Genomic DNA, 227,702 nt, shown 5'->3' on the forward strand with positions numbered 1-227,702 from the left:
TAGGGTGGCAATTTTAGGGTGGAAAAGATAATCACTTTAGGGTGGCAATTTTAGGGTGGGGAAGCTAAGACTATAAAACCAGTTTCCTTTGTCTACTTGGCACGCACATTCTCCTGGCTGTGAGGGTGCGCCTGGCTCTGCAGACTCGTGAATAAAGGCCTCACTTTAATGCTCGAGTCCTGTGTTCCAGTTTTTATTGTGAGCGTTTCTCACACTAGCAAATGAACAAGGAGAAAACTCAGGCATCAACAATCCTATAACAGGATGGTTAGAAAACTGGCTTGGCAATTGGAAAGGAATGATCACGTCAGCTCTTGTCTCCCCTCCCTCATTGTAGTAGCCAGCGTCCTTACTGCTTTAGGCTGCAGTATTATTCCCTGCATCAGAGGTTTAGTTAAGAGATTAATTGAGACTGCACTAACTAAACAGATGCCAGTAATTTACCAGCTAGATAACTTTGCAAATAAGTTGGGGATAGACTTATAACTAGATTACCCTTAGTTAATCACACCCTGAGTTAAGTATTTAATTGTGTTAGACTGTGAACCCGGATTAACTAGTAATAGAGAACTGGGGGAGGAGAAGGGAGGGAAGCTAATTGCATTAGTACAAAACCAGTTTTCTTTGTCTGCTTCACATGCACATGCACATGCTCCTGGCTGGTGGTGCACCCAACTCTGCAGACTTGTGAATAAATGCCTTGCTTTGCTGCTCAAGTCCTGTGTCCCAGTGTTTTATTGTGAGCGTTTCTCACACTTTGAAGCTTGCCCTGTTCTTTTACCTTGCTTGATGGCTTCATTGTATCAGCAGCAGAGGTTTTAACTTAAACTCAAAATGAATTCACCCTCCCTATTTTATGGCCACTTGAAATCATTGTGTCCAACACACCTTGACCTGAGGGAGATCTGAAGTTCCTTCAATTTTTATCCCTGTACAATATCTTTTTTTCTGTAATCAGCACTGTTTAACATTGACTGATGAGCTTTACTTGCATGCTATATGCCCTTAAGCTTACTGCACTCAATAAAAGACCTTGGAGGAATGCAATTAAGGCATTTGTCTCTTATACATTCACTGGCCTTCTCTCCTCTAGCACAAGCTGCCTGGGAAGTCTTCATTTCATCCGCGACATCAGGGCATCTCTTATAGGTTGGGGTTTTCAACAGCTGACCATCTGAATGAAGTGCCCATAAAGATTCAATCCCTGTCTCTGCTTATTGGATCTGGTAGATGACAGGCAGCATGAACACTGGCTTTTCTGGTTTCAAAATGAACTAGTGTATTTGATTCTGGGAGGAGGCTGGGGACTAACTGGGACAGAGCATGAATTAACTTTCTGGGGTAACAGTATGCTCTATATTATGTATTTTCAACAGGGGCAATATTGCCCCCAACTGGGAAAAAATAGGTTGTCAGATGTAGGTAGAAGAAATTCTACATTTCAAGGAGATGAAGTCAGGTCCTTGAGAAATACACTCCTGGATTGTAGAAGATAATATATCTATTACCTCAAAGGTAACAGTAAGGCTTTGTTAGGGATAAAGAAGCAAGCCAGTGATTCAAACCAGTAGGAGATAATTAATAAATGAATCATGGAAAAGGGGCAAGGAAATGACATTCTGCAGCTCCTCACACATATCTCTGGGATCAAAAGTAGGAAGATTGTTATCACCTAACAGAAATGGGAAGATTTAGCTAGATAACTTTACAAATAAGTTGGCAATAGATCTATAACTAGATTACCTTTAGTTAATTACACCCTGAGTTAAGTAGTTAATTGCATTAGATTGTGAATCTGGATTAACCAGTAGTGGAGAAACGGAGGGAGGAGAGGGGAGGGGTAAAACCAGTTTTATTTGTCTACTTCAGGCGCACATTCTTCTGGCAGGTGCTGCACGCGGCTCTGCAGACCCGTGAATAAATGCCTCGCTTGGCTGCTCAAGTCCTGTGTCTGGTGTTTTATTGTGAGCGTTTCTCACAGCTTTACAACTGCAAGCTTTTTTTTTTTTTAAGTAAATACTCTAGGTGAGGGAGGTATTGGGTGGAGCAAACAATGAATTCTTTTGGTAGCTTTGAGTTTTCATTGGCAGGCCAGGGCCCTCCTAGGGACACTACCTTAAATTGTTAGAAGCGGGTGGGCATCAGGTAAACTCACTTAGTGCAGGGGAATGGATGGAGTCCTTAGGGAGTTCTTTGCACTTTTCAATGCATAAGCTGAAGTGTTTAGGTGTGAAGCGTACTGATATATCCAATTCACTTTGAAATGAGTAAAAAATAAGACGGATTGCTGGATGCATATAGACATGTGACAAATTGGTAAAAAAAAAAAAAACCCAAATGTTACTTGTAAGAGTCTATGGAGTCCGTCACTACCTCCCACCGCAATTAGAATGCGATCTCAAGGAGACCAGGGAGTTTGTCGCCCAGGCATAAGGTAGGCGGTCAATAAACATTTGCAAAACAAATGGCCAATACTTGCAGAGCACTTGGAACAAGTGCTCAATGAACAGAAGCCTCCTTGACTATTTTTGCCAGCAACCCGGAAGGTCGCGGCGGTGGAGCTGAGAGTGCGCACTGGCCCCGGCGGAGACGCTCTGGCTGCCTGGCACCTCGGCTCTATGGCTGATCCTCCGGAGGCTGCGGCGCCGCTGTGGAGCCGCGTGGACCGCCAGAGCATGCGCGGAGCTACGCCGACTGAGATCGCTATGGCAGCGGCGTCGCCATCGGCTCGGTCTTCGCACTCGCGCCGGGGCCGGACCACCTTTGCAGCCGCGGTCACGGCAGCTTCTCAGGCATGAGCTGGGCCTCTCGCTGTGGCCCGCTGCTCTGCCTTCGGCCGTCACCGCCGCACGCCGACTGTTGCCCGGCGCCGGGAACATGCCCCTGGACGCCTACTGCTACCTACAAGTCGTGGGCAGGGGCAGCTACGGGGAGGTGACGCTCGTGAGGCACCGGCGGGACGGCAGGCAGGTCGGCGGAGTTTAGCGGCCCATTTGGGGGCGTGGGGCACGCAGGGGTTCGCCGAGGGCGCCATCCAAATGTTAGGCCCCGGGGTGGCTGAAGGGAACTCACCTGGGATGGCGTTTACTTTGAGCCAGTATCCCAGACCAAGACAGGCCGTACCTTCCTGTAATTTGCACCCTGAACGAACACCCTGTAGTTTTTCTTTGTAGTTTTAATTGGTGTGCTTCATCTGCACTCTTGCTCCCACACTCAACAATCGCATGAGATCATGCATTTCCAGGACCCAGCAGAGCGCCTGGCAAATGTTACTCCTTGAATGACAGGCCCCATACTTAGGACTCCGGGACTACTGGAGTCACTTAAAAGAACTCCTCACCTTCCCGCCAAGCCTTCGCTCATGATCCCTGTTCCGGCGAGTAGCACCTGCCAACCAGCCAGCTGCTCATGCTGGACACTTGGGAGTCATTCTTGACTCCCCTCTTCTCCCGTTCCCAGTCACCTGTCCACTGAGCCAGCAGGCTCTTTTCCACCTCCACTGGTACTACCCCAATCCAGGACATCATTATCTCTAGGTAAACTATTGTCAGGGCTTCCCACTGGCCCTCCCTGCCGCATGACTTGTTCTTCTCCAATCAATCACTTTCACTGCAGTCTTAGTGATTGCTCTAACACTTACATCTAATGTCACTCCTTTGCTTAAAACTCTTTACCCCAGCCTCAGGATAAGGAGCTAGTTTTTAATGTGGTTTATAGAGATAGGGCGATTAATGTACAAACCGGGACAAGTTTGAAACTTAAAGGAGGTGCCATTAATAATTACACCAACACAATGAGACTGCTGCAGACAAGCTTAGAGATATCTCCCTAAGTATAAGCCTTTCTCACCTGTTCTGCCTTGTCTCAGGAGTTGGTCACTCAGGTGGAGGGGGTGGTCATTGGTCTTTCTGAGTCAAGTATGGGGTTCTAGCTGTAATAATAGCCCCTCACATTTGAGCAGTAGTTTACATTTTACAAAGCACATTTATATGTGTGTTTGTTAAGTAATGAGTTGTATAGTCTTTAGAGTGAGGGCTGTGTATTAGGTGTGAGAGGATATTGATTTTTTTAAAAGTAGTAATACTTTTGCATGTTGAGGATCAGTGAGTTTTAACCTCATCTGACTATGGATCCCTTTGAGTACTTAGTGCAACACATAGATCCATTCTGTCTGCAGAAATTTTTTGTGACCCCTTCTACCCTGCTCTAAGTCTAACCTGTAAAAAGTAGTTAGTGGTAGCAAATGGGTTTTTTTTTTTTTTCCAATTTTGTGCTTTGTGAATAACAAAATGACTAAGTTATTGGACATGTTCCAGAAGATTAGTTTTGAGGACACTCAGGAGAACCCTAAATACTTCTGAACCTATAAAACTGTATGTTTATTTGTACATCATAAAAATATGTGTTTTCTTTGTAGTATGTCATCAAAAAACTGAACCTCCGAAATGCCTCCAGCCGAGAGCGGCGAGCCGCTGAACAGGAAGCCCAGCTCTTGTCTCAGCTGAAGCACCCCAATATTGTCACCTACAAGGAGTCATGGGAGGGAGGGGATGGTCTGCTGTACATTGTCATGGGCTTCTGCGAAGGAGGTGATCTGTACCGAAAGCTCAAGGAGCAGAAAGGGCAGCTTCTGCCCGAAAGTCAGGTGGTAGAGTGGTTTGTTCAGATCGCCATGGCTCTGCAGGTACTATCCAGACTCATAGCATCCTACTTGTTCCAAGGGCACAGGGGGATGGGAGATGGATTTTAGGGAAATTCTTTCACAAATGTGAACATGGAAAAAGTGTATTTTTTTGAAAATCCATTTATGAAGTGGACCCAGCCACCTGTGTTGTATCATTGGAATATTTCTGAACCAATGATATGAAGTAGACATGGATTTCATGTCTAATTGGAGGGGAAGCCAATTCTCTATCCTTTTAATATTTATACCGAAGTTCACTTTAAGGGCCCTGAGTCTCCATAGTAAAGAATGACCATGTTTGATATCAGATGATCAGCTGTGTCATACTGAAAGGTGGTTGAGCTAATTAGTATGCCTAAACTGTAGGGATTTGGGCTTTAAACCTGTGCCATAGTGAGTGGAAATGCAAAACATGTTTGTGATGTAATATACACATATTCAAGAGTGAGACTGTTTATTAAATACTTTGGAACTGGGCAGATCTTGTAGTTTAAATTCTAGGATACTCTCTAAGTAAAAGTGAACTTGTATATCTGAGAATCAGAGGAATGTGCATTGGAGCTTGTATAAGTTGTTTTATCTTCCTTCAGTAGGAGTTTGTAAGCATGTGTTTTAACTGGATCCATATAGCACTAAATGGTGTAATGATCAATGAACAATTGTGAAGGATGCTGGGCAAATTAATGCATGGAACTTAATTTTTTTTAACTTTGCTTTAAAGCAATGTCCACCTTTAATACCTGCTGTAGTACACAGGTGTGTGTTGGGAAGCTGCTGAGCACTTGGGGAACCACAGGTGCCCAGGGTGTGTCTGTGCTCAGTACTCCTCTGTGGAATTGTTACGGGCCCATTGGTGACCCTTAGAGGACTCAAGGGTGACAGGGAAGCGGAGGTGGGGGTCGGGTCCAGGTGCACTGAGTCAGGCCACAAGGTAGCATGTGGCTTTCATTGAGTTTGCAGACAAAGTAGTTCTCTTAGTGGACATTGTGGTGATGTCCTTCGGGACTTGGAGGTGGGAGCATGGGTCACAGAGTATAGTTACAGCGTCTGGGGAATGGGTCCCTACTTCAGGCCCAGTGGGATGGACTTTCACACCTTGGACTTGAACAGTGTGTTCACCGTTGTGGACTTGCCCAGCCCACTCTGCCCACTGCCTGCTCCACTGCCGTTGTTGCCATCACAGTTGCCATTGTTGCCTTTTTCCCTTCTTCTCTTTTTTAATGTTTGAAAAAAAAATTTTAATTTACTGATTGATTTTAGAGAGAGAGGAAGGGAGAGGGGGAGATAAAGAGAGAGAGAGAAAGAGAGAAACATCGATTTGTTGTTTCACTTATTTATGCATTCATGGGTTGATTCTTGTATGTGCCCAGAGCAGGGATTGAACCTTTAACCTTGATGTATCTGGTAAGATGCTCTTAACCAACTGAGCTACCCAGACAGGACAATATTTTTTAAAATTATTTATTTATTTGAGAGAGAGGAAGGGAAGGGGAGAAACATAAATGTGAGAGAGAAACATTGATCGGTTACCTCTCATATGTGCCCTGACCAGAAGGACTGAACCCGTAACTCAGGCATGTGCCCTGACCGGAAATCAAACAGGCAACCTTCCGCTCTGCAGGATGACACCCAACCAACTGAGCCATACTGGTCAGGGCAGGGCAATTTTTTTACTTTGGAAAGTTGTAAATTAGGCTTTATTTAGAGACAATAAAATAATAGTGTTTTGATATGTATGTAACTAAGACTATTTAACTCATCCAATTATTGATGGTATATAAGAAGTTAGGAATAAATAAAAATAAATAAGTATATTTATATTTAATGAAATTTTATTTCTCCTTTCAGTATTTACATGAAAAACACATCCTTCACCGAGATCTGAAAACTCAAAATGTCTTCCTAACAAGAACAAATATCATCAAAGTGGGTGACCTGGGAATTGCCCGAGTGTTAGAGAACCATTGTGATATGGCTAGCACCCTCATTGGCACACCTTACTATATGAGCCCTGAATTGTTCTCAAACAAACCCTACAACTATAAGGTAGGATTGAGCTGTGTACACCAGCTCACCTTGTCTCTAGAACAGTATTCATAATTTCAAAGCTCATCAGAATAGTTATGAATTGGTTTAAGGAAAATGTGTTTACTTTTTTAAGAGGAGAAATGTAAATAAGACTTTCTGACATATAACTATTCGCTATTTTTCTTTTCTAGTCTGATGTTTGGGCTCTGGGATGCTGTGTTTATGAAATGGCCACCCTGAAGCATGCTTTCAATGCAAAAGACATGAATTCTTTAGTTTATCGGATTATTGAAGGAAAGGTAAAGAATATCCTGAAACTGTTTGGAGCAAGGTTAATTTAATGCAGCTTTGTAAGTAGCTACTGGCAAAAATGAGTAATCATTGATATTGGGTGGACAATTAAAAATGCTGGGTTCCTTCTGTGGGGAAGCTTGAACTAGAAGAAAAAGAATTAATCATTTCTTAATATTAATTTGTAAAAGTGGCTTAATGGCTCCAATGGATTGGCTTTTTGAAAACCACTACCCATAGCCACAGGATATGTGTGTCCCCTGAGAGACTATTGATAGCTTCTCCTAAGCAGCTATGGTTAAATGAGCCCCATTTAAAATGAGTTTACTTGGGCTCTGACCGGTGTGGCTCAGTTGGTTGAGCGTTGTTCCACAAAGTGAAAGGTTGCTGGTTTGATTCCTGGTTAGGGCACATGGTCTAGGTTGCAGGTTTGGTCCCTGGTCGGGGCAAGAGGCAACCAATCAATGTTTCACTCCCTCTCTTTCTCCCTCCCTTCCCCTCTAAAAGTAAATGAAAATCGTTTTGCTTTTTTTTTAATGAGTTCACTCTGTTTGAACTTGTTGTTCCTTTGATAATCATGACAATCACTAATACCAGTAAGAATTGCAAAAAGCATTATGTATGATATAGGTGACACAGTGACAAACTTTATATGTTAGTTCCATAAGGTTAATTGCCCTCTGCAATGTCAGGCATCCACTCAACAAGTTTAATGCTATAAATCACCTACAGATTTTATTACACCAAGACTCATTTAACTTTTTAGTTTGAGAAATATTGGTATGGCTCAGTGGACTGAGTGCCAGCCTGCGAACCCAAGGGTTGCCAGTTTGATTCCCAGTTGGGGCACATGCCTGGTGTGTAGGCCAGGTTCCCTGTTAGAGGCAACCACACATTGGTGTTTATCTCCCTCTCTTTTCTTTTCCCTTCTGCTCTCTCTAAAAAATATAAATAGATAAAATCTTTTAAAAAAAAGTGAAATTCCCTTCTACCCATTTTAATCCCGTGTAGATAACCATTGCTAACAATTTGGGGCATGGCCTTCCTGGCTTTTTCGTGTCTTATACAGATATAACTTTAAGTGTATATATGCACATGTACACAAAGATACTTTTAAAAGGTAACTGAAATGGAATCAGGCTGTACACATTGTTAGACAACTCACTTTTTTGACGTAATATATGATGGACATCTTTCCAGGTTGGTATATCTTTTATTTTTTTAAGAGGCTACCTAGAATTTTATTAGAAGGCCGTACCACAGACTATTCTATAAGTCCCCTATGGGTAGACATTTAAGTTGTTTCTAGTTTTTCACTACTTCAAGAACAATACTGCAGTGAATATCCTGGTACATAACTCATCAGGAGCTCATGCCCTTCTTTTCTTTTTAAAAAAATTATTTAAAAATTTTTTCAATTACAGTTGGCATACATTATATATTAGTTTCAGGTGTACACCCCCGTGATTAGACATTACAGAACTTACTAAGTGATCATCCCAATAAATTTCATATCCATCTGACACCATACATAGTTATTAGAGTAGTATTGATTATATTCCCTACGCTGTATTTTACATACCCATGACTATTCTGTAACTACCAATTTGTAATTATTAATCCCTTTACCTTTTTCACCCTCACCCTAACCCCCCTCTCATCTGGCAATCATCAAAATGTTCTCTGTATCTATGAGTCTGTTTCTGTTCTGCTTGTTAGTTTGCTTTGTTTTTTTAGATTCAATTGTTATAGATGTATATTTATTGCCATTTTATTGCTCATATTTTTTATCTTTTTTCTTCTTCTTAAAGAGACCCTTTAACGTTTCATGTAGCATTGCTTTGGTGGTGATGAACTCTTTTAGGTTTTTTTTTTTCTTGTTTGGGAAATATGTGCTTATATTCTAAAGGATAGCTTTGCTGGGTAGAGTAATCTTGGTTTCATGTCTTTGTTTTTTGTCATTTGGAATATTTCTTGCCACTCCCTTCTGGCCTTTAAAGTTTCTGTTGAGAAATCAGCTGACCGTCTTATGAGAGTTCCCTTGGAGGTAACTAACTTTTTTTCTCTTGCTGCTTTTAAGATTCTCTCTTGGTCTTTATGCTTTGGCATTTTAATTATGATGTGTCTTGGTATGGGTCTATTTGGATTCACCTTGTTTGGGACTCTCTGTGCTTCTTGGACTTGTAAGGTTATTTCCTGTACCAGGTTAGGGAAGTTTTCTGTCATTTTTTCAAATAGATTTTCAATTTCTTGCTCTTTTTCTTCTCCTTCCAGCACCCCCATGATGTGAATGCTGGTACACTTGAAGTTGTCCCAGAGGCTCCTTATAGTGTACTCATTTCTGCGGGGGGGAGGGGGGGATGGTTTACTTTTAGCTGTTCTGATTGGGTACTTTTTGTTTTCTTATATTCCAAATTGCTGATTTGATTCTCAGCTTCATCTACTCTACTGTTGATTCCCTGTAAATTATTCTTCATTTCAGTTAGTGTATCCTTCATTTCTGACAGGTCCTTTTTTATGTTGTTGAAATTCTCATGAAGTTGATTCAGCATCCTTATAACCAGTGTTTTGAACTCTGCACCTAGCAGATTGCTTGTCTCCATTCTGTTTAGTTCTTTTTCTGGAGTTTTGTTCTTTTTTTTTCATTTGGTACCTGTTTCTTTTGTCCACATTTTGGCAGCCTCCTTGTGTTTCTTTCTATGTATTAGGTAGAGCTGCTGCATCTTCTAGGCTTAGTAGAGTGGCCTAATGTATTGGGTTGGCCAAAAAGTCCATTTAGTTTTTAGTTTTTTCCCTAAAATAAAAGACATATTTTTTCATTATCACCAATAACTTAATTGGCTTGGATATTTTGAGTATGTTGGCTATCTCCCATGTGGTATAACATTGGTTGCTCTTAGTTAATGTCTCAATTTGATCGCTATCAACTTCAACTGGTCTACACGACCATGGAGTGTCGTCCAGCGAGAAATCTCCAGCATGAAACGTCACAAACCACTTTTGACACGTTCAGTCAGTCACAGCACCTTCTCCATATGCTGTACAATATTTTTGTTTCAGTTACATTTTTATCTTTCTTGAAATAATAAAGCATAACATACCAAAAATGTTGCTTATTTTCTTCCATTTTCAATATTAAAATGACTACACAAAAATTCACCGATTTTGATAAGTTTTTTCTAATGCATGTTGATATGACAGCTGTAATGATACAGTCTTAACAAAATTGTTTCAAATGAAGAAGTTAAAGACAACTCAGTGCTAGTAGAGCCATCTTACAGGAAAAAATAAACTTTTTGGACAACCCAATAGTAGGTGTTTTGTAGGGTCCAGTGGCATATCATAGCCTCCTCAACCACTCAAGCTGGGCATTTGAGGTGCACTTCCTATGTGAGCTGTGTACACCCTCCTGTTGTAGTTGATTGCTGTTGGCAGGTCAATGGGAGGGATTTACCACCCCCCCCGGAAAATCAGCTTCAAGGACTGGCTGCAACCAAGGACCTCTGACCACTGTGGAGGATCAGCTGTGCAGGAACCCACCCACAGAGCAGGACTTACTTCAGTAGGGCTCTGATGCCCACTGAGTCCACCCTTGAGTGTATCACTTGTGGAGTTGGTTGGGTGGTGGTCTTCAGTGTGGTCCGAAGCTGCCTATTTGGTGCACTGGCTCTGGAGCCTCCTGGGAGGTGCATGCCAAGGGCAGCCGCCACCTCTGTAATGCCCAGGTCCACCTGACATGAGCTACAAAATGATATTCAGATGACTGCTAATACTTCTGGGTTTGGAGGTGCCCTGCTGAGGTCAAGCTGTGAACCAAGGTTGGCTGCTACTAGTGCCAGGCCTGGGACCAGTTAGCGAGAGGTACAAGGCTTGCTGAGATCAGATGCTGCTCGTTTGAGAGATTTTAGGAAAATTTGAAGCATAAGCCATGACAGGCAATTGGTATCGAAAAGCCACTGGAAACAGCTTGGATGGGCCCAAATAGTGGGCGGGGTGGGGCCCCAGGAAATCACCAGGGTGGGGAAAACAATGTGGACTAGGTTGAATGGTGTTTTAGCTATGGCGCCCACCTGCTGGCTCTGTGGCTCTGTGAGGTAAGGGCTCAGAAAATGAACAATGGGTTTTGGGAAGCACTTCTGTCTGGGAGAAAGCTGCTCCTCTAGCTCTTGCCTTGATGCCAGACAATTCAATTCCTTCCAGTATGTCTCTGGTGCCTTTCAAGCTGCTGCCGCAGCAGTGCCTGGGACTCCATTTCCCTCAGTCTCAACCCTCTCGTTTTTACAGCCAGAAGTTATGGGGACTTCTCTTCCTGCTTACAGGAACCCTTGGCTGGCGTGCCTGGTGTGCGGCTGGGACCCCTCTTTCCTCAGAGGAGGGGCACCCACACTGCAGCTGAGACATCCCTCCCAAGTTGAAACTGCCACAAATGGGTGTGGGACCAGGCTGTTCTGCATCTCTGCCCCTCCTACCAATCTCAGTGTGGCTTCCTCTTTAATACTCCCTCTTTAATACCCTAATTGTAGGACTTCCATTCAGCCAAATTTCAGGTGGTTCTAAATGATGATTGTTATGCAGTTTAGTTGTAGTTTTGATGTGGTTGTGGGAGGAGACAAATACTACCTTTATAATCTTGATCGGAACTCTAATGCCCTTATTTCTGAAAGAGGGAGTCCTTAAATGGGACTGCTGGTTTGAAGGATATACTTTTATAATCTTACAACTTGCTGTTATAACCAGGACATCACTATGCTTCCTGTAGACTAATATACTTGTTATTTCATGTTTATGAGGATAATGACAAAATAAATATTGGAAAACTCTACCTTCATTTACTTTGCTTCACAAGATCATTAGTCATAATTGTGGTGTTATTTCTCTTTGTAGCTGCCACCAATGCCAAAAGATTATAGCCCAGAGCTGGCAGAACTGATAAGAATAATGCTGAGCAAAAGGCCTGAAGAAAGACCCTCTGTGAGGAGCATCCTGAGGCAGCCTTACATAAAGCGCCAAATCTCCTTATTTTTGGAGGCTACAAAGGCGTAAGATACTTCCCTTGCAAATAGTCGGGTTATATAGATGGAATAAAAGAGGGTGGCTTCTATAATTTTTTTAAAGATTTCATTTATTTTTAGAGAGAGGAGAAGGGAGGGAGAAAGAGAGGGAGAGAAACATAAATGTGTGGTTGCCTCTTGTGCACCCGCAACTGGGGACCTGGCCTGCAACCCAGGCATATGCCCTGACTGGGAATCAAACCAGTGACCCTTTGGTTTGCAGGCCAGCATGCAATCCACTGAGCCACACCAGCCAGGGCTATAATTTTCATGTGCAAAATTTATGGTGAGTTTCTTTTAAACATGAAGTGAAATTGTTTGATTAGAACATATATTGACATTTGCTTAATTGCTAAAATCAGAAATTGAGACAACCATGTAGAGAATCAGAAGATTCCGAGTCATATTGAGTATGATTCTTTCAAAAAGATATGTGTTTTAGAAACCATATTAAAAAGAGATTACCTGTGAAACCTATTACATTATTTACTACGTAAAATAATATTCACATCTAAAACAGTGCTCAGATTTCTGAGACCCTCATAAGCTTCTCTCTTCACTTATAAATTCTCAAGAGTAAAAGAATTCCTTTCTTTGATTTTCAGTCCTACCTTCACTAAGCAGCTATCCAGAATCTGAGACCTAGGGTTAGACAAGGCCTTCATGATCTCTGCCTTGAGACCTATTAAGGTTGGGAGGCAGTGCTAACAAGGCCCCAGGGGAGAAAGGACCATCTCTCTGTTTACATTATCTTTCTTTTCCACCAAGCAGAACTTTGGCCTTCCATCCACAGTGTTGGTCTTCATGCTCCCCTTGAATTTTCCAGAGGTTTATCCCAGTTGTAGAAATGTTATACCAAAACAACTGGGGATTTTATTTCTATATACATTTATTCTGCAAGTCAGAACTGAATATACCAATCATTTTTACTTTCAGACTCAGCAAAGCAGTTGTGGTAGTATTACAAGCATGTGAAACTTGAAGAAAATTATCCTGGGCCCTGGCTGATAGGGCTCAGTTGGTTGGAGGATTGTTCTCTACGCCAAAAGATTGGGAGTTCAATTCCCAGTCAGGGCACTTTCCTAGGTTCAATCCCCCATTGGGGTGTGTATGGGGGACAACCAATTGATGTTTCTCACATCAATGTTTCTGTCTCTCTCCCTTCCTCTCTTTAAAATCAGTAAACATGAAAAAAACAAAAATTATCCTGGTACTTCTGTATGTGAGGCAATTTCTCAGAGAGTCTTCTTTTGGAATAATTTTGTGTTTCCAGAAGAGTTGCAGAGACGGTACAACGACTTTCTATATACCTGCCTAGTATGGGGACTTCCTGTATACCTGCCACCCAGTTTCTCCTACCATTACCATGGTGCACGTATTAGTACTAAGAACCCCAGCCACATCATCAGCACCTTACTGTTGACTAAGCTCCAGACTTTATTCAGCCTTCTGCAGTTTCCCCATTAATGTCCTTTTTCTGTTCCAGGATTCAATTCAGGTTCTCACATTACATTTAGTCCACATGTCTCCTTAGTCAGGTTGGGTCTGGGACAGTGTTAACATTTTTTATTTTCCATGACCTTGATTGTTTTTAAAGAGTACTGGTCAAATGTTTTGTAGAGTGCCCCTGGTTTTTAGCGGAGACTGTTCTCTATAATTGAGGCAGTTCTGTAAGAGAATGTTATACATACATGCATTTCCTCATATACCTTTCATCTTTGTTATGTTGATAATATATTTTTCTCTTCTTCCTCATAAAGAAAAACCTCCAAAAATAATATTAAAAATGGTGACTCTAAACCCAGGCCTTTTTCTTCAGTGGTTTCTGGAAAGACTGAATCAAATCATGAAGTAGTTCCCCATGAACCACATTCTTCTGAAGGCTCCAAAACATATATAATGGTATGTTTCTTTCTAAAGGGTACGTGTTTTAGACACTGCACTAAAATGATAGGTTCTCTAAACAAATTATTTCATGTGAAATGACTTGACTTTACTGGAGAGTCTGTTGTGTAATTAATTGTGTACTGCAGAGAAAGAATGCTGGTGAAGGGGATTTCATTTATCCCACTGGATCCAAAGTGGATTGTCAAACTGTTCATGAGGTCAGTGCTCTGATAACTTTATTCTAAGCATCTTTTTTATTGAGGTGAAATTTATATAACAAAGTTAACCATTTTAAAGTTAACGATTAATTGCATCAGTACCTTCACAGTGTTGTGTAGCCATCACCTCTGTCTAGTTCCAAAAAATTTCACATCACCTCAAAGGAAACCCCATACCCATGAAGGAGTCATCCTCATTCCCACCCAGCCCCTGAAAACTGTCACCATTGTGTTTTCTGTCTCTTATGGATTCACCTATACTAGATATTCCATATGAATGGAATCATACAATGTGTGGCATTTTGTGTCTTGGCTTCTTTCACTTAGGATAATGGTTTTGAGGTTCATCCACATAGCATGTATCAATACTTTCATTTATTTTTATGTGTGAATAATACATCATTGTATGTATATACCACAATTTGTTTATCCATTCATTCATTGGTGAATATGGGTGCTTTTTACCTTTTGGCTATTGCAATGAACATTTGTGTACAATTATTTGTTTAAGTACCTATTTTCAATTCTTTTGGGTATATACCGAGGACTGGAAATACTGGTCGTATAGTAATTCTATCTTTAACTTTTTAAGGAACCCCCACACTGTTTTCGTTATCGGCTTCATAGTTTTACATTCCTACTAGCAACCCACTAGAGTTATATTTTCTCCACAACCTTGCCAACTCTTGTTATTTCTGGTTGTCTGATTTAGCCATGCTAGTGTATATTAAGTGTTATCTCATTATAGTTTTGATTTGCAGTTCCCTAATGACTAATGACATAGAGCATCTTTTCACAAGCTTGTTGGCCTTTGTATGCTGCCTTTAGAGAAATGTCTACTAAGTCCTTTGTCCATTTTTAACTGTGTGGTTTTTGTTTTGTTTTGTTTTGTCATTAAGTTCTTAGAGTTCTTTATTCTGGGTACCAGACCCTTATGATTTACAAACATTAACTCCCATTCTGTAGGTTACCTTTTCATTTTCTTGATAATGTCCTTTTATGTGCGAAAGTTTTTTTATTTTTATGAATCCCAGTTTATCTCTTTCTTTTTCTTTTGTTGCTCGTGCTTTTGGTGTTATATCTAAACATTATTGCCGAATCCAAAGTCATGAAGATGTATGCCTTTGTTTCTTTCTAGGAGTTCTATAATTTTGGCTCTTATATTTAGGTTGTTGGTCTATTTTTAATTTTTTATTGTGTTAAAATATATGTAACATAAATTTGCCATATTGAATTATCTTAAGTGTACAATATAGTAGCCTTAATTATATTCACAGTTTTGTGCAACCATCACCACTATCCTCCAACACCCTTTCATCACTCCAAACAAAAACTCTGTATCCATTAAGCAATAACTCCATTATTCCTAATTCTAGGCCCTGTTAACCTCTTTGAATTTGCCTGTTCTAGGTATCTTATATGAGTAGAAGCATACAATATTTATTCTTTTGTGTCTGGTGTATTTTACTTAGCATTTTTTGAGATCTACTGTATACATATTGTAGCATGTATCAGAACTTCATTCCTATCTATGGCCTTATAATGTTCCACTGTATGTGTACCACATTTTATTTATCCATTCATCTGCTAATAGACATTTTGGTCATTGTGAATAATGCTGCTATAAACATTGGTGCACAAATAACTGTTTGAGTCCCTGTTTTCAGTTCTCTGGGATATATACCTAGGAGTGGGATTGCTGGGTCATATGGTAATTCTGTGTTTAACTTTGTGAGGAACGTATTATTCCATTTTGAATTAATTCCTTTATATGGTGTGAGGAGTGCTATAATAACTTGGAAGCATTTCACCCAGGGTGAAGATTATGAACACATAATCATTGGCCCCTTGAAGACACCTGCAAATCTGAAAGCCCACACCTACAGACCAGACATGAACAGTACCACAGAATCACTAGCTACAATCAGTAGAGTGAACATTGACATCTTACCTGCAGAAAGGGACTTGAGTGATGGGTTAGTTCAAGAGAATCAGCCAAGACACTTAGATGCCTCTAATGAGCTAGAAGGTAAATGCAATATTTCTCAAGTGAAGGAGAGGCTGCAAGATAACACTAAGTCCAGCACTCGGCCTGAAAACCTAATGCCTACGTGGTCCTCTGATGATGTCACTGGGGAAAGAAAAGAAAAGTCTCTGCAGCCCCTAAACAAAGACCAAAAACCAAAGGACCAGGTGAGTGATATGCATGAGGTATTCGTTTCAGAGAGAAGACTGGAAAGTGCGGTTAGAAAGGTGTGGGTTGTGTTGTTGCGTTCTAGTTGTTGTTTTAGGAAAATCAGCTATGTAGTGTACCAGTTTAAACATAGCAGAAACCAAAGGATGATACTTGAGGTACTTAGTGGAAGCATGCTATTTGTATGTTTTTTTTCCTATCTCAGTATCACTCTTCCTTAGTCCTCCTAGTAGATCGGTAGTTCCAACAATTAGATAGTATCACATTCCTTCTTGCTTTTGAAAAGTTGGATTGATCTGATTTCTTAAGGAATAAAAACATATATATTTTATGTGTTGGAACCAAAGGGGAAGGAGGAGGAGAAGATAAGAAAAGGAACAAAAGGATTTTGATATTGAGATTATTCTGAGTGAATTTAATGGTTATCTTCTACCTGAATTTGGAAACCTAAATTAGATGAAGCATAGTAATATCTGAGGATTAGAAAGAAAACCAGAATATTTGATTAACTACTTTTTATGTGTAAAATATATTTTTAAAAGGTTTAATGACTTAATAGGTATATTGACTATATTTTATAATCTATGCTATATATTTTTAAAGTTGATATTGATACATAATTTATGTAACATTATTTATATAAATATTAAAACTATTTTATACATTTATATTCAAATGTTTTTTTAATCCTCACCCAAGGATATATTTGTTGATTTTCTTGAGAGAGAGGAAGAGAGGAAGAGAGAGAGAGAGAGAGAGAGAGAAAGAGAAAGAGAAAGAGAAAGAGAAAGAAAACATTGATTGGTTGCCTCCCATATGCTTCCCCAATGGGGATGGAACCTGCAATCTAGGTTTGTGCTCTGATTGGGGATGGAACGCACAACCTTTTGATGCAGAGACAGTGCTCCACCAGCTGAGCCACCTGGCCAGGAATCAGGAATCAAATCTTTTTAATAATTAATTTTTTTTTTTTTTATGGAAAAGTGCAAGTGTAATGCTCTTCTCATTTGAAGTCATTAGATTGAAACCAAAATATAGTCTTAAGCTTTCTCTGGACACTGGAATCCTTAGTACCCTATAGATAAAGTTGTATGTGTCCTGCTTGTTCTGCTTGGCTGTCAAATTAAATTCAAGTTCACTTCTTTTATTTTTTTTCATTTAATTTTTAAAGTTTCATTTCAGTGGTTTTTGGTATATTCATAAAATTTTGCAGTCATCACTACTGTCTAATTCCAGAATGTTTTCCTCTCCTCAGAAAGAAACCCCATACTCGCCCTGACCAGTGTGGCTCAGTTGGTTGGGCGTCTTTCCACAAAGCGAAAGGTCATTGGTTCAGTTCCTGGTCAGGGCACATGCCTGGGTTGCAGGTTTGGTCCCTGGTTGGGGCACATGCAAGAGACAGCTGATCAGTGTTTCTTTCTTGCATTGGTGTTTCTCTCCTCTTTTTCCTTTCCTTCCCCTCTCTCTAAGAGTAAATAAATAAAATCTTTTTAAAAAATAAAAGAAACTTCATACCCAATATTAGTCACTCTCCATTTCTCCTTGCCTCCAGCCTCTAGCTCCTATTGTCTAATGGATGTGCCTATTCTAAGCGTATCATATACTGGTAAATAGAAGACTCATACAATATATGGCCTTTTGTGTCCAGCTTCTTTTACTTAGCATAATGTTTTTCAAGGCTTATGCATGTTGTAGTATATGCCAGTATTTCATTCCTTTTTATTGCCAAATAAATTCCACTGTATGTATATATCGTTAGTTATCTATTCCTCAGTCAGTGAACGTTTGGGTTATTTTCACTTTTTGGCTACTATGGATAATGCTGCTGTGAACATTCTTGTACAAGTTTTAGTGTGGACAGGTTTTCACTTCTTGTGGGCATATACCTAGATGTGGAATTGAGGGGTCATATGGTAACTAAATTTAACTTTTTGAAGAATTGCGTCTGTTTTCCAAAGCAATTACATTGTTTTACTTCCCACCAGTAACATATGAGACTTGCAATTTCCCCACATCTTCACCAACACTTGTTATTTTCCCTTCCTCCCTTCCTTCCTCCCTCCCTTCCTTCCTCCCTTCCTTCCTTCCTTCGTTCCTTCCTTCCTTCCTTCCTTTTCTCTTCTTTTCTTTTCTCTTTCCTTTTCTTTTCTCTTCTTTTCTTTTTTCTTTTGGATTTTAGCTACCCTACTGAGTGTGAAGTGGTATGTTATTGTGGTTTTGATTTGCATCTCCCTAATGACTAATGATGTTGAATATTGTTTCATGTTCTTATGGCTACTAGTGCACCTACTTTGGAGAAATATCTTCAGATCCTTTGCCCATTTTTTATTTGGTATATATATATATATATATATTTAGAGAGAAAGGGGAAGGGAGGGAGAAAGAGTGGGAGATAAATATTGATGAAAGAGAGAAATATCAATTGGCTGCCTTCCACATGTGCCTCAGCCAGGCCTATGCCCTGACCAGGAATTGAACTGGTGACCTTTCAATTTGTGGGATGATGCCCAGCCTATTGAACCATGCCTGTTGGGGCTGGTTTATCTTTTTATTGTTGAGTTATAAGAGTTTTATTCTAGATATCAGTCTTATAACATATCGTCGTCGGCAGCCGTCCGTCTCGAGAGACGATGGTGTAGCTTCTTAAGAGTCTATCTGCACCGCCAAGAATGGCTGTGCAGTCCGACTCGGGAGTGACACGGTATCTGTCTCCTCCCGTGTTGAATTGACATCTTGTGATGACGCTGGAGTATCCTCTCCAGTGAAGCTGGAGTGTCCTCTCCAGTGAAGCTGAAGCTACAGAGCCTGGGCAGGGTGATATGGAGGGTCTGCTGTTGCCCATGCAGCAGACCCCCCCTCTCTTCGCAGCTGAAGGGTCCAAGGGAAAGACGGAGTCAATACAGCTTGGCTTCAGGTGCGCCGCAGGAGTTGCCGGTGTTGACTACAACGTCAAACCGCCTTAGGGACTCCGGCTCCGGATTTTCTGTCGGGGTTTACTCCCTTAGCCTTTCCCTGAAGAGGTATGCCGCAAGGCAGCGGAGGTTTTTTGGAGTCAGAGTTTTCCTTCTCTGATGTGCCCTGACTGGAAGATCGAACCAGCGACACTTAGCTCGCAGGCCGACGCTCAATCCACTGAGCCAAACCAGCCAGGGTTATAACATATAAGATTTGAAAATATTGTCTGTTATTCTGTGAGTTGTCTTTTCACTTTCTTGATGGTGTTCTTCAAAGCACAAAAGTTTTTATTTTTATTTTTATTTATTTATTTTAAAGATTTTATTTATTTTTAGAGAGATAGGAAGGGAGGGAGAAAGAGAGAAATACTGATGTGGGAAAGATAAATCTGTTGGTTGCCTCTTGTATGCCCCCAACTGGAGACCTGGCCCACAACCCAGGCATGTGCCCTGACTGGGAATCGAGCCACTGACCTTTCAGGTCACAGGCTGGCACTCAATCCACTGAGCCACACCAGTCAGGGCAGTTGCCTATGCTTTTGGTATCATAAATATTTACTGTACTCTTATATTGTCTTTTAAGAGTTTATAGTTTTAGTTCTGACATTAGATCTGTGATTAATTTTGAGTTAATTTTTGTATATGATGTGAAGAAGGGATCTAGATTTATTCTTTTGAATATAAATATCTAAGTATCTTAGCGCCATTTGTTAAAAGATTATTCTTTCCCCATTGAAATATCTTAGAACTCTCGGTGAAAATCAGTAGACCATAAATGTAATGGTTTATTTTCAGACTCTCAATTCTTTTTCTCTGATTTGTATGTCTATCCTTAGGTCAGTAAAACACGGTCTTAAGTATCATAGCTTTGTAGAAAGTTTTGAAATTGGGAATTGTGAGTCTTCCAACATTATTCTTATTTTTCAATATTGTTTTGATTCTTTTTGGTCCTTTGCATTTCCATATGAATTTTAAGATCAGCTTGTCACTTTCAATACAGAGGCTGGGCCCTGGCTGGTGTGGCTCAGTGGATAGAGTGCCGGCCTGCAAACCAAAGGATCACCAGTTCAATTCCCAGTCAGGGCAAATGCCTGGGTTGCAGACCAGATCCTCAGTTGGAGGTACGCGAGAGGCAACCACACATTGATGTTTCTCTCCCTCTCTTTCTCCCTCCCTTCTGCTCTCTCTAAAAATAAATAAGTAAATAAATCTTTTAAAAAATTTAAGGCTGGGATTTGATTGAATCTGAGGTTCATTCACACATTATTGTTATTTTAATATACAGTGTAGGCAAAAGTAGGTTTACAGTTTGTACAGTATGAAAAATAATACAATAATAAATAGTAATATAAGAATAAACTCTGTGTTTCATGTACTCACAAGTGTAAACCTCCTTTGCCCCACCCTGTATGTCTTCAAACACATCGAACATGGGATATCTTTCAATTACTAGTAATTTATTTCTTTGTATTCTATTCCATTTGATACTTTTGAAAATGGAATTGTTTTCTTGATTTTATTTTCATAGGGTTGCTTATATATAGAAATATACTTGATTTTTGTATATTAATCTTGTGCATGCAGCCTTATTGAACCCATTTATTGGTTCTAATAATTTTTTATAGTGGACTTCTGAGGGTTTTCTCAATATAAGATCATGTCATCTGTGAATAGAGATGGTTTTACTTTTTCCTTTCCAATCTGGATTGCTTTCCTTTCTGTTTCTTGCCTAATTGCTCTAGATAGAACCTCTAGTATAGTGTTGAATAGGAGGGGTGAGAGTGAAAATCCTTCTTTTGTTCCCGACCAGATTCATTTCTTACACCAAGCTTTTCGGGCAGACTTTTTGTTTGATAGAATTCTATGTTCAGCATTTCCTCTTTTGGTATTATTTTTAGAAGTACAACTTTTTTTCAGGACCAGTTAGATTTCATGGAGGAATTCCCTAAATCATTTGTTCTGTCACTCTTGTACTGTACTTGTATAAGCTTTATTTTGAATAGTCTGTGCTTACTACCAGCATAGAAACATTTACTTCACTCTTCAGAATTATATAACTCATTTTTTATTATCTTGGTCTCCTTGTTCAGCTTATTTATTATGTAATAATATTGTAAAATTTAATCATTTACTATATTTTCCCTGTAATGTTAGGTGTACTCTTGGAAGAATAAATATAACAAGTTATTTAACCTATAGGAGCCAGGAGATCTGAATTATAGATAATGTCTTAATGATAATGACAGTGACTTTTGTGAGAAACACTCACAATAAAACACCAGGACACAGGACTTAAGCAGCAAAATGAGGTGTTTATTCACAAGTCTGCAGAGTTGGGTGCACAGCCAGCCAGGGGCATGCATGCACAAAGTAGACAAAGAAAACTGGTTTTATACTAATGCGATTAGCTTCCCCTCCCTTCTCCTCCCCCATTTCTCCATTACTGGTTAATCCGGGTTCACAGTCTTAATGCAATTAACTACTTAACTCAGGGTGTGATTAACTAAGGGTGATCTAGTTATAGGTCTATCCCCAACTTACTTGTAAAGTTATCTAGCTACATTTTCCTATTTCTCTGTGTTTGGTGATGACAGCCTTCCTCCTTTTGATTCCAGAGATATGTGTGAGGAGCTGCAGAATGTCATTTCCTCGCCCCTTTTCCATGATTTATCTGTTAATTATCTCCTCCTGATTTGAGAGTCACTGGCTTCTTTATCCCTAACACTTTTAGAAGCAATTTCACCTTGTATTAATGCTACGTTCTTTGTTTTTCTTTCTAAAATTTTCCACATAGTGGGCTCTTGATAAAAATTGTTGATTGCACCATATTCAATTACCAGTGCCCATCTACTTGAAAACCTAGATATTCTGATAGTTGAAACTTGTTAAAAATTTAAGAATTTATTTTATTTTAATGTTTGATATGAATTAGTTTCTGGGTAGAAACTAAGTCCTTGGTGAACTCTATAACTTAAAAGGTAATTTATTTTTATTATTACTATTGCTAGTAATAGCTCTGGTTTTTAGGTTAGACATAGTCCTAAGTACTTTAATGCACAATATTTACTGATCCTCCAATAGTCATACAAATGTGTGTGAAGCGTTTTACCCATTTATAGGTGAAGAAACTGAGATTCAGGAAGATTATGTTTCTCAGATATGACTCCATATCTGATTTCAAATTTAATGCTCTTTTTATGGTGCTTTTAAAAGCACTTTTCATGGTGTATCCAAATTACTGATGTTTACTTGGGAATTATGTGTATATTAAATTGGATTTCATTTATATCATTTCTTTGTTTCTGAATAGAAAACCTGTTAAAAGTTTTGAAAATATATATTTAAAAAAATAACTTGAGCCCTGGCCAGTGTGACTCAGTTTGTTGGGTGTCATCCTGCAAACCGAAAGGTTGCCAGTTTGATTCCTGGTCAAGGCGCAAGCCTGGGTTGAGGGTTTGGTCCCCAGTTAAGACACGTGAAAGAGGCAATCAACTGATCAGCGTTTCTCTCTCACGTCAATGTTTCTCTCCCTCTCTTTCTCCTTCCTTTCCCCTCTCTCTAGAATCACTTTTAAAAATTAAAAAAATAATAATTTTAGCATCAGTAGTTTCAGGTTAAAACAATGAGTAATTTAATTAAAATAATTATATTTTTAATTTGGGAAAAGAGAAAAAGAGCCAGGAAATACAAATAACTAATATTAGCATTTTGTCTTTCTTTGCCTTTCAACGCTGCAAATAAGCAAATAGGCAACTCCTTTTTATTTTCATTTATAATTTTAAAAGTAGATATGGAGAGTTTGACTATAAATTCAAAAGACTATTTTGTTATTCTGCTGTATTTTATTTTATTTTATTTTTAAAGGATCAAGTTTCTGGTAAATGTATTGCTGAAAAACAGGACAGAATCCACCCGAGTTTACAGCTACACAGCTCTGGGTCTGAGCCTTCCGTGTCCCGACAGCGACGGCAGAGAAAAAGAGAACAGACTGAGCACAGTGGGGAAAAGAGACAGGTTGGACAAGATCTCTTTGGAATAACTCATTGTGCTGCTATTTGGGAAATATACTTTAGGAAGCTCAATTCTGCTTAGAATGATTAGCAGTGGCCAAAAAGGCAAACAAGATATGCAAGGAACATTTAGAGAAGGGTTATAATGGCACGATATTGGTTCTCAAATGTCAGTAAGTTGGAAGCAAAGTAAGGATTTTGCCTCCCCCAAGTGAAGATAGGCAGATCATTTTGAGAGTTAAAGGAACAGGCTAACAAGAGTAAATCTCTGATCCTCCCATGTTGTACTGATGAACAGTTTCTCCCTTATCATCTGCATAAAATCATGTTGACACCTCATTTCTTTTTATTTCTTAAATGAGATATTACACCATTTCTTGAAGGAACTTTCATAGGCACCCTGTCGTATGCCTCACTTTGGGCAGAGTTTCTTTCCCCCAATAGGCAGTGTTCTGAAGTTTCTGAGAGCAAATTACTCTTGAATACATAGGAAACTTATTGATGGGAAACTTTGAAGGTGGGTTATAATTATCATGTGAAACTGATCATCTCCCCCTCTTTTTAAATTAAGTTCCAGGAAGCTCCGCCTCAACTTTTGCCTTCTTTTCCCACTGTTGGAAAAGTGGATGTCACTTTAACCCAAAAGGAGGCCGAAAACCAAAATACGGTGGTCACTGAGTCTGTGAGCAGTTCGAGGAGCAGTGAGATGTCATCGTCAAAGGTTTGTGGGGGATATATGTTGCAGTTTTAAAAATCTTATAAAGATTTTTTGGTTGTAAAATCCTATATATATATTGTGAAGTTTTCTGTTAAAACATCTTAGCCCTACCTTTTGACAAACACTGGATAGACTTATGAGTCTTAGCAGAAGTGCTGATTGAAATGGACAGATTCTAAAGTTCAAGGAATGGTTACTTGTGGTTAACGAAGGAGACCAAGTAGATTCTAAATGGAGGAAATGCAAAATTTCCCAATTGCCCTTCCAAAAATGAGTATAGTACTGCCCAGAAATGGGGCTGCTGTGATTGGCCCTAGCTAGAAGCTGTAACCCTGATGCAGACTGGTGTCAAATGGACACTCCCTTAAGACCTGTGCAACGTCTTTCCTATGGTATTGGATGATACATTATGCATTGTAGATATCGAAAGAATAGTGAGTAGAAATGGAAATAACTCTGACTTTCTTTGAAAGGATCGACCATTATCGGCAAGAGAAAGGAGGAGACTAAAGCAGGCACAGGAAGTGATGTTCCCCTCAGGTAAAGTTGTTCTCTTCTTCATCAACTGGAGGTTTTACTTATGGACATAAGCATTGGTTCTGATTGTGAGGTGTTAAGAATTTTCAAGCAATAGAAATACATTTGGGAAACCAATTTGGAAGAAATTTTGAAATTTCTTAGTCAAGCCTTAAAAGACAGGCTTTTAGATCTGGAACTTGTATTATCAATGGAAGAGGATTTTTTTAAGGTTTTATTTATTTATTTTTAGAGAGAGGGGAAGGGAGGGAGAAAGAGAAACATACTGTGCAAGACATACATCAATCAGTTGCCTTTCTTATGACCCTTGGGGGCCTGGCCTGCAATCCAGGTATGTGCCCTGAAGGGGAATCAAACTGGTGACCTTTCAGTTTGCAGTCCTGTGCATAATCCACTGAGCCATACCAGCCAGGGCTGGAAGCTGCTTTTGAAATGAGCAAGAGGGCTTTAAATTATAGTAACTCCTGGGAAATTTCAGACAGGAAATTACTTAATTTGTTTTCATGTTCAGAGACTTCTGGTAGAAGAAGTGCTGCTTCTCAGGGAGCAGAGGGGGGAAGCTGGGAGAATGGTGGTGTCGAGGGCCAAGTGCTGTGATCATTCCTATTACTATTATCTAAAGACAGTACTAGCACTTTCCATTCATTGAATGCTAACTATGTCTCATGCACTATGGTAAGCATTTCAAGGGCATTATCTCATTTTACAGTAACTGTCAGCGATAGGCAGCATTATACCCATTTTGCAGCTGTGGGAACTGAGGCTCAGAGTGGTTGAGTATCTTCCTCAAGGTCACAGAGCTAGTAGACCTAGAGCCTGCCTTTGAACTGAAGTGTCAGGATATCAGAGTGATGGTGATACGTTGTCTGAGTTACTTCCAGGGTGGCCCTTGCTAATGTATCTTCCATACCCAGTGCAAAGCCCTCTTCTGTTGAGGCCAGCCCACCACAAACAACTGCTGGGATGGTCACTTTTTTAGGCCCTTCAGTCAGGAGAGATTCTTCAAGTGCAACGGGGCCTGGAAAACCACAAGAGGAAAGCCAGTCCACCCCTGCTCGATGGCTGTCTGCTGACCGAAGCTTTGCTCAGGTACATCACTTAGTTCTAAGGGGAAAAGGTGGACGTGTCTACATCTGGCAAGCCTAATATAGTAAACTTTATAAATGCCAGCTCCATTTATTTCTGGGACAGTTCTGGCTTAAGTTACACCTTTTCACTCTTGGTAAAGAAAAGAACTGGTCAGTAATTTAAAGGATTATGTTTGTTTCATTAAGGGAATGAATTTTTTGGTCAATCTTGTTAACAATTGGTAGCGCAGTTAAATACCTTTTTTAGATAGTCTTTAAAACAAGACTTCAAAGGGCTTCCACTAGGCAACACATTGCATATTCTGCTGTGTTACCAATATACCCACCTACTTGGCCAAATTTCAGTCTCACTTGGCTGTGTCCTGTTTGTCATAAAGACCTTACCTTCTCAGTTAGGGATGATGTAGGGGTACCATTTGGTGGCTAAGTGGGTGATTGCAATGTTTCCAACTATGCTCAGTTTTCTATGTAATAATACCCTGGAAATAATTACCCATTTTTCTGTATTCTAATTTCTGATATTATTTCTAGGAGCATATTATTATTTTAGAAATATAGAAATTTCCTGTCCTTGAAAGGAAAGATGTGTTTCTTTAACAATATTCTTTGATTTAGTTGTTGCACTAATTGAAATGCTCCTCTTCATTTTCCAAAGTTGTAAGGTTTGTGTGTAATTATATCAAGTAATCCTTTAAAGTATTTTAACAAAGAGTCTCACATATGAACAAATTGAAGTTGTTTTATTTAGGTGGCATTCTATCTAGTTTAAAATACCAATATTCCTTATGGTACCAGCCCTCCCCTTAGGAGTTAAAACACCAGCATTGTTTGTCCACTCTTCTGTGAAAAAGAAAATTTCTTAATAGTTGAGACTTTCCAGGACCCTTGTAAAACTTCACTTTCATGTTCCTCAGGTTTCATTTATGTAAAGAAACTTCAACTTTTATATCCATTAGTTTCTCCTCTTAAATTTGACTTAAGTACACAATGTAGCTAGACATTGCATCTAAGACTTTTTCATGTAATGCATTCTGGTTGTGTTGTTATGTGGAATTTTGTTTTTCTGAATATTACTAGAAAAGGAAACTCATCCATTGTTTCTCTGAGGAGGAGTTAAGTTATTCGACAACTTCAACTAATAAACCAGATGGGAATTCCACAGAAGGGTAAGTCTTGTTTTTCTATCTCCCTTCATAAACAGTTTTTGTTTGAATTAATCCTAAATGTGTAGTAGTATTAAGACCTGCTGTATTGTCATCAACAACATTATAAATAGTTTTCAATATGTGGTAGTGCTAAAAATATCTCTTCTAATGAACACATCTGATTTTCATTCAGAATTTTTATGAACTTTTTTCTTAGATCTTTGGGTTTATAGCTTTCCTCAGAATTGGAAGAATTTTTGGCCATTGGTTCTTCAAATATTTTTTTGTACCCCCTCCTGCCTTCTTGAGGATTCTAATTACAAGTATATTAGTTATATAAAGTTGTCCCACAGCTCATCAGTGGTGTTAATTTTTTTAGACTTTGTTTCATTTTTCATAGATTCTATTGCTATATCTGAGTTTACTAATCTTTTCTTCTGTGGTTTCTAACCTGTTAATCCCATCCAATGTGTTTAACACATTATACTTTTCATTTCTAGAGTTCAATTTGGGTCTTTCTTTAAGTATATTTTATTATATTGTTACAGTAGTTCCAATATTTTCCCCTTTACTCCCCTCTGACCAGTACCCCCCTTCTCTCCAGCAGTACCACCTGCCTTAGTTCATGTCCGTGGGTCATGAAAATAAGTTCTTTGACTTCACCCTTTCCTATATTATTCTTAACTTCCCCCTATTTTGTACCAACCGATTATGCTTCTTAATCCCTGCACCATATCCCAATTTCTCCCCCTACCCCCTCCCAGCTGATAACCCTCCAATGATCCCCATACCTATGATACTGTTCCTATTCTGGTTTGCTTAGTTGGATTTTGTTTTTATTTTTTAGATTCAGCTGTTGATAGTTGTGAGTGTGTTGTCATTTTAGTGTTCATAGTTTTGATCTTCTTTTTCTCTAAGTAAGTCCCTTTGACATTTCATATAATAATGGCTTGGTGATGGTGAACTCCTTTAGCTTTACCTTGTCTGGGAAGCACTTCATCTGCCCTTCCATTCCAAATGATAGCCTTGCTGGATAGAGTAATCCTGGTTGCAAGTTGCCTATCATCATATTGAATACTGCTTGCCAGTCCCTTCCTGCCTGCAAAGTGTCCTCTGAGAAATCAGCTGATAGTCCTATAGGCAACCCCCGTAGGCAACCCTCTGACTCTCTCTTGCTGCCCCCAGAACTCTGTCTTTATCTTTCACCTTTGGCATCTCAATTGTAATGCGTACTGGTGTGGTCCCCTCTGGGTCCAGCTCGCCTGGGACCCTCTGTTCTTCCTGGACCTGTATGTCCATCTCCTTCGAAAATTTGGGAAGTTTTCCTTATTCTTTTCAATTCTTGCTTCCTTATTCTTTACTGGTTGACTGTTTTTTTCTTCCTTATGTTCCAAATCATTGATTTGAATCCTGGTTTCCTTCTCTTCACCATTGGTTTAGTGTGGATTTTCCTTCGTTTCACTTAGCATAGTGTTCACGTCTACCCTTCTGCGTTTGCCATACTCAAGCATATCTGTCAAGCCTGTGAGCATCTTTATCACCAGTGTTTTGAATTCTGCATCTGTTAGGTTGGCTATCTCCTTGTCGTTTAGTTCTCCCACTGGAACCTTGATCCATTCCCCTTTTTGGGCCATACTTCTCTGTCTCCTCATTCTGACAGGCTCCTGTGTTTGTTTGCCTCTGCGTCCCAGGTAGAGCTGTCACTCCTGTTATGTTGTAAGGGGCGGAGCCTTAGGGATTCGTCAGTACTGGGCAATCTGTTCCACCACGTTGTGGCGCTGTATGTGGGGTAGGGGTCTGAGAGAGAACAATGCCGCCTGCCCAGCACTCACCCTTTTCCAGGCACTTCTCCCATTTCCATATGGGACTGGCGCCTCTCTAGCTGTTGTCCTGGTCGTCGTTCCCAGAGTGGGTGGGTCTGCGGATGTTCTAGGACCGTGGGGGCCCTTTAAACAATCGGACTCTGCTGAGAGACCGGCAGTTTCTGCCTCTACCCCAACCCCCATTGGTCTGCACAGTCAGAAGCAATGAGGCTTGATTTACCCTGGTGCTGGCACTGTGAGCTGTGAGGTCTGGTGAGGATCTGGGAACACTCCCCAGGTGTCTCTCCTGACTTTTTAGAACGTGTGACTGCGTTTCTGCCAGCCTGCCGCTGCCACCACAACACCGCAACGTCTCTGCCCTGTCTCCGCCCCTCCTACCTGTCTGGATGAGTATGTCTTCTTTATATCTTTGTTTGCTGGACTTCAGTGCAGTTTTATTTTCTGGAACTTCTGGTTGTTTCTAGTTTTGAGGTAGTTGTATTCCTTCTTAGTTGTGGAGGGAGACGCAGCGCATCTGTGTACGCCTCCATCTTGGCCGGAAGTCCCAATTTGGGTCTTTTGTTAGCTTCCATTCCTCTCCTTAATATTTAATGCTTTTCTCTACATAGATATACTGGATATATTTATAATAACTTTATAATTATTATTCATAATAGCTTTAAGTTCTTTTTCTTTTACAGTAATGGAAGGATTGTTTTGTTTTGTTTTTTTAATTAATTAATTAATTAATTAATTTTTAGAGAGAGGGGAAAGGAGAAGGAGAGGGAGAGAAACATCACTGTGCGGTTGCCTCTCACTCGTGCCCCCAACTGGGGATCTGATGTGCCACCTAGTCATGTGCTCTGACTGGGAATCGAACCAGTGACACTTTGTTCGTATGCCGACACTTAATCCACTGAGCTACAGCAGCCAGAGCCTGCTTTAATGTCTTCATCTACTAATTCTATTACTTGTGTCAATTCTGGGTGTGATTCTATTACTTGCTTTTTTTTTTCTCTCTTCACAAAAGTGTGCTGTTTTCCTGCTTTGCATGTTTGGTATTTTTTACTGGATTCCAGACATTTTCAATTTTCTGTTATTAGGAGGTGGGCTTTTTTTTTTTTTTTTTTTTCTTTAATCCTCACCCAAGGACATTTTTTTTCATTGCTTTTAGAGAGAGAGAAAGGGAGAGAGGAAGGGAGAGAGAGAAACATCAATGTGCAGAACATCAATTGGTTGCCTCCTTTTTATGCCCGGACTAGGAATTGTAGGTGCCCACACTGGGGATTGGACCTGCAACCTAGCTATGTGCTCTTACTGGGAATTGAACTCACAACCCTTTGGTTATGGGGTGATGCTCCAACCAACTGAGCCACACCGGCGAGGGCAGTATTTTTATATTTTTAAAAATATTCTTGAGACTTCCCGCCAAGATGGAGGTGTAGACAGACACACTGCATCTCCCTCCACAATTAAGGAATACAACTACCTCAAAACTAGAGACAACAAGAAGTTCCAGAAAATCAAGCTGCATGGAAGTCCAACAAACAAAGATATGAAGAGGAAATACTCATCCAGACAGGTAGGAGGGGCGGAGCCGGGGTGGAGAGGACGCAGTGTGGTGGTGGCAGCAGCAGCAGTAGTGGCAGACCAGCGGAAAGCACAGTTACACGTTTTAAAAAGTCAGAAGGGACACCTGGTATTGTGTCCCAGCTCCTCACCAGACCTCGCAGTTCATGGTCCGAGCACCGGGGAAAATCAAGCCTCATTGCTTCTGACTGTGCTACCAGTAGGGGTTGGGGCAAAGGCAGAAACCGCCGTTCTCTCAGCAGAGTCCTAGAACATCCACAGACCCACCCACTCTGGGAATGATGGCCAGGACAACAGCTAGAGGGCCGCCAGTCCCATACGGAAGTGGGAGAAGTTCCTGGAAAAGGGGTGAGTGCTGGGCAAGTGGCATTGTTTCCTCTCAGAGCCCTACCCCACATACAGCGCCACAACATGGTGAAACAGGTTGCCCTGTACTGACGAATCCCTAAGGCTCCGCCCCTTACAACATAACAGGAGCAACACCTCTACCTAAGACACATAGGCAAACAAACACAGAAGCCTGTCAAGATGAGGAGACAACTTCCAGCCAAGATGGAGGCCTAGACTGATACGCTCTGTCTCCCTCCACAACTAAGAAGGAATACAACTACTGCAGAACCAGAAATAACCAGAAGTTCCAGAAAATAAAGCTACATGAAGTCCAACATATGAAGTTATAAAGAAGTGGTGCTCATCCAGACGGGTAGGAGGGGTGAAGCTGGGGCAGAGAGGTCAAGCTGTGCTGGCGATAGCGGTGGGAAGGTGGTAAGCACAGACACATGTATTTAAGGGGAGGCGAGAAGCACCTGGAAAGCACAGACTGTCAGCTCGCGATTCCAATGCTGGGGAAGGCAGACCCGCATTGCCTCAGACTGTGAGTGTCAGAGGGCATGGGGATGGAGGAGGAGGTTCCCAGTCTCAGTGGAGAGTGAACAGCAGGAATCGCAGGAATCCATCTTGGAATCCTGCCCCCACGCAAAACACCACAGTGTGGAGAGAAGGGTCGCCCAGTAGTGACAAGTGCACGGGGATTTACCCCCTATACGTAGGAGGTGTGACAGCCCCGCCCAGGAAGCAGAGGTAAACACAAAACTGTCAGGATAGCACAGATCATGGTAGAGATCCCGGTGACGCAGCTGACTGGGTAGCAAATATCTAATCTAATGGCTCAGCAGATAGGAAATCTGAGGCACAGTTCAGAGCTTTGGTTATACAAATGCTTACAGACATAACAGCAGATCTTAAACAAGACAGGGAAGGAATGAAGGCTAGTCCTGCTGAAATGAACAAAAACACATACGAAACTAGTGGTGAGGGCAAGAAAACCAGGGATCAAATCAATAAATTGGAACATAGGAAAGAACAGTCAACCAGTACAGAAAGAGGAAACAAAAAGTGAGGAAAATGAGGAGAGGCTCAGAAACCTATGGGACAGCTATAAGCGGGCCAACATCCGAATCATAGAATTGCCAGAAAGTGAGGAAGAAGAACTAGAAATTGAAAAGTTATGTGAAAAAATAATGAAGCAGAACTTCCCTAACTTGGGGAAGGAAATAGACTTACAGGTCCAGGAAGTACAGAGTGAGAGAGACTCTGGGTCCTTTGGAATGGATGAAGAAACTACGCAGACACTCACCATCTGAGGAAGGAAGGGAGGGGGTTTTTCTCTGAGAAAAATCACCCTGCTTCTTTATTAGCCAGGGTTTTTATCTACTTTCTATATGGGAAATGCATAAGGAAAAACATGCAGCCCCTCACCAAATGGTTGGGAGTAATAACAAATTCAGATTAATACAGTGTTGAGGCGCCCAGGTATTTTATACAAGTTCAAAACATTTACTCTTCCTCAGTCATTCTGTTTTTTCACGTCCTACTGACAAGAATTTGAAGCTGTTTAGAGAAAAACAGAGCAGGTTCCCTTTTCCTTAAAAGGCACTTTGTATTTTTTTTTCTATCTTTAAAATCTCCCAGAGGGTGGGATTCAGAGCAAGCCTGGAAGACAACCTGCCAGCTAAGGGCTCGGGGGTGGGGGTGGGGGTGGGGGCAGCTCCGCACAGCAGTCAAAGTCTTTTAAACCAGGTCTGTCTGTTTCCCATATCTCCCCATGCTTGTCTGTCCCCCACAGAGAGTTCCAAAAAAAACTGGACCCAGGGTGAACCACACCAAGACACATTATAATCAAAATGTCAAAAATTAAGGATAAAGAATCTTAAAAGCAGCAAGAGAGAAGAGAATTATGTACAAAGGGGTCCCAACAAGACTATCAGCTGATTTCTCAAAAGAAACTCTGCAGGCAAGAAGGGACTGGCAAGAAATATTAAAAGTAATAAAAAGCAAAAACCTACAACCACGATCACTCTATCCAGCAAAGCTGTCATTCAGAACAGAAGGGCAGAGGAAGTGCTTCCAGGACAAAGTAAAACTGAAGGAGTTCATCAGATCCAAACCAATGTTATATGAAATGTTAAAGGGACTTGTTTAGGAGAAGGAGGATCAAAACTATGAACATTAAAATGAAAACGATATCACAACAACCAACAACAGAAGCTAGGGAACCGAAACAAAGGCAAACTAAGTAGGCAACGAGAGTGAAAAGAGAACTATAGGTATGGGGAGCATTTTGTAGAGAGATCAGCAAGTTGAGGGAAGGGGGGAAAGGGAGGGAGATGATACAGACGTTAAGAAGCATAGTAGGAGGGAGTGGAGTAGATAGGAAGATGTTGAGAACTATATGCACAACCAATGGGCATGGACTAAGGGGGGTGCACAACTGGAGCGAAGGGGGTCACTGGGTGGAGGGGAACAAAGGGAAAAGAAATTGGGACAACTGTAACAGCATATTAAAAAATATTCTTGAGTTTTGTAATTAATATAATGTAATCAAGTCATTTAGAAATAGTTGGGCAGAATTTATACACAGGATCTGGGGCTTCCTCTTTCTGGCTCTCCCCTTTCCAAGATTCCGCTCTCATTTTCTAGTGGCAGTAGTTGTCTTGAACTGTGACCTTTGAATCTGCAGGCCAAAAAGACTGTGTTTTCTGTTGTACTTTAGTACCTATGGCCTTCCTTTAGGATAAAAGATGTTGACTTTCCTCCAGAATCTACTTGCAAATCTTGTACTCTCCAGTGCCTCACATTGTTAATTTTTGTGTTATGTTCAGCATTTATATTTGTTGCTTGTGGAAGGGTCTGTCTGTAGGAGCTTACTTGGCCATTTGGAAGCAGAACTTCCTAGAGGTCATTTGGCATCTAATTTTTTCATGAAGCCAATTAAATAACAAGGGAATTTTTTTTCCAGGAAAGGTCATTCAAGTGAAATGAGTGACTTGGTACAATTGATGACTCAGACCCTAAAATTGGACTCTAAAGAGAGCTGTGAGGATCTCCCAGTACCAGATCCAGTGTCAGAATTTAAACTTCATCGGAAGTATCGGGACACACTGATACTTCATGGAAAAGTTGCAGAACAGGCAGAGGAAGTCCATTTTAAAGAGCTACCTTTAGGTGATCAATTTATTCTTTTACAGTAGTCCCTCTCTATATCGCGGTTCACTTATCGCGGCCTCACTGTCTCGTGGGATTTTTAAAAATAGTAAATTTATTTATTGCGGATTTTTCGCTATATCGTGGGATTTTGCAGTACTGTATACATATGTTGGTAAAGTTACGTAGGTTTAAGAGTATAGAATATGTTTAAGAACATAAATCGTGTTTATAAAGGTGTGGAAAAGGTTAATAAGGGACTGGAAACAGTTTATAAGTGTGTGGGAAGGGTTTATAAAGCCTTAAAATATATATAAATACTAAAATAAATGTAAGGTTCCTACTTCGCGGATTTTTACCTGTTGTGGGGGGGTCTAGAATGTAATACCCACGTTAAGTGAGGGAATACTGTATAACAAACTGGAGAGCATTGGTTTATTGGAGAAATGTGTCAAACCAAGGAGCAGCTAATGCTTGCAATTTTTTTATCTTTTTATTATTTAATTTGAATAGTTCCATAAAAGGTATATCTTATTTTGTGTAACTGTTGTATTCCTGAAAAGTTGCATGAAAACTGATTTTTTAAAATGTAAATAAATACGTATCTGGAATTTTTCACATGAATTTTCTTCAATTTAGACAGTTGTGTTTTTTAGGTTAAGCTTTAGTAATAAGACATAAAGCATAAACTCATATACCTTGTTTTATTTTGTATCACTTTATTGCACTTTGTAGATATTGTGTTTTTTATAAACTGAAGGCTTGTGGCAACCCTGCATTGAGCAAGTCTATTTGTGCCATTGTTTTTTAAAACGTAATACTATTGCACACTTAATTGACCACAGTATAGTGTAAACATAACTTTTATATGCTCTGGGAAATCCCCAAATTCGTGACTCACCTTATTGCGGTGGTCTGGAAGCAAACCTGCAATATCTCTGAAGTATGCCTGTATACATTTTAGCCATTAAAAATTCATGAAGTCATTAAACTAAATGCTTATCAAAGTGAAAAAGATCTTAAAATGAAAAGATTCTTTTAAAAAATGCATTCTTCTTGCTGCAGTGGTAAAACTATTCATTTTTTCCTGTCTTTGTTATTACTTTTTAGCTATCATGCCAGGTTCTGAAAAGATCAGAAGAGTAGTTGAAGTCTTGAGAGCTGATGTAGTCCAGGGCCTGGGGATTCAGCTTTTAGAGCAGGTGTATGATCTTTTGGAGGAAGAGGATGAATTGGAGAGAGAGGTGAGTGTACTATTAGCTTTGTCACTGGCTTATGCTGTAGGATTTTTTAACAGCCTTTTGAAATATAATGAACAGACTCTACATTTTACCCATTTAAAATGTACCATTCAAAAAAAAACAAAAAATAATGTGTGGTACAAAAAATGAAAAAATTAGAAATAAAATGTACAATTCAATGCTTTTTAATATATTCAAAGTTGTATTACTGTCACCACAACCAATTTTAGAACATTTAATTACCCAAAAAGAAATCTGAACCCATTGGCAGTCGCTCCCTGTTATCCCCGGAGCCCTCTACCCTTAAGCAACCGCTAATATTTCTGTCTCTGTAGATTTGCCTATTCTGAATATTTCATTTAAATGGAATCATACAAAATATGTGGTCTTCTGTGAATAGCTTTCATTTAGCCTAACACATAATCCATGTATCACATACTTACTTCATTCCTTTATATAGCCAAAAATAGCCCATTGTATGGCTATATCATGTTTGTTTATCTCTTCATCAACTTAAGGGCATTTTGATTGTTTCCACTTTTTGGCTATTATGAATAATGCTGCTTTCAACATTCATGTATAAGTGTGTCCATTTGTGTGGACATATGTTTTCATTGTCTTTGGGTATGTACCTAGGAGCGGAAATTGCTGAATCATATGGAAAGTCTATATTTAACAATTTGAAGAAGGGTCAGACTGTTTTCCAAAGTGGCTTTACCATTTTACATTCCCACTTGTGATATGTGAGGATTCTAATCCCTGTCAACACTTGTTATTGTCATCATTTTGATTATAGTCATCGTAGTGGGTAAGAAATGGTTTCTTATTATGGTTTTGATTTGTTTTTCCCTAGTGGGTAATGAACATGGAGAATCTTTCAGGTACCTATTGGTCATTGTATATCTTTTTTAGAGACATGTCTATTTTTTTCTTCTAAATGTTTTAAAATTGTTAGTTATATTTTCATTGTTGAGTTGTGAGAATTCTTCATATGTTCTGGATATCAGTTTTTATTTTTATCCGAAACATGATTTGCAAATTTTTTGTGATTCTGTGGTTGGTTTTTCACTTTCTTTTTTTAAATTAGATTTTATTGTTTATGCTACTACAGTTGTCCCAATTTTTTCCCCTTTGCCTCCTTCCATCTAGTGCCCCCACCAACTCCCTAAGCCAATCTCCATACCGTTGTCCACGTCCATGAGTCATGCATATATATTCTTTGGTTACTCTATTCCCTATTTTGAACTTTACATCCCCATGACTGTTCTATGACTACCAATTTGTACTTTTAAAAAAAATATGCTTTATTGTTTCTGCTATTACAGTTGTCCCAATTTCTTTTCCCTTTGTTCCCCTCCACCCAGTGATCCCCTTCCTTCCAGTTGTCCCCCCCCCTTAGTCCATGCCCATTAGTTGTGCTTATAGTTCTTCTCAACAACTTCCTATCTACTCCACTCCCTCCTACTATGCTTCTTAACGCCTGTACCATCTCCCTTCCTTTCCCTCATCCCCCTCCCCACTGACCTTCCCCCATAATGTTCCCCATACCTATAATTCTTTTCCTACTCTCGTTGCCTACTTAGTCTGCCTTTGTTTCAATTCCCTAGCTTCTGTTGTTGGTTGTTGTGATAGTTTTCATTTTAATGTTCATAGGTTTTTTTTTTTAAGTATATTTTATTGATTATATTGTTACAATAGTTCCAATTTTTTCCCCTTTGCTCCCCTCCACCCAGCACCACCCCTCCCCCAGCAACCCCCCCCAAGTCCATGCCCATGGGTCGTACATACAAGCTCTCTCGCTTCACCCTTTCCTATATTCTTCTTTTTTTAAATAAATGATTAATTAATTATTTTAACAATAAAAAATAACAATCCCTCCCTCTCAGACTTAAGACCCTTTATAATCTTATAAAGGACAATGGGCGAAGGTCTCGAGCTCATCTAACTGCTTTGAGCTGGACGTGGTTATCGTCCTACCTACCCTTGGGTCCAGAAATCCCTAATAAGAGTAGGGGTGTGGAGGGGAGGGTGGCCTTCCCACATGGGGAAGAATCGTGCAGACTCCAGGTCAGCTGACTGTCCCCAGACAACGGCTGGCATCCTTGTTGTATTCTGGGGGCAACATATTTGGCAACAGGGTTAAAAGACATCGTTCAATCCATAACCACTAGATAACAGAAGGCAGGGATTAATTTTTCAATGTCCCACATTAGGGAAAAAAGGGCTTCTTTGGAGGAAGGTGTGCCAGGCACATCTCACCTGTCCAAAACCCTTTTGCCCATTATACTTAGTTTGGGCTAAAGGAACTATTTTAGGTTTCCCTCCTCTTAGACCTCTGGGCCCTTTCTGTCCAAGCCATTAGGGTAAAAAACAGAAACTGGTTTTGTAAAGTGAAGCCCACAGACCACCCCATACTTCGCCAACCCAGCCACTTAGTTCAGCCAAACCATTGAGTCTCAGGAGGCAGCAACGCAGACAGGATTAAGTGAGGCCTATACGTACAGACAATCACTCAGGTAACAAGATCATAGGCTTATGCCCTTTGAAAAAAGAAAACATGTTAATTTCTGTAACATAACCCACAAACAAGTCTCTAAATCTGTAAGACTGTCTTATTGGAAAGACATCCAGTTGCAAGGCATTTGATATTCTTCTTGCCTGTAAATTAAACATCTTTGATGATACCACAGACATAGTTTAACTTTAAAATAAAAACATATTTTAAACGAAAAGAAACTTTAAAGACGGTTAGCTGCACTACTTTATAGTCTGCCACTGATCATTGTGATTTTCTTTGAATAATGATTTTTCTCCCTAAGATTGCCCTCCTTGTCATTAAAGGGACTGCATTAAGTCCATTTTTAATTTATCCTGTTCATTTGCATAAACACAAGAAGAGCAGCAAATGATCACTTATGATCTTTAATTCTGCTTTGCTGGAACTTACGCAAGGAACATTTAGGGTGACCTTCAGTCTGCCCTTCAGGGCACAGAAGCTGAGCCACATACCTGCCATTCAGCCTTCCCTGTACACACCTGTTTTTTCCAAGTCCTTCTGGTTTTCCATTGTGCCTTAAGGTCCCTTCTAGCCATCTTTCAGGAGAACAACCTTCATTCCTTCCCTGGAAAGATTGCTGTGGACCGCACAACCAACCACAGTACCAGGCCTTTTACCTCATGGGCTTTTATTACCTTTGAAAGTCATTCCCAGTTCCTCAGGGCTTTTTGGTAACAACCAGAGCCCAAGCATGTCTCCTTTAGGCATGACATTCCAGTCAATGTCTTGGTCAAAAAAAAAAAACCTCTATTAACAACTTGTCTTATTAGTTTTATGCAAAGAAACTTATGTCATTACTTACTTCTTTAGAATGCCAAAATCTGGAGGGATCAGATAGGGAGAAAAATATACAGTGTGAAGGAAAATCCTTGTCCTTCTAATATTCACTGAATTTGCATTTCCATTCTTTATATTTTCATTTTTCCCCCACTAAAAATTTTTTTGTTTTTCCATTACAGTTGTCCCACTTTTTTCTCCCTCTTGCTTCCTTGCACCCTGTCTCTTCCTTCTCCCACATTCAGTCCCCACTCAGTTGTCCATGTCCATGGGTCATTTATACATGTTCTTTGACTAGACCCTTCCCCTTCTTACCCCCTTCTCTCCCTCCCGCCTCCCCCCTTGTTACTGATAGTCTACTCCTTGTTTACATACCTCTGGTTCAATTTTGCTCATTTGTTTGTGTTGTTCATTAGTTTCCCGTAATAGATGATAGCATAAGGTATTTTTCTTTTGTTGCCTGGCTTATTTTTCTAGGCATAATTCTCTCTAGTTCCATTCATGTTATTGCAAATGGTAGGAGTTCCTTCTTTCTTTATGCTACATAGTCCATTCAGCTACCCTATGTCTTTTGATTGGAGCATTGAATCCATTTACATTTAAAGTTATTACCGATAAGTACTTATTCATTCTCATTTTCCCCCTTTGCACTCGTGTTCCTCTCTGTTTCTTCATCTTCTTAAGCAGACCCTTTAGCATCTCTTGCAATGCTGGTTTGGTGGAGATGTATTCTTTTAGCCTTCTTTTGTCTTGGAAACTCCTTATTTCACCTTCCATTTTGAATGAGACCCTTGCTGGGTAGAGTATTCTTGGTTGTGGGCCTTTGTTTTTCATTGCTTAGAATATTTTTTGCCATTCCCTTCTGGCTTGTAGTGTTTCTGCTGAGAAATCTGATGATAGCCTTATTGGAGCTCCCTTGTATATTATTAGTTGTTTCTCTCTTGCTGCTTTTAGGATTCTCTCTTTGTCTTTGAAAGTTGTCATTTTAATTATGATGTGTCTTGAAGTGGGCCTGTTGGGGTTCATCTTCATTGGGACCCTCTGTGCTTCCTGGACTTGCGTGACTCTTTCTCTCCTCATGTTAGGGAAGTTTTCTGTCAGTTTTTCAAAGAGGTTTTCTATCCCTTGTTCTTCTTCTTCTCCTTCTGGAATTCCTATGATACGGATATTATTACGTTTCATGTTATCCTGCAGCTGTCTTAGAGCCTCTCCAGTCTTGTTCAGTCTTTTTTCATTTTGTTGCACTGTCTGGGAGTTTTTGTGTACGTTGTCCTCCAGCTCGCTGACCCGATCTTCTGCTTCCTCTAGCCTGCTTTTAATTCCTTCTACCGTGTTCTTCAATTCAGAGCTCGTATTTTTCATTTCTTCCTGGCTGTTATTGATAGCTTCCATGTCCTTTTTCATGCTGGTGTAATTCTCAGTAAGTTCCTTGTAGTTTTTCTGGAGCCCTTGTAGTTTCCGCTGAGCTCATTGAGCTTCTCCATAATCCATGTTTTGAATTCCATATCTGATAGTTGGCTCCCCTCTATTTCATTTAGCACTCTTTCTGGGGATTCTACCTTTCCTTTCGATGGGGGGTTGTTTCTCTCTTCCCATTTTTGTGACTCCTATTGTTTCTTGGTGCTTCTTAGAATGATCTGCACCTCCTGGATCTGCCCCTGGTGGTGTCAGATCATGTACCAGTCTGGGCCTAGGCAGCCTGTTGGAGACTTCCAGGGATCTACTGCCTTTGTCTGTCTCCTTTAATTGTTAGTCTATTCAGTCTGTGAGTAGCCGTCATGCTTAAGGACCATGGGTGTGGCAGCTTAATTCCTGTAGGCAGGGCTTTTGCTTCCCCTCAGGCTGACGCCACTTGGAGGGGAATGGTCTGCCTGCAGTACTGGGGATGAGTCAGCACTAGGACCCGGTCGGCTGCTCCCCCAGTTCTCCCCTCAAAGCCACCACACCAAATTCTCCCCAAGTGTCTCCAGTCCTCTCTGCCTTCCCTCTGCTTGAGCCCAGGGTAATTGGGGGTCAAAATATTTTCATAAGTGATCTACTTAAGAGCTCTTTTTCTCCAGCTGTTTCTCTCCAGCTACAAGAAACCCTGCGGCTTTTTGCTTTTCACAGCTGATACTATTTTACTTTCCACTCTGTTGCTGTAGGCTGGGAAGCCCAGCTGGGGGTTTAGACCCTGACCTTGTCAGGGGGATCCCCTGGCTGCTGAGCTGTTTCTCCGTCCCTTCAGCTGCCACCCATGGGAGCCCAGCCAGCCTTTTCCGCGTCTCCGCACTCCCTACTGGTCATGTTGTGATGTAGTGGCCTTTTCTGTCTCTTCGTGGTTATAAGACTTCTCTCCAGCTAGTGTTCAGTTGGTTATTCCAGATGATTTCTCCAAAATTAAGTTGTAAATCCAGACTGGTCCTGGGAGGAGGTTAGTGTAGCTTCCACTTACTCCTCCGCCATCTTTGATCTTAATGTTCATAGTTTTGATCCTCCTTCTCCTAAACAAGTCCCTTTAACATTTCATATAACAGTGGTTTGGATCTGATGAACTCCTTCAGTTTTACTTTGTCCTGGAAGCACTCTCTCTGCCCGTCTATTCTGAATGACAGCTTCACTGGATAGAGTAATCGTGGTTGTAGTTTTTTGCTTTTCATTACTTTGAATATTTCTTGCCAGTCCCTTCTTGCCTGCAGAATTTCTTTTGAGAAATCAGCTGATAGTCTTATTGGGACCCCTTTATATGTAATTCTCTTCTTCTCTTTTGCTGCTTTTAGGATTCTCTCTATCCTTAATTTTTGACATTTTGATTATAATGTGTTTTAGTGTGGTTCTCCCTGTGCCAGTTTATCTGGAACTCTCTGTGCTTCCTGGACCTGTAAGTCTATTTCCTTCCCCAAGTTAGGAAACTTGTGCTTCATTATTTTTTCACATAATTTTTAAATTTCTAGTTCTTCTTCTTCACCTTCTGGCAGCCCTATGATTCAGATGTTGGCCCGCTTATAGCTGTCCGATAGGTTTCTGAGCCTCTCCTCATTTTCCTCACTTCTCATCTCCTCTTTCTGCACTGGTTGACTGCTTGTTCCTTCCCTATGTTCCGATTTGTTGATTTGATCCCTGGTTTTCTCTCAATTTGTACCTTTTAAAAAATATTTTATTTATTTATTTTGAGAGAGAGGAGAAAGAAGGGAGAAAGAGAAGGAGAGAAACATTGATGTGCGAAAGAAACAGACTGGTTGCCTCTTGCACACACCCAACTGGGGACCTGGCCTGCAACCCAGGCACATGTGCTGGCTGGGAATTGAACCAGCGATCCTTCAGTTTACAGGCTGGCACTCAATCCACTGAGCAACACCAGCCAGGGCCCAATCTGTACTTCTTAATCTCTTCACCTTTTCATCTATCCCTCTAAGCTCCCTTCCATCTGGGAACCATCAAAATGTTCTCTGTATCTATGATTCTGTTTCTGTTCTGCTTGTTGGTTTATTTTGTCTTTTAGACTCAATTATTGATAGGTATGTATTTATTTCAATTTTATTGGTTCATATTTCTGAACTTCTTCTTAAAGTATACTCTTTAACGTTTCATATAATACTGGTTTAGTGGTGATGAACTCCTTTAGCTTTTTCTTGTCTGGGAAGCTCTTTATCTGTTTTTCGATTCTAAATGATAGATTTGCTTGGTAGAGTAATCTTGTTCGTAGGTCCTTGCTTTTCAATACTTCCTGCCAGTCTCCTCTAGCCTGCAAAGTTTCTTTTGAACAATCAGCTGACAGTCTTATGGGAGCTTCCCTGTAGCTAACTAACAGCTTTTTTCTTGTTGTTTTCAAGATTCTGTCTTTGTCCTTAAGTTTGGCATTTTAAATATGGGTCTTGGTGTGAGCCTCTTTGGGTTCATCTTGTTTGGGACTTTGCATTTCCTGGATTTATTAATGCCTATTTCCTTTATCAAGTTAGGGAAATTTTCCATCATTTTTCAAATACGTTTCTAATTTTTCTCTCTCTTCTCCTTCCAGCACCCCCACGATGTGAATATCTGTACACTTGAAGTTGTCCCAGTGGCTCCTTATACTATCCTCATTTTTTTTGGATTTTTTCTTCTTTTTCTTGTTCTGCTGGGTTGTTTTTTGCTTCCTTATTTCCAAGTCATTGATTTGATTCTCAGCTTCATCCACTCTACCATTGATTCCCTGTAAATTGTGCTTTATTTCACTTAGTGTATGCTTCATTTCTGACTGGATCTTTTTTATGCTGTTGAGGTCCTCACTAAGTTCCTTGAGCATCCTTATAACCAGTGATTTGAACTCTGCCATCCCCTTGTAGTAAACAGTCATTCCTGATTGTTCCTGTGCTTGCAAGGCCACTATTCTTTGCCTACTCTCTCAAAGCTAATTTCTGATTGTGGTGCTCAATCATAGTTCATGATATGCCAGTTACTCCCCACTAAACAATCTCATTATGTCACATCTGCTTTATGAAAACTTTCAGAGGAGTAGAAGTGCCTGAACAAATATTTTTTGATTGGTTGCTCTTTTTGGACATTGATGTTTTGGTTTTTTGGTCGTAATAATAATAACAATAACAACAATAAAACCTTAAATTCCTAGGAATATAGTTGCTTCCCTACCAATTTAATAATCAATATCTAAGTGATATATTAATTTTTTGTTTTGAAATAATTTTAGGCTAACAAAAAGAGTTGCAAATATAGTACAAAGAGTTCACTAATACTTCTCACCTATATTCTCCACTGTTACTATTCTATCACTTTTGCTTATCATTCTCTTTCTCCATATGTATAATTACCTTTTCTATCCATTTGTGAGAAAGCTGAGACATGATGTCCTTTTACCCAAAAATTCTTTGGTGTATTTCTTAAAAACAAGAATATTTCCTTACATAACCATAGAATTATGAAACTCAAATAATTAACATTAGTACAATACTATTATCTAAGGCTGTGGACCTTATTTATTTTTTGAATTTTTATTTATTTTTAGAGAGAGGGGAAGGGAGGGAGAAAGAGAGGGAGAGAAACATCTATGTGTGAGAGAAGCATCGATTGGTTGCCTCTTACACACCTCCAGCTGGGGACAGGGCTGTGACCCAGGCATGTGCCATGACTAGGAATTAAACTGGCGATCTTTTTGTTTGTTGGATGGCACTCAATCCACTCAGCCACACTAGTCAGGGCTGTAGACATTATTTAAATTTCATTAATTGTTATACTAATATCCTTTATAGCCAAAGAAAAAAATTTTGTTCTGAGGTTTTTCTTTTTTTGTTTGTGTTTTTTAAATTTATTTTTATTATAATTTACTTATTTATTTGTTTGTTTATATACTTATTTTTGAAGAGAGGGGAAAGGAGAAAGAGAGGGAGAGAAACATCACTGTGTGGTTGCCTCTCACTTGCGCCCCCAACTGGGGACCTGACGTGCAACCTAGTCATGTGCCCTGACTGGGAATCGAACCAGCGACACTTGGCTCGCAGGCCGACGCTCAATCCACTGAGCCACAGCAGCCAGGGCCTTGTTCTGAGTTTTAATCAGTTCAACTCAATCAGGATTAAATTAAAGTTACTAATGATTATATATTTTAACAGCTTTATCAAGATATAATTCATATACCATACAATTCACCCATTTAAAGTATATAATCAGTGGTTTTTAGTATACTCACAAATGTATGCATCTATCACCATAGTTAATTTTAAATATTTTCATTTCCTTAAAAAGAACCCTTAGCCCTGGCTGGTGTGGCTCAGTGGATTGAGCACCGAACTGTGAACCAAAAGGTTGCCAGTTCCATTCCCAGTCAGGGTACAAGCTTGGGTTGTGGGCCAGGTCCCCAGTTGGGGGCATGCGAGAGGCAACCGATCGATGTTTCTCTTGCACATGGATATTTCTCTACCACTCTCTCTCCCTCCCTTCCTCTCTAAAATATAAATAAAATCTTTAAAAAAAAAAAAGCTGTATACCTTTAATTATTGGCCCTCTATTCTCTCTTCCCTCTAGATCTAAAGAACCACTAATCTACTTTATGTCTCTATAGGTTTGCCTATTCTGGACATTTCATTTAATGGAATCATACAAAATATATGGTATTTTGTGACTGTCTATTTCACTTAGCATAATGTTTTCAAGCTTTATCTGTGTAGTAGCATGAATCAGTTCTTCATTCCATTTTATGACAGAACAATATTCCATTGTATGGAGTTTCCCTTTATCTGTGGTTTTAGTTACCCATGATCAACTGTGGTCCTAAAATATTATATGAAAAATTCCAGAAATAAACAATTCTTAAGTTTTAAATTGTACGCCATTCTGAGTATCATGATGAAATCTCAAGCTGTCCTGCTTTTTCCCACCAAAATGTGAATCATCTCTTTGTCTAGCATATACATATTTTACATACAGTACAATAAAGTATTTTGAGAGGGAGGTCACATTCATATAACTTTTATTACAGTATAATTGTTTCATTATGTTGTTAATCTCTTACTGTGCCTAATTTATAAATCAAAAATTTATAAATTTATAAAGTTTAATTTATAAATTTAAAATGTGTGTGTGTATATATGTATAGGAGAAAACATATTATACATTAGGTTTGGTACTGCCTATGTTTTCAGGCATCTACTGGGGGGTTTGGAACATATGCTTCACAGATAAGGAGGTACTCTGTATCACATTTTATCTATTTCTCAGCTGATGGACATTTGGTTTTATACTTTATACCTATTATAAATAATGCTGGTATAAGCTTTTGTGTGCATTCACTTCTCTTAAGTGCATAACTAGGAGTATAATGCTAGATAATATAACTCTACATTAAATGTTTGAGGATCTTACAGAATGGTTTCCAGAGTAGCTGCACCATTTTACATTCCTACCAGCAACATAAGAGGATTCCAATTTCACCACATCCTCGTCAACACTTGTTATTATCTGACTTTGATTATAGCCATCCTTAGTGGGTATTCATTATGGTTTTGATTTGCATTTTCCTGATCACTAATGATGTTGAGCATCTTTTCATGTACTACTTACCATTCGTATATTTTCCTGGATATATATGTACTCAAATTCTTTGTCCATTTTTAAATTGATTTATTTATCTTTTAATTATTGAATTTTAGGAGGTCTCTATATATTTTGGATACATATCTGTTATCAAATATATGATTTGCAAATATTTTCTCCCATTTTATGGGAATGGGAGAATTTCTTTTTACTTTCTTGATAGTGTCCTTGGAAGCACAAATAAATTTTTCTTGATGAAGTCTAATTTATTTTTCTTTTGCTTTGTGTGTTTTGGTGTCATTTAAGAATCCATTGCCTAATCCAAGGTCATGCAGTGTTAACTGTGTTTTTTTCTAAAAGGTTAATAGTTTTAGTCCTCACATTTAGATCTTTGATGTATTTTGATGTTATGAAGTAAAGGTACTTTATTTTTGTGTATGTGGCTGTCCTATTGTCTCACTGCTATTTGTTGAAGACTGTTCAATCACCTTGTCAAGAAATTTATAGACACATGGGTTTATTTTTGGACACCCAATTCTATTCCATTAATCTATAGATCTGTCCTTAAGCCAGTACCATACAGACTTGTTTACTGTTGCTCAGTAGTAAAATTTGAAATTGGGATAGGTTAGTCCTCCAATACTATTTTTAAGATTCTTTTGACTATTCTGGGTCCCTCGCAATTCTGTATGAGTTTTGGAATGTCCAGAGGCACCTTGGAATGACAGTGGGTTTGGGAAAGCTCTAGTGACATTCTCCCTTTCCTTGACCTCACCCAGTTGTTAAGTTTTTTTAGTTACCAGCTGATTCCTCTGCTGTTTTCAATAATACCATGGGGTATACATTGTGCTATAGATTGATCCAGTCAAATTCAGGCTGCTTTCAAGTGATAGTTCACGAGGTCAATGTTTGAAATATATTCTGAACCCAGGGAGGCTCCTCCCAGCGTCTTGTTTCTTTCCATGAAAGTAGCCTACAATTTCACCTATGTATCCAGTGAACCTGCCAGTCTCCTCCCAGTTGCCAATCACCACTACCTCCTGTTTTTTGTTTTTGAGAGCACTTTTAGGCTTGAATTTTTGCATAGTTCCAAATGAAGTCAGTTCATTTAGAAACGATTCCCCAGGCAAAATATCTGAGCAAAGCATTGGAGCTGGATGTGAGGGCAGTTAGCATGCTTGTTTCTGAGAGATACTCTCACTTTAAAAGCTCAGGGGGGTGAGGGGGCTGCATCCTCTGGTCTTCAATGTATGCTTCATCCAGCATGGAATCTTCACTTGGTGGATTAGGACTCTAGTATTTTCTGTGACCCTGCACCCAAGGTAGAGCCTCCTTCCTACAATTTCAAGCTGGATGTAAGAAGGAAGCTTCCACATCTTGGCTGCACTCTTTCAAAACTTACACTCAACAACAGATACTGGGGGTGGGGTGGGAGGGCAGGGTGAGGTAGATATTTTGATGTCCTGTCCCTACCACAAACATAGCCTTCTGACTAGAAGCTGGGGGAAAGAGAGCCCTGTTTTGTTGGCTTGACCAGTCTGATATAGCTTTTGTCTCACTGAGCTTGGAGTGGGTGCGGGGATGCAGCTGATCTCAGTTCAAATACCACAGACTCTCACTCTTATTTTTAGGTTTTCTTGGGAAAAAAGTCTTTATTTGCTGTATGCCCATAGGACCATTTCCATAGACTTTAAATGGTTGGTTTTAAAAATAATTTCCCCGGTTTACTGAGGGGTCTGCAGAGCACCTCATGTCGTCTTGCCACACGTGGAACCAATTAGCTGTTGTAGCTCCTTTACTGTGGAACATTGCTCAGTCTTTGGTTTTTTATGATCTTGACTTTGTTTTTTAACACTCACCCGAGGATATGTTTATTGACTTGAGAGAGAAAGAGAGAAAGAAACATCAACCAGTTGCCTCCTGACTAGGGACTGAACCCTCAACCTAGGTATGTGCCCTGATTGGGAATCAAACCCACAACGTTTTGGTGCACAGGGTGATGCTCCAACCAACCGAGCCACCCAGCCAGGGCAGACCTTGACATTTTTTAAGAGTATAGGCCATTTGCTTTATAAAATAACCCTCAGTTTTGATTTGTCTGACCTCATGAGTGGGTACAGATTATGCATTTTTGGCAGGAATACCACAGAAGTGATGTTTGTCCTTAGTACATTGTATGAGGAGGTCCATGACGTCTGTTAATTTCAGGCATTTCTTTTAATATAGTATCACATAGTAAATTTTCTTGATTTCTCATCGAGTTTTCTGTATGTTAATAGGTTATTTATATTATTTTGTAAATGTCCCTGCTGAATTATCTGTGAGATTATTTTATAAATTCTGATGTTCTAGTATTTTGTTTGATTCTAAGAGCTCTTTATATATTAATGATATTCCTTAGCATGTATGTTGAAAATATTTTCCCTAGTTTATTGTTTACTCTTTAATTTCTTATGACTATTTTTTGATATCTTAAAGTTCAAATTCTTATGTATATATACTATTAGTATTTACCCATATGATTTCCACTTTTGGTATCACACTTAGAAAAGCTGTCCTTCTAAGATTACAGAAATATTTTTTCTACTACGTACTGATTTTCTTTTTATGTTTCCCAAATAGGAACGTTTGCAGGAGCACATGGGTGAAAAGTATACAACTTACAGTGTGAAAGCTCGCCAATTGAAATTTTTTGAAGAAAATGTGAATTTTTGAGAATTTATTCTAATATGCTGCCAGCACTAAAGACCTATATTCAAAGGGTTTTGGCTTCAACAGAAACAACCTTATAATGATGGCTGTAGACTATTCACCATCCTTATATCTCTTTGCGTTTTCTTTATTACTGGGAAAAAATAATGGGACAGAACAAATATGAAAGAAGCTCACAAAAGAAACTTTGGCTATCTTATTCCCTTTGTAAGGAAAAATCCAAGAATTTGTTTGGTTACTGTTTATTAAGCCTTAAACCATCAACTTTTATCTAGAGCTTTATTTTTTTTAAGGTAATAATTAGCTTGAATACAGGACCATATAATATTGGATTGGAAGTTTTATATTATACTATAGTGATAAAAGCAATAGGAGAAATAAATGACATAATATGTCTAGTTAGACTACCTGTCATTTTTAATAACCTTAGATAATAGTTGATAAATTATTTTGTAAAAAGTCAATTCAAGATTCTGGGGGTAGATTTAAAGAATATGAAGTTATATCTAGTACTTGAGCAATTGAATTCCTCCTTTACATATATGGACATTGAACATTTTATTTCCATATAGTATATACCTCATCAAGGGTATACAAGAATTGAAACTAATAGATATTTTGACTTTGTAAGTTTTCTACATGTTGTTTTTTAAGATTTATTTTTCCATCAGTGAAAACATTTCTTAAACTCTCCTTTTCCGGTTAAGCAATTTATAAGTCAAGTCCATCTCCTTTTAGTTATGTTGGACATATTTGTCTCCTGAAATTTGGCTTCTTGTACATCAAGATACTGGTTGTCTTCCCTTGTTTTAAATGTATGCTTATAAATCATATATTTTATTGTTGTTTATAAGGGGTATTGTCCACCTAGGAAATAGTTTTTATAAAAAAGTCTTTATTAGTAAATTTTCATTTCTGTATTCAAGGGACTCTAAAACTGAATTCTGCTCGAGATATTTTGTTTTTATAATAAAAATGTAGTTTTGAAAATATAAACACAAAATACTTTAATGAAATGTTCCCTTTCCATTTTCCTGGAACTGGGAATATAGTGATGAATAAAACACTATTCCCAGCCCTTACCATGCTCATAGCCTAGTTTCTGAGACCTCTTATTTTTACTTTGAAGCGTTTCTTAGAATTCGACGATAAAACTATCAAATCCCAATGCCCAGCTGGGGATGAATCTTTGGCAAACTCTTCCTTTTCCTGAGCTATTCACCATTTCTCACATGTTTCAGAAGTCTACATCTTTCTGGGAAGTCATTGACTTAAGTTTCCTAACTTATTGGTATAAAGTTGTACATATATTTTCTTAGAATTAAAAGACTTTGCACACTTTATTCCTATTCTGTATATTTTTGTTTAAACATTCATTCAGTTTTCATCCTATATTTTGGTTACTTGGTGGTTCTTTTTTTCTTAATATTTTTTCATCTTAATTATTAAAACATTTTTAAGACTCAATTTTCTTCTTAATATACCTTTGGTCACATTTCAGACTTTGATATGACATTCTTTTTGACATCAGTTTCTAAATAATTCTGGTTTTTATTTTTTAAGTAAGTTTCTTAATTTCCATGTGTTTAGAAAACCAAAGAAATCCTATCTCCTTACCCCAGCTATATTGCAGTGTTGTTACTGGATATAAGCTGCACGACCTCTTTCTTAGAATTGTTTTTCCCTGTGGCTCAGTACATGATCCATTATTGGAATGGGCAATAATGTGAGCATTCAGTAAAGGTGAATTCTGTTATGCACAGGGTCACTATTAAATATTACACAAGTTTTACAAGGTCTGATCAATAGGATTTTGTAATGGAAATGTTCTATATCTACACTGTCTTATTGGTAACCCCAAGTCATATGTAACTGTTGAGCCCTTGAAATGAGACTAGTTTGAGGAGCTCAATATTTTAGTTTTAATTAAATGTAAATAGACTCATGACTAGTGGCACCATATTGGACAGTGTAGCTCTGTGTAACTCATTCAGTAAATATTTAACACCTATAATATGTCACATACTCTTGTAGGTACTGGGAAAACAGCACTGAGCAAAACTAGTCCCTATTCCCATGGAGCTTCATCTGAGGAGGACAATTAACAAATAAATACATACTGTGAGATACATTAAGTGTTATGAAAAATAAAGCAGGCTCAATGGGTATAGAATGATGGGGCATACCACTTTATTTTTATAGGATAACAGGAAATTCTTCATTATATGACATTTGGGTAGAGACCTGAATGAAAGGAGCAAACAAGTCATGTATATCTGAGGGAATGTTCCAAGTACAGGGACGAAGCACAAAAGTCTTCCTATCAATCACCTGTCCACTTGATCTATCAAAATCTGAATGGTAAAGTGTTGCTCTCCTACCAAAAGTGTAGCCTGGCTCTGCATCTAGGGACATGCACTGTTCTCAGCGCCAGGCCCAGCTTCTTCAAAATGTCTACTGTTCATGAAATTCTGTGCAAGCTCAACCTGGAGGGTGGTCACCCTACACCCCCAAATGTGTACAGATCAGTCAAAGCCAATACCAACTTTGACGCTGACCAGGATGCTTTGAACATCGAAATAGCCATCAAGACCAAAGGTGTGTACTATAGCAACAAGAAAAAGTACCTAGGAATAAACTTAACCAAGGAGGTAAAAGACTTGTACTCAGAAAACTACAGAACACTGAAAAAATCAAGGAAGACACAAATAAATGGAAGCATATACATGTTCATAGATTGGAAGAATTACATCATTAAAATGTCCATACTACCCAAAGCAATCTATAGATTCAACACAATCCCTATTAAAATATAAATGATGTTTCACAGATATAGAACAAATACTTCAAAAATTTATATGGAACCAAAAAAAGACCCTGAATAGCCTCAGCAATTTTGAGAAAGAACAAAGTAGGAGGGATCAAAATATCTGATATCAAACTATACTACCAGGCCATGGTAATCAAAACAGTCTGGCACTGGCATAAGAAGGGACACACAGATCAATGGAACAGAACAGAGCGCCCAGAAATAAACCCAGGTCTATATGGTCAATTAATATTTGACAAAGGGGTCACAGGCATACAACAGCCTCTTCAACAATGGTGTTGGGAGAACTGGAATGGCACATGCAAAAAAAAAAAAAAAAAAAACTAGACCAACTTACACCACACACCAGAATAAACTCAAAATGGATAAAAGAAAAACATAAGCCGTGACATGATAAAAGTCCTAGAGGAAAACATAGGCAGTAACATTTCAGATATCTCACACAGCAATATTTTTGCTGATATATCAGCTGCAGGAAATTAAGAGTCTACAAGGAAATGTACAAGACTGACCTGGAGGACATTATTTCTGACACATCTGGTGATTCCCTCAAGCTGATGACTGCCCTCATGAAGCATAAAGGAACAGAAGACAGCTCTGTCATTGATTATGAACTGATTGACCAAGATGCCCAGGATCTCTATGATGCTGGAGTGAAGAGGAAAGGAACTGATGTTCCCAAGTGGAACAGTGTCATGACCGAGTGGAGCGTGTGTCACCTCCAAAAAGTATTTGAAAGGTACAAGAGCTACATTCCTTATGACCTGTTGGAAAGCATCAAGAAGGAAGTTAAGGGAGTCCTGGAAAATGCTTTCCTGAACCTGGTCCACTGTACCCAGAACAAGCCCCTTATTTTGCAGATCGACTGCATGAAGTGCAAGGGAACACGCAATAAGATCTTGATTAGAATCACGATTTCCCACAGTGAAGTGGATGTTGAAAATCAGGACTGGCTGTGGCTAGTGTGGCTCAGTAGACTGAGCACCATCATATGAAACAAAGGGTTGCCGGTTCGATTCCCAGTCAGGACACATGCCTGGGTTGCAGGTCAGGTCCCCAGTTGGCGTGCGAGAGGCAACCACACACTGATGTTTCTCTCCCTCTCTTTTTCCCTCCCCTTCCCTCTCTAAAAATAAAACTGAAAAAAAACCTTAAAAGAAAAAAGAAAATCAGGTCTGAATTCAAGAAAAAGTACAGGAAGTCCCTGTACCATTACATGCGGCAAGATACCAAGGGTGACTACCAGAAAGCACTGCCTTTGTGGTGGGGTTTATGTTAGCATTGTGCCTGTCCAGACCTTATTTTAGTTGCCCAAGCATCGCCTAGCTTTCCCATCTAGTTTCCCCTTTTAGCCAAAGGAATGAACATTTCAGAGCTGGCAGTGAAATCTATGATGTGGAACACTTTGCCTCTTGTGTACTGTGTTGTAAACAGATGAATAAACTGAATTTTTACTTTAGAGAAGTGTAGCTTTGCCACCCTTTTATCAATTCTTTGCTTTATGCTTTTCATGTCTTAATGCATGACTTACAACAGCGACATCTTGACAGCTATGAAATGTCCCCTTTTGCCCCACTTAATGCTTCATCAGAAATGATGAAAATAAGATTTTTTTCATTATTATCCCTCCTTTCTGTTTGCATTTGCCTGTATCATTTTGGGTGTCATTTTGAGAAGATGATGTAACTTGATTTTTAACCCTACTTAGGAGCTTCTAACTTTTAAGTCAATTTATTATACTTAATGATATACAGTATTTGGTCTAAATATTTCTGCGTTTCTTATTTTTTTTTAAACTTTACTGACTTTTGCCCTGGCTGAGTGGCTCACTTGGTTGGAGTGTCAAACCGTACACCAAAAGGTTGCAGGTTCGATTCCTAGTAAGAGAACATACCTAGATTGCGGCTTCAATCCCCGGTCAGGGTGCATATGGGAAGCAACCAATCAATGTTTCTCTCGCTCTTAAAAAAAAAAAAAAAAATTCCTGACTTTTGCTCTATTAAGGTCTTTGGTTCCCTTTTTTAAAAACTCAGTTTGGAAGTCCTATATCCTGGTGCTGAAAAATAGAATATTATCTATAATAACCCTCCTATGCCTTACATAAAACCTTTAGAATATTTTCCCTTCAGTCCTCTAGAAAGTTTGAAAGGAATGTATAGCTTCATAGGTTTTCACTTTAGTCTACCTCAAGTATAATTAAATGTCTTCTGCTTAACAACAGACTTATTTTAGTGGTACTAAAATACTACTTTACCACAAATTTACTTCAGTAAATTTTTTCATTAGGTACTTGGTGTTGTTAACAAAGAAGTATTAGGAACCTGAAATTACTGAAAATATAAATGAGGCTTCCTGACACTTTCAGAACCACAAACTTCTAGCTTTGGCTTTTACTAGTAATGTTGCTTGCAGAACAATGAACAAAAACTTTTTAGACACTATGAGTTTTAATTGAAAATATTAAAACAGCTTAATAATGAATTATAAAACTTTAATAATTAAATTGTACTACCATTTGAGGCATATATTCATTATTTTTGTAGACCTGAAAGAAACTTTGCACACTTGTATTTTCTGTTCTCTATTTCAAACAAAGATTATGAAGAGGCCTAAAATATATATAATTCAAAGCCCAACTGAGAACTGAAATATAAAGAGAATAAAATCTTTACACAGCTGTACCATAGGTGGTTTTTAGCTCGTGTTTCGGGTGTGAAAATTTAGCTCAGCTCACACGATACAAAAGCAGGTGCAATAGTAAAGCTGAATCATGAAAACTGAATCAATTATTTTTAGCATGCCTCTTAATTTTTCGTTCCCCCGGTTTCTTGTCTTCCATACTTGAGTCTTGAACAGGTAACCACTTGAGGGGGTGCCGGCGATAAATGGGCCATGGAGGAAGTGTCAGCTGGGCCAGAACAGAGAAAATGCACCAATTACAGCCATTACATATTACATATAACGCCTGGTTCTCAAATGACTCCTATACTAAGGGTAAAAACAACAAACTGAAAACTTTGTGCCACTGCCCAGACAAGGTACTTTAAGTGACAGGAACAAGCTTCACTCTTTATACATATGGCTTTAAGAGTAAAACAGTGATGAGGATGGAGCAAAATCCTGCTGACTCTGAACTTGAGATTATTGCTTGGAGCAGTGGCCAAAATAAATGAGCTGTATATTCTTATGCAGTTTACCTCATCTGACACTTATCTGGCATTCTACTTTTCCAGTGATTTCAAGGGGAAACATTGATGGAAAAGGATGAGGGAAAAGCTTGTGCCAGTTTTCTCTAATAGGTCCAATCAAACAATCCAATGCAGACAACCCAAGCTGCCACAAACATTCAAACACCCAAAAATTTCTTACCAAACAGGAAAAAGCGAATCCGGCCATAACTATATAAACAGTCCATCCAAACTGTTCAGCCACGTACCCGTAGATAAATCCAACTATCTAGAAACAAAGTATATTAAATACAGTCAGGCTGGGGTGTGGCGGAGGGGGGAGAAAATAGGAAAACGTTATACAAAACCAGTACTTACTGCTGAAAAAAGAATAATTCCCTGAAACATCTGTTCAGCCAGCTTCTGGCCCTTGTAATCCTAGAGGTGAAGGAGAGCAAAGCAGGAATTGGTTCCACCACTGAACAGATACAATTCCTGCCCTGGCCTCACAGTTTAGGCACAGGGCAACCCCAGCATCAGGGGTTCCCCCAAGGACCTGGGCAAGAAACGAAATGCTGGGTTTCCCGGGGAAACTGTAGCATCCTAACAGAGCATTGGCAGGGGGATTGTCTCGGAGGAACCCAGGAGGCACATTTCGGGGAACAGTGTAAGGTAGCCCTCTGGGCCAGGAACCGCGACGCAGCTGGTGGGTCTCGCACAAAGGCTGCGAAACTGCCAGTTGGCGAGCGATGTGCAAGGATGTTGAGGCCGAGATGGGCCGCACCCTCACCATTTGCGTGGGCAGCGAGCTCAGATGCTCCAGCATGACTGGCTGAGAAGGTGGGCAGTAGAGTCCTGGCGACCGGGAGCGAGGCGAGGGCGACCGCGATTCAGGACTTCGTGACCGATCCCGGGCACTGCTTGGTGAACCTACCGATCTGGGCAGTGAGACGGCCGTAGCCCCGGAAGCGGATGTCTCAGGCAGACCCTGACGGCCACAGGCCCCGCCCCGCTCCATGGTTAGACGCCCAGCGCTTACTAAGCCCGCTGGGGCCCGCCGCGCTGCCCGTGAACGCTGAGGTGGTGACCGCGGCGGCCGAGCCGAGGCATTGCGCGCCGGTGAAGGGTTCGCCGTCTGTGCTGTTACGTGCTGGGAGCCGCGGCCCCGGCCCTGCAAACTGTCCTGGATTGCGCTTCAGCCACTTAAAGGCAGTGGGCGCGCGCCCCATCTCCATGGTGACGGGCTTTTCTTGGCGAGGACCCCGGCAGTGGGGCTGCCCCGTGGCGCCTGCTAGGTGGGACACACTCTCTGTGGATGCGGCAGGCGGGCTGGGGCTGGCCGAACTGCGCGGCTGCAGGGGAGCTAGCGTGTGGACGGACTGGGTCCGGAGTGCAGGGACTCAGGCGATCCGGCGGCGGACTGGGCCCTGGGACCTGCAGCTCGGGCGCTGAGCTGGCGGGGCGGGCTGGGGCTGGAGCGTGGGCGGGGCTCCTCTTCCTCAGGCCGCAGGTAAGGGCGGCTGCGGGGAGCGTCCTAAGGGTTATGGCTTGCCAGTACCGGGAGTCTCTCTGGGGCTGAAGGAGAACTCTGGGAGCGTCATATTCCCCGTAACTCTAAGCGTAAGGGGGCCTATTGACTCCTAGAATTTAGAAGGGACTACCCCAGGCCATGTACTTGAGAGAAAAGGAATCCCCTTGGAGAGGGGTCCCGGTCCTTCCCACCCCGAAGTCTCCAAGTTGGCCTAGTAGCATGTTCACTGACTTCCCTGGGCCCTCCCGGTAGAGACCAGCCAAGGGTTACCTGTGCCTCTCTCAAGGCCGATGTCTGTCAAAAGCATAGGCCCCTACCCCATTACTTTGAACGAGGTGGGGTGCCCATGTTTCGAAGAGAAACCTTTCTGGGGAACCCGGGCCTGTGTGTCCTAGCAGGTTATCTGGCCTCTATAACCTTGTACGTAAGGGTCAAAGGCGGTAGGATTCAAGTCACTCCCAGGGCAGGTTGGTTTGTGGCTGCTGCCCCCTCATTCATGCAGTCAGCAAATACGGCACCTTTTTTTTTTTTTTTTTTTTTTTAAGAAAGAGGGGAAGGGAGGGAGAAAGAGGGAGAGAAACATGGTTGGATGCCTTCCAAACACGCCCTGACACCCCTAACCATAACCCAGGCATGTGCCTTGACCCGGGATTGAACCAAGCATCCTTTGTTCTGGAACACGACACCCAACCAAGCTACATGGGTCCGGGCCACCGCATCTCTTTTGTGCCTGGAGGTGGGCCAAGCATATATATGGCTGTGACCAACACCAGGCCCTTGCCGTCTTACAAGAATGGGTCAAGGGAGACAGCCACATAACTCCCGAAATATATGACAGCCCTGGAGATGTCGGAATTCAAAGGAGGTGCCACTGAAGTTAGGCTTTGGGGGGGCTCCCTGGACTCCTGAAAGCCAAGTCAGACCCAGCCAGATGAAGAGACGGGAGAAAATGGGTGAATTTCTCTAGTGCTGGCCTGGCTTTCAGACTGGCAGACATTAAACCAACTTTGTTGTCCTATGTAGAAATAGACATGTCCGTTGTGTTATCTTTAAATGAACTTCACAGGGTGGCAGTTGTAGAGACTTTACGATGTTTGAGCTGTATAGATAAGATGGGAAAAGGAAATTGCCTGTCAGACTCCATTTGAGAGAGATCTCCATGGGAATCCATGCTCTTACTTGGAACTTGATTTCATGATTATCATAAAAGATCATGTTCCCTTTCTGAGCCGAGAATCAGTCTTCTTGCTCCTAGATTAACAAGATCCATTATTCCACAAATATCACATGCCTACTACAATTTGCCAGATGGGGTTTTAGAGAGGCTACATCAGTAAACACTTTCATTGGGGTTCCTTTTCTCTTAGAGCAGTGGTTCTCAACCTTCCTAATGCCGCGACCCTTTAATACAGTTCCTCATGTTGTGGTGACCCCCAACCATAACTAAAGCATAGTGGTTAATCACAAAAACAATATGTAATTATATATGTGTTTTCCAATGGTCTTAAGGCGACCCCTGTGAAAGGGTTGTTGGACCCCCAAAGGGGTCACAACCCACAGGTTGAGAATCTCTGTCTTAGAGCTTATATCAGGGAAGATAGAAATAAGTAAAATATCACAACCAGGGTGGGGGGCAGTAAACTTCCCTGATGGGTAAGAAGAGAACAGAAAAATGACTGTGTTCTTTGGTAATTTTGACAAGACCAGTTTGAATGGAGCAGTAGGATAGAAGTCTGGTTGGAGGAGGCTGAAGAGAGAACAAGAAAGTAAGTGGAGCTAGAGACTTTAAATCCCTTCATGGTTTTCCAATGGGGGGATGCAGAGAAATGGATCTGTGAGTCAACTGGGGATGGGGAGTAGTGCTTTTTGTTTTTTTGTTTTTTAATTATCTGGGAGATACTAGAGCATGATAATATGCTGATGGGTGTGATCCCACAGAGAGGAAAGTTTGCTGATGCTGCACCAAGGAACAATTATAGGATAGGTTACAGAGCATCAGTGGAATGGCCTTTCATGTATGTAAGAATGGGGGGAAGCAAAAAAGGTGAGCATGACTGCTGAATGTAAGTACTAATGCAGATAACTAGCAAGCTTAAAAAGCCATCTTTCTCCCTAAGGTTTCTTTACCCATATTTTTGAGTCCTGCCCTTGGTGAGTGTGCGTGTATTTTGTGAGTGAATTTGGAATATTTTAAAATTTCTAAACAAAAAATATTTTCATGGTGAACAGTTGAATATTGCTGATCAAATTATATACTGTTGTGTACTCTTAACAGAAATATAAGCCATTATTACACATTCCAGGGTCTACATGCAGTTTTTTTTTGAGAATGAATTCCTTCTAACTCAAATCAACAAATCCATTACCAGGAATAGCACCAAGAGAGGAACTATGGTCAGATATACTCCATAATAATCGGTATTTTTGCATATAGATAACTGGAAGAGTTTTAGAAGCAAGTGGTTTCTGCCATGCTTATCTACTTAAGTATATCAAATACCTGCTAGGTATTTTTCTTGTGTCTAGCTAACTGGAATAGCACAAATACATGTGCCCCTCCTTTGACATACTACCTGTAAGCAACTGTTACTGGACATTGTTGAACTAAAATACTGTTTCTTGTACCATTATCTTGAGATTTGAGTGAGATAGTTTTCTCCAGTCTTGGAAGTTGGCTCCAATCAGGCAGATGCTAAAACTTTGTTCTGCCAGCTTCTATAGGTTAGGCTCAGCCCACAATGTGATGGGAGATCATGGCTTATGGTATATTCGTGAGAGGAAGTTCATTGATATAATATACTTTATATATACTGTTCTAGAAGGAAAGACACAAAAGTATTTTGTATTATACATGGGGAGTCTGAATTATTTTCTCCCAAATTTGTAATCTGGCCTGTGATCCCAGTTTTTTAAACAGTCCTTCATCCTGGCTGGCGTGGCTCAGTGGATTGAGCGTTGGCCTGCAAACCTTAGGTTCACTCGTTCAATTCCAGTCAGGGCACATGCCTGGGTTGCGGGTCAGGTAACCCCCATGGGGGTGTGCAAGAGGCAACCTATTGATGTGTTTCTCACAATTCAGTGTTTCTCTCCCTTTTTCTCCCTCCCTTTCTCTAAAAAATTAAAGAAAGTCTTTAAAAATAAACAACAACAAAGACTTCCGGCCAAGATGGAGGCGTAGACAGACATGCTGTGTCTCCCTCCACAACTGAGAAGGAATACAGTTACCTCAAAACTAGAAACACCCAGAAGTTCCAGAATATCAAACTGCATGGAAGTCCAGCAAACAAAACTATAAAGAAGAAATACTCATCCAGACAGGTAGGAGGGGTGGAGCCGGGGCGGAGAGGATGTGGTGTGGTGGTGGCAGCAGCAGGCTGGCAGAAAGCATAATCACACGTTTTAAAAGGTCAGGAGGGACACCTGGGTAGCGTTCCTAGCTCCTCACCGGACCTCGAAGCTCATGGTCCCAGCACCGGGTAAAATCAAGCCTCATTGTTTCTGACTGTGCAGACCAGTGAGGGTTGGGGTAGAGGCAGAAACTGCCAGTCTCAAGAGAATTTGCTTGTTTAAAGGGCCCCCACGGTCCTAGAACGTCTGCAGACCCCCCCCACTCTGGGAATGATAGCTAGGGCAGCAACAAGAGGGCCACCAGTCTGGAGTAGAAGTGGGAGAGGTGCCTGGAAAAGGGGCGAGTGCTGGGCAGGCGGCATTGTTCCCTCTCAGACCCCTCCCCCACATACAGCGCCACAATGTGGTGAAACAGGTCACCCTGTACTGATGAATCCCTAAGGCTCCGCCCCTTAGAGCCTGTCTGAATGAGGAGACAGATAAGTACAGCCCAAAAGGGGGAATGGATCAAGGTTCCAGTGGGAGAACTAAGAGACAAGGAGATAGCCAACCTAACAGATGAGGATATAGACAACCTAACAGACGCAGAATTCAAGACACTGGTGATAAAGATGCCCAAAGGCTTGGCAGATATGCTTGAGTACGGCAAACACATAAGAAGAAGTGAAGGCTATGCTAAGTGAAACGAAGGAAAATCCACACAAAATCAATGGTAAAGGGAAGGAAACTGAGTTTCAAATCAATAATTTGGAACATAAAGAAGAAAAAAATAGTCAACCAATGCAGAATGAGGAAGCAAGAATTGAAAAAAATGAGGAAAACTTTCCAAATTTTGCAAAGGAGATTGACACACAGGTCTGGGAAACACGGAGGGTCCTGGGTGAGCTAGACCCAGAGGGGACCACACCAGGACGCATTATGATTGAGATGCCAAAGGTGAAAGATAAAGACAGAGTCCTGGGGGCAGCAAGAGAGAGGTGAAGAGATGCCTACAGGGAGGTGCCTGTAGTATTTACTATCAGCTGATTTCTCAGAGGACACTTTGCAGGCAGGAAGGGACTGGCAAGCAATATTCAATGTGGTAAAAAGCAACCTACAACCAAGATTACTCTATCCAGCAAAGCTATCATTTGGAATGGAAGGGCAGATGAAGAACTTCGCACACAAGGTGAACCTAAAGGAGTTCATCATCATCAAGCCATTACTATATGAAATGTCAAAGGGACTTAAGAAAAAGAAGATCAAAACTATGAGCACTAAAATGACAACAAACTCACAACTATTAACAGCTGAATCAAAAAAAAAAAAAAATCCAACTAAGCAAACTAAAATAGAAACAGAATTGTAGGTATGGGGATCATTGGAGGATAATCAGCTGGGATGGGGTAGGGGGAGAAATGGGGAAATGGTGCAGGGACTAAGAAGCATAAAAACTGGTTGGTACAAAATAGGGGGAAGTTAAGAATAATATAGGAAAGGGTGAAGCCAAAGAACTTAGATACATGACCCGTGGACATGAACTAAGAGGGGTGGGATTGCTGGAGGGAAGGGGGGTACTGGGCAGTGGGGAGCAAAGGGGAAAAACTTTGGAACTACTGTAACAACACAATCAATAAAATATACTTAAAAAAAACAACACAACAGTCCTTCAATATATTTCTCCTGTTTTGAAAGACCTTGGGAAATACACACACTTTACTTAAATGTGAAATTAATTTAAACTTACTTTCATTTTAGAAATATGCTATGTTCAAAAATGCTTTGTTAAATTAATAACCTTTTTTAAATGTTAGGTATCCTTATGAGAGAAGATGAGGCAGAAAAGGGTAAAAGTTTTAAATGTAGGATCACAGTATCCTAGTTGTTTAAAATCTATTTGTAAGGAGGCCTTACGCAGAGATTGTTAGAGAAGTCTAATTGTTTAATTTAGTACCACCTACAGTCTTGTTCCATAGTTACTTGTTTTGAAAAAGTGAAAGCATGAAATGAGTTGGGGAGCATAAACCACAGAGAAACTAATCTGTTCTTTTAGCAGATTATAATTTTTTGAAACTAGTGCTCTAAACTTTTTTGTTGTTGTTTTAGGTCTTTTTTGCACTCTAAACTTGATAGCAAAACTGGATTTTGTGAATTTTTAAATAGTTTCTCTGCTGTAGTTTTAAATAAATGTGGAAAATACCCCCCCCCCCCTTCTTTAATTCCAATTAAAGGTGAATGAGACAACTCAGAAAAGGGATGGTTTGTACTGGCGAGGCTGACCTCAGGTTACTCTTATCATAGACAACTAGTATCTGTCTAATTTAACAAGCAATTTTAAGTAGAAATTCATGCTATATTTTCCAAAGTAATTAGACCCTAGGTATTTCTCTTAGAATTTCTTTAGGTTTTCATCGGGATGTGCATAATGTACAAGGTTATCTTATTTTTTTTCAGGGTATTTGGAAGTGTTTTATTGTGATTACCATAAAAAATTCAGATCCTAAATTAGGTACTTGGAAACTGTTTATTCAAAATTAGTTTCTGCAGAAAGTATGTATTTGTTTCTACCTGAATAAAGTGTTTAGGCATTTTGACAGCCATTCTCATGTATCTATTGACTTTAAGGACTTGTTTTTGTTTTATAGGGTTAATAACCAATATTTATGTAATACAGAAGAGAAAGATGTCATCCCGTAAAGGTATACTCTTTCTACAAGTTGTGTTTTTATTCCTGGTCAAAAGGTACAAAAGATATAATGCAGGCTTTCCCCGCTGTGTTTCAGTAAACATCGTCATTCTGGTTCTGGCTGTTGTTTTCTTCTTACTGGTTTTGCACCATAACTTCCTCGGCCTGAGCAGTTTGCTAAGGAATGAAGTTTCAGGTATGGGGACCCTTGGCATCTGTTGACCTGCAATTCCCTGTGCCCCACATCCTGAGTTATATCACTAGGTTAAAGGAAAAGAAAGCTTTCTTCTTGTCCTTACAAAAGCTCCTAAAGGCTCTGGGATGAGGCATGGTGGTACACCTGTGCTTTTGCAGCCTTCCCACTCCTGTCTCTTCTCCTTTCTGAGCAGTTGTTTGCTAAGGGTTTGATCTTACAGAAGGTCCTTCACCAAATCAGAGGTCACAGAGGAGCCTCTGTGGGCTGCTGCTGTTTGCTCACTTTTCAGCAGAGCAGGGCTTCAGAAGGTGGGAACAATTGAGTGTCACTGGTATTTGATGCCTTTTCTGTTCACTAGAGAGTCAGTCTGGTCACTTTCCTTCACCTGTTACTTTCCTATAACCTGTGAAACTGTTATCAGCAGGACTCAAGTATATAGTAAAACAAAACCATAAAGCCTTGTCAACTGATTTTAAAATATCATTTTATTATATAATTCCATTGCTAGTTATTTAAAATTATTTGTACGGCTCTGCCTTGGTTTTGAGGGATGTTTGAGGGTCTAGGGTGTTTTATTAAAAATCATTTTTGGATTGCCACACACCATAGTAGACAAGAGCAAGAAAAAACGAATTCTTTCCCCGACTTTTACTGAGTGCTTTGATAGCATGTTTTACAGTATAATAGTGTATATATACATGCGTGTGTATTTATACATGTGCATATATATGGCGTAGGCAAAAGTAAGTTTACAGTTGTGAGTACATGAAACAAAGTTTACTGTCATATTATTTATTATTGTATTATTTTCCATATCAACTCCTGCTTTTGCCTGCCCTTGTATGTACATGAAGTAATACCTGCTCCTGGTGGGAACATTTATAAGAAAAGATAGCATTCAAGCTTCATGAGGGCATTTTGTTTACTATTTTATCTCCCATGCTTCTGGGTGGTGGCTGGTGTATACATAGGAAGTACTCAATAAAGTATACATTGAATAAAATGATAATTTCCTAGAGATAAGTATTATTAAAATTTTGACTTAGTACCTTCTGTTTTTTTCCTCTTTCTATATTTTTTCTATGCAGTTGAAATTATACTATATATAAACTGCATACATTTTTCCCCATGACTATATCCTACTGGTCACCATGACAGTAGAAACTCTTCATATGTAACTTTGATGCTACATAGTTTACTTCTTTCCACAGAAAAGTCTTTTGGTACAATGACTTTTTGACGGCAACCCCACAATAAGAAATGCATTACATACCGTACATACATTTACATGTGTATATGCTGATTGTCTATCTACTTTTCATATTGGTAGAGATTTATCTGTTTTATTCATGGCTATAACCCCAGTATCTAGATATTGCCTAGCACATAGTAGGCACTCAATGATTAATGAATGAGTAAATAAATGGATATATTATAAAAGACAAAAAGGAAGTTTTACAAAGCAATATGTGCAGTTGCTATGTGGGATGCACTCTGATATTTTCTAATTCAATGTTCTGTTCCAACTCAGGAACTCTTTTTCTACTCAAAATTCTGATCAGGACCCACTAAATTGACTTCATGCTTAGTTATCGGACATTATTCATGGTTTGAAAAACTCTTTTAGTTTGTTTCTAGGTTTTCACAATTGTAAGTAAAATTGTGGCTTTTGATTACCTCTTGGATTTTGTCTTTAAGAGGCAAGAGGAATTATTGGGTCAAAGGCCATGTACTTGTTTAAGGCTCTTGATGCAAATTGCCAAAAAGTGCTAGAAAGACTGTTATATTCCCATCAATAGTGTATCAGAATTTTGTCGATCTTTTTTCCCCCCCAAATGCTGCTTTTGCTTTTCCAAAAGCTTATAGGAAAACACAATTTCTGGGCTGCATACACCACACTGTAATGGGGAAGAATGAGGTAAATAAGCATCATAATCCTCACCTCTTTTCTAGTTTTGTGCTCTTGTCAGTACCTCATGAGATTGTATCACAATACCTTTCTTGTGTGTTTTCTTTGCAGATTCAGGAATTGTGGGGCTTCAGCCCATAGACTTTATCCCAAATGCTCCCCGTCATGCAGTAGATGGGAGACAAGAGGAGATTCCTGTAGTTATTGCTGCATCTGAAGATAGGCTCGGGGGTACCATTGCTGCCATAAACAGCATTCAGCACAACACTCGCTCCAGTGTCATTTTCTACATTGTTACGCTCAATGGCACAGCAGACCATCTCCGGTGAGCTCTGCTTACCTGATGATTCTCCTAGGGGATGCTTTAAAGTATGTATTTTCTCTGTGCAATTGAGATTATACCACATATAAACTGCAGGTGACATGTTTTTATTTATTTATTTAATTTTTTAGAGAGGGGAAAGGAGAAACATCACTGTGTAGTTGCCTCTCACTTGCGCCCCCGACTGGGGACCTGACGTGCAACCTATTCATGTGCCCTGACTGGGAATTGAACCCGTGACACTTGGCTCGCAGGCTGACGCTCAACATGTTTTTACATGTTATTGTATCATAAGCATGTCCCCACGATAGTAGAAATAAGGAACTTATGCTAAGATGTAAATTCAACTGTGTCACTAGGTACACTTTTAACTCTCAAACTGGTATTTTTCTTAGTAATGAGATTTTTTTCAATGAAAGAAGCAACATGTTGATTTATATCCTGTTATAAGTTCCTGTCTTATGAACGTGTTCTGAGAAGCTCTCATCTAGAGTGGGAAGGTGATATGGGAGCAATGGCAAGGTAGTGTGGAGAAGTGAGCACACACTGATACAAATTCTGGCCAAGAGTGACTGAGGAACATTACCTAACTCTTTGGAGCCCTCATCTGTAAATATGGGGTGAAAATATCCAATTTAGAGGATTGTTGTGTCAAATCAAGAAAATGTTTAAAAACGATGCCTAGAATATTGCTCAGTACATGGTTTTTACTATTATAGTGATTAATAGTAGAAACCCAATCTGAGGGACAGTCTTATCTATACTTTGAAATGCTTTGAATTAAGGTTTACAGTTTATTCCAAGAAACATCTTGTCTAAAGTTCTAAAATATTTCTGTCCTTGTGACTTTCTCCATGTTTTGCGAGTTACTATTTTTCTATATTTAAAAAACTTAGAAACCATCTAAAATAATGTAGAAAAAATAGGACTACACAGTAAGTGTCCACAAAATGAATTGAAATGAACCTAAGAAAAAAGTACAGTACTTAACTTTAAGAAACACTTTTCTTACAGGCAGTACATTAGACTCGGGTGGAAGATTTAGTTGTCACAGTGAATTGATGATGTCTATGGATGAACTACCAGCTTTGTTGATAATTAGCTTTCACTACCATCCTACTTTGCCTTTTCTTCACCCATGTATTTGGAGGGACAAGAGTTGAATGGTCCATGGGGTGATGGGAGTGAGTTTTTCTGTAACAGTTTAGTGTCAGAAGTGTGAGCCTGATGGGAGCAGTACCTGTTACCATAGAATCTTGTCTCAGGGAGGGACGTTGGTGGGAATACTCTTCAGATGTGGAAACCAGGCTCAGAGAAGGGGCTTGAAAACTCCTAATTTGGTCCCTAGGGTTTCTGTCTGGGAGGCACAAAGAAATAAGGCTGTGGTTTTAGGACATTAGTTAAAACTGAAATTTTGTTGCTTTTTCATTAGGTCTTGGCTCAGCAGCAGTACCCTGAAAAGTATCAGGTACAAAATAGTGGATTTTGACACTAAACTTTTGGAAGGGAAAGTAAAGGAGGATCCTGACCATGGGGAATCCATAAAACCAGTGAGTTCCATGCACTGTTGTATGTGGAAGTAATAGGAAATGATTGAATATCTGGATAATTGTGGGTACAATGCAAGTAGTTTCCTGGGACCAAGCCTGAGCAATTTTAAGTTACCTTTGGCTGTCTTCTGTATGGGTACTGAGAGCATTCTGGGAGTTTCTAGTAAATAAAAACACAGCCACTGGTGAATCCTATACAAATGCCTCTTTCCTTTTTCTTCCAGTTAACCTTTGCAAGGTTCTACTTGCCTATTCTGGTTCCTGGTGCAAAGAAAGCCATATATGTGGATGATGACATAATTGTACAAGGTACCAAAGAATGTCATTCATTAGTACTATTCTCTGGCCAGTGTGGGCTGTAGTGGTTGTATTATTTATGGTATCCTATAAAAGGTCATCCTAGGAATAACAGGAATAGGGGATCTTGAGGCAACTCAAAGTATAAATTTTATACCTTACATATTTCAGGGGACATTCTTGCCCTTTACAATACACCACTGAAGCCAGGACATGCAGCTGCATTTTCAGAAGACTGTGATTCAGCCTCTACTAAAGTTGTCATCCGTGGAGCAGGGAACCAGGTAAATTCCTTAAGAGCCCTGCAGACACTCTACTCCATATAGACCAAGTTAATGGGGAGAGGCAGCAAAATCAAGGAACTCTTTTTTTGGAAGATGTATTTATTTTTAGAGAGAGGGGAGGGAGAAAGAAGAGGGAGAGAAACATCAATGTGCCAGAGAAGCCACACCAGCCTGGTGGGCAACTTCTTTTTTTTTGGCTGCATTTTACATAAAACTCAAGCCTGTTTTTCTAGTTTCCCATTTTGCCTACCTTGGAACCCCAAATGTCACTTTTTTTTTTTCTTAATATGTAGAGCCCTTCGCTAATAACCTGAGAAGTCATACTTTTTAATAAGCAGCTCTTCTCTTTACTGGCTATCACATTACAGCCATGTGCCGTGTAACTTGCATAAATCTGTCGGTGGTGCCTTAAGATTATAATGAAAAATTCCTATTGCCTAGTGAGCCCGTAGTTGTCTTTTTATTTTTTAATTTTTTTTTTTTATTATTTGTTTTTAGAGAGAGGGGAAAGGAGAAAGAGAGGGAGAGAAACATCAATGTGTGGTTGCCTCTCACCTGTCCCCAACTTGGGACCTGGCGGGTAACGTAGGCTTGTGCCCTGACTGGGAATTGAACCAGCAACACTTGGTCGCAGGCTGACGCTCAGTCAACTTAGCCACACCAGCCAAGGCCTGTAGTTGTCTCAATGTTGAAGCACAGTGTCTTGTGTTCCCTGTTGATGCATATAAACAAACCTGTACACATTTAGGTATCAGTACATAGTACTTGATAATAGCTCTGTTACTGGTTTATGGATTTACTATGCTGTTTATCATTAATAAAGTATACTCTTTCTACTTTAAGAGTATGCCTTTATACCCACAGCAGCCTCATACATCTCATGTTTACTGCAGTCTCTTGACTGCATCATTTTCTCCTGCACTTGATTTAATCTTATGTTGTTTTGTACAGTAACATGCTCTATAGGCTATACACATACATGAGGTGTGTAAGTAGGCCACCTCACCTGTTTGTACTAAGTGCACACTGTAATATTTGCACAATGAAATCACCCAAAGATGTATTTCTCAGAGCATCTCCCTGTCATTAAGTGGTGCATGGCTGTATATATCTATTCTGTTAGAAGCAGCGAACGTACTACATATCCCATTTATGTTTTTAGTACAATTACATTGGATATCTTGACTATAAAAAGGAAAGAATTCGTAAGCTTTCCATGAAAGCCAGTACCTGCTCATTTAATCCTGGAGTTTTTGTTGCAAACTTGACAGAATGGAAAAGACAGAATATAACCAACCAGCTGGAAAAATGGATGAGACTCAATGTAGAGTAAGTATAAAACTGCCCTAGCTGCATTTCAACACGAATTAGTCACAATTCTTCACTAACAGCTTACATTTGTTATCTGTTCCAAGAGAGGGATTGTATAGCAGAACACTTGCTGGCAGCATCACAACACCCCCTCTGTTGATCGTATTTTATCAACAGCACTCCACCATTGATCCAATGTGGAATGTCCGCCACCTTGGTAAGCAGAAATAATTAACCAAAGGCATAAGCTAATAAAGGACTATCCTCAGGGATGGGAGTTTGATGTGGCTTTGTCTTGGGTCTGACTAGTATATAATTTGGCTCTTTTCTTTCAACATTAAGGCTCCAGTGCTGGAAAACGATATTCACCCCAGTTTGTAAGAGCTGCCAAATTACTCCATTGGAATGGACACTTTAAGCCATGGGGAAGAACTGCTTCATATACTGATGTATGGGAAAAATGGTACATTCCTGACCCAACAGGCAAGTTCAGCCTAATCCGAAGACACATGGAAATCTCAAATATAAAGTAAAATATAATTTATGCTAAAAGCATTTCTCAGGAAATCCTGGAAGATAGTACGTGTGGGAAGTAGTTATGGCAAGCCGTGGAAAAAAAGGACATTTCAATTGGGTAAAGAGGACAAATGGCACTGCCTAGCAGTCAGCTTCTGTGATAGACTACATGTGTCTTAAGTGTTTGCTCACTGTAGTGCTGAATACCAGAGGTGAATGGACCAGTAAGGCTGGTACAGCGAGTTCAGCACTGCTGCTTGGTTTGAAATTTGTAACCTGTGGCCTGATCTATAAATAAAGTGAAACTTACATTTCTCAATAGATATCCTCCTGATTTTTTTGTGTCCAGGTAAATACATTGCTACCTACTCTATATCGCTTAATTTTTAAAACTAATATATCATTATATATTTACATATTTCATGATAGACATATTTACAAAATTTATACAGCTTATGTCATACCAGAAACAAATGGTACATCACACACATAGAACAGTTTAGCACTGTTCAAAATGTTAAAAAAAAAAACCACACAAGCAAAAGAACAAAAAATCAAACCTAGGAGGACAAAGTTGTGTTACACGTAGTCTATATTGAAGTTGTAAGCATCATCTTCCTCTTCAGGCATTCTATCTAAGACATAAGCTTGTTTGGACTGTTCACCTATATAGGAGGAAAGAAAAGTGAGTTGTGTTTTTTGTTTTTTTTTTTAAAGTAAAAACAATTCCAAACCACGCTGATTTGTTAGAAGACCCTTCCACCCAACTCACCTGCTTGAGACTCCTCAGGCAGTGCCTCCCAGGACTCTTTTGCAGGGGACATGTCTGAGCTCTTTTCCTGTGGGAAACAGTACTATATTAGTAGCCGTTGTGTCTGCTCATTAATCCAAGTAATTATGTAACTGGAAAAAGCCTCTGAAGATACACATAATGGAATGAACAAAACTAAGATTAATGACTAGAGAACTTATATATCAAAATTCTATGGGGCTTTTTGTAGTTTATTACGAAATATTTAATTTCTACCTTTAGCCCCTCTCTCATCTGTTGTACATTATAATACTGGAAAACTTGATTTAGCTTAAACAACTTATGGACAATATACTTACATCAGCTTCTTCATCAACACTTTCACGGTCATTGTCAATGTTTTCATAGTCCTCCCCCTCTTCCTGCTTCCTCTCTTTCTGTTTAAGTAATTCTTTGGGTATGTCCTCCTCTTCTGTTATTCCATTTGTCAGACCCGAGGACTGGAAAAGGATGCTACTGGCTAAATGACGGCTCCTGATGGCTAGGAAAGGAACACAGCACATGTAAACAGATGAGACCTTTATTGACCTGTTAGCTGATGAAGACAGCAAACAAGCCTTGCTTACCTTGTATGCTGTGTGCATTGTTCTTCTCCAGTTCTTCGAGATTAAAGCCCCATTTCATGTCTGTCACAATGTTTTCATTAAAATGTGGAGAAAGAGTCCAAGATGTAGGGGGATGGCAATAGTAGCCTAAAGAGCCACTGGTATTAAAAATAAGATTTGTCAAAAATCAGTTCCTTTCTCTGTGGTCATAAAATGCCAAGAGAAAGAAGCCTTACCCTGTCCACTCAGACCACAGCAGTTTGGCAGCACCTTCTACATTTGGGGTTCCACCTTTTTGGTGCATTCCTCTTCTCTGAGCAAGCGAAGTAAAAAACTCTAAAGAGTTCTTAAAGTCTGGGACAGTGAATTTCAGTACTACCTTAAAAGAAAAAACAAAACAAAACCGCAATTACTCATCTGATATAGTGTGGTTATAAAACTGAAAATGTTCTAGTTAAAATGCTCACAATGAAAGAAAATGGAGCTGAAGGGAAGCGGTTCTTTTTACCTGTCGAGTGTCAGCTTGGGACAGGATGGCACTGGCAGCCTCCACTGGTTTTAGAATTTCAATACTTGCTGGACTTCTCAGAGCAAGTGCGGAGGGAGAATTAAGTGGAGACACAATGAAACTTGGACTATCTATGATTGTGATTTGTTTGCCCAGGGGGACAACCTGCATGCTCCTGGAACAAGATGGTAATTAGTGAGGGTACTAGTTTGCCTGGAGGACAAGAAACAGAACATGAAGCTCAGGGTTGGATTGAACAAACTCAGCACAGTCTGTCAGATCCAGTTTATCATCATTTGCTTCATGTTTTCCTAAAACCAGTGCTCCCTCCCCCTCTATAGAGAAACACGTTACAGCTTGCATATTGACCTGAACACATGCCGCTTCCTCTGCCATAATACAACCCCCTCTCCTAGCTGGCAGACCTCTTCATTTTAAGGTCAGGTTCAAGCACCATCTCCTCTGAGGGAGCTCTCCCCCTCTCTGAATCTATTTGCTTACTTGTCTTTTGAACCAGATTATGGGCAGCTACTCCATTCCAGTTCTTTTCCCAAGCCTAGCACTAGCTTAACCTCTTCCTTTCACTAACACCTCTGAAGAAAGAATGGGAAATTGTCTTAAGATATCCAAAACAAAACCGTATTTACTCATCTATAATGAATTATTACAATTATGGAACAACTTAAGTTTACCTTGTAAGCCCCATGGATACACCAACATTACATATCCGTTCTTGTTTTAAGCTATTGATGATGCTGCTCTTCCCCACATTTGGGAAACCTACAAATGGTAAATACAGACAAAATGGCAATTGTGTTGATAATTATAACATCTCCACTACAGTATTCCCTCACTTATCACGGTATTACGTTCTAGACAACCCCCTCCCCACCACGATAGGTAAAAATCTGCAAAGTAGGAAACTTACATTTATTTTAGTATTTATATATATTTTAAGGCTTTATAAACTCCACATACTTATAAACCGTTCCCAGTCCCATAACCTTTCCCACTCCCTTATTAACCTTTCCACACTTTTATAAACAGGACTTATGTTCTTAAACATATTCTATACTCTTAAATCTACGTAACTTTAACATACGTATACAGTACCACAAAATCCCGTGATACAGCGAAAAATCCGCGATAAGTGAACCGCAATATAGAGAAGGACTACTGTATTTTATTTTATGTTTGCCTGATGCTTAGAGCAAGATCAGACTTGGATCTGAGTGTCTTCACTTTAGCACTAAGTACAGTCTTAGCACCCTCATTTCTTGCATAAGTAATGAGAGGTCAGGAAAGGACAGTTAATTCAAATAAACCAAGAGCTTTAAGGAGCAAATCTCCTACAGTGCCCAGTTGGCAAAAAAAAAAAAAATAAAATAAAAAAATAAAGGAATCAGGCAGCAATTATGTAAAATTTGTGTTTCCGTTGTGTGTGTCTGGAAAAGGGGGCAAGAAGCTAGTCTTTAAAACAAGTCCTTTATTTAGCAACAACCCAGCCAGAGATTGAACCCTCAACCCTTTGGTGCAAAGTATGACACTCCAATCTACCGAGGCACACCAGACAGGGCAACCCCATACACTCTTAACAGAAAAACTCTTGGCACATAAGAGATTAAGACAAAAAATTGTGTGAAACTCACCAATTACTCCAACGTGAATGGCTTTGCCATAAGTCTCTTGAAAACCTCCAAGGAGTTTCCAAAGGCCTTCTTTCCCAACACAGACTTCACTTTTGAATAGAGGTTTTTTCCTTACCTTCTTCACATTAAAACGGCAAATTGTTAGCTTAACTACTTTTGACAACCCCACATATAAAATTCAAAAACTTGGCTCTAAAGCCCAGCTATTAAAATTATCCCACTCTACTGCCTTTCAGATTATCTCTGGATGACATCAGAGTTGGACCTTATACGTTCTCCTTTTTAAATCAAGATTTTGTAAACTCATGATATTTCAGCCATCCAAAATCTGAAACCTCACTTCCCATCAATGACAGTAAATGGTACCTTGATTATCTTCCCTTTGTCCTTCAGATTTGTTGAGGCTCTGAACACAACTGTTGGCAATTCCCTTTTCAAATAATTTAGCCAGTTCTCCAAATTCTCCTTTGGTACCAAATCTGATAGGGATTAGAAATAAGGCACACACGTTCCAATGTGCTTGAGCTGAACTGCAAATCTCATAAACTATGGACTTTTCACCCTGGTCTGCCTTTTCCCAGTGTTTTTTTCAAAAGGATTTAAATGGGTGATGGGGAGAAGGTAAGCTCTCTACCATACTGCCCTTACCTTAAGAGGTATACAGTGTATACCACGGTATTTTTTCAATTCTCCTCTGTACTGCTAAACCATTCAGAATCAAGTCAATCTCTAGATGAGCAGCAGCCATGTTTACTGACCACACAGTCATTAAAGATCCCATTATTACTCTCTGCTTCACAGGTCTCTATTCTGGATTTTCCTGTTCCTACTGCTCAAACCCAGACATATTTAACTATGCATTTCATCTAAATATTGTCACATATCAACACTGCAGGTGGAGAACATGACACACAGTCATCACTTCCTATACAAAATACATTGCACAGTAAACTGAGTATGGAATCTTATATACTTAAATAAACAAGGTGCTAAGTATGGAATGACAAACACCCCCAACCCTCTGCCCAGCAGTCTTTGGCAAGAAAAGAGCAAATGCACTGGTTATGTTGAGGTCAGAGTTGGATCTTTCAGTCTTCAGTGACAATCAGACTGTCCAGATATTTTCCTCATACCTCATCAGTGCACATGAAACACAAATAGCATCCATTTTGCTCACCTGATTTATTTAATACAAGTATCAGCTTTTTCTGTCCACCCTGGACAATGGCCTCTTCCACCTGGGGACACCTGCAACCAAGAGGATCTCTAGCATCCAACACTTCCAGCACAACATCTGAGGCTTCAATCACCTGTCAAGGTAGAAACTATCAGGGAACTATCTGGGAACACCTTCCATACAAGTATACTGGCATTATCCACTTTGTAACAGTGAGCTCAGAGTTGGATCTCATTTCTTCACTTTGGTATGAAGAATGTTCACATTCATCATTTCTCACAGCAAAGTAAAACAGGTGTGTTCAGCAGCCTCTGGCTGCTCATTAACAGATTTCGAAAGTGGAAAACCCCCACTGTCTGAATATAAAATCCTCCCATAGTGAATTAGGACCTGCCAAGAGCTTCTGAGCAGTACAGTCAAGTCCTATTCACATGGGAGAGTGAGCTTGGGAAAACAGGTGTTGGGGATGGGAGTGCTGGGGATTAACTACACCAAGACATCCCCTTGATTTACAAAGTACCTTAAAGCAGAGGTCCCAAACCCTCAGGCTGGTACAGGACCCTGGCCTATTAGGAATAGGCGGCACAGCAGGAGGTGAGTGAAGCTTTGCTCTCATTATTGCCTGAGCTCTGTTTCCTGTCTCCCGCCTCCCATCCATTGAAAAATCGTCTTCCACCAAACAGGTCCCTGGTGCCAAAAAGGCTGGGGATCACTGCTTTAGACTCATCTTAATGTAGTTTCCTCTCTCAACAACCCCTCTGTCAACATGTTATTTTAACACAAAGTATCACTTTTGTAAATTATGCTTATGGGTAACGGTTCCTGTGCAAAAACTTAAAACCATAACAGAAAGTCTCTCAATAGAATAAACCTACTTGCTTCAGCTCTTGTGAATGGCTTCTTTCAGCTCAAGTGAACTCTACTTCATGTTTTGATCTCAGAAAAAAGGAATGACTCTAGTCTTTTAAACCTCAGTACCATTTTTAGAATGGTACTAAAATCTCTTAAAAAAAATTTTTTTTTTAAATTTATTTTTAGAGAGGTGAAGAGAAGGGAGAAAGAGAGGGAGAGAAACATCAATGTGTGGTTGCCTCTTGCATGCTCCCAACTGAGGACCTGGCTGGCAATCAAACCAGCGACCCTTTGGTTTGCAGGCAGACGCTCAATTCACTAAGCCACACCAGCTAGGGCTAAAAATACCTTTTTAAGTTCCTGACAATACAACTTCTTTGAATTCTGTTTGCCCAGCTTGGCTGTGTTCTTAGCTTTGCACTGCCCAACCTCCTAAAGGAATAAAGACAAAGGAAAAAGGACACAAAATCAGAAATCCAGCAGTTGTAGCCAGTTTCTCTGCTTCCATGGCCAATTAGGGGTACTGCAATTGACATTAAATAGCATCTAAACTCAATCCTTTTCTTCCCAAGAGGCAGAGCAACTCCTGCTCTCTTTATGTGCTCTTCCTTTACATTAGAACTCATTCGGCATTCACAGACTCAATCATACCTCCTTCATAGTTTCCACATTAGATGGCTCAACACCAGGGTTAGTTTTAAGTTTTCTTTTCTTTTCCTGTTCCTTATGCCGTTCAAGTTTCTGCTGCTGTTTTAGTTCTTCAAGCTGTGTTCAAGCCGTAAGAGAAATGGGTGAGCTAAAATAACTTGGTATTATGTTAATTTTTTTTTTTTGGTATTATGTTAATTTACTTCAAAAAAACTCACATCATTTGTTGAAAATTTCAGCTAATATATCTTACCCGCTGTTTCCTTAGCTCAGCTTCCCGAAGAAGAGCCTCCTTAAAGGGAGCACTATTTGGAACTCCTGGATCTTTCCTAGGTTTCTTGCGACCCCGTTTCTTAGCCTCCTTTCTCAATTTTCGATGGTACTCTCGAACCTATGATGATAAAAAAAACTTTTTATCAGTTTACAAAAATAGTAAACAGAATTTTTATGAGAAACCAATCTGGCTGCAATTTAGTTATACCTGTAAAATGACCTATAAATTTTAGAACTTTAATTGTAATCATACAGAGGTGCCTATTTATGTATAAAACAGCAAGAAAATGTCAATGGGAGATTTTTTTTGCAAAGATTGTTAATATGTTGATCAAAGTCTATAGACTTTATTACAGAATTACTCAGTTTCCCACAGCTGCACTCTAGATGCCTAAGAGGTTGTGCTGCCCTGGCCAGGTAGCTCAGTTGGTTAGAGTGTCATCGGGATACACCAAGGTTGTGGGTTGAATCTGTGGTCAGGGCACATACAAGAATCAACCCATAAATGTATAAACAAGTGGAACAACAAACTGATGTTTCTCTCTCAAATCAATTTAAAAAACAAACAACAACAAAAAAACCCTTGTACTATGGTCAGTATATGCAACCTCCATTTCCTGAGATGAATCATAGTAATCCATACCTCCTGCTGGAGAAGTAGGGCAGAAATCAGTCTAGCATTATATTTGGTAGAGCTCTCCCAAGCACCAAGACTTACCTTTTTTTGGATTTTATACCGCTTATGGCAGGTCATGCGTTTACTTGCTTTCTTTAACTCTACAAAAAAAACACAACACAAAAAGAAGAGACACGAATTCAGTTTAGTTGTTGGTGACTTCGCTCGGGGGTCAGATCCCTTTTTGAAAATTAATACGCTCAAACGTAATTTAAGAACAATGTGGGCACATAACAAAAATACACATGCCACTCTCAAATCGCAGAGTTTGACTCAACAGATCGAGAGTAGTGTCCAACTCCCTCCTCCAACTCTTCCCATATCAGACTGGGATCAAACTCAGGAGTGTAGGAGTCTCGAGACGACAACCATTTCATGTCAACCATGAATCACTAGCGAAAGGAGGGTTTGAGAAGCGACTCTCAGACCTCACGGGCCGGACTGAACGTGGCCGCGTAAGGAATATAAGCGGCCCTAAACCTAGCTCAGACGCAGTTTCCTCACGAAATTCTGGCCTGATTCTCAGTTTAGGGGGCCCAGCCCTCCTTCTGTACCATGGGCCCACGGTTAACATTAGGCCTTCCAACTCTTGGTTCCACGCAGGCCCCCAATTCCGGCAGAGACCAAGCCTCAGAAGAACACCCTGACAGGTTCATCGGCCATCAGAGACAGAGGGCCCTCCACGCCCACCCCGAGACAACACTCACTTGGCCGCTTCATTCTGGAGGTGGGACAAGCGGTGGCAGCAAGAGCAGTAAATACAATCTGCCTCCGATGGCACCACGTGTGACTTGAGGCCACCAGCGAGCGTCATGCACTCACGCTGACCGTAAAGCGCGCCGCCGCCAGCCCGCGTGCGCGGGCACGTAGTGTCGCGCGGAGCCGGGATCGCTTGGCGGCCCGAGGCCTGGTTTTGCGGCGGCACCGGGAGGGGTGAGGGCTGTGAGGGCGGTGAGGGCGGCGGGTGCTGGAGCGACGGCAGCGGTCGCGGCCGGAGGAGCAATAGCAGCAGCCGTGGCGGCCACAGGGCGGGGCGTGGCGGTCGGGGACCGCGGCCGGGGCTGCAGGCGGCGGAGCGGCTGGGTAAGGCCGGGCCTGGGACGGGCGGGGCCGTTCCTCTTCGGCCGGCTCCCGGGCCTTTGTGTGGGCCCGGGCGGGCGGGAGCAGCGGCGGAGGCCCCGCCCCGACTGTGGAGAAGCGCGGGTCAGTCCGGGCGCGCGGGGCGGGGCAAGGCGTCGGGCGTCGGATGGGCCCGGCAGCGTTGCCGCACCTGTCGAACGGGACAAAGGCGCGCCGCGGCCCAGAAACTCCCCGCGCCCCTCTTTCCCGCCCGAGACGGCTGGTCGATTGCTCGTCGCGTGCAGCTGCAAAGCTGTCAGCGTTTCCTTAATTCCCCTCCTCTCCCATACCAGTGACAGGTCGGGAAAGCAGGTCAGGGCCTTGTTTTTTGTTGTTGTTTCTTGACGGTTCAGACACAAACTCTAATAGTGATTTTTTTTTTTTACGTTTTCTGGCTGTGTTCAGAGCGAGTATTTTTATCAATGGGATTTGTATTTATAGTGGACTCCAGATATTTAAGATTTTTATCTGCAACATTAAAAAGACTCGAACGAAGTCTTTAAACTGTCCATTTCTGGTTTTTAATATTTTTCCATCTTAAAAAATTATTGAAAGAGAAGCATAGTTTTGTCATTACAGGATAGATATTGGTTACTTAAAGGGGAAGAAAGTTTGGCAAAAATGTAAAAGAAATCCTGAAAAAGACGTAACAAATGCACAGTATAGTGAATATAGAAATTATAACTGTAGAAACATGTTGGAGTAAAACATTTTTGTTAACTTATTTTAAAGTAGGTCTCAAAAATTATTATTTTTTATTTAGAAGTGCGCTCTTCCCTAATATCAGTTAGAAGCAAACTGAACTCAATACAAATATGAAAGTAGTATAATATTTGCTTTATTACTTTTTTTTTTTTGCTTTATTACTTGTTAATAGATTGCCCATATTCTAAGATTCAGAGGAAGATTAAAACGTATCTTTTGAAGGAGTATTTCAAATTAAAACAGTAACAGGCAGGTGTGTATAAATTGAAGGGTCTTGACCACTTTCTTTGGCCTTCAGAGTGTCCAGAATATCTCAAATATTAATATTCTACCCATATCCCCAGGATTAGTAAATTTTGGTGTATCTATATGTTAGGCAATTATCAAGCCATCAAACATATGAAAAAATGTTGACTTGGAAGAATCTTCCCTAAATTAAAATGCAGGCTGCAAAATAATACATACGGTTTGCTAAAGTTTTTTTTTTCTTTAAGGCAACCAAGGGATAGAATAAATTCTGAAAGCTATGAAAGCCAATGTTAAAGGTGGTTTTTCTCTGGGAAGTAGGATTATAAGTGATTTTTTTTTCCTTTGAATCATGTTTTCCACAAATTTTGTTTTAAGCATGTATTACAGTATTAAGTATCACTAGAAATACTGGAGAGTACTTAAAATTTATCAGCTGTCAAAATATACCAGTTGGCTGTACTGAGTAAATATTTTTCAAGTTATGAGTTACAAAGTTATTCTTTACTGTAGTTAATCATTGGTTATCAGACTTAGACATGTGACTAATCGATTCCATTTTAAAACATAATTCAGCTTTGTAATCTACTTTCCTCTTCATGGAAAAAGAATTGCTGAAGGGATGCTCATAGGCTTTTAAAATTACACAAACTTTTTAAAGTGGCCCACTTACATGCTTTTTTAATACATCTGTTAAAAGCATAAATTGCCCAAACTACCAAATATTATCCTCTAAGTGAAGGCTACAAAATGAATAAAATTCTGTTTCTCTGCCCAGGGAGCATGCAATTCTAAACTTGAAACCTAACATTTTTGTTGTGCTTTAAAGTTTCAAAGTGATTTCACATAAATTTCATTGTCACAACAATTGAAGGGAGATATGTACACTTTACTGCCCTCATTTTATAAATGAATCTAAGAGGTTGTGCCTGAAGCAATATCAAACAGATAATAAGAGGTGGAGAAACTGGGACTCTTGTCTACTGAGCTCATGTTCTGTTACTCCTCCCACCAACCTGGCTACATTGTCTTTCTTGCCAAACTTCTAAAATACATTTAAAAATGTGTCCTTTGGATAAGAAAATATTTAAAAGTTATTATGTTGCATCTTTTTCTTATCAAAGTCAGTTAATGATCAAGGAATTTTGGGTATTGTATAATTTAAGCTACACATACCCCCCCCCCAATACTTTTATGTTTTTTGTCATTTCATTTTCACTGGATTATTTTTATTTTTAAAAATGTTTTATTTATTTCTTTTTAGAGAGGAGGAAAGGGAGGGAGAAAGAGAGGGAGAGAAACAATGTGTGGTTGACTCTCACATGCCCCCAACTGGGGACCTGGCCCATAACCCAGGCATGTGCCCTGACTGGGAATTGAACCGGCGAAACCATTTGGTTTGCAGACCGGCACTCAATCCACTGGCCGCACCAGCCAGGGCTCAGTGGATTATTTAATAATGTGATTTAGACCTCTTGCCAAAATGGCTGAGGCCTTTTTTTTTTTTTAAACCTTTCTAAACTTGTATAGGGTGTCTTCCCAATACTAATAGGACTTTTGGGAAGAAATGTTGGGGGGAAGAGGAGTTTTCCATACTTTGCTCACATGAGCCATTCTTGGTTTGTTCTAGCTTGCCAACACTTGGCGTCACATGTGAGCCCTTCACATATGTTCACTCTCCATTCCAGCTCTGTGATTGAACTCTGCTCTCATTGACTAGGGGGCATTTGGGCAGGCATGCTTCATTCCTGGAATTGACAGTCATTCCATGTGAGTAAAGAGGAACCTCAGTGAGACATTTTTAAACATGTGAAAAGCATTTGATTTAAAAATGGAAGAAATGTCAGGTACCTTTAATGCCTGAGCCTTTGTAGCAGTTAGTTTCATTGGCACAAGAAAACATACGCCTATTTTCTCCAGTTCTCTTATCTTTCCTTAGCAGTTCTACTTGAATGTCTTCTATCTGTTAGTCTCCATATTTACTTTTTCTGACCCTTTTTTATTTCCCCTTTCTCTTTCTTGTTCTCTTTCAGTTTTGAATATATTAACACTGAATCAGCACTTTTAAAGCCCTACCTTCTCCCACTGGCTTCACTTGGCCTTCAGACATAATGAGGAGACTGGCTTTTCGAGGCGCTGGTTGTGCTCTGGTAAAGCTGGTAAATTACTGATCATCTACACCCTTTCCCTTTTCTGTCCTTCCTTGCCTTTTCCATTCCACCTTCCTTAAATTTTATTATCCTTTTCATAAAGACTCCCTCCTTATGTTTATCAGATTCACCTGTGTCCTTGTCATAGCTTGTTGGTCCTTAGTTCCTTCGTCTTAATGATTGAGGTCAGTTTATCAGCCTTTTATAAAACAAACAAACAGTCAACAAATCTTTGCTATCCTTGGCCTAAGCCCCTCAAGCTTTTAGCCAGTTGTAGCCAATTGCAAACTGATGCACTGTGTAACAACCAATGCCTAAAGGAAGGGACATTGTCATGGTAGGCTCTGTTTTCAAGTACCATATAGACTGTTGAAAGGAGATAGGAGACTCGTCTTGTTTTTTAGTTGCTTACCCGAATTGCTTATTTATTGGTTGGTTTTGTTCCTGCTTTCATTCCCTGGAGATCCCCAGTTTACCTCTCCATACTATGGGCAACCCATTCTTTCAACTGCAGTGTCTTAGTTTTCTGAAATTAATTGTTGATGAGTGAAACTAGGATCAGTTTTTTCTTTTAACTTTAGAGAAAGACCTTTAAAATTCACAGCAAACTATTTGATACTGTTGTAAAATTATATAAGCATTATAGGACCTTCCTAGTATACACCTTCCCCTCTAGATGTAGCAGATCATTCCAGTGATTACATTTTTGTGTGTAATAGTCAAATGTATATATTTGTAAAGTTGTGTTAAGATTAGTTACTTAGCATCCTGAAACAGCACATTTATGAAAGATGAAGCATGACCTGAACACTCACCTCTGAGGTCCTCTTCCAGATCATCTACTGAAATTTAAAGCTATGATTTCATAATTTAGGGATGGAATAACCTCATATAACTGAAAAGGAGGTTAGTCTGGATTAACAGAAAAGTTTCAAAGCATAGTTTTGCTACTTTGGTACAGGTATGGCAAGTCACATTGTTTTCCAGGTATGTATTGTGGGTCCCTCTTTTGTGAATGGAGAAAAGTCATTCTCAGTGTGTTAATTTTAGGGTGCACTTAAAATGCTGGAAGGTTATTTGTCCTCTCTCCCCCTAACTTTTTCACTATTCATTTACCTCAGGCATAGCTTCCTATTCTTTTTCACCTCATGGCCCACCTGGAAAATGGTCTTAAGTATAAGACACACTGGGGAAAACAGATAAGGCTGCTGACTGCAGAGGTGACTGCCTTAGGGCCTCTATCCCCAAGGCTTACCTGGCTTCCTCAGGGGCTGAGGGATCGAAGCTTCCAAGCACACTGTTAAACCACTACATGTGGGTTTTCAAACTCTAGTCCAGGGTAATTTTGAGACCAGAACTGTTTGAATCATTTAAAATTAGTGATATACAAAGGAAAACACTTTTGCTGAATTTCTCCTATCCAAGCTGAAAGTGTAGCATTTTGTTCAATGAAGGGACTAAAGCAACAAGGTCTAGGACTCATTGAAAAACGTTCCAGCTAGTCAGGCTTCTTTGACATAGTTAAAATATCTTCCTGAGTGAACCAGAAGCTTGATATTAGGTGGCCAGCTGAAGCTTGGTGACAGAGTCTAAAGTTAAACATAAGAACATGGATAATTATTTCTTATAGAAGAAGTTGGATTCCATGGGTTCCAAAAGAAGAAGAGCGACCTCCCCTTCCAGTAGTGTCAGCGGGGACTTTGATGATGGGCACCACTCTGTGTCTACACCAGGCCCAAGCAGGAAAAGGAGGAGACTTTCCAATCTTCCAACTGTAGATCCTGTGAGTAACGTGGATCACACAGTTTCTGCCCGCTTTTCCTATGTTTCTTTTGACGATATGCAGTTAAGATGCAAGGCTTCTCCAGTTCTTTTTCCTCTGGCTTGATATTCTTAACCTTGAAAAGTATATACTTATTTATCCAGAAATCTTACAGTGATAGCATAGTTTAATATTATGAAATAACAAAGAGTATCAGTATGTGCCATTATATAGTTATACATGGCTCAATCACCAGAAGAGAACTGGTGATTGAGCCATGTGTAAGACAAGCCAATTTTTTACACGGAGCTTAGATTCCAGTATGGGGGAAGCAGAATATAAGCAGGGGAACAAATAAATAATAACTGTCCTCAGCTAGTGATAAGTGCTAAAAAGAAAAGTTTGGATGATTTGGGCTGTTTTGGCCCAAACTTTCACATGTAATGAGAAGGCACTGGCCCTGTTGAGTGCTGGGAAAGAATGTTAGGCAGAGGGGCTGGGTCATGAGTGAATTTGGTGTGTTATAATTATACAGAGATGGTCAAGAGGGAAGAGACTAGCAAAGTATACCCAGCCAGGGTATGTAGTTATCCTACATACTCTGGGTGGTGTTAGAGTTTAGATTTTATTTTCTGAGTAGTAAGAGGTACCTGTATTAGATGATTTTAAGCAAGAGAGTGATATGAACTGTTAAAAAAAAGAAAAAGAAAAATCACTAGTTGCATTAATCTGATGAAAGATACCAAAACATTTATTAGTTAAATCTTATTTTTATTCATTTATTTATTTTTTTTAATCCTTGAAGATATGTTTATTGCTTTTAGAGAGAGAGGAAGGGGGTATAGAGAGAGGAGGGGTGAGAGAGAAACATTGATGTGAAAGAGAAACATCAATTGGTTGCCTCCTGTGTGCACCCTTATCAGGGATTGAACGTGCAACCTAGGTATGTGCCCTGACCAGGAATTGAACTTGCAACCTTTCGGTACAGGACAGTGCTTCAACCGACTGCTCCATCTGGGCCAGAGCAGTTAAATTATTTTAAATGAAGGGAAATACTATCAGCATATTTCAGACTTGGGTTTCCGTATGGTAATTCGGGGATTTGTCCTTTTACTTCTTTGCTTGCTTTTTATTAATATGTTTTTATTAAAGATGATCCATATGCCTACACTGGCTTTCTGCTCACTTTTCTTGTGATTTTTCTCTTTTCCTATATGTAGATTGCTGTGTGCCATGAACTCTACAACACCATCCGGGACTATAAGGATGAACAGGGCAGGCTTCTCTGTGAGCTCTTCATTAGGGCACCGAAGCGAAGGTGAGTTGGAAGGTGAGTGGGAGGAATTTAGTTCTGGGTCAATGTTTAAAGTATTTGGTAACTGATTTTCTTTTGAAAGGAATGACTTACACGGTAAGATTTCTTTTAGTTGTCAAGATATAGTGAAGCATATTTAAAATTTTTCTTTAATTTATAAAAAATATGCAACATAAAATTTAGTCTTAATCATTTTAAGAATACAGTTCAATAAGTGTACAGTATTTCCTCACTTATTGCGAGCATTACATTCCAGACCCCCGCGAAGTAGGAACCTTACATTTATTCTACATTCTTAAACCTACGTAACTTTAACAACATATGTATACAGTACTGCAAAATCCCAAAATATAGCGAAAAATCCGTGATAAATAATTAAATATAATATAAAATCTTGTGATACAATGAGGCCACAATAAATGAACTGCAATGTAATGAGGGACTACTGTATATGATTGCCTCTCACGCCCCCAACTGGGGGCCTGGTCTGCCAGCCAGGCATGTGCCCTGACTGGGGAATCGAACTGGCGACCCTTTGGTTTGCAGGCTGCTACTCAATCCACTGAGCCACACCAGCCAGGGCCAGAGAGCGTTTCGCCAGATGGAAGGGGCTATGGGGGAATGGTTGAAGAGGTGAGAGGACTAAGAAGTACAAATAGGTAGTTACAGAGTAGCCATGGGGTATAAAGTACAGTATAGGGAATGCAGTAGCCAAAGAACTTAAATGCATGTTCCTTGGATATGAACAATGGCGTTGGGATTACCTGAGGGAGTGGTGGGGTACAGGGTAAAGGAGGGTAAGGGGGAAAAATGGGACAACTGTAGTACCATAATCAATAAAATATAATTTAAAAATAATAACCTTTAAGGCACCAGCATTGAAGTTGTAGCTATCATAATTAAGAAGGATTAATTTTTCAGAATATGGAGATAGGCCACAATGATTATTTTCACATGCTTTCTCTCTTTTCCCCCTTACCTTTGGGCTTGTCTCCTGTGATACAGTGAAGTAAAATTGCTGGCCCCAATATACACCTTTATACACCTCTCTGTGGAGGTTATGTTCCTCCTGACTAGAGCTTTCTTCTTCTCGCCATCAGAACATTACTATTCTCTTCAAATTCTAGCAGTTGAAGTTACTTGTTCAAAAAACATATATGGCCATGGCTGGGTGGCTCAGTTGGTTGGATCATTGTCCTATACACCAAAAGATTGCAGGTTTGATGCCCAGTCAGAACGCATACCTACTCTTCCTCTCTCTCTAAGAATCACTTAAAAACATTATATGTGTGTGTGTGTATAAAAGAAGACATATATGCATGTAATAAAATAATGACCCCCAAATATGTCCATGTTTTAATCCCTGGAACCTATGAATATGTTGGATTACATTGCAAAGAGAATTTAAGTTTGTTAATTAGTTTACTTCAAATTGGAGAGATTATTCTGGATTATCAAGGTAGACCCAATATAATCACTAGAGTTCTTAAACAGGGGAGAGGGAAGCAGAGGAGTCAAAGAGAGATTTGAAGATTCTATACTCCTGGCTTTGAAGATGGAGGAAAGGGCTGTAAGCCAAAGAATGTAGGTGGCCACTAGAATCTGGAAAAGGCAAGAAAATGGATTCTGTCATAGACCCTCCAGAAGAAATGCCAACACCTTGCTTTTTAGCCCAGTGACTCCCATTTTAGACTTCTGTAAGATTAGTTTGTGTTGTTTTAACCCTTTGAGTGCCAGCGTTGCTCACAGCAACTTTTTTTGTTGGCTATAAATGTAAATAACAGTGGAATAATTCATATTTTATGTTTTGTTCTCTTTTTTTGTACCTCAAGTTATATATTGATATAATTTTTTCTCGTGTTGATCCAAATTTCAAATTATGTGTGACATTCAAAGAGTTAAGCCATTAAGTTTGTGGCAATTTTTTTTACGTCAGCTATAGAAACTAATGTAATGAGATAATTAAAGATTTAGCTACATTTGTGATTTTTGATGCCACAGTGAGCAGCCAACAAGCTGCAGGTTGAGCTGAAGGCAGACTCACTTCAAAGAGCAGAACCACCAAGGATATAATGTCACCATTCTGAATTAGAAGAAAGAGGCCTATAACTTAGTGATGGTCAAAAAATAGGGACTTTTTAAAAATGAGGTAAATTTCCAGTTTCATTTGGTTTGTTATTAAGTCTTTTAAAAGTTGTCATTTATTAAGCATATGATACTAAAAGTCTATATTTATTGTTAACACATGCTAGACATGGTGCCAAGCACTTTTCAGATCTTAATCTTGTTTTAACTTGCATTATCACAGTTTATATGTGAGAACTTGCTAAAGTTTTCAGAACTTCTAAAAGATAACCAGAATTTAGACTCAAGTTTTTCTGATTCTGAAGCCTGTGTTCTTAATCAATGTGTTATATAGAGGAGAAACATCATACTAGAGTACACAAACCCCTCATGGAAAGACTGCCCTTCTGCTGTCTGCTTTCTACCAGCAGGCTAGTGCTGAGGGGCAGAGGATCCAGACCTTAGGTGCTGGAGTACTGTCTGCCAGCCTCCGTGACATGGTGCCTATGAGCACTGCTACCTTCTCCCAGTGCTGTACTTGTGTAATCTCTGCCCGTCTGTGGAATACATGTGTTTTCTCAAGAGTTTATGGGAAGTAGTATTGCTCTGAGCTACACAATTGTGAATCTTGGTTTGAGACTTTGTTTGCATTAGTATATTTGGCTGCTTATACTAGGACATACAAATAATGGCTGAAAGGAGAAAAACTGCTTTCTTTCATGTAAAAGTTCAGTTTTGTGAAGTCATCAGGGTCCAGGTACTGTCTGCTTCTTTATTCTGCTGTCCTTGGGGTGTCAGCTTTGTCTACATGGTCTGAGATGGCTCCATAACTACCTTTCAGCCCACCGGGGGAAAAAAGGCATGGTAAGGGCATGTCCTGAACACTGCACACTTTAGTTATTGCATTGGCCAGAACGTAGCTGCAGCAAGGCTAGAGGATATGATCTTTTGTACCTATGCAGCAGCTAAGAATGCTGTCAGCCTGGGAAGAGGGGAAGATGGTGTTGTCACAGGCTCTGTGTAACAAGCCTGGTGTTTCTCACTTTTCTGGTTTAAAATTTTTAGTTATGCTTTGGCTATTCTGCAGCCATATGACAGGGTGCCCTCGTGTATTTTGTTGAAAGAGAAAAGCAGTTATTAAAGAATATGTACTGCACAATCCTGTTTGTGTTGTCACGTGCATTGAAGTCTAGAAGAATACTGCCAGTGCTTTCAACTCTGGGTAAATAAGGACAAATTTTTACTTTTAAAAAAAATTTATTTTTAAGATTTTTAATTAATTAGTTTATTTTTAGAGAGAGGGGAAGGGAGAGAGAAAGAGAGGGAGAGAAACATCAATGTATGGTTGCCTCTCACACTCCCCCAACTGGGAACCTGGCCCGCAACCCAGGTATGTGCCCTGGCTGGGAATCAAACCTGTGACCCTTTGGTTCGCAGGCCAGTGCTCAATCCACTGAGCCACACCAGCCAGGGCCAAATTTTTACTTTTTAATGCTTTTCTGTATGTTGATTTAAAGGGGAAAATTAATAGAGCTATTTTATTTTGACAGTGGGGGGACTGTATTATGTAGAGTGGAATGTTGGATCTTCATCTTCTTTTTGTTTCTGTAGAAATTCCAAAAATGTTTGTGAGAAGCCCTCTAGCAGAGTGTCCAGGAAATAGTGCCCTTTCTAGATACAGTAGTAGGTTCTCCCCTTATCCACGGGTGATACCTTCCAAAATGCCCAGTGGATGCTGGAAACCATGAATAGTTTCAAACCCTACATGTACAGTATGTTTTTTTGCTGTACATACATACCTTTCTCCTTAATCAGCATTTTCAGTTCTGCCAGATAATGTGGCAACAGCTTCTTCATCTGAAGATACAGCCTCTCTGATAATGTGTATATCTTTCAGTCCAAACCTGTTACTGAATCTGTGTAACTACCCTTACTTGCAGTAAATGGCTTGGTGTTGCTTGTTTCAGAGGTCCCCTTGAAGTCTTTGTATAGGCTCAGTGTTTTCTGGTGCAACACATTGCCATCAGTTGGATCATGTTTTCTGTTCATGTCTTCCATTCACAAACTTAATGCCTTTTCCATCTTAATTAAGCACATGCCATGTATTGTTGCCATAACTTTTGCAGTTTAAACTGAAAAACTAGCATGAATTTCTTTTTCCTTCACAATGTCACAGATAGAAGATTCATCTTTTGAAAAAATATTTATTTATTTTATTTTAGAGAGAGGGGAAGGGAGGGAGAAGGAGAGGAAGAGAAACATCAGTTGGCTCCTTCCATAAGAACCCCAACTGGGAACTGAACCTGTAACCCAGACATATGCCCTGACCAGGAATCGAACTGGCAACCTTTCTGTTTGTGGGATGATGTCCAATCAGCTGAGCCATCATACAATTTTATTTCTTACTGAGTTGAGAATATTCATCTTTTCACTTAAAATAAGGACCTTACAGCTTCTCTTTGACATATGAGAATTGCCAGCATCACTACTCTTCTGCTTTGGGGCCATTAATGAGTAAAATAAAGGTTGTACAAAAGCACTGCAGTACTGCTTCAGTCTGTCTGATGATAACTATGTTGGGTACTAAGTGGTTAATGGAAAGTTAGCAATACGGTGTGGATCCTCTGGACAATGGTGTGATTTATGTCCTGGGCAAGATGGAGCAGGGTGGCATGAACAGCATGCAAGTTAAAGCTTATTTCTGGAATTTTCAATTTACTATTTACCATGGGTAACTGAAAGCATGGAAAGCAAAATTTTAAATAAGAAAGGACTACTGTACATGCCCTCATTGGGTTCTCAGTTGTCTACAGATAATCAGTGAAGCCTAAGAGCCTGCAGAGGTAAATGGTATTTAAAAACCAAGCCTTAGCAGGGAGCAGTGGACTGTGGCCTATCAGGCCCGGGTGGAGAGAGCCGTCTTGGATATCATATTAACAGAGTCTTAATATTCACTCTGAGAAGGTCCTTTGGCCCCTTTGTTGGGTACTCACAGAGACTTTATGTTCTTACACATGCTCTGAATAACAGATTGGATACTCTGTTTATTCCCTCTTACTTAATTTTATAGTTTACTCAAATCGTAAGTAGTTGATCAGAGTTTTAAAAAACTCAGTTTATTTTTCCTCCTCCTTCAGTAGACATGAGCATGGTCTTGGTTTTTAAATACTATTTACCATTAAAATAAACCATAGTTCTCTGAGGAAATTTCTGACTTCAAGAGCAAGGAAAGTACACAATGAGCTCGTAAGATCTTATGGTGCTAGAAAATAAACAAGTGATCCAAGGTTGATGGAAACATGTGAAAAGGACATAGAAAATAGAAGCCATCTTGAAAGGACTCTAATTGTCTAAACCATGAGCAGTTTGAGTATCAAAATAATTATAGTAATGGTTTTTAACCCGCTGACTAAAACAGGAATTCATGTTATTATAAGTAAATAATGAAAAATGGGCTTTTACATAGTCTGGAGGTATCTATTCATAAAATTCAAGCAAGAAAAAGAGTAACTTGGTCAGTTGAGAAGCTGGCACACATCACAATATTCATGTGATCAAAAGCAACCTCATCTCAGTAATGGCACAAGTTGAAAGCATATGCCACCTGCTAGGATCCAGTGAGACACATACGCCATCATTTTTGTCATAATCCTGCCAAAGAAGCATAACATTAACTTACCAGGAAAACAAGACAGACCCAGATTGAGGGACACTGCAGAATAACTGGCCTGTAATCTTCAAAAATAGCAATCATGAAAGTCAAGGAAAGACGGAGAAATTGTTTTAGAATGTAGTAAAGAAATATAACTAAATGCAACATGTGACTCTAGAGTTGATCGTTTTGCTATAAAGGACAATTTTGGAACAGTTGGAAAAATATGAGTGGGGTCTGAGGATTAGATGGTGGTACAATATCAAAGTTAATTTCCTGATATTGATAGTTGAACTGTGACCCTTGTTTGTAGGAAATATACATTAAACTACTGAGAGGTGATAGGATATATCAGCAGCTACTCTCAAATAGTTTTTCTTTTTAAAGCATTCTTTGTACTAGTCTGCAACTTTTATGTCAGAATAAAAGGTTTTTAAAAATTAAATACACTTGGACTTCCGGCCAAGATGGAGGCTTAGACGGACATGCTCGGTCTCCCTCTACAACTAGAGAGGAATACAACTACTTCAAAACAAAAGATAACTAGAAATTCCAGAAAATAAAACTACATGGAAGCCCAACGTATGAAGTTATAAACCAGCGGTGCTCTTTGGTCAGGTGGGTGGTGCTGTTTGCGGTCGCACCAGGGACAGTGGCAGGGAGAACAATCCCAGCGGCAGAGAGGACAATCCCGGCTGCAGTCAAAACCTGGCGGCTCGCGACCCCAACGCTGGGAGAAGCAGCCACCACATCGCCTCGAACAGTGAGGCTCAGGGGGCGGGGGGACGGATCCCGGTCTCCTAGCGGAATAACTGTATGAATCCATCTTGGACCCCCGCCCCCACACAAAGCACCACAGGGCTGTGAAATAGGTTGCGGATCGCCACTGGTAGCTGGGCAGTGACGACAAAGCGCCGGCAAGAAAGGTTGCGGATCGGCGCTGGTTGCTGGGTTGTGACGAGTACACAGGCACTGCCCCCTACAGCCGGCCCAAGAAAACAAAACACATCTGTGAAAATGAGGCAGACAACTATAGAAATCCCGGTGGCGTAGCTCACCAGGCAACAGAGGAAGAATCTGACAGATGAACAAATAAGAAACCTGTCAGAGGCTCAGTTCAGGGCCATTGTTATCAGGTGGCTTACAGAATTAACAAAAGATCTGGAAAAAGATGAGAAAGAATCGAAAAACACCCATACTGAAAGGAACAAAACCACATACGAGACAGATAGTGAGGAAACAAAATCCAGAGTTCAAATCAACAAACCAGAACACAAAGAAGGAACAAACAGTCAACCAGTGCAGAGAGAAAAAACGGGAAGCAAGGAAAATGATGAGAGGATCAGAAACCTCTGGGATAGCTATAAAAGGCCCAACATAAGAATCATTGGTTTGCCAGGTGGCGAAGAAGATGAACTAGAAATTGAAAAATTAAGTGAAAATATAATAAAGCAGAACTTCCCAAACTTGGGGAAGGAAATAGACTTACAGGTCCAGGAAGTACAGAGAATTCCAAAACAACTGGACCCAGGAGAACCACTCCAAGACACATTATAATCAAAATGTCAAAAGTTAAAGATAAAGAGAGAATCTTAAAAGCAGCAAGAGAGAAGAAAAGAATCATGTACAAAGGGGTCCCAATTAGACTATCAGCTGACTTCTCAAGGGAGACCCTGCAGGCAAGAAGGGACTGGCAAGAAATATTCAAAGTAATAAAAAGCAAAAACCTACAACCACGAATACTCTATCCAACGAAATTGTCATTCAGAATATAGGGCAGAGAAAGTGTTTCCAGGACAAAATAAAACTGAAAGAGTTCATTAGATCCAAACCACTGTTATATGAGATGTTAAAGGGACTGGTTTAGAAAAAGGAGGATCAAAACTATGAACACTAAAATGAAAACTGCATCATAAGAAACAACAACAGAAGCTAGGGAATTGAAACAAAGGCAAACTAAACAGGCAACGAGAGTGGAAAAAGAACTGTAGGTATGGGGAGCATATTGGGGGGAGGTCAGCAGGGAGGGGGAAGGGGGAGAGGGAGGGAGATGACATAGGAATTAAGGAGCATGGTAGGAGGGAATGGAATAGACAGGTTGAGAAGAACTATATGCACAAATAATGGACATGGTCTAAAAGCGGGGGACAACTGGAGGGAGGGGGGCCACTGGGTGGAGGGGAGAAGAGGGAAGGGAAATTGGGACAAATGTAACATTATAATCAATAAAACACATTAAAAATATAATAATAAATAAAAATTAAATACACTTGCATGGCTATAACATGTCAGCCAAGGTCCCAAGAGAGATTAAAGCTTTCATGACCATGACATTCTTTGTAAGTAATCTTATCTCTTACACATCTAGAATGGAGTTAACTACCTACCCCTAAGGGAGAATTGAGAAAAATAGAACTTTTTTGGAAAAAAGCCAGAAAGGATAAAAATAAACATTCACGAACCCCAAACTTAACTTAAATTATCATTGTAACTACCGTTGAAGTGTTCTGTGTGTCCCTCGCTGTTTCTCCCTTCCAGTATGTGATCACTGTCCTGAATTTTGTGTTTATCATTCCCAAGGTGTTTTAATTTTTTGTTTGGTCATGTTTGGATATGTCTGATATCCTTTTATCTTTGGTAAGCTGCTTGTGCCAAGGGTCTCAGCTTTTTCCTTTGTAGCTTTAGTAATTGATATTAGAGCAATATAGTATATACTAGGCACTTAATAGTACTTGGCAGAAAAAGTTCTGTGCTCACTAAAGAAAGGCAATCCGTTTTGTAAGTTGGTAAAGAGCTTTGAATTATTTGTTTTCAGCCACTATTGAACATCATTAAGTACAAATAATTTTCATTTGTAGAAGATACCATTGACATGGTTTTAGTGTTGGTTTCCTAAATAGTAAATATTTAGCATATCAAAGACTATCACATATGTTAATTTAGGTTTTTATATCACTAATATATATTTTGAAAAGATTGTGCATATGTATCTTGCTTTTGTTATTTCCTTTTAGTTCTGGTAATGGCACTAAGTCTAGTGTGTTTTTCAGTACTTGAAATATTGACATTACCACAGATAGTTTGAAATATAAATTTTTATAGACTTTGCATTAATACCTTTAAAAAAAATTAAATTATAACAGGAACCAACCAGACTATTATGAAGTGGTTTCTCAGCCCATTGACTTGATGAAAATCCAACAAAAACTAAAAATGGAAGAGTATGACGATGTTAATCTGCTGACTGCTGACTTCCAGCTGCTTTTTAACAATGCAAAGGCCTATTATAAGGTAAGAAAGCATCAAATTTGGAAGGTATCCAATTTGATAATTGTCTGGCTTTTTAATATTTATTAATCTTGTAGGTGACTAGTGGTTTCTCATTTGGTGGTTTGAACTTGCATTTCTTTTATTAGTAAAGAGACTAAACATTCATGTGATTATGAACTATTCTAATTCTGTGTCTGCTCAAATCTTTTTCTTTCTTGGGTGGTTTTTCATTTTCATATTTATTTCTAGAAATTTCTACGCTAGAAAATAATTTTTGTTGTCATTATATGTGTTGCAAGTATCTTCTTCTGTGTGTCTTTTTATGGTTCTTTTGGTGAGAACTTTTTTATTTTAACATATTCAAATGCATCAGACTCTTAACTGTGCTTTATCCCTCTTTGTGTCTTGTTTCAGAAATTCTACTTGCCCAAAGATTATAAAGATATCCTTCTCTTATATTTTCTTCTGAAAGTTTAATAGTTTTGTCATTTACATCTAAGTCTTTAAAACATTAGGATTGATTTTTGTGTCTTCTGTGAAATAGAGTATTATTTTTCCCACATGTATATGCAGCACCTTGAAATGGCCATCTCCTCCATATTTGTCTACAGTGTCAGTGCTGTCACCTTTTCCATGTGCTCGTGGTTCTCTATCTGACCTTTTTCTTTGTTCTTTTTGTTCTGGACAGTTTATTGCTGGGCTCTTCTATTCCTACCTTAATTACTATGGCTTTATAATTCTTTTTCTGTTAAGAAATGCATGTTAGCTATTCTTGGCCCTTTCCTTATACATTTTTGGCCTTTTACATTTTAATATTGGTGTTAACAAGCACAAAAAAATTGTTGGAATTCTTACTGGAATTCCACTGATTCTCTCTAGATCATATTTTGGAGAATTGACATGATTCTAATATAATTTTAATCTATGAATTTTGTGACTTAATTTATTTGTCTTTATTTTAGCAAAGCTTTAAATGTTTCTTCATAAAGATTCTGCAAAAATGTTGTTAGATTTATTCTTAAGACTGTGTTTTTCTTTATTTGAGATATAACTCATATACTTTTAAAGTGTAGAATTCAGGGGGTTTTAGTATATTCACGAGGTTGTGCAGCTGTTACTATTATCTAACTCCAAAATATTTTTATTATCCCCAAAAGAAAACTGTACCTATTAACAACTCTCTTGTCTCTCCTCCAAGAGGCCTCTTGCAACTACCAATTTATTTTCTATATGTATTTGCCTGTTCAGGACATTGCATATAAATGGAATCATACACTATATGGCCTTTGGTGACTAGCTGTTTTCACTAAGCATAATATCTTTAAGGTTCAACCATGTCATAACATATACACAGTGGGACAAAAATTAAGTTCACAGGTGTGAATACACAAAACACAGTTTATTTTTATATTAGTATTTATTAATTATTGAGTTATTTTCCATATGAACAAATTGTAAACCTCCTTTTGTCCCATGCTGTGTTAGTACTTCATTACTTTTTGTGACTGAATAGTATTTCTTTATATGGATATACCACTTTTTGTTTTATCTATTTCCAAATTACAAGTCTACTTTTAGCTATAACAAATAGTGCTGCTTTAAATTTTGTGAATATAAAAAGAATGCTATTCATGGGTACACCTAGTTGTTAATTATGTTGCTAAACTTTGTTATATCCTAACTGATTTGTCTGTATGAACTACTTACCAAATAAGGTGTTTTAAAATCTCATTGTAATGATGGATCTGTCTGTTGATTTTTTTTTGCTCTATATATTTTGAAACTATGCAAACAGGAACATACAAGTTTAAAATTACATTGCCCAGTAAGTGGGATTTTTTAAAAAGATTTTATTTATTTATTTTTTTTAGAGACGGGCAACAGGGAGGGAGAAAGAGACGGAGAGAAGTATCAATGCATGAAAGAAACATTGATTGACTGCCTCTTACATGCCTCCAGCCAGGGATCTGGCCTGAAACCCAGGCATGTATCCTGACTGGGAATTGAACTGAAATGGCAACATTTCAGTTTGTGGGACAACTCCTAAACCACTGACCCACACCAGTCAAGGCGTAAATGGGATATTTTTGCATTATGTAGTAGCCCTCTTTGTTGCTATTAATATCTTTTGTTTGAGGTATGTTTTATCTGATACTAACATATGAGCTTTATTTTTATGTTTACCTGGTTTTTTTCCATTCTTTAAACCTATTCATATCCTTTTAATGCTGACATGTCTCTTATAAACAGCATATATGTAAATTTCTATTTATCTGGTTGATGATATTTACTTTTTAACTGGACCATTCATTATCTCTTTATAGGGTTAGTGATGACCATTATTTTGAATGTATTCTTACCATATAACTTTCAACTTTCTATTTATCTCACTTTGTAATTTATTTATTTTTCTATCTGCCTTCTTTTGGTTTCACTTTGTTTTGAATTCTCTCTTATTCCCTCTATAATTTGGAAGTAGTGAGATCTGTGGGTAAACTTTTAGGTCTTATCCAAGGAGTTGTAATAATTCATTATTAACTTATCAAAGTAAAAAGTTAATCAGCATCTTAAATGTTCTAAACAGTACAAAGTCTTAGAATAATTCAACTCTAGTCTTTCTATTTATGTTACTCACGTTTTGTATTTTAATTCTTTTGTGGCAAAATTTTAATCCCATAAAGTAATATTGTTTTATATAGTCAATATTTAGTATTTTTACTCACAAACTTACTACCTTCCTTATTCTTCATTATTTTATTGCTATTGAGAAGTCATCTGTCAGTATAATTGTAGTTCCTTTAAAGTTTATCTGTCTTGCTCGATTCCCTGTTGGGGCACAGGCCTGGGTTGCAGGTTCAGTCCCTGGATGAGGTGAGTGTGGGAGATCAATATTTCTCTCCCTCTCTTTCTCCCTCCCTTCCTCTCTCTAAAAATAAATAAATATGCTCTGGCTGGTGTGGCTCAGTGGACTGAGTGCCAGCCTCTGAACCAGGGGACATGCCCGGGTTGCAGGCCAGGTCCCCAGCTGAGGGCGCGCAAGAGGCAACCAGTTGATGTTTCTGTTTTTCTCTCTCTCTTTCTCATTCCCTCCTCTCTTTAAAGATAGATAAATAAAATCTTTAAAATAAATAAATAAAGTCTTTAAAAGTTTAATCTGTCTTTCCTTTATGGCTATCTTTAGTAACTTCTTTTTTCTTTTGTATTGTGTAGCTTTACTGTGGTAGGTCTGGATATGAAGATCTTTTTATTTATATAAATTGGGATTGGTGTTTTTCATCGGCTCTGGAAAGTTTTCAACCATTATGTCTTCATATTGCCTTTGCCCCGTTCTCTCTTTCTTTTTCTTGTAGAACTCAGATAAAAATTATGTTAGAACTCTCTTAGGTCTCCATTTCCCTTAACCTTTCATAGTCCCTTTTTTGTGTTGTGTTGCTTTTTAGTTCTTCCAGTTTTCTTTGAAATCTGCTTTTAAACCAATCTATTGAATGTATATACATTTTAACATTTCTGTTTTTCATATTTTGGTAGTAAGGTTTTTTTGGGTGTGGGTGGTGTTTCCTGCAATTCGCTTATATCTTTCCTCTCATTGTTTCTTTAAACATATTCAACTTTTTTTTTATTATTTTGTGGCAGATAATTCCAATATCTGAAGTATTTGAAAGTCTGTTTTGCTGTCATTTCTGCTAGCTTTCTGTTATGCTTCTTTTATTCTTGGTGTTTCATGAATGTTTACCAGAAGCTTGATATTTCTTGGAATTTGATCTCTACAGATTCTTTGAGGCTCAGATTAAGGTTGGATTTATCCAGAGAAGAGATTTGTTGCTTATTCCAGGTGCTTGGTCTATCTTTGTTAGGGCTAGCTTAGGCTAAAGATGGGTTGAGCTGGGTGGAGGTTGGAATGCGTAGTCTTTCTTATTCCTTGTCAGCGTAGAAAAATGAATTGTTTTGAACTTCCACTTATACTGCAGTTGTCGGTTTTGGAGTCCAAGTTCTGGGGGAACTTGGCCTTTATCTCCTGTCCTTCCATCCTTGAAGAGCCTTGTAAAAGCTCAACTTTATCTTGCCCTACAAATGCCATCAAGGTTAACGTTGGTTTCAGTGTTCTGCTTGCTCATCTGCCTTCCCACTTTTACTCTGTTCTGGCTTTTATGAGCATTGCTTACTGTTCAGTGCCAGCACATAGATGTATTTTTAAATTTTTATTTTTGAAGTTGCATCTAGCATTGGTTTTACTTGAAATTTTCAGTTAGAGTCCATTTCCACTATTCTACAGGAAAAGAAATAATCAAATAAGGTATTAAATATTATTTTAAAAATATATTTTACTAATTATGATATTGCAGCTGTCCCAATTATTCCCCCTTTGCCCCCCTACACCCTGTACTGCCTGTTCCCTCTGGCATCCCCCCTACTTAATTCATGTCCATGGGTCATGCATGTAAGTTCTTTGGCTACTCCATTTCCTATATTGTTGTTGTTGTTGTTTTTTAAGATTTTATTTATTTTCAGAGAGCGAGAAAAAGAGGGAGAAAAAGGGAGAGAAACATTGATGTGCGAGAGGTAGATCAACGGGTTGCCTCTGACACCCCTGCAACTGGGGCCATGGCCCACAACCCGCATATGTGCCCTGACTGGGAATTGAACCAGCAACCCTTTGGTTCACAAGGCAGTGCTCAATCCAGTGAGCCACATCAGGCAGGGCCCTATACAGTTCTTAACATACCCCTGCCTATTCTGTACCTACGAATTAATCCCTGCACCTGTTCCCCCATTCTCCCCATTCCCCTCCCAAGTGATAACCCTCCAAATGATGTCCATATCTATGATACTATTTCTGTTCTGGTTGTTTGCTTAGTTTTTAATTTTTTAATTTTTGTTTTTCAAACGTATTTTATTGATTATGCTATTACAATTGTCTGAGTTTTTTCCCCTTTGTTCCCCCTCTACCCATAGCTCCCTTCATTCCAGCAATCCCCCTACCTTAGTTCATGTCCATGGGTCATGCATATACGTTTTTTGGCTTCTCCATTTCCTTTACTATTCTTAATATCCTCCTGTCTATTTTGTACCTTCCCAACATGCTTTTAAATCTCTATACCTTTTCCCTCATTCTCCCCCTTTCCCCTCCCCGCTTATAACTCCGTATTATCTCCATATCGATGATTCTGTTTCTGTTCTAGTTCTTTGCTTGGTTTATTTTTGTTTTTTTGATTCATTTGTTGTTAGTTGTGAGTTGGTTGTCATTTTACTGTTCATAGTTTCAATGATATTCTTTTTCTTAAGTGTGTCTCCTTAACATTTCATATAATAATGGCTTGGTCGTGATGAACTCTGTTAGCTTTTCCTTGTCTGGGAATCACTTCATCTGCCCTTCCATTCTAAATGATAGCTTTGCTGGATAGAGTAACCTTGGTTGTAGGTCCTTGCTTTTCATCACATTGAGTACTTCTTGCCAGTCCCTTCTTGCCTGCAAAGTTTCTTTTGAGAAATCAGCTGATAGTCTTATAGGCACCCCTTTGCAGGTAACTCTCTGCTTTTCTCTTGCTGCTTTAAAATGCTCTCTTTATCTTTCACCTTTGGCATTTTAATTATGATGTGTCTTGGTGTGGTCCTTTTTGGGTCTAGCTTGTTTGGCACTCTGTGCTTCCTGCACTTGTATGTCTATTTCTTCACGAAATTTGAGAAGCTTTTCTTCATTATTTTTTCACATAATTTTTCAGTTTCTTGCTCTTCTCCTTCTGGCATCCCTATGATTCAGATGCTGTTATGTTTAAAGTTGTCCCAGAGGTCCTAAGCCTCTCCTCATTTTCAATTCTTGTTTCTTCATTCTGTACTGGTTGACTGTTTATTATTTTTTTCCTTATGTTCCAAATCGTTGATTTGAACCCTGGCTTCCTTCCCTTCACTATTGGTTTCGTGTGGATTTTCCTTCATTTCACTTAGTGTAGCCTTCACATCTTTCCTTCTGTGTTTGCCGTTTTCAATAATTTCTGTGAGCATTGTTATCACCAGTATTTTAAACTATGCACCTGTTAGATTGGCTATCTCCTCCTCACTTAGTTTTCCCTCTGGAGCCTTCATCTGCTCCCTCTTTTGGGCCATACTTCTCTATCTCCTCAACTTGACAGCTTCCTGTGTTTGCCTCTGTGTCTTAGGTGGAGCCGTCACACCTGTTATGTTGTAAGGGGCAGAGCCTTAGGTATTTGCCAGTGTTAGGCAACTGGTTTCACCGCCTTGTGGCGCTGTATATGGGCGAGGGCTCAGAGAGGGAACAGTCTGCTTGCTTGGCACTTGCTCCTTTTCCAGTCACTTCATCTGCTTGCCCTATGTGACTGTCCCCCCTCTAGCTGTTGTCCTGGTGATGGTTCATAGAGTGGGTGGCTTTTCAGACATTCTAGGACCATGGGGGACCTCTAAATGGACTCTTCTGAAGACCTGGCAGTTTCTTCTGCTGCTTCAACCCCTACTGGTTTTCACAACCAGAAGCAATGAGGCTTTAATTTCCTAGTGCTGGAACTGTTAGCTGGGAGATCTGGCCTGGGGCTGGGATCCTTTCCAGGTGGCCATAGCTACTGCCTTGCTGCTGCCTGCCATACTGTGTCCTCTCCACCCTGGCTCCCCTTTCCTCGTGAGTATTACTTTTTTATATCTTTGTTTGTTGGACTTCCATACAGTTTGATTTTCTGGTAGTTCTGATTGTTTTTTGTTTTGAGGTATATGTAATCCTTATGGTTGTGCAAGGAGGCAACGCGTGTCTGCCTGTTCCTCCCTCTTGGCTAGAAGTCTTCCTTAGTTTGTTTTTTAGATTCAATTTTTAATAGTTGTGAATTTATTGCCATTTTAATGTTCATAGTTTTGTTCTTTTTCTTAAATAAGTCCCTTTGACATTTCATATAATAATGGCTTGGTGATTATGAACTCCTTTAGCTTTACCTTGCCTGAGAAGCACTTCATCTGCCCTTCCATTCTAAATGATAGCTTTGCTGGATAGAGTAATCTTGGTTGTAGTTCCTTGTTTTTCATCACCTTGAATACTTCTTGCCAGCCTCTTCTTGCCTGCAAAGTTTCTTTTGAGAAATCAGCTGATAATCTTATAGGCACCCCTTTGTAGGTAACTCTCTGCTTTTCTCTTGCTGATCTTAAGATTCTCTCTATCTTTCACCTTTGGCATTTTAATTATGATGTGTCTTGGTGTGGTCCTTTTTGGGTCTAGCTTATTTGGGACTCTTTAGCTTATTTGAGAATCAAACCCAGCAACCTTTTGGTTCAGAGGCAAATGCCAGCCAGGGCTAATAACTAGTGTTTTGAACTCTGCATCTGATAAATTATTTACCTCCTTTTATTCTTTTTCTGAAGTCTTGTTCTGTTCTTTCATTTGGACCATATTTTTTGTCTCCTCATTTTGGCAACCTCCCTGTTTCTTTCTATGTATTAGGTAAGGTGCTTTGACTCCCTGTCTTAGTAGCATGGCCTGTTGTAGAAAAGCACACAGGTAAGTTGGATGGGGCAGAGCCTTAGGTAATCGCCAGGGTGGGGCAACCCATGTGAACCAGTTTGATGGAGTCTCTGATATGGTGTCTCTGCTCTGTGGCTCTGTGTGTGGGGTGGAGGGGCTCAGAAAGGGGACAGTGCCACTGCCTGGCCTCTGGAGTTTTGTCCAGGAGGAAGCTGTCACCTGGCACTCACCCTGATGCCAGACACTTCAGTTTCTTCCCATATGTCACTGGTGCCCTTCCTGTTACTGTCCTGGTGCTGGAGCCCAGAGGGAGTGAATCTGCATACTTCCTAAGTCTGTTGCAGGTTCTTTAAGAGGAAACACCTGAGAATCTGGCAGTTTCTTCCATGCCCCAATCCGCAGTGGTCTTTACCGCCAGAAGTTATGGGGTCTTTTCTTCTGGCACTGAAACCCTGAGCTGGGTGTTCTGGTGTGGAGCTGTGATCCCTCACTCCTGTGGTATCCCTCCTGATTTTTATTGACCACATGTGGATGTGGAACCACCGGTTCCATTTCTCCACCCCTCCTACTCCTATGGTTTTATGTGACTTCTTTAATTCTTTGGTTATTGAACTTACATATTGCTTGATTTTCTGACAATTCTGGGTGATAGTTGTTTTGTAGTTTAGTTGTAGTTTTTGCCGTTGATGTGGGAGGAGGTGATCCATATTTACCTACACCTCCATCTTGACCAGAAGTCCTTGAATACTTTAAAAAATAGAAGTGATATCAGAATAATCATTAGCTTTTATCCTTTTGATTTGTGTCCTGTAAATTGGGTCTTATCCTTTATTTTAAGTATAGTGGTATACAATATTATATTAATCATATTAGTTTTAGCTGTACAGTATAGTGATATCTCTAAAACTTACAATATGAGCACCCCACTAATTCTGTTAATCATTTATCACTGCACAAGTGTTCCCCTTTACCTTTTTCACCCATCCCCCTACCCTTCCCCTCTGGTAACCATCCCTTTGGTCTGTTGTGTGTTTCTTGTTTATTTGTTTTGTTTTTTAGATTTTACATATAAATGAAACCATACAGTATTTGTCTTTGACTTATTTTCACTTAGCATAGCACCCTCTAGGTCCATGTTGCAAATGTCAGAATTTTCGTCTATTTTTATTGCTGTGTAATATTCCATTTTGTATATATACACATACATCTGTAGGTTGCTTCCATATCTTGACTATTCTAAATAATACTGAAATGAACATAGGGATGCGTATATTTTTTTGAATTAGTGTTTTGGGGGTTTTTTTGATATATACTTGTAAGTGGAATTGCTGGGCCATGTCCATGTTTTAGATCAATTTTTAGTTTATTTATTTATTTTTTAAACTTTTTTGTGGCATCTCCATACTAATATCCATAGTGGCTGCACCAAGTCTTATTCTTTAAATTATCTTCCTTAGTAATAATTAATCTTAATTTAGCAAATCATTTATCTCCTGCATAAGTCTTTCTGTAATAACATTGGGCAGAGACAAATTAATATGATTTCAGAATGCCTTTAAAACATACACTTAGTTCTGTTCTTTTTTTTTATCCTCACCTGAGGACTTTTTATTTTTCTTTTTAAAACATTATTTTATTTTATTTCATTTTTATTGTTTTTCTACAGGACTTTTTTTTCATTGCTTTTTTTAGAGAGGAAGGGAGGGAGAGAAACATTGATCTGAGATAGAGACACCAATTGGCTGCTTCCTGTATGTACCTGGATCAGGGATCATATGTGCCAGAACTGGGGAGCAAACATGCAACCCAGGCGTGTGCACTGACCAGGAATCAAACCCTCAACCCTTCAGTTATAGGACAATGCTCCAACCAACTGAGCCACACTGGTTAGAACTACATTTAGTTCTTGAGAGGAGAAATTGAGGCCCATGTATCTTTTAATCATAAGGAGTTTAAATTTTATAATGGAGTTTTTGAAGTTGTCTTAGAATACCAGTCCCTGCTGGAACAGGACTCGATTTATAATAAAATAATAAAGTGATATTTTTTTCTCTTCTCTTTGCTATTGTACAGCCAGATTCTCCTGAATATAAAGCTGCTTGCAAACTCTGGGATTTGTATCTTCGAACAAGAAATGAGTTTGTTCAGAAAGGAGAAGCAGATGAAGAAGATGATGATGAAGATGGGCAAGACAATCAAGGCACAGTGACTGAAGGAGTAAGTGTGCAGCTGGAATGAGTGATAGAGGGCTGTTGGGATATGGACAAGGCCCCTGAGATTTCTTCTGAGCTGCTGTGGGCTTTCTATGTGGTCGTGTTGGTAACTGGGAGGGAAAGGGGGCATAGTATAGCCAGAGAGCTCCTCTGCGATTATAGGGGATCCTAAGAAATCCTGGATGGTGTGTCCCATTGTCCCACTTGTGGTTGTTTTTATGAATTGCTCTTATGTTGATGCAAATATCTTGCTCAGATTTTTAAACAGAGTCTTTATATCATCAAGGACAGGTTCAATGTTCCTAGATTTAGATATCCTGTAAGAGTAAGCTATGTTGTGATTAAAAGTTGGAGAGTCAGTAGATTCACCTTAGTTCGGAATATTTTTGTAGGTTAGACTGAGTGCTATTCTTAGAATGTGCTGAGTGTATTCCTGCCTCTGGAATTTTCCATTTGCTCTTCTGCTTAGAATGTTCTTCCTTTCACTTTTACTATCACTGGCTCTTTTACATTCTAATAGCACTTAATATCAGTTGGGAGAGGACTTTCTTGACCACCCTTTCTAAATTGTTTGCTCCACACACCTCCTTTCCATCATCACATCACTCTGTTCTGTAGTCTTCATTCTTTACCACTAAATAACTTGGTGAAATAACTTGTTTATTAGATTACATGTTTACTTTCTCTCTTTCTCCATGTAGAATTATACTCCACAAAAGATATCACTTTGTTCACCTATTCCTGACATCTAGACTGTGCCTCACTTGTAGGTACTGATAAATTCTTGCTAAATGAACACACATGTTTGAAAAGAGGAAAAAGGGTAATAAAAGGAATTACATCTCTCTTCTGCAGCTAAGTAGTAAGACACCCAAAGCAGAACACTTACCTTTCTTTTATGAAACCTCAATACAGAAAGAAATGGTGGGTGAATTTCTCAAAACATAACTTCTTGGAGTCTCAAAATCTAGTTCCCAGGGAACTTGTCAATTTCTTCCTAGAAATTAAATGATTGTAATCAGGTTGAAGGAAATTAACTAGGTATTTCCTGACATTTTACTTTCTGATAGTAATGTAGGAGCAGTAACTTAACCCATGCTTTCTTGGGCAGAACACTCATTACCAGCAGGGGGCTCAGCCTTATAGGCCTCCAGAGTTCTAGTCAAGAATGAAAATGCCTACATTTAGGAATTGCCTATGTTTCTTTCAGTAGGAAATTAGAAGGATCTTGCATGTACATATTTATATCTCACAAGTTTCTTCCTAGCCCTAAGGTTCTCAGGAAGAAATAAAGAATTTTCAAGCTTCTCATTTTTAAATAAGAATGATATGCCCTGGCTTGTGTGGCTCAGTGGATTGATTGCTGGCCTGCGAACCGAAGCATCACTGATTCGATTCCCAGCCAGGGCACATGCCTGGGTTGAGGGCCAGGTCCTGAGGTGGGGGCATGCAAGAGGCAGCCAGTCAATGTTTCCCCCACACATGAATGTTTCTTTTCTTCTCTTTCTCCATCCCTTCTCCTCTCTCTAAAAATAAATAAATAAAATCTTTAAATAAAAAAAAGAATGATATCCTTAGAGTTTTCCCAATTGTGGGAATAGGTTGTATGCATTCATTTATATACCCAGCTACCTTTGTCACGTGCAACACAAAGTAACTGGTACGACTGGGAGGAGAGGAATCTTGACTAGAGAATATAACTCTCCTCTTTTTTAAAAAAAAATATTTTATTTATTTTTAGGGATAGGAAAAGGAAGAAAGAGATGGAGAGAAACACACGTTTTGCGTGCCCCCAACTGGGGACCTAGCCTGCAACCTAGACATATGCCTTGACTAGGAATTGAACTGGCGACCCTTTGGTTCACAGGCCAGCAGCACTCAATCCACTGAACCACACACCAGCCAGGGCTTTACTCTTTTTTGAAGCTAACTCTGTGGTACCATATTTTTAGCCAGGAAGTAAATGACTGAAACGGATATTTTAGTCTCTCTTACTCGGTGTTATGTTGGTTCTCTAAGCTTATATGGTTAGGGACTCTCAGCTTATCACATGTCTTCTCTGTTAAATATTTATTATGTCTGTTTTTGCCAAGCACTGTGGTAGGCCCAGGAGACTGGTTAAAAGCCCTCTCTGTGGAGTTAATGTTGAATCTTAATATTAAGGCTATACTAAATAAAAAGACCTCCTGTTGGTTTAGGACAAAAAATAGTCGTGCTTTTATGATTTAAACCAGAAATAACCATTAATCTTTATTTTATATACACAAAACATGGTTTGGACTTAAAGTACCTTTTAATATAAACCTTGACTGTGATAGCTCATTGCTCACTATAGAAACTGATCAGGTTCTCTTTGGGGCACATACTCTCCCATATTGAAACAATGACTAAGGTAGGAATAAGCCAGCCATTTGGAGAGCAGAAGAGATGTGCATCAGTTGACTTAATCTCCATTCAATTTCGATGTAACTTGAATTCTGTTGTTAGATCTGGAAGAACACCTTATGGTAAAAAGTATGTTGTTCCCACTTCACATATATAGTTATTCTACCAGAATACCAACACGTTAATAGATATGAATAACAGATGTAGAAATGACTGGGTATCATAAGGTACGTTTTTCTGTCTCAGTTGCTCAGACCCTAAAAAGGTATGCATTTCTAATCATTTATACATATGGTACTTGAACTTCTCTGTTATAGTGTTTATTATCGATTGGAATTTAGTAAAAGGACCTGATACAAAGGATTTAGTTACTGAAATATATAAGGACCCTCATTAGTTTCACATATGCCATTCTGAGAGTACAATCACCACATTTAGCATCAGAGCATTTCTGTGGTATTCTTAAAATTTATACTTAAAATAGATACTGTTTAGAAGTTGCTCTTTTGAGTTGGGTTTCAAATTTTAGAAACTATTTGATATCAGCATTTATTTTTGGATTTCTCTCACAAAGTATTTATTACTCTTCTCTCTTCTTGGTCCTAATCCCCTCCTCCCAGTCTTCTCCAAGTTACTTGAAGGAGATCCTGGAGCAGCTTCTTGAAGCCATAGTTGTAGCTACAAATCCATCAGGACATCTCATTAGCGAACTTTTTCAGAAACTGCCTTCTAAAGTGGTAAGTGATAAAATTAAAGACAGATGAATTAAAGTGTTTTTTTTTTTTTTAACTATTTCAGAAATTTTATTCTTAGTAAATACAGTACAGTTAATGGAAGGCATTGAAGGTAACCAAGAGATCCTCCATGTGGTCTCAGCAGCACACACAGGATATGTTTTCATTTTACTTGGCCAGAGGTTGTGGGTTTTAAGAAGTTTTTGAGTTGTTGTGTTTTGATTGGTAATTCTTTTTGCTTGTTTTTTTAATTGTCACAAAATATACATAAGATTACCATTTAACCATTTTAAGTGTACAGTTCAGTGATACTAGGTACCTTCATATTGTTGTGCAAGCATTGCCACCTACCATCTTCAGAACTTTTCACCCTCCTAAACCATACCTCCGTACCCATAAAATATAACTCAACTTCCGGCCAAGATGGAGGCGTAGACAGACATGCTGTGTCTCCCTCCACAACTAAGAAGGAATACAACTATCTCAAAACTAGGAACAACCAGAAGTTCCAGAAAATCAAGCTGCATGGAAGTCCAACAAACAAAGATATAAAGAAGAAATACTCATTCAGACAAGTAGGAGAGGTGGAGAGGACGCGGTTTGGGGCTGGCAGCAGCAGGCTGGCAGTAAGCGCAATTACACATTTTAAAAAGTCAGGAAGGACACCTGGGGAGCATTCCCAGCTCCTGACCAGACCCCGCAAATCACCGTCCCAGTGCCAGGGAAAATCAAGCCTCACTGCTTCTGACTGTGGAAACCAGTGGGGGTTGAGGCGGAGGAAGAATCTGCCAGTCTCTCAGCAGAGTCCGCTTGTTTAAAGGCTCCTATGGTCCTGGAGCGTCTGCGGACCCACTCACTCTGGGAACAACAGGCAGGGTGACAGCTGGAGAGGCACCAGTCCATACAAAGGTGGGAGAAGTGCTTGGAAAAGAGGCAAGTGCTGAGCAGGCGGCATTGTCTCCTCTCTAACCCCTCCCCAACATACAGTGCCACCACGTGGTGAAATGGGTCACCCTGTATTGATGAATACCTAAGGCTCTGCCCCCTATAACGTAAGAGGTGCAACAGCCCTTGCCTAAATCACAGATGCAAACACAGAAAGATGAGGAGACAGAGAAATACAACCCAGAAAAGGGGGCAGATCAAGGTCTCAGTGCACAACTAAGCAATGAGCATATAGCACGCCTAACGGATGAGGAGATAGATAACTTCACAGAAGCACAGTTTAAGGCACTGGTGATTAGGATGCTCACAACTGTTAACAACAAAGATTAAACAGGACGGGGAAAGAACGAAGTCTACCCTGGCCGAAATGAATGAAAATCTATATGAAACGAGTGGTGAAGGAAAGTAATCCAGGGTTCAGATCAAAAAATTGAAACATAATGAAGAAACAAACAGTCAACCAGTACCGAAGGAGGAAATGAGAATTTTAAAAAAATGAGGAAAGGTTTAGAAACCTCTAGGACAGCTATAAACATGCCAACATCCAAATCATAGGGTTGCCAGAAGGTGAAGAGGGAGAGCAAGAAATTTTAAAATTATGTGAAAAAATAATGAAGGAAAACTTCCTTAATTTGGGGAAGGAAATGGACATATGGGTCCAGGAAGCACAGAGAGTTCCAAACAGACTGGACCCAGGGAGGACTACACCGAGACACATCAAAATCAAAATGCCAAAGGTTAAGGAAAAAGAGGGAATCTTAAAAGCAGCAAGGGAGAAGAGGAGAATTACTTAAAAAGGAGTACCTATAAGACTGTCTGCTGATTTCCCAAAAGAAACTTTGCAGGCAAGAAGGAACTGGCATGAAATATTCAAAGTGATGAAAAGCAAAGACCTACAACCAAGATTATCTAGGAAAGATATCATTCAGAATGGAAGGGCAGATAAAGTGCTTCCCAAAGTAAAGCTGAAGGAGTTCATCATCACCAAGCCATTATTATATGAAATGTTAAAGGGACTTATTTAAGAAAAAGGATATCAAAACTATGAATATTAAAATGAAAACAGTATCAACTATCAACAACAGAAGCTAGGGAATGGAACAAAGGTAAATTAAGCAGACAACTAGAGTGGGAACAGAATCATAGGCATGGGGAGCATGTGGGGGGAGGGCAGCTGGGAGGGGTAAGTGGAAGAGGGAGGGAAATGGTGCAGGAATTAAGAAGCAAGGTAGGAGGGTGGGGAATAGATGGGGATGTTGAGAAGAGCTTTACGCACAACCCATGGACATGGACTAAGGGTGGGGGACTGCTGGAGATGGGGGTGTTGCTGGGTGAAAGGGAGCAAAAGGAAAAGAAATCAGGACAACTGTAACAGCATAATCAATAAAACATACAAAAAAGTGTTCACACAAATGGGAAAAATATATATATAACTTTCTATTCCCCATCTCCCCAACCCCAGCAGCCAGTATTCTATATTCTCTATGAATTTGACTTAAGTACCTGGAATAAGAGGAATCGCACAATATTTATCCTTTTGTGTCTGGCTTCTTTCATTTAGTGTAATGTTTCCAGGGTTCCTACATGTTGTGGCATGCGTGAGAATTTCTTTTTAAGGCTGAAGAATACTCCATTGCATGTGCATTGTATATACAGTTCATTTATACCACATTTGTTTATCCATTCATCTGTCGATGGAATTTTGGGTTGTTTCTAAGATGGGTAATTCTAAATGATAAACACCTAAACTAAACTTTTTATTTATAAAAGACAGGAAACATGATACTTGCTCAGGAGACAGAATGAGAGGAAGATAAATGAAGTCCTTCTCTCTTAGTTCTCCTTGATCGCCTAGTTATGGAGAAGAGAGAAACCTAATAGGTACATTTCTAATCTAAAGAGGAAGAAGTTTTCTAGACAGATAAGACTCTTTAAAAGTGTTAGGGCCCCTTGTGACTTCACACCCAAGAGAGGTCATTAACATACTAATATTAGCTGTGGAATTACAAAAATTCCCACTTTTAAAGTACTCCATTATAGCACTTACATTCATTGTGGTTATTTATTTTTGTATCTACTTCCTTCCCCAGGCCCTGAATTTCTCAAGGACAAGGACAATGCCATATTTTCTTTTGTGTTCCTACTATATAGTTGGAACCTGGCATGCCATAGATGTGCAAGAAGTGCTTGTTGACTTGACAGGTGGCATGCAGTTTTCCCCACTAGTCATCAACAAGACTAGTTGTAAAAGCATGTCTTGACTACTTATAGGACAGTTGTAGCATTAGATATAAAGCATATATAACCTCTACTGTCCTAAGTGTGGTTGTGATTACAAAACTATAATGATTATATTGAACATAAGTTTAAAATTTCAAGGAAAGAGGAAAGCTGTAAGACTATTCTTCCAAAAAAATAAATAAATAAACACGGAATTACCATATGAGCCAGAAATTCCACTTTGAAGTGAAAGCAGAGTTTCAAAGAGGTATTTGTACTTCTATGTTCATAGCTGTATTATTCACTATAGCTAAAACATGGATGAAGCCCAAGTACCCCTCAGCAGATGAATAGATAAGTAAAATGTGGTATATACACACAATGGAGTATTATTTGGCCTTCAAAAGTTTTTTTGGTATTTTCTTTGGATTTTCTTTATTTATTTAGAGAGAGGTGAAGGGAGAGAGAAAGGGAGAGAAACACTGATATGTGAGAGATAACATTACTTGGTTGCCTCTCGCAGGTCCCCAGCTGGGGATCTGGCCCACAACCCAGGCATGTGCCCTGACCAGGAATCAAACCAGTGATCTTTTGGTTTGCAGGCCAGCACTCAGTCCACTGAGCCACACCTGCCAGGGCCAGGTGTCTTAAAAGTCTTAAATGAAATTCTGATATGGGCTAAAATAAGAAAGAACCCTAAATGCATTATGATAACTGAAATAAGCAATACTCAAAAAGATAAATATTATACAATTCCTCTTAGAGGAGGTATTTAGGGTAGTTAAATTCATAGAGACAGAGTAGAGCTGCAATTTTCAGAGGCTGGCAGGAGGGGGAAAGTGGAGAGTTATTTAATGGGTATGGATGTTCAGTTTGGGAAGATGAAAAGTTCTGAAGATGGATGATGGTGATGGTTTCATCATAATGTGAATGTACTCAACGCCACTGAACTGTACACTTAAAATGATTAAATAGTAAATCTTATGTATACTGTATTTTACTGTAATAAAAAATAATTGTGAGAAATGGGTACAATCCCTTTTTTAAAGATTTTATTCATTTTTAGAGAGAAGGGAAGGAAGGGAGAAAGAGAGGGAGAGAAACATCAATGTGTGAGAGATGCACTGATCGGTTGCCTCTCACACTCCCCCAACTGGGGACCTGGCCTGCAACCCATGTATGTGCCCTGACTGGGAATCGAACCAGCGACTTTTGGGTTCTCAGGCTGCCCTCAGTCCACTGAGCCACACCAGCCAGGATACGAGTACAATCTTTACTCAAAGTCTGTTCTCATTCTGCAGGAGATAATCAAAATTAGTCAAGCCAACCAGGGTGATTTGGATCAATAAAAGTAGTATGGAGGGCTGGCCAAGAAGTCTGTTTAGTTTTTTCCATAAAATAAAAAATATTTTTCATTTTCACCAGTACCTATTGATCTGGATATTTTGAGTATATTGTCTGTCTCCTGCGTGCAATGACTTTGATTGTTCTCAGTTAATGCCTTGATTTGATCACTGTCAACTTTAAATGGTCTAACTGTCCAGAGAGAAATCTCTAGCACGAAACTTCACAAACCACTTTTGACATGTTCCATTAGTCACAGCACCTTCTCCATGCACTGCACAAAATTTTTGTTGTTGTTTCAGTTGCATTTTTACCTTTCTTGAAATAATAAAGCATAATATGCCGAAAATGTTACTTATTTTTTTCCATCCTCAGTATTAAAATGGCTGCACAAAAATTCACCAATTTTGGTAAGTTTTTTTAATATGCACGCTGATATGACAGCTATCACGATACAGCCTTAACAAAATTGTTTCAAATGAAGTTAAAGATAACTAAGTACTGCTAGAGCCGTCTTCCAGAAAAAAAAACGAAACAAATTTTGGTCAACCCCATAATAACAAGTTTTCCCATTCTGGAAAAGCTTTCTGGGACATCATGCAGCAGCAGTTGGTTAGGACAAGCAGGTTCCCTCTGATCCCTCAGGGTGTAACAATTTGAAAGACAACAGAAGGAGAGGGCAATTTTTACCTTTCCTTTATATATCTTTCCCAAGCAGGAGTGGCTAAGTGAGAGAGGTAGGTTGGAAATATGTGGGCCAGCATCTTGGATTACATTGTATCTAGCTTGGGTGGCTATGCCATCATATGTCTTCTGCACTGTTTCTCAGTAGAATTTGAAGAGAGTGGACAGGAAAGGTGTTTGATCCAAGCAAAGAAAGGAGTAGTAAGGTTAAGAAAATAGAGGGGTTGTAGACTGAGGGATTAGATAAGGTGAAGAAGCACTGAGATCACCCCTTCAGCCTAGTGAATTGAGTGGAAGTTGTGCCCTTCTGCTTTTTGTCATCGTTGTTTGGGCTCCATCATTTGACAGAAAGAGCCTGGAGAGCACAATCTGACTTCCTCTGATACCTGTCCCAACTGAGGAGACCAACTTTTTTGGCTAACTTCAATTATTTCCTCTAAGGAAAATAACGTATAAGTAAGACTCAGAATAGTGCCTACACTCTGGGCTTTGTGAAAACCTTCAAGGACATTCCTCTAACATATTTAACATTATTTATTTCTTAAAATATATTTTATTTATTATGTTGTTAACAGTAGTCACAATTTTTTCCCCTTTGCTCCCCTCCACGCAGTACCCTCTTTACCTCCATCAGTCCCACCCCACTTAGTTCATGTCCATGGGTCGTGCATATAAGTTCTTTGGCTTCATTTCCTATATTATTCTTAATTTCCCCATCTATTTTGTACCAACCAATTATGCTTCTTAATCTCTACACCATTTCCCCACTTCTTCCCCTTCCCCGTCCAATCTGATAACCCTCTAAATGATCCCCATACCTATGATTCTGTTTCTGTTCTGGTTTGCTTAATTGGATTTTGTTTTTACTTTTTAGATTCAATTGTCGATAGTTGTGTGTTTGTTGTCATTTTGGTTTTCATAGTTTTGATCTTTTTCTTAAGTCCCTTTGACATTTCGTGTAATAATGGCTTGGTGATGATGAACTCCTTTAGCTTCACCTTGTCTGGGAAGCACTTCATCTGCACTTCCATTCCAAATGATAGCTTTGCCAGATAGAGTAATCTTGGTTGTAGGTCCTTGCTTTTCGCCACATTGAATACTTCTTGCCAGTCCCTTCTTGCCTGCAAAGTTCCTTTTCAGAAATCAGCTAATAGTCTTATAGGCACCTCTTTGTAGGTAACTCTGCTTTTCTCTTGCTCCTTTTAAGATTCTCTCTTTATCTTTCACCTTTGGCATTTTAGTTATGGTGTGTCTGGTGTAGTCCTCTTTGGGTCTAGCTTGTTTGTGACTCTCTGTGGTTCCTGGACTTGTATGTCTATTTCCTTCACCAAATTTGAGATGTTTTCCTTCATTATTTCTTTCACATAATTTTTCAGTTTCTTACTCCTCTTCTCCTCTGTCACCTCTTTGATTCAAATGTTGACATTTTTAAAGTTGTCCCGGATATTCCTAAACCTCTCCCCATTTTTTTCAATTCTTGTTTTCTCATTCTGTACTGGTTGACTGGATTCATTGATTTGAATCCCAGTTTTCTTCCCTTCACCATTGGTTTTGTGTGGATTTTCCTTCGTTTCATTTAGCATAGCCTTCACTGTTTTTTTTCCTAAATAAAATAAATCGCAACTTCATTAAACTGATGTGTTTCAAAAACAATAGGTTTAAGTCCAAATTTGCAAATCAAACCCATTTAAATCATTAGGGTAAAGGACTTAGGAAAAAAACCAGCAAGGAAGCCTATGAAAATCAAGACACTCCTACTTACTTGGTCTTTGAGTTTAGCACTTCTTAAGGTGGTCACACAAGTAAATTTCATGGAAAGAAGATATTCCCAAGTTCCTTGACAACCCACCTGTCTCAAACCTGTACTAACACAAGGTCATGTAGGCTGTCAATTAGAGATTCTGGTACTAGCTCCACCTCACAACTTACCCTGACTCCACTAGGAGGCGCTTCTTCCCTGGCCTAGGACCCTTCCCCACACTTGGGACTGTGAAGACAAGAGCACCCAGTTAGGCCAAGGTGTGTTTCTCTTCCCTTACGCGTTTGCCATACTTAAGCATATCCGTCAAACCTGTGAGCATGTTTATCACCAGTGTTTTGGACTCTACGTCTGTTAGGCTGGTTATCTCCTCATTACTTAGTTCTCCCACTGGAACCTTGATCCATTCCCTCTTTTGGACCATACTTCTCTATCCCCTCATCTTGACAGGTTCCTGTGTTTGCCTCTGTGTCTTAGGTAGAGCTGTCGCACCTGTTACGTTCTAGCTGTAAAAACAAGTGAGGGTTGGGTGGCAGAATAAACAGATGTTTTCTCAGGAGAGTGTGTTTAAAGGACCTGTACAGACTTATATATGCAGACTTACCTACTCTGGGAACCATCACCAGGACTACAGCTAGAGGGGTGCTAGTTGCTTATGGGAAGTGGGTGAAGTGACTGGACATGGTGAGTGCCAGGCAAACCTCCAGGTGCCAGGCAGCAGCATTGTTCCCTTTCTGACCCCTCCTTCCCACACAGAGCCACAAAGAAGTGAAGCTGGTTACCCCACCCTGGTGTATACCTGAGACTCCGCCTCTTACAATGTAACTGGTGCACCAAGACATGGAGTCAAAGCAGCTCTACCTAATACACAGAAACAAACACATGGAGGCTGCCAAATTGAGGAGACAAAAATATATGGCTCAGATGAAAGAGGAGAACAAAATCCCAGAAAAAGAACTGAACAAAATGGAGAGAGCCAGCCTATCAGCTGCAGAGTTCAAAACACTCATGATCAAGATGCTCCGAGAACTCCTTGAGTATGGCAAAAACATAAGGGAAGAAATGAAAGCTACATTAAGTGAAATGAAGTGACTGAAAACTAACAGCGAAGGGAACGAAGCTGGGATTCAAATCAACAATTTGAAACATATGCAAGAAATAAATATTCAACCAGAATAGAAAGAAGAAACAAGAATTCAAAATACGAAGAGAGTAGAAGACGACTCTGGGACATCTCCAGAAGTGCCAATATCCGAATCATAGGGGTGCCAGAAGGAGAAGAGGAAGAGCAAGAAATTGAAAACTTACTTGAAAAAATAATGAAGGAAAACTTCCCTAATTTAGTGAAGGAAATAGACATAAAAGTCCAGGAAGCACAGAGAGTCCCAAACAAACTAGACCCAAAGAGGATCACACCAAGACATATCATAATTAAAATGCCAAAGGTTAAAGATAAAGCGAGAATCTTAAGCAGCAAGAGAAAAAGAGTTTCCTACAAAGGAACTCCCATAAGATTATCAGTTGATTACTCAAAAGAAACTTTGCGGGCAAGAAGGGGCTGGCAAGAAGTATTTGAAGTGATGAAAAGCAAGGACCTACAACCAAGATTACTCTATCCAGCAAAGCTGTCATTTAGAATGGAAGTGCAGATGTAGTGCTTCCCAGACAAGGTAAAGCTAAAGGAATTCGTTATCACCAAGCCATTATTACATGGAATGTTAAAGGGACATATTTAAGAAAAAGAAGATCAAAACTATGAACATTAAAATGACCACAAAATCACAACTATTATCAACTGAATCTAAAAAACAAATGCAAAACTAAGCAAACAACCAGAACAGAAACAGAATCATAGGTATGGGGATCATTTGGAGGGTTATCAGCTGGGAGGCAAAAGGGGGAGAATGGGGCAAAAGGTGTAGGGATCAAGAAGCATAACTAGCAGGTACAAAATGGGGAGATATTAAGAATAGCATAGAAATTGGAGAAGCCAAAGAATTTAATATGCACTACCCATGGACACAAACTGGGGGATGGAATTGCTAGAGGGAAGGGGAGTACTGGGTAGAGGGGAGCAAAGGGGAAAAAATTGGGACAATTATAATAGCATAATCAATAAAATAAATATTGTGATAAGCTAATATTTTATAAGAAATTAGAACTTTGCTTCATTTCTTAAACAGTTTGTTTATTTTTAGATAGAGGGGAAAGGAGGTAGAGGTGAAGGGAGGTAGAAAGAGAGAAACATCAATGTGTGGTTGCCTCTTGCACTCCCCCAACTGGGGACCTTGCCCACAACCCAGGCATGTGCCCTGACTTGGAATCAAACTGGCAACCCTTTGGTTCACAGGCTGACACCACTGAGCTACACCAGCCAGGGCAACAGTTTCATTTAAAATGTGTAAGTGTTGTGTTAAACATAAAACTAACAAATCATGCAACATAACTTCTTATAGATTCCTAAGAATTTTATATGAAATAAGATATAATTGTATTGGTTAGATTGCAAAAATTAAGATTACTTATAATAAGCCCTTCAAAAAATATTCCTCTACTTCATTTCTAGGCATAGCTATCTTAGGACCTTTAATTTGTGTTTCTTAGAATTTAGAGCTTTTTAAAACATCAAGTTGTGGTGTATTAGTTGTGTAATGATAATTCTCTAATCAATACTAAAAATAAACTCCTACAACATGCTGTTGGGTAGATCATGAAACTTGTTAAACTCAAGTTCTTTTCGTTTTAAATATAACAAAGAATATGTTTTACAGCTGTGTCTTTAGTTTCGAATCTCCGAAAGCTGCTCAGTTGATTAAGCTTGTCAATGTTAGTGTGCTTCCTTGTTTTCTCATTAGCTTGCTTTTTGTTTTTCAGCAATATCCAGACTACTATGCAATAATTAAGGAACCTATAGATCTCAAGACCATTGCCCAGAGGATACAGGTACGCAGATGCTCATATGTGATTATATGTAGTTAGGGCCTATGGCCTTTGTTTAGGGCATTTAGAAAGCAGAGGAACAGATGTCTCTATAAGGGGTTATTATATTAACATAATGTAAACAAATAAGAGTGGAGTTACTGATTATGCCTTTGGAGGTGGCAGCATAGCATCACTTTTGCATGTTCTTCTGTAGGGAAAAAAGTAAACTTTTCATTGGCATATTATATTTTGCTCTTAGGACACTAATTTTAAAACGTTGATTGTGGACATTTTTAATTGTAAAAATACATTGGCAATAAAAGCTTTGTTGTTTATTTTTATCTGCTTCCAAATAGTTTTAGGTTATCTCAGAATAAAATTTATCCACAACAGATTGTTAGAGCATAAGGTCAGAGACTTCCTTCTCTCAGTGCCCCATCCCTGTATCTCCAGCAGTAAAAGGACCTGGAATTGCTAGGTGCCTGCTCTATTTTATGTGCTTTATATATATTAGTTTCAGAGAAGGAAAACTCTGACTCCAAAAACCTCCGCTGCCTTGCGGCATACCTCTTCAGGGGAAAGGCTAAGGGAGTAAGCCCCGACAGAAAATCCGGAGCCGGAGTCCCTAAGGCGGTTTGACGTTGTAGTCAACACCGGCAACTCCTGCGGCGCACCTGAAGCCAAGCTGTATTGACTCCGTCTTTCCCTTGGACCCTTCAGCTGCGAAGAGAGGGGGGGTCTGCTGCATGGGCAACAGCAGACCCTCCATATCACCCTGCCCAGGCTCTGTAGCTTCAGCTTCACTGGAGAGGACACTCCAGCGTCATCGCAAGATGTCGATTCAACACGGGAGGAGACAGATACCGTGTCACTCCCGAGTCGGACTGCACAGCCATTCTCGACGGTGCAGATAGACTCTTAAGAAGCTACACCATCGTCTCTCGAGACGGACGGCTGCCGACGACGACGATGTAAAGCGTCTCCCAGAGAACCTATGGGATGTGGCCTTGGTCAGTGTGAGTGGCATATCCTCTCAGGGAAACGAGTGTTTAGGGATCTTAGCAGATAAAGCAAAAAGGAAAATATTATGTTATATAGTCTCATTGAGAAATTAGCCTGAAAGCAAAGTGGTTTGCCAGAGGAGAGAAACTTTCTTGGCTTTAAATTCTAAGAGAGTAGGAAAGGCTGACAGGGTAGTAATTACTGGACCCATAGAAACATTTACACTAAATGTTACAATACAGATTCCGTAATGTATCACCTGCTTTTTTCAGGCAACTCAGTAGGTGCTACTGGGAGTGACTTAGTCTCCCAGAACCTAAATCCCTGGAGTTCCTGACATCTATCTAGGGGGAAAATGTTTCATAATACTGAAAATCAAATTGGATCTTTATATGCCCCTACCTCAACCCGTCTTCTCTCTGTGACCTTTCACCTTGTCTTGTCCTTTTTCCCTTTTGAAAGACCCACAGAAGCATCTCCTGTTACCATCACCCTAATCAAGATCCTTGTCCTCTTATGTCTGAATAATTATATTAGTCTTTTCTCCCTCTCTGATGAGGCTCTCTAGTCCTTTCTGCATGTTGCTTCCTGACCCCAGCTTTCTTCCTGTTATTCACTACCCAGAGATTTGTCACTAGTTTTGGGGGTTTTTTGGTCATTAGTTGTCTTTTTTTTTTTTTTTCATTAGTTTTCTAATGCCTTCTGACACAATCCATTACTCCTTATACCAGTTCAACAATAACCAACCAGCTCTGACTAATTTAAGCAGAAAGGGAATCCATGAAAAGAGTATTGGATAGCTGGATAGCTCATGGAATCATCGAGAAGGAAGGTGGAAGAACTATGGGAAATAGAACTCAGGCCATTGTGGCACAGTGAGGTCATCCACAGTCTCTTTGTGATGCCATTGCTGTTACCACTGTCATTTGCCACTGTGGGCCCTGGACACGGCTGCTCCACTTCTAGACTCCACTCTCCTCTTGGAGTTAGGAATGCATTCTTTCCAGTCCCTTGCTGTTGTCTTTAGTCCCTCAAGACTCAAGCATGAATTATTTCCATTTGCCCCGGCTGCCAGGCTGCTGACAAAGCTACCATCTGCTTGCTTCTCCCTCTTTTGTGGCAGGTAGATTCCTACCTTCCACCTGTGCTGGGATTTCCTCCAAATAAAAAGGTGCTCAGATGTTGGGTCCTACATGGCAAATAACCAGCTCCTCTGCTTTTCCTGGCTCTCTGGACTCTGCCTCATTTTACCTACCTACCTCTGCAGACTGTGCTCATGGTTCTACTCTTCCTTTCCAACCCTCCAACCCTCCATTTCCTGTATTTGGCTTCCTTAGTCTCTCTAGAATATGTCTATTCATTTCTGTCTCCTCATGTGTACCTTTTGTTTGTTTTTTAAAGATTTTATTTATTTATTATTAGAGAGAGGGGAAGGGAGGGAGAAAGAAAGGGAGAGAAACATCAATGTGAGAGAGACATAAATTGGTTGCCTCTCAATTGGTTGCTTCTTGCACATGCCCCAACCAGGGACCAAACCCGCAACTCAGGATAGGCCCTGACCTGGAATCAAACCTGTGAACTTCCACTTTGTGGAACAACATTCAACCATCTGAGCCATACCTGCCAGGGCTGTCATGTCTACCTTTTGACTAGAGTGTCTCCCTCATTCCTTTCCTTTGTAAATTGAGGCAATTATGAGTCTCCTGAGTTATTTTGGATTGAATAAGCTTTATATGTGGGTACTCACAGAATATTAACCACTATGCTAGAATGACCTTTTATTTTATTGGAAGTGGTACATAAAACTAGAGGAGTTTTACTTCACACTATTAAGTCCACCTAAGTCAACCTTAGTGAATTAGTATTAATGAAGCACTTAGAACAGTGTTTGACACCAAAGTAGACACTATGTGTTTGCTAAGTAAAACAACTTTTACCTTACTTGATTTTGAGAATAATTTAGCTCTGGTTTTGTTACTTACCTCAAAAACTTGTTTGTAAATAGACAATATTAATAGATTATATAAGAGAAAATGACTTTACTTGTTGTTCACATGTCCTCTCCAATAAAGTCTTGAAACATGATGACAATTTAAAAATATGTGGAGTTATGTTTTTTTAAAGATCATACTGATTAACTTTCAATAAGAGGAAATTGTGTATTTTGTTGTTTACTATAGAATGGAAGCTACAAGAGTATTCATGCAATGGCCAAAGATATAGATCTCCTAGCAAAAAATGCCAAAACTTATAATGAGCCTGGTTCTCAAGTATTCAAGGTTAGTTTCTTTCTTATTGTTTTCATTGACGAGTAGATAGCTTAATTTTTATATAACTTCATTGAGGTAAAATTCATATATCATACATTTCAGCCAAAGAATGCAATTTAATGGCTTTTAGTATATTCACAGAGTTGTGCAGCCATTACCACAATGAGTTAGCAGTCAGTCTTCATTTCTGCTCAAACTCCCCAGCCCTAGGCAACCACCAGTCTACTTTCTGTCTGAAAATTTTCCTCTTCTGGACATTTTCTATAAATGGAATGATAATACATGGTCCTTTGTGACTCTCTTCTTTTACTTAACATAACGTTTTCAAGATATACATGTTGTAGCATGTGTGAGTACTTACTTCATTCTTTTCATTGTTGAATATTCTATTATATGACATGTTTTATTACCCATTCATCAGTTGCTAGAAGCTTGAGTTATTTCTACTTTTTGGCTATTATAAATAATGCTGCTGTGAACATTCATGTATAATTTTTTTATGGGGATATATTTTCATTTTTCACAGTTACATACCTAGGAATGGAATTGCTGTGCTAAATGATAACTATATAGTAACTTGGAGGAACCACTGTTTTACAAAGTAGCTGCACCATTTTACATTTCCATTAGCAATGTGGAAGTATAATTTCTCCACATACTCACCAACACTTGTTTTCCATTTTTGGTTTTTTATTACAGCCATCCTACTGGGTGTGAAGTAGTGTCTTATTGTGGTTTTGATTAGCATTTCCCTAATGATTGGTGATGTGAACATCTTTTCATGTGCCATTCATATATCTTTGAAAAAATGTCTGTTTGCATCCTTAGCCCCTTTTTTAATTGGGTTACTTATGTTTTTATTGTTGAGTTTTTAGAATTTTTTAGATAGTCTGGACTAGTTACATGATTTATAAATATTTTCTCCTATTTTATGGATTGTCTTTTTCACTTTTATGATAGTGTCCTTTCATGCACAAACATTTTTAATTTTGGTTAAGTCCAGTTTGTCTTTTTTTGCTTTGGTTATTTGTATTTTTAGTGTCCTGTAAAGAAACCATTACCAGTATTATAATAACTATATATGGTGCCTGGAAATATCAGGGAGAATTCTTCATGTATATGATTGTCTAACCACTATGCTGTACATCTGAAACTAATACAAAGTAATATTGAGGAAAAAATTAATTTGGTCTGGATAAAAAAAGAAAAAAAGAAACAATTACTTCCTCCAAGACAACAAAGATGAACTTCTAAAAACGTTACAGCTTTAGCTTTTACGTTTAGGTCTTTAATCCAATTTTAGTTGATTTTTGAAACATGAGGTAGGTGTTCACATTTATTATTTTATATGGGATATTCATTTGTCCTTGCATATTATGTTGAAAAGACTATTTATTCTTTCCCCCATTGAATTGTCTTTGCACCCTTGTTGAAAATCAATTGACTATACATGTGTGGGTTTATTTCTGGATTCAGTTCTATTCCATACATGTATGTGTATATCTTTTTGCCAGACAAGGTTTGTTTTTGATCCACTTTTTAGTTAAATATTGATTTAGTCTCTGCATTCAAACCTCATAAATATTTTAAAAAAAACAGTCTGTGTAGTATAATATAAAATGTAAAATGACTGTTTTGTTGCTTTGCAGTTCCCTCATAGAAAGGTTTTTTTTCTTTTCTGTTTGTTTAAGATTTTATTTATTTTTAGAAAGGGGAAGAGGGAGAGAAACATCAGTTGGTTGCCTCTCACACACCCCCAACTGGGGACCTGGCCCGCAACTCAGGCATGTGCCCTGACAGGGAATTGAACTGGTGACCTCTTGGTTCACAGGCCAGCACTCAGTCCACTGAGCCACACCAGCCAGAGCCCTCATAGAAGTTTAATAGTCCTGTAATGAACACTTGTTTGTAGAAATTTCTTGAATTATTAATACAAGGCCTGTCCGGAAAGTACCAGCCATGTAATATGAAAAATAGAGAGATTTATTGAAGAAGAGAGAAGAAACGTACATAGGACAATGACATCTCAGTCCCCTTCAAAGTAGGCATCTTTGGACTTCACACAGTTCTTCCAATTACCATCAGCTGCCCCATCATATTTACCTGAATCTCATTAACAGTCTGAAATCTCTTCCCTTTAAAAGGTGATTTTAGTTTTGGGAAAAGCCAGAAGTTGCAGGACGCCAAATCTAGGCTGTATAAGGGCTGAGTTACCTGGGTGATTTGATGTTTCGCCAAAAACTCTGCACGAGACGTGATGCATGAGTGGGCACCTTGTCCTGATGAAGCTGCGCATCAACAGTTGCCTGTAGCTTCAGCCTTCTGAACCATCTGAGTAGTTTCTGGAGGAATATTGAAGTTCAGTGCAAAATTTGATGCAGATTTGTTGCCTACTTGCTCAGTCATTTTGAATGCGACGACCACACAGTGCACATGTTCACTCAATGGTATCTACGTCCCCACTGACTAGGGCAGTGATGTCTTCATTCTTCACATATGCACATTCCAGTTCACTCTCCTTGACTGCCAGGTTACATCAATGTTGCGCAAACCACTTTTGTTATATTAATAATGGCTGGACTTTTTCCAGACAGACCTCGCATACTCTCCATTTGATGCAGTACACCTATCAAGACTTCTTTTCCACTACAGAAAACACTTTGTGAACTCATCAATTTTAATGCCTTTTACTGTTTTGGTCTTTTTTATTGTTTCACCTCTTCCACATCAGCAAAATGTTTCCCTTTGAGGATTTTTTTCATCTGGGGAAACAAAAGAAAATTGCTTTGGGTGAAATAGGGGAATAGGGCACAGGGGTCATGCCATTGTTGGTCAAAAATGACTGAACACTCAGCGTGGTGTGTGCAGGTGTGCTTGTAAATTACCCATCAGGAGATAGGCAAACATGTTGAAAGAGTCTTCAAGAAATATTTCACTGAAGCCAAACACAGCCTCTCAGAATGATGCCAGCTGCAACACTGATACAGATGGGTTCCTAGAACACTCACCTAGTGGAGGAAGCCTTTACTACCATGGGCCTACCCTTCAGAAGATAATTTTGGTTTTTGGTTGGGGGGTGGGGGGGGTGTCCCCCATCATATATCATTGGAAATATAACACAGGATGTCCAAAAAATCTCTGGGAGTAAAGTATTTAGATTTTCAGAATGCTGATTCAAATACGGTTGCTTCTCATAGTTAATTTTAAAAAATTAACACTGAATGAAAACAAGAATGAACTATGAAGTCCTTGTATTCTTAGTCCTTAACAGGACATTTTAGTAGTGTAGTACCAATTCTATATGCAGTTAAGGACTGTACTTTTTGGTGTGATTATTTTCCCTAAATTATAGAGAGAAGGGACACTTTAGATCTGATATATCAGTTGACTGTTAATTTAAATGAGTACATCCATTATGAGTTTAAGTGCATAGTCTTTAATCTTAGAAGTATATCTTTGTTTCAAATTTTGGGCCAGTGTACACAGGTAGAGTTCATTGTGTTTTCACCACTGTTTTTCCTTGTTCATCATTAGATTTTTGTCTCTAATATTTGAATAATTGTGAAAGAACTAGGAGGCTTTTTAACTTATATTTTATTATGAAGATGTTTTGGAAGCCTGTGGAAAGGTTTAAGGATGCAGCATTGTGGCTACTGAACAAAATGCTACTCCAAATGGAAGGAGTGCCATTGAAAGTGTCCAGTGTATGATTGAGAGCATTTTAAACTGTCCTTTTTTTCCTATATTTTTGTAAGCCGAGTAATTTTGTCTTGACAGGATGCAAATTCTATTAAAAAGATATTTTATATGAAAAAGGCAGAAATTGAACATGAAATGGCTAGGTCAAGCCTTCGAATAAGGTAGGTTTAAAAATGTCTAAAATCTTTGTCTTTTTATTATTTGTCTAATTTTCTAGCTAGTGAAATCATTACAATGGAAAACAAGAAATATTTTGCATTTCAAGATTGAACCTTCATTGCAGCTGAAGGGCTTTATTTAAAAAGAAACAATTTTTAAGGCTTAGCATCACTATATTCTCATATTGCTTTATATATATTTGTGTGTATATATATATAATGTTATACATAATATTGTATACTATTTATAATAGAGGTAACTAAGATATTTGTATACAATATATAGTAGTATATGTTCATATTTACAGTAAGAGTATTTAGCTGGGTGTCAGAAGATCTAAAAACTTATCCTGGCTTTTCCTTGTGCTATGACTATGACTTTGAACAAATCATATTCCTGGGATTCTGTTTCCTTCTAGCTGGTATGGAAAAGTTGAAACTTTCTTCTGACCATGACATTTGCTTTGTTACCTGATTCTCTGATCACTTCAGTGACCATAAGCAGTCTAGTACCAGCTGTGGTCCATTCCCAGGTTTTGGAGCAAAGCCTACTACACAGTAGAGTTACAGAAGTATCTGAGCATTTATATTTAGAAAAAAAGAAGGAAATGGTTGTTTCCTTTTTGTTTACTCAGCATTCTGATTTTCACTGTCAATTTTCTGAGGTTTTTTTAATCATATCTCTGGATAGGACTTCTTCAAATTTGACTGCAGCCAGGCTCACAGGTTCTACGCACAGTAAAAGCAGCCTTGGTGAAGAGAGAAATCCCACTAGCAAGTATTACCGGTGAGAGAAAATGAGTGTGTAGTCTGAGAGCTGACCAGTGTTTATGAGCATAGGCATAATATTGTTTGCTTGATGACTATCTTGAAGGAATTTTGGGGTATAGTTGGGTTATTATGAGGATTTGTTATCAAATACAGTAGTCCCTCTCTATATTGCAGTTCACTTATCGTTGCCTCACTATATCGCGGGATTTTTTAAAATATTATATTTAATTATCGCGGATTTTTCACTATATCATGGGATTTTGCGGTACTATATATGTAGTTAAAGTTATGTAGGTTTAAGAGTGTAGAATATGTTTAAGAACATAAGTAGTGTTTATAAAAGTGTGGAAAAAGTTAATAAGGGAGCGGAAAAGGTTAATAAGGGACTGGGAACAGTTTATAAGTGTGTGGGAAGGGTTTATAAAGCCTTAAAATATACATAAATACTAAAATAAATGTAAGGTTCCTACTTCGTGGATTTTCACCTATCGCAGGGGTGGGTGGTCTAGAACATAATACCTGCGATAAGTGAGGGAATAGTGTGCCATATTTAACCCTTTCAGTGCCAATGTTGCTGTGAGCGATGCTGGCAGATTTTCCCAAAAGTGCCAGCGTCACTCCCAGCAACTCTTTTTTCGATGGCTATAAATGTAAATAATAATGGAATAATTCATATTTTATGTTTTGGTCTCTTTTTTTGCACCTCAGGTTATATATTGTTATAATTTTTTCTCATGTTGACCAAATTTTGAATTACTCATGGCACTCAAAGTGTTAAAGGGTTGAGGTACTGCCCTGGCCAGTATCTCAGTTGGTTAGAGCATCCTCCGATATGACATAGTTATGTTTTCAATACCTGGTCAGGGCCCATGCAAGAATCAACCAATTAGTGCATACATAAGTGGAACACCAAGTCATTGTGTCTCTTTCTCTCCTCCCCTCTTTCTCTTCCCTTCCCTCCTTCCTCCATCCATCCCTCCTCCCCTCCTTCCTCTCTCCCCCTTCCTCTCTGAAATCAGTAAACAAAAAAAAAGTTGAGGTTCTCCAGTAGGCCTGAACTCACTTCTTAGAAAATGCTTAAGTTGTTTGTTGAATATGTTTAGGATTACCATTAAAACATGGTAGAGGTCTTCCGGCCAAGATAGAGGCCTAGATAGACACGCTGCGTCTCCCTCAACAATAAGAAGGAACACAACTGTCTCAAAACTAGAAACAACCAGAAGTTCCAGAAAATCCAGCTGGATGGAAATCCAACAAAGATATAAAGAAGAAATACTCATCCAGAAAAGTAGGAGGGGCGGTGGTGTGGCAGTGGTGGCAGCAGCAGCAGGCCGGCAGAAAGCGCTGTCACATGTTTTAAAAAGAAGGGAGGGACACCTGGGGAGTGCTCCCAGCACCAGATCAGGCTGTGCAGCTCACGGTTCCAGCACCGGGGAAAATAAAGCCTCATTGCTTCTGACTGTGCAAACCAGTGAGGGGTTGGGGCGGAGGAAGAAACTGCTGGTCTCTCAGCAGAGTCCACTTGTTTAAAGGGCCCCTATGGTCCTAGAAAGACTGTCGACCCACTCACTCCAGGAACCAAAACCAGGGCAATAGCTAAAGGGGCATCAGTCCCATGTGGGAAGTGTGAAAAATGTCTGGAAAAGTGGCAAGTGCTGAGCAAGCAACATTGCTCCCTCTCAGACCCCTCCCCCGCATACAGCGCCACATACAGCGCCACAACGTGGTGAAACAGGTTGCACCATACTGACGAATACCTGAGGCTCTGCCCCTTACAATGTAACAGGTGCGACAGCTCTACCTAAGACACAGAGGCAAACAAACACAGGAGCCTGTCAAGATGAGGAGACAGAGAATTATGGTCCAGAGAGGGAACAGATCAAGGTTCCAGTGGGAGAACTAAGCGACGAGGAGATAACCAGCCTAACAGAGGAGGAGATAGCCAGTCTAACAGACATAAGAGTACAAAACACTGGTAATAAAGATGCTCACAGGCTTGACAGATATACTTAAGTAGGGCAAATGCATGAGCGAAGAACTGAAGGCTCTGCTAAGTGAAATGAAACAAAACCCACACAAAACCATTGCTGAAGGGAAGGAAACTGGGGTTCTAGTCAGTGATTTGGAACCTAAAAAGAAGAAAAAAACAGTCAACCAGTACAGAATGAGGAAACAAGAATTGAGAAAAATGAGACGCTTAGGAACGTCTGGGACAACTTTAAATATACCAACATCTGAATCATAGGGGTGACAGAAGAAGAGGAAGAGCAAGAAATAGAAAAATTATGTGAAAAATAATGAAGGAAAACTTCCCAGGTTTGGTGAAGGAAATAGACATACAAATTCAGGAAGCACAGAAAATTCCAAACAAGCTAGACCCAAAGAGGACCACACCAAGACACATCATAATTAAAATGCTAAAGGTGAAAGATAAAGAGAGAATCTTAAAAGCAATGAGAGAAAAGTAGAGTTACCTACGAAGGGGTGCTTATAAGACTATCAGCTGATTTTTCAAAAGAAATATTGCAGGCAAGAAGGGACTGGCAAGAGGCATTCAATGTGATGTAAAGCAAGGACCTGGAACCAAGATTACTTTATCCAGCAAAGCTATAGTTTAGAATGGAAGGACAGATAAAGTGCTTCCCAGACAAGGTGAAGCTAAAGGAGTTCATCATTACCAAGCCATTATTTTATGGAATGTTAAAGGTACTTAGTTAAGAAAGAGAGGATCAAAACTATGAATGTTAAAATGACAACAAACCCACAACTATCAACAACTGAATCTAAAAAATAAAAACAAAATTAAACTAAGCAAACCAGAATAGGACAGAATCAGAGGTATGGGGATTATTTGGAGGGTTATCAGCTGGGAGTGGGGAGGGGAAGAAATGGGGAAATGGTGCAGGGATTAAGAAGCATAATTGGTTGGTACAAAAAAGACGGGGATGTTAAGAATTATATAGGAAAGGGTGAATCCAAAGAGCTTTAATGCGTAACCCATGGACATGAACTGTGGGGGTGTGGGATTGCTGGAGGGCAGGGTTGTACTGAGCGGAGGGGAGCAAAGGGAAAAGAAATTGGGACTACTGTAACAACATAATTAAATATACTTTTAAAAAATGTAAAATCTAAATGGTTTTTTGCTCATAATAGAATTTGTGTTCATTGTAAAATATGAACATCTAAAAACATTAACCAGTAATTATGGATGAATTTTAATTTTTCATAAAATAAGGGAGTAATGTTGCATTTATGTTAAAAACTAATTGTAAGTAGCCTACTTTAGGCTTTCTAACACCACTCCGTCTTTTCTAAGAGAAAATAATGGGATAAAATTGATTATGGGGAATATAAAATTGCAGAGATAAATTGAGGAGTCAGTTGAATATAAATTCTTTTTTTTTGAATGCTTTATTATCTGTTCCTATTTCTATAAACTAACCAAATTATTATAATATCTTTCCATGTCTTCTAATTCTTTGTTTTTCTTTATAGTAATAAAAGAGCAGTCCAAGGGGGTCGTTTATCAGCAATTACCATGGCACTTCAGTATGGCTCAGAAAGTGAAGAGGATGCTGCTTTAGCTGGTAGGCATTAGGTTCACTACTTCCAAGACTTCTCAGTGGGTCCCCTTCTGATTAATGAAATTGCAATGATTTTGGTCTGGCTGGCAATTTGTCAGTTTTTAGAGTACATGCTATTTTGTTGCATTTGATTTTACTCTTTGGTTGGCATACTTATCAAAAGCTTATTGCTTTATTTTGTGGTAAAGTTTGTATCTGAGTAAATAAATACTTCTTTCAAAATTATTGGTTTGATAGCCTTAGATCCTTGTTTCAAACCTGTGATAATGAGACTAGTGACAACATCAGGGAATCCCAGAAGACATTCACATCATCTTCACTTTTCAGGTTATTGACTTACAGTTTCAGTAGGCTATAATTTCTTCTCGGCTACAGTTTATTATTTAAAATAGATGTAGATTATAATCAGGGCAGCATGGTAAATTGTCATTTAAACAATTCCAACAAAGGGCATTGAGCACTAAACATCCATGTAAAAGTACACAATTTCTTACATAGCCACAAAAAAAACAGCTATAGAGGTGTATTTGATTTCATTGTCTTTCTCTTCACTATGATAGAATTTTTTAATTTTACTGTAGATATATTTTCATATGTAGATAAAATTTGTTTAATGAAGTTATTCTGGCACATCTTTTCAGTTTATGATCAAGTGTGACAGATTTTTTCCAGCTGTAATCTATTTCATACTTTATCTTCTATAAAAATTTCATAATTACTGTAGACTACTTAACAGAATACAAATTTAATTTTTATGCCTATCTATAAATTAAATATTTTTAATTTAAGTTAGGCCTGGTATTATAAAAAATTGAAAAATATCTTTCCATTAGCTTTGTTTTTTGTTGATTAATAAAAATGACACACATGTTATGTTTAGGTTTCCTTCTAACATTTGGTTACTTCATTAACCTTATAGTAACAGAAGTTGAAGGAAAGCCACACCATTTATAAAATTCCTAAAAAGTATTCATTGCCTTTTTTCTAATAAATAATACTGTTGTCACAAAAGGATTATTATTTAATCACTTCAGCTATTAAGAAAAACAAAGTAGGCCCTGGTTGGGTAGCTCAGTTGGTTAGAGCATTGTCCCAATAAGCCAAGGTTTCAGGTTCAGTCTCCAGTTAGGGCACATACAAAAATCAACCAGTGAATGCATAAATAAGTGGAACAACAAAAGGATTCTCTCTCTCTCTCTCTCTCTCTCTCTCTCTCTCTCTCCCGCCCCCTCTCTCTCTCCCCTCCTCCCACCTCCCTCCTTCCTTTCACTCTAAAGTCAAAGAATTAAAAAAAGAAAAGAAAAACAAAGTAGATGCCAATCACTTGCCTAATCCAAGGCCACGAAGATTTGCACCTACGTTTCCTTTTAAGAATTTTATAGTTTTAGCTTTCATATTTTAGTTCTGAGAACCATGAAAGTTTGTTAAAAGAGCATTTCACAATATTGTTCTTTTTCTTATAAATACCTTTTTTGTCTTTTTAGCTGCACGTTATGAAGAAGGAGAGTCAGAAGCAGAGAGCATTACTTCATTTATGGATGTTTCAAATCCTTTATATCAGCTTTATGACACAGTTAGGAGCTGCCGGAATAACCAAGGGCAACTAATAGCTGAACCTTTTTTCCATTTGCCTTCAAAGAAAAAATACCCTGATTATTATCAGCAAATTAAAATGCCCATATCACTGCAACAGATCAGGTAAGATGTCTTCTATATTACTTGCTATAAATCCATTTTCTTGTGGTTAAGCCTGCGCATATATCTTCTTGCCTAAAATGGAAAAGGATATCAAAGGTAAAAATGTGTGTCACATTTCTAGAGTATGCTTAAATATCACTCCTGTTGTGGGATACAATTTTTTTTAATATGACATTTAGTCTTTTAAAAAAATATTGTATTTGTTTGTTTTGGAAATGGGGGAAAGGAGGGAGAGAAACCGGGTACTGAACCTGCAACCCAGGCATGTGCCCTGACATGAATCGAACTTGTGCCCTTTGGCTTTGCAGGTCAACACCCAATCATCTGAGTCACACCAGTCAGAGTGTAAGATACAAATCTGACTAAATACAAATGATATTCTTTGTACTGCAATAGAGTCAAGAGGCAAATTGATGAAAGGTGTTATAGCTAGACATTTTTGTGTCAGATTGTGGATTATAAAAAGCCATACAGCTCATAGTTTAACTGTTCATTTTCTTATAACTGAACAAAGTCCAAAAACTTTTCTATACCTTTTATTGATATTTTAATTACAACAGTTTATCTATCTTTAAAGTTTGTATCTATAGTTGAACTCCCCTCTTCCCAGAATAAGTTTAGACTGCTCTTAGAGAATTCATTTGCTGAAACAATAACTGAAAGGTGGTTCATCTTGGTTTTCCTTTTCTGTTTAGACATTGTTAAAGTGATTATTGGTAATTCAGCCAGACAATATTTAAACCACCAGAGTATCATTAAAAATAGTAAGAAATAAGTAATATAAAATATGATGTATGGAACTCCCACATGTGGGTTAGGTTTTGCAGTATACCCATATGGAGGCATGAAGAAGGTAACAATATTTTAACTTGGCATGGTTAGATTAAGCTGGTATTTACATGGTGCTTTCATGGCAGATAGCTACCTTCCAAACACCAGGAATTAAAACTCGTGTATTTGCTGGATTCTAGGGAATAAGGTTGTTTTAAACAATGTATGTTTTATAGTTTTGTTTTCGTAACTTCTGTTTTTATCATTTGATCAGTATGATTTATGGTGTTTTTATTTATCCCAAACTTTTGAGGTTTTGTACAAGCAGGATATTAGGAAATCAGGTAATTTGGCCCTATTAAAATAATATGGAAATTGAGGCTATAATTAATAAGAAAATAGCCTAGAAATTTGTCTTTTATACTCTTTGCCTTAGAAGAAAATGGTGACAGTCTTGTAGATGTTGAAAAGTTCTCTTAATTGGACAGTTTTTGTCATTAGTATCTTTTTCCCTGCAGTCTTTTTTAAAAATTCAAATAGTCTAATTTGATTCAGAAGAAGACAAATCCTCGGCCTGCTCACTCACCTGCCTACAACTTTCTTTCAAGTAAGAATTCCCTAATATAGAGCTTACTTTGTCAAGTCAATAGTTCTGCACCTCTCCCCCATTTTGAACTTTACTCTGACAGTTGTCTGTCTGACACAAGGTGTGGAAGTATGAGGAATAGAGAAGTGGCTAAGGCTTAACTGGTAACACATTAGGGTTCTGAAGGGTCAACTTTTAGAAAGTCTAATCTACCTTTTTTCCAAGGACATATATTAGGCTAGTGGTGCCTTATAGGAGCCAGGCTACCTTCCGTTGTGCTCTACAATGGCCGGTAGGAAATTTAGAGCTGTGCTGTTCAATATGGTAGCCACTAGTTACATGCGACTGTTGAGCACTTGTAATGTGGGTAGTAGAACTAAGGAACTAGAATTTAAGTTTTTATTTAATTTTGATCTAAATAGCCACATGTGGCTAGTGGCTGCTGTGTTGTATAACACAGTCCCAGGAAGATTTGTTGGCAGAAAGAAGATAGTTGAATGTCATCAAAAGCAACAAAAATGGGTCTGCATTTTTGGAGTTGTGGTCAAGAAGGAGGCGTAAATACACAAACTGCGTCGCCTCACAGCTAAGAAGGAACTTACAACCACTTCAAAACTAAAACAAAAAACAGAAAATCAAAACTACAGGGAAGTTCAGCAAAGAAATAAGAAACAATCAGCCAGAAAGGTAGGAGGGGTGGAGCCAGGATAGAGAGAAAGAGGAACGGAGCAGCAGCTGCAAGGGCGGTGCTTGGTGGCAGCATGGCTGGCTCCATGGCTAAAGGTGGTACGGCTGGCAAGCGCACACTGACAGGTGCAGCTAACAGTACAGCAACTGTAGCCATGGCTAAAAACACAGTCATACAGTTTAAACCTGAGAGGCATTCCCAGCCCCAAACCAGACGGATCCCAGCCCCAGACCAGACCGTGTAGCTTGCAGTTCCAGCGCTGATTGCAAATCAAGCCATTGCAGGTTGCGGTGGAGGAAGAAGCTACCAGTCTCGAAAAGGAGGCAGCTTGCTTAGTATGGGAGGGGGAGAACTGCTTGGAAAAGTGGATACAACTGGCACTGTTCCCTCTCAGACCCCTCCCCCACATACAGTGTTAAAATGTGAAACAGGTAGCAAGCACTAAAGAATACTGAAGGCTCTACCCCCTGTAACATAACAGGTATGACAGACCTACTGAAATCACAAAGGCAAACACAGAAAGTTGTCAAGCTGAGCCAGGGAAGTACGGCCCAAACGGGGGGCAAATCAAGGTTCTAGTGATAGAACTAAGCAACGAGGAGATAGCAAACCTAACAAATGAAGAGATGGCAAACCTAACAGATGCAGTGTTTAAGGCACTGGTGATCAAGATGATCACAAACTTGACAGAAGAGGTTAAACAGGACAGTGAAAAAATGAAGGCTATCCTAAGTGAAATGAAGGAAAATCCACACAAATCTTGTGGTGAAAGAAAGGAAACCAGGGTTCAAATCAACAAATTGGAACATAAAGAAGAAATAAACAGTCAACCAGTACAGAATGAGGAGACGACAATTGAAAAAAATGAGGAGAGGCTTAGACACCTCTGGGATAGCTTTAAACATGCCAACATCCAAATCATACGGGTGCCAGAAGGTGAATAGGGAGAGCAAGAAATTGAAAAATTATGCGAAAAAATAATGAAGGAAAACTTCCCTAATTTGGGAAAGGAAATGGACATGCACGTCCAGAAAGCACAGAGAGTCCTAAACAAACTAGACCCAGGGAGGACCACACCAAGACACATCATAATGAAAATGACAAAGGTTAAGGAAAAAGAGAGAATCTTAAAAGCAGTAAGGGAAAAGCAGCAAGTTACCTACAAAGGGGTATCTATAAGACTGTCGGCTGATTTCTCAAAAGAAACTTTGCAGGCAAGAAGGGACTGGCATGAAATATTCAAAGTGATGAAAAGTAAGGACCTACAACCAAGATTACTCTATCCAGGAAAGTTATCATTCAGAATGGAAGGGCAGAGAAATTGCTTCCCAGACAATGGAAAGCTGAAGAAGTTGATTATCACCAAGCCTTTAATATATGAAATGTTAGAGGGACTTATTTAAGAAAAAGATCAAAACTATGAACATTAAAATGACAACAGTATCACAATTATCAACAACAGAAGCTAGGGAATGGAAACAAAGGCAAACTAACCAGACAACCAGAGTGTGAACAGAATCATAGGTATGGGGGAACATGTGGAGGGGTGTCAGCTAGGAGAGGGACAGGGGGTAAGGAGGGAAATGGTGCAGGAATTAAGCACAGGAGGGTGCAGAATAGACGGGGATGTTGAGGAGAACTTGTATATATGACCTATGGACATAGACTAAAGGGGGGGTACTTCTGGAACGGGGGGATTGCCGAGTGTAGGCGAGTAAAGGGAAAAGAAATTGTGGCAACTGTAACAGCATAATCAGTATAAGAGAAAAAAAAAGCAACAAAATTGGAAGAGTGAGCATAAGCTGGACAGTGTGGCTCCATCTTTTATTTCCCATTCTGCTCTTCCCTTAACCCACTGTCCTGTCTGTTCTTTGTGGGTATGAGAATATCCAGCATATTACCCTTGGAGTTGACAGAAATAAGTCTGAGGCTATAATTTAAACTCTGGGTGCAAGCTACGTAAGTTGGTATGGAGAGCTGAGTTGGTACTTAACTTGTTTTTTGTTTCTACCCAGAGATGTTCTCTAACTTTCATATCTCTTCAAGCACTGTATGGAATCTGCATATGATTTTGGTAAATTTTAAGTAAAACTTTACATGCAGAATGAATGATGTCATTCTAAAGGAAAAGTTTGGAATTTCTACAATCTGTGAAGTTGTTTACACATATTGTGGTTCTTAATACTGTCATTGTGACTTTGATTAATAGTGTGCAAGTGCTTTAATCAAGGATTTTAAAGTCTATCCTGTCTAAACTTATATAGAATTAGGGCAAACCATGACTCTTCACTTGGTACAAAGTGTATAGGGACTTTATGAGAATTCGTATGAGCAATACCATAGTGTCTGAGAGAAATGTCAGAATTTTTAAGACTTTTAAGTAAAATAATTTAAAACTTCAATTTTAATTAATAACATATTTGTACTGGAAGATTTTTTTTCTCTTATTTACCATCTTAAGACCACTCTTCATTATCCATATATGATATAACACCCCTGGGGTGTAAATAGTTTATTCTGAATGCCCTTTTGTGGCGTTGCCAGTACTTTCTCTTTTCTTTAAGTCTCATGAACTGGAATGGTCTCTGATTTTCAAAAATGGATAGATGAGTGGATCAAAAAACTGTGGTACATTTACACAATGGAATACTATGTAGCAGAAAGAAAGAAGGAACTCCTGCCATTTGCAACAACATGGATGGAACTAGAGAGAATTATGCTTAGTGAAATAAGCCAGGCAAAGAAAGAAAAATACCATATGATATCACCTAATACAGGAAACTAAAGAACAACACAAACAAAGGAACTAAATAGAACAAAGAGCAGAATAGCAGTCAATAGGGGGGAGGGGAGAGGGAGAGAAGGGGGATAAATAAGGGAAGGGTTTAGTCAAAGAACCTGTATAAATGACTCATGGACATGGACAATGGGGAGGGATATGATTGTGGGAGAGGGGGTGGGTTGGGTGGGGGAGAGAAATTGGGGGAAAAGGGACAACTGTAATTGAAAAACCAAAAATAAAAAAAAAAATTTTTAAATTCACACAAAAATGAGTAGATTGCCATGATCTTCATTAAGGTAGTTTTAACTTTCCTGACTTTTGTCTTTTCCTAGGGTTTGCATGTTAGTCACTAACAAGATTTTTCCCATTGGTTTTTGCTAGTATATTTGCTTTGTAATTGACCACCATACTAGGTCCTCTTACTACTTCTTACAGTGTTTTGTTTGTTCTTCTGGATTTTTAAACTGTCATATTGCCTAAATGTAACGGTACTTTTGTCTTCTCACTTTATATCTTGAAAATATCACTTCCAGACCTCTAATCATTATCACGAATGAATATACAACCTAGTGCTTATCAGGATTTTCGCACTGAACTTTGAGGAACGATTTCATAATTTTCATACTAGAAAATTCTAGCCATATGTTTGTCTTTCACAGAACAAAGCTCAAGAACCAGGAGTATGAAACTTTGGATCATTTGGAGTGTGATCTGAATTTAATGTTTGAAAATGCCAAACGCTATAATGTTCCCAATTCAGCCATATACAAGCGAGTTCTAAAATTGCAGCAAGTCATGCAGGTATGATATCTTGTTTTTGCTAAGATGTTACATTTATAACAAATAATTTTACACATTTTGAAAATATTCTCTCTTCTTTTGATTTTTTTAAAGTATATTTTATTGATTATGTTGTTAAGTTGTCCCAATTTCTTTTCCCTTTGCTCCCTGCCCAATACCCCGCTTCCCTCCAGCAATCCCACCCCCATTAGTTCATGTACGTGAGTCATGAATATAAGTTTTTTGGCTTCACCTTTACTTATATTATTCTTAACTTCCTCCTGTCTATTTTGTACCAACCAATTATGCTGCTTAATCCCTGCACCATTTCCCCATTTCTTCCCCTTCCTCCTCCCCGCTGATAACCCTCCAAATGATCCCCATACCTATGATTCTGTTCCTATTCTGGTTTGCTTAGTTGGATTTTGTTTTTGTTTTTTAGATTCAGTTGGTGATTGTTATAAGTTTGTTGTCATTTTAATGTTCATAGTTTTGATCTTCTTTTTCTTAAATGAGTCCCTTTAACTATCATATAATAATAACTTGGTGATGATGAACTCCTTTAGCTTTACCTTGTCTGGAAAGTACTCTATCTGCCCTTCCATTCTCAATGATAGCTTTGCTGGATAGAGTAATCTTGGCTGTAGGTCCTTGCTTTTCATCACTTTGAATGCCTCTTGCCAGTCCCTATTGCCTGCAAAGTTTCTTTTGAGAAATCAGCTGATAGTCTTATTGGCACCCTCTCTATGCTTTTCTCTCACTGCTTTTAAGATTCTCTCTTTAACCTTTGGCATTTTAATGATAATGTGTTTTGGTGTGGTCCTCCCTGGGTCTAGCTTGTTTGGGACTCTGTGCTTCCTGGACTTGTATGTCTATTTCAATGGCCAAATTAGGGAAGTTTTCCTTTATTATTTTTTCACATAATTTTTCAATTTCTTGCTCTTCCTCTTCTCCTTATGGTACTCCTATGATTTGGATGTTGGCACATTTAAAGGTGTCCCAGAGGTTCCTAAGCCTCTCCAGTTTTTTGAATTCTTGTTTCTTTATTCTGTACTGGTTGACTGTTCTTTTTCTTCCTTATGTTCCAAATCATTGTTTTAAACCCTAGTTTCCTTTCCTTCACCATTGGTTTTGTGTGGATTTTCCTTTGTTTCATTTAGCATAGCCTTCACTTCTTCCCTTATGAGTTTGCTGTACTTAAGCATATCTGTCAAGCCTGTGACCATCCTATCACCAGTGTTTTGAACTCTCTCTGTTATGTTGGCTATCTACTTGTCTATTAGGTTAGTTATCTCCTTGTCACATAGTTCTCCCACTGCAACCTTGATCCATTCCCTCTTTTGGGCCATACTTCTCTGTCTTCTCATCTTGACAGGCTCCTGTGTTTGTTTGCCTCTGAATCTTAGGTAAAGCTGTTGTACCTGTTACCTTGTAAGTGGTGGGGCCTTAGGTATTCGTCAATACAGGGCGACCTGTTTCACCACGTTGTGGTGCTGTATGTGGGGGAGGGGTCCGAGAGGGAACAATTCTGCTTGCTCACAACTCGCCTCTTTTCCAGTCATTTCTCCGTCTTACCTTATGAGACTGGCATTTCTCTAGCTATTACCCTTCCATCGTTTCCAGAGTGGGTGAGTCTACAGATGTTCTGGAATCTTGCAGGCCTTTAAGCAAGCAGGCTCTGCTGAGAGACCGGCAGTTTCTTACTCTGCCCCAACCCCTACTGGTTTGCACAGTCAGGAGCAACGAGGCTTTATTTTCCCTGGTGCTGGAACCATGAACTGCGCGGTATGGTCTGGTGCTGGAAGCGTTCCTGAGGTGTCCCTCCCGACTTTTTAAAACATGTGACTGCGCTTTCCACCAGCCTGCCACTGCTGTCGTTGCTGCCTCTGCCACCACCACACTGATTTCTTCTACCCCAGCTCTGCCCCGCTCATCTGTTTGGATGATTATTTCTACTTTATATCTTTGTTTGTTAAACTTCCATGCAGCTCGATTTTCTGGAACTTCTGGTTTTCTCAATTTGGGGATAGTTATATTCCTTCTTAGTTGTGGAGGGGAATGCAGCATGTGTATCTAGGCCTCCATCTTGGCCGAAAGTCCCATTGATAAACCAAGAATGTTCTTTTAAGATGTATGATTTCTCCCAGCAAGATCACATCATTTATTTCATTCACAAGTACTGCTAAATATTTTTTAGTCATTGGGACCACATAAAATAGAAATAAAAGTTTAGACTGGCTTAGCTTTGTGAGTTGAAGAAGCAAGAATTTGTCTGTGGAGGGTGATTTTACGGTCTTCAGGAAATTTTCCTTCAATAATAGGGGATAATCTATGATTCAGGTTTTATTTTTTGTGCTAGGCTTTGTCTCTTTTGAGGTATCATTGGTCCTTGGGGAAAGGGCATCTTAAGGGTAATTAATGATTGTACAGTGTCCCTGAGTCTATCAGATCCTTTCCAGGAGCACACCTTGGAGGGTATCTGAGGCCACAGGTCATCTATGGGTTTTGAGATAAAAAGGCATAAGATAGGAAATAAAAATTGTGTCCTCTTGTCATTATGATCAGTGTTGTGGATTTTGAATATTCCATTTCAGTACTTTATATGTATTCCTTAAGTCTGCTGTGGTGTGACTTTCAGCTGTGTTTGCCAGGGGTCTTTAAAAATGCATGTGTTGAAAAGTAGATCTTTCACCTCTCACATTAAACTTTCTTCTCAGCCACACTGTTGCTTAAGAAGTCAAGGGTACCAAAGACCATCTTTGAGTTGGCTTTACTTAAATTAAATATGGCCACCAGACCAGGATGCCCCTACAACTTAAATTGCCTCAATGCTTTTAACAAGTCGGTGTCTTTTGTAGTATTTCATTCAGTTTGGACTGTGTTGATTCCTCAACTCCCTGTATCCATTTATTTTTAACTAACTTTTTTGTCATGTGGACTTTTATTTAATTGGATCATTGGAAATGTTTAATGACTTTAATTTTATCGTCCTATGTGTGGTTGTATCTCTCTGGGTGAATCTGATATGTCTAGCTCTTTAATATTCATATGTTCTAGGAGTACTCAGCAAAGTGAGCTTGACTCCTGGGATCTGCTCTGTTTTAGGCAAAGAAGAAGGAACTTGCCAGGAGAGATGATATTGAGGATGGAGACAGCATGATTTCTTCAGCCACCTCTGATACTGGTAGTGCCAAAAGAAAAAGGTATATACTCTTCTCATAACTGGAGACATCTTTGCAATTTCTATTTATTTTGTTTTGTTAAAAAAAAATGTTTTTTAACTTACCAAGTATGAATTCTTTTATAAGTTTCAAATATTTGATAGCATGTCTTTTAGAACTTATTTGTAAACTATATTAGTGCTTTTTTGTGCAAGTACTATATTGTTTTTGAAAGACCAGTTAAAAGTGGCAGCTACTTACCTAGGTTGGCAAAACATGTTGTTCTTTTTTTGTCCAGGTAATTTTGTTTTAATATGGTGTTTTAATAGTGCCACTTTAATTTTTGTGATTTTTCATGGTGAATTACCAAAAATTTAGTACTATCACTACAGTGAAGTCAGTACTCTTACCTATTTGTTTTTCCTTGTTAATCTGATCTTTATTTGCCATTTTAAGGATGTCAGATTCTAAAATACCAAGTGATAACTTCTTATAGTTCATAAAATGTTAAGCTAGATAGTTGGTTTTCTTTTCTTTCTAACCTTTCTCTCAACTACCCTAACCCTTTTTTTCTCTCACTGGTTTTATGGAAGGGGACTTTCCTATGAGATTCTGAAGCTGGAATTCTATAAAGAATCATGCAAGACTATCTCTTTTGTCTGTGTTTATCACATGGAGTTTCTCTAGCTTGGTCTTTGTGGAACACTGTATTCTTCCTCAGCCTTAACTCTGTCACCATCTTTTTAATAACAGTCAATCCAGGGAGGATATCTTACTTTAGACAAGGAATAAGCTAATCACTAATAGCAGGGCTTGACAGATTCAAAGTTGAATGAAGAAGACATTAGTAATTATTGATAACAATTCTGTTCATGCATTAATCTGTCCACTAAGATGAGAGAATTAAAAACAATGGTTTAGAAAAGAGAAGCTGTCCTGTCTTACCCTCTTATAAGTAGCATTTGGGGAAACATTTTTAGCTTTACAAATAACTTTGTTTACTATTCTATGCCTTGGTAACTAAATTGATTGGTGTACCCTGAGATGTGAGTCTCCTCCATTACTGGCCTATGAATGTCATCCTTCCAAGTTCTTAATTCCTTGTTATACCAGGGACAACGGAGGAAAAATGTGAAAGCAGATCAGAGACATCAAATCAAGAACATCCTTGAGTGTAATTATATAACTCTACTACAGCATCACCTGTGTTTTCCAGATCAGTCAACCAAGAAAAATAAAAACTTCTCAGGCAAAAGAAGGTAATGGAGGCAAAAGTGATGGTACAATTAGTGCCAACACTTAATGAACAGAGAGATCTTAAACTAGTTAAGTATTATTTATTTTTTTAATTAAAAAAAAAAAAAAGAACAGTTCCAAGGATGCATTAGCCCAGGCCAGATATTTAAAAATTACCTATCTCTGGCATATTGTTTGTGGGACAACCCAAGTAGATTAAGTGAAAGGTAGTACTCTAAATCCTACCATAAAAAGAAAACCGAGCATTAAATTCTTGAAATAATGGAGTCCCACTTCAGACCGAAGTCCCTTTATGAACAGATTTCCTAGGAAGTGTTTTGTATAACAAAGTGAAAAACAGACATAAGAGAAGAATAAATATAAATCATAGCTAAAACAGTAAAAGAACATACCCGGATTTGAAATACAGGCATAAGTGGACATTAAGAAGTTGAGAGAAGTCCTATACTTTGGACTATGAAAAAGGAAATAACATAATGAGCCTTTTAGAAGGTAGTTATGTTAAGAGGTTTTGATAATAAGAAATAGACTTCTCCAAAATTCATGCAAACCCAGCAACCTAGTAAGTTAAGCTTGTCCAGAGAAGTCAGGGCCAAGTTTTTCAAATACCACTTGACTTAATGACTAAGTACTGTGTATGGCTCTAGCTTTGCCTTATTATTATTATTTTTTTAATATTAAAGAGTCTGAGAAAAATTAATGTTGGTATGTTCTCTTCATTGTGAGAGTGCATTCTTCTCCCTCACTCCTCTACCAAAAATCTACCTGCTGTCTTCCATGTTGAAATGTTTCAAACATTCTTAATATCTTTTATCCTTTGGATTGAATTATCCTTTTTTTCTCAACCATATCTGGTTTATACATGACCCTCCGATGTTGCTTATTTTGTTTTTCTTCACATGTAATGTTTGTTTCTACTTTCCCAGGAACACTCTTGACAGTGAGATGTTGGGTCTCAGGAGGCTATCCAGGTGTGCAGTCCTTTTTTATGCATTAACTTTTTAAAAGTATAACCTTATGTGGCATGGTCAGTAGTACTGATGAGGTGACCAGTAAAGCCTTAAACATGTGAAATAATGGTTTTTATTTGGGTGCTAGTTTATTTTATGAATAAAGAAAGCAGTATAGTTCAGAAACATAGTTAGTAAAATAAAGTCAGTATTAATTAGCCATAATTTGTTGCTCAATTGGCTGGGGGCAGCAAGCCCTCTCACCAATCATTGTGGCTGTTCTTCTACAACAAAAGGTAGATGGTGAGAATTTGGTGGTGTTTCTGGCATACAGGGGCTAGCAGGTGCTGATTCCCTTTCAGGGATGACTTTTATAGATCGGGGATGGTGGAGGGATTAAAATCAATGTTGACAACCCAAGTGATGTTTCTCTGTGTTTGACACCTATATTTGGGTTACAGCTTCTTGAGCATGAACACATTTTCCAAATCTCTGATTTTGTCCATGTTTTATTTCTTTAAAAGCCTCCATTTTGCATGTTACTTATGGTTTTAAAAACAGCTTATGAGTTACCATGTTATAGTGCAAGTAATTATGTGGTGCTTTTATTTTTACCTTTGTTATCTGGCATTCATGGAGTGTCTGTTGCTTGCAGAACACCAGACTCTGTTCTTATAGATCATAAAGGAGAACTTTAGTTATCACCTGTACCTGCCAGGAACTTATTGACCAGGAAAAGAGTTGGGCAGGTTAAAAACAAATGAAAATTATGTGGAAACAACATGATAAAAATAATCACATAAGATACGGAGTTGTGGAGTTGTATAGATACATTTCATAATGGCCCAAACAGCTTTAGAAAATGTTTTTCCTTTAAATTTAGGTATTCTATACTTATTTACATGTTGATACCATAGGTAGTCCATCTTACAAAATTAGTTAATATCTTCTTCATAATATTGTCCATAAGAAAAATTTTTCTCGTATTTTTTTTTTAAACCATGGACTGTATTTCTTTGATATACTCATAGTGTGTGGCACTGACTCTGAGTAGTAGTAGAAATAGAAATATGAGGCATCATGGAGCAGTGTTATAACCCCAAGTTCAAATCACTGTTATTTTATTTTATTTTTTTAATCCTCACCTGAGAACATTTTTCTCATTGCTTTTCTAGAGAGAGATAGAGAAGGAGAGAGGAAGGGAGAGAGGATCATCGATGTGAGAGAGAAGCATCAATCGGTTGCTTCCTGCATACATCCAGATTGGGGATTTTATATGCCTGGACTGGGGACCGAACTCTTAACCTAGGCATGTGCCCTGACTGGGAATTGAACCCGCAACCCTTTGGCCATGGGACAATGCTCTAGCGAACTGAGTCATGCTGACCAGGGCCAAATACCAGTTCTTATTAACTCTGATGTGAGCCTCATCTGAACAAGGAGTTGACAATACCTACATAGAATTGCTACAAGGACCTGATTGGTTCATATTTTTAAAACCCTTAGAACTGAGCTTGGATGCAGTAACTATTCAATAGATGTAGCTCTGATTATTTTCTGGAAGTAGTTTCTGTTGACATCAAGATTTGAAATCAATAGATTTCATTCTGTGTTTAGTGAGATGTTACTAGTCTGGGAAAATATGTTAGAAAAGATGAATGAAAGGTTTTATTTCTTGAAGACTTGAAGATTAAATGTAGCAAGCCTCATAAAAGAAAACACCTTTAGATTTACTTAGCTTAACAGTAGGCACCACTGAAGCTCTAGGGCCAGGGAGTTAATGCTCGGCTACCTTGATGTCTATGAACAAAGTAGATTTGGATTAGAGAGACTGTTGGTAAACATTAACTTGGGAAAAGGAAGGACATGATAAAAGCAACTGATGATTATCAGTTGATTCAAGTCTCATTTCTGATAACTCACTTTGTGGCTGTAGTTATTCACTTGACCTCTCTAAGCCTCTGTTTTTACATCTGCAAAGTTGAGATAAATATTATACCTGGTTGTCAAAGTTGTAGGATTAAATGGGAATGTATAGATAGTACCTAACACAGTCGTTGGGATGTGGTAGAAGTGTTAGCTCTTAACTATAAATAGGACATGTATGTGTGTGTGTTGTATGCAAATACGTGTAATAATAATAAATAATAGCTTCAGAGGAAGGATAATTAAGGACATTTGAGAAAGTGGTCAGCCACAAGGTATAAAGGTTAGGACTAACACTGTAGCATGAAAAATTGAAAGGAACATTCAATCTAGAAGGGCTCTGGAGGTCCTCTAAAACTTTGTGGTAAATTAAGAGAAGCAAAAAATGGCAGTAGTTCCAGTGTTTCGGGCTGCTTTGGGGGTCAGAAGGATGATGGTGGTGGTGGTGGTGGTTCTGGAAAAACATTCAGCTAGCTCGTAATCTTTGTGCAAATTAGAAAAAGCACCCATATGTCAAGGCACTTGACTTTCATTTGTTGGAAAATTGCTGTAGTATACTGATTTTAGCACAGGACCCTTTATGGCCCATCTGCTGTAAAATTCTAGAATTGTATATTTATTATAACGATATCTATAATATGAATTGGCATCTCCTGAAATGCACAATGATAAACAGCCCTGGTTTTGAACTCCCTTAAGATTTATTTTATTTTTTTATTTACTATGTTCAAAGGTACTGAAGAAGATGATAAGAAGAATGAGTATCCCAGCTACAAAGTCTGGGATTTAATTTTATGCACCTTTCCCAAAATGGGGAAAAGGAAACAGTTTATAGTTAATGGTCTGAGTGAGAAGAGTGGTAGGATGCATAGGGGTTCTAAAAAGAATCTGAAAAACAGAGTGACATTAAAAACAATAATCAGACTTCCAGCCAAGATGGAGGCGTAGATAGACACGCTGCTTCTCCCTCACAACTAAGAAGGAATTTACAACCACTTCAAAACTTAAACAACCTAGAAAATCAAAACTACAGGGAAGTTCAGCAAAGAAATAAAGAAATATTCAGCCAGAAAGGTAGGAAGGTCGGAGCCGGGACGGAGAGAAGGAGGTGTGCTTGTGGCGGTGGCAGCAGCTGCAAGTGCGGTACTTGGCAGGAGTGGCGGGCGGCGCAACTGGTAGTACAGCGACTGTAGTTGCGGCGAAAAGCAGTCATACATCTTAAACCTGGGAAATGATCCCACCCCATACCAGACTGATCCCATCCCCAGACTAGACTGTGCAGTGCACAGTTCCTGTGCCAGGAAAAATAGAGCCACATTGCTTCTGACTGTGAAAGCCAGTGCAGCTTGAGGCAGAGGAAGAAACTGCTGGTCTGTCAGCAGAGTCCGCTTGTTTAGTACAGGAAGCGGGGAGAGAAGTGCTTGGAAAAGGGGTGAGTGCTGAACAAGCGGCATTGTTCCCTCTCAGACCCCCTCCACTCATACAGCGCCACAAGACGGTGAAATAGGTCACCAGCACTGATGAATACCTAAGACTCCGCCCCTTTATAATGTAACAGGTCTGACAGCTCTACCTAAGATACAAAAGCAAACACAGAAAGCTGTCAAGATGAGGAAACAGAGTAGCACAGCCCAACATAGGGAAGGGATCAAGGTTCCAGTTGGAGAACTAAGGCATAAGGAGATACCAAATTTAACAAAGAGATGGCCAACTTAACAGATGCACAGTTCAAAGTACTGGTGGTAAAGATGCTTACAGACTTGACAGGAAAGATTAAGGATGATAAGGAAGAAATGAAGGCTATACTAAGTGAAATGAAGGAAAATCCACACAAAACCAGTGTGAAATAAAGGAAACCATGATTCAAGTCAACGAATTCGAACATGAAGAAGAAATAAACAGTCAACCAATACAGAAGGAAGAAACGAGAATTGAAAAAAATGAGCAGAGGCTTAGAAATCTCTGGGAGAGCTTCAAACATGCCTATATCCGAATCATAGGGGTGTGCCGAAAGGAGAAGAGGAAGAGCAAGAAATTGAAAACTTACTTGAAAGAATAATGAAGGAAAACTTGCCTATTTTGGCAAAGGAAATGGACATATAAGTCCAGGAACCATAGAGAGTCTCAAACAAGCTAAACCCAAAGAGGACCACACCAAGACACATCATAATTAAAATGCTAAAGGTTAAAGATAAAGAATCTTAAAAGTAGCAAGAGAAGAGAGTTACCTGCAAAGGTGTTCCCATAAAACTGTCAGCTGATTTTCTCAAAAGAAGTTTTTCAGGCAAGAAGGGACAGGCTAGAAGTATTCAAAGTAATGAAAAGCAGGGACCTACAACCAAGATTACCCTGTCCAGCAAAGCTGTTGTTCAGAATGCAAGGGCAGATAAAGTGCTTCCCAGACAAGATAAAGCTAAAGAAGTCCATCATCACCAAGCCCTTATTATAATGAAATGTTAAAGGGACACATTTAAGAAAAAGAAGAGCATCAAAACTATGAACAGTGAAATGACAACCAACTCTCAACTATCAACAAATGAATCAAAAAAACAAAAATAAACTAAGCAAACAACCTAAACAGGAACGCAACCCTTGATAAAGAGATCATATGGAGGATTATCACCAGGGAGGGGGAAGGGAGAGAAGGGGGAAAAGATATAAGAATCAAGAAGCATAACTGGTAGGTACAAAATAGACAGGGACGTTAAGAATAGTAAAGTAAAGGGAGAAGCCAGATATCTTATACGCATGACCCATGACATGAACCTAGTTGGGAGTGTTGGATTTCTGGAGGGAAGGCAGGTACCGGGCAGAGGCAGCAAAGGTGGAAAAAATTGGGACAACTGTAGTAGCATAATCAGTAAAACGTACTTTAAGGGAAAAAAAAAAAAAAGGAACAATATTTGGTATTGGAGAAGGAAATAAAAAGAGAGAAAACAGTAACCAGAAAATATCAAATAGGGAATATGGTAGCTGTCTTTTTGTAACATAGTCTCATTTCAAAATGTATTTGAATTTAGTTTTGAAAGTCAGATATAATAAAGTTTGGCATCTATATTGGAAAAGCATAAAGCAGATATACCAGCCACCTAATCTAATATAGTTATTATAAGAGAATAGAAATTTAGCTCTGTGTTTTTTCTGACAGATTAAAAGTAATGGGCCAGTAGTCTTGTTCTCAAAGGCCATTAAAAGATCTGGAAAAATGTAAACAAAATAACAAAACTGAGTTTGTTTAGAAAAGATCCTAAGTGACCCTAATTAGAAAAGTTTTGTTTGCCTTTGAGGATGGAAACTGGTTACACATCACACTCTTACAGCATGAATGATACAACTGTAGAAAGGATACTATTAGTAATATTAATTAAATATTAATTAAAACAGTAAGTTTCAATTGTTAGAGCAGTTTCTTAAACACAATTAGATTTTACATTTTGAGTATGTTCCACTTAAAGCTGCCTGGTGTCAAGAGTTATTCAAGTTGGAAGAATGGAACACTTGCCATTCTTTTACTTTGTGGCATTTTCCCTAAAATTTAGTTTTAAAAGTTTTTCCTTCTCTTTAAGTAATCTCATAAAAATCTGCTGTAGTCACTCTCAGATTAGAGTATTTGTAGTTTCATACAGAAAAAGTCTAATGGTAACTGGAAGTGGTGTGCTGGAACTAGGAAGCGAACAGAGCTGATCTCCTTTTGGTTTAGGTAAGGACCTCAATTGAATTCTGCTTGGTATTCCTGGGATGAGAAATGTTTCATTCTGAGTTGATTATTGAAGAGATCTTTTAAGCTCAGATGTTTGAAATTGAATTCCTGAGTCTTCCTTTTGAAATTCAATACCAACAAGTGAGAACTAAAACCATATTTGACTTTAGTAGTTTTAAGTATTCTGTGATATCAAATTCAAGTTCTGAAATTTTTCTTTATAGGCTTCCTGAAGATTAAATTCATCTATGTTCTAATCTCTCCTTAGATATGGAACTCTGTGGTCTTGGACCTTTATCCAAGTTCCCATTCCATTATCCACTTGCTAAAGTCCTGGACTGAGAGAATTCTTCCTCTCACATTACTGCCCATGATGCCTCTTTGGATAAATAGTTTCCACTAGATAAAACTTCTAAATTGTCATCATGTAATAATCACTTATTTGACATAGAGACACAAAAATACTGAGAGGAGGAAGTGGAAAGAATGATCTAGGGCCACTAGGGGAAGTGAGTAGCCTGAGTGAAGACACAGGTTTTGAGGGTGATCTCAACCCTAGGAAACGTAGGTCCTTTTTCTCTCTTAGTTCCATCATGCTCAGAAGATACAAATTTCTGAGACATTTAAAAATTTTAACTTATGAATAAATACTTCTTTTCACACCTGTTATTTATTCAAGTTTTGTTTTCTTTCTCTTTTTTTTCTTTTTTTTTTTTGAGCATATTTTGAACCTTGGAGAGAAAATATCTGGCCTTTGGCTTCTCCTTGACCCAGCAATAGAGTGGTTGGAGGACTGGACTAGGAGACCCTTTGAGCCACATTGTTTGCTTCAACAATGAACTTCCTTTTGTTTATAAGAGAGGAAAGAGATAAAAACTGTTTACCTCTTAGTGTCTGTCAAATAGAAAATAAGTTGTAAGTCATTCTTTTTATTACCTATCTGCCTGTTTACTTGGAGACTGTTGGTTTGAGTCTGGTTAGAATTTTTTTACCGGTGTCCTGAAGATATACATAGGTCCAGAAATCTTATTGGAAGATCTTCTCTTCTAATAATTCACTGGACAACTCACCGTGGGCAGGTCATTTAGCCTCCCTAAGCCAATTTCCTCAACAATTAGGAGACTAGCTCGTATGGCTTCTGAGCCCCTTTTTAACTCAGTTTCTAATCTGTGGTCCCTTGTACTTTGTTCCATACCACTCATTTCTGTTTCTTAGCATCATATCTCACTGGGGGAATTTGGAGAACCAGACAGGGATTCACACTTGGGGATGAAAATTAACTCAGGAGCTCAGATGAACCACCGACCATTTATTCTTTTTCTTTTTTTAAAGATTTTATTAATTTATTTTTAGAGAGGGGCAGAGAGGGAGAAAGAGGTGGAAAGAAACATCGATGTCCAAGAGATACATTGATCAGTTGCCTCTCACACATCCCCAACTGGGGACCTGGCCTGCAAACCAGGCATGTGCCCTGACTGAGAATCGAACCGGCGACCTTTTGTTTCACAGGCCAGCTCTCAGTCCACTGAGCCACACCAGCCAGAGCCCATTTCTACTTTAAGCTAGGTTAGAATTGTAGAATGATGCTGATGGACAGAAGAAGCAGGGACTGACCCTGACAGGGTAAATGCAAGAGAGACATGTACCTACTATAGAGATACTAGCCTGGCAGGAGCGTCACTTTGTTTTCTGGTAAACAGGATATGCAGGTGTTCAGGGTAGTTGTCCTAAGAGGTAGAGCTCTTTTGTGTATGTTTGTTGGTTTTTTGTTTTGTTTTGTTTTGTATTTAGTGAGGACTGTTAATAACAGTAGGGAATTAATAGTTTTATTTCCCTTTTGCTCTGTTTTTAAAAACAAAAAATACATTCATTTGATAATAAGATTTCACTTTCTTTGGCTGTCAGACAAGATCTTTTTCCAAACATTGCATTTCATAAATACTTTAAACAGGTTTGTCTGGTGTTCGTTGGCTGCTCCTGCCATAGTCACTATGTTTTAATGATTTTTGAAATTTTCCTAACATTTGCTTATGGCTTCCAGCATGTTTACTTGTGTTTGTGGCATATGTAATCAAAAAATTATAATCATTACGAAGCACCTGCTCACAAGATTAATTTGTTTCAAGTTCATTCATGTATTTTTTAAAACTGAATCTGTTCTTATTTTTCTCTTTTTCTACCTCCTTCCTCAACAGCAAAAAGAATATAAGGAAGCAGCGAATGAAAATCCTATTCAATGTTGTTCTTGAAGCTCGTGAGCCAGGTTCAGGCAGAAGGCTTTGTGATCTATTTATGGTTAAACCATCTAAAAAGGACTATCCTGATTATTATAAAATCATTTTGGAGCCAATGGACTTGAAAATAATTGAGCATAACATTCGTAATGATAAATACACTGGGGAAGAGGGAATGATAGAAGACATGAAGTTGATGTTCCGGAATGCCAGGCACTATAATGAGGAGGGCTCCCAGGTAAGGACATAAAGGAATCCTGGAATAGACACATTTTCTTTTGGGTGCTTGTGGAATAATGGATTTTGAGAGAACAGGTCTAGAGGCTTAACTTAGGTTATTCTTCTCAGTAACTAACAATACTTTGTATTTTCTTAATTGTTTAAAATGGGAAACAGTACATTATAAAGGTTAAAAGTTTACACTCTATAATCTGCCATCCTAGATTTAACTTCTGCTCTGGCAGTCCCTGTGTAAGTAATTTATCTTTTCCAAACCTAATTTTTCTCATCTCTAAGTTTGGGGATAATAATAGTATGTAGCATCAGAGTTGTTGTAGGATTTAAATGAGATCGTATATACCGAGCATATAATATAGTGCCTGTTGTTCGAATAAACACTCATGAAATTCAGTGGCTTTAAAATCTTTCATTACTATTATTACTATTCTCAATAGCCAAACTTTTTCAAGGGTAGTTCATAAAATCTTATGATTATATAAGGATGGGAATAGTCCCATAAATGCACCTATAAATAATTGGTTTTGTTATGAAGTATCTTCATTTTCAGTTTTTCATTAGTATAGCTAAGATACATTCTACTTTCTTTGATATTTTTCTACTTCATATCCTTTATCTACTTTAGTGTTTTCATTGAGGTATAGTTGATACATAACATTGTATTAGTTTCAGATATGCAGCATAATGGTTTGATATTTATATATATTGCAAAATGATCACCACAGTAAGTCTAGTTAACATTTGTCACCATACATAGTTTTTTTTTTTTCTTCGTGATGAGAACTTTTAAGATCTATTCTCTAAGCAGCATTCAGTATGCAATGCAGCATTATTAACTGTAGTCACTATGCTGTACATCACATCCCCAGGACTTATTTATTTTATACCTGGAAGTTTGTACCTTTTGACACCCTTCATTCGCTTCACCCACCCCCACCTCTGGCAACCACCAATCTGTTCTATCTATGAGTTTGTTTCTGCTTTGTTCACTTATTTTGTTCTTTTAGATTCCACATGTAAGTGAAATAATACAGTATTTGTCTTTCTCTGTCTGACTTATTTCACTTAGCATAATGCCCTCAAGGTCCAACCATGCTGTCACAAACAGCAAGAACATCATTCCTCTGTGTGTGTGTATATGTACCACATTTTCTTTATCCATGTATTCCTTGATGTACACTTAGGTTGTTTTTGTATCTTGGCTATTGTAAATAATGCTGTAGTTTAGTTAGGATGGATGGGGGATGCAAATATCTTTCAAGTTTATCTACTTTAAATCTCCCAGAAATAAAATAACATTTTCAAATCATTTTTTATTTCTTCTGCTCTTATGTTTGAATATAAAGTAAAGTAGGATGCTTGTGAGCAAAGAAGTGGTTCTCTGTCGTAGGGGTTTACACTGTCTTCAATACCATTGGCTAATGTGCTGCTTTTCTGCCACTGGTAGAAAGAAAGAAAAACACCCTTAAGGGGTAGCCAAAGAAAAGAGGTCATATTCCCTCAGCCCTCTGCTCTGGCAAAAGACAGGAAGGACAGTCTCTGTAGGGGAAGTGGGAGGCCATTAGATATGTAACCTTGTTCTTAGCTATATATGCTACCCTTGAATCATTCATTCTTAAGAGAGAGCTCCTAAGAAGGTATTGTTGCTTTTCACAAATCAGATTCCAGGCTGTGAATTCAGACTGATGCTAAATTTCACTTAATATGGGATTTGAGAGTAATGTTTGAGGTATTGCTCACCAACTATCTAATATTTTTAATTTTTAATTTTCATTGAGCTAACTCTGCTACTCTGAGGGTCCAGTGAAAGAGATTTATGAAGAAAAAGCACATGTAAATATGTTTGGAACTTCTGTAGACACTTACAATGATTCTGCTATCGCAGTTCTCAAACTTTAACATGCATGTCTGCACATTAAAATCACTTGGAAAGCTTAAACAACAAACTAGTTGAGGCCTGTGCCCACCCCACAAAGATGTGATTTTGTTGCTTGGCAGTGATCTCAAGCTTTATTTCTTTAGTTCCAAACTATTCTAACCTGTGTTTTTAAAACTTCGTGTGTATGTATTTTATTTCAATAGGAAGTATTTTAGAAAATAATTTTAAATATATTTATGCAATATAGGTGTACAATGACGCACACATCTTGGAGAAGTTACTCAAGGATAAAAGGAAAGAGCTGGGCCCACTGCCTGATGATGATGAAATGGCTTCTCCCAAACTCAAGCTGAGTAAGGCAGCCTCCCAGTTTGTTATTCCATTTAGTCTATAAAGGATAGATTACTAATTTACTGAAATAATATTTTGGTGAACTTGCACTCCAGCATTGAGTTTCTTCCTCCTCTCAAGCATTCTTTTCCATATTTTAAGTAGTTAAACTATGGAAAAGCATGTGGGAATAGAATATAAGATCAATGGTTTTGTTTACCTTCTTGAATGTGGTGGACATTTTGTAAATGTTAAATAGGCAGAGTAGATACTTTTTTTCTACATAATGCCTGGAAGAGTGTAGTGGCAGATTTGGGTTTTTGTTTGTTTGTTTGCTGATTACTAGAATTAAAAATAAATTTCAGCAGCTTCTACTAGACAGAATTTGAGAGGATAGAAATGTCCGGCAACTGTACTGTAAGTGAACTCGGTTGTCTTGAGTATGGTGTGTTTATGGTGGTTTTATTAAAAACTATGAGGAAAAAGAAGACAGCAAAAATAATTACTACCATTGGACTAAACAGGATTTTCCTGCCTTATTAAAACATATGATTAAGTAAATACCAACAAACGATAGTGGTATTGTCAAAAGAATTTTTAAAGCCATATTTACTGAAAAGGGGAAAACAAACTTTCTACTTTTTATGTGAAATGACTGTAAACTGAATTTGACAATAGCTTTAGATATGATTGCTAAGAGATGATATTTTCTAGTTAAGGTATTTATCTTTTCATGGAATTGTAAAAGCATATAGAAGGCCTGCAGAAATGAAAACATTTTTTCTACTTTTTAGGGTCACAATGCCTTTTAAAACTCGAGCTGGCCCTGGCAAGGTACCTTAGTTGGTTAGTGTCATCCCGATACACCAAGGTTGCAGGTTCGATCCTCGGTCAGGGCACATACAAGAATCAAACAATGAATATAAATAAATGGAACAACAAGTCGATTTTCTTTCTCTTTCTCTTTTTCTCTGTTCCCCTTTCTTTCTTTAAAATCAATGAACACAAAAAGTTTTAAGAAACACACGTTGCCTCCTTACTTAACCATAAAAAGGATTATATTTACCTTAAAACAAAAAACAACCAGAACTACCAGAAAATCAAACTGCATGGAAGTCCAACAAACAAAGGTATAAAGAAGTAGTAATACTCATCCAGACAGATAGGAGGGGCAGAGCTGGGGTGGAGAGGACAATATGTGGCTGTGGCAGTTGCTATGGCAAGGCAGTAACTGCAGTTGGCCAGCAGAATGAGCAGTCACACATAAAAGCAGGGAGGGACACCTTAGGAGCAATCCTAGTCCTAGGCCAGACTGTGCAGCTCACAATTCCAGCACTGGGCAAATACATTCTTTTTGCTTCTAACTGTGAAAATCAGTGGGGGTTGAGGTGGCTGAAGAAACTGCTGGTCTCTCAGGAGAGTATGTTTAGAGGGCCCCCATGGTCCTAGAATATCTGCACACCCACCCACTCTGGGAACCATCACCAGGAGGGGCACCAGTCACATATGGGAAAATGGGTCAAGTGACGGGAAAAGGAGCAACCAAGCAAGCAGCGTTGTTCCCTCTCAGACCAGACCCACATACAGCGCCACAAGGCTATGAAACTTGTTGCCCTGTACTGACAAGTACCTAAGGCTCCACCCCTCACAACATAACAGGTGCCACAGCTTTACCTAAGACACAGAGGCAAACACAAGAAGCTGTCAAGTTGAGGAGACAGAGAAATATGGCCCAAAAGAGGGAGCAGATCAGTACTCCAGAGAGAGAGTTAAGTGATGAGGAGATAGCCAACCTAACACTAAGAGTTCAAAACACTGGTGATAATGATGCTCACAGAAATGACTATGGCGAATGTATAAGGGAAGACATGAAGGCTATACTAAGTGAAATGAAGAAAAATCCACACAAAACCAATAGTGAAGGGAAGGAAGCTGGGGTTGAAATGAATGATTTAGAACATAAGGAAAAATAATAATAAACAGTCACCCAGTACAGAATGAAGAAACAAAAATTAACAAAAAATGAGGGACAAATTGAAACATACCAGCATCTGAATCATAAGGGTGCCAGAGGGAGAAGAGGAAGAACAAGAAATTGAAAACTTATTTGAAAGAATAATGAAGGAAAACTTTCCTAACTTGGTGAAGTAAATAGATACACAAGTCCACAAAGCACATAGAGTCCCAAACAAGCTAAACCCAAAGTGAACCACACCAAGACAGATCACAATAAAAATGCTAAAGATTAAAGATAAAAAGAGAATCTTAAAAGCATCAAAGGAAAAGAAGAGAGTTACCTACAAAGGAGTACCCATAAGACTGTCAGTAAATTTCTCAAAAGAAATTTTTCAGGCAAGAAGGGACTGGCAAGAGGTATTCAAAGTCATAAAAAGCAAGGACCTACAGCTGAGATTACCCTATTTAGCAAAGCTGTCATTTAGAATGGAAGGGCAGATGAAGTGCTTCCCAGACAAGGTAGAGCTAAAGGAGTCCATCATCACCAAGCCCTTACTATATGAAATATTAAAGGGACACATTTAAGAAAAAGAGTATCAAAACTATGAACAGTAAAATGATAACCAACTCACAGCTATCAACAAATGAATCTTAAAAACCAAAACAAACTAAGCAAACAACCAGAACAGGAACAGAACCATAGATATGAAGATCATGGATGATTATCAGTGGGAGGGGGAAGGGGAATAATGGGGGAGAAGGTGCAAGGATTAAGAGGCATAACTGGTAGGTACAAAATAGACAGATATTAAAAATAGTAAAGTAAATGCAGAAGCCACAGAACTTATGTGCGTGACCCATGGACATGAACTAAGTGGGGAAGGAGGATAGGATGGCTGGAGGCAAGGGAGGTACAGGTTATAGGGGGGCAAAGGGGAAAAAATATTGGGACAACTGTAATAGCATAATCAATAAAATATAATTTAAAAAACTAGAATTTTATACATTAAGTTAGAAACCTAAAGATTATAAATTTTTATTATTTTTAATTCTCACCTGAGGACATGCTGATTAATTTTAGAGAGGGGGGAAGGGAGGAAGAGAGAAAGGGCGAGAAACATCGATGTGAATGAGAAACACCGATCATCATATGCGCCCCAACCGGGACTGAACCCACAACCTAGGCATGTGACCTGACTTGAGAATTGAACCAAGACCTTTCAGTTTATGGGTCAATGCTCAACCAACTGAGCTACACCTGGGTGAAGTGTGGGGAAAGGAGATTTTAATGTGTAATGTTAATTTCCTTTTCGTTTGTCAATTTTATATTATGAAAAATTTCAAACATATACAAAGATTGGCACAATGAATCCCTGTTTGCTATACCTCTTGCTCAAGATTGTGTCATACTTATTTCCTATATCCCATTTTTCTCTCTTTAAATTCTAACTTATTTAAAGAAAACCCAATCATGTTATTTTATTTACATAGTTCAGTTTGCATCTATAAGATATGCAGATACACTTGACCCTTGAACAGCTTGGGGCTTAGGGGCGTGTGCCTAAAATCCTCATATAATTTAAGTGAGCTCTCACGCAGATTCCCACCACAGGATCAAAAATACTGCTTTTACTCTGGGGTTAGTTGACTGTAGATTTGAAACCTAGGGATACAGGAGGCCAACTATGTGTTTAATGACAACAAATTTGTAAATAAGTGGCCCCTCGTGGTTTAAACTCATGTTCAAGATGCAACTGAATTTTCTTAAATAACCATGAAGTCATTATCACACCTACAAAATTAGACATTGGTTTCTTCAGGTCAGAATCTAAGTTCTACATATTACATTTGCTTGTTATGCCCTTAAACTCATAGTCTAGAGCAGTTCCCCCCCCCCCCTTTTTTTTTTTTATTGTCATGCCATTGACTCTTAAGGAATCAGGTCACTTTCTTGTGCAGTTCCAAATTCTGGATTAGTCATTTCACTTCCTTTGATGTTAGTTAACTTTTTCCTCTATTCCCCTTATTTCTTATAAATGGAAGTTAATTCTAAAGGCTTGACTAGATTCCATTTCAGCTTGGCAAGGATGGTTTTATAATGGGTTTTCTACATTTATGTTGCATCACATCTTAGGGTAATGTCTGGTTGTGGTAGAATCCAAAGAAGGTTCACACATTGCATTTAAATGATAATTCTTTTGATCTGTAAATTCCCCTCCATCTCTCTTTTTATTTTTTCCTTTGCAGTTTATTTGTTGAAGAATATAGGTTTGTGCTATAGTTTCCCGCAGTCTCGGTTTGCTAATTACATCCCTTTGCTGTATGTAACATATTCTTTTAACCTTTTATTTTCTGTAATTGGAGCCAGAGACTTGGTCAGTTTTAGATTGATCCTTGTCCCCTACCTTTGGTACACAACCCAACTTCAGAAGTGATATCTGGTATTCTATCAGGTGTCATGTAATATCTGGTGGTTTCTGTCCATTATCAGCTATTGATGCTCAGCTATTGATTCACAAAAGAGATGTAAAAATAGTGATAGCTTCTTGTTAACATTTCCTGCTTAGTTACTAGCTGGAATCCTTATATAGAGAAACTGCCTTATCCAATTTTTGATTACCTGATGGTACAGTTTTTAGTTTGTTTGTCTTGGTTTTGGTTTTTGTTTTTTGAAAAGAAAAAAGCTAGATTTTTTTCTTTCCCCTTTACCAGTTTTCAGAATATGGCATTGTTTTACTAACATCCTCCAACATTTACCTAGTTGTTTGTTCGTTTTTATGTATCATTAAGAACTACTACATTTAAACATATTGCTGGATTTTAATCCATTGTAGTTATAGTCCTTATTGATGTTCAGGTTGTCCAAGGCTGGCTGCTGTGTTCTTTTGACATGACCATGATAAGAAGTCAGTACTATATTTTTTTATTACCTACTGTTTTAAGATATTGTAGGCTCACCTTTGCTGGTGTGGCTCAGTGGGTTGAGTGCCAGCCTGCAAATCAAAACGCCACCTGTTAGATTCTCTATCAGGTCACATGTCTGGGTTGCAACCAGGTTCCCTGTTAGGGGCATGCAAAAGGCAGCTGATCGATGTTTCTCTCCCACTCTTTCTCCCTTCCTTCACCTCTCTGTAAAAATAAATAAAAATAAAATTGGTTTTTAAAAAAGATATTCTAGGCTCATCTTGTGCATACTGGGAATTGGCCATTTGCCAAGGACGTTGGCACTTGAAATCAGAATTTCAAAACTACAGTCTATGTAATCAAAACTATTTAGGGATATACTACTACTGGGTTGGTCATTGTTTCTAGGATTTTCAATGGACAAACCTAGGAATGTGTGTGTATATGTATGTGTACGTTTTATGTTTAAAGATAAAACGCATTATAAGTTCTTACTGATGCTCTCAATTGAGAATTAAGGCTACAAGGTTTTTATTCAATGTCCTCTGTTTTAACATCTGTTATCTTTTTTTTTTTTCACTCATCATGAAACTCTCAGTTCTCAAGGATACCACAGGTGATAGAATTAGAATGTCACATAAATAACTTACTTGCTTTATTCTACCTTATTCACAACTGTCGCAACATAACAGTATTTACTCTAAACAAAAATATGATTACTGAGAACAGCCTAAATTTTTTCCAGTTCTTTCTTTGTCAATAGGATATATTTCACTAAAGATACACTAATTACTACATTTTACAAATGGAATAGTCCTTTTCTATCAACTATATACAAATTTAGGCTCATTTATTTCATTTTATCCAGTTAACATTAAATCTCTTTTTTTAGGTAGAAAGAGTGGCATTTCTCCTAAAAAATCAAAATACATGACTCCAATGCAGCAGAAACTAAATGAAGTCTATGAAGCTGTAAAGAACTATACTGATAAGAGAGGTCGCCGCCTCAGTGCCATATTTCTGAGACTTCCCTCCAGATCTGAGCTCCCTGACTACTATCTGACCATTAAAAAGCCCATGGACATGGAAAAAATTCGAAGTCATATGATGGCCAACAAATACCAGGATATAGACTCCATGGTTGAGGACTTCGTCATGATGTTTAATAATGCCTGTACATACAATGAGCCTGAGTCTTTGATCTACAAAGATGCCCTTGTCCTACACAAAGTCCTGCTTGAAACTCGGAGAGACCTGGAGGGAGATGAAGATTCTCATGTTCCAAATGTGACCTTGCTGATTCAAGAGCTTATCCACAATCTTTTTGTGTCAGTCATGAGTCATCAGGATGATGAGGGAAGATGCTACAGTGATTCATTAGCAGAAATTCCTGCAGTGGATCCCAGCTTTCCAAGCAAACCTCCTCTTACTTTTGACATAATTAGGAAGAATGTTGAAAATAATCGCTATCGGCGGCTCGATTTGTTTCAAGAGCATATGTTTGAAGTATTAGAAAGGGCAAGAAGGATGAATCGGTATGTTTTCAAAGCCATTTCTTTTTTTTTATAAATTATGATATTTAATGTGAAACTTAAGAAAGAATTCTGCTTTGGTGTACTATTTCAGCTTAGGTAGGTACATGATTATGGTTGATGGAGTGCTATTTTCAATTCTGATTAGCCAGAACTTCTAGAGAGAAAGCATCTAGATTAGGAATAATGAGAAGGAGTAAGACAAAATTGAAGATCTGGTGAAAAGTATAACTTACTATACAGCCTTTCAAATATTTTTTTAAAGGCTAAAATTTATAATTAGAAATAGTAACATGATTTTCCTTTAACTGTTGAGTTTGCTTCAAGCATACTTTTAAGTAAATTAAAATAGTTCTAAGGTATTGGTATCTTGATATTAAACTGATTGAAATTTGGTCACCATTTCAGGTACCTAAAAGGACTTTTTTTTAATCTCAAATTTCTCATTTTAAGTGGCTTCTGCAGACATTAAATGTTCTAAAAGAAGCAATCAAATTTAACTTTCCATTAAGCTTAAATTCCGTTTTAATTTTGATACGTTGTATACTTTTTCTACACAACAATAGTATACTTGACTGTTAAAACAATTTCAGGTCAATAATTACTGTGTGTCTTCTTTGTGCCCTTGGAGTCACTTGGGGGACTATAAAAAGTTAAAGATACTGACTCTACCTTCTTGGAGCTTACAGTCACCATGCTGAAAGCTAGACCTTTAGGCAGTTGGCATGGAATAATTCCAGCTGGGGAGTCTGAACCTACATTTGCTCTGGATCATGAAAGAAAAATTAATGGTAATGTTTGCTGTTCCTGTTAAGCACTTATTCTTTGTAAATCACTGTGCCAGGCACTTCATGTTGATAATCTCTACCCTTGTAATAGCCATTGTAGGTAGGTAATAATCTTCTCAGTTTGCATGTGAAGAAGTGCACAGAGAGAACTTACATAAAGTCACGCAACTAGTAAGTGTGGTGGCTTATTTTGTTCCCCACTGTAGTGGGCTAGGACTGAGCTAGTCACCAAGACACCAGTCATGCGGCATAGCTGTGGATGATCAGGCTCTGTGTTCTGAAAGCTTGATGTCTGTCTGACAATTGGGATAGGACCTGTGCTTAGGGAAAAATAATTCCAAGCATGAGACAACACATGGCAAATTGATATTTATTTAAGATGGTGGAGGAAGGAATTCCACAGTAGAGTTCTAAAAAGGCTTGAGGCATCAGGAAAATTCGAGGAATTTGTGGGATTCACATAGGACAAGTGGTATGAGTAAAGGCATAGGGTTAGGAAATGAATATAGTATCTTTAAGGGACAGACTAAAGAGGCTCTTGAATGACACATTTAGGAAATGGTCTTTATTCTTCAACAGTGGGAATAGAAATAAAGAGAAAGATGGAGGGTATGCATCTTGTAGTCAAAACCAGCATTCATTTATTATTTTCATTTATTCAACAAATGTTTATTAAGTGGCTGTCAGTTATGAATATTGGATACATGGGATACATCAGTGAATAAAATGGACAAACCCTGTTTTCATGGAGCTTAGACTTCTGACTTCTATTCTTGTTTTCAGTTAACTGGCAGACTCTTAAGTCTAAAGACACTCCCTGCCCCCTACCCATTACATCATGGTATTAGCTCTGTGAGTCTTCCAAAGTAATTAGCCTCTTAGATTATTAGCAACTTTATTTACTTTATACAGGTAACATGATTATTTTAAGAATTAACCAGATTTGTATCCCTAGGAAATGAGCTTTTTTCATTCTCCCATTGTTGACATAGCTGGTGTTTGCTTTTTAGGTCTGGGAGATAGAGTCCAAAATTTATTCAGAGAAAATAGTGATCAGTTTCACTTTCATGCCCACAGCTTTGTTGCAAAACATGAGGGAAGCCATTCTTTGTGAATGAATATTGTACACAATAATTAAGAATAACCCATGCTTCTGAGATGGAGATGCATCAGTTGAGTGAATGATAACCATGGCTTTATTTACTATATTGACAGTAATTTACTATATTGACAGTAGATGTACCAAAAATATTAAGTTCATGAATTCAATGAAGTCCACATGTAGTAGATTTTCACGTTGATCTCTTAACAGCGTTCATTCATACTTCTTCGCAGCCTTCTCCTACCCACCACTGCTACCTAACATCACCTAGGACTTCATACCCTGAAATAGAAGCGATCTGAATAGTCAGGCATAGAAGAGAACAGTTCACTCAGGTGACAGTGGTTTTTCTATCAGCAGTATTCAGTAATAGCACAGTGCTGACTGCTATCAGTTGGCCTGTAGCTTTCCTAACCTGCTGACGGTCTTTCTAGATTAATGCTCTGATTCCCTTGTAGGTAAGGGGATCCACAGGACAACACGGACAAGGGAAGCATTAATAGTTCTCTGATAATCTTAACTATTTTCTTCTACTAAATGTCTGACATATATAAGGATTACCCATCAATTAAGGGGAATAAGACATTTCTTTTTCCATCTTGAGATTTTTTGTTCTTGCACATGCAGGGCACACCTAGCCTCTTAGATTAACAAATCCTTCATACTACTTTGTTTATATAAAACAAAACAGAAAGAACATGTCAGATGTTTAATGGCTCTGTAAGGAACATCTGTTATGAACCACATGATATGATGGAATTATAATTCTATCCTCCTCCCTGCCATTGTAACCTTGAATTACCAAAAGTGTGTTTTTACTTTTAATTTTATACATGAATTGTAAGCTATTATAAAATGAGTTTTAATTTCTAGTGAACAGTCTTCAGACATTTCTATTCAGAAAACAGGCATCAAAATAACATTGTAGGAGTTTCTTCCCTTAGCCCATTTTATTTTTATTGCTTTCCTACAAGTATTAGCATTTCTATAACCTGCAAAGATTTTTAAAACCTTTCCATAAACACCCATTTGTTATTGGTAGTATTTTTAGATTTTCTTGCCAGTTCACCTTTTCTGATGAAGAGAAGCATTCTGGAGGATTCACCAAAGTCTAATGCTCAATTAGGGAGGTCAGCAGGCAGCTGACTGGGCTTACTATGCCTGCCACATTCCCCTGATCAGAATGTCTATGTAACTGCTGCTAAGACTTTGTCTGTGCTTAACTTTGTGAATAATTTTTTAGACCCTGGTATTCTTAGTTAATAGAATTATGTTTAAGCTTTCCTGAGACCACAGTGGATTGAGATAGTAATGAAATTTCTACCAGTTCAAATTCTGAAGTTATTTTGCCCAGTCCTTTCATTTAAAAAAGGAAAAGCTTACAAGTTTTCAATATGACACATAATTTTTTCCATCTCTCTCTAGGTTGCCTCTGATGGTTCCCCAGAACTTTGAGGTTATTTCTGGGAAACTAAAATGAACACTAACCTGTAACCATTATAGAATACCTCATGACTTGGCAGTTTAGGTCAAATATTCTCTGAGTCCTACCAGCCTAGACAACTATGATATACAAATCCAAAAAGAAGAAAAGGGGCATTGCCTAAATCTTTTGTTAATACTGTATAATATGTTGGTCCCTCAATTAAGAAAAAGTAAAAATTAATTCAAAGATTAAATGCAAGTAAGCATTGCACATGGTATGGAACCTTAGTGTAGTCCTTGATTCTGGCAGCCCCCTTCTATTGCCAAAATCAGCTGATGACTATACCATGTTTCTCCCCTAGAAACTATATGAGGCCTTTCTTTTTACATGAACTATAGAAGGAGCAAGCCTTCATGAAAATGAAACTGGTGGGCATGAGGCTTACCAAACAAAAGTTATGTCAGATTCTGTTTTAATGAATTTTAAAGAGATAACCTTCTTAGAACTGTGCAAAAGTAACATATCAGTTAACATTAAAGAAGCATTCGATAGAATTTATCATGTAATTCAAGTGTTCAAAAGAAGCAGATTTTGTCTTTTTTTTTTAAATATGCTTTATTGATTATGCTGTTACAGTTCTCCCAATTTCTTTCCCTTTGTTTCCCTCGATCCAGTGACACCCTTCCTTCCCTTTGCCCCCCCCCTTAGTCCATGCCAATTGGTTGTGCATATAGTTCTTCTCAACATTTTCTTGTCTACTCCACTCCCTCCTACTATGCTTCTTAATTCCTGTATCATCTCCCTCCCTTTCCTCACTTCCCCCTCCCCGCTGACCTCCCCCCAATGTGTTCCCCATACCTATAATTCTTTTTCCATTCTCGTTGCCTACTTAGTTTGCCTTTGTTTCGATTCCCTAGCTTCTGTTATTGGTTATTGTGATACAGTTTTCATTTTAATGTTCATAGTTTTGATCCTCTTTCTCCTAAACAAGTCCCTTTAACATGTAACCGTGGTTTGGATCTGATGATCTCCTTCAGTTTTACTTCGTCCTGGAAGCACTTTCTCTGCCCTTCTGTTTAGAATGACAGCTTCCCTGGATAGAGTGATTGTGGTTGTAGGTTTTTGCTTTTCATTATTTTGAATATTTCTTGCCAGTTCCTTCTTGCCTGCAGAGTTTCTTTTGAGAAATCAGCTGCTAGTCTTATTGGGACCTTTTTGTACGTAATTCTCTTCTCTCTTGCTGCTTTTACGATTCTCTCTTTATCCTTAATTTTTGACATTTTGATTATAATGTGTCTTGGTGTGGTTCTCCCTGGGTCCAATTTTTTTTGGAACTCTGTGCTTTCTGGACCTGTAAGTCTATTTCCTTCCCCAAGTAAGGAAAGTTTCGCTTCATTATTTTTAACATAATTTTTCAATTTCTAGTTCTTTTTCACCTTCTGGCAACCCTATGATTCGGATGTTGGCCCGCTTATAGCTGTCCTATAGGTTTCTGAGCCTCTCCTCACTTTCCTCGCTTTTTGTTTCCTCTTTCTGCACTGGTTGACTGTTTGTTCCTTCTTTATGTTCCAATTTGTTGATTTGACCCCTGGTTTTCTTTCCCTCACCACTTGTTTTGTATGTGTTTTCATTCATTTCAACAGGACTAGCCTTCATTCCTTCCCTGTCTTGTTTAAAATCTGCTGCCAGATCTTTAAGCATTCTTATAACCAAAGCTCTGAACTGTGCCTCAGAAAGATTTCCTATCTACTTATCCATCATTAGATCAGATATCTGCTGTCTGGTCAGCTGTGTTACTGGAATTGCTATCAGGATCTGTGCCATCCTGACAGTTTTGTGTTTGCTTTTGCTTCCTGGGCAGGGCTGTCACACCTCCTACGCTATAGGTAGTGCACTCGTCACTACAAGGCAACCCTTCTCACTACGCTGTGGTGTTTTTTGTGGGGGCGGGGGTCAAAGATGGATTCTTGTTGTTTACTTTCCGCTGAGAGACCGGGAGCTTCTTCCTCCATCCCCACCCCCTCCGGCCTTCACAGTCCGGGGCAATGGGAGTCTGCTTTCCCCAGCATTGTAATAGTGAGCTGAAGAGTCTGGTCTGCAGCCAAGGGTGCTCCCCAGGTGTTTCTCGCCTCTTTTTAAATACAGGTGTCTATGCTTACTGCCATCCCGCTGCTGTCACCGCAGCTGCCACCGCCAACACAGCTTGACATCTCCACCCCAGTTTCGCCCCTCCTACCCATCTGGACGAGTGCCAGTACTTTATAACTTCATACGTTGGACTTCCATGTAGCTTTATTTTCTAGAACTTCTGGTTATTTCTGGTTTTGCGGTAGTTGTATTCCTTCTTAGTTGTGGAGAGAGACAGAGCATGTCGGTAGAGGCCTCCATCTTGGCCGGAAGTCCCACAGGTTGTGCCTTGACTGGTGAGGTTCAGGTGGTTGGGCATCATCTTGCAAAGTGAAAGGTCATGGGTTCGATTTCTAGTCAGGTCATGTGCCTAGGTTGTGGCTTTGGTCCCTAGTCGAGGACAACTGATCAATGTTTCTCTCTAACACCGATGTTTCTCTTCCTCTCTTCCCCACTCTCTCCCCTCTCTCTAAAAATAAATAAATGATTAAGTAAATAAATAAATTTTTAAAGAAACAGCTTATGTGTCAATAAATACTCTTGATTTTGTTATAGGACAGATTCTGAAATATATGAAGATGCAGTAGAACTTCAGCAGTTTTTTATTAAAATTCGTGATGAACTCTGCAAAAATGGAGAGATTCTTCTTTCACCAGCACTCAGCTATACTACAAAACATTTGCATAATGATGTGGAGAAAGAGAAAAAGGAAAAATTACCAAAAGAAATGGAGGAAGATAAACTAAAACGAGAAGAAGAGAAAAGAGGTTGGTTTCTTTTCATTTTACTAAATATGTAGAAATATACTGTACTTTTTTCTAGCTTGTCTTATAGTTAGCTGTGAAGGAGAATCTTGTTTGTATAAATGTGGACTCAGGGTATTGATGCTTTCAAAATATACATGGTAAGATGGAAATGTTCTTTATCATTATCAGTTTGGTCATCAGACTGGAAAAGATTGGAAGTTACATGTGACACATTGGTTATCTTAATATTTTAGGAACAGAGTCAATTAATTCACAGGTGTGGGAGATTAATACTATCGGTAGATAAAAATCTAAGGGGCCCAGATGGGGCTAGAAACCATTCTCAGCTCTGAGTGCATCAAGTTTCTGCCCCATCGTTCAGCAGTGTGGCTCTTCTTATACAGACTCTAGGCCAGATAAGTAGATGATATTTTGGCTGAAAATGATAACTAGAAGGAAAAAAATTTTTTTAATTTTAATTTTATCAACTTAAAAGTATTACTTTGAGTCACTTGTCAGAAGTAGAAATATTTTTTTAATAATTTATTTATTTATTGTTTATTTATTTTTAGAGAGAGGGGAAAGGAGAAAGAGAGGGAGAGAAACATTATTGTGTGGTTGCCTCTCACTCACGCCCCCAACTGGGGACCTGACGTGCAACCTAGTCATGTGACTGGGAATCGAACCAGCAACACTTGGTTCGCAGGCCAACGCAGCCAGGTCTTGAAATATTTTGATGGTGGAAACTTTTGTTAGAAATTTTGTCATTTCTGATCAAGTTCATATATATACCTAGAATATAATGACTTTATACTAGTCTTTAGCCTTGAATGTACTCCTTGGGGTTCTTTTACTTTAAGCAAAAAAGTAAAATAAAAGTTGATTTAAAGCACATTTTCTTAAGCAATAACATATGCACAAAAGAAGAGAAAGGAACCTGGTTGGTGAGAATAATAACTACCAGCATAGGGCTAGCTACAAAAATCACCAGGTTTGCTGACAGAGAGGATATACTCTTTCAGGATGGTGATTAGGGGGTGTTAAGAAGGGTCTCTGTTTTTGCCAGCAAAGTGATTTATGCAGAAATGAATGATGTAAACCTGCAGCTTCACTAGCCCGAGGCGACAGTGTGATTGAGAAATATCCTGAAAATTAGCTCTAGAAGGGGTGAGATAAGATCTCCACGTAGTCTTAAGTGACTGGAAAACTATGCATGTGCAAAGGAGATATGAGAACTGGATGAAAAGCAAAATGCAAGGGATACTTGAAAGTTGGTTACAACTTTGAATGCATTCCCCAAGCCATATACATATTAATCATTAGAGGGTGATTTTTTACAGGTTTGAGGTACTTGAGTACAGTCATCTCCTAAATCATTTGTTGACCCTTAGCTATGCAGGCTTAGGAGCACCCTTTTATGTTGTGTGGCTTAGTATACTTGCAATGGGATCTTAAAGGAGAGAAGAGAAAGAAAGGGGGAGATAAGTATTTAAATGCATAATGGCTGAAAACATCTCAAATATGATGAAGAACATTAACCTTCACCTCCAAGAATACCAAGAAAACACAAAGAGAACCACATTTTGATACATTATAATCAATCTGCTAAAAGAAAAAATCTTGAAAGCAGCAAAACAACTCATCATGTCTAAGAAAACAATAATAATACAGTAATGGATTGTAAGCAATAGTAGAGGCCAGAAAGCAATGAAATGATATTCAAAGTACTGAAAGGGAAAAACACTGATCTAAGAATTTTATATCCAGCAAAGCTATTCTTCAGAAATGAAGCTGGAATATAGGACATTTCCAAATAAACAAAAACTGAGAGAATTCACTGTTGGTAGATCTTTCCAATAAGAAATAATAAAGGAATAGTCTTTGCCCTGGCTGGTTTAGCTCAGTGGATTGAGCGTCGGCCTGCGAGCTAAGTGTCGCTGGTTCGATCTTCCAGTCAGGGTACATCAGAGAAGGAAAACTCTGACTGCAAAAAACCTCCGCTGCCTTGCGGCATACCTCTTCAGGGGAAAGGCTAAGGGAGTAAACCCCGACAGAAAATCCGGAGCCGGAGTCCCTAAGGCGGTTTGACGTTGTAGTCAACACCGGCAACTCCTGCGGCGCACCTGAACCCAAGCTGTATCGACTCCGTCTTTCCCTTGGACCCTTCAGCTGCGAAGAGAGGGGGGGTCTGCTGCATGGGCAACAGCAGACCCTCCATATTACCCTGCCCAGGCTCTGTAGCTTCAGCGTCATCGCAAGATGTCGATTCAACACGGGAGGAGACAGATACCATGTCACTCCCGAGTCGGACTGCACAGCCATTCTTGGCGGTGCAGATAGACTCTGAAGAAGCTACACCATCGTCTCTCGAGACGGACGGCTGCCGACGAGTCTTAGGCCTAAATAAAATGATACCAAATGATAACATGAATCCGTAAGACATAATGAAGAGTATTGGAAGTGCTAAATATATGGGTAAACAAATATAAAAGACTGTGTCTGCATTTTTCCATTTTCTTTTAAAAACATTAGATTGTTTAAAGGAATAATTATAACACTATTGTTATGTGTATAACATTTATAGAATTATAGCAGGTCCTCAAATTTCATTCAATGTCATTTCATTATAATGTTCATGAGATGAAGTAGGAACTTAACTCTTATTTATATCAATTAGCCTATAGTGGAAATTTGTTATACATCATTTTGTTTAAAGTTGCTATCAACAATGCTAAGGATTTAATGTTTGTGACAGTAATAGCTCAAAGAAATGGAACTGGCTTCTGGCCAAGATGGAGGTGTAGGTAGACACATTTCACTCCTTGCACAACCATAAGAAGGATCACAGCTAACCTTTATACGAAAAACACCAGGACTGCCAGAAAATCGAACTGTATGGAAGTCCAACAACCAAGGATTTAAAGAAGAAATATTCATCCAGATGGGTAGGAGGGGTGAAGACGAGGAGCTGGTGTGGAAAGGATGTGGTGTGGCAGCAGCGAAGCAGCAGCATCAAGGCCGTGGGAGGCCAGCAGAACAAGCAGTTGCACATTCACATGTGGAGGATAAAAGCTGGGTAGGGTACCTGGGGAGTGATCTCAGCCCCAGGCCAGACCGAGCACCCTCAGAGGGTTCCAGTGCTAGGAAAATAAAGCCTCATAGATTCTGGCTGTGAAAACCAGTGGGGGTTGGGGCAATGGAACAAACTCCCCATCTCTCGGCAGAGTCTGCTAGAGGACCTCCATGGTCCTAGAATGCACACAGACCCACCCATTCTGGGAACCATCACCAGGAAAACAGCTAGAGGAGAGTCAGGCGCATACAGGAAATGAGAGAAGTGACTGGAAACAGGGTGAGTGCCCAGCAAGCAGCATTGTTCCCTCTCTGACCCCACCCCCATATACAGCCCCACAAAGCAGTGAAATGGGTCGCCCAGCCCTGGCAAATAGCTAAGGCTCCGCCTCTTACAACATAACAGGTGCGCCAAGACAGGGAGTCAGAGCAGCTCTATCTAACACAGGAAAGAACACAGGGAGGCTGCCAAATTGAGGAGACAAAGAAATATGCCCCAAATGAGAGAACAGATCAAAACTCTGGAAAAAGAGCTAAATTAAATGGAGATAGCCAAACCTACAAGATGCTCAGAGAACTCGTTGAGTATGGCAAATGCATAAGGGAAAAACATGAAGGCTACACTAAGTAAAATAAAGAAAAATCTACCAGTAGTGAAGGGAAGGAAGCTGGAGTTCAAACAGATGATTTGGAACATAAACAGTCAACCAGTATAGAATGAAGAAACATGAATTCAAAAAAAATGAGGAGAGAATAAGAAGACTTTGGGACATCTCCAAAAGTGTCAACGTTCAAATCATAGGGATGCCAGGAGAAGAGGGAAAGCAAAAAATTGAAAAGTTACTTGAAAAAATAATGAAAAAAACTTCCCTAATTTGGCAAAGGAAATAGACATACAAGTCCAAGAAGCACAGAGTCCCAAACAAGTTGGACCCAAAAGGACCACACCAAGACACATCATAATTAAAATGCTAAAGGTTAAAGATAAAGAGAGAATGTTACAAGCAGCAAGAGAAAAGCAGACAGTTACTTACAGAGGAGTCCACATAAGACTATCAGATGATTTCTCAAAAGAAACTTTGCAGGCAAGAAGTATTCAAAGTGATGAAAAACAAGGACCTATAACCAAGATTACTGTATCCAGCAAAGCTATCATTTATAATGTAAGGGCAGATGAAGTGCTTCCCAGATAAGGCAAAGCTAAAGAAGTTCATCATCACCAGGCCCTTATTATATGAAATGTTAAAGGAACACATTTAAGAAAAAGAAGAGCAGAACTATGAACATTAAAATGACAGCAAATTCACAACTATCAACAACTTAATCTAAAAAACAGAAAAACAAAGCAAACAACTAGAACAGGAACAGAATCATAGATACGGAGATCACACGTGGAGGGTTATCAGCAGGGAGGAGGGAGGGGAGAATAGGGGAAAAGGTACAAGGATTAAGAAGCATAACTGGTAGGTACAAAATAGATGGGGATGTTAAGAATAGCGAAGGACTCTTTTGCCTCTTTGCCCGAAAGAGAGCAAGATGAGTCACCAGCAGCTCTACTGGAGCCATCTGAGAAAATTCAGCCAGGGTTCTCGTTCTTGCCACGGCTGCTCAAACCAGCACGGCCTGATCTGGAAGTTCAACCTTAATTTGTGCCACCAGTGTTTCCGTCAGTATACGAAGGATATAGGCTTCATTAAGTTGGACTAAGTGAACTTCCTGTAAGTGGGTCATTCGAAACATCTACCTTACTACAGAATGGCTAGCTCTTTGTACATAAAATAAAATTTAAAAATTAAAAAAAAAAAAAAAAAAGAATAGCAAAGAAAATGGAGAAGCCAAAGAACTTATATGCACTACCTACGGACAATGAACTAATGAGGGGGGTTGCTGGATGGAAGCGGGGTACTGGGCGGAGAGGGTCAAAGGGGAAAAAATTGGGACAACTGTAATAGCATAATCAATAAAATATACTTTAAAAAATGGAGGTATATTGGATCCAAGTTACAGTATTTAAGTAAGTATTAACCTGAAGTAGATGGTGATAATTTAGTGATGCATGTTATAATGTCACTAATAAAAATTAGCAAAGAAAGTTAACACAGGAAATAAAATGATGCTCCAGAAATGTTTGCTTAACACAAATGAAGGCAGTAAAGGAGGAAAAGAGGAACAAAAAGACAAAAGACATATTAAAACAAATAGCAAAATGGCGGACATGAGTTCAGTCATATCAGTAATCATCTTACATATTGTGAATAGGCTAAACATCCCAATCAAAATGCATAGATTATCAGACTAAATTTTAAAAGCAAAATTCAACTTTATGCTATTCATAAGAGAATAATTTGTTAAATGATTTTATTTATTTATTTTTAGAAAGAGACGGAGGGAGGTAGAAAGAGAGAGAGAGATGTCAATGTGCAAGAGAAACAATCTGTTGCCATGACTGGGAATTGAACCAGAGACTTTTCAGTTCGCAGGCCAGTACTGAGCCCACCATCCAGGGCAATGATCAGTTTTGATTCCAAGACATTAATAGGTTGAAAGGTAAAGGAGGGGGAAAAATATACTGTGAAAATAGTAACCATAGTGAATTAGAGTGGCTATATTAATATCAGACAAATAGACTTTAAGGGAAGAAATATCATTAGAGATAAAGAGGGACATTTTATAATGTTAAAAGGGTCAAGACATTGGGAGCATACAATATTTATAAATATATACACAACAGTGGATCCCCAAAATACACGAAGCAAAAACTGACAGTTGAAAAGAGAAGTAGTTCAGCAATTAGTCTCAATACTTCTTTCACAGCAATTGATATACCAAGTAGATCAAAAATCAACAAAAATAATGAAGATTGAATAATATTGCTATAGAATGAATGTTTATCCCCCCCTCCCCATCCCAAATTCATGTTATAGCCTAATCTTCAACATTATGGTTTTTGGAGGTTTGGCCTTTAAGAGGTAATTAGGTTTGGATGTGGTCGTGGGATGAAGCCACCACGATGTGATTAGTGCCAGTATAAAGGGATGAAGAACAAGAAGATAGCTGCCTATAAATGGGCTCTCACCACATACCAAGTCTGCTTGCACCTTGATCTTGGCTTTCCTAGCTGCCAGATCTGTAAGAAATGAATGTTTGTCGTTTAAATCAGTATATGGTGGACTTTTTAATAGCAGCCTGAGTTGACTAAGATAAGGACTGTCAACCAGCTTGACCTAACTGACATGTAAAACACTACATCCAGTGACTGCAGTCTACACATTCTTGTCGGGCAGCATGGACCGATATAAGGTTGGTGCAAAAATAATGTCCGATTTCGAGGTCTATTTTAAAAATGGAAAAACCCATGATTATGAAAATATTTGTTAAAATAACCTTTGCTATCTAGAACCTCATTTCATCTGTCAACTAGATTATAAATGCCACGATTGTAAAATTCTTTAGGTTTTGAGGCAAAATATGAATCCAACTCATTTTCATCCGCTTCTCTTGATGTCAACCTAAGACCATCAAAATGGTACTGTAGTCCCTGAAACAAGTGATAATCAGAAGGAGCAAGGTCAGGAGAATACGGAAGATGAAGCAATATTTCCCAACCAAGCTCTTTCAGAAATTTTTGGTGAGTCGAGCTGTGTGAGGACCAGCATTATCATGATGGAAGATGACACCCTTTCTGTTGACTAAGGAGGGTTGCTTTTGGTTTAAAGCTGCTTTCAGACGACGAAGTTGTTCACAGTAAAGATTAGCAGTAATTGTTTGATTGTTGTCTAACAGTTTGTAATGGACAGTTTCTTCCATATGCCACCATACACTCAACATGATCTTCTTTGGATGAAGTCCTCCTCTTGGTTGTTAAACTCTTCTTCCTCCTCGGCTGATCCATGATTGGCGACATTTAATGTTATGGTAAAGGTTCCACTTCTCAGCACCTGTAACAAGCCTACCTAAAAACGGTGCCTGAAGGTGTCGCGAAAGCAATGATTCACAACAAACAACGCACTATTGCAGATTCTCTGGAGACAGTTCGTATGAAACCCATTTTCCAACTACTGAAACCTTTCCAATCCTTTTTAGTTGGTGTAGCACCGTTGTATGGGCTATGTTAAATTGATCTGCAAGTTCCCTAGAGGTAATGGTGGGGTTCTCTGTGACAGCAGCTTCCAACACTTCAGAATCAAGTTTTTTTGGACAGTCCTCTTCTGGCTTGTTTTTCAAACTGAAATCCCCACTTTGGAAAGGGGAAAACCACCTCCTGCAGCTTCTTTTAGTCACTGCATCGTCCCCATAAGTGCTCTGAATAGACTTTGCTGCTGTACTTGCATTGGCACCTTTATGAAACTCATAGAGTAAAATATTTCTAATGTGATCTTTAGATGGGATGAACACGAGTGCAAATATTGCAGGTGATTATGAACAGTAGTTCAGTAATTGAAAAAATATGGTATAAATTAGTCACTGTGACATCAAAAAATTATAAGAAGAGGCACAAATTTAATAAATACTATCTAAAACTTTCTTCTAAAAAAGTCAGACATTACTTTTGCACCAACCCGATATTAGGGGTGGATCATATGACAGGTCATAAAAAAGTTGCAAAAATTTAGAAGGATTGAAACTGTACCAGATTTGTTTTCTGGACACTGTTGGATTAGTTTAGAAATCAGCAACAGAAAAAAAATCTGGAAAATCCCCATATATTTAGAAATTAAGCAGTACACTTCTAAATAATCCATGGATCAAAGGAGACATCACAAGGGCAATTTTTTAAATCTTGAACTGAATGAAAATAAAAACAGCAAAGCCCTGGCTGCTCTGGCTCAGTGCATTGAGTGTCAGCCTGCAAACCAAGTGTCGCTGGTTCAATTCCCAGTCAGGGCACATGACTAGGTTGCATGCCAGGTCCCTAGTTTGGGGGCATGTGAGACGCAACAACACATTGATGTTTCTCTCCCTCTCTTTCTCCTTTCCCCTCTCTCTAAAAACAAATAAATAAAATAAAATAATAAAAATATTTTTAAAAAGAAACATACTAAAATTTATAGGAGTTCTTAGAAGAAAGTTTATAGGTTTTAAACATGTGTATTAGAAAAAAAAAAGATCTAAAATCTATGTTTCCACCTCAAGAAGTTAGAAAATTAAGATCAGATTAAACCTGAAGTAGAGAAAATAATAAAGATAAAGGTGGAAATAAATGAAAAAAAAAAACAAAATGTGAGAGCTATAAAGGGTATGACGTCTGGACTACCCATGTTGTTTCTACTGACAAAATTTTTTATAGAAAAAATTTTCAGTTTAGTTAACACTTTTATTAGCAATACAAAATTGATGATAGCTGCTCCTTGAATTAATCTAAGGGAGTTCACAAAGTGTGGCCTCTAGGCAAGAAGCATCAGCATCATCTGAGAGCTTATTAGAAACATAGGTTCTCTTGTCCCACTCCAGATCTACCAATTCAGAAACTGAAGCCAGGATCCAGCAATCTAACTTTTAACAAGTCCTGTAGGTGGTTCTGATGCACACTTAAGTCTGAGAATCACTGCTGTAAGGTCTTGGAGTTAATGAGCAGAGGAGCAAGAACTTACAGTACCTGCCCTCCTTCTTAGGGGGTTAACAATGATATGTGAACCTATTATCTGTTATGGTGGTACATTCTAGAGAAAAGGTAATACATTTTAAAGACTATTGGTTACTACCCTTGATTGATCCTCAGCTACCAGGAACTATTTCCAGTAACTTAATAATCTATGAAAAAGACCTATGATAGAAAAGCAAAGCCACATAAAAAACAAAAACTGTAGGAGATTTTTGTTCCCTTCCCAGCACTGTACCTATTTCATGATTAGAGTAAAGGAGCTCTGCTGCATAGAGGTGCTTTCTGAGGCTGCCAGGCATCCCTGTTAATAACTTTTTTTGCACTAACTCAGACACCATATTTCTCAGCAATATGACTAGAATTGTGTAAGAAGTGATGCTTTGCCATGGAATATGAAGTCAGCACTAGGAGGACTGAGTAGGAAAGGGTATAGAAGCAGGGTATTTTGAGGGTTATTGTCACTAGTTATGTCTAGCCGTGAGATAACTACAGTTGACTTCAAATTGTCCTGTCAGGTTATTTTATGAATATCAAAGAGCAGCAGAAAGTGGGATAGTGGTTATGTATCTCAGTTTGCCCTCTATGTCTTTAAGCCATTGAGGAAGTTCCTTAATCAGTGGAAAATGAAGGAAACCAAAACATCTCAACACACCCTGTTCTTAAATGCCAGAACCAACTACTCATACAAGGATAAGTAAGCAAAGATAAAAGAACATAGAGGCCCTGGCTGGTGTGGCTCAGTGGATTGATCACTGGCCTGCAAACCAAAAGGTGAAAAGGTCACCGGTTCCATTCTGAGGGCACATGCCTGGGTTGCAGGCTGGGTCACTAGTTGGGGGTATGTGAGAGGCAACCACACATTGATGTTTCTCTCCCTCTCTTTCTCCCTCCCTTCCTCTCTCTAAATATAAGTAAATAAAATCTTTAAGGCACACACAAACACACAGAGGACTGACTTTCAATTAAATATGGCAGATGGTACACAAATGCCTACTTCTTTTGAAAATATCTCTAAAATGATAGAAAGGAGATTTTAAAACAAAAACACAGAAACACTTGCCACCCTCACAAAAAAAGTGAAGGAAAATAGTGGAAGAGGAAATAATGGCAATTAAAATTTGAAAGCTAGAAAATGGATGGATAAGTTGCTAACACTGGCTTCAATGCCAGCATTGAGTAAAGATCTTAAGCAGGCCATCTCCCGTCTAGAAATGCACAGGGATTAGCACACCAGGTATTCCTGAAAATGGGGTGCACATCTGGCTTAAAAGGGAAGGATTAGTTGAAAGTCTAAATTTAACATTACTGAACTGCCAGATGACCTCCCACGCCTTTCCTGTGACTGTTCATCCTAAAGAGTCTAGAGTTAAGAACAGCCAGGAAGACCTAAAGGTGAGGTTACAGTTCTGAAGAGAGGAATTGTGAAGGAATTTATACTAAATAGTGAGACCCCCTGGCCCTCTTAACTATTTAGCTCCTAGAATGCTGGCAGTCAGGCTTACAGTTCTAAGAAGAGGTGATTTTTTTTTTTCCCTCTTAAATGGACCAGGCAATTGAAGGAAAACTAAAGATAAAAACATCTGGAGGTTCCCAGTAAAATCCATCAGTCAACCAACTCTGTGTATGCATAGAGAGCGTATCATCCGCTTTTTTAGGATTTCACTTTAATGTAGGAACAGGTACTTATTTAAATAGGGTCAAATATTTAAGGAAAATCTCTAAAATGTAAAATAGGGAACAAGACAAAAAGAAAAAATTAACTTGGAGGAAACAAACTGAAAGCAGGAGAAAATGTAAAAACAAACAAACCTAAACTAAAATATAGACCTTCAGAGAGATGAGAAGCTACTGCATCCATGTAAAACAAGAACAGAAGGCCAGTAAAAAACAAACATTCACAGAACAGAAAATTCCTTGGAAGTTAAAAATATGTCAAACCCACAAAATGAGATAAAATATTCACAAATCATGTAAGTGTCTGATATCCAGAATATATAAAGGAATTCAACAGTAACAAAACAACACAATTTAAAAGTGGGCAAAAGATTTGAATAGACATATCTCCAAAGAAATTATATAAATTGTCATAAGGATGTGAAAAAAAAAATGCTTAACATCATTTATCACTAGGAAATACAAATCAAAACTACAATGAGATATTACTTCTTACCCTTTAAGATGGTTGTTATCAAAAAGCAAAAGGGAAAATAACAAGTGTGGTGAGGATATAGAAAAATTGGAACCTCTTACATTGCTGGTAGGAATGCAAAGTGGTGCAGCCACTATGGAAAACAGTTTCACAACTCCTTTTAAAAGCTAAACACGGAATTATCATATGACCCATTAGTTCCACTCCTAGGTGTATATCCAAAAGAACTGAAAGCAGGGACTCAGACAGATACTTGTATATCAATGTTCATAATAGCATTATTCACAATAGCCAAAAGGCAGAAGCAACTCATGTCAACAAACACACAGTGAATACATAAACAAAATGTGATATATACATACAGTAGAATATTATTCAGCCATGAAAAATAATGAATTTTGCCCTGGCTGGTGTGGCACAGGTGATTGGGAGTCATCCCTCAAACCAAAAGGTTCTGGTTAGATTCCCTCTCAGGGCACATGCCTGGGTTACAGGTTTGGTCCCCAGTCATGGGGCACACGGAAGGCAACCAATTGATGTTTGTCTCACATCGATGTTTCTCTTTCTGCCTCCCTTCCCCTCTCTAAAATAAAATAAATAAATAATGAATTTCTGACACATCTACAACATGAATGAACCTTGAAAACATTATGCTAACTGAAGCATGCCAGACATAAAAGAACAAATATCTTATGATTCCACTTACTTAGAATAGCAAATTCATAGAGACAAAGTAGATAGTGGTACCATGGCTGGAGGGAGGAGAAATAAAGAGTTACTACTTAATGGTTACAGTGTTCCTGTTTGAGGGAAAGAAAAAGGTTTGGAAACAGATAGTGGTTATAGTTGGACAACATTGTGAATATAATTAATTCCACTGAATTACACACTTAAAGATGATCCAAAAATGGTAAATTTTATGTGATATATCTTTTACCAGAATTTAAAAAGATAAATAATATAACAAAAACCATTGAATTGTACATTTTAAATAGGGGGAATATATGATGTGTTAATTATGTCTCAATAAAGTTATTAAGAAATGATAGCAGATGGGTATAGGGGGATAAGATTGATGTTGTTTATTGGTACAAACTTGCAACAAGTAGTGAATGAGCCATGGAGGTCTAATGCAGTTTTATTAATATAGACAACAATATTGTACTGTAATTATATAATGTGATATCACTACAATAGCAACAATATATAAATGTATCAAAGAACACTATACACCTTAAATTTACACGTGTCAAATTTATTCAATTAAAATTTTTTCAGCGATAGCAAAAAGGAAACATATAGAGAAGGATTAGAAGATAAATTTGAAGAAATCTCTGAAGGACTAGAACAATAACAAATGGACATAAAGAAATGGAAAAAAACAAAAGATAAGCCCAGGAGGCCCAGAATCCAAATAACTGCAGGACACAGTTGTGCTAAGTTTTCTACCCCTATACATATAACAAGGGTCCCCTTTTCTCCACTTTCTAATAACATTTTCTCTCATTTTCTTCTGAGTCTTCAACTGCAATGTTGTTGATTGCCATTTCTCTGCCAACAGTCTATTTAAGGCAACCTAGGCTAAACTTTCTATTATGCTTCTCTTAATTCTTTCAGTCTCTGCTTACCACCCAATTCCAAAGTCACTTCCATATTTTTTAGATATTTGTTTTAGTAAGATTCCTCTACCAGATATCCAAATCTCATCTAAATATCATTAGGTCATAAGTCCCAAATTTCATTATTTAAATTATATATGTGTGAGGCTTTTGAGTGTGATCCATCCTGGGACACCATTCCTCTATTTGTGTAAGAAACAAACAAACACACATACACAAAAAGAACAAGTTCTCTACTCCTACAGTATTGTGATTGGGACATGCATAGGCTAAGAGAGACATTCCCATTCAAAAGGGAGAAGTGGGAGGAAAAAAGAGTCATCAATCCCAAGCAATTCTGAAATCCAGTCAGGCAGACTTTTTTAGATTTCAAAGCCTGGAAAATAGTCTTCTGCAGCTCAGTACTCTGCCATCTGAATAATCCTTTTTCATGAAAGATAGCCTGTGTTTACAGCTGAGTTGTTTTATCAGCCTGTTTTCTTGTCTCTAGAATTTGGGGGATTTAATAGCCCTCTTTCATTTTGTACTCTCTGTGTTCCCTTTCAGCTTAGTTAACAGTGTTCCTGATGGCATAAAATTCCCAAGAACCTTGTGAATATGCTGCATATGTCACAGGGATTCAGCTGATTAAACAACTACTAGAGGACATTTTCCACCAAAATTGACAAAGCTTTAACAAAAGTATAAGGATCTAGCATACCAGTGTTAGAGAGGGAATGGAGAAACTACCCCTTGTAACTAAACAGTGAGGGACTTAAATCAGTTTACACTTTTAGGAGTCAATTTGTAGTATGTGTTATTTAAAATGCTTATTTCCAGCTGTTCCATTTATAGAAAATTATCCTAAGGAAGTAATCAAAGATGTGAGCAGAGCTTTATTCTCCGGGGGCGGGGGGGAGTTTTATTTAATAAAAATAAATGTCTTGTTGAAAGCATTTAATCTCAGGGGAAATGTTCATGATATATTATGTGTACACATGTATGTAGTTTATAGTATATTGTATAATATACATATTCCACATGTCCTCGATTCTAAGAGTACATTGTGTGATATCCATGTAATAACTGTTAGGGAAAATAATTTCAGAGGCATTAAGATGAAGATAAAGTACATATGGATTATGTCCAGGATTCGTCGTCGTCGGCAGCCGTCCGTCTCGAGAGACGATGGCGTAGCTTCTTGAGAGTCTATCTGCACCGCCGAGAATGGCTGTGCAGTCCGACTCGGGAGTGACAATCCCTGCCGCACTTGTTACAGGTGAAGGCAGATGGCCGTTGTTGCTGCTGTTGACGCTGCTTCCGCCTCGATCTTTTCTGGACCGCCTCCTCGTTGCGCGCAGCCTCTGCACGTGACGTACCTTGCCTGACCGCGAGCCTCTAGGCTAGGCGGTCGTCTGCTTGAACTTCCCATGTGTTGAGATTGAATGTCCAGGATTACATGATTTATAAGTGACCTATTTCTACTTTTCTGTATCATCCAGAATGACTACATTGAACATGTATTATTATGATAATCATTTTTATTTTGTAGAGCCTTTATTTAATGTATTTAAATTAATGGCCGTTAGTTGTAATTCAAGAAGACATCTTCCAGTAGAGGCTATTGGGAATATGGATATCATACTGTTTGTCTTGAATTCTGCCTTTGAGTGTCCAGAAAAAAATTAAATGTATTAGTATGTGTTGTTTGAATCCTCCATCGGATTCCAACATTCTTTTAATGAGAACCTCTTTGTCTTTTTACCTAAGAGGCTGAAAAGAGTGAAGATTCCTCAGGTGCTGCAGGCCTCTCAGGCTTACATCGCACATACAGCCAGGACTGCAGCTTTAAGAACAGCATGTATCATGTTGGAGATTACGTCTATGTAGAGCCCGCAGAAGCCAACCTACAACCTCATATAGTCTGTATTGAGAGACTGTGGGAAGATTCTGCTGGTAAGTTCATTTTAAATCGAAGGGTAGATTGGTGAGACGTGACTTTTTATTCCTTGGTCCTCAGGGAAGAAAATTGTAATTCAGACATTTTATGTCTTCTAACAGTAGTTCTACAATGTATAAAATATAATTAAGCACCCATTATATGAAAAACATAGGATCTAGGACTATGGAGCAATGGCACAGTGGAGTCAAAAGAAATGTAACTTCTTGAAATCTAGTTGAGATTTATTCATTCAGTATTTATTAAAAACACACTATTAGCCAAGCTGTGTAGATGGCAGAGATTCAAAACAAAAGTCCCATGTGTTGCCCCTGGCAAAACCACTCCAGTAAAAATCACAAATAAAAATATTATAGGGAGACATGTGCCTTGGCTTAGAATTTGATTTCAAAAAGGCTTCCTAGAGCAATTATCTTTCACTTGAGACATGGAGAATGAATAAGAGTTAATGAAGCCCAAAGCAGGCAGAAAGGTTATCCAGGAAATCCAGTTCTTTCTGTTGTTCATCATGTGAAATGCTTATGTATTCCTGACCTCAGCAGAGTAAGCAGGTCTCATCACCTTCTTCATTCTATGTATTATGTATCTTTTAACATGAGGGGGAAAATAGCATTTTTTAGGCCTTATTACACTTCATTATTTTAAAGTATTATTTCTTCTAAGACAATTATATTAAGGAACATGGCCTAAAAGCACATTAGTAGGTTCAGGCCATGGCAAAATGGATGGGTTTGCTCATTTTGCAAAGAATATGTGATTTCTGCTAATGGTAATTCTCTGTCTCTCTCTTTGTTTTTGAGGGGAAAAATGGTTGTATGGATGTTGGTTTTATCGGCCAAATGAAACATTCCATCTGGCTACACGAAAATTCCTAGAAAAAGAAGTTTTTAAGAGTGACTATTACAATAAAGTTCCTGTTAGTAAAATTCTAGGGAAGTGTGTGGTCATGTTTGTCAAGGTAAGAAACTCATTAGTCCCAAAAGTATAAATCCTTCCATGGGAATAAAATTTATAAACACACACAAAAATGATATTTATAAAATTGCAAGCTCTGTTTTAAACTGTTTGGAAAAAATATTTTTATAGCTGTGTCTTTATGGCTGTATATAAAGATTTAGGAAGAAATTAACTTGAACATGAGGGTGAAAGACCATTTGCTGCCTACACTATGGAGCTTAAATTTTTTTATATTGCCAGAATAATTTTTAAGGATGACATTTTCTGAAAGATCATTATAACTTGGTAATGTGGTTTTCAGGTAATAAGTTGTACTTTTTTGTGTATCTTATCAGATACAGACACAGGAGCCCTGCCCATAGCTTTAAGAAACATTATAGCTGTATGAAATACTAATATATTTTCAAAAGGGCAATTGTTAGGCTAAATAAGTGAAATGGTATGTATTTAATAAAGTCATTCTGAATCAAAGAGATACTGCTAGATCTCTAGCCCTTTTCCATTTGTTAACAACTGTCAGAAAGTCTAAACAGTTAAACTTTTGTTTGGTTGGTGTTTATTTTTAAATTTTTAATTTTTATTTTTATTAGGTTCATCGGTTTTCAGAAAATTCACCTAATTAATTTTATCATTATATCCCCCAGGAATACTTTAAATTATGTCCAGAAAACTTTCGAGATGAGGATGTTTTTGTCTGTGAATCACGGTATTCTGCCAAAACCAAATCTTTTAAGAAAATTAAACTGTGGACCATGCCCATCAGTTCAGTTAGGTTTGTTCCTCGGGATGTGCCATTGCCTGTAGTCCGAGTAGCCTCTGTATTTGCAAATGCAGATAAAGGGGATGATGAGAAGAACACAGACAACCCAGAAGACAGTCGAACTGAAGACAATTTTAACTTGGAAAAGGTATGTAGATAATAGCCATACAGAAAAGAATATTACATTTCAAAATAAACAGTGTAAAACCTTAGTCAAACAGAAAGAAGAGAACTATAAAGAAGAGACAAAAGTTAATACTTCATCCTGACTGGTGAGGCTCAGTCAGTTGAGCATCATCTCGCAAACTAAAAGGTCACTGGTTTGATTCCGGTCAGGGCATATACCTGTGTTGCAGGCAAGGTGCCAAGTTGGGGGTGTGCAAGATGCAACGCATTTTTATGTTTCTCTTGCGCATCAATGTTTCGCCCTCTCTTTCTCCCTTCCTTCCCCTCTCTCTAAAAATAAATAATAAAATCTTTTTAAAAATAAAGACATTAATACTTAAACAACAGAACAGTATAATTTAAAATTAAATCCAAGTGCTAATCCTCTGAGAAGTCCAATGAGATAAACTACGAACCATCGTAATGTCAAAGAGCTAACCCTGAAGAGTACTCAGATCACATAATTTCATAGGTGGATCTTTTAACCCTTTAAGGAACCTATAATTATAATGTTTAACTTATTTCAAAGCATGGAGAACAAAGAAAGCCTTCCAATTTGTTTTACAAAGCCAGAATAATCTTGATTCCAAAGCCTGGCAAAATAAAAAGCTACTGTTTAGTCTCACAAATATTGATGCAAAAAAAACTTGGGAGACAAGTAATTTTACAAGTGAAATCAAATTAGTTATTTAAGAGCATGACCAAGTAAAAGAATTCATTCTCAAATTGCAAGGATTGTTCAAAATTAGGAAAACTCACTACTTTTGGAGAAATTATTTCATGAAGTACAGTACTTGAGTTTTTAGATAGTTATTTTGTCAAAGTGATTTTTTATTATATTTAATCTTTATTGTGTTTTTTTCCATTACCCTTCTACCCTCTTTCCCCAACAATCACCACAGTGTTACCCATGTCTGTGAGTCCTTTTTCCTTTTTGCTCAATCCTTCCATCCCCTAACCTCCCTCCACCAGTAGCAAAGTGACGTTTAAAAAATTATTTCTGTACCTCAAGCCTAAAGCCTATAAAAGAAATTCCCTTTCAAGTAATAACACATGACAAAGGTGCTTGCTGTACCATTACCTATGTTTATCTGAAAGTAGCCAACGTAGTTAGACAAAACTAGTGATAATATTGACAAAGAGGCAAGAATTTTTTTTTGCAGATAATGGGGAGAAAATCTATATACAAGCCAATAGCTTTCTTATATAAACATAATCAATAAGCATTTGAAGAGAAAATGAAAACATTGGATATACTTCAAGAACTGTTAGAAAATTATATGGGGATTTCTAGTCAAGATGGTGGTGTAAGGAGAGATGGCTCACCTCTTTGCACAACCACATCAGAATTACAACTTAAGTAGAAAACAACCATCACTCAGACCATCAGAAATTGAGTTGAATGTAAGTCTGACAACTACAGAATTAAAGAAACCACATCCACCCAGACTGGTAGGAGGGGCACAGACACAGAACGGGCTGTTCCCTCACCCACATGTGGTGGATAAAAATTCAGGAGGGATATCTTGGGAGCAAGGAGTCCCAGCCTTTGGTTCCAGTGCCAGGAAGATAAGTCCCCACAACTTGTGGCTTCAGAAACCAGCAGGGGTAAAATCAGTGGAAGAAACTACTGGAGCCCCAAGCAGTTCCTCTTAAAAAACCCACACATGGACTCACCTACTCAGACTCACTCCCTCTGAGCTCTGGCACCAGGGTAGCAGCTTGAAAGGCACCAGTGGCATAAAGGGAGGAACTGAAGTGTCTGGCATCAACACGAACAGAGGCCATTGTTCGTTTTCTAAACCCTCCTCCCAACAGAGCCGACAAGCAGGTGCCATATCTGAGACTCCACCAACCTGGCTAACACTGTTTGACCTGCCTTGGAGATCCCCAGAGACTCCACCCCACCCAACTTATGGGTCCACCCAAGCTACATGTCCTAATGTTTGAATTATTTCCAACAAATGTAATTATTTTGTATAATCAAGAAAGACAAAGTTTTAAAATTAATCATGTAAAAACTGGAAAATATTGAATCCTTAGTGTCTTAGAAAAAATGTCCACTTTCATCTTGTAATACTTGATATTTCTTACATTTTCCCAATATGTGGGAATCATAGACAGTAATTTTAAAAGAAGAGATATCAGTGGAAGCCAATATAAAATTAACTTAGATTTGTTATTTTTATTAGAATTCATAAGTCCCCAGGGTCCTCTCTATGTATGAGTTACTATTTTATCTCATTATTTTGATATTGTATGGCTAAGCCATTCGAGGAACTTCTTTAAAGAATAACTTTAGAAAACAATCTGTTCCTAAAATAAAGTTATTCTTTTTTTACTAGAGTTCACATACAATATTATATTAGTTTAAAGTATGCAATATAGTGATTCAAAACTTAGTAACCTATTTGTCAGTGTACAAAGTTATTACAGTACTGTTGGCTATATTTTTGTGTGCTGTACATTACATCCCATGACTTATTTATTCTATAACTAGAAGTTTGTACCTCTTAATCCTCTTCATCTTTTCACCCACCTGGCAACCATCAGTTTGTTCTCTATGTAAATCTGTTAGATTCCACATGTAAGTGAAATCATACAGTATTTTTTTCTCTGACTTACTTCACTTAGCATAATACTCTCTAGGTCTCTGCATATTGTTGCAAATGATAAGATTTCTTTTTTATGGCTCAGTAATATTTCATTTTGTGTGTGTGTGTCACATCTTTATTCATCTATTGATGGGTTTCTGTGTTGCTTTTATATCTTGGCTATTGTAAATAATGCTGTGGTGAACACAGGGGTCCATGTATCTTTCATATTAGTGTTATTGTTTTCTTTGGACAAATACCCAGAAGTGGAAAATTGCCAGATTGTATGGCAGTTCTATTTTTAATTTTTTGAGAAACCTAAATACTGTTTTCCATGCAGCTGTACCAATTTACAATCCTAGCAACAGTGCATAAGTGTGTCTTTTCCTCCAAATCCTTGCTGACACTTGTTATTTATTGTCTTTTTAATAGCCATCCTTACAGGCGTGAGGTGATATTTCATTGTGGTTTTGATTTGCATTTCCTTTGTAATAGTTGAGCATCTTTTCATGTGTCCATTGGTTATCTGCATTTCTCCTTTGGAGAAATGTCTGTTCGGGTCCTCTGCCCAGCCCCCCTTATTTTTAAATCCTTACCTGAGGATATATTTACAGAGAGAGAGGAAGGGGGAGAGGGAGAAACATCGATTAGTTGTCTCCTGTAGACTCTCCAACCGGGGACAGAACCTGTAACTGGTGTATGTGCCCTAACCAGGAATTGAACCTGCAACCTTTTGGTATATGGAATGACACTTCAGCTGAACTACACTGGCCAGGGCCTCTGCCCATTTTTTATTTGGATAGTTTATTTGTTTTTGGTGTTGAGTTGTATGAGTTCTTAATAAATTTTGGATATTAACCCCTTATAGGATATATCACTTGCAAATATCTTTCCCATTCAGTAGGTTGCCTTTCAGTTTTGTGGTTTCCTTTGCTGTGCAAAAGATTTTTGCTTTGATATAGTCCCATTTGTTTATATTTGCTTTTGTTGCCATTGCCCTTGCCCAAGGAGATACATAAAAAATATTGCTAAGATAAAGTTAGAGTTTATTTCCTGTATTTTCCTCTAGGAGTTTTATGGTTTCAGGTCTTACATTTCAGTCTTTAATCCATTTTCAGTTTTATTTTGGTGTATGGTGTATGACAGTGGTCCAGTTTGTTTATTTATTTATTTTTTTTGCCTTTAGCGCTCCAGTTTTTCCAACACCATTTATTGTCTTTTCCCCATTTTATCGTCTTGTCTTTTGTCATAGATAAGTTGATCAGAAAAGGGTATTCTTTTTTTTTTTTTTTTTTTTCAGGAACAGCACAGAAGACAGACAGCATTAAAAACATGTACTTGCATGTAGGACAACTCAGTTAGAGAAGTATAGCGAATGGATGGAATCTACTGTATGATAAAAATGCTACAAACACCATTTAGTTGCCATCAATAAGAAATTTACTTGTTTTAAAAAAATCCAAATGCTGGCATTGTCCAGAAAAATTTAACAGGTTTATTTATATTGTTATAAAGTTGAACTGCTGAAACTTGTTCACTGAAACATCTTGACTTGCATTAATGCTTTATGTCCCCACATTTATATTAAAAAAATTCACACACAAATGAAAATGGAAAAACTTCCAATACCTGATTTCTGTCCCCTATTTTCCACTTGCAATCATATACTTAGGTACCTTTTGACCCCATGGAAAAATAATATCTAACGTTCAGAACTACCAATAACAGGAAGAAGAGATTTTTTTTTTTTTTTTTAAAGAATGAAATGTTTCCCATCATAGTGGACTTTTAAGCACGTTCTCCACGTATGCGGCGTGCTAGCTGGATGTCTTTTGGCATAATTGTTACACGTTTGGCATGGATAGCACACAGGTTGGTGTCTTCAAAAAGGCCAACCAGATAGGCTTCACTTGTCTCCTGCAAAGCACCAATAGCTGCACTCTGGAAGCGCAGATCTGTTTTGAAGTCCTGAGCAATTTCTCGCACCAGACGCTGAAAGGGAAGTTTGCGAGTCAGAAGTTCAGTGGACTTCTGATAACTTCTAATTTCTCGGAGTGCCACAGTACCAGGCCTGTAACGATGAGGTTTCTTCACCCCTCCAGTAGAGGGCGCACTCTTGTGAGCGGCTTTGGTAGCCAGTTGCTTCCTCGGTGCTTTACCACCGGTGGATTTGCGGGCAGTCTGCTTTGTACGAGCCATGGTAGAGAGACCTCTTTAGTTACCCCCCTTTTCCTTCAGCTGGAGCTCTGTGAGCTGAAGGAGGCGCTGGCATTAGAGAGCGACAGCGGCTGCGAACCAGAAAAGGGTATTCTTAATCTCAGGGGTTACTTTATATATAACTTCCATTGCTTCATGTCCCTTTACCTAGCATTTGTGTAGCACCTCTTTCATTCTTAAGGGTTTTCTCCAAAGAATATTTTAATAACACATTTGAACTCTTTTAAGATCAAAACATTAAATTACTTGGTCATTCTAAAGGAATTTTTTTTTTAAGTTTGAAGTTTCAGATATTCTCAGAGAGGGAGATGCAGAAGAATATTTTGGGGTTCTGGAGTTTCTTCAGCTTTTCAAACACCTAGCACTATGTTCATTATCTGCTGGGTTCCCAGTAAATGATGATTTTTTAATTTCCATTACTCAAGTTTCTCTATTTTTTTGCCAATACTGTAAAACAACAATAATGAATGTTTGTACTTTACACGAGTCAGGCATTGTTCTATGTACTTACATGGATTATATCATTTAAGCTTCCTAACAACCCCATCTGGTGAGGACACTAAGGCATAAGAGGCCAGGTAATTTGTCACAGCAGCCAGTAGGTGACAGACCCTGTAATTTATTTAAAAAAAAAACGTGTGTTAGGTCACAGAGATTATGCTGTTCCTTTCTATTTTGTAATAAATCAATTTAAATAAATTTTAAATATACTTAATGTTAAGAAATTGAGAGCTCAGTAAATGTAGAGAGGGAGCTTGTGTAGAATTTGCATGAATGAGGCTGTTTCTGAGTGCTTAGTCCTTTCCAATGTATTTTTGCTAAAGGCTATGGGAATAGAGAAAGGAGGGAGGGTGGGGAAAAGCATCCAGAAGTAACATTTTATGAAGATTAACTAGAAATTTAAAATAGATATAAATACCATATGATTTCACTCATATGTGAATCTAATGAACAAACTGACCTAACAAGAAAAATAGGGACAGACTCATGCAGCAGGCTGTTGTCCATTTCATGAGCCCTTTTTCCTTTTTGTTTGATCCCGGCACTTCCTAACTACCACCTAGCCCCAGAGTTCTGGAGGGATCGAGCAAAAAGGAAAAAAGAACTCATGGACATGGAAAACGGTGTTTGATTACAGGGGGAGAGGGTATGAGTTGGATAACTGGTAATGAAAAATACAATAAAAATAGAATAAAATAAATACAATATTTGATAAGACTTAGTTTGATTTCAGTAACCTAATCTTTTGGTTTCTTCATCAAAGTTTCTATTTATTATTTTTCTTTTAAGTAAGTATGAAGGAAAGTCTGTTTTCCTTTCTTACCTTCTCTTTCTATCCCTTGATTGTCAACTGCGTATCTTCAACCAGTTTCCTTTGCAACAGGAGAAAGAAGATGTCCCTGTGGAAATGTCCAATGGGGAACCAGGTTGCCACTACTTTGAACAGCTCCATTATAATGACATGTGGCTGAAGGTGGGCGACTGTGTCTTCATCAAGTCCCATGGCCTCGTGCGTCCTCGTGTGGGCAGGTGCGTATTACTGAAGTAGGAGGGTAAGACTGGTTCTGAGATATGAAGCCAGTAAAAAAAAAAAAATCACTCCTCTTTAGGATGAAGACAAAATTTTCTCCCCAGGTAACATATCCAGCTTTCTCTCACATCACAGTTCCCCTCCTTTTACCTCTAGCCATACTTCCTTCTTTATATTCCTTCATGAAATCCTTTTTTCTTTTCGTACCATTTACTGAACTCTGAACCCTGAAATCTCCCTTCCCACTTCATATGGTGAACTCCTTTAGTTTACATTTGAAATGGTACTTCCTTAAGGAAACAGGAACCTATCCCCACCAGACTGGGTTAGGTCTCCCTGTTATACGCTCTCAGAGCACATATCACATTATGTTATTCTCAGGTTCTGTACTGGACTGCAAATGCCCTAAGAGTAGGGACCCTCTCATTTTGCTTTACTTTGTATCCCCTGTTCTAAATATAGAACTGAAATATAGTAAGAGCTCAGATATTTGAACAAATAAGTGGATGAAAGTATGCCTGGATGACATAAAACAACAGTAAAAGTCAAAGACAGGGCTAAGCAGTTGAGGATAATGCTTAAGAATAGCATTTGGGAAGATGACAGCGCAGGCTTACCTCTTCGCAAAATCATATCAGATTTACAGCTAAAGTGTAGAACAACTATCACTCAGAACCATCAGAAATCGAGTTGAATGAAAGTCTGACAACTACAGAATTAAAGAAATCACATCCACCCAGACTGGTAGGAGGGGCGCAGACACAGAACGGGCTGGTCCCTCACCCACATGTGGTGGATAAAAATTCAGGAGGGATATCTTGGGAGCGAGGAGTACCAGCCTTTGGTTCCAGTGCCAGGAAGATAAGTCCTCACAATTTGTGCCTGCAGAAACCAGCAGGGGTAAGATCAGTGGAAGAAACTACTGGAGCCCCAAGCAGTTCCTCTTAAAAAACCCACACATGGACTCACCTACTCAGACTCACTCCCTCTGAGCTCTGGCACCAGGGTAGCAGCTTGAAAGGCACCAGTGGCATAAAGGGAGGAACTGAAGTATCTGGCATCAACGCGAACAGAGGCCATTGTTCGTTTTCTAAACCCTCCTCCCACAGAGCCGGCAAGCTGGTGCCATATCTGAGACTCCATTAACCTGGCTAACACTGCTGGACCTGCCCGTGCAGATCCCTAGAGACTCTACCCTACCCAACTTACGAGCCCACCCACAGTGCTTTTCCATATGAATGGCTGATGTTGGCTCATGCTTCACAACTTCCTAAATCCTACCAGACAAGCAAAAACTGGCCTCATTAAGCCCAAGACCCGGCATTAGAAGCAGCCAGCCTAGATTCAGAGCTTGGCTTCGCCTGGGAATCTCCAAGCCCAGCACAAGTAGCAGTCATCTCAGATTGCTTTATATGTCAATCAAGGTGGCAAAACGTAGGTGGGGCTGACCTTGGCCTGCACCACTGGGAAAACCCCAGGGCCAGCATACCCAGTAGACAGCTACAGACCATGTTTTAACACCACCACCGGGCCCCTTCACAGAGGGCAGAGGTTGGTGATAAATGGTCACAGCCAACCCTTGCAGATGACTGGTCTGGGTAAACCCCTTCCATTGATCTGCCAAGAGCAACAAGGCCCAACTACAAGAAGAGATTGTATTTGGTCCACAAAAAGGGTGCACTTCAAGTAACCAGCATGGGTGATTGGGAAGGCTGTGCCACTGAACTCTACCAGACACCTAGTACATTAAGCCATGCTACAAAGACATGGAGTCAAAGCAGCTCTGCCTAATACATAGAAACAAACATAGGGAGGCTGCCAAAATGAGGAGACAAACAACAAAGAAACATGGCCCAAGTGATAAAAACAGATCAGAACTCCAGAAAAAGCTAACTAAAATGGAGATAAGCAATCTGTCAGATGCAGAGTTCTAAACACTGATTATAAGGATGGCCAAGGAACTTAGGACCTCTAACAGCATAGAAAAGATCCGATCAGAAAAAAAAAATTCACTGACTGAAATAAATAACAATATACAGGGAAATAACAGAGTGGATGTAGCTGAGAAATCAATGATTTGGAACATAAGCAAAACCGTAAAAACAAAAAGAAAAAAATACCCAAGAGGTCCAACATTTGCATCATAAGGGTGCCAGAAAGAGAGGAGAAAAAGCAAGAAATTGGAAATCTATTTGAAAAAATAATGAAAAAAACTTCCCTGATTTGGTGAAGGAAATAGACCTGCAAGTCCAGGAAGCACAGAGTCCCAAACAAGATGGATGCAGAGACCCACTCCAAGATACATCATAATTCAAATGCCGAAGGTTAAAGATAAAGAGATAATCTTAAAAGCAGCAAGAAAAAAGCAGTTAGTTACCTACATGGGGAGTTCCATGGGACTGTCAGCTGATTTCACTAAAGAAACTTTGCAGGCTAGAAGGAATTGGCAAGAAATATTCGAAGTCATGAAATGCAGGGACCTACAATCAAGACTGTTCTACCCAGCAAAGATGTCATTTAGCATCGAAGGGTAGATGAACAGCTTCCCAGACAATAAAAAACTAAAGGAGTTCATCATCACCAAACCATTATTATATGAAAAGTTAAAGGGATTTATTTAAGAAAAAGAAGACCAAAACTATGAAAAAATTTAGTGGAAAAAGTACAACTCTTATCAACTATTGAATCTAAAATAACTAAGCAAACAAGCATAGAGACAGAATCATGGATTCAGAGACGATTTTTTCGGTTGCCAGATGGGAGAGGGTGTAGGGGAATGAGTGAAGAGGTGAGGGGATTAAGAGGTACAAATAGGTAGTTATAGAATAGCCATGAGGTTATAAAGTATAGTATAGGAAATGGAGTAGCCAAAGAACTTATATGCATGACCCATTGTAGTGCAAGAGTCCAGCTCCAGGCAGGTTTACTTTGGATTCAGTGAGACTGAAAAACGATAGTGGAGCATTGGAGAGGGAATTCATACCAGGTTGCTTCTCACGGCAGCAGACAAGAACAGCAATCAAATCTGCCTTTCAGTCTAGTCTCGCATTGGTGCGCGAGGAAGGCCCAGGAATCACGGGAGCCAAGGTCACCCACCTTCAGTCTCATGGCAGCAGGCGAGGACAGGAACAACAGGATCTGCCTTCAGTCTCACTGCTGGGCAAGCACAAGGAACAAAGCATCTGAACAGCAGGGGCTTGTATATATGCATGAAATTAACCAAGGTGGCCGGTGGCCAACCAGAGCTCTGTGATAGCGTAACACTTACACACTAAGAAATTCTCTTAGATAAGGATGACCTAGAAAAATGAAAATACATGCATGTAGAAGTAGGGATCCTGGCTACGGTCACCCTGACACAACACCCATGGACATGCACAGTGGTGAGGGGATTGCCTGAGGGAGTGGGGGGTGCTTGCTGGATGGGGAGCAGAGGGAAGAATAAGGACAACTGTAATAGGATAATCAATAAAATACAATTTTTTTTAAAAAGTTGGTTCCAAGAGATCTTGCTTTATGTCCCAGCCCTACTAATTTCAAATTATTTACCTCTCTGAGTCAGCTTCTTTGTCTTTGTTTCAACATTTCCTAATCATTTAAATACATACCTCCCATTTGCCAGGATCTGAGGATGCTTAATAAATAAACGAGACACATATCCTTAGTCTCATGGACGTTTGTACTAATGGGAAGATGAACAATAAACATAATGAATAAGTAAACTGTATAATATGTCATGTTAAAATAATTTTTTCTCTCAGACGAATAGCCATTCATTTCTCTTTTCCTAAGTATCATGTGCTTAAAGAGAGAAAAAAATCAAGGAAATTGTTTTATCAAAACAACCAATGAAACTCCTCTACATATTAGGTATTGGTTAACAGAATTTTTGTTAGATTCCTTCAAGAACGAAGCTCATTAAAATATCATTTTGATGGAATTTCTCCCTCTTTTTCCTCCCAAGAATTGAAAAGGTATGGGTCCGAGATGGTGCTGCATATTTTTATGGCCCCATCTTCATTCACCCAGAAGAGACAGAACATGAGCCCACAAAAATGTTCTACAAAAAAGAAGTGTTTCTGAGTAATCTGGAAGAAACCTGTCCCATGACATGTATTCTGGGTAGGTATTTATGCCATTTCATTAATCACATTCATTCTGCAGCAATTGATTAACTGCTTCTGGACTAGGCACTGTTCTAGATGCTAGGTATGCAGTAATAAACAAACTAAAGTCTCTGCTTCTTTAGAGACTTACGATGGGGCAGAGGTTAGGGAGTCAGTAACTTAAAGTGAAATATATAGAACATCAGGTAGTAATTAGGACTATGAATGAGAATAAAGCAGAGGAAGGAAAATAGAGATTAATGTTGAAAGGAGGTCCTGTTTTAGGTAATGTGGTCATCAAAAGCCTCTCTGATAAGTGACATGTGACTAGAGCCCTAAAGGAAGTGAGGAAGAAAACTCCGAATATCCAGGATTTCAATCTAAACTTTTAGGCACAGGAAACACCAAATGCAAAGACCTTAAGGCAGAGTGTCTTGGCATGTTTGAGACACAATAAGCAAGGTGGGTGGCTGGAGCAGGGCAGGAGGATGTGGTAGGGAATGAGTTCTCTGAGGTAGCTAAGCACTCAATTATGGAAGGTCCTGGAAACAGTGCAGAGATTGAGTCTGCAGAAAATAGGAAGTCCTGTGAGGGATCTGAGCAGAGAGGTGATGCGATCCCACATATGCATTAGAGGAATCACTACGGCTGCATTTGGAGAATATGTTGCAAAAAGAGCACTTAAGAGACTTTTAACAGTCTGTGTTGGACTCTTAACCCTAGCAATGTTATTGTTTCATTCCAGAAATGTAAAGGACTCACGTTTTGGTTTCTGTTCCATTTTCCTGAGTGTTCACAGTGACATTCTGCTTCTCTAATCTAGATATATGCGTCATACACTGCCATCATTTTCAGCTAGATTGCTTTTGGTGCTATGAATTTTTTCAGTTAGATCTGGTAAAAATGTTTGAATGGCCTGGTAGTTCAACACATTTTCTTCTTCCCACTCTGCAGAGAGGGTGCAAAGGCTAGTGAAATTAAATCCTCCTTGAGTTTCTATAGCAGACTGTCTTCCCTGTAACTTGTGATTCGAGCTACAGCAGTGTCCTAGGGCCTTACTCCCTAGTGTAAACTCAGCCTGGATTCAAATGGAACATACCAAAGGTGAGACTGAAGTCTCCATATAACTTACTGTTTTTTAGTTATTTTCTTAGTGGCTAATCTGGAGATTACATCTTAAATTTATGACAATCTAGTTTGAATTAATACTAATTTAGTTTTATTAGTATACAGACACTCTTCCCCTCTCTAGATCCATTTCTCCTTTGTGTTGTCAGGAATTACCTCTTTATACTTTGTGAGTCCATTCACATATATTTATTTCGCTTTTACTTTTTTTATTTTTCAATAAGAGTTGGCATATAATATTATATTAGTTTCAGGTATATACCCCAGTGATCAGACATTATATAAGTTACTAAGTGATCATCCCAATAAATCTCATACCCATCTGATACCATGCGTAGTTATTAGAGTAGTATTGACTATATTGCCTATGCTGTACTTTACATCCCCATGACTGCTCTGTAACTACCAATTTGTTCATCTTAATCCCTTTACCTTTTGCCTATCCTCCCAATCCCCCTCCTATCTGGCAACCATCAAAATGTCCTCTGTATCTGCGAGTCTGTTTCTGTTCTTCTTATTCATTTATTTTGCTTTTTAGATTTAGTTATTGATACATATTTATTGCTGTTTTATTGTTCATATTTTTCTTCATCTACTTAAAGAAGACCCTTTAACATTTAATGTCATACTGGTTTGATGATGTTGAACTCCTTTAGCTTTTTCTTGTCTGGGAAGCTCTTTATATGTCCTTCAATTCTAAATTATAGTTTTGCTGGATAGAGAAATCATGGTTGTAGATCTTCGCTTTTCATTGCTTTGAATATTTCTTGCCCCCCTCCTGGCCTGCAAAGTGTGTGTTGAGAAATTAGCTGACAGTCTTATGGGAGCTACCTTATAGGGTAACTAACTGTTTTTCTTCTTGCTGCTTTTAAGATTCTCTCTTGTCTTTAATCTTTTGAATTTTAATTATGATGCCGTTTAGTGTTGACCTCTTTGGGTTCATCTCTGCACTTCCTGGACTTTTATATCTATTTCTCTCTCCAGGTTAGGGAAGTTTTCTGTCATTATCTTTTCAAATAGGTTTTCAATTTTTTTATACTCTCTCTTCTCCCACCACTCCCATGATGCAAATTTTGGTACATTTGACGTTATCCCCAAGCCTCTTTATACTATCCTCATTTTTTTGTATATTTTTCTGTTGCTGTTCTGATCAGGTGTTTTTGCTTCCTTATATTCCAAATCTCTGTTTTGATTCTCAACTTCATCTCCTCTACTGTTGATTTCCTTTAAATTATTCTTCATTTCAGTTAGTGTAACCTTTATTTCTGACTGGTTCATTTTTATGGTTTCAGTGTCTTCTTTTATGCTGTTGAAGTTCTACGTTCATCTGCTCTTCCCCTAAGTTCATTGAGCATCCTTATAAACCAGTGTTTTGAACTCCACATCTAGTAGATTGCTTGTCTCCATTTTGTTTAGTTCTTTTTCTGTAGTTTTGTTATGTTTATTTGGGACATGTTTCTTTATTTTGTCAGCCTCTTGTGTTTACTTCTCTGTATTAGATGGAGTTGTTGCATTTCCCAGGCTTCTTAGGGTGGCCTTAAGTAGTAGGTGTCCTATAGGGTCCAGTGGCACAACCTTTCCGTTCATCTGAACTGGGCACTCCAGGTGTGCCCCTATCCCCATCCCCTGCCCTATGTGGGCTGTATACACCCTCCAGAATAGTTGAGCCCATCAATGGGAGGGATTTGCCCCCAGGCTGATCAGCTGCAAGGACTAGCTGTAACCACTGTGGAGAAACAGCTGTGCAGGGTCCCATCCCATGAAGCAGGACTTACTTCGGTAGGGCTCTGGTGCCCACTGAGTCTGCCCCTGACTGTGTCACTAGTGGAGGTGGTTGGATGGTGCTTTGATATGGTCTGACACTATAGGCTGCCACTGACTCTGGGCCGCCTGGGAGTTGCAGGCCAAAGTAAGCTGCTACTTATTTTGTTCCTGGGGCCACTGGCATGAGCTACAAAGTAATCTGCAGATGGCTCATACTTGTGCTGGGCTTGGAGGTGTCCAGGAAAGGCCAGCTGCTGCTAGTGCCTGGTCTGGGGCCAATTAACAAGAGGTACTGGACACGCCTAGGCCACAAGCTGCTTGTTTGAAAGATTTTAGGAAAGTGAGCATTAGCCAAGACAGGCCATTTGTATGGAAAAGCCACTAGAAACAGTTTGGATGTGCCTGAAAGTTGGGTGGGTTTGGGGTCTCGGGGAATCACCAGAGCAGGGCAAACAGTGATAGCCAGCTTGATGGAGGTTCAGATATGGTGCCCACCTGCAGGCTCTGGAGGAAGGGCTCAAAAAAGAGACCATGGCCTCTTCTAGTACTTCTGTTTGGGAGAAAGTTGTTCCTCCAGCTCTTGACTTGATTCCAGACAACTCAGTTCCTTCTGTATGTCTCTGGTGCCTTTTGATCTCCTCCTCCAGTGTTGGCCGAAACTCAGAGGGAGTTTGTCCAACTAAGTCCATGCACAGGTTCTTTAACAGGAACTGCCTGGGACTCCAGCTGTCCTTCATTTCATTCAGCCAAAATCTCCACTGGTTTTATAGCCAGAAGTATGGGACTCCTCTTCCTGGCACTGGAACTGTGGGCACAATGGCCTGGTATGGCACTGGGACCCCTCTCTCCTCAAGGGGTACCTCCACAACGACGTTATCCCTCCCAATTTTTATCCATCATACATGGGTGTGGGACCAGCCTATTCCTCATCTCTGCCCCACTACCAGTCTTGATGTGCCTGCTTTATATCCCCAGTCGTAGGACTTCCTCCAGCTAGGTTTCAGGGAGTTTGGAATGATGGTAGTTCTATAGTTTAGTTGTAATTTTGATGTGGTTGTTGGAGGATGCAAGTACCACATTTACCTACACTCCCATCTTCACTGGAAACCCCATAAATTTTCTAATTATTGCTTTATGCATTTGTCTTTAAAATTGTGTTGGAGAAAAAAAAGTTATAAACCAAAAATATAACATTGACTTTTGTATTTACCTGTGTAGTTACCTTTACTGGTATTTTGAAATTAGACAGTGGCTTTAAGTTACTGTCTAATGTCCTTTCATTCCAGCCCGAAGGACTCCCTTAAGCATTTCTTGTAAAGCAGCTCTACTAGCAGCAAACGCCCTCATGTTTTGTTTGTCTATAAATGTCTTGATTCCTTTTTCATTAATGAAGAATACTTTTGCTGGACATAGAATTCTCCACTGACATTTTCTTTCGTGTCTTTCATCAAATTTGGGAAGTTTTGATCACTATTTCTTGACATATTCTTTCTCCCCTTTTCTCTGTTCTCCTTCCAGGACTCCCATTATTCTTAATGGTGTGTCACATGTTTCTCAAACTCTGTTCATTTTTCTTTGTTCATTTCTTCTTCTGTTTCTCAGACTAATAATTTCAGTTGGCCTGTTTCAAGTTCACTAATTCTTCTGCCTGTTCAAATCTTCTGTTGAACCCCCTCTAATGAATTTTTCATTTTAGTTATTGTATTTTTCAGCTCCAGAATTTTTATTTCGTATTTACAGTTTCTGTCTCTTTACTGATACTCTGTTTGGTGAGACATCGTTCTGGTTTTCTTTACTTCTTTGTCCCTGGTTTCCTTTAGCTCTTCAAAGATATTAAAGATAGTTGATCTAAAGTCTTTGTTTAGTTTAGTAAGTCCAGTGTATGGGCTTCCTTACTAACAGTATCTGTTTATTTCTTTTTATCCTGTGACTGGACCATACTTTATTACTTCTTTTTTTTTTTCCCCCTGCTGGGTATTTTATTTTATTTTTGTTTTTTTAATATGCTTCATTGATTATGCTGTTACATTTGTCCCAATTTCTTTTCCCTTTGTTCCCCTCCACCCAGTGACCCCCTCCCTCCAGTTGGCCCCCCTTAGTCTATGCCCATTGGTTGTGCATATAGTTCCTCTCAACATCTTCCTATCTACTCCACTCCTTCCTACTATGCTTCTTAATTCCTATACCATCTCCCTCACCTCCCCCCCTAATTTTCCCCATACCTATAATTCTTTTCACAATCTCGTTGCCTACTTAGTTTGTCTTTGTTTCGGTTCCCTAGATTCTGTTGTTGGTTGTTGTTTTACAGTTTTCATTTCAGTGTTCATAGTTTTGATCCTCCTTCTCCTAAACAAGTCCCTTTAACATTTCATATAACAGTGGTTTAGATCTGATGAACTCCTTCAGTTTTATTTTGTCCTGGAAGCACTTTCTCTGCTCTTCTATCCTGAATGACAGCTTTGCTGGACAGAGTAATCATGGTTGTAGGTTTCTGCTTTTCATTACTTTGAATATTTCTTGCCAGTCCCTTCTTGCCTGCAGTTTCTTTTGAGAAATCAGCTGACAGTCTTATTGGGACCCCTTTGTATGTAATTCTCTTCTCTCTTGCTGCTTTTAAGATTCTCTCTTTATCCTTAATTTTTGACATTTTGATTATAATGTGTCTTGGTGTGCTTCTCCCTGGGTCCAGTTTTTTTGGAACTCTGTGCTTCCTGGACCTGTAAGTCTTATTTCCTTCCCCATCTTAGGGAAGTTCTGCTTCATTATCTTTTCACAGAATTTTTCAGTTTCTAGTTCTTCTTCTTCACCTTCTGGCAACCCTGTGATTCGGATGTTGGCCCACTTATAGCTGTCCGAAAAGTTTCCGAGCCTCTCCTCGTTTTCCTCCCTTCTTGTTTCCCCTTTCTGCACTGGTTGGCTGTTTGTTCCTTCCCTATGTTCCGATTTGTTGATTTGATCCCTGGTTTTCTTTCCCTCACCACTAGTTTTGTATGTGTTTTTGTTCATTTCAGCAGGACTAGCCTTCATTCCTTCCCTGTCTTGTTTAATATCTGCTGTTAGGTCTGTAAACACTTTTATAACCAAAGCTCTGAACTATGCCTCAGAAAGATTTTCTATCTGCTGCTTCATTAGATTAGATATTTGCTGTCTGGTCAGCTGCGTCAATGGGATCTCTATCATGATCCATGCCATCTTGAACAGTTTTGTGTTTACCTTTGCTTCCTGGGCAGGGCTGTCACAGCTCCTACGCTATAGAGGGCAGAGTCCCGTGCACTCGTCACAACCAGGCAACCTGTCTCACGACGCTGTGGTATTTTCTGCGGGGATGGGGGTCCAAGATGGATTCCTGCTATTTACTGTCCGCTGAGAGACCTGGAGCCTCCTCTCTTCCGTCCCCGCCCTCACCGGGCCTGACAGTCCAAGGCAATGGAGGTCTGGTCTGCAGCCAGGAGTGCTCCCCAGGCGCTTCTCGCCTCCCCTTAAATACGGTGTCTGTGCTTAACGCTGTCCTGCCGCCGTCGCTGTTGCTGCCTAGACAGCGCAGCTTGACCTCTCCTCCTCAGCTTTGCCCCTCCTACCTGTCTGGATGAGCACTACTTCTTTATAACTTCATATGTTGGACTTCCATTTATTTTCTGGAACTTCTGGTTATTTCTGGTTTTGCTGTAGTTGTATTCTTTCTTAGTTGAAGTCTCCTGTGTTTCTCTGCTTCCAGTGTCTTAGGGCGAGCTGTCACTTCTATTAACGTTGTAAGGGCCGGAGCCTTAGGGATTGGTCAGTAACGGGGGACCTGTTTTACCACGTTGTGGTGCTGTATGTGGGGAACAATCCCGCTCACCCATCACTCGCCCCTGTTCCAGGCACTTCTCCCACTTTCGCACCGGACTGGAGCCCCTCTAGCTGTTGCCCTGGCCGTCATTCCCAGAGCGGGTGGGTCTGTGGACGTTCTAGGACCGTGGGGGCCCTTTAAACAGTCGGACTCTGCTGAGAGATCGGCATTTTCTGCCTCCGTCCCAACCCCCACTGGTTTGCACAGTCAAAAGCAATGAGGCTTGATTTTCCCCGAAACTGGGACAGTGAGCTGCTCTGGTGATGAGCTGGGAATGCTCCCCAGGTGTCCCTCCTGACTTTTTAAAATGTGTAACTGCTTTCTGCCAGCCTGCTGCTATTGCTGCTGCTGCCACCACTACACCGAGTCCTCTCCGCCCCTCCTACCTGTCTGGATGAGTATTTCTTCTTTATATCTTCGTTTGCTGGACTTCCATGCACTTTGATTTTCTGGAACTTCTGGTTGTTTCTAGTTTTGAGGTAGTTGTGTTCCTTCTTAGTTGTGGAGAGAGACGCAGCATGTCTGTCTACGCCTCCATCTTCGCCGGAAGTCTGCTACTTTATTGTGTCTTAACATGCCTCGTAATTTTTTGTTGGAAACTGGACAGTTCAAATATTATAATGTAATAACTCTAGAAATTAGATTCTCCCCCCTGCTCAGGCTTTGTTATTACTACTTATTACTACTTATTGTGGGTTGTGGTTGCTTATTTAGTGAGGTAGTACAGGAGCCCCAAAACGGGGAGCTGCTTTTGTGTTCATGATATTCTGAGGAAAACCACCCAGTGGACTAGCCCACGTGGACATACTGTTTATTACTCATGTTACAGGGAAGTGCACTGACGGCGGTCTGAAGCTCATTATAAGGGATCACAGACAAAGGAGGCACGTGTCCTACGTGTGACTCTAAACTACATTACCTCAGTGTGTTCATGCAGAAGGAAAAGGTCAAGAAGCAGTCACAGGACAAGAAGTGCTCCCAAAAGAGATAAGGAGGGAATTAACAATCTATTCCCAAACAATACACATTCCTTCTTTTTGCAAAGACATTTTATTAGGTATATAGACGATCCAGGAGACATTCAGATAAACTATTAAAATTAATAAATGAAAATGTCAAGATAATCTATATTTTTGTTTACCATCAGTAATTAGAAAATTTTAATTTAAAAATATGCCATTTACATTAAATACCTAGGAATAAGTCTTTAAAAAGATGCTCAAGACTCGTACACACACACACACACACACAAACAAAACTAAGAAAATTACTGAGATAAATTAAAGAACACCTGAAAAATGAAGTGATCCATCATGTTTATAGCTGGAAGACTCATTATAAAAATGCCAGTTCTCTCCAAATTGATCTATAGATTCATTGCAGTCAAAATCTAGCAGGTTTTTGTAATTTTTAAAATTTATAATTTTTTTCATGCTTTATTAAATGATGCTTTCTAAACTATTATCTTTCTCTGTCTTTTGAGGACCAGTCAGGGCAGAGACACCACCTCCATTCCGAGTCCACCAGTCGTTTTTACTCTTTAGCTATGAGAATAATTTTTACTCTTTCTAAATCTTTATTTTTCCTTCTGTGAAGTAATAGACAATAGTAACTATTCCTTCTCTGAATTGAAAAGCCTTTGGATTATGTAAGTAAAGTATTATGTAAGTCCAAGGCGGTGATAGTAACTAGCTATTTTAAGCTTCTAAAATGTTTATAACCTTTTTTTACATGTTTTACGAGTTTTACAAAATTGTTAGTTATGAATACTCCTATTAAGGTGAAGAACAAAATAGGGATGTTCTTGTAACTCTTATTAATGTTATTCTGGAGGTACCAGCCAGTGCAGTTAGAAGTAAAGAACAGAAATCTAAAATAAGGAAATTATTTTTTTTATCCAAGGGAGGGAGTAAAGTGGAGCGGAATATCGATTGGTTGCCTCTTGCACACATCCTGACCAGGACCAAACCCACAACCTATACGTGTGGTCTGACTGAGAATCAAACCTGTGATCCTGGCCAGGGCAGAAAGTTTAGTAGATGAAAATAGAGAATCATTTATGAAACTATGGCACACAATAAAAAAAATAAGATGATTGAGTATAAAAGTAATAAATAAGTTTCCTTAGAAGATTCAATAATAAAAAATACAATATCTTGGGATAAATTTAACAGTATTTGTGCCACATCTGTATAAAGAATTTTTTAAAATGCTACTTTTAATGCCCTTTAAAAGGGATCACTTAACCTGGCTGCTGTGGCTCAGTGGATTGAGCGTCGGCCTGCGAGCTAAGTATCACTGGTTCAATTCCCGGTCAGGCTCCCAGTTGGGGGCACGAGTGAGAGGCAACCAACCACACAGTAATGTTTTTCTACCTCTCTTTCTGCCTCCCTTCCCCTTTCTCTAAAAAATAAACAGCTCTGCTGGTGTGGCTCAGTGGACTAAGCACTGGCCTGCAAAGCAAAGGCATGACAGTTCAATTTCCGGTCAGGGCACATTCCTGGGTTGCAGACCAGGTCCCAAGTTGGGGGCGTATGAGAGGCAACCACACATTGATGTTTCTCTCTCCCTTCCCCTCTATAATAAATAAATAAATAAATTTTTTAAAAATAAAATCTTTTTTAAAAATTACCTATTAAATTGTTGAGGATTCAGATGTCTATTACTAGTTAACAAAAACATACAAAAGCAGCATTCACTCATTATGTGTTGGGTGAATTACCTACCTGTGGAAGGTAATTTGGTAATACTTATAAAAATTAAAGGGTAAATGCCCTTTGACCCATCTTTAGTACTTTTAAAAATGTATACTTCATGTGTATACATTTTTAATAATGTCTATAATTATTTATATCAGCATTGTTTTGCTGCAGTGGGAAAGCAAAAATTTGGAAACAGGCTAAATATTTATCAGTAGAGAACTAGTTTTCTTTTTTTTTTTAAGTATATTTTATTGGTTACTTTGTTACAGTAGTCCCAATTTTTTCCTCCTTTGCTCCCCTCTGTCTAGTACCCCCGTTCCCTCCAGCAATCCCACCCTGCTTAGTTCATTTCCATGGGTCATGTATTCTTAATTTCCTTCTGTCTATTTTGTACCAACCAATTATGCTTCTTAATCCCTACATCATTTCCCCATTTTTCTCCCTTCCCCCTCCCAGCTGATAACCCTTCAAACGATCCCCATACCTATTATTCTGTTCCTGTTCTGGTTTGCTTAGTTGGATTTTGTTTTTATTTTTTAGATTCAGTTGTTGATAGTTTTGAGTTTGTTGTCATTTTAATGTTCATGATTTTGATCTTCTTTTTCTTAAGTCCCTTTGACATGTCATGTATTAATGGCTTGGTGATGATGAACTCTTTTAGCTTTATCTTGTCTGGGAAGCACTTTATCTGCCCTTCCATTCTAAATGAGTGCTTTGCCAGATAGAGTAGTCTTGGTTGTAGGTCCTTGATTTTCATCACATTGAATACTGCTTGCCAGCCCCTTCTTGCCTGCAAAGTTTCTTTTGAGAAATCAGCTGATAGTCTTATAGGCACCCCCTCTGCTTTTCTCTTGCTGCTTTTAAGATTCTCTCTTATCCTTCACCTTTGGCATTTTAATGCTGTGTCTTGGTGTGGTCCACTTTGGGTCTAGCTTGTTTGGGACTTTCCGTGCTTCCTGGACTTGTCTGTTTATTTCCTTCACCAAATTTGGGGAGTTTGCCTTCATTATTTTCTCACATAAGCTTTCAATTTCTTGTTCTTCCTCTTCTCATTCTGGCACCCCTGTGGGTTCAGATGTTGGAACGTTTAAAGTTGTCCCAGAAATTCCTAAGCCTCCTCATTTTTTTTCAATTCTTGTTTCCTCATTCTGTACTGGTTGACTTTTTGTCTTCTTTATGTTCCAAATTATTGATTTGAATCCTGGTTTTCTTCCCTTCACCATTGGTTTTGTGGATTTTCCTTCATTTCATTTAGCATAGTCTTCACTTCTTCCCTTATGCGTTTGCCGTACTTAAGCATATCTGTCAAGCCTGTGGGCATCTTTATCACCAGTGTTTGGACTCTACATCTGTTAAGCTGGGTATCTCCTTGTCACTTAGTTCTCCCACTGGAACCTTGATTCGTTCCCTCTTGGGCCATACTTCTCATCTTGACAGGCTCCTGTGTTTGTTTACCTCTGTGTCTTAGGTAGAGCTGTTGCACCTGTTATATTGTAAGGGGCGGAGCCGTAGGTATTCATTGGTACAGGGTGACCCGTTGCACAACATTGTGGCGCTGTATGTGGCGTAGGGGTCTGAAAGGGAACAATGCTGCTTGCTCAGCACTCTCCCCCTTTCCAAGCACTTCTCCTACTTCCGTATGGGACCGGTGCCTCTGTAGCTGTTGCCTTGGCTGCCATTCCCAGAGTGGGTGGGTCTGTGGATGTTGTAGAACCGTGGGGACCGTTTAAGCAAGCGGACTCTGCTGAGATATTGGCAGTTTCTTCCTCCGCCCCAACCCACACTAGTTTTCACAGTCAGAAGCAATGAGGCTTGATTTTCCCCCAAAGCTGGGACCATGAGCTGCACGGTCTGGTCTGGCGCTGGGAGCACTCCCCAGGTGTCCCTCGCATCTTTTTAAAACGTGTGACTGTGCTTTCCACGGGCCTGCCACTGCTGCCACCACCACACCGCATCCTCTCTGCCCCAGCTCCGCCCCTCCTGTCTGTCTGGATGAGTATTTCTTCTTTATATCTTTGTTTGCTGGACTTCCATGTAGCTCAGTTTTCTGGAACTTCTGGTTGTCTCTAGTTTTGAGGTAGTTGTATTCCTTCTTAATTGTGGAGGAAGGTGTAGCATGTCTGTCTAGGCCTCCATCTTGGCCAGAAGTCCTGAGAACTAGTTTTAATGCCTATAGTGTATTAATACTAGTAATCCTCAAGATATATTATTTTGCACCTAAATTTTGTTGCAAAATAAATATTTTGTGCCACTTGTAAGTTTTTTACTGTGGTAAAATGCACAAGACATAAAATGCAACATTTTAACTATTTTTAAGTGTACAATTCACTGGCATTAAGTCCATTAACAATATTGTGCAACCATCATCACTATCCATTTCTAGAATTCTTCATCATCCCAAAGAGAAACTCTGTACCCATTAAGAAAAGACTACCCATTTCTCCCTCTCCCAGCCCCTGGTAATATGTGTTGTACTTAATGTCTCTATGAATTTTGCCTATTCTATGTATCTCATATAAATGGAATCATGCATAGCTGTCCTTTTGTATCTGGCTTATTTCACTTAGCATAATGTTGTCAAGGTTAATTTATAGTATAGCATGTGTCGGAATTTTATTCCTTTTTAAGGCTGATTATATTCCATTGCATGTATATATAATATTTGGATAATTCATCTGTTGATGGACATATGCATGGTTTCTACCTTTTGACCATTGTGAATAGTGCTGCTGTGAAGATTGGTGCAAAGGTCCCTCCCTGTATTGCGGTTCACTTATCGCAACCTCACTGTATCGCGGGATTTTTAAAAATATTATATTTAATTATCGCGAATTCTTCGCTATATCGCGGGATTTTGCAGTACTATATATGTATGTTGTTAAAGTTATGTAGGTTTAAGAGTGTAGAATATGTTTAAGAACATAAGTAGTGTTTGTAAAAGTGAGGAAAAGGTTAATAAGGGAGTGGGAAAGGTTAATAAGGGATCGGTTTATAAGTGTGTGGGAAGGGTTTATAAAGCCTTAAAATATATATAAATAAATAAATGTACTGTTCCTAATTTACAGATTTGCACCTATCCCTGGGGCGTCTAGAACGTAATATCCACGATAAGTGAGGGAATTCTGTATCTACTTGAGTCCCTGCTTTCAGTTCTTTTGGGTATTTATCTAGAAGTAGGATTGCTGAATTACACAACTATGTTTAACTTTTTGAGAAGCTGCCAAACTGTTTTCCACAACAGCTATACTATTTTACATTCCCACCAGGGTTCCACTTACTCCACATCCTTGCCAACCCTCATTTTTCTCCTTCTTTTCCCTTCCTTTCTTTTTTTATGTAATAGCCATTCTAATGGGTTTGAAGTGGTATCTCATTGTGTTTTTTATTTGAATTTCCTTTATGATTAATGATATTGAGCATCTTTTTATGCACTTATTGGCTATTTGGATATCTTCTTTGGAGAAATGTCTATTCAGATTCTTTGCCTATTTTTTAATTGGGTTATTATCCTATTATTGTTGAGTTGTAGAGATTCTTTATATATTCATGATACTAGATGCTTACCAGATATATAATTGACAAATATATCCTTCTGTTCTATATGTTGTCTTTTCACTTTCTTGATAGTGTCTTTTGAAGCACAAAAGTTTTTAAGTTTGACAAAGTCCATTTTATCTTTATTTGGTTGCTTGTGATTTCATTTTATTTTATTGTTAAAGATTTTAGTCACTTTCAGAGAGAGGGGAAGAGAGGGAGAGAAACTTGTGAGATACATCGATCAGTTATTTCTCACACACCTCCAACCCAGGACCTGGCCCACCACCCAGGCATGTGCCCTGACTGGGACTCTTAATTGGCAACCCTTCTGCTCGCAGGCTGGTACTCAATCCACTGGGCCACACCAGCCAAGGCTGTTTCCTTGTGATTTTAATGTCACATCTATGAAATCATTGCCTAACAAAAGGTCGCAAAGATTTACGCCTATGTTTTCTTTTAAGAGTTTTATAGTTGTGGCTTTTACATTTAGAACTTTGATCCATTTGAGTTAACTTTTTTATATGGTATGAGGTAGGTTTGTATGTGGAGGTCCAGTTATCCCAGCACTATCTGTTGAAGACACTATCTATTCTTTCCCCATTGAATTGTCTTGGTACACTTGTTGATTAGTTACCCATAAAAACCCAATCGTATCAGTTTATTTCTATACTTTCAATTCTAGTCCATTAACCTTTATGTTTCTCCTTATGCTTGTGTATACCCTTTAAATGTTCTGACTTTGAATCAGGTGATTGTATCTATTAAAAAATAATAAAACCTTAAAGTAATTGTTAGCTACGATCACAATTTACTTTTAACTTCTCTCTAATTTGCTGTTTCAGGAAAGTGTGCTGTGTTGTCATTCAAGGACTACCTCTCCTGCAGGCCCACTGAAATACCCGAAAATGATGTTCTACTTTGTGAGAGCCGCTACAATGAGAGTGACAAGCAAATGAAGAAATTCAAGGGACTGAAGAGGTTTTCACTCTCTGCCAAAGTGGTAGATGATGAAATTTATTACTTCAGGTAAAGCTTAAAAAACTAAGGAAGAAAGAACACTTCAGCACTCTTAATAGTAAAACTGATATCAAAATAGCACAGTGCAGGCTCGTATTTTTGTTTGTTTTTTTAATTAGGCTTTGAACTAGAACAGTACGTTTTAAATAGAAAATATTAATTTAGTTAAAGATCAAAAGAAATCCTCATAATCTGCTGAGATATAGTAATTGCTCTTACGGTGCTGTTGGCATAAACTCCAGTAATGGTAATGTGGAGGCAGAATCTTTGGTTTTGGTTCACAGTCTATCTATTAAGAGATTGCACAGTTCCACAGATTATGGAAATTCTTTTCACTGTATAGGCAACTAGATCTCAACTTTGGACCAAGTACTTTTGTGGGTATTCAGCAGAATTCTTTAAAAACAAGCCTCTGTAAGTAGGTATGACTATAAATACACATTTAAGTTCTTTTCCTTGCTGATTTTGTGTGCCTTGCAGATTGCAGGTAGTCATTTCTAGATATTAAGGCAGAATGCTGATTTCTGACCAGTCCTGGGGTGGTCCTAGGTGACTTTCTTTTTTTTCTTTTTTTTTTAATGTTACTTTAGAAAGCCAATTGTTCCTCAGAAGGAGCCCTCGCCTTTGTTGGAAAAGAAGATCCAGTTACTAGAAGCTAAATTTGCTGAGTTAGAAGGTGGAGATGATGATATTGAAGAGATGGGAGAAGAGGATAGTGAGGTCATTGAGCCTCCTTCTCTACCTCAACTTCAGGCTCCCTTGGCCAATGAGCTGGATCTCATGCCCTACACACCCCCACAGGTGAAGGTGACAAGTTCCTGTTACTTGTCTTATTCCTGGCTGTGGTTTGCAGCAGACTTCAACTAAAGTAAAGAGATGTCCAGCCCCTATGTATATGAGTTCCAACCTAGAATTCTGCAAGAAGGAACAGATTTTTTTTTCTCAGTGCCATTAATTATTTAAGATTTAATATATTTTTTAAAATTTCATTGATTGCTGTTTTTAATGGCAAGTTTAGTTAGAAAGCTCTCCTTGCCTTATGTTGAAGAAAAGCAATGAGGAACAGCATTACCTTGTTACTGTATTTTTTAGTTTCCCTATCTTTTTAGTACATTCTTCAGAATTTCGTTTTTGGTTGAGGGATCCATGTTGATATTTTTTTTTCTCATTCAGAATTTTCTCAAGAGTTAATTGTGAGGTCACCATTCAGATTGCAGTCATGGAATTCAGTGAAACTTCCATTTATTTTTTTATATAATAAGACGCAAGGAAGAGCTGTATTTTTACCAAGAAAATGACCATCTATAAAACAGTAAATATTTAATCAAATGTTCCTGGCTTCCAGAAGCTTTGAGCAGTTAACCAAATACAACGTTTAGATGCACCCTAAGAGCTTCCTGTCTTACAGTCTACCCCAAAGTCTGCCAAAGGCAGTGCAAAGAAGGAAGGCTCCAAACGGAAAATCAACATGAGTGGCTACATCCTGTTCAGCAGTGAGATGAGAGCTGTGATTAAGGCCCAGCACCCAGACTACTCTTTTGGGGAGCTCAGTCGATTGGTGGGGACAGAATGGAGAAACCTTGAGACAGCCAAGAAAGCAGAATATGAAGGTAAATAGACTAGAGACAACCATCTCCACTTTCTAAGCAAGGGGATGTTATTAGGTATGCACGTGCATAGACAGATTTTTCTCTTATTCTTACTACTTGCACATGAACTTTTGTTGGGGATTGTCTCAAATGGCTCCCATCCAGAAGTTTTAATACAAGCCTTGTCCTGGCTGAGCAAGCACTGCATCTGACTTGACCTCTGATCCTGGTGTGGGTTTCCCCCCCCCCAAAAAAGCTCTCAAATATTTTGCTATTAATAATTGCATGATTTTCTTCTTTCATTGAGTCCTGTAAGCATACATGTATTGAGCTGGGGAATGATTGTACTAGAATGTTAAATATAATTTTTGGTTAAAATTCACCTGAAAGTGGGCTTTCAAAATCAGTGGTCTTCTGTTATGGCTCTTGATAAGCCATATGTTTAAACTTCAGGCTGAAGCTTGGCTGAAGCACTTGATGTCCTAGGCCAGTCCTGGCCTTTGCTATGTCTGCATTTACAGCTACTTTTAAGGCACTTGGAATCTCTTTTATAAAGTTCAACTGCCTCTGTTTTCTTTTTATTCTATAGTTAAGTCATTTTGGGCCATGAGCTATATCATTCAAGGACTTGGTGGTTCTACTCGAGAGAGATTTTTTTGTTTGTTCCTTTGTTTGTTTGTTTGTTTTTACTATCAGTCATGGCTTTAATAAAAAAATAAGTAATAAATGTTAGATTAGGCAGGACTGTTGCCATTGGAGCTGTTTTTTTACCATTTGGAATTGTACATAATGGTTTATTTTACCAGTTTAAAGCCATCTTTCATTGATTGACCATGGTAGCCAGCCATTACTCTTCTTGGATAATTCCAAATTTATTATTTTCTATCAAACATAAAGAAATTAATTGTTACGGCTGCCTCCTTTATTAAAGTTTATGGAGTTTCCAAAAATACTCTTTTAAAAAAATTCTCACTTTTTTCAGTTATTACAGTTGATTGATTATTATAAATTATCTGATGGGCTTCATCAAGGATATTCTGCAGAACCCTAATCCTACAAGATGCTCATCCAAAAAGCACTTGTGGCAAAAGTAGTGTGGTAAACACTCTAAACCTTTTTTTCTTGGAAACTTATCATGTTTTTATATTAAAAGTCTTTAATACCTACAGTAAAGAACCTGTTTTTTTCACCTGGAATTTTCTGAAACTTGAGCAAGTATTCATGTAATACCTGTTACTATCCTAAGTAACTAATATTTTGCAGAACATACTTAGAGAAAGCTTAGTCAGTTTCATAAGAACCTAGAACTTGGAAGAGCTTTGGTATTTCTGACCTTAGTGAATGTTAAAACCGAATAGATCACTTAGTTGGAGGAGTGTTGGAAATGAAGCTCACATGGGTGGATATAAAGCCTGGTCCAGAGTAAGTGAAGCTACTACTACATGGCTGGTTATTTAAAGTGTGAACAAGAGAGAGAAAAGTGTCTGGAGATAATGTGTAAGTAAAAATGCTGGAGCAGGGCTAAAGAGGGGGAGAAATGATGGCTTCTGGGAAATTCTCCCAAATTCAAAGGGGAGACTGTAGTTCAGCGAGAATAAGGTGAGAGTGAGTTATATGATTCGGTCGTGTCTGGCTGAGACATAAAATTTGAACTTTTGTTTTGACCCATTGAGTTCAAAACTCTACCTTTGGGATGTGGCTGGTTTAATTTAATAATTTTCTTTTCCAAGACAGCCCAAATAAACTCCTCAAGAAAGAGCTAACAGTAGCCAGTCCAGTATTTGATCCACAGGCCTTAATTTTTCTATTTTCAACTCTCCCATTTTACTATGTCATTTGTGTAATGAAAATACTAGAATTTAATGTGAGGGATCTAGATTACTGCTAGCTCAAGGAAATAAATAGGTTGTTTAAATGGCTTTTGTCCCTCACATTCATTTTACAGAGGATCTGTAAACTGGGACAGCGTTGGTGAGTGATGACAAGTCTATGTAGGCAACTGTGTCGCAGCCAATGAAGATTTGATTTGTTTGACTTGCACATTCTTACATAGAAGAGGACTGGAGCTGTTGCTTCTTGAATCTCTTCAAAGCCATGTGACCTTGAGGTCTATTCCCCCTCCTTAGATCAGCCAGTGGTAGACCTTTTGAATTCCACATTGAAGGGTCAATGTGTGGCAGTTGGATTGTGATACCAGGAGTCAGGGCCACAGGTTGCTGGTTCTCTCTGTATTCTTGGACAAGTCACTGCCTGTTTGCCAGCCTCAGTTTGCCCAGATGAAGAGTGGGAAGGATTTCCTATTTATGAATGGTGAAGCAAAATAAACCCTGTATTATGGGAGCTTTGGGAATACACATTTCTAGAGTTCTTTAGTAAGGATCCAGCCTGCTAGTTCCCAAAAAGACTAAGGATGTGATCATTGGGGTTACTGGCTATGGAGATGCAGGCAGAGTAGCTCAGAGGAGGGGTATAGCAAGGTGTGTTCCATAGCCCAGAACTGGCACAAACAAGTACTCCTCTTGCATTTCAGATGAAATAATAGTGACTTCTGGAACTTTCACTGATTTAGGGTGACTTATGGTCAGTATTGAACTGCTCAGCTTCAGGAAACTTGGTTCTGTCAGTATCTTGTCCATTGCTTCATATGTGTATATATAATTCCCTTCTTTCGATGACTGTAGCCTGGAGTGCCATGCATTTTTTTCCCTTGGGGTTTATTAAACATGACCTCTTTGCTTCATTAGAATGTAGAAATTAGCATTTAATGACCCTAAAACCTTGTGGAGGAGGCAGTGAGCTGCTTTTCCCTTACAGAGTTAATTTTCTTCAGCTGCTAAAACCCATGACACTAATAACAAGAGTCCTCAAATCTTAGTTAAATTGGGTGCAAGGAATCAGGAAAATATAGTAAGTAACAATTGTGCCAAAAATTATAATGGGCCATGGAATTGCTTCATGTTGAAATTATAATTAATTTGCAATGCTTTTAATACTAGAATAATGGTAGTGCTTCTCATCTTCAGGGTGCCTTGTGAGATTAACCACGTTGGTTACGCTGGTGACGTGTTTAAATAAAACCTGTGCTTTCTGAATGTGTGTTGCAGTCTTAACATTCTTGAAATCTTTGCAGACCAGTTCTCAAGATGGGATAGGAAAGCTGGACTCTAGTTTACCAAGTGAAATCGGCCCGACTCCTCCTGTATTGAGACTAGTCATCTACTGTTCCTTCCATTGAGACAGAACTGTTGCCTATGTTTTTACTAGTCCTGTTGAATGCAATGGATGGTATTTTGAATTCCTGGGTTAAAAACAGAATTGAAAATCTGAAATGCCTTTACAGAGCGGGCAGCTAAAGTTGCTGAGCAGCAGGAGAGAGAGCGAGCAGCACAGCAACAGCAGCCGAGTGCTTCTCCCCGAGCAGGCACCCCTGTGGGGGCTCTCATGGGGGTGGTGCCACCACCAACACCAATGGGGATGCTCAATCAGCAGTTGACACCTGTTGCAGGTAAAAACAGGAGCTAAGACCATTTTTTTCCACTTTAAGAAATTCCTTCATTTTTTTTTTTCTCCAATGAGGAGTAGGCCACAGTCTCTAGGCTTTTCTATGACAGATTCAAAGTTTGAAGTCATCCATGTTGTCCTTACATTGCCTTTCCCGTACAGGCAATGCCTCCCCTCTGCCCTAGAAGTGGGCATTGGGCCCAATCTGGGAATTGGTAGGGAGCAGCTCTTCCCTAACTGTGGGCATGATCTAGTGCTGTTCTCCACCCCAGACTGCTTTTGATAGAGCGTTATAGCAGAAAATATAAATAGACCCTGAATTCTCTTCTGGAGAGACTTCCAAGAGAAAACACAGAACTAGTTTTAGGTGATGTTGATTTTCACGTCTCATTCCAGTATTCAGTTTGCCTTGTTCTGCTGCAGCCAGCGTTAAAAAACTGACCATTTAAAAGGATTTTTGACAATGAATTACAAATCCTTTCTTGGTCACCATTGTGCATGACTACTAAGTTAAATACAAGTCCTTATTCAATTCATTGTGCCCACTCTGTAATGCTTTTCTATTTAATTACATTAAACTGCATTTTCTGTTAGTATCCCAGTCACATATTTTAAAAAAAAAGAAAAAAAGAATGAAAGAAAATTATGAATGTGGTTTGCTTGTGTGTGTTGTCTCTGATTCTGGTAGCCATACCAAATTTGGCTCTTCTTGAATTGGATTTCCTTGTCTAACATGTCTCTAATGTGAAGCCTGCAGACCACTTCTTGGGCCCCTCCTTTGTGATTTCTCTAAGCCTGGTGAGGTCTGTACAAGCCCGTTTCTTCCTAAGCAAAAGCATTCTGACCTCTTTTTGCAGGGAGTCTAAGACAGTGTTGTTCAAGGCAGGCTCATTGAGATGCTGTTTTTGTTTTTGTTTTTTTTTGTGTTTGCTTTCTGAGGAAGAGTAGCATAGAATAACTTTTTAATTGTGGCTCCTACCTTTCATGATGGCAAGTTCTCAAATGCACTCACTGTCGCTGAACTCAGCAGTTGCACTCTCCAAAGCACATCTGAATCGTGGCTTTCAGTACTTGCAGTGTAACTGATGTTGATCTAACAAATCTCATAATCGCCTGCTCTATTCCATGGCCCATTTTGGTTATTAGGGTTCCAAAGGTTTTTAGAAATCAGGCCTTGAACATGGGGACTTTGAAAGTTAGAATTCCCTTGTTGACATCCTGTTTTGTTCTATTTTACGTGTGATATTGTAGCACTGTGCCCTTGACTAAAAAGCCCAGGGGCACATTAACAAAATGAATTCAAACAGCTAAAAACATAAAAAAGAAAAACAAAACAAAACAGCAGCTGCAGCATTTTAGCTCCCTGTTGGGGAATAACATCATAGAGCTCTGATGGGTGAAAAGGATGGGACTCTCTTTTAGAAAGCCCCTGTTCCATGATTAAGTGTGTGCTGCCCAGACTTCTGGGCCATGGGAGTGAAGGGCAAGCATTCTCTGTAGTAACCAGTCTACATTGGGAACTTGGTAGTTAATAGGGTGATTTTTCATGGGTTTACAGGTTGCATAGGGCCTAAGTCTTAGCCTTGTTATTGTCTGAGACCAGCTTTGCTTACAAGCATTGAAGCTCATTTGAACACATGTGACTGGGATAATAAATGACAAAGTACAGTTTAATGAAGACAAGTGTCATGTCTTTCAGTTCTTAATAATTTCTTAAACCATAGCCCGTGAAGGGTGCGTTCAGATGGGCTTTTGTAATTGAAAGCAAAGTCTCCTAACATTCTTAAATTCCCACATACTTATTCCTAAAGCTATATCTGGTGGCGTGGTTTAAAGGCAGTTTGACAACATTGGATCTCCTCATGTTTAAGGTTATGGTATCTGTTCAAAAGTAGTTTTTATTCTCTGAATTCTTTTTAGTTTTTTAAATGAAACTCATAATCCTATTTCACATATAGAGGTATTACTCTTTAATTTTATTGGTTTGTGTAATTGGAAGTTTTTCAGTCAGCTTAGATGTGACTAATGAAGCAGGCTGAATCAATCTCAGAATTCATTACTTTTATGGCTTTAAGAGACTAAAGTATTATAAATAAATACCTTTAAAATCTTTAAGGAAAGGCAAGAGTAAAATTCTTAGAATCCAGAGTTTTTCGCTGTTTCCTTAAGTCCCTTCACAGAATATTTTATAAAAATGAGGTTTGGCACCAGTTTCTTTACTTTCCCTTTGTACAAGAAGTAGTGACCAAAGGTGATTGTATTTTGGGGGGGAGATCTTATGTTTTGTTCATTGTGATCATTTCAAATCCTAGAAAAGTCAAGTTGTTTTTCTTGTTTAAAAAAATGTTGTGTGGCTTCAAGGGTCTTTTGATAGGTGAATCTTTGACATTTTGAAATTATTTTCTTCTTTTCACTTCTTTTGCCAAAAATAGTTGTTTCTTTAATTTCTTCCCTAGCAAACAGAAAATATTTTGTCATGTGAAGATGCATTTTGAAAATAAAGTAATAAAAGCCTCTGTTCACAAAAATTCTATACCTCATTTAAAATACTCCCTGGTAAATGAAGGTTTATGTGAGGATATTTGTGAGCTTGGAGACAGTGGTGACAACTGGCATTTTCTCATGTTACCAGAGCCTGATTCTCCAGCCGTTCCTCCCTAAGGTCTGCATGCAGGCTACGAGTGACCTAGGCTTAGATTTGCTTGGGAGGGTGTAGGTTTTTATCTCTATTTTAACTTGTTTTCATATCTAAAGATGAAACATTGTACATTGTGATGGCTCTTAGTGTTTCGCCAACTCAAGCTCGTGCATGAATCCATTCTTACCAGCAGTGGTGGGGCTAGAAGCGGGGAGGAGTGAATATAAAAATCTTGAAAAATTCTTGCTATCCTCCCCCAAGCTGGAGAACCATGCTTTGTGATCAGGGCTGTGCGCCTCATTTCCCTCCATTCCAGTTTCCCCTCGTGTACGCATGATAGGCATATGAGTGTGGGCAGAGTGGAGTGATGGGGTTATTACTGTTCAATTAGAATCGCAGTCGCAGAACTGGTCACTCTGAACAGCTTGCAATAATTAATGACCTTGGGAACGCTGTTACTGGAACTATTTATTTTTAACTGAAACCATGCAGTGTATTTATCCCGGGGAAAGTAACTACAAATAATAATATACTAAGTACTAATTCATCCAGAAATGTTGGGTTTTGCATTTGTAACTTTCTATTTTGTTCATTATTGCAACAAAATAATTGCACTAATTGCCGTTATATCATGCAATACTAAGGGTGCTTTATTCATTAGTAGTGCATGTGGGAGGTTTGTTATTATTTAGCTCATGTTGCATGTTAATGATGCATGTCTGAAATTTGTTGTGTCCTTCAAGGCATGATGGGTGGCTATCCGCCAGGCCTTCCACCTTTGCAGGGCCCAGTTGATGGCCTTGTTAGCATGGGCAGCATGCAGCCACTTCACCCTGGGGGTCCTCCACCCCACCATCTTCCGCCAGGTGTGCCCGGCCTCCCGGGCATCCCACCACCGGGTAAGAACTTCATCCTCATTCACTCATTAATCTCATCTTTGTGTTCTCTTTTTTCCTCCCTCAGCCAGTTGTTCTAGGAGGCAGTTGCTGCCCATTGTGGGCAAGTCTTCCCTCACTGAAAATCCCAGATGTTGGCAACAGGGCCTGTCCTTTGTGTAGACAGTTGGCTCAGCACCTGTGCCCTTGGGCAACTGAGTGCCTGGCAGCAGCACAGGCAGACCAGATTTAGCAGACCAAGAGGCAGGAAGCATACTCTAAAATCACAATTTGACATGTGCTACAAAAGTCAGACACAGCCTAGAAAGTCATGCCGTCTTTATCAGTGAATAAAGTTTCCCAAATTGCTAGTTGAGAGTTCACATATAAAAGTACTTTCTGCTCCTGAGTGCTTTTCTTCCTCTTAATTCAATTCTTATGTCACAGAGTCTTCCATATAGAGCCCCTGATCTATCTCCTGCTTCTCAAACAGAAGGATAGATCCCTCTCTAAGGGGATTGCAAAGTCACTAATGTAGAACTCTTCAGGAATCCTTCAGTCAATCCTTCTAGGAACAACAAGGAGGGAGAGAATGAATTTGCACTGAACTTGTTTTCTGTATTTGTATTTTCAAGAACAACATAGCCCACCCCACTGACTGTAGACACTTCTCTCCATCACAGAAGCTCAAAAGTTATTTCAAATAGAAACATATATAAGTGGAGTCCAGAAATAGCTACAATGTTACTTTATAATTAACAAGTTGAAAGATTATTATGAAAGGAAAATCACAAGTTTTCATATTAATTGCCATCACGTTCAAAAGAACTAACCCTTAGCTATAAGTCTAGTTGGAAGGACTGTGGCCTTAAAATGACTTGGAATTACATTTGGTTCATTATCCAAAATATCAGCTAAAGACCCAGCCCAGATGATAAAATGTAGCAACATTAGATTTGCTTACACCAGTATTGTACCTACCGATCATAGGGTTACACAGAGTTCCATATGGAACCTCAGAGTGTGTAGCACTCTTTGTGAATATTACCAGGGAATAGTCATAACTCCACAAAAGTGTTTGATCCAGACGAATCCATGGGAGGGAATGTTCCACAAAAGTGTTTGATCCAGACGAATGCAGGGGAGGGAATGTTTGTGGGAATGTATGCTTCATTATGGAAATAGTGGCCTGTGTGTGAGTTACTGTTGCAGCAGAAATAGTCATAAAATGGATGTGCCCATGAGGCAAATAGAATTAGCCTTATTTCTCTGCCTTCGCACTCTGGCGTAGGATGTCTGAGTCAGCCAGACCAAGTTGGAACTAATTTTTAGTTGCACATGGGACTCAGTGGGAGCCACATCTAAGGCTAGTATTCACTAGGTAGCAAATATCTTTGGTGATTTGGGGGCACCACTATTTGCCTTTCCCCCTTCAGATTTTAAATTACATTTGAAGGAAACAACACACCTAATTATAGTCAGGGAAATAGGGAAGATTCCCTCCTAGTGCCTACACGTGCACATTTCTGGTCAGGCTTTGAGGAGAGAATTCAGTGAATTCCTCTGGTGACTTGGTCCACACTCTCACCTACTGCTCCCTAGCATGGCATTTGTAAATAGTGGAAGCAGAGGGAGTTGCTGATTTGTTTGTGCTCTCTGCAAAGATTGATATAGGCAGGTGAGGGAGGCCCTGTGTTGTGGAACCTAAGGCTGGTGAGTGAGTGGGAGGCTGGGGACAGGGGTTAATAATATGTTGCTGGAACAGCAGCTTCCTACCATAACCTCTTTATTCACAAATAATCTTCAGGATCCTATCATGGTGATCCAGGTACCCTTCTGGGTATGTGGAATATACAAATCTCGGCTTTGTAAACAGAACACTTATTTTTATTTACTATTTTCTAACAAATGTCTAATACTTCCTGGAAGTAGCATTTAGTAATTTTGAACCTTAGAAGAGTGGGCTGGTTCTGCCTGGTCAAAATATTAACATTTTGAATCCAAAGGAACTATAGAATATGAAGTTAGCACCACTCGATCCTTTTATACAGCCAGCAGGATTTGTTTAAGGTTTAAACAGCTCACCAGAAATGGTTGTAGTTTGTTAGTTTTTAACAAACTGGGTTTCTTGCCTCTTTCTTTGTTTTGAGAATAGTAAATGGATGGTCCTAAGGTGATTAAAATAACCCTAAACACTAAACACCTCACTATTCTCAGCTAGTACCTGTGAGACAGAAATTGTTTACGAGGAGTCACTAAGGGAGGTTCACAAAATTATTATCAGATGCATAAATATAGTAGGACCATGAAATGTTTTTCTTTCCCTTTGTCATTTTGCATTTGAAGTGATAGCAATGAAGCTGCTCTGCTTCCAGATGTTTCCTTTTCAAAATGCTGCTTTATCAGATGGAAGGGTCCTCTCTCAGTCAACATTAGTGACTCCAGTCAGAACCAGAGGTGCTGGTAGCCTGTGAGAGGACAGCAAGGACGTGCCTCCAGCCTCTACAAAGCTTATTTAACGGTGCACTTGCACAACCCCTTCCCTGTGTCCTTAACTTCCAAGCACACTGCATACTACTGAGCCTGATTGAACACCTTTACTGCTGAAGTTAAACACAGGCTTCAAAACATGCTGTCAGAAGAAAAATACTTTGCAAATATAGGTGTATTCTGACTATAGCTTACCTAGGAAATACTAGAATTTTTGCAGGGTTTAAATCGTTTCTAGGCCCTGATAATTAATACACATCGGATAACTTGTACTAGCATTGTAAACTACCTAGAAAACAAAAGAATAGGAATTTTCTGTTTGAATGTTATATCCTGTTTTGGGTGTTGTAGGGCTCCTATCCACAAAGACTCAAAGGCAGAGATCCATAGGGTTGCATTATAAATGGCATTATTTCTTATAAGACAGTAGTTTTTCAGTCATGTCAACTGAGCCTCTAATTGAGACATTGCGTTCTAAATTACAGGTGTTATGAATCAAGGGGTGGCCCCTATGGTAGGGACTCCAGCACCAGGCGGAAGTCCATATGGACAGCAGGTGAGTCTCGCAGTTGGATTTTCTAGGACTGGACACAATTCACATCCTCTTTCTCAAAATATGTGCCGAGTATTTTTTTTCCCTCACTATGTGGTCTGTGCTCTTCCAGGTAGGGGTTTTGGGGCCTCCAGGGCAGCAGGCACCACCTCCATACCCTGGCCCACATCCAGCCAGCCCCTCTGTCGTTCAGCAGCCAACAACGCCCATGTTTGTGGCTCCTCCACCCAAGACCCAACGGCTTCTCCACTCAGAGGCCTACCTAAAATACATTGAAGGACTCAGTGCTGAGTCCAGCAGCATTAGCAAGTGGGACCAGACTCTAGCAGGTAAGGAGAGTCCTTCTCAATAAGCCTTGACGAAATCCACGCTTTGAATTATCATGCTGCTATTGACATATTATAACATAGGGCAAATATTTATTTTTCTTATGCAAGTAAAATAAATAGTATCTTTAATAGAAGGGCTTGACACTTCTTTGTATATTAACATCACACTTTGAAAATGTGTTTTTGCTGCTCTGACTGGTGTGGTTCAGTTGGTTGGGCATTGTCCCACAAAAGGAAATGTGGCCAGTTTGATTCCTGGTCAGGTCACAGGCCTGGGTTGCTGGTTCAGTCTCAGGTTGGGGCACATGAGAGGCAACCAATCGATGCTTCTCTCCCTCTCTTTCTCCCTCCTCCCCTATCTCTATAAATAAATAAATAAATAAATAAATAAATTTTAAAAATTCTTCATATTTTTAAAATTAAAAAAGAGTTATGCTGAATTTCAAAGCTGAGTTTTGTTTTTATAAACATCACCACCATCTTTAAGATACTCTGAATATTTTTCAGTTATTTTTTTCTGCTTTATGCATTAGTATAGCTTATTTGTTGTTCTTTTAAGTACATTTTATTGATTATGCTATTATAATTGTTCCAATTTTTTTTCCCTGTTGCCGCCCTTCCCTCCAGCAATCTCCCCCTTAGTTCTTGTCCATGGTTTTTGCACTTAAGTTCTTTGGCTTCTCCATTTTCTTTGCTATTCTTAACATCCCCCTATTTTGTACCTGCCAGTTATGTTTCTTAATCTCTGTACCTTTTGCCCCATTCTCCCCCTTCTCCCTCCCTGATGCTAACCCTCAATATGATCTCCATATCTATGAACCTGATTCTATGAACAGGTTCTAGTTGTTTGCTTAGTTTTTGTTTTTTAGGTTCATTTGTTCATAGTTGTGAATTTGTTGTCATTTTACTGTTCATAGTTTTGATCTTCTTTTTCTTAAATAAGTTCCTTTAACATTTCATGTAATAAGGACCTGGTGATCAAGAACTCCTATAGCTTTACCTTATCTGGGAAGCACTTTATCTGCCCTTCCATTCTAAATGATAGCTTTGCTGGATAGAGTAATCATGGTTGTAGGTCCTTGCTTTTCATCACCTTGAATACTTCTTGACAGTCCCTTCTTGCCTGCAGAGTTTCTTTTGAAAAATCAGCTAATAGTCTTACGGGAACTCCTTTGTAGGTAGCACTTCTTTTCTCTTGCTGCTTTTAAGATTCTCTCTTTATCTTTAGCCTTTGACATTTTAATGATAATGTGTCTTGGTGTGGTCTTCTTTGGGTCCAGCTTGTTTGGGACTCTCTGTGCTTCCTGGACTTGCATGTCTATTTCCTTTGCCAAACTAGGGAAGTTTTTTCACTTCCGGCCAAGATAGAGGCGTAGACAGACATGCTGCGTCTCCCTCCACAACTAAGAAGGAATACAACTACCTCAAAACTAGAAACAACCAGAAGTTCCAGAAAATCAAAGTGCATGGAAGTCCAGCAAACAAAGATATAAAGAAGAAATACTCATCCAGACAGGTAGGAGGGGCAGAGACCGGGCGGAGAGGACTCAGTGTGGTGGTGGCAGCAGTGGCAACAGCAGCAGGCTGGCAGAAAAAAGTCAGGAGGGACACCAGGGGAGCGTTCCCAGCTCCTCAACGGACCACACAGCTCACTGTCCCAACAACGGAGAAAATCAAGCCTCATTGCTTCTGACTGTGCAATCCAGTGGGGGTTGGGACGAAGGCAGAAACTGCCAACCTCTCAGCAGAGTCTGCTTGTTTAAAGGGCCTCCACGGTCCTAGAACGTCCGCAGACCCACCAACTCTGGGAATGACGGCCAGGGCAGCAGCTAGAGGGGCTCCAGTTCGGTGCGGAAGTGGGAGAAGTACGTGGAAAAGGGGCGAGTGGCATTATTCCTTCTCAGACCCTTCCCCTGCATACAGCGCCACAACATGGTGAAACAGGTAGCCCATTACTGACGAATCCCAAAGCCTTCGCCCGTTACAACGTAACAGGAGTGACAGCTCTTTCTGGGACACGGAAGTAAACAAACACAGGAGACTTCTGGCCAAGAAGGAAGCCTAGACTGACATGCTTCATTTTCCTCCACAACAAAGAAGGAATACAACTACCACAAAACCAGAAATAACCAGAAGTTCCAGAAAATAAATGGAAGTCCAACGTTTGAAATTATAAAGAAGTGGTGCTCGTCCAGGCAGGTAGGAGGGGCGAAGCCGGGGGAAGAGTTCAAGCTGTGCTGTCCGCAGCAGTAGCAGCGACAGAGGCAGGACAGCAGTAAGCACAGACACCCGTATTTAAGGGGAGGCTGAAGCACCTGGGAGCACCCCGGCTGCAGACCTAACCTGTCAGCTTGCAATTCCAAAGCCGGGGAAGGCAGACCCCCATTGCCTTGGACTGTGAGGCCCGGATAGGGTGGAGACGGAGGAGTAGGCTCTCTGTCTCTCAGCGGACAGTGAATGGCAGGAAACCATCTTGGACCCCCACCCCCACAGAAAACGCCACAGCATGGTGAGACAGGTCGCCCGGCTGTGACAAGTGCACAGGGTTCTGCCTTCTATAGCGTAGGAGGTGTGACAGCCCTGCCCAGGAAGCAAAGGTAAACACAAAACTGTTCAGGATGGCACAGATCATGATAGAGATCCCAGTGATACAGCTGGTCAGACAGCAAATATATAACCTAACGAAGCAGTGGATAGGAAGTCTTTCTGAGGCTTAGTTCAGAGCTTTGGTTATAAAAATGCTTACAGACCTAACAGAAGATCTTAAGACAGGGAAGGAATGAAGGCTAGTCCTGCTGAAATGAACAAAAACACATACGAAACTAGTGGTGAGGGCAAGAAAACCAGGGATCAAATCAACAAATCGGAACATAGGGAAGGAACAAACAGTCAACCAGTACAAAAAGAGGAAACGAGAAGTGAGGAAAATTAGGAGAGGCTCAGAAACCTCTGGGACAGCTATAAGCAGGCCAACATCCAAATCACAGGGTTGCCAGAAGGTGAAGAAGAAGAACTAGAAACTGAAAAATTCTGTGAAAAGATAATGAAGCAGAACTTCCCTAAGTTGGGGAAGGAAATAAGACTTACAGGTTCAGGAAGCACAGAGAGTTTCAAGAAAACTGGACCCAGGGAGAAGCACACCAAGACACATTATAATCAAAATGTCAAAAATTAAAGATAAAGAGAGAATCTTAAAAGCAGCAAGAGAGAAGAAGAGATTTACATACAAAGAGGTCCCAATAAGACTGTCAGCTGATTTCTCAAAAGAAACTGCAGGCAAGAAGGGACTGGCAAGAAATATTCAAAGTAATGAAAAGCAGAAACCTACAACCACGATTACTCTATCCAGGGAAGGCATCATTCAGAATAGAAGGGCAGAGAAAGTGCTTCCAGGACAAAGTAAAACTGAAGGAGATCATCAGATCCAAACCACTGTTACATGAAATGTTAAAGGGACTTGTTTAGGAGAAGGAGGATCAAAACTATGAACATTAAAATGAAAACTGTATCACAACAACCAACAACAGAAGCTAGGGAATTGAAACAAAGCTAAACTAAGAAGACAACAAGAGTGGGAAAAGAATTATAGGTATTAGGAACATTTTGGGGGGAGGTCAGTGGGGAGGGGGCGGGGGAGAAGGGAGGGAGATGGTACAGGAATTAAGAAGCATAGTAGGAAGGAGTGGAGTAGATAGGAAGATGTTGAGAAGAACTATATGCACAACCAATGGACATGGACTAAGGCCGGGGACAACTGGAGAGAGCGGGGTCACTGGGTGGTGGGGAACAAAGGGAGAAGAGATTGGGACAACTGTAATAGCATAAACAATAAAGCATATTTTTTAAAAAACTAGGAAAGTTTTCTTTCATTATTTTTTCAAATTTTTCAATTTCTTGCTTTTCCTTTTTTCCTGGCATCCCTGTGATTTTGGATGTCAGCACTTTTAGAACTGTTCCAGAGTCTTCTTATTGTCTCCTTGTTTTTTTTACAGTTTCTGTTTCTTCATTCTGTCCTGGATCACTGTTTATTTCTTCCTAATGTTCCAGTTCATTGAATTGAACTTGGCTTCCTTCCCTTCACTATGGTTCCCTCTGGATTTTTCTTTATTTCATTTAGTGTAGCTTTCACGTCTTCCTTTATGCATTTGCCATACTCAATGAGTTCTCTGAGCGTCTTTATCACCAGTGTTGTGAACGCTGCATCTGATAGCTTGGCTATCTCTGTTTCGCTTAGTTCCTTTTCTGGAGTTTTGATCTGTTCTTTCATTTAGGCCATATTTTTTGTCTCCTCAATTTGGCAGTCTCCCTGTCTTTGTTTCTGTGTATTAGGTAGAGCAGTGGCACCTGTCACATTGTATGGGGCAATGCCTTAGGTATTTATCAGTGTAGGGTCACCTGTTTCACCACTTTTTGGTGCTGTATATGGAGGAGGAATCAGAGAGAGAACAGTGCCTCTTGCTTGGCACTCACCTGTTTTCCAGTCACTTCACCCACTTCCCCTGTGTGACTGGCACCCCCCTAGCTGTTGCCCTGGTAGTGGTTCACAGAGTGGGTGTGTTTGCATACCTTGTAGTATTGCGAGGGCCCTGTAAACAGACTCCTGAACGACAGGCAGTTTTTTCTGCCACCTCAACCCCCGCTGGTTTTTACAGCTAGAAGCTATAAGGCTTTATTTTCATAGTGCTGGAGCCCTGGCCTGCATGGTCTGGCCTCTCTCTGGGATCACTCCCCAGGTGTCCCTCCCAGCTTTTATCCACTACACGTGAATGTGGTTCCACCTGTTCCACGGGCTCAGCCACTGCTTTGTCACCACTGTCTTGCCTCTGAACCACACCATGTCCTCTCTACTCCGGCTCCCCATCTCTGCCCCACCTACCCATCTCAGTGAATATTTCTTCAAATCTTTGGTTATTGGACTTACATACAATTCGATTTTCTGGCAGTTCTGGTTGTTTTTTGTTTTGAGGTTAGCTGTAATCCTTCTTATGGTTATGCAAGGAAGCAAAGTGTTCTGACCTGTGCCTCCATCTTGGCCAGAAGCTCCAGCATAGATGTATTTGAATGAATTAAAAATTATTTCACCTCAGTTTTTATTAACAATATTAGAAAATATTTTTCTCTTAACCTATCAAGTTATTCATTCAATTCAACAGACTTAATGTATTTTCAATACAAACTAAAATAACTTGCTAGTCTCAGGAAGGATATTTGGAAATTTCTGCTCATTCTTTATTTCAAAACCAAATTTGATAATTTTATTTGTTTTAATAGTAGTAGGTATGTTTTCCCTTTACTCACATTTACCTTTTTAGTAATTTTTGTTAACATGGAAATAATTATTAAATATCAGGGGTGTCTACAACAAAATGTTAATGACCTAATCCTTTAGGTATTTATGTAGCTCTTGTGTTCCCTTTCTTAGTAGGGAATTACATTATATTGTGTAGCTCTTTTGTGAAATCATTATTATAAATTCAATAATTTTGAAAATAGAAAGCATATAACAAGATACGCTTGGCTAGGTAGTCTCATACCTAAGTGAAGTCGTTTTTTAAAAACCAAAATGTCTAATAAAATGATATAAGAAATTTGCTTGGAAATATTCTGCAGAGTTAAAATTTATAATTTCTATTTATAGTTGTCTGTACGCACTTTAATTTTCAGCTCGAAGACGTGATGTCCATTTGTCAAAAGAACAAGAGAGCCGCCTACCCTCTCACTGGCTGAAAAGTAAAGGAGCCCACACCACCATGGCAGATGCCCTCTGGCGCCTTCGGGATTTGATGCTCCGAGACACCCTCAACATTCGCCAAGCATACAATCTAGAAAACCTTTAATCACATCTATTACATTTCTTTTATAGAAGCATAAAGAGTTTTGTGGAATAGTAGCCATTTTAGTTACTGGGGGTGGGGGGAGAAACAAAGGATAATTTTTATTGCATTTTACTGTACATCACAAGGCCATTTTTATATAAGGACACTTTTAATAAGCTATTTCAATTTGTTTTTGTTATATTAAGTTGACTTTATCAAATACACAAAGATTTTTTGCATATGTTTCCTTTGTTTAAAACCAGTTTCATAATTGGTTGTATATGTACACTTGCAGTTTTTTTACTTTTTTCCGTGGAACTGAAACCATCAAAGATTTTGTCTTGGATTGGGGGGTTTTGTTTTTTTGTTTTTATAAGGAACAAACCGTGATAAAAATACACACATGCGCACACACACACAAGTTTCCAGATTAGTTTCAAATGACAATGAAATGTGAAGTTGGTCCTAGTTTACATCTTACAGAGGGAAGTATACTTGTGTCTGTTTCATGTGCCTGAATATCTTAAGCCACTTTGGCAAAAAGTGTTTGTTACAGGTGAAGTGAAAGGTTGTTATTTAGGTTATACATGTTTGGCAGTCATGACATTTGCTCTGTTAACTCAGAGGCTTGCTGCAGAAATCTGAAGTCAGTGCTGTGCATCCTTCTGCAGCTGGTGCATCTCCCGGACTCCTGAAGGGAGAGAGCACTTTTTCTTGTGCTGTGTTAGATTATCTATGGGGTCCGTTATCTTTATAGAACATGTGCACAACCCTGAATTGTATTTGGTCTTGGCAGGTAAGTTTAAGGGTACTTTTCATCTATTTATAATAAATTTACAATTTATGCCTATACATGGTAGATGATTTAAAATTTTAAATCTCTTACATTGAAACACATTGGAGTTCATTTTGAAAAAAGCATTGAGGTATCCATGGAGGTGGTTTATTTTTAAATAAAACACCTAATTAACATAGGGAAGGGAGTGCATAACTAGATAAGAGCTGCATCAGAAGCATAATTGTAAAAGGGTAGATCGTCTGCATATGCAAATGTTATAGTATGCTTTGTTTCCTTCTAAGTTTCATCATTGTAATTTGCAACCAGAAATTTCAGATTTTCTAAACTATTTAAAATTTAGCTTATGGTTTTGAATTTCCAGAGAAAGGAATCATAATCTAAGAAAATGCTCATGAAAAAGACCATTACAGATCCCAAACACTTGGGTTTAATGATCCTGTCTTAATTATATGACCCTAGAATAAACTTTTGGAGGCAGTGTATAATGCTCAGACAGGTAAAAATACTGTTCCATCAAACATGGAACAGTATTTTCTAGGCATTTTGGAAACCTACCTTATTGTAACAAGGTGGTTACCATTGTGGACCTTCCACTGTTGTTTGTAAGTTGAAAGAGTGATTCAGAGAATACCTTTCTTCTTTTACTCTGGTATGAATCAATACCTGAATATTTAATTACCATCCTTACTAAATCATGGGGCAGGGGGAGGTGTGTAGAATGGATAAAGTCTCTTGTATCTAGATAGAAGGCCCTTATAACTTAATTGCCTATAGTCAACCACTGGATCTCAGTTTGCATCAAGTATTTTAAGTAATTCTGAATTTTAAGAAATGTATTACAGTAGTATGTCAGTGTAAAACTGAATCAGATAAAGAAATCTTCAGTTCCTGGTTATTTGGGCCATTGAATCATCATGGACTGTATAATACAATCAGATTATTTTATTTCTAGACATCCTTGAATTACACCAAAGAACCTGAAATTTAATTTTGGTTAAGTTATTTATTTATTTCATGCACCCATTTTATTTCCCTTTTTAAGGTCTGGATGAGACTTCTTGGGAAGCCTCTAAAAACTTCACTGTGGGCTACATGGGGCATTAGAAGCCAGAGCACTCCTCCTTCCGGGCTCCTTCCCAGTGTCTAGAGGTGCTGTAGAAACCATAAATCCAGCCGGGAGCTTCCCTAAGGCAGTGCAGAGCTGGGCCAGAGGGCCACTAAGCAGTTCCTAAGTAAGATTTTTCTTATAAAAAAAAATATTTATTTTAGAATCATGTCTTTCTGTATATTAACTTGGAGAATATCAATTAGTATTTAGGATATAAGATTTGAGGTCAGCCATCTTCCAAAAAAGAAAAAAAAAAAAAGTCCTGATTTAAGAAAATACAAGTTAACTATACTTCTTTTTCTCATGAGTTTAGGAATTGTAGTGATATGGCTTAGAAAGCACAATGACCTAAATATTTTCAAAATATAAGTTCATGTGGAAAAGAATTGTTTATGTTGGAAGGAAAAACCTATAGATTTAAAGTAGTATGTCAGACCACTGATTTACAAGGCCTTGAATTGTTTTGCTTTTGAAACCACCCTACTCCTCTGAGGAAGAATTGAGAAGGGGGCGCTTCTTTGTGTAAAATCTCCAAGTTGGTGATGTTGACTTTGGAGCTTGAACATTTTCAGACCTGATTAAAACTTGGTTTATTCTAATTTCTGTATCAAAAGAGTTTTAAGTGGTAACTAGTCTTATAACATGTATGTATCATATGTTTATTCATCTAAAGCTTTTTAATCCAAATAAAAATGGAGTTTGCAAAGTGATTTGGATTAACCAGGTTTGGTTGTTCTGTTAAAGCTTGTGTCAGATGTTAGTTTCAAGCAGGTTTAATTCCTGCCAGCCTTGATTTTATGCTGACAGGGATACAGCTGCTAATTTAGGGGAAGAGGTCTCCTCGAGTGGAGGAAAAGTCATTGGTTGAGACACTGGTTCAGGGCTCAGGCTGCATTAACATAGAAGCTGAATGTAGTCACACTGCAACCTGGTATGCTCCCGCCAAACCTCTCAGGCCGGCAGTCAAGGAATTCCTAACATGTCCTCAGCATAGGCAGAAATGCAAGTTTAAGTTAAAATTGAAGAGTTACTGATGGTAGAAGGTAAAGAAAGCATGTCCTATATCATAAAACAGTGTAACTGGTTTCAAATAGCTGTCTGTGGCTAGAAGAAGCAAGTGGCCGCGAGGTATGTCTTTAACATACTCATAAACTCTTAAAACATGACCACACTTTTAATAGAAAGTGTTGGTAAAATCAACCAACTGTTTTCCTCTAATATCACTTTGCAAATCCCTGTGGTCTGTTCTCCTAAGAGTTTAGGGCTGTACTACCTCCTAGGCCCATGAGTATATTTTGAATGGTCACTGATGTATAAACATTCTGGCAGAACACTATGAGCAAACACATACTGCTAAGTATTACTCTGTTCCTACGTCTGTGCTAGGTCAGCTGAGTGAAAGTTCAAAAACAAACAAATAGACTGCTTCTATTCCCAAAATAGATGTATTCATTGCACATAAAAATGGCAAGAAATTTCACACATTTGTAACGTGTAAAAACGGATAATGTTCTGCTAAGAGAAATTGCTTTGGAAAACACCATGTTCCACGTGATTTTTTTTTTAAGATAGGTTACTCAGTGTGAAGAAAAAAAATCCCAAATTTACAAAGAGATTAATGTGATTAAGTTACAACATCAGAGATTTAGACAAAACTTTCAAAATAGGACTGCTAAATGAACAAAATTACTATGTATCTAACTTATGTACTTTATCAGTTTAGGTTATAAGGTGAAGTCCACATTCTTTCCCCAACAGTACAGTGGAGATAGATTTCTAGCAATAAATGCTAATTAGGCTTTTGTCATTCTAGAATGAGTACTGTGGTATTTTTAAATTTTGAGTTATTAAATGTTTCCCTTGTAGTTGACATTAGGGGGGCATTGCAGTTCTATAATCAACATATAAGAGGAAGGACCTTTAAATTATTCAAGTTCCCAACCTAAATAGTCCCAGTGTCTGATAGGGTAGAGTCACATTCCTTAGGAGGGTTAAGAAGTGTGGGTTTGTTTTCTTGGGGGTTTTTTGAGGCAAACCTAAAAAGCTTGCAACTTGGTTAATAAAGATTAGTTCATACTCTCAGAGCACATTAGTTTGGATGCTATAAAGTATCTTCAACTTAATAGAGTAATTGCTTTGCTAGTCTCCTTGCCTTGAAGTCAGAAATTACCCTGTCATCTCAAAGGTTTGCTGTCCTTCAATAAATCAGACTCAAATATATATATATTAGAAGAAAAAAGAAGAAAACTCTAGGGAAGGTTAACACAAATATCAGACTAGTGAGTCTCTCTAGGATGGCATCAGAAAGGTAAGCCAGGGAAGAAACCCACAGCAGACATAGAAGTTGGTGGTTTTATTAGCATTTACAGCTATTCTCTGTAAAAGGTGTGTATGTTAAATATTCTCTATGGTATCAATGTTAAACTTTAAAACTGGGGAAGAGGGAACATGGAATAAGGCCATATAATTCTCTCAATTATACCACAATTTTAATTATGCAGCAGTCTAATCAATAAAATGCCTGAGGTCCGAGCATTCACCAGCAATTCTTGAGGTGATGCAGGTGTACATGAAAACCACCTTCCTTTCCCTGGTGCTGTTGGTCATCACTGGTCTTTACATACAGTCCAGCTCTGGGCAAAATGCCTCTAAGCTTGCCGTAGGTAGTGCTTTAATGAGATAATCAGTGGCTCTTTATACTGAGTTGGTCCTAACATAAATGGACTAGCTTAAATCAGGAAAGGAAAAAAAAAAAAAAACCCTAAAAAACTTAGGAAGAGATTTGTTTGTGACAGAGATTGCTCTAGGGCAGGGGGCCTGGCTGTGAGCGGGTCTGCCTCGGGCCAGCCAGTAGTGTGTGGGTTCTTGACTTGATGCAGCCAAGATTTTACAACACAAGTTCAGATGACTATGAGGGTACAATTATTTAAAGGCGAGGACAGTAAAACAAAGAAGGACTAGCAGAAAATAAGCAACAAGAGAGAGTATGCAGGGCTGCCTTAGCTCCCTGGGAAGTCAAAGAAAAGGGGGCCTTGGGGACAGGTTCAGGGGATTAGCCTGGGACGAGCTGGTGCTGCCCATTGCTCCCCTGGTTGTAAGTCTCATCTTGTGGGAACCCTTAGAATTTAGGAGATATATGCCTGTGGGAAAAGGAGAGGGGGAACAGAATGGCATGGGCTGCTCCCCAGAGGGAGAGCTGGTGCTGGATCCCTTGCCTTGAGGCTTTTCTCTCTCTCGGGTAGGGAGGAATTTTAGGGGAGGTTTCAGCAGGATATTCATCACTTTTCCAGGCATACTGTTTGAGAGTCATGGTCTCCACTGACTGGTCAGTACCAGGGCAGGAGGTTGTTAATCATTGCTGCTGGTTGTGGCCTCACCCACCTGGTTTTGCTGCTTTTCTGGTCCTGGAGCTGACCTTTTGTATCTGGTCATAAATTGCTTGGCCATCTTGTTTAGCTATCTTTCTGTTTCCCCATGCCACTTGTCCTGGCTACTGGCCTATCTGAAGATCATTTGCTTATTATTCATGGAAAATAGAAACTATTTTGAAACCAGTGTTCTTTAATAACTACCTTGTTTGAAGAGATGTTGGATGTGGTTATCCAAGCATGGGACAATGCCTTTGCTTTTTCTACCAGCTGACCCAAACTTATTCTGGGTCAGATTGGAAAATCTCTGCCAGTAGACTGAGCCTCTGATTTAACTTAAGTCTGTGGTTGCTTTACAATGTGAAGTTTCCATTTCTTAGGGAAGGAGCAGCGTCTTTATTTAGCAGCTATTTGAAAGCAATGTCTTTATTATGGGGGTGTGTGAAGCCTATTGCATTGCCCCCTCCTCAAAGAGGTCTAACTTTGTATGTTTAATAGAGCCAGGCAAGGGAAGGGGTTGTAACTGTTCATAAGAGCAAGTAATGTGAGTAATGTCAGTCAGGAATTCCCATTATCCTAGCAAAATGTTTACAACTTGGCTGCTGGCAGACATGTCATCTGCATAATTATCCTGGTTACAATGATTTTGTCTGTATCAAATTTCACTAGATTTACTTTTATGTCCATGATTAAATCTGAATTCTGAAAAAAATAAAAAAAAAATTCACAAACAATTCAGTATGCACTGAAAAGCACCCTGATTGATCCTTGGATTGTTAAGGAAATAGTTCAAGGACTAGATTCAGTGGGTGGGTACGTTTCAGAAGGAAATAATTTCCCCGCACATGTTGTCCCAATGACCTGAGAAGTAAGTATTCAAGCAGAGATAGGAAAACTATAAAAATCCTTTGTTAAGGCAGTTCTGTGTAAGAACAAAAGATCTGAAAAGTGCATTTTTATTGGTACTTATTTTACAAATTGATTTTTTTGTTGTTTCTGTTGAGAATTCAGCTGTTTTTTTTAAAGATTTTATTTATTTATTTTTAGAGAAATGGAAAGGGAGGGAGAGGGAAACATCAATGTATGGTTACCTTTTGCATGTCCAACTGGGGATCTGGCCCACAACCCAGTCATGTGCCCTGACTGGGAATCAAACTAGCAACTGTTCGGTTCTCAGGCTGGTGCGCTCAATCCACTGAGCCACACCAGCCAGGGCCTGAGATTTTATTCTTGAAAAACTGCTCAAACCTTAAGAACCGAGAGTCAGTGGCCTTTTTGCCTGCGGCTGCTTTCATTCAGCCCCTCAGCCCAAACCCAGCTCAGTGGCAAAAGCAGTGAGTGGCTTTACCAGTGTGGGCTGGTGTCAAAAAAACAGCAGCTTTACTACGAGAGGGGATATATCATCAATTTGGGGGACAGGAGAACGTCTGGTTTTATCTATTAAAAGTGGCCAAGATGGAGAGAAATGAACTAGGAAAACCTGTAACTTGACTAACCTGATGTTGCAGTACTAGTTTGGACAAGCAGTGGATCAGTCAGGTTTAACTGGGAGAACCTAAAAACGAGAAAACCATAGAAAGGCAACCTAAGCCTCCGCCATAGCTTGCTGCTGGAGAGCTACCAACACACATGGGAAAGAGCCAAGCAATCAGGGCTGTGACTGATTGCAAATGGGCACAAAGCAACTTTCTAAGATGAGAGTACAGTATTCCCTCACTTATCACGAGTATTACATTCTAGACTCCCCCCGCCCCCGCCATAGGTGAAAATCCGCAAAGTAGGAATCTTACTTTTAGTATTTATATGTATTTTAAGGCTTTATAAACCCTTCCCACACACTTATAAACCATTACCACTCCCTTAACCTTTTCCACTTTTATAAACACTATACTTATGTTCTTAAACATATTCTACACTCTTAAATCTACATAACAACATACGTATGCAGTAACGCAAAATTCCACGATATAGCGAAAAATCCGCTATAATTAAACCTAATACTTTTAAAAACCCCACGATACAGTGAGGCCCCGATAAGTGAACCGCAATATAGAGAGGGACTACTGTAGTTTCCTAAAACTAGATTTGAGTTTGAATTGGAACATTTACAATGATTGCTTTTGGGTGGGTACAGGAATATCTCAATAGAGCTGTTTAAAAAGTATCTTACCAGAAAAAAGCTACCATTAGTTGAATCAGAAGATAAAACTGTTCCTATAATTTGTTTTATATTATCACAAAATAATACTTACTGAAGATCATTTTTTTTAAATGTTTGATTTGTTCCACTTACACATTCATTGGTTGATTCTTGTATGTGCCCTGACTGGGGATCGAACCTACAACCTTGGCATACCAGGACAATGCTCTAACCAACTGCACTACTCTGCCAGGACCTGAAAATCATTATTAATCAAATATGTACTTTACTAGTTATTCTAGGTAGGATGTTGGCTATTACATAATTATGCTTATTTTTTTTTCTTTTTAAAGTATATTTTATTGATTATGCTGTTACAGTTGACCCACCTTCTTTTCCAAAGTTTTGCTCCCCTCTGCCCAGTAGCCCCTCCCTTAGTTCATGTCCATGGGTCAGGCATGTAAGTTCTTTGGCTTCACCCTTTCCTATATTAATTCCCTCCTGTCTATTTTGTACCTACCAATTATGCTTCTTAATCCCTGCACCACTTCCCCATTTCTCCACCTTCCGCCTCCCTACTGATAACCCTCCAAATGATCCCCTTACCTAGGATTCTGTTTCTATCCTGGTTGTTTGCTTAGTTTGTTTTTGTTTTTACTTTTTTAGGTTCCATGGTTGATTTTGAGTTCATTTTTCTTTTTGTAAGAACTAAACTGATTCTTGTATTCGACCATTAAAATATTTCATTTTCTTTTACTGAGATAAACTGCCCATTTTTGAAA

General features: G+C 39.0%; 6 protein-coding genes, 3 non-coding genes and 2 pseudogenes across 24 annotated transcripts; 5 read left to right on the forward strand and 6 right to left on the reverse strand.

The window, feature by feature from the left end:
* The first annotated feature begins 2,673 nt into the window (after positions 1-2,673).
* NEK4 (NIMA related kinase 4) lies at positions 2,674-49,315 on the forward strand. Of its 5 annotated transcripts, none has more exons than XM_090284046.1 (16): positions 2,674-2,970; positions 4,418-4,684; positions 6,533-6,730; positions 6,904-7,011; positions 11,888-12,042; positions 13,815-13,956; positions 14,088-14,159; positions 15,975-16,352; positions 23,172-23,321; positions 23,889-24,038; positions 24,509-24,575; positions 25,552-25,661; positions 26,738-26,826; positions 33,496-33,701; positions 34,791-34,924; positions 47,883-49,315. In XM_090284046.1, the coding sequence occupies exons 1-16, from the start codon at positions 2,878-2,880 to the stop codon at positions 47,973-47,975; spliced, it is 2,412 nt and encodes an 803-aa protein (XP_090140172.1). In that variant the 5' UTR covers positions 2,674-2,877; the 3' UTR covers positions 47,976-49,315. The 5 variants fall into 5 exon arrangements, with proteins under 5 accessions (XP_090140172.1, XP_090140173.1, XP_090140174.1 ...); XM_090284047.1 differs by lacking the exon at positions 47,883-49,315 and adding an exon at positions 35,558-35,710; XM_090284048.1 differs by lacking the exon at positions 14,088-14,159.
* A 1,984-nt stretch (positions 49,316-51,299) lies between these two features.
* LOC150004857 (annexin A2 pseudogene) lies at positions 51,300-51,797 on the forward strand (annotated as a pseudogene).
* A 1,479-nt stretch (positions 51,798-53,276) lies between these two features.
* SPCS1 (signal peptidase complex subunit 1) lies at positions 53,277-55,173 on the reverse strand. Its single transcript, XM_090284067.1, has 4 exons — positions 54,760-55,173; positions 54,348-54,407; positions 54,172-54,258; positions 53,277-53,710 (listed from the first exon to the last, which is right to left on the reverse strand). The coding sequence occupies exons 1-4, from the start codon at positions 54,985-54,987 to the stop codon at positions 53,585-53,587; spliced, it is 501 nt and encodes a 166-aa protein (XP_090140193.1). The 5' UTR covers positions 54,988-55,173; the 3' UTR covers positions 53,277-53,584.
* Positions 54,927-68,219, forward strand: GLT8D1 (glycosyltransferase 8 domain containing 1). 5 transcript variants are annotated; one of them, XM_090284063.1, is made up of 11 exons: positions 55,244-55,264; positions 58,629-58,818; positions 61,473-61,526; positions 61,611-61,709; positions 63,730-63,943; positions 65,373-65,490; positions 65,715-65,799; positions 65,959-66,071; positions 67,234-67,400; positions 67,487-67,599; positions 67,725-68,219. In XM_090284063.1, exons 3-11 carry the CDS (start codon positions 61,511-61,513, stop codon positions 67,913-67,915), a joined length of 1,116 nt encoding a protein of 371 aa, XP_090140189.1. In that variant the 5' UTR covers positions 55,244-55,264; positions 58,629-58,818; positions 61,473-61,510; the 3' UTR covers positions 67,916-68,219. The 5 variants fall into 5 exon arrangements, with proteins under 5 accessions (XP_090140192.1, XP_090140190.1, XP_090140189.1 ...); XM_090284062.1 differs by lacking the exon at positions 55,244-55,264 and adding an exon at positions 55,426-55,479; XM_090284064.1 differs by lacking the exon at positions 58,629-58,818 and having other exon boundaries at positions 55,199-55,264.
* On the reverse strand, positions 67,283-75,966 carry GNL3 (G protein nucleolar 3). 2 transcript variants are annotated; one of them, XM_090284061.1, is made up of 15 exons: positions 75,745-75,966; positions 75,080-75,138; positions 74,342-74,479; positions 74,092-74,205; positions 73,789-73,872; positions 72,589-72,721; positions 71,778-71,890; positions 71,412-71,526; positions 70,455-70,542; positions 69,763-69,937; positions 69,491-69,633; positions 69,276-69,412; positions 69,009-69,190; positions 68,671-68,737; positions 67,283-68,563 (listed from the first exon to the last, which is right to left on the reverse strand). In XM_090284061.1, the coding sequence occupies exons 1-15, from the start codon at positions 75,755-75,757 to the stop codon at positions 68,478-68,480; spliced, it is 1,647 nt and encodes a 548-aa protein (XP_090140187.1). In that variant the 5' UTR covers positions 75,758-75,966; the 3' UTR covers positions 67,283-68,477. The 2 variants fall into 2 exon arrangements, with proteins under 2 accessions (XP_090140187.1, XP_090140185.1); XM_090284059.1 differs by having other exon boundaries at positions 71,412-71,529; positions 75,745-75,965.
* LOC150004861 (small nucleolar RNA SNORD69) lies at positions 69,994-70,070 on the reverse strand. The gene has a single exon (XR_016512558.1). It is a non-coding gene; the product is annotated as a small nucleolar RNA SNORD69 (small nucleolar RNA).
* LOC150004862 (small nucleolar RNA SNORD19B) lies at positions 71,653-71,734 on the reverse strand. Its single transcript, XR_016512468.1, has one exon. It is a non-coding gene; the product is annotated as a small nucleolar RNA SNORD19B (small nucleolar RNA).
* On the reverse strand, positions 72,472-72,547 carry LOC150004863 (small nucleolar RNA SNORD19). The gene has a single exon (XR_016512556.1). It is a non-coding gene; the product is annotated as a small nucleolar RNA SNORD19 (small nucleolar RNA).
* A 25-nt stretch (positions 75,967-75,991) lies between the features above and the next one.
* On the forward strand, positions 75,992-222,122 carry PBRM1 (polybromo 1). 7 transcript variants are annotated; one of them, XM_090284057.1, is made up of 32 exons: positions 75,992-76,120; positions 80,888-81,040; positions 82,240-82,337; positions 91,194-91,341; positions 100,850-100,993; positions 103,995-104,111; positions 113,935-114,003; positions 117,165-117,263; positions 121,032-121,114; positions 121,803-121,898; positions 125,378-125,469; positions 126,951-127,164; positions 132,651-132,792; positions 135,877-135,974; positions 138,116-138,160; positions 145,961-146,237; positions 148,363-148,468; positions 154,198-154,840; positions 160,836-161,047; positions 175,218-175,403; positions 176,208-176,365; positions 177,009-177,272; positions 183,470-183,630; positions 187,596-187,753; positions 201,540-201,723; positions 202,305-202,515; positions 203,123-203,324; positions 206,644-206,808; positions 210,186-210,341; positions 213,293-213,363; positions 213,473-213,689; positions 219,354-222,122. In XM_090284057.1, the coding sequence occupies exons 2-32, from the start codon at positions 80,903-80,905 to the stop codon at positions 219,524-219,526; spliced, it is 5,127 nt and encodes a 1,708-aa protein (XP_090140183.1). In that variant the 5' UTR covers positions 75,992-76,120; positions 80,888-80,902; the 3' UTR covers positions 219,527-222,122. The 7 variants fall into 7 exon arrangements, with proteins under 7 accessions (XP_090140183.1, XP_090140177.1, XP_090140178.1 ...); XM_090284051.1 differs by lacking the exon at positions 206,644-206,808 and adding an exon at positions 79,141-79,266 and having other exon boundaries at positions 76,056-76,120; XM_090284052.1 differs by lacking the exon at positions 206,644-206,808 and adding an exon at positions 79,141-79,266 and having other exon boundaries at positions 76,056-76,120; positions 183,485-183,630.
* LOC150004865 (small ribosomal subunit protein uS14 pseudogene) lies at positions 165,114-165,852 on the forward strand (annotated as a pseudogene).
* LOC150004866 (histone H3.3A-like) lies at positions 181,233-182,113 on the reverse strand. The gene has a single exon (XM_090284068.1). The coding sequence runs from the start codon at positions 182,080-182,082 to the stop codon at positions 181,672-181,674; it is 411 nt and encodes a 136-aa protein (XP_090140194.1). The 5' UTR covers positions 182,083-182,113; the 3' UTR covers positions 181,233-181,671.
* Positions 222,123-227,702: the final 5,580 nt, after the last annotated feature.

This window comes from Furipterus horrens, unplaced genomic scaffold (assembly GCF_987537825.1).
Source record: "Furipterus horrens unplaced genomic scaffold, mFurHor1.1.pri manual_scaffold_7, whole genome shotgun sequence".
Classification (NCBI taxonomy): domain Eukaryota; kingdom Metazoa; phylum Chordata; class Mammalia; order Chiroptera; family Furipteridae; genus Furipterus; species Furipterus horrens.

Excerpts from the sequence above, each read along its gene's own strand:
- GLT8D1 (XM_090284064.1), top strand. Across the intron at positions 63,944-65,372 it reads GGCACAGCAGACCATCTCCG|GTCTTGGCTCAGCAGCAGTA; the intron begins GTGAGCTCTGCT and ends CTTTTTCATTAG. Across the intron at positions 65,491-65,714 it reads ATGGGGAATCCATAAAACCA|TTAACCTTTGCAAGGTTCTA; the intron begins GTGAGTTCCATG and ends TTTTTCTTCCAG.
- LOC150004866 (XM_090284068.1), bottom strand. The coding sequence starts at position 182,082 with ATGGCTCGTACAAAGCAGACTGCCCGCAAATCCACCGGTGGTAAAGCA.
- PBRM1 (XM_090284057.1), top strand. The coding sequence starts at position 80,903 with ATGGGTTCCAAAAGAAGAAGAGCGACCTCCCCTTCCAGTAGTGTCAGC. Across the intron at positions 177,273-183,469 it reads ACAATTTTAACTTGGAAAAG|TTTCCTTTGCAACAGGAGAA; the intron begins GTATGTAGATAA and ends ATCTTCAACCAG. Across the intron at positions 213,690-219,353 it reads GTGGGACCAGACTCTAGCAG|CTCGAAGACGTGATGTCCAT; the intron begins GTAAGGAGAGTC and ends TTTAATTTTCAG.
- NEK4 (XM_090284046.1), top strand. The coding sequence starts at position 2,878 with ATGCCCCTGGACGCCTACTGCTACCTACAAGTCGTGGGCAGGGGCAGC. Across the intron at positions 2,971-4,417 it reads ACCGGCGGGACGGCAGGCAG|TATGTCATCAAAAAACTGAA; the intron begins GTCGGCGGAGTT and ends TTTTCTTTGTAG. Across the intron at positions 34,925-47,882 it reads AGGATGAATTGGAGAGAGAG|GAACGTTTGCAGGAGCACAT; the intron begins GTGAGTGTACTA and ends TTTCCCAAATAG.
- SPCS1 (XM_090284067.1), bottom strand. The coding sequence starts at position 54,987 with ATGGAGCGGGGCGGGGCCTGTGGCCGTCAGGGTCTGCCTGAGACATCC. Across the intron at positions 54,259-54,347 it reads GAATTATTCTTTTTTCAGCA|ATAGTTGGATTTATCTACGG; the intron begins GTAAGTACTGGT and ends CTTTGTTTCTAG. Across the intron at positions 53,711-54,171 it reads GATTCGCTTTTTCCTGTTTG|CTGACACTTCCTCCATGGCC; the intron begins GTAAGAAATTTT and ends GTTCTGGCCCAG.
- GNL3 (XM_090284059.1), bottom strand. Across the intron at positions 73,873-74,091 it reads ATGTGGAAACTATGAAGGAG|GAGGTTGGGCAGTGCAAAGC; the intron begins GTATGATTGAGT and ends TTATTCCTTTAG. Across the intron at positions 71,530-71,777 it reads ACAAAGGGAAGATAATCAAG|AAGGTAAGGAAAAAACCTCT; the intron begins GTACCATTTACT and ends TTTAATGTGAAG.